This window comes from Choloepus didactylus, chromosome 4 (genome assembly GCF_015220235.1).
Source record: "Choloepus didactylus isolate mChoDid1 chromosome 4, mChoDid1.pri, whole genome shotgun sequence".
NCBI lineage: Eukaryota > Metazoa > Chordata > Mammalia > Pilosa > Megalonychidae > Choloepus > Choloepus didactylus.
The window spans coordinates 77,735,748-78,018,388 of NC_051310.1; the positions used below are offsets into that span (position 1 = coordinate 77,735,748).

The 282,641-nt window shown below is 41.1% G+C and overlaps 2 protein-coding genes and 1 pseudogene across 5 annotated transcripts; 2 read left to right on the forward strand and 1 right to left on the reverse strand.

Moving 5' to 3' along the window:
* Positions 1 to 7,863: 7,863 nt before the first annotated feature.
* TARS3 (threonyl-tRNA synthetase 3) lies at positions 7,864 to 98,125 on the forward strand. 2 transcript variants are annotated; one of them, XM_037832884.1, is made up of 19 exons: positions 7,867 to 8,266; positions 9,471 to 9,536; positions 10,270 to 10,466; positions 19,522 to 19,645; positions 23,326 to 23,447; positions 26,960 to 27,077; positions 28,672 to 28,736; positions 30,807 to 30,885; positions 31,744 to 31,890; positions 33,168 to 33,266; positions 46,090 to 46,256; positions 47,897 to 48,059; positions 51,943 to 52,080; positions 54,167 to 54,244; positions 54,324 to 54,424; positions 88,707 to 88,811; positions 93,633 to 93,705; positions 94,506 to 94,620; positions 97,270 to 98,125. In XM_037832884.1, the coding sequence occupies exons 1-19, from the start codon at positions 7,964 to 7,966 to the stop codon at positions 97,416 to 97,418; spliced, it is 2,409 nt and encodes an 802-aa protein (XP_037688812.1). In that variant the 5' UTR covers positions 7,867 to 7,963; the 3' UTR covers positions 97,419 to 98,125. The 2 variants fall into 2 exon arrangements, 1 of the variants encoding a protein (XP_037688812.1); XR_005216334.1 differs by lacking the exons at positions 94,506 to 94,620; positions 97,270 to 98,125 and adding an exon at positions 82,854 to 82,987 and having other exon boundaries at positions 7,864 to 8,266; positions 93,633 to 93,658.
* A 1,305-nt stretch (positions 98,126 to 99,430) lies between these two features.
* Positions 99,431 to 146,506, forward strand: TM2D3 (TM2 domain containing 3). Of its 3 annotated transcripts, none has more exons than XM_037832885.1 (6): positions 99,431 to 99,629; positions 100,028 to 100,120; positions 105,364 to 105,521; positions 109,811 to 109,985; positions 111,478 to 111,553; positions 144,565 to 146,506. In XM_037832885.1, exons 1-6 carry the CDS (start codon positions 99,569 to 99,571, stop codon positions 144,773 to 144,775), a joined length of 774 nt encoding a protein of 257 aa, XP_037688813.1. In that variant the 5' UTR covers positions 99,431 to 99,568; the 3' UTR covers positions 144,776 to 146,506. The 3 variants fall into 3 exon arrangements, with proteins under 3 accessions (XP_037688813.1, XP_037688815.1, XP_037688814.1); XM_037832886.1 differs by lacking the exon at positions 144,565 to 146,506 and adding an exon at positions 112,792 to 113,390 and having other exon boundaries at positions 99,541 to 99,629; XM_037832887.1 differs by lacking the exons at positions 100,028 to 100,120; positions 144,565 to 146,506 and adding an exon at positions 112,792 to 113,390 and having other exon boundaries at positions 99,523 to 99,629.
* Positions 146,507 to 224,620: 78,114 nt separating this feature from the next.
* On the reverse strand, positions 224,621 to 225,959 carry LOC119532709 (annotated as a pseudogene).
* Positions 225,960 to 282,641: the final 56,682 nt, after the last annotated feature.

A 282,641-nucleotide genomic window follows, 5' to 3' on the forward strand; every position in this document is an offset into this window, starting at 1 on the left:
TATATTTCCTCTAGGGACAGTGGTTCAGTATTCACTAATTCAGTGTTCGCAATGACAAGATTCTCAAAGAGAACAGGGATCCATAGAGATTCTCCTAATTATTTTTTAACAGATGCACTGCACTCCACTGCATTTGTGTATGATAGTTTTTTAAAACCAATCCCTATGCTTGGGCAGTTAGGCTATTTCCAGTTTTTTACTGTTACAAATAGTCCCACATGAATTTTTGTGATTATGCATTTTTGCATTGTTGGCAATGTATCTTCAGGATGAATTCCTAGAAGTGGGATTGCATGTCGAAGGGTAAATGCATATGTAGTTTTGGTAGATACTGCCATAATCCCTTCCTTAGCGGTTGTACGATTTTATATTCTCACCAGCAATGTATGAGAGGGCCTATTTCTCCACAGCCTTGCCAACAGACAGAATTGTCAAACTTTTAACACTTTTCCATTATGATGGGTGAAATAGTATCTCAGTATAGTTTTAATTTGCATTCTTATTATTAGTAAAATTGAACATCTTTTCATATGATTAAGGACATTTTGTGTCTCTTTTTGTAAACTGTATGTTATGTCTCTTGCCCATTTTTCTATAGAATTTTTGGTCTTTTAGCCCCTCAATTAAAAAATAATTCTTTGTAAGTTTGGAAGGTTATCCCTTTATCTATGATGTATAATGCTAATATTTTGTCCCAGTTAGTCAGTTATCTTTTGATTTGGTTATAGTAGTTTTGCTATGTGAAAGTTTTTTATTTCTGAGTCATCAAATATATCAATATTTCTTTTATTGCCTCTGGATTTTGAGTCATTGTTAGAAAGCCTTTGCCTACACCAAGGTTAATGGTTTTTCCTAGAATTTTGAAGATATTATTTTTGTGACTTTCATCTGAGAAATTCTAAGGAAAGAAATGGTGCAATAGGAGCTTAATCAAGATGAAAATCCCATCAAAAGATCTCTGGTACTTCAACAAACAGTGTTGGGAAAACTGGATATCCACATGCAATTGAATGAAAATGGACCCTGCCTCACACCATATCTAAAAAATTAAATCAAAATGGGTCAGTGATCTAAATATAAGAACTAAAACTGTAAAACTCTTAGAATAAAACATGAAAAAATATCTTTAGGACCTTGTGTTAGGCAATGGATTCTTGGGCTTTACATGAAAAGCACAGCAACAAAAGGAAAAATAGCAATAGATAAATCAGACTTCATAAAAATTAAAAATTTTGTGCATTAAAGGATATTATCAAGAAATTGAAAAGTCAGCGTACAGAAAGAGAGAAAATACATGGAAACATATCTAATAAGGGTTTGGTATCTAGAATATATAAAAAAAATCTCCTACAACTTAACAACAAAAGATAAACAACCCAATTTAAAAATGGATTTCTCCAAAGAAAATGTACAAATGGCCAAAAAGAACATGAAAAGATGCTTAAAATCTGTTTTGGTTTGCTAAAGCTGATGGAATACAATATATCAGAAATGGGTTGGCTTTTACAATGGGGGTTTTTAGTTTACAAATTTATCATTCTATGGCTGTGAAAATGTCCAAATTAGGGCATCACTAGGATAACACCCTCTCTGAAGACAGGCTGCTGGCATCGGGGACTCCTCTGTCACATGGGAAGGCACATGGTGATCTGCTGGTCCTTCACTCCCAGTTTGCTGCTTCCAGCTTCTGGCTTCAGTGGCTCCCTCCTCAGCTTCTTGGGTGTGTCCTTGTCTCTCACCTTCTCTGGGGCTTCTCTCTATGGGCATCTTTTAACGTCATCTCTTTTAAAGGACTCCAGTAAAAGGATTAAGACCCACCTTGAATGGAGTGGGTCACATCTAAATTGAAATAACCTGACAAAAAGGTCCTACCCATAACAGGTCTATACCTACAGGAATGGATTAAAAGAACACAGCCTTTTCTTGGGTTCATAACACTTCCAAACCACCACAACAGCATTAGCCATAAGGAAAATACAAATCAAAACCTCAACTAGATACCATTTCACACCCACTAGAATGTGCATGGAATAGAAAGAACATGAAAAAGTAGGAACCCTTATATGATGTTGGAAATGTAAAATGGTGCAGCCACTATGGAAAACAAGTTGGTGGTTCCTCAAAAAGTTAAACATAGAATTACCATATGTGCTGCTTTGGATGTATTATGTCCCCCAAAATGCCATTATCTTTGATCCAGTCTTGTGTGGGCAGGAAACATATTGGTGTTGATTGGGTTGGACTTTTGATTGGATGTTTCCATGGAGATGAGATCACTTAACTGTGGGCGAGATCTTTCACTGGATAGTGTGGCCCTGCCCGTTCAGTGTAGGCCTTGATTAGCTTACTAGAGCACTATGTAAGCTCAGACAGAAGGAGTGAGCTTGCTACAGCCAAGAGGGACACTTTGAAGAATGCACAGGAGCTGAGTGAGGAACTGCAGTTTAGGAGACATTTTGGAGCCAGCCTTTGAAAGCAGACTTTTGCTCCAGAGAAGCTAAGAGAGGACAAATGCTCCAAGAGCAACTGAGAGTGACATTTTGGAGAGAAGCTTAAGCCTAGAGAGGAATGTCCTGGGAAAAAGCCATTTTGAAAGCAGAATTCCAGAGCAGACGCCAGCCATGTGCCTTCCCAGCTAACAGAGGTTTTCCAGACACCATTGGCCATCCTCCGGTGAAGGTACCTGATTGTTGATGTGTTACCTTGGACACTTTATGGCCTTAAGACTGTAACTGTGTAACCAAATAAACCCCCTTTTATAAAAGCCAATCCATTTCTGGTGTTTTGTATTCTGGCAGCATTAGAAACTAGAACACCATATGACCCAGCGACCGTACTTCTAGGTATATATCCGAGAGAATTGAAAGCAGGGACTTGAACAGGTGTTTGTACACCAATGTTCATAGCAGCATTATCCACAATAACAAAAGTGTCCATTAGCCAATGAATAGATGAGCAAAATGTGATATATAAACACAAAGGAATATTACTCAGCTGTAAAAAGGAATGAAGTTCTGATCTATGCTATAGCAAGGATCAACCTCGAAGACATCATGTTGAGTGAAATAAGCCAGACACAGAAGGACAAATGTTGTATGATTTCACTTATATGAAATAGCTAGAATATGCACATTCATGGAGACAGAAAGTCAATTAGAGGTTATGGGGTGCAGAGAGGAGTTAATAGGTACAACATTTCTGTTTCGGGGGTTGGAAAGGTTTTGGTAATGGATGTTGGTAACAGTAGCACAACATTGTGAATATAAATAATACCATTGAATTGTAAGTTGAAAGTGGTTAAAATGGAAAATTTTTATGTTATATATATATGTGCCATGATAAAAATAAAATAACTTTAAAAAAAGAACTCAGGTGTTCATTACCTAAAGATGAACTTAAACCTACTCTCCACAGCTGAAACCATAAGGCTCCTTTTAAAAAAAGTCCATTAAAAACTGAAATTGCCTGCCCTCATGGTTGTGTCAGTCAGCTTTGGGAAAAGTTGTTCTCAGTGACTGTACCAGGGATACAAACCAAACCCACTCTTCCCATTCTGGTTTCATTCTCTCTTCTCTTTCTCTTATAAACTGTGACTCTGCCTCTGGTCATAATCAATCTATGGATTAATCTCCCCAAATATGAGTAAACTTTGGTGTGCTTCTAATTAAATTAAGTGTCTCTGAGCTATGATTCCCCAGATTATTTCCAGAGGTTCCTCTGGGATCTCATCTGAGTTCCTCCATCTGAGCCAATATCAATGTGCAGCCTGAGTGTGCATCTCACCTGGATACCTGAGCTTACTCCCTTCCATCAGCTCATCTGTTGAGCCTCATTTGGGAAGAAATTGTGCTCTTTGGCTCTTCCATACCAAATCCAGTTCTAAGCTCAGTTTGTTTCTGGTCAGTGCATGGCTACCTTATTTCCTTGTTGGTGGTAGCAACTTTGGAAAACTGGGTTTTTAGAAATGTTCTTATCTGTTGCACTCTGGCAGATGGCAGGTGGCAAGGACCTGTTTGCTTTTTGAGAGAAGTTGACAGAGAATCAGATTGCCATTGGTTTTTGGTTTTAGTTTGACTCTCTGTCTTGTAAATTCTTAAATATCCTGCATTTTAACTGTCTTTGTGTTGCCACACACAAGAGTTTCAAGTTTCCATGTAACATGATGCAGTTGTGGCATGCACAACTTAAGTTATGATAACCCTTTCTTCAAAAGGAGGTACAGTGTCCATTCATCCATCTTTTGGTGATGGTTATACTTCTTTTAGGCTGAATCACACTCCCCCTTTGACACCCTGTAACTTAAATACTGAGATAGAAAGATTTCTACTACTATACCATGATAGTTGGTAGGGGAATGAGGGATGGAAGGGAAAAAATTGGTTAATATATATACAAATATATTCAAATAAAAATGAGGACGAGATACTCATAGCCATTAAAACCCTCATTTCAGTAACTGGTCCGTTGGTCACTACCATTACATATTCCTTTTATTTTCAGCAAGTGCTTCAACTGGTTGTGATTTCTTTGTTCTCCAAAGGTCTGGAACAGTCACAGTCTGTCATTAGCATTCACACCTGTATTGGGTTGTAGAAGTTTTCCATTGATATTAATCCCAGGGTATGAGACTACTAAAAGGACCCCAGGGATTTCCTACATTCCAGACCTACCATCTTCTAATCTAGTAACCCCCTTCTTTGTCAGTTGATTCACTGGCAAGAAATGCTCAAAGAAACCAGAGTCAAGACTCAAAATCCAGTTTAATGGCTCCATTGTATGTTTCCTGGCGGAGGTATTCCTCCCTCAGGAGCAAAGACCTCTAAACCAGCAAAATTTAAAGTCATGGGGACAAGAAGCAAAAATTTTGCTCCACTATCACTTGGGATAATGGTGAATGAGGCCATTCAGTTTCTAGTGCTTGATTACCAGACATGTGAATCTTGGCTAGGGCTCCACACCATATATTGCTCACTGATTAGTATATCACATCCTGGACGGTGTTATCCCAGCCCTGAAAGATGTTCCACATAGATCTTCAAAAGGCCCTTCTAGCTGGCAGCTTGGGTAACGGGTGGAGCGTCAGTGGCCGCAGCTCAGCCTCCCAAAGGCTTTCAGACTACCACGACCTCGGCCAAGGTCACGCATTCTCCCCTCTGTCAAGGTGCTTAAGAGGAAGTTCAGCTCAGCCAAAGGGGCAGGAAAGGAGGAGCCCAAGAGGAGGCCTGCAAGGTTGACAGCTAAACTTGCTCCTGTGAAAGTGAAAAGGGAGCCCAGAAAGGCAGCAGGAAAGGATAAAAAAATGCAACCAAAAGAGAAAAGGGGAGCAGAAGGAAAACAGGATGAAGTGGTTAGCCAAAAAACTAAAGATTTACCTGCAGAAGACTAAACTAAAACTAAAAATGAAGCCACCCTTTGATGAGGCAGGAGAGAAAGAAGCCAAGTCTGATTAATATTGTATGCCATGCTTTATTGGTGGTGGCTATTTATCTCCATTCTTGTACAATCCAGAGGAATATTCTTATCGGTTTGTAAATGTCAGTTTTTTAGTAGCTCTAGAAACATTCTCAAGAAGGAGATTGGAATTCCAACTCATCCCAATTTTTAAGTGTAAATTTTGTTTTAAGTTGTGAAATTATTTGCTGGTTGTTTACTTTTTCGGTACCACCAGAAAATAGTGGGATATTGGATTATGGAAGGCTTTGCCCTTAACTCCCCATGGGGGAATGCATCATAACTGGCAATTTGGAGTCACAGTCATGCATTTAATATATATTGAGCATTTAAAATTATTTCATTCCCATGTTTTTTAGCAGAATTGTTTCTTAAAAAAAAAAAAAAAAATGGTCCTCAATCTTGGTTTTCCCTGTCAGAATTGTATGCATTCTGCAAAATCTTTGGTTGTCGTAGTTTAGTTTTCATAATAACTCTGTCATGTGCTATGAGTATGTACTGTGTAGGATATTATATTGTGAATTAATGGGACTTATGATGTAACAGCTTATCAACATTTGAAGATATTGGTAATTGATAGCCTCTTAATGAAAACTTGCCTCCAAATTGTAAGCTGGAAAGTCACTGGAATAACTTTAGAAAAGAGAGATAACTACATGACTTTTTAGATTTTCGGTATGTACATTAAGAATGGCATACAAATTGCTCATGGTGTCTGTGTTTGGATCTTCAAAACAACCAATAAAATTTCATTTATGAAAAAAAAAGAGGCCATCCTACCATTCTATCAAGCCAGCTGCTTCAGGATGACAGGGAACATGGTAAGAACAGTGAATTCAATGAGCCAGCATGTGCCATATGTCATTTGATGAAAAAGTGGGTTCATTGGTCAGAAGCAATGCTGTGTAGAATATCATGGTGGTGCATAAAGCATTCTCCATAACTCTACAGATGGTGGTTTTAGCAGCAGCATTACAGGCAGGGAAGGCAGCTCTATGTCTACTAAGAACAAAGCCAACAACATGAGTAAATCTCAAAATTATGCTGCATAAAAGAAGTCAGATAAAAGGAGTATATATATTGGATGATTCCATTTACAGAAATTCTAGAACATGCAAACTAAGCGGTAGTGACAAAAAGCAATCAGTGGTTGTCTGGGGACTGGGGATAGAAGCCCTGGAAAGAAAAATTACAAAGGAACTCGAGGAAACTTTTGGGGGGCTGTAGGGGGTTATGATATTTGACAATAGGTAGGTCATGGTAGAATGGGAGTAGCAGAAAACAGATAGCAGGGGTTTGAGGAGGGACTGGGAAGCATGTGGAATCTATATGGCTCAAGCATACGTGGAAAGTGAACACAAAAGATACACTGGTATGAGTGTTGTACTTTATGGGACCTCCTCCTGGGAGCTCTTTGTGATTCTGGTTAGCATAAACCAATTAGCTCAACTCCTTGACTCCTTCGCACACTGATTTTCTTCCTAGGGTGGCACTGATGAACCTTTTCACCTTTCTATCATCTCCCAACCTTCATTTTTCAGAGCACTTGCTCCATTTAAGTCTACCAGTGCAAGCTAAGTTTCCACTCAGAACTCCTACAGCTTTTGTTCCCTGCGTTATATCAAATGGCATGTTCAATGAAATTGTGCCCAGGTTAAAAGACCCTGTAGTCTGGAAGTTAAATGCATGGAAACTAGACTCTCGGGGTTTGAATCCCAGCTGTCATGCTCTGCTTCTGTAACCTTGGTCAAGTTGCTTAACCTGTGCCTGCTTGCCAGCTATAAAGCGGAGATATAATAATTTCTCTTGTTATGAGGATTAAATGAGTTAATACTTGGGAAAGAGCTTGGAACCGCGTTTCTCACATCTTAAGCCCTAAGAATATTAATAAAAAATCGGTTTGTGCTCGTGGCTATGAGGGATACAAGGATGTATATGGCATTTGCCCTAGCCCATAGTAGCTAGCAACTCCCTGCCGGTCAGATTTCACTATCCGTAGAGACCTTTCTGTGCGCCCTGGCTCAGCAGCTGCCGCCTGCCGCAGTCCTTGAAAGAACGCCTTGGTGGTCAGTTCTCTATGGCCACGTTTCACAGCAAGGTTGCCAGAGGAAAGAATGGTGACAGCCAGAACTCGAGATGTTGGCCTTCCCAAGACTTTGGACGACTTGCATTTCAAACGACAAAGCGCAACACTGCCAGCAGCGCACGGACGCATGTCAGAAAGCTGCGTGAGCCCACTCGGTCGGGATAAGACTGACCCGCAGTAGCCAAGCAACGGCCCCGCCCCGCTCTCCTCGCGGTCCCGCCCCTCGTGTAGACTCCGCCCATCGCACTGAGCCGAGGCCCGCCCCCTTTCCTCACCGCCCCGCCCTGCGCGCAGACTCCGCCCCGCGCGCTGAGCGAAAGCGCATCCCCGCGGTGCGCAGATTCCCCGCGTCCACCCCTCCACTCTCTCCCTCGCCTCTCCCGGCGGTCGCCGCAGCCGCCACCCATCCTTAAGGTGGCGGGCGCCATGGCGGCCGAGGCCCTGGCCGCGGAGGCCGTGGCCTCGCGCCTGGAGCAGCAGGAGGAGGACATCCGCCGGCTGTGGGCGGAGGTGCAGCGCCTGAGGGACGAGTCTCTGAACGCGCCCGAGCGGTGCCCGGCCGAGGGACTGAGCCTCCCGCGCGAGGTGGCGCAGCTCCGGGCCGAGAACCGCGATCTGCGCCACCGCCTGTACCGCCTGCGGCTGCGTCTCGCCGAGCAGCTGAACCGCCAGGCGAAGCGGGAGAGCGCGGCGCACGAGGAGGCCGGGTGGGCGGCCGCGGGCGCGCAGGTACCTGGGGCGGCAGCGTTCCGGCGGGCCGGGACTCCGGGTGGGGGACCTTCCTTAGCCGGCCTGGAGAGGTTGCACTGAGAGCGGAATTGGACCCTGGAAGGACAGGTGCGGGGTTGCCCAGTGCCCTATAGGATGTGCCCGAGGCGCACTGCAAGTGTGCCAACCCTGCCCTGTCCTACCAGTCAGTGCCCGAGAGGTGTGCCCACCGCACCCTGCCCTGTCCCGCCCAGTTAGAGAACAGAGCACGTGTGTCCACCCTGTCCTGTCCCACCGCGAGGCTTGCAGGTGTGCCTGTCCTGCCCTGGCCGCTGCCCTGCAGGCTGTGCCCGTCGTGCTCGTGCCCACCCTGCGCTCCAGCAGCGGGCTGGTGAACCAGTGGGAGAATGCTGGAGACACCCCGGGACCGCTAGATTATCCATCGACTGCCAGATTGACCTAATGATCTAATTTCTCACCTTTTCCATTAAATTGCCTGCAACCAATTTTCTGCAGTGGCAGAAAGAGCATTTTCATGTGTTCGAAAATATGCTGGAGTATTCTAAACCCCTTATCCAGGAAATTGGATTATCTTTTCTTGGGCACGGAGGCCAACAGCTACATATTTAAACCCTCCGCTTCCTTCTCAGGCCCGGTTCTGAGCCATTTAGGGGAGGTGGCTTTGGTTTTTGTTTTGTTTGCTGGTTTTAGTGATCTCTCTTGAGACGAAATCTGCATATTTCACATTCTTCTTTAATATGGTATTGTAATATTCTAGGTCATTAAAGGGCTGATTATCTTCGTATAACAACAATCAACTACCTATTTCAGAAGACTTTCTCAGACAGAGGGAATTTTTTTCAGTTCTTTAGCAAGGGTAACTGTGGTGCATTTGCAACATCTCCATAAAGGAGTGCTTTTAAAGTCTCTGATGGCAGGTGCACATCCATTTTCCAGTGACAAGATTTGTTTATAGTTTAGGGGGAAATACTTTAAAGGACAAAGTGTGTGACAGGTACTTAGCAAGAATGTGAAGTGTGCAGACAGGACAGACTGAAGTGCAGAAAACAACTTGCCCTTTGAGGGGTGTATGTTACAGCCATGAAACTCTAAACATGGGGAGTTTGCTGCCTGTGGCTGCCTTCCCCTCCCGCTTCACGTTTCAGATGTGTTGCTTTCCTGGTCATTGGCATGAGTTGTTTTATAATTTAACTTTATCTCTTAGCCTCCTTCTGGTGAAGGCCAAGAAAAGAACATTATAAAAAAGAAGGAAAGTGGGCCTGACAGTGAGGTAAGTCATTGCAACAAAAATAATGTGAAACACTACCTGTAATTTAAAATACGTTTATATAGTTAGCTAGGATTTTTAATAAAGATGTAATTAACAAATACATTACTACTTGGGCAACAACAGTATAATTAAAGTTTTGCAAGACTTATAGGCAAGATGTCTTAGCTTAGAGATGAGCGAGTCACACAGCTCTATTTAAGTTCCTTCGTCTGTTCAGATTGAGATAGCAGAGACCTTCTTTTGCTTGAAGGAAACTAGCTAATTTGCTGATGTATATAAATCATTAAAACAACCAGAAAGTATTTATTGAGCATCAACATTGCGGTAGGAGCGAAGAGGAATACCTGGCCTCAAAGGGATCAGTCTGGTTGAGGAGTTAAGTAAGACAAATGCAGGAGAAACGACTAGAGAACAAAGTAAGATACTGCATAACCAAGTGCTGTATTTGGTGACTACATACATGTGCTGTCAACATGGGGAAAAGGGAGACACCATTGGGATGTAGTTGGAACATGCAGCTGGGAGCTGACCCTCAGACTTAAGGAGGAATTAGTTGAGTGGAGAGCAGTCTTCTGGAGGTGAGAAGTAGAGTGACAAGAGACGGGAGGGATGGAAATGACCTGGGATGGGCTATGATGGGGGTGGGGTAGAGCTGGAGCACTGATTTTAGAGAGAGTGGCTGGAAGAAAGTGGGCTGTGTATGGTAAAGCTCTTGTGGTCTAATCATTTTCAGGTGGAAAAGCAACCAAATTTCATAAAAGAAAGATTGAAGCTTTTTGAAACATTGAAGAAAGATCATCAACTTTTACTTGGCATTTATGGAAAAAGGGGGAACACAAGCAAGGTGATCACAGTGAGATTGGCTGATGGGAAAACAGTTGAAGGGGAAGTTTGGAAAACAACACCTTATCAAGTGGCTGCTGAAATTAGGTAAAACCATAGTTTGGAGAAGGTATTTAGTATTAAGTAATTGTACCAGAGCCTGGTGGAAATGTTTTCTTAGGGACTGCCAAAATACTCTTTTCTAATTCAGTTGAATAAATTAAATGTAATTAATTTTTTTTCTTCTGGCTTCTAAAGAGGCCATTTAAATAGTAATTGAGTATCAGACCACAATTTTTTCCTCTTTAAAAGGCCCAAATTTTTAAGTTCTAATAAAAGTTTATATATAGAAAAAAATCTATAATCCTTGACAAGCCATATTACACTAGCTTTGTTCATCATTCAAGTAATTTCCGTGAATTTTTACAGGTCTTTTGTTGGATGTAGGGGTTGGAGAACTTAACTCCAAGCCATTGCTCCACTAGTGACTAACTGGGGGGAGTTCTATCAAACAACTTGGTCACATCCCTAGAAATTTCCAAGCCTATTTTCTTTACATCTTCATTGGGAATAATAATACTTTTTCCCATTTACCTTATAAGGTTGTAAAGATTAAGTAAGGTACTATATGTGAAAAGTACTCTGAAAAATAAAACATCTCTAAAAATGTAAAAAAGATGTTTATTAACTATAGATTGAAGCTGAACATGTTAGAGCTCTTATCAACCCTGGAATAAGTACTTTGACCTTCCTAGAAATTAGAGTCATTAATGAAGTTCTGTTGTTTTGACTAATGTTAACTGTTAGCATTAAATATAGTATATGGAAGCTATACCTCAAAACTGCAGGATACAGTTTAAATAAATAAACCTTTATTATTTAAAAAGCGAGTTTTTTCAACAATTGAAATCCTCAGATTTCCTTTGAAAACTATGGTTAAGATTGTATTTCTGTGTTATCCTATCATTTCATATGCCCTAAAGACACTTCCCCACTTGTTTCCATGTTTCCCAGGAGAGGTGAATAGAAGTGCTGGAGAAAAGAGAGTTTTGAGGTAAAAATAAATTTTTGGAGTATCAGGTTGCACATTAGCACATTGACGAATGAGGAGTCCTGCACTGAAGAAATCTGTTCGAGCATGGGAAACAAAAGTTATTTTATAGTAGAAACATGTTTTTGATTTTATGCTTAGTAATATGTATTTCCACAGGATACAGTTTAAAAGCTCTACTGTCAGGTTTAATGATTGAGGGAATATGGTAGTGTCTAAAAAGTAAATTTGTCCCAAACTAAAAGGGTTGGCAAAGTATAGCAAGCAAACCAGATGAGAAGAAAGCAGTGGTCATAATATTACTATTGGACTGCTTAATTCAGGGTAGAAATTATTAAAAGGGGTTGTAAGGCTTATTTTTAAAATTGATAAACAGTATAATCCACAATGATTATTTGTCACAAATCTTCATGTGCTGAATAATGTAGCATTGAGTCCAACACGAGGAGTAAATTACAGGAACCCAAGAGTAATGAACTCTATGTGTCTGAATAAGCAACACTATAAGGTGGACTTTGTGGCTACTCCTGATCTCTGTACTCCATAGAGCCTTCTCTCCTGGCAACCAGGGTCATGCTTTAGGTTCTCTAGAATCCCGATAAAATGTAGAAAGCATGCAGTTCACATTCTGTGACTAAAATGAAATCAGTTATGAGCTCAGAGACCTGATTAAATGACAGCACAACTTAGAAATTAAAACAAAAAAAAAAAACTCTTCTAAATAACTTGAGTAAAAGGAAATAAAACAAGAATATGACTCTTAGGAAATAATTACAATGAGGGAGATTACATATCAATATTTATGGAACATGTCTGAAGTGGTAATCAGAAGCAATTTTGTGCTGTTGAAGGTTTTCATTATTGAGTATGGAAGAATAAAAATACACTAAGAATTCAGTTCAGACAGTTAGGAAAAAAAAAGTTAAAGCAGTGGAAAACCCTAAAAAAGATAAAAAGAAAAAGAATTAAAGAGCAGTATCAATTGAGAAATTATTAAAATTAGTAAGGGTCTGGAGAGGTGGCTGGATATAAAATAAAGTGAAAAAAAATAGCTTTATTCTATTATACTGCCCATTCCCTTGGTTAACTGAAAGTTGATCATGTAGATCATTATTCCTGGTCTTGGGGATGACAGGCCTTTGTAAACATAACATATAAGGTAGAAATACTGTTAGGGAAAAGATGGACAGATTCAAACTAACCAGCTATACACTTGGGATAAATGGCTCTTTGTAAATGCCACGTGAAAAGGGAAATGACAGATACGAAAAGATTGCACAGTGTATTTTAAGCAAATGGTTGCTATCAGTTTTTTTTTTAATTAATAGGAAAAAGATAACTTTAGTAATACAAATTAAAATAATAATTTTATCTAGGTATATGAGTAATACTTAATATTGGCACAGTTATGGGAAAATGGCACTGCTGGTGGAGGATGAATAGTTGCAGTATTTTGGGAGGGTTTCAAAGCCTTAAAAATGTGCAAGCTCTAAACACTGGACCCAGTAATTCTACACATAGCCATTTATCCTAAGAAAATTCCTCAGTAGGAAAAATGGGCAAAGGACAATGCATACTAGTTCATTAAAGAAACTAAAATTGATATTAGGTCAGTTGTTTTCAAAGTGTGGTCCCTGGACCAGCTGCATCAGTATCATCTGGGAACCTGTTAGAAAAGAAATTCTTGGGCTCCTGAATCAGAAACTCTGGAGGTGGGGCTCAGCACATCTGTGCTTTTACAAGCCTGGGTTTCTGAGTCAAGCTAAAGTTTAAAAACCACTAAGTTAGGCTAAACTGTTGGAATAGAGACCCCAAAATATAGGCTTAAATATGGAAGACACATGCTCTCACCAGTAGTCTAGAGGTGACCAGTCCAGGCTGGTGGGCATCCCTGGTCCATGAAGTCATTTATGGACCCCGGTTCCTTTTGTCTTGTCGCCCTACCATCCCCTAAGGTAGGGTATTTTCACATCTAGTACTGGAAGCTGGGACCCATGCATGGACCCACCGGCAGGCAGGGGAAAGAAAGGCTGAAGAGTATTGACACTCAATATTTTGATGCCAAGACCCTAGAGTGGCCCACTTCAATTCCATTGACTTCTTACTAGCTCACATTGAGTCACACCTAGCTGTAAGACAGAATGGAAATGTAGCGCCCACTGGCCAGCTGTGCACACAACTAAATACCATCCAGATACAGTACCTGTGAGCATCTTTCTCTCATCACCTGACACAGAACACCCCCATCAGGCTGGCTCCTTGTATCCCAGCAACAAATAAACTAACAGTCATCTGCTCTCCTGCTACATGCATACAATAGTGGAATAACCACAAGACAATCATAGTTAGAATGTCTGTTTGGAAGAGAGAAGAATGACAAATGCAGCAGACAGTGGTATACAGATGTCATCAAACCCAGGGCAGTGATGATGAGGTCCACAGCGTGGCAGTGTTCTGTGCTTGAGTCAGTCCTTCTGGCCACCCGTCATTCCCTGGGAGCCATGCTCTTGTCCACAGTTGTCTATGGGACCTGATTTTGCTCTTTGGGAGGTTCATAGTTGTCTATCACCCTCATTTGCCACCTCTGAAGTATGGGAGAGTTTGTCCTTGAGGGCAGTACAGTTTGCACAGCCTAATTCTTGCTGGTTCACACGTGAGGGCTGGGCTTGTCATTTGGCAGTGCATTTCCCTCATACATTTAACTAGTGGGCTTCTGGTCCATTGGCTTCTGATCAGTTCCATGCAGAAGTCATCTCACTTAAATGATGTTCATTGCAGCACTGTTTGTAATTGCCAACAGCAGCAAATCAACAAAGAAATAACCCAGCAATAGTAGACTCAGTAAGCAAGTCTTGATTCTTGTCAGACTATTAAATTGCTTATTTTAGAAGTCCGTCTGCCGTTAGGAAGAATGTTATAATATATTCTTAGGTTTAAAAAATAGGTTACAAGATAGCATACAAAATGAAACCATTAATGTATATATATTTTTTGGTCAACTCTTTGTGCTGGTGTCATACCCTAGAACTACATCATGCAAGCACCTATCTATGTATTTGTAGTGCTGTTCTGTGGGATATTTGCCTTTCGTCAACCCCTTCAATCCCATTTGCCTTCAATACAACTCTGATATTTATGCTCCCATTAACAAACAATCATAACGTCTATCCACTGCCTTACTTTGAATTCACCATCATTAACATATCTGAACATATTAGATTATCATTCCCCCCTCACTAGCCTCTGTCTATCACTAGATCCCCAACATTCTACATTATAGGACATTGATTTTACATTGTTCAGGGAGTTCATAGTAGTAGTAACATACAGTATCTCTCCTTACGTCTGACTTCACTCAGCATTATTTCTTCAAGGTTCATCCATGTTGCCATGTTTCAGGACCTTGTTCCTTCTTACTGCTGCATAGTATTCCATCGTATGTATATAGCCCATTTTGTTTATCTACTTGTCTGTTGAAGGACACTTAGATTGTTTCCACCTTTTTGCAATTGTGAATAATTTCACTGTGAACATCAGCATACGCATATCTGTTTGTGTCACTGCTTTCATATCTTCTGGGTATATAGTGAGAAGTGGAATTGCCAGATTGTAGGGTAGTTCAATATCTAGTTTTCTGAGAAGCCGCCAAACTGTCTTCCACAGTGGCTATACCATTATACATTCCCATTTGCAATGAATAAGAGTTCAATTTCTTCACATCCTCTCCAAAACTTATTGTTGCCTATTTGTTTATTATTGTCAGCCATTCTTATTGGTGTGAGATGGTATCTTACTGTGGTTTTGAGTTACATTTCCCTAATAGCTAGTGATTGAACATGTTTTTCATGTGTTTTTTAGCTATTTGTTTTTCCTCTTTGGAGAAATGCCTTTTCCTATCTTTTACCATTTTATAATTCAGCTGTTTGTACTATTGTTTTTAATTGTAGGATTTCTTTATATATGAGGATATCAGTTTCTTATCAGATACATAGTTTCCGAGTATTTTCTCCCATTGAGTTGGTTGCCTCTTCACCTTTTTGTCAAAGTCTTTTGAGGCACTGAAGCTTTTGATTTTGAGAAGTCCCCATTTATCAGTTTTTTCTTTTGTTGCTTGTGCTTTGGTTGTTAAATGTTAGAAGCTACCTCCTATTGCTGGGTCTTGAAGATGTTTCCCTATATTCTAAGAGTTTTATTGTGCTGTCTCTTATATTGAGGGCTTTGATCCACTTTGAGTTAATTTTTGTATAGGGTATAAGGTAGGGGTCCTCTTTCATTCTTTTGGTTATGGATATCCAGTTCTCCTAGCACCATTTGTTGAAGACACTGTTCTGTCCCAGTTTAGTGGATTTGGGGGCCTTATCAAAAATCAGTCGACCATAGATCTGGGGTTCTATTTCCAAACTCTCAATTTGATTCCATTCATCAATATGTCTATCTGTGCCAATACCATGCTCCTTTGACCACTGTAGCTTTATAGTAGGCTTCAAAGTCAGGAAGTGTAATTCCTCTCACTTTGTTCTTCTCTTTTAGAATGTTTTTGGCAATTCGAGGCCCTTTTCCCTTCCAAATAAATTTGATAACTAGCTTTTCCCAAGTCTGCAAAGTAGGTTGTTGGAATTTTGATTGGAATTGCATTGAATCTGTAGATCAGTTCGGGTAGAATTGACATCTTAACGATGTTTAGCCTTCCTATCCGTGAGCATGGACTATCTTTCCACCTATTTAGGTCCTTTTTTATTTCTTTTAGTAAAGTTTTGTTATTTTCTGTGTAGAAGTCTTTTACATCCTTGGTTAAGTTTATTCCTAGGTACTTGATTTTTTTAGTTGCTATTGTGAATGGAATTTTTTTTTATTGCCTCTTCAGTTAGGTCATTACTAGTGTATAAAAACATTACTGACTTTTGTACATTAATCTTGTATCCTGCCACTCTGCTGAATTTGTTTGTTAGCTCAAGTAGCTTTGTGGTTGAATTCTCATGATTTTCCAAATATAAGATCGTACCTTCTGCAAATAATGACAGTTTTACTTCTTGCTTCCCAATTTGGATACCTTTTATTTCTTTGTCTTGGTGAATTGCTCTGGCTAGATCTTCTAGCACAATGTTTAATAATAGAGGTGACAGTGGGCATCCTTGTCTCGTTCCCGATCTTAGGGGGAAGGAAAGGCTTTTAGCCTCTCATTGTTGAGTACTATGCTTGCTGTGGGTTTTTCACATATGCCGTTTATCATATTGAGGAAGTTTCCTTCAATTCCTACCCTTTGAGGTGTTTTTATCAGAAAGGGATGCTGAATTTTATCAAATGCTTTTTCAGTGTCTGTTGAGATGATCATTTGATTTTCGCTTTCAATTTGTTAATGTGTTGTATTACACTGATTTTCTTATGTTGAACCACCCTTACATGCCAGGAATGAACCCTACTGGGTCATGGTGTATAATTCTTTTACAGTGCCTTTGGATTCAATTTGCAAGTATTTTGTTGAAAATTTTTACTTCTGTATTCATTAGGGAGATTGGCCTATAGTTTTCCTTTTTTATAGTATCTTTATCTGGTTTTGGTATTAGAATGATATAAGCTTCATAAAATGGGTTAGGTAATGTTCCTTTTTCCTTCAGTTTTTTGAAAGAGTTTGAGGAGGAATGGTGTCAATTCTTTTTGGAAAGTTTGGTAGAATTCCCCTGTGAAGCCATCTGGCCCTGGGCTTTCATTTGTAGGTAGAATTTTGATGACTGATTGGATCTCTTTGCTTGTGATTGGTTTGTTGAGGTCTTCTGTTTCTTCTTGGGTCGGTCTAGGTTGCTCATGTGTTTCCAGGAAATTGTCCATTCCCTCTAAATTGTCTAGTGTGTTGGCATACGGTTGTTCATTGTATCCTCTTATGACTTGCTTTATTTCTTTGGGATCTGCTTATTTGGGTCTTCTCTCTTTTTGACTTTGTCAGTCTGGCCAAGAGACTGTTAATCTTATTGATGTCCTCAAAGAACAAACTTTTGGTATTATTTATTCTTTCTATTGTTCTTTTGTTCTCTAGCTCATTTATTTCTGCTTTAATCTTTATTTTTTTTCTTCTACTTGCTTTAGGGTTAGTTTGCTGATCATTTTCTAGCCTCTTTAACCGTTCTGTTAGGTCTTTGGTTTTAGGTCTTTCTTGCTTTTTGGTATAAGCATTTAGAGCTATAAATTTCCCTCTAAGCACTGCCTTTGTTGCATCCCACAGGTTTTGATATATTGTGTTCTCATTTCCATTTGTCTCTAGATATTTACCTATTTCTCTTGCAATTTCTTCTTTGACCCACTGGTTGTTTAGGAGTGTGTTTTTAACCTTTAAATATTTGTGAAAGATCTGGTTCTTTGGTGGTTATTGATTTGTAGTTGCATCCCATTATAGTCAGAGAATATGCTTTGAATAATTTCAATCTTTAAAATTTTATTAAGACTTGTTTTGTGTCTCAGCATATGATCTATCCTGGAGAATGTTCCATGGGCACTAGGGAAGAATGTATATCCTGGTCCTTTGGGATGTAACAGTTTATATATCTGTTAAGTCTAATTCATTTATCATATTGCTCAGGTTTTCAATTTCCTTATTGGTCCTCGGTCTGGTTGTTCTCTAGAAGAGAGTGGTGTTTTGAAGTCTCCCACTATTATTGTAGACGTGTCTGTTGCTCCCTTCGATTTAGCCATTGTTTGTCTAATGAATTTTTTAGCTCAATTGGATGCATAAACATACATTATTACTTCTTCTTGGTGAATTGTCCTTTTTATTAATACATAGTGTCTTTCTTTGTCTCTTATGACATCTTTGCATTTAAAGTCTATTTTGTCCAATACTAGTATAGCTACCTGCTTTCTCTTGGTTGCAACCTGCGTAGAATATTTTTTTTCCATCCTGTCACTTTCTGTCTTTGTGTCACAGGATCTAAGATGAGTCTTGTAAAGGACATGTTAACTGGCATACTTTTTAATCCATTCTACCAGTCTGTATCTTTTCATTGGAGAGTTCAATCCATTCACAAAGTTATTACTGTGAAGGGAGTTCTTGAACCAGCCATCTAATCATTTGGTTTTTAGTTGTCAGATCTATTTTTTCCCTCTCTCTCTCTTTTATCCTTACTAATACTCTTCAGTCCTCTGCCCTTCTCCAGAATCTCTCTCCTTTCTTTTTTAATTAAATTTTAATCCATATATGTATTAAAAAATATGAAAGGACACAGCAGAATTTTACGGTAATCTCTGAGTGACAGGATTGTAGGTGATTTTTTTTCTTTGCTTTTCTATGGTTTCCAAGTTTCTTTTCTTCATTTTTGGCAATAATTTGCAAACAATGATAAATGCTATTTAAAAGACAAAATAAAAGGAAAGAAGAAGATCAACAAGATAGGTCTATGCAAAATAGGCAAAGAACTTGGGCAGTTAATAAAAGTAAAACTGGCTAGTGAACTACTATTAATAATCAAAGAAGTCAAATTAAAACAATAGTTTTCACCATCAAATTGATTTGAAAAGTTTTTAAATCGTTCAGGGTGCATGGAAGTGGTACACTCAGAGAACGTATTATCAGAAATCTTTAAAACCCGCATGCCCTTTGTCCCAACACTTCCATTTCTGGTAACTTGTCAGAAAACAGTGACAAAAGTCACAAAGTGCATGTGCACAGATGTGACGGCAATGATGACCCATGTGTGTAGGAGTGGAGGCTTTGTAAATAAGCGTGATATTTCTAGAAAGTTGGAAAAGGTGCTATTTCGCTAATGGCATGGCAGTGAAAATAGGCTATAAGATTACATTGGCAATTACATTTTTTAAAAAAGTGTGTAGGAGTTAAAGATGGGAAGACATACCAAATTGTTAGGAGTGGCTGTCTCTGGATCGTAGGATTTAATTATGAGTTTTATTTTATTTTTTGTGCTTTCTCCATTTTCTAAGTTTTCTACAGTGAATGTATATATTACTTTTGTACTTAAAATAAATTTTATCAAAATAAAAAGTATCTGTCAGTAGTTTACAGTCATATTTTCTATCCACTTAAGAAAACCCTGGAAATTATTTTAATCTTTTCTTTTAATGAATTGCAATAGCAGGTTAACTCCCAAGTGACTTTTCTCTTTCTAGTAAAGAATTGGCTGAAAGTGCAGTAATAGCCAAAGTAAATGGTGAATTATGGGATTTGGACCGTCCACTGGAAGGGGATTCCATTCTAGAGCTGCTTATGTTTGATAACGAGGAAGCTCAAGCTGTAAGTATTTTAAAACCAACTACCAAATTTCAGGTGTTTATGTTTTAAATTCCATTATTTAACAAGCCACATATCAAAGTCAAGAATGAGTTTTGTAGCCTTATAAGATTTACTATTTAGATTTTGATGTTTAATAAATATTTAATAGACATTTGTCAGATGCGTATGTACAAATATATATTGGCTTTTTAAATAGCCTGTGTTTATTTTTTCTTGAAATGGTCGTTTCCTTAAGTTAGAATGCTTTAATTATTAAATCAATTTATATTTTCATTTCTTATAGATTGTTAAAAATGGATCCACTTTCTAATTTAATGTGTGTAGGGGAATCAGAAAAAAATGATAAAATCTCTAATATCCTTTAAATACTTACTAATAGTCTGTGAAATAAAGACCACATTTTCACATGGGTCTCTGATACACCTTAACTTTGCAGTGTCCCTTCAGGAAGTCCAGTATCTCTGTAAAACCTAACCTGTGATTAGCTTAGGTTACATAAACTGTGACTCTGATGCTGAGTTTCTTGCTTTATTGATCCAGACTGCAAGAACCATATTATAATTACTTTTCTGTTTAAAATATGTAAACTTTAACCATTAAACAGCTAATCAAAACAATATTAGTAAAACTACATTTAAAAGTGATTCAGAAAGAGCAAGTTTTAAAAGAAATGAAAGGCTTATAGGTATAGTTTAGGTTTTCCTCACTGGTCCTTAACAGCTGTCACCTAACTTCATCCAAGATGTCGCCCCTGGACTTCTAAGAATTTACTTATTCACTCAGGTGCAGGATGCATGCTGCAGACACTGATGGTACAGGGCCCCTGCTTCAAAGTTTACATCCTTGTGGGAGGAGATAGTAAGCAAGAAAACAAACAAGTAGATAATTCCAGAGAGTGGAAGTCCAAAGGAAAAAAAATCTGGATGGACCAGAGAGCGGCCGTGATATGGAATGATCATTTACTCCTCTCCTGGGGACCCAATCCTGCCTTTTACCTGTGCTCCCAGCAGTCCTCTTCCTTCTCACCCTGGCTGGCTCTCTTGAACAGCCTGCTGCTGCACTCTTGCAGTCTGTCAGTAATTGAGTGGGGGTTGGAGGGGACCAAGTTGAATGTCCCGTGAAGGAGTCAGCATCCTCGGAGTTCATTTCCTCCTTGCATTCAGTGAACTCATGGAAACAGAAACATTTATTACAGTGAGGAGTCTTATTGGAGTGCCTCAGCAGTGCCCCCTCTGCCTGCCACCATACTGCACGGTGCTTGGCGTGGCATTGTAGATGACAGTGATGATAGGAATAAATGTTTATTGGGTGTTCGTTAGGGGCCAGGCCCTGTACCCGGCCCCTTACATGCATTACCTTGTTGAGTCCTCAGTAACCCTATCACACAGGTTCTATTTTAATCCCTGTTTTACATATGAAGCACAAAGGGTTAAATCACTTTTCCAAGATCCAGAAACTTCTTTTAGTGTAACTTAGAAACAAAGAATTTTTGCTCTTGGATTTTATTTTCCTGTTACTATAAACATATTAACATGATTTTGAAAATAAATCAACTTATGAATTTTAAGTACATGTCCATAAAAAAGACACCCCAAAGAAAAGCAAATCTGAAACACTTAGAGTTACAAAATGATAAATTATTGATTTTGTAAAAGGATGTTTTGCTTTACTAAAAAAATTTGTCTCCTTTATATAGCAAGTGCTTCCACTTTTATTTTAAAACAGGATTCTATTTGAAAGAATATTTAGTGTATAGTGTAACACAAAATAAATACTCCCTGCTCTCTGGATAAATGCATGTAGAAAATGACAGGGTGGGAATATTTATGTAAAATTGATAAATAAGAGCACCAGAAATAAGAGGCATTTTATGAAATGATATTGCTTTAAATGTAAATATATTTAATTAATTTTGTAAGCATAATGCCCAGTAAAATATGTTTAGGTCCATGTTATACTTTAAGTCTTTGATGATTTTCCTTTTTCTTGTAACATTCTCCATGATGCCAGTGCTTTCCTGTGTTTTCCCAACCTCTGGTTGTTACTTCTCAGTCGTCTTTGCTGGCATTTTCATCTCCAAATGTTAAGAATTCCTCAGCTCAGTGCTCAGGCAAAGCCCCCTTCTCTCATTACGCTTCCGTTCTAAGCAGTTAAGTCCATCTATCTATAAATTGTCAGCTCTCAACTCTGTATTTGTAATTAGACATTCCTCTGTCTTGTAGGCACCACTACTTATGTGTTCTGCCTGGATATTCTACAAGAATCTTCAGTATGTCCACAGTGGGACTCTTGATTTTAACCGATAAAGAACATTTCCACTCTATCTTCCCATCTCAATGGACATGACAGCTCTACCACATACCCAGTTGCTCAGCCCAGAATTTAGAAAGTTATCTGTGGTAACTTCCCCTTCCTCATCTCCAATCTAGTTGATCGAGCCCTGTAGATTTTACTTTTATAGTGTATTTTGGATCTGTTCACTTCTCTCCATCTCCATTGTCACTCCAGGAATCTGTGATAGTTCCCTAAAGGAATTGCCTACTTGGCTGTTTTGTTCCCCTGCAATCCATTCCCATACTGCTACCCAAATGATGTTTCAAATATAAATTGAATCATTTCTTCCCTGCTTAAAACCCTTTAATGCTTCCCATTACCTTTGGAATGAAACCTAATTCTTCCCCATGGCCTCTCCTTTCACTGTTGTATCCTCAGCCCCTAAAACAGTGTTTGGTATCCAGGTGTGGAAAACACACAGGAGAGGCGATTGGGCTGCTGTGGCAGTTGGCCTGCTGTCCCAGTGCCTTCCGAAGGAGAGGTGCTCTACCCAAGGGCTGGCTTGCAGATCACATCCCAGCCCACAGCCTGGCTGGGGTTGCACGTGGTCTGCTCAGGCAGCTAACTCCCTCTGCTCCCATATAATTTATCATACAGCTTTCTAATTGTAATTTGTTTCCTATTTAATAAAGGGAAAGAAGGTGCTGCCAGAGCACTTGATTATCTTGTTCTTTGGCACTTGTATTTATCTGGTGGCTGGGGTTGGTTTGAGCCTATCCACAAAGAATTGAACCCTTGGGAATTCAAAACCAAGTCAACTTTCTGAACTTGTACGACTGATGACCAAACCCTTGGCCTACGGTAAATTAACCAATGCATACACTGCTCAGGAGCCTCATGACAGGCAGCTCCTGAGGCATCTTTCAAGTGTCCACAGTCACATGCTGGCCTGCACGTGCAGACTGCTGCATAAATGCAGAATTGTTAGTGATGTTGTGAGCAGCCACCTGGGCTCAGAGAGGCTGCCCCGGACAAAAGGAGGGGAGCTGGGCCTGAATCAGGTCTCTGTGTGGCTGTTCTGCTAGTGTCCTGGGCAGATACACAGCCTAATTCCCCCACAGTTAACATGCACAGAAGGAAGTGATCAGCTGCTGTGCTTTAGTCGACTCCCAGAATAGCATTTTTACACTAGAACTGACCAAATTGCTCTCGAGGAGTCCCAGGGAGGGCTCAGAAGATACTCAATCCTAAGTGGTCACTCAAGATTCACTTTCCAAGTTGATATTTTCTTTGTGTCTTGGTGCTTTTTTCCCCTTTATAATGTACACGTGCTTGATCCTATCATCTCACTGACAATTTTCCACGCACATGCTGCTGGCTCACAGCGCCTCTGTCCTGGCTGGCAGGTGTACTGGCACTCCAGCGCACACGTCCTCGGGGAGGCCATGGAGCTTCACTACGGGGGCCACCTGTGCTACGGCCCCCCCATCGAAGATGGATTTTACTATGACATGTTCATGGAAGACAGGTAATACCACTCAGTATTCACTTCTGAACACATGTGTTTAAATTTCATCATTTTATAATGGTTGTGTATTAGTTTAGTGACAGTATGTGTCACATACTAGGATTATAGATTGCTTAAAGTTTTGAAGAAAAGCTTTTTAAATTGAGTTTAGATTCAAGGGTCGCTTTTCAAATTGTGATATGCTATTTATCTAATCTCCTACTTGCTAGAGCATGGTGCTAGTTAAGACCAAAATCCCAGGTGTAATCCCTTGAGAGCAGTTAGTTCAGTTCTGCTTCTTGATAATCAAGGGTACGAATAATCGTGACCAAACCTCTTGCACAGATGAATGCCAAATGGGGTGGGTTCATGGAGGCCTCACATTCGTAAGTCTATACTTGAAATCATCAGCCTCCGCCTCAGCCCATCTCCTTCCCTGTACTCTTTGTGTCTCTGAAGGATACTACCAGCTGCCACAACTGAAACCTGAGAGTCCTGCCACATCACCAGCACTCCACTCTCCATCATTTAATCCACTCTGGTCAATTTCATCTCCTAAATGGTCCTCCCATCCTCCCCTTCTCCTTCCTTCTGCCTTAATTTAGACCCACAACAACTCATACATGGACTACAACAGGACATCAGCCTTTCCTTGTCACCCCCACACCACTGAGATGATCTGACAGAGCACGCAGCATTCTGGAGCTCCCACTTACGTGTTTGTCCAGCTTCATCTCCTTTACCACCACACAGGACTTATTCAACAGAAATTTTTTGCCTGCCTGCTCTGTGCTCTGCTCTTGGTGCTGGTGATTCAGAGTGAAGAAATCAGGGTCCCTGTCCTCATGGAGCTTACAGTCTGGTTGCTGGAAGACATGATAAATACAGCCTCCTCACATACTGGGTGGTGATGGGTGCTATGAAGAGAAGTCCACCAGGCTGTGGGCAGGTGGGCTCTGTGACCGGCAGGTAGCCAGGAGAGGGTCCAGGGACACTGAAGCACGAACCAGAAGGGGCTGCGGGGCCAGCCTGAGGATATTCAGGGCATGTTTATCAGCACTGGGGGAAGAACATCCCAGGCCTCTAAAAGTCCCGATATACTGATACTTGTGGCTTGTTTGAGGAATGGTGTGGAAACCAGTGTGGCTGGGGTCGTGGAAACATGCACAAGGGGGCTGCTGAGGAGGTCAGCTGGAGCTTGGCTGCAGGCCCGATGGCCTGGGTGAGGGCTTGGTGACCCTCCCTTTGGCTCTCACGTATCTCTCGCCTAACCCGGATCTCACAGGCAGTGAGGGCATGGATAGAGTTAGCCCTCAGTATAACTTTTGTTGTTGTTATACTAACATATGCAGCTCAGAATTGCCCATTTTGACCATGTTCAATTGTATAAGTCAGTGGTATTAATTACATTCACAGTATTTTGCTGCTATCACCAACATCCATTACCCAAGCTTTTTCATCACCTAAACTGAAACTCTGTACCCATTTGGCAGGAACTTCCCCATTCCCTCACCCTCCAACCCCTGGTAACCTGTAATCTACTACATGTCCCTATGAATTTGCTTATTCTTGATATTTCATTTAAGCAAAATCAAAGTGTCTGAACTTTTGTGTCTGGCTTATTTCATTCAGCATAGTGTCTTCAAGGTTCATGCATCTTGTCGCATGTATCAGGACTTCATTCCTTTTTACAGCCGAATGATACTCCATTCCATGTAAATGCCGCATTTTGTTTATTCGTTTATCTGCTGGTGGATACCTGGGTTGCTTCCACCTTTCATCTATTGTGAATAATGCCTCCATGAAAACGGCTGTGCAAATATCTGTTCAAGTCCCTGCTTTCAGTTCTTTTGAGTATAACCAAGAAATGGGATTGCCAGGTCATAAGGTAATTAATTCTGTTTTCAATTTTCTGAGGAACCGCTAGACTGATTTCCCCAGAGGCTACAACATTTTACAATGCACTTAATAGTGTGTAAGGATTCCTATTTCTCTGCATCCTTGCTGACATGTTATTTTCTATTTTTTAAATAATAGCCATCCTAGTGGGTATGAAGTGGTATCTCGTGGTTTTGATTTGCATTTCCCAGATGACCAGTGATGCTGGTCATCTTTTCATGTGTTTACTGGCCATTTGTATATCTTTTTTGGAGAAATGTCATCTCAAGTCCTTTGCTCGTTTTTCGATTGGGTTATATATTTGTCTTTCCTCTGTTGAGTTGTAGCAGATCTTTGTATATTCTGGATATTAAACCAGCAATTATGGTCAGCAATTATTTCTCTCGTTCTGTAGACTAGACTGTCTTTCACTTTTTTGATAATGTCCTTTGATGTACAAAAGTTTTTAATTTTGATGAAGTCCTTTTTATCTATTTTTTTCTTTTGTGTGTGCTTTTTTTAAAAAAATTAAATCCAGTTTTATTGAAATATGTTCACATACCATACAGTCATCCATGGTTTACAATCAGCTGTTCACAGTACTATCATATAGTTACATATTCATCACCCCAATCTATTTTTGAACATTTTCCTTACATCAGAAAGAATCAGAATAAGAATAAAAAATAAAAATAAAAAAGAACACCCAAATCATCTCCCTCCCCCACCCTATTTTTCATTTAGTTTTTGTCCCCATTTTTCTACTCATCCATCCATACACTGGATAAAGGGAGTGTAATCTACAATGTTTTCACAATCACACTGTCACCCCTTGTAAGCTACATTGTTAATACAGTCATCTTCAGGAGTCCAGGCTACTGGGTTGGAGTTTGGTAGCTTCAGGTATTTACTTCTAGCTCTTCCAGTACATTAAAACCTGAAAAGGGTTATCTATATAGAGCATAAGAATGTCCGTAAGAATAACCTTTTGACTCCATTTGAAATATCTCAGCCACTGAAACTTTGTTTCATTTTGCTTCCCCTTTTTGGTCAAGAAGATTTTCTCAATCCCATGATGCCAGGTGCAGATTCATCCCTGGGGGTCATATCCTGCGTTGCCAGGGAGATTTACACCCCTGGAATTCAGGTCCCACTTAGGGGGGAGGGCAGTGAGTTCACCTGAGGTGGCTTAGCTATGTTGTGTGTGCTTTTGGTGTCAGATCTATCAATAAAACTCTTTTGAACAAAAAAATAAATGTGTGAGACATAAGGAAGACCACATAGAAGATAAAGCTTCAAAGTAGCTTACAGTGTAATTTAGGGGTCGGGGTAGGTGCAGGGAGTATTCTAGTGGTTTGTCAAATCAGACCTCAAGGCAGAAAAGAGCTTGGAGTTGTCAGAGATCCTGTTGGAGACCTAAGGCAAATGACTTCATCCCTGGATGCCTTGGTTTCCCTTCTTGAGAAGTAGGAATATCTGCTTGGTGTGTGAATGCTTGGCTTTCTGAAATCCTAGTACAACAAAATACCAGGCTCCTCAATTTAGAAAGTACATCAATTAGTGACAAAGGCTGCAAGATAGACGTCCACAAAAATGACAGGGCATAATGTCTGAAAACTCTATTTTGATTATTCTTACTTGCTTTCCTTTTTTAGAGCAGTGTCCAGCACAGAATTATCAGCACTGGAGAACATATGTAAAACCATCATAAAAGAAAAGCAACCTTTTGAAAGATTAGAAGTCAGCAAGGAAACTCTCCTGGAAATGTTTAAGGTAACTTGGGGAAACTCGTAGGAAAAGGAAATCTTTTTCTAGGAATGGTAAAAATAATTAACTACAAATAATTGACTGCTGCTCACCAAAGAATATAGTTCCAGACAGTTTGGCAACCTCTTGTGAGTTTACCAGGCACTTGCTGTAACATTTTTCTAGTCTTCTATTTCCTGAAAATTGTAAGGCAGATGTAGGCAGACAAAGAGCCAGTTGGATAATTTTCATCTGTGTATTTATAAATCTCATTAATTCTGAATATTGTTGATATTTTGACTACTAAATTCAATAATTTTTATAGTCCAATATAAAACCATCTTTTTCTCTTTTCTTTGAGTTTTTCTGTTACCTTTAAAAGGTATATATATATATACTTTAGCCTAGAGAGTCCTGTGTAAAACTTCAACTTTCTTTTTATATTGTTATGACCAATGTACTTATATATATGCCTGATTTTATTTTTAGAATTATATATATCAGAGAAAGTAGAGTCTTTTCTCCTAAGCACAATATTATTTGTTTTGTGGGTTTGAATTAAAAACTAGATTTGGCCATGGGGAAAAGTTGCACCTGTTCTTAAGAACTTAACCCAGTCAAACTTTTGTGAAGGAAAATTATTTGATTTATTTTTCCATTGTGATATTTTATTGTTATAGATGTAGGACTTGTTAGCATGCATAAGTAGATGGGAATTAAAGAGACTTTTATATAGTAATGTTCCTCATCCTTTTGAACCCTTTCCAAATATTACGGCAATAACCATAGTGTTACCTGTTATCTAAAATTATTTTTAATTATATACTGACAAGATGATGTTTTTTCTTCAACTTTTTTGAAAGCAAAGAATTGGAAACCTGCTAAGGGATTAGTTATCTGGCCATAAAGTCATTCATTGTCTCAACACTTCTAATTGTCCCTTTATTTGATTCATTTGACACTCTTTATATCCTCAGCCAATATATCTAGTAAGATTTGGGGTGGAAAATTACTTGATTTTAACATATAGGTATGAAACTGTTACATTATACAAATATAATTTTTTTTTCTTAAACAAGTACCTCCTTTAAATAGTAATTTAACATGAAAGTGCCTGGTACCGTGATAATAATCACAAAAGCAGAATGGAAAGAAGTCTTTTCTGATTTTTTTGATGCAATGATAGGATCACTTACTATAAACTTCTTTATTTTTATATAAATTAATAATGTAGCTGTATCCTCAGAATTTATTTCATGTATCTAAAAGTGGAATTTTCTAGAACAATGCTGCCCAATAGAAATATAATGCAAGCCAGAAATCTGAGCCACATAATGTAATTTTAAATTTTCTCGAAGCCACATGTTGAAAGTAACAGGTGAAATTAATTTTAATAACCTTTTATGTAACCAAATATATAAAAAATATCACTTTGATATGCAATCAATAAAAAAAAACAGTGAATGAATTATTTTACGTTCTCTGTGTCATGGTAAGCCTCTGAAGTCTGGGCAGCTCCAGACTGGGAGCACTGGAACGTAGCTGATGCCCCTCCGATATTTGTTTTTTTTCTCACTTAAAACATTTATGTGATAATATGTAAACATCTTTTCCTTTGTAGTATAATAAATTTAAATGCCGCATCCTGAATGAGAAGGTGAACACCCCGACCACCACTGTTTACAGGTAAAGTGCGCATAAACTTGAAACAGCTGGAGCAGAAGCAGAGTTTGTCTTCAGGCAGGTGGCCCTTTTTATAAATTTGCAGAATTGCTGTCCTATTTCAGTCGGGCTCCAAAAGCTTGTTACCAAAGGGAAATTATTATTTTTTCATTTCTATTTGTCAGGGTGGTACTGGAACCCAAATTTTATTTTCTGAGTGTTGGTCTTTCAGCCTCTTTCTCCATGTGAACGAGACTGTGTCCACTCAGTACCTTATGCTGTTCAGAGCTGTTGGGAACAAAAATTTCTTTTTCATCCTTAACGTGGTGGGGAAGCCGTTATGGGCTGTCTCCTCGTGCGGTGATTCCCTGCCTTATACTGTGTTCTCCACTGCCCAGAGTCCAAACAAATCAACCATTAGGCTGTAGCAGGGTCTCAGGATGAGGCAAAAAAATACCAGAAGCAAAGATAAAATCACATGGTCAGCAGAGATCAGTTAGTCCCATCAATACCAGAATCACTTACTTCTCTTACTTTAGCGTTAGGCCCAATTCCCTTTTTATTCATCCATTTTTAAGTTGGCTTATGAGTAATTGCTGTTCCCCATTTCTGGGTGTTTTGGACATCTTGGTGCTGCTGTGGCCTTCACAGTTTTGTCTTTGAAGATCTGGTATCTGCATAATTACAGTCATAAATACCTTCTGTTACTCTGCCTGTTTTCCACAATTAAGTGCTTGGTAGTTCTCCAGTTTAATTGCACTGTAAGTAAAACCATATCTCTTCTGTGCAAAGCCATGTATAGTGCCTTTCTTAAATTGTAATTTGGACTCATTGCCATTTGACATTGATGTGGGATACCATGTTTAACTTATTTTTGTCACTGTCCAATGACCTGATAAGATTTTATTATTTATTACCTATAATTCAAATAAATGTTAGTATAACCGTTTTAAAGTTAAAAAATAGAAATAGAAAAGGCACACTAAGTTTTCCGTTTCTGGCTTATGATACTTGACCTTTGGGTTTATTTTTTTAGAACCTTACTTAGGTTGACATTAAATCCTTTTGTATCCCATCAATTTGAGTGGCTTGTGTTTAATTTTTCAAAGAAGTGGCTTTTTGACTGTGGGATTATTTAAAGATTCACGCAGATTTGGGCCTCCCTTCCATTCCTCTGAATGTGGATCACAACTTCCATCTTGGACAAAGAACAATACACAAAGCCTGATCCTTAAGTGAAATTTTCAGCCTTAAAGCTTCACTCCACTGTGGTGAATAAGCCAACACCTTTTTGTATTCATTGGAATTTTTGACTTTTAATCAGTGAACTTTAAAGACAATTTTAAAGACATTTAAAATTGGTTGGATGCTCAGGGCACTGCTTTTCTTTACTAAAGTTTCCTTAAATTGGTTGATGTTACACAGCCTTCCCTCTTTTGTTAAGATTCATGTTTTAGCTCTGTTAATGTTTCCGTTTTTGAAGAAGGGCCGTGCTTGTTAAGGTTTGGGGTGGGGGGGTCCTTGTTCATTATAGGCAAGAGCTAATCCCCAGCTACTGACCCTACTAGCATTTTAATAGTGGTGTCATCCACTATTAAATTATATTGTATTATTAAGATGTAAACTCTTATATGAGATTTACTTTGTAAATCACTGCTCTGTTTTAATAAACCGAAAGCCAGACATTTCATCATAAAATGCTAAGAAAACAAGTTCTCAAAGTTTCAACTTAATGTGTTTCATATAAACTTCAGATAATTTAGGTTTTGAAAATCAGTGTGGAGCAGGGAAATCGTTTTCTGATTTTAAGATGATAGAAGGTTTTTTGAATGTCCTCAGGCCATGACAAAAGTGGTGTCTCTATGTACAGTTTCTTTCCCAAGAGGTTCTTGTAGCTCTTGAATTTGAGCAAAGGAGGGTAGACTGAGAGCTGAGGCTAGATGGCATTGCCTCTCCTTGAACCCAAATTAAAAATTGCCCCAAGAATATACAAATCAGTGAAACTCTTCACTTAAAACATATGAGAATATGATTTATAAAGAATAGTCCAAAAAACTGTAACTGCCTGGGCATGTCTTAAATCTTTCATTATAGGTGCGGTCCACTAATTGACCTTTGTAAGGGCCCACATGTAAGACACACTGGACAAATAAAAACCATAAAAATTTTCAAGGTAAGGATTGACTTTTTTTATTAATACAGCAAACTTAAGGTAAACTAGATAATAAGGGTTCTCTATCATATCTTTCATAGTTTGAACTTCATGACATTTTTAAATATTTTTATTTGATTCTTACCTGGGCTTCTAAAAATAATATAAATTTTAAAATTTTGATACATAGGAGACATTTGTAGATAAATTGTTTATCATTTAATGTGTTATAAAGCATTTCTTTTTCATGTGATATTTTAAGATATTGCAATCTTAAAGATATTGCTAAAATAATAGAAAACTGGTTTTCTTTAATAGCCTTAATGTGAGCAAGAAAATTTGTCTGCATTTGAGAATAATGTACAGAGAAAAAAGGAAAAACAAGGGGGGGTGTGTTGGCTTGGTGGAGAAAGCATTGCTCTGGGAATCAAGAGGCAGGGACTGTCATGTCTGTTTTGCTGTGGTGTGGCTTTGCAGAATTAATCTTTCTGGGCCTTAGTTTTCCCACAGGTAAAATGGATGACAGTATTGATCTTAATCATGGATCCATGGATCACCAAGTCAGACCTTTACTTCCCTAATCTGCTTCCTCTTTTGCCCGTTGTTTGGCACAGCAGGTGTCCTTTGGTGTTCCCTCTTTCCCACTCTTTCTCACTCTCATTCCTGGAATCCAAAGCACATTCTGTACATAATCTGCTGATTGATGGTATAATTTGGGCTGAGAAAACTTAGTTAGACTCTTTAAGGTTCTTTCCAGCACTGCAAAAAGTCCTCTTAAAAGTCAAAGATGTGGATGTGATTGTGGAAAATTGTGTATATATTTAATAGCGATTTTAAACAAATGTTTGATATGATTATAAAATCTTATGTGATGTTTAGAATTCCTCAACATATTGGGAGGGCAATCCTGAAATGGAAACTTTGCAGAGGGTCTACGGGATATCCTTTCCTGATAACAAGATGATGAAAAACTGGGAAAAGTTCCAAGAGGAAGCCAAGAACCGGGATCACAGGAAGATCGGGAAGGTATGCCGCTGTCTTCGTCTGCCACGGCTGCTATGACATGCCACACCGTAGAGGGGCTTAAAGGATAGGAGCTTATTGTCTCACAGTTTTGGAGGCACAAATTCAAAATCAAGGTCTCGACAGGCCACGCTTTCTCTCCGTCTGCAGTCTTCTGGTGCTGGCTCCATCACGTGGCGTCTGTCCTTTGGTCTCCTCCAGCGGTTTGCTCTGACTTCTGGCCTCTCCTGACTGCACTGAGATATCCCCAGTCATGTGGATGAAGGCCCACCCTGATTCAGTGTGGCCTCATCTCATGGGATCTTCAAAAATCCTATTTTCAAATGAGTCTACACATTAACTAATAACATCTTTAGAAATCCTGCTTACAAATGGGTTCACACCCACAGGCATGTGGATTAAGACTTGAACATGTCTTTGTGGGGGACTAGATTCAATCCTCAACAAATCCTAATCACTACTGAGATGGAAACATTCATTTGTTGGCTTACGTTACCTCTCATAAAACGAAATTCTTTTAATAATTATCTTTATTCTCTCCTCCTACCTTCTAGTTTGCTTGTAGTTGTAGACTGCTGTTAAATTCTCTCATACTAATCCCCCTAAAATGTCTCCTAAGCTCTTTCCTTTCTCTTTTATTAGATTTTAAAAATTGAACCCTTGTGTTTTTTTTATCATAATATAAAAATAAACTTTTTTTAATATTGTGAATACTTGATAACATACTTTGGGAGGCAGAGCAATGCGACAGAAAGAGCATGAGATTTGAAAGCAGGTAGGGAGGGGCTTTAATCTGAGTTCAGCCACTTCGTAGCTGCGTTAAGTGCTGGGCAGGGTGTTTGTTGTGATACTCCGTGTCCTCGGCTGTCTGCTCGGTAGCCTTGAGGGCTGATGCGAGGACACACACTGGATACCGGGCCTGGCCCGGGGGCAGCTCTCCGGAAGTGACAGCCATGATGATGGTCATTTGCCTTGCAGTGAACTTTGCTGATCTCTGTGCCATGTTGTTTCTGTGTAAGATCTGTACTTCAGGTGTGCCAAGTAAGGAAATTAACAGTAAATAACAAAAGTTCAAAGCTAACCGTAAAAGTAAAATGTAATTTTACATGTGATATAACATATAGTTAGGCAATAAGTGTTGAGGGGCCTTAGAATATAAATTATTAAAAGATGGAAGTGATAATTGGGTATGATGTTTTATTCCTACACATCATGTATGCAGTATTAAACATTAAGCAATAACAGATGAAATTTGAAATGCAATTATTGTTTTAATCTAGGAACAAGAACTTTTTTTTTTCCATGATCTGAGTCCTGGGAGCTGTTTTTTCCTTCCCAGAGGAGCCTTCATTTATAACACGCTTATGGATTTCATTCGAGTAAGTTAATTTTAAAAATATTTTATTCTTATTCAATTTCATTTTGCATTTTGCTTATTTTTTCTCATAATAAAATGGCCAACATTTCCATTAATTTTATTTTAGTGATGTTAATTAGAATTTTGAACCTAAAAGAGCAATACTAGATTATGCCTTCTAATAAAAACAATGATATCCTTTCTTTTTCCCTCAATAAAATGCATTTTGGGGTTTCATTAAATGTATCAGCTATCCATATAAGTTTCTAAAGCATGTACAATACAAAGATAAACATTAGAACAAATGAGGAGCTCCCTGTGAAAGAGAAGAAAGAAGAAAGTACCTTAAAATTATTTCTTTTAAAAGAGAAAGGTTTTTACCAGAGTAACACAAGTTCTTTGATTGGAAAGTCTTCAGCATTTACATAATTAGGGCTATGTAAATATTCCTCAAAGGTGATCCATGTGGACTCCTGGGTTTCATTTATTTTCTTGTACATTTTTGTCTTTCCTGGAATTAATAACTACCTAAAATTTTCATTTATTCAGTTTTCTATGTGCTTATTGCTAATTCATCCTCAAACTTTTGCTCAAAACTGCACAACTCTCTGCAGTATATTCTGATGATTCGAATAATCTGTCAGTGATTCCTCCCACCAGATGCACTTGTTTCTCTCCCTCCACAATTAACTTCCTGCTAAGATTCCTGTCAGCTGTTGTCTTAGGACTCCCTCTCATTACCATCGTGGTGATGGTGACGTTTCTCCCATGTTGAATCCCCTCTTTCCTCATCCTGTGTCTTCCTCTTCAGTGATGATGCCTCTCATTTGAGTGCTGCCCTTTCTTTACTGACTTCCTGAGAACCCTTCTTCCTCCTTCCTTCTCTGCTCTGCACCCCTGGAGGCCGACCTCTGTGGATGTACTGCCTGGGCTGCGTACCTCCCAGTAGGGTTTGGCCAGTGTGAGGCAGTGGTAGGAGAGCAGGGTGCAGATGGGTGAGTCTTAAAGAATCACTGGGGGATTATCAGAGACGTCAGCAAGTGGTGGTGACCATCACAGCTGCTGTTTTGGATGTGTTGTCTTTACTGGACAATCAGCACAGCCCCTGGCACCTGGAACTGTCAAGGGTATGGGTGGGGTGGATGGAGAAGAAACAAAGCTTTTAGGGTGGCCTTAAAGGAATCCCTTATCTTTTATAGATGCAGGACAGACACGGCTGATGATCAGGTCCAAGGCCTGATTGTGTGGGTTGCAGTATTATAATGACATTTAAATATACAATCCCTATGGTCTCTTATGCTAAGGTAAGGGCACTGGTTGGGAAGGTATGGGTCCCTGAGGCTTGGAATGGTAATATTTGACAGATACGTCTGAGAACTTTGCACTCCCCAAAACCCCTGTCTGAAGGAATTGGACTTTCCATGCATAAAGGGGACTTCACCTCTTTTTGTTTTTGTTTTTGTTTTTTAGTTATGTTGTCTTGCCTCTTCTCAAATGTAGTGATTTTTTATTGTATGCCAGATATTGAATATGAAACAACTTTAGAGGCTCTAGGTGATATTATCTCCCACAGGTGCTGTCACCCTCTGCCGGGTTGAAAGTGAATCCCCTCAGTCCAGTCAGAGGTTGATCTGGGTTGGGACTGGGCTTCCATATTAATTAGATTCATCATTAGATTAATTGCTGCTCCTAGAGCATGGCCCTCTGGGGCGTCTAGCTGCGGATCTGGTGGGTCTTTGTCTCTTCAGCCCTGAAAGACCAGAGGAGAGTCAGTTCTGCCCTTGGAGGTGTGCCACTTATCAATTTCTGAGTGACAGACTATCCCAAATCTCATCTGATTACCACATTGGGCTCAAAACCCAGGCATGTGTCATCTGAGTCAGCTCCAGGTTCCGATGAGATTCCTCAGGAGCAGATGAGGCTCCTCGTGTGCAGTCCCTTCTTTGGGTACAGATCATCAGGTATAGTTCCTCTCCTTGTCTCCTTGACCTGTGGACTAAGGGAACAAGTTATCTGCCAACCCATTCCTTTCCCCCACTACACACACTCTTATGAAACAGTGAAAGAAAAATAGGATACAGTAGATACTCCCACTACTAAAATTGGAGGGGCAGAGAGGGGGAGCAGGAGGCACATAGTGGTAACAGATCCATAGAAATTTTGATATTCACTAGTTCCCCCACTCCAGGGTCAAAAAATACACATTGCTTAGGACTTAGTTTTGCTCCCTCTGGTTCTGCCCTCAGAGTCATCCTTACTTTTCCGTAGGAAATAGCCCAGTTGTTCTTCTGGGCAGCTTTCTCAGTGCTTTCAGTTGATTCCTTCCTGAAGAAGGCTGAAGTTTAAAGGCCCAATTTCATTCTGGGCTGTCTCTGTCCCTTTCAATCTAAGCTAATACAATTCCTTTAACTTTGTGGATTATGTATATGCATTTAAAGCTACATCCCTATCTCTTCCTGAGTCCGACCCTTCACCTATCTAGGGCTGACAGTGAGGCTGCTGTGAGACCATGCACTTAAGACTCTTAAAAGTCTTAATTTTAACTGAGAGGGTCTAGGAAGTACACATGTAAAACTCTTTAGAAGTTGATGGGTACTACTTAAATCATTCTGAGGTCTTAACAAAGGTTCTTATGGCCATACCCTTAAGATCTTTACCCTGAGGCCCTGCCTTACTGGTAACTTGAATTTTATCTCTGTCTTGAAGCCATTCTTAGTTTGTAAATTTTTTGCTGGGAGAGTCTGGGGATTAGAAAGTTTTGTTTTTGAACCCAGCAAGTTCTGGGTATTTACCCTAAATTTGGCTTAAAAACTTAATAGTTTCTTCTTAGTTCCTCTCCCTCTTATATTTTATCATAGGCAGCTAGAAAAAAAAAATCAGGTTTCTTTTTCAGTATTCTGCCTTGACATCTCCATGGCTAAATCTATGAGGTCTTTAGATACTCTTTCTGTTTTCCATATAACTAGGGTCCCTTTTCTTTAACATCCAGTAACATTTTCTTCACTGTCCTTCAAGTCCTCACAATCTCTTTGAGGCCCTCTTAGCTTCTGTTCACCACCTGGCCTCAAAGTCAAAGTTATATGTTTTAGGTTTTTGTATAGCAGTACCCATGGCCAGTGCCAAATTCTGTTCTGGTGGTTTGTTGTAGTTTAACAGAGTATCACAAAACAATGAATTTTAACACATGTATGAAGAGATGTAACCACCGCCACAATTATAATTCTGCCATTCCAAAAAAACTCTATTTTGGTGCTTCTTCATAGTCACATTCTCCTCCCACTTCTAACTCCTGGCAGCTACTAATATGTTCTCCACACTGTAGTTGTGCCTTTTCCAGAATGTTGTATAAATGGACTCATATGGTTATCATCTTAATGGTTTTTAGTGTTAAGAATCTCTGAGTGGTTCATGTATTGGATCCCTTATCTGACTGCAGTCAGATGAAAGGTGAGGCCAAACATTGACGTTTAAGTTGTGTTCATTTAAATGCACCAATCTGAAGCATATAGCTCAATAAATTTTCACATATCTGTACATCTTTGTAACCATCATCCAAATCAAGACATAGAATATTTCCGTCTTCTCACAGCGTCCTCTTGGTTCTCTTCCCAGTCAATACCTGCCTTTCCTCCTCCCACATGAGGTAATCCCTATGCTGATTTCTATTACCAGAGATTAATTTAGTCTTAAACTTCATATAAATAGAATAATACAGTATATACTGCTTTGTTTTCTGGCTTCTTTTGTTCAACTTAAATGTCTGTGATTTATCCAAATTGTGTGTATAATAGTTTTTTGTTCTTTTTTTGTTCTGAGGTATTCCACTTTATGATTTTGGTACATCCTGTTTATTCATTCTCCTGTAGAAGTACATTTAGGTTGTTTCCAGTTTGGAGCTATTATGAATGAAGCTGCCATGAACATGCTTGTACATGTCTTTTGGTACATTTAAGTACTCTAGGTATATCCCTAGGAGTGGAATTGCCAGGTTATAGAGTAGGTGTATGATTAACTTTGTCAGAAAATTCTGAGCAGGTTTTGTTGTTTTTGTAAATAAGTGAAGAACACCCAAATAAGAACAAAAGCTTTTTATTTAGAGCTTCTTATAGCAAGGGAGTCAGCCACCATCACTTGGATTTGGCAGAGACTCAAAGGCAGGCAGAGGAGCGGGAACACTTTATAGTGGAAAAAGGGGAGAGTTCAGGCATGCCCTGATTGGAGGCTGTTGTCATGGGGAAGCTGGAGGTGGGCTAACTAGAAATGGGTGTTTTAGTTTCCTAGGCTGCTTAAAGCAGATACCATGAAATACCTTGGCTTAAACAATGGGAATTTATGAGCTTACAGTTTTGAGGCCATGAAAATGGCCAAATCAAGGTATCATCAAGGCGATGCTTTTCTCTTGAGGACTGGCTGCCAAAGACCCTTGGCTGTCCTGCCACATGGTAAGGCACATGGCAGCGTCTGCTGGTCTCTCCCTGTTTTGTTGATTTCAGCTTCTTGCTTCCTGGCTCTCTCTGTCTCTATATTCATTCTGTTTATAAAACCACCAGTAAGAGGATTATATTAGGGTTCTCTAGGGAAATAGAACCAACAGGAGATATCTATAAATGTGAGATTTCGTAAGTGTCTCATGCAACTGTGGGGATGCATGAGTCTAAATTCTGCAGGGCAAGCTGCGAGCTGACAACTCTGATGAAAGTCTTCAGCGAACTCCCCAGGAGAGGCTGGCTGACTGAAAAAGAAACAGAAGTTCTCTTTTCTCTCTTAAAAGTCTTCAACTGATTGGTTTAAATCCAACTGATTATATTCTCTCATTGTGGAAAATACTCCCTTAGTTGATTGTAGATGTAATTAGCCATAGAGGCAGTCAATTGACTGATGATTTAATAAACCAGCCTCCCTTATTAACCAGCCTTGAAACGTCCTTGCAGTAACTGTTAGGCCAGTGCTTGCTTGACCAGACACCTGGGCACCATCACCTGGCCAATTTGACACATGAACCTAACCATCACAGGCATTAAGACCCCTCCTTAACTGAAGTGGCCTCATCAAAAGATGCTATTTACAATGGCCTCACAACCACAGGAATGGATTAGCTTTAAGAACAGTTTCAAACCATCACCCGGGGCATCCTATGTGGTTAGTTAGGGGACCATATTTAGCTTTCTTTGGTTGGTCCTGAGTTGGAAATGGGGGCAAAAATTAGGGAAGCTGTAAGGTGTTGATCAAGTCCAAGCTATTTGGGCTGATTGCTAGGGATTGTGGTTTGATGTTGTGGACAGGTTGCTGTAGATAGTGGCCAGCTTCGTGGACTGTTGCAGGTAGTGGGCCAGAGTTTCCTATTCTAGTTACTCCTGATAGAATTTCCTGATCATTGTCCATGTATACATTCAGTGTCTCAGGATGAACCATATTATATTCCTTCCAGATATATAAGAGCATTCCAGTTGGTTCACATCCTCATGAATATTTGCTATTATCAGTCTGTCATTCTGGTAGGTATAGTGGCTTTATTTTGCATTTATTTGATGAAGCTTGTCATATGCTTATTGGCCATTTGGTTATCGTGTTTTGTGAAGTTCTTGTTAAGAGTTTTGCCCATTAAAAATTTTCTTTTGTCTTTTTATGATTAATTTATATGAATTCTTTCTATATTCTGAATATGAGTCCTTTGTTAGATATATGTATATATATATGGTATCTTTCATTTGTAGCTTGCCAGTTGTGCCGGTTTGAGTGTATTGTGGCCCCCAAATGCCATTATCTTTGTAGTCTTGTGTGGGGCAGAAGTTTTGGTGCTGGTTAGATTTGCTTGGAGTGTGCCCCACCCAGCTGTGGGAGATAATTTTGATGAGATGTTCCCATGGAGATGTGGCCCCACCCATTCGGGGTGGGCCTTGATCGGTGGAGCTATATAAATGAGCTGACTCAAAGAGGAAAGAGAGTGCAGCTGGGAGTGAACGTCCTGGGAGAAAGCCGTTTTGAGGCCGGAGCTTTGGAGCAGATGCCAGCTGCCTTCCTAGCTAACAGAGGTTTTCCGGAGGCCATTGCCCATCCTCCGGTGAGGGTACCCGATTGCTGATGTGTTACCTTGGATGCTTTGTGGCCTTAAGACTGTAATTGTAAATAAACCCCCATATTATAAAAGCCTATCCATCTCTGGTGTTTTGCATTCTCCAGCATTAGCAAACTAGGACAGATTTTGGTACCAGAGAAGTGGGGTGCTTTTGCTGCTGAGTTTGCAAATACCAAACATGTTGGAACGGCTTTTTAAATGGATAAGGGGGAGTTTCTGGAAGAGTTGTGAGGAGCTTGATAGAAAAGGCCAAAACTGCTTTAAAGAGACTGTTTGTGGAAATATGGACTCTAAAGATACTTCTGATGAGGACTTGAGCAGAAATGATGAATGTGTTGTTGTAAACTGGAAGAAAGGTGATCCTTGTTTTAAAGTGGCAGAGGATTTGGCAAAATTGAGTCCTGGTGTCAGATGGAAGGAAGAATCTGGAAGCAACAACCTGGAATACTTAGCTGAGGAGATCTCCAGACTACGTGTGGAGGACATATCCTGGCTTCTCCTTGCAGCTTATAGTAAAATGCGAGCGGAGAGAGAGAAACTTAGAACTGAACTCTTGGGTTCAAAAAAGAAACCAGAAGCTGATGGCTTGGAAAGTTACAAGCTTCCCGGGGGTGGAATCCCAGAAGCTACAGCCCAACGTGAGGATGTAACCAAACACAGAACCCAGCCGCCGTTTCAGTACAAGCCAAGATTGGAGATGGAATTATCCAGAAAGGATTTGTGGAAAGTCCTATTGTCTGATGGCTTTGACCCCTGTGTGCTTCATGCAAAGCCAACAGAATTTTTGCGAGATCTTTATAGACAGAGCCATTGCCGGTCTGGACTGGAGGAGACAGACAAGGAAAAAATTAAAGGAAAAGTTTCTTCAAAGACAGAGCCATGGAGGTTGAGGTCTGGAGTCAGGAGGTCTAGGGCTGGGAGAGCGGAGCAGCCCACACGCAGGGAAAGGGTGAGTTTGCCCTGGAGGTCGAGGGCGGGCCTTCCACCTCGTTGCTCAGGAAATGTCCTGCCACCCCAAGCCCCAAAGAGGGTGGAGCACATTCCCAGGGAATTGGGGAGAGCCTGGCTGCCACCACGCTGTTCTGAAGGGGTTGAGCGTGTGCCCCGGAGATGGAAGGGAATCCGGGAGCTGCCCCGATGTTTGAGGAGGGTGGGGCCGAGAAGGTAGTCTCCCCAATGTGTGGAAATGTTGGAGCACTCACCTAAGTGTTTGGAGAGGAACGGGCTGCCGAAAAGGCCCTTGGGAAGGGTTAGGCTCCCACTCTCTCAAGCCCCAAGGATGCAACATTGTTCTGTAAATGACTCTCGGACTTTGAAATCTAATGGAGTTTGTCCTGTGGGTTTTAGGAACTGTTTTGCTCCTGTTAACCCTGTTTTCCTTACTGTTTCTCCTTATGGCAGTGGGAATGTTTATCCTATGAATGTCCCTCCTTTGTATATTGGAAGCACGTAACTTGTTCTAAGTTCACAGATCCACAGCTAAAGAAAAATTATGCCTTAGGACTGGCCATGCCTAAATTGATTTTGATGGGATTTGGTACTTAACTTTTGTTACTGAAATGATTTAAGTTTTTGTGATATTGTGATGAAATGAATGTGTTTTGTATTTGGAAAGATAATGTCATTTTGGGTTCCAGGGGGTGGAATGTGCCGGTTTGAATGTATTGTGTCCCCCAAATGCCATTATCTTTGTAGTCTTGTGTGGGGCAGAAGTTTTGGTGCTGGTTAGATTTGCTTGGAGTGTGCCCCACCCAGCTGTGGGAGATAATTTTGATGAGATGTTCCCATGGAGGTGTGGCCCCACCCATTCGGGGTGGGCCTTGATCGGTGGAGCTATATAAATGAGCTGACTCAGAGAGGAAAGAGAGTGCAGCTGGGAGTGAACGTCCTGGGAGAAAGCCGTTTTGAGGCCGGAGCTTTGGAGCAGATGCCAGCTGCCTTCCTAGCTAACAGAGGTTTTCCGGAGGCCATTGCCCATCCTCCGGTGAGGGTACCCGATTGCTGATGTGTTACCTTGGATGCTTTGTGGCCTTAAGACTGTAATTGTAAATAAACCCCCATTTTATAAAAGCCTATCCATCTCTGGTGTTTTGCATTCTCCAGCATTAGCAAACTAGGACACCAATTCACTTTCTTAATGATGTCTTTGAACCGATAGTTTTTGTGACTAGTGAAGTACAGTTTGCTAATTTTTTTTTGCTGGCTAGTGCTTTTGTGTCTTGTTTAAGAAATATTTGCCTACTTTAAAGTCATGAATCTCTTCTTTTGTGCTCTTGATTGTGTTCACTTTTATACTTAAGGCTATGGCCACCTTGAATTAATGTTTGAGTTCTGTGGAAGGTGGAGGTCAAATTTCGTTTGTATCCACAGGGTTATCTAATAGCTTTCAGCAGCATTTATCACAGTGATGTCTTTGTCATAAATAAGATAATCATACATATGTGTCAATACCACTCTGTCTTGATTATGGTAACTATATTCTGTGTCTTGAGATCAGTGGTATAAGTTCTTCAATTTTGTTTTTCATCTTCAAGATGATGTTGGAGCTTCTAAATTCTTGGCATTTCCATATAAATTTTACAATACTTGTTGATTTCCTAAAGAAAAAAAAAAACCTGCTGAGATTTTGTTTGGGACTGCATTGAATCTGTAGATTAATTTGCAGAGAATTGACGTCTTCCAAAGTAGAGTTTTCCAAGCCATGAACATGGAAATTTTCTCTTATCTTGTCCCTTATTTTTCCTTGATAATGTTTTGTAGTTCTGTTTTAGCAGTTTTACACATTTGGTCAGATTTATTCCTAGGTATTTGATATTTTTTTATGCTATTGGAAATGGCAGAACAACAACAACAACAACACATAAAAAGATGCTCAACATCATTAGCTGTCAGAAAATTAAAGCCACACTGAGATATAATTACGTACTCACTAGAATGGCACACATACACACACACAGTAAAGGACTGACAACACCAAGGGCTGGCAAGACTGTGGAGCAGTTGGAAACTTGTATACCTTGCTGGTGGGAATGCAAAATGGTACAGATGTTCTGTAAAACAATTTGGCAGCTTCTTATAAAGTTAAACATACACTTAAAATATGACCCATCAATTTCACTCCTAGTGAATTTTCTTTTATTTACTCGAAAAATAAAAACATACACTCTCTACAAAGAATTATATTAAAATATGGGAGCTTTGTTCATAATAGCAGAAGATTGGAAACAACCCACCTGCTCATCAACTTGTGAAAGGATAAGAATAATGTGGTCTATTTATATAGCTCAATATTACTCAGCAAAAAAAAAAAGAATAAACTACTTATTCACACAACAGTGAGGATGCATCTCAAAAACATTATGGTAAGCCAAAGAAGTCATACAGAAAATTACCTATGTATGATCCCACTATATGACACTACAGAAATAGAAAGATGGGAGGTTGGAGGTGGGGAGAGGGGGTTGACTATAAGGGTCAGGAGGAGTTTTTTGGAGTGGTAGAAATATTCTATGTCTTGCTCATGATGGAGATTGCATGACTGTATACATTTGTCAAAATTCATTGAATTGTACACTTAAAGTTCGTGAATTTTGTCGCATGTATGTTACATCTCAATAAAGCTGATTTAAAAAAGTCTACTTTGATGTTAACATAGCCAAACCAGCTTTCTTATGTTAAGTGTTTTCACGATACATCTTTTTCCATCCTTTTACTTCCTGCCTATTGTGTTTCTATATTTAAAATGTGTTTCTTGAAAAAGAATATTGTTGGGTCTCATTCATTCTGACCGCCTGTGTCTTTTTTCCCTGTGCCTGTCTCCCTGTGCCTCACAATCCCTCTCCCAGAGAGAGAGGGTCCAGTTGGTTCTGTCCATTACCAGCCGTTAGAGAGTGTGCACGAGGGGCAGACTCTCTCCTGCCAGCCCGTATCAAATGCCTTTGGTTCAGTGCCTCGTCATAGTCCAGCCAGTCGTGGCCAGGGTGCTGGGCGGACGTGGTGCCAGGCACAGTGACCTGTGTGGAGATGGCCCACCTACAGGGCTACTTTTATCAGAAAGGAGACACTGTAACTGCTGGCTCTTTGGCACGCAGGCCTGGATTGGTCTAGAGCTGTTGCGTTTCTGTGGAAGGTCATGCAGTAGGCCACAGTGGACTGGGTAAGCACGTTGTTCCCACAGAGAGAGCGAAATTCTGAAGTTTTGACTGAGGTTTTGACTCTCCATTTATACTGAAGTAAAAGTGAGTGAACTTCTGGTTGTATGTTGGTACTGACTATATGGAAAATTGATAGTGAATAAATAGGGAGATCTTTTCAGTAGTCTTGAAATTATCCTTCTTTGCATTCTGGAACATGTCCATCAGCTGGTTCTTTCTCTAGCCTTCTTGCCTCCTTTTTACAAAATTATTTTGAAATTTTCATACAGTAAAGTCATACATTTTGTGTGAAGTTTTATGACTTTTGACAAGTATACAGCCTTATGTTACCACCACAACAATGAAGATACTGAAGAGTTTCATTACGTTCCCCCCGCTTTCCCTCTTACCACCCCTTATGGTCAAACCCTTCCTCACCCTTAACTCTAAGTAGCCACTGATTTCTTCTCCGTCCCTGAAATTGTATCTTTTCTAGAATGGCATATCATTGGAATCATTATTGTATATAACTTTCTGAGACTCTTCTTTCACTTAGCATAACACCCTTAAGATCTATCTGACTTGTTGCCTGTTCTTTTATTGCTGAATAGGATTCCATTGTATGGATGAAACAGTGTTGGTTTATCCATTCTCCAGTTGAGGGACTTTTGGGTTTTCAATTCTTGGCAATTATCAACAAAGCTGCTATAAATTCAGAGTACAGATTTTTGTATGAAAATAGGTTTTCATTTTAGTTGGGTAAATACCTAGAAGTGTGATTTCAGGGTCATATAGTAAATTTATGTTTAACTTTATAAGAAAGTGACTAATTGTTTTCCAGAGTGACTGTATCATTTTGCATTCCCACCAGCAATACAGGAGAGGTCCTTTTGTACAACTCTCTTCAGTCACACCTTTTGAGTTTCCTTGAATCTGCCTAATTCACTAATGTATGTATAGGATCCATGGGAAGGAGATGGCAGGGGCTCCTCTCCTTATTACGCTAATGACTCATTTGGATAATTTTTACTTTCTGTTCCTACGACCATGGGTTCACTGGATTTCTAAAACAAATTTGTCTTTGCTTACATATAAGGTCTCAAAACATTTAGCTCCTGTGCAGAGAGGGTTCTGACAGGTGCACTCAAAAGGGTTTAATGCATGGTCTAGTAAAGGAAATACAGAGGTGTCAGCAGGGTTAAAGTAACTAACAAGGGATGGTGGGGCACCCAGGGATTACCAACAGCAGAAAGCCATTGGGTCTGAAGGGGTGAGGGAAGGAATAGTGTTACCAGAATCCGGAGAGAACTTGAAGCAAGGGAAGAGGGCCATCCAACAGAAGCTATCACGATAGAATATTGCCAGAGCCAAAATAAACCCAAAGCAAGGAAGGTGGGGGAAGGGAGAATAAACACCCTGACTTTTCCTTGCACCCTGTGAATCCTTTTGGAACCTCCTGTTGGTCAAATCCAATCAGAAGGCAAGTAAGTCCAACGATAGAATCCATACAAGTCAACTTTTGGGGACACAGCAGGGCAGAGAAGGGAGGAAAATGGTTCCGTATGGGGTGAGACAGGCAGGGGCAACTGCAGAATAACCAGCATGGCCCATTCCTTTTGCTACCCAGCATCCATTTTTGTCCTTTGCTTGGATAAAGAAATTTGTTGCCTCACACAAATCCCTCCGTCAGTATATCGTCTTGCAGTGATGTCCATTCAGTTTCACCTGAAATCTCAAATGTGACATTAGCTGCCATCAGTAATCTTCAGGTGAGGGTGCAGAGAATATAGGGAAAAGAAACAGTGAATTAAACGTTAACTGTTCCAGTACCAGGCTCTGTAGATGGTCACAAGGCCCAGGTTGATGAATCATAACTTCCTTGTCCTACAACCCATTCCAGGTTCCCTTACCCTGCCAGCATCTCTGATGGACAGAGTGTGTTACTTGGTGATGACACAAATCTTGCTATGGGATTCGAGTTCCTAGGGATGCTGTCTTTGTTGGGTTGCCAGAGTTTCCCACTGACGTTTATGGTTGGATGTGAGAATACTTAAGGCCCTTCACTGAGTTTCAGACATAGTCCTCCTTGCTCCATTATATAAAAGCAGTACAATTTTCCCTGATAATCGGGACCAGTCATCTCGGCCACTATGCTAAGTCATTCTCTCCCTCATGGTTCAGTGGCTAAGGGACAGCCTCAATTCCCAATAGAAGCTTGTCTGGGATTTTTGGTGACAGCATTTTTTTCCTTGGCACTGAAGCACATTATTGAGAGATTCCAAAGCTCTAGGGATAAAGAAAAGATCATAAGTTTCCAGAGAGAAAAAGCCATAGACATAGGACTGGAAATTAGAATGGCGTTAGAAATTTCAGTGGAACACTACAGAACAGAAGGAAATGGAACAAGCCTTCAAAATGTGATGCCTAGAAATCTACACCAGGCTGAAGTAGGCCTGCTGTGGGATCCTTTCACTTCCTGGGTTAGTTTCAGCTTTCCCAGGTCTTTTGAAGAAATTAGCATTTGTTCAACTGCTTTCCAGATTCTAAAGTATTACAGCTTTTATCGTCTCTGCTTTTCTCTTTATCCTTTGTCATGGTACATTTTAACTCTAGGTGTTTTAAAATTTTTCTTAAAGGAGGAATATCACAAAAATAACTTCACGGAAGTAATCTCTCCCAATGTGTATAACAGTAAACTCTGGGAAGCCTCAGGCCACTGGCAGCATTACAGTGAGAATATGTTTACCTTTGATATCGAAAAGGATACTTTTGCCCTAAAACCCATGAATTGTCCAGGGCACTGGTGAGTATTAAAAATGAAGTAGATTTTTGCATAAGAATGTGTAGCATACTTCATCGTAATTAGCTTTTAATGTATTTTGCTTTTTTGGAGTTGTAAGTCCTTTATGGTGAATGGTGTTGTTTACTGATCATCTGCACCAAGTTATTTCATTCTAGAGAATAAATTTACTTTTTAAAACATGTTTGATTTTTGGTGAGTATGGAATGTTACCTGGAAACCATTTTTGTGCTTTTTTAGAGGATAATTTCATGTATTTTATAAATTATTATACTTGTCTTCCTATATAGTTATATGCTTCAAATAGATATACTTACAGAACATTTAGTTTTTAATATACTGTTTGAGTTCATTGTAACAAGATCAGTGAGGTCATAATCAATAAGTTACCTGATTTCATTGAGTCTAAGATGCCTTTTCTTCCCCATATTTCAGCATCTCTGAAATTGAGATCTAATTGGCCACATCTTAGCATTATGTCATAATTTAATTAATGGGCTGTTTTTTCTTGGTGATACATAAAATAATCATGCATCTATGTTGTCTTTGATTCTGTGAAAGATGGTAATTATGAAGTTAGTATGCAAATAAACCTTGTAAAATAGGTGAGTTTTATAACTGGAAATGAATGACCACAATTCTCCACAAAAAATATACCAACACTTGTAGTTTTGTATTATAAATCTACATAATTTCAACTAAACTGACCTTAGAAGGTAAATATTAAAACAAATCTCTGAACATTTGAAGAATGCTCTTTGCCCTTTTAGTAAAGTCTAAAAGAAATAAAAACTTCATGGTCACAGGATATAAAATATGTATGTATTTGACTTTAATTTTAGAAAACTGGTATGTAAATATTCTCTAACCTCTCCTTTTAAACAGAAGGTGGAGGCTAACCTGTACTTTGTGTTCTCCAAGACACTTATGTCAACAGCTTAACTCAGTTTCCCCTTATGTACCATTTAAAGCTGTAGCCTATGATTTCAACTATAATTATGAGATTGAATGAAAGCAGAGCATTATTTTTGTGTTTTCATGCCTCAGAATAAGGAAGCAGGACCACAGTGGCCTAGTAGGCTGTGGGAGCCAGGAGTGCTTTCTGCAGAAGAGAGGTTTCTCATTCAGCAGAAAACACGCATTAGTTGAGTGCTTACAGTGCTTGGTGCTAAAAATGCAGAGGTGATTAAGACTCAGTCCATTATGAGCAGAGTGGGGCAGGAACAGATTTGTAGACAATCAGTTATAAAAGATTAAGACAAGTGCCATAAAGTGGCATGTTCTGGCTGTTCTTGGAGCTTGAGGAGACACTCACTAGCTCTGTCTGGGAAAGATTCCAGGAGGATGTCACTTAAGAGGTTGCCTTTGAAGTGCATTATGAACAGTCAGTGGAAATTCACCTGGTGGATGAGGATAGCAAACAGCATTTCTGGAAGTGATAACAGTTCTTTCTCAGAGCATTGCAGTGATGTAAAGCTTCGAGGTTCAATAAGTTAGAGAAGAAATTATTCTTACCTGTTTGTCTAAGAACCAGGGTAAGGAGTTGTTAAGTCTTGAGGCCAATTGTATTTTCTCAATTCTTAGATAATTACTTCATCTTTTCTATGCTATGTAAATGCTTTGTGTTATTGCATCTTTTCTAGCCTAATGTTTGCCCATCGTCCACGATCTTGGAGGGAAATGCCTATGAGATTAGCTGATTTTGGAGTTCTTCATAGAAATGAACTGTCAGGGACTTTAAGTGGCTTGACCCGGGTTAGGCGCTTCCAGCAGGATGACGCTCACATCTTCTGCACAGTGGAGCAGGTAAATGACAGTACAGAAGGAAGCACAGCTGTCACCAGCTCAGTGCATCCCACAGAACATGTCACTTAGTCTTTCAGAATCACTGTAACCAAGATATTTGACCAGTCTCTAAAGTCTCATTTAGCGCTAACATTCTGCAGTCCTCTAATTTGGGTCAGTATAGCAATAATCTCTTGACATGAGATTTAGCCTTTTTTTTTTCTTTTAGCTTTCTTTGATTACTTTATTAATTTAAATCCCATTAAATGGAATATTTTAAGGAATTCGGTGGAATTTTTTATGCTTTTGATTTTCAATAATACTAGAACTTTATTTTTTCAGTTTTTAATGTTAATTCAAATTAAAATTGCCATGCAACAGCAGAATACACGTTCTTTGAAAGTGCACACAAAACATTTACCAAAATAGACCATATTCTGGGCCATAAAAAAAGTCTCGTAAATAAAGGGATTCAATTCGTACAAAATATGCTCTTTGACTACAGTGGAATTAAAGTAGATATCAATAACAGAAAGCTATCTGTAACATTCTCAAGTATTTGAAAAGTAAATAAGAGACTTCTAAATAACTCGTGCTGGTTTGAATCTATTGTGTACCCCAGAAAAGACTATGTTCTTTTAATCCATTCTTGTAGGGGCAGACCTATTGTGGGTGGGACCTTTTGATTAGATTGTTTCCATGGAGATATGATCCAACCAATCAAGGTGGATCTTAATCCGCTTACTGGAGTCTTTGATGAGAGAATAAAAGGCAGAGACATTTTGGAGAGAGAAAGAGAGCTATTTTGAAACCAGAATCTAGGTGAAGGACCAGCGTATGTTGCCATGTGCCTTCCCATGTGACAGAGGAACCCAGGGTGCCATTGGCCTTTCCTCAGAGACGGTATCTACCTCTTGATGCCTTAATTTCGACTTTTCATTGCCTTAGCACTGTAAATTTGCAACCTAATAAATCCCCATTGAAAAAGCCAACCCATTTCTGGTATATTGCATTCTGGCAGCTTTAGCAAACTGAAGCACCATGGATCAAAAAGGAAACCAAAAGGGAAATTAGAAAGTATTATAAACTGAATAAAAAATAAAACAAAACACATTTAGTGGGATACTATTAAAGTGGTACTTAGAGGGATATTTATAGCACTAATACTTATATTAGAAAAGAAGGAAAATTTCAAATCAATGACCTCTGCTCCCATTGAAAAAACTAGAAAATGAAGAGCAAATTACATCCAAAGCAAGCAGAAGAAAGAAAATAGTAAAGACCAGAACAGAAATCAATGAAATATATATAAAAAAGAAAAAGAACAGAGAATATCAACAAAAATGAAAACCTGGCTCTTTGAGAAGATCAATAAAATTGATTAACCTTTAGTCAGAGTAATCAAGGAGAAAAGAGAAGAAAAAATTATTAGGAATGAGAAGGGTGGCATCACTACATATTCTGCAGACATTAAAAGGATAACAAGACAATTTTATGAACAACTTTATGCCAATAAATTTGACTATTTAGATGAAATTGACAAATTCCTTAAAAGACACAAACTGCCAAACTTCAATCAGGATGAAATAGATAATCTGAGTACCCCTATTTCTGTTAAATAAATTGAATTGGTTGTTTAAAGCTGTACCACAAAGAAAATTCGAGGTCCAGATGACTTCTGGTGAATTCTGCAAATATGTAAGGAAGAAATAGTAACAGTTCTAGACAAACTCTTCCAAAAAATTGCAGAGGAAGAAATACTTGCCATCTTATTCAATGAGGCTAGCATGTCCTGATACCAAAACAAGACAAAGGCTTTACAGGAAATGAAAGCTACAGACCAAAATTCCTCATGCACATAGAGTCAAAAATTCTAAATGAAAGTTTTAGCAATTTAAATCCAATAATATGTAAAAAAGAATAATACATCTTGCCCAAGTAGATTTTATCCCAGGAATGCAAATTTTGTTTAACATTAGAATATCGATCCATTTAATTCACCATGTGAACAAACTAAAAAGAACAAAACATACGATGACCTCAGAAGGTGCAGAAAAAGTCTTCCGGAAAAGCCAGTATCCATCTCTCACAAAAATTCTCAGAAACTAGGAATGGAAGAGAATTTCCTCAACCTAAAAAGAAAAAAGCATTTATGAAAAACCTACAGCTAATATCATACTTAATAGAGAAAGTCTGGATGTTTACCACTAAGATCCAGAACAAGGTAAAGGTGTCTACTTTCATCACTTTTATTAATCATTGTATGAGGCTCTCTCTGGTGCAATAAGGCAAGAAAAAGAAATAAAAAGCATCCAAATTGGAAAGAAAGAATTAAAACTATTTGAGAATGATGTGATCATTACGTACAAAATTTGATGAAACCTACAAATAAGCTGTTAGAACTAATAATAGCATTTAGAAAGTTCATAGGATACAATATCAATATACAAAAATTAATTTTATTTCTATAAACTAGCAGTGAACCATTGGAAATTGAAAATAAAATATAACCATTTACAATAGCATCAAAAAATATTTACTTAGGGTAATTCAAAAAACTTTGGGTAATTCAAACTAAGCTGTGTGACTTATCGCAGATCCTTGATCGTCTCCTCTATCTTTGCTTGCTCCTTCCTCTTTGCATATAAAAGTGCTCTCCTTTCCTCCTCTCAGGAATACCTTCTCTCAGCCTTACAGCCCCTCAGCTCTGCTCTTTTCACTCTGTGCTCTCTCTGGCTTCGGTTATTTATGGCCTCTGCCCCTAATCTTGCCCTCATCTCAACTCCCTCTTGAGCTCTAGACCTCCAGACCTCCATCCTACAGGGTCTGCTGACATACCTGCTTGGCCATCACAAACACCCTCACAATCTGGCATATTCAAAATCGAACTCCTCATCTGCCTCCCAGCCCACTTCCTATTCAGTCCCAGTTCAATCTTCAAGGGAATGGCACCGGCATCCTCTCCATTGTCCAGGCCAGGAGCCCAGCATCCTTTTCTTTTCACCATGTCCAGTTTATCACAAGCCCTATTGATCGCTCTTCATAAATTTATTATTACTTCTTGAACATTTTCACTTAGTCTTGAGTTCCCAGCATCTAGCACAGTGCTTAGTGCATGGGCAGTTAATATCTGTTAATGAATGAGAGGATAGGTAATCTTACAAACCCATCAAATTCCTTGCATTCCAGCTTCTCTTTGGTTGAAGCCACTACCATCTGGCTCCTACCAGCTTCCTAATGGGCATCCTCTTCTAGGCTTGCCCTTTCCCTATCTATTTCCCATACTGTGAAAGGACAAATTAAGTCATATTAGTAGCCTGCTAAATAAAAACTTTCATTGGCTCCCTGTTGCTCTCTGGCTAAAACATCTAGACATTGCCCTGGCTTCAAGGCCCTTAATTTTATCTGGTCCCTGCCTGCCTGTAGTCTGTTCATCTACTACTCTCCCCTCTTATCCCTTTTTTGCTGTTACTTGCAACAGCAAAAAAGCACATGGCAGCACACTCATCTGTCGTTTGGGCCCTCATCCGTGATATTTCCTCTGCTTGGGTAGCTCCTTCCCTGCTTCTCCTTGGAGAGCTCCTATTGATCCTTCTAGCTTGGCTTGTGTATCACTTCCTCTGGGGAGCCCTTTTACCCCCGTTCTGTGTGGCACTTTGCTGAGTGTGTTACACTTGTCTCCTCCTTTGTCCCCTCCACTAGACTGGGAGCCTGACTCATGGAAGCATTTCATGAATATTTGACTAAGGAATTACCAGTGACCAAAGGAAAGTGTCATGGATTGCACTGTGTTAAAAACATGCTTTGTTTCTCTCTTACTTGGAGAATTTTTTATTTTTAAAAATTCCATAAATGGACTTAATTGAGTGGTCTGATAAAAATACTTCATTTGCTCTAATTTCAGATTGAAGAAGAAATAAAGGGGTGTTTACAATTTTTGCAACACGTTTACACAACATTTGGCTTTTCCTTTCAATTAAATCTGTCGACAAGGCCTGAAAACTTCCTAGGAGAGATTGAGATCTGGGATCAAGCTGAAAAGGTAAGGAGAGACAAAGCACTTACCCTTTATTTTTGTGAATATGGAAAACACCCAAGTAACTACATTTACCTTTCATGAGGAAGGATGTAATACTTTGTAATAGAAATATGCAGAATGTGGTTATCTAGTTTCCTTGTAACGATGCTAGTTAATAATAATACCTTACATTTGTTTTACACTTCAAAATATCTCAGGTTTTCATGTTTCAGTGCTGGTGGCTAGTAAACAATTTCACAAAATTTTAAAGAAATCCTCTGATTCGAAGTAATTTTTGGTTTGTGAGGTTTATTTTAAACCATTGCCTATTGAGTCATCTTAGCATGACTCATAGAGTCTCGGGGTTGCGTGTTCTAGACCTAGACACACACATAATATCCTTGAGTCTCCTCCGCGGTACCAGCCTGCAGCACCCAGAGACTCAGAGGCCATCTCTCAGCCTGGAAAAGCCAAGACTAAGGCACTCATCACACTGGTTTGCTTTGTTCCCCCTCATTAAACAAGGAAAGGATATAGTATGTCTCCTGTGTTAGTTTTTATTAGAAATGAGGATAGTATTATGACCAGACACCCCAGGAATGCCTTTTTCCGTTAAGAGAACGTCCTCCTCTTCTGGAATACTCAAGAAACTGTGCACACAAGTAACAAGGAAAAACAGAGTAACTCTTCCTTAATAGCATAACATTATTTCCATGTTATTAATTGGTGCAAAGACCTGGAAGAGGCAGAGCCTTCTCCCTACTGCCTCATGCCATCCTAAGCTCTCCTCTTCCATGTCCGCTGCCTGGGGGAGGAAAGTCAAATAAGATATTCCACCCCAGGAAGGATGGCAGCTCTCTTGACTTGCCTGGCTGTGTGGAATCAGGGAGAGATAAAGAGGATGCAGATCTGGGCTCTGTGGTCATTTTGCCTAGTTTCAGAGTTTGGCATGAGAGAATTATATAACCTCTCTAATGCCCAGATTCTGCATCTGTGAGATGGTGATGGTGATAATGATAATGATAATGGTGATAAGTAATAGCAATAACACCTTCCTCTTAAGGTTATGGTGAGCTTAATAAAACAGCTGCTGTGATATACGTGTGCATGGGTACAGGTAAATTCCCAGTAAAATGTTAGCTTTTGATATTATTTCATCATCATCATCATCACTCCATTCTTTTGGAGCAGGGTGGGATGTGGGGAGCAAAAAGGACAGACAACGTGTGGGCCTGGTATGGGAAGAAAGGGCTGAAAAGTTTCACCACTGTTTGTTCTCTATTTAAATAGTTAAATAACCAAGCCTGTGGCCACCCAAGGCTATGGATTATTCCCTAGGGGATGAGCCAGCTTCCACTTTTGGGGAGTTTCTGTCACAATATCTCTCCCTGATCCAGGAATTAGTGAGATGAGCATTTGAGTATTTTTTTCTTGTCTTCAGAAGTCTCTGAAAAGGTTTGAAAGGGAAATTAAGTCATTGCCAAGACCCCACTGTTTCCTTGGCTATCAGTTCACCTTCACCCTATTTCCCATCTCAGTTTATGTCTGGCTTTGGAGTGAACAGGGGTCACTAGAGAGTGATGTACAGTGAGCATCAGATGACTGCTTGTCCAAATAAAATGTCAGCAGCAAAAAATACCTTAGATTTGAACAAGTCCTGCCTTAGATTAAGTTTTATGAAGAAATTTGCGTTCTAATAGAAAATCCCCTTCTTCTTGTGAAAAGTAAATTCCAAAGAAATTTTCTGCCTCTCCAGTTTTTTATTTAGCCTGGTCTCAGCTGTAGGGTTCCTGCTCAGATGAGTCCAGAGGGAGCCCGGGTGGTTCTTCAGCAGCTGTGGTCTGGACTTTAACTCTGGATCCGATATAAATCCACCAGCTCCTGTGAGCTGCATTAATCCCACTCCAAGTCTCTCCTACATCCCCCTTTTCCAAAGTTCCAAAGAGTCACTAAATCCCTAAGAACATTACAGCCCCACGCCCGTGCAATTTCAAGCAAATCGATGAGGCCAAAGCCCAGTACATATCCCAGTCTAGACCAACAGTCTTTGACAAAGATAAAATGTATAATGAAGTAGTTTTAAATGTTGGCTTCTTTTTTTAAAAAATAGCAATTGCAGAATAGCTTGATGGAATTTGGAAAACCATGGAAGATGAACCCAGGAGATGGAGCATTTTATGGTCCTAAAGTAAGTAGATCATATGCTTCAAAACAAGTAAAACATAAAAAGAAAAACTGCCTCTAAACAAACATTTTTTAATTTGCAGATTGACATCAAAATCAAGGATGCTATTGGCAGATACCATCAATGTGCTACAATTCAGCTGGACTTCCAACTACCTATTAGATTTCATCTCACATATGTTAGGTGGGTGAGTGAATATGATTAAATGATGAAGTACTCGTATCCTAATATTTGTCTTCAGCCATTAGCCATACAAAATGAACATTTAGTGCTTGACTAGGATGTGTTATATACTCATAATACCTATTTATTAACCTGTTTATAATCTAGTTTGAGATCAGTTTGCCTTTTCTGAGCTCATTATCTGGTGGGGAAAGGAAGTTAAGTAAGCGCAAGAATAGAGATATGAGCAAAGGGCCATGAAAAGAGGGTGATCTAAGCTGCCAACTCTTCTTGAGGTAATGGGGGAGGACTTCCCAAAGCAGCTGACACTGATGACATACTTGCCAGGGAAAGCAGAGGGAAGAAGGAAATCTCATCACAGCAAACCAACAACTTTAAAACAAAAAGTTTCTTAAAATATAGGAAGTTGACTTTTGTATACATATGTGTGTTTTTACAGTTCAATGAATTTTAACACATGTATGAAGAGATGTAACCACCGCCACAATTACAATTCTATCATTCCAAAAAACTGTTTTGGTGCTCCTTTATAGGCATGTTCTCCTCCCACTTCTAATTCCTGGCAGCCACTAATATGTTCTCCACACTGTAATTCTGCCTTTTCTGAAATGTCATATAAATGGACTCATATGGTACATAATTTTGAGACTGGCTTCTTTTATGTAACATAATGCCTTAGGGATTGATCCATGTTTTTGTATGTATCAATAGTTTGTTCTTTTTCATTGTTGACTATCATGCCATTGTATGTATGTACCACAATCTGCTTATCCAGGCACTCACTTAAGGACATTTGGATTGTTTCCAAATTTTGTTGATTATGAATAGGGCTGCTTTAAGCATTCGTGTATACATTTTTGAATGTATATGAATTTTCATTTACCTAGGGCAAATACCTAGGAGTGAGATTGTGAGGTCATGTGCTAAAGTGTATTTTTAACTTTATAGGATACTGCCAAACTGTTTTCCAGAATGTCTGTAACATTTTGCCATCTCACTGCAATGTATGAGAGGGCAGGTATTTCACAACCTTGTTAGCACTTGGTAGTGTCAGATTTTGTTTGTTTGCTTCCTTTCTGTTAAGCCATTCTAATAGGTATTTAGTGGTATCTCACTGTGGTGTGCTTTTGTATTTCCGTAGTAGCTAATGATGTTACCATCTTTTAATGTAGTTATTTGCCATTCATATATTCTTTTTGGTCAAGTGTCTAGTCTTTTGCCCATTTTTAAATTGGGTTGTATGATTTCTTACTGTTGAGTTTTGACTATTCTTTATCTCTACTAGATATAAGCTCTTTGGTGGATATGCCAACCTATAGCTTTTTTTTTTTTTTTCATTTTAATTGAGTCTTAACTTTCTCTCTCATCTTGAATTCTTAATTTTGAAGTAATTTATAATTTTTTTCTTTCATGCATCATGCTTTTGATGTCATATCTACAAACTCTGCTTGAGCTCAGGTCATAAGATTTTCTACCATGTTTTATCTTAAAGTTTTGTTGTTTTAAGTCAACACTTAGATCTAAGATCCATTTTTTTTTATATTTTATTTTATTTTGAAATAAATTCAAAGTTACATGAATAGTTGCAAAAACAATACTAGCCCCATACACAGAATTCCATCATACCCTGACCCCCTCCCCCAAAAGCTTAATCCACCAACTTTAACATGCTGTCACATCATTATTTCTTTCCCTCCCTTTCTATCATTCATCATATATTTCTCTGTCTTCTGAACATATGAGAGTTAGCTGCACACATCCCTGAACATACACTATAATTCACGTATGTACTCCTCATGAACAAGAACATTCTTTTATGTAATTCCATTAAGCCCAGCTAAGAAGTATAAGAGATTCAACAATGATACAATGCTTACCTTCTATATTTCGTTTTCCTTATGTCTAAACTGTGTCCCTTCGAGCCACCTGTCTCCCACCCTCCAATCCCATCCAAGTTCATCCATAGCATTCAATTGTCATCTAGTTAGACTGTCTTTTTTTTTTTTTTCTTTTTTCAATTGTGGAAACATATATACAGCCTAAATCTTCCCATTCCGCCCCTTTCCTAGCCTTCCGTTAGTGGGGTTAATCGCATTTAGAATGGTGTAATGCTCTTTCCCACCATCCATTACTAGCAATTTCCCTTCACCTCAGACAGCAACCCTACACTCCTTTCTTAACTTCCCATTGCCCCTTCCCCCATTTCTCTTAATCCAGACTCTACTTTTCATCTCTATGGTTATATTCTCTGATAATTTCTTTGTGTTTACTGTGGGGCTTAAAATTAACCTCTTAAATCCCTATCAATCTTGTTTTTCTTTGATACCACCTTCACTTCAATAGGGCAGATAAACTATGTTCCTATACTTCTTCATTCCCCCACCTTTATATAGTTGTCTAAAATTACATATTTTACATTGAGTTCAAAAACCATTGATTTGTCCTTAGAGGTTGTATATTTTTTATCATGTAGGAAGTAAATAGTGGAGTTATAGTTCAAAAATTATTGACTTCTATTTGTATTCCATTGTGTTTGGAGAATGTTCTTTGAGTATATTCAATTTTTTTTTTTTTTTTCAAATTTCTTGAGGCTTGTTTTATGTCTCAGCTTATGGTCCCTTCTGGGGAAAGATCTGTGATCACTAGAGAAAAATGAGTGTCCTGGTGATTTGGGATGTAAGGTAATATATATGTCTGTTAAAATTCTCTATATCTCTTTCTCCTTTCTTTGTCTCACTGTTGGTAGGGCTTCCTTTAGAATCTGAAGTAGGGCAGGTCTTTTATTGGCAAAGTCTCTCAGCATTTGTTTGTCTGTGAAAAATTTAAGCTCTCTCTCAAATTTGAAGGAGAGTTTTGCTGGATAAAGTATTCTTGGTTGGAAATTTTTCTCTCTCAGAATTTTAAATATGTCATGCCACTGCCTTCTTGCCTCCATAGTGGCCACTGAGTAGTCACTACTTAGTCTTATATTGTTTCCTTTGTGTGTGGTGAATTGCTTTTCTCTTGCTGCTTTCAGAACTTGCTCCTTCTCTTCAGTATTTGAGAGTCTGATCAGAATATGTCTTGGAGTGGGTTTATTTGGATTTATTCTATTTGGAGTTCGCTGGGCATTTATGCTTTGTGTGTTCATATTGTGTAGAAGGTTGGGGAAGTTTTCCCCAACAATTTCTTTGAATACTCTTTCTAGACCTTTACCCTTCTCTTCCCCTTCTGGGACACCAATGAGTCTTAAGTTTGGATGCTTTATTTTATCTATCGTATCCCTGAGATCCATTGCGATTTTTTCAATTTTTTTCTCTATTCTTTCTTTTGTTCTTTCATTTTCTGTTCTGTGGATTTCTAGGACACTGAGATGTTGTTCAGCTTCCTCTAGTCTTGAATTGTGAGTATCCAGAGTCTTTTTGATTTGGCCAACAGTTTCTTTTATTTCCATAAGATCTTCTATTTTTTTATTTACTCTTGCAATGTCTTCTTTATGCTCTTCTAGGGTCTTTTTTATGGCACTTATATCCTGGGCCGTGGTCCTCTTGATGTCCTTTAAATCCTTTGCCATGTTTTCGTTCTTTGATTGTACCTCTTTAATTAATTTTGCGAGGAATAACGTTTCTTCCGAAATCTTGATTTGTGTGTTTGGAGCTGGATTCTCCATATCATCTGGTTTTATCATATGCATTAAGATTTTCTGTTGTTTTTGGCCTCTTGGCATTTGTTTTGCTTGATAGGGTTCTTAAAGGATATCAGTCTAATTTTTCAGAGACACAGCTTGGTGACCTACACTTTCTCTAAGTAACCAGCAGATGGCATCTGTGAGCCACCTATATCCCTGCAGACAGTTCTCGCGTAGTGAGGGTGAACGATTCTTGTATGTTCAGTTGGGGAGGTCAGCCTGGGCGCACCACTGGAGTCACCCGCCCTGAATGTGGAGCGTGCGCACAGGTGGTCAGGGAGGAGGGGCAGCTCTCTCTCGGTGTCCCATAAACCACCAGACTTGGCGTAGCACCACTGGGTTCTCTGAGCGGATCCCCCCTCCAAGCCACGATCCTCCCTCAGCCGAGAGAAAATGCTGTGCTACGTCATCAGTGTGCACCGTCCCTCTAGGGAAGCCCTGGGCCACTTGGCTGTGCCGCGGGGCTCTCAGCTCGCCTCAGAATGCAGATTGTGTGAGGCCGTCTCCACCGCAACTCCTTGTGGGCTGAGAGCAGCCGAGGTTTTCTCCACAGAGAGAGAGTGAGAGACAGAATATTTCCCCCGATTCTCCCAAGGTCAGCCGTCACCAAAAGCCTCTGTCTGCTTGTTGAGGATTCGCTGTCTATATTGAGCTGTTATCACTAAAACCTCACTTGGGGCTGGGCTGAGAAAGTGCACAGCACGGCTTCCGTGAGGGAGGGGCTCCTGGCTCTGAGTTCTCGGCTCTCAGCGCGGGTCTGCAATTTTACTTACAGATTTTATGCTGTGATCTCGGGCATTCCTCCCAATTCATGTCGGTGGATGTTGAGTGTACAGTCACGTTTGTCTCCCCGCTACCATTCCAGGTTATTTACTGGTTTTTTGTTTATTTATGAATTGTTCTGGGGGAGACTAGGTCTTCCACCTCTTTCTATGCCGCCATCTTCCCAGAATCCCCCCGAGTCATATTATATTCTAAGATCCATTTTGAGTTAACTTTTGTGTAAGATATGAAGTTTAGGTCAGGGTTTATTTTTTGCATCTAGAGGTCTGATTGTTCCAACATCATTTGTTGTAAAGACCATCCTTTGTCCATTGAGAAAATCAGTTGGGTTTACTGGATTTTCACTTGTTTCATTGTTCTATACTTTTATTGGATTTTCAACAATACACTCTCTTGATTACTATAGCTTTATATTAAGTCTTAAAATTGGATAGTATCCTCCAGATTTATTCTTTTGCAAAATTATTTTGACTATTCTACTTCCTTTGTTCTGTTTTTAATATACCTACAAAAAATCCTGCTGGGATTTGGATTGGAATTGAATTAAATCTATAGATTAGTGTTCTGGTTTGCTAATGCTGCCAGAATGCAAAACACCGGAGATGCATTGGCTTTTATAAAACGGGGTTTATTTGGTTACACAGTTACAGTCTTAAGGCCATAAAGTGTCCAAAGTAACATATCAGCAATCAGGTACCTTCACTGGAGGATGGCCAATGGTGTCTGGAAAACCACTGTTAGCTGGGAAGGCACATGGCTGGTGTCTGCTCCAAAGTTCTGGTTTCAGAATGGCTTTCTCCCAGGATGTTCCTCTCTAGGCTGCAGTTCCTCAAAAATGTCACTCTTTGTTGCACTTGGGGTATTTGTCCTTTCTCAGCTTCTGAGCAAGAGTCTGCTTTCAACGGCCGTCTTCAAGCTGTCTCTTATCTGCAGTTCCTATGTTTTCTTCAGGTGTCACTGTTGGCGGTAGCTCCTCTTCAAAATGTCACTCTCAGCTGCACTGAGTTCCTTCTGCTATGTCAGCTCATTTATATGGCTTCATTGATCAACTTAGACCCACCCCGAATGGGCAGAGCAACATCTCCATGGAAGTTATCCAGTCAGAGTCATCACCCAAGCTGGGTGGGGCACATTCCAAAGAAACACTCAAAGAATTACAATCTAATCGACACTGATAACATCTGCCCACGCAAGATTACATCAAAGATAATGGCGTTTGGGGGACATAATACATTCAGACTGGCACAATTAGTTTGGGTAGAATTGTCATTTTAAATATATTGAGTCTTTCAATCCATGAACATGGTATGTTTCTGCATTATTTTAGAACTTGTTTGATTTCTTTCATCAGTTTTGTAGTTTTTTAGCATATAAGTCCTGTATGTGTTTTATTAGATTTATATTTAAATACTTCATTGTAAAAATTTGGAGTCGTTGTAAATGGTATTATATTAATCTTGGCATCCACAGATTCATTGCTAGTGTAGACAGAATACAACTGATTTTTGTATGTTGCTCTTGTGTTCTGAGACTTAGCTGAATTCACTTATTATTGGTTTTAGGAGATTTGGGGGAGAGACAAATTTCTTGGGATTTTCCATGTAAACAACCATGCCATCTGCAAATAGAGATGGTTTAATCCTTCCTTTCTGATCTGTATGCCTTTTTTAAATTTATTTTTTAGACAGTTTTATTCACACATCATACAATCCATCCTAAGTAAACAGTCAACGGTTCCCTGTATAATTACATAGTTATGCATTCACCACCACTATGTGAGGATATTTCCATTTCTTCCACAAAGAAAGAGGAAGAGGGGAAAAAAGAAAAAAAAAAGGTAAAAGAAAAAGAAAGAAAAAAAATGACAACTACAAAGCAACAAAAGAAAAAATTAAAATAAAATACAATAGAAAAATCAGACAATAACACCAACATCAAGAATCACATACCCCTCCTTTATATCCCCCTTTTATAGACATTTAGCTTTGGTATATTGCCTTTGTTACAGTTAGTGGAAGCATATTACAATGTTACTGTTAACTATAGACTATAGTTTGCATTGATTGTATTTTTTCCCTGATACCATCCCATTTTTAACAGCTTGCAAAGCTGACATTCATTTGTTCTCACCTTTATAAAATAAACATTCTTATATTTGTACATTTAATCGCAATCATTGACCACTCTAGGTTTCACTAAGTTATACCATCCCAGTCTTTATCTTCTATCTTTCCTCTGGTGCTCTACATACCCCTAACCTTCCTCTTTCAATCATACTCATAGTCTTCTTTGTTCAGTGTGCTTAAAATATTGTGCTACCATCACCCAGTATTGTTCCATTCATTTCTGGATCTATACAATCAGTCTTGTTGAATATTCTGTACTCCTTCAACATCAAATGCCCAATCTTTACGGTCTTTCTGTCTCCTGGTATCTTCATTTTTACACTCCTCTCCAAACCTCTCTCTCCTGTCTTTTCCTATCTGTCTGTAGCACTCCCTTTAGTATTTCTTATAGAGGAGGTCTTCTTGTTCATGAATGCTCTCAATGTCTATCTATAAATATTTTAAACTCTCTCTCATTTTTGAAGGGCAGTTTTGACAGATAGAATTCTTGGTTGGCAGTTTTTCTCTCTCAGTATCTTGAATATATCATATCACTGCCTTCTTGCCTCCATGGTTTCTATTGAGAAATCTGCACTTAGTCTTATTGAGCTTCCCTTTTATGTGATGGATAGCTTTTCTTGCTGCTTTCGGAATTCTCTCTTTGTCTTTGACATTTGACAATCTAATCAGTAACTGTCTTGAAGGTCTATTTGGATCTATTCTGTTTGGGGTGTGCTGCACTTTTTGGATCTGTAATTTAATGTCTTTTATAATAGTTGGGAAATTTTCATTGATTATTTCCTTTATTATTCTTTCTGCCCCATTTGTCTTTTCTTCCCCTTCTGGAATACCTATAACACGTATATACGTGTGCTTCGTGTTGTCCTCCAGCTCCCCGAGCCCCTGCTCATATTTTTCCATTGTTTTCCCTGTCTGTTCTTTTGTGGGTAGGATTTCAGATGACTGCCCTCTAGTTTGGTAATCCTTTCTTCTCCGCTCCACATCTACTGTTGTACGTCTCCATTGTGTTTTTCTTCGCTTCTGTTGTTCCTTTCATTCCCATAAGTTCTGCCATTTGTTTTTTCAAGCTTACAAATTCTTCCTTATGGTCACCCAGTTTCTTCTTTATATCCTTCATCACTTTTGTTACATTTTCTTTCAACTTGTTGATTTGATTTAGATTTATTTGAACATCTTTAATTAGTTGTTGCAAGTTTTGAATCTCAGTTGAGGTGTTAGTTTGTTCCTTTGTTTGTTCCTTTGACTGGGCCATATCTTCATGTTTCCTGGAGTGGCTCATGATTTTTTTGCTGTCTAGGCTTCTCTTTTCTTAATTAGTTTATTCTGGAGCTCGTTTTCACTCTTTTATCTATCTTTTGTTAAACTGTATCTGTCTTTTGTTAAATTTGGGAAGTTTTAAGCCATTATTTATTTGAATATTCTTTCTGCTCCTTTCTCTCTTTCTTCTCCTTCTTAGATTACCACAGTACTTATATTGGTATGCTTAATGGTGTCCCACAGGTTCATCAGGCTCTGTTCAATTTTCTTTGTTTTTCCTTTCTGCTCCACAGATGGAGTGATTTCAATTTTCTTATCTCTAAATTCACTGATTCTTTCTTCTGCCACCTCCAATCTGCTTTTAAACTCCCCTAGGGAATTTTAAATTTCTGTTACTGTGGTCTTCAGCTCTGTTTGGTTCCTTCCCATAATTTCCATCTCTTTGTTGATATTCTATTTATGATAATCAGTGGTTTTCTTGATTTCCTTTAGTTCTTTGTCCATGTTTTCCTTTAGCTCTTTGAGCATAATTATGACCTTTTTTTTTTTTTAAGTCTTTGTGTGGAATGTTCCAGGTCTGATCCTCCTCACTGTTGATTTGTAATGCTTTAATCTTCTTCTTTGCTTGGCCATCACTTCCTGTTTCTTTGTATGTTTTTAAATATTTTGTTGAAACCTGGATATTTTGATATTTTAAGTGTGATATCACTGGAGTTTAGAATAAGTGGTTTCTCTTCCTTACACTTATACCCAGCTAGTGTTATGACAGAGCTTTCCTTGAATGCTAGGAGCTAACAACAACAACAAAAGAAAACACTTCTCCCAGTCTTTGCAGATTGACCTGTGCACTTGCTCTCCTTTAGAACTTATCCATACAAAGAGTTTAGAGAGTAGCTCCAGGACAAAGCATAAGGGCCTTCCTGATCCTTTCTGTGCGTGCATCTGTGCGTGTCTTGGGTGTGTGTGGTTCTAGAAATTCCACTGTTTACACGAATATGACTGTCTCCTATTAGGAAACAGTTTCCTCACAGTCCTGCGCACTGTACGGTACATCCTACAGCAAGCATTCTCCTGCCATAGGCAGCACCTGTCTGCTCTCCCAGCATACTGTAGGAGAGCTCTCTGAGCCACCTCCTACGTGCAGGGCAAGTTCTTAGACAGAGAGTCCCTCAGGCCACCACCAAACAGATCAGGGCAGTCATACATGCTCCTGGTATGTACACAAGGGTTACTCTGCTCCCTCTGGAATCAGGTCCAGGAATTTGCACTGGGATCACAGACTGACTCTGTGCCAAGCCAGCCAGGGTGCCACAGGATCCCACAGCTTTTGCATGGCCTTTTCTTGATTCAGTGCTTGCGCTGTTACTGTAGTCCTTTACTGTTTATGGGAAATTTTAGAAATACGTTTCTACCAGTTCTTTCTGGTTGTTCAAAGTTTCTGTGGGAGGATGGAGCTCTGAAATGTCTTACTCCATCATCTTGATTGGGTCAGAGCTAACAGTTCTTTTAAGTGGATGTGCTGGTAATGAATTCTCTTTGTTTTCCTTCATCTGAGAATGTCTTCATTTCACCTTCATTCCTCTGGGTAGGTGGTTATTTACTTTCAGCATTTAAAGAATATTCTAACACTTACTTCTGGCCTCCATGGTTTCTGATAATAAATCTGCAGTAATTCAGATAATTTTTCCCTTATATGTCATGGGTTGTTTTTCTCTTGTGTTCAGATTTTTTTTCTTTGTCTTAGTTTTCAGCAGTTGGATTATAATGTCTGTGAGCATGGATTTGTGTTTATCTTGTTTGGGGTTTGTTGTACATCTTGAATCTGTATGTTTATGACTTTTGCTAAAATTAGTTTTCAGCCATTATTTTTCCATATTTTATCTGTACTACACTTTTTTTCCTCTTCTTTTGGGACTCAGATGGCATGCATATTAGCCTTTTGGTATTGTTCTGCAGTTTTCTAAGGTACAGTTTATGGTTTTTTTCTCACTCTTTCTTCTATATATGCTCCAGAGTGGATAATTTCTGTTCATCTACCTTCAATTTCACTGAATCTTCTCTATCTACTTTTATTTTTTGAATTCATTTTTATTGAGATATATTCACATACTATGCAGTCATACAAAGCATACATTCAGTTGTTCACAGTACCATTATATAGTTGTGTGTTCATCACCAAAATTAATTTTTGAACATTGTAATTACCACACACACAAAAATAATAAGAATAAAAATTAAAGTGAAAAAGAACAATTAAAGGGAAAAAGAACACTGGGTGCCTTTTTTTTTTTTTGGTCCCCATTTTTCTACTCATTCATCCATGCACTGGACAAAGGGGAGTGTGGTCCACGTGGTTTTCCCAATCACATTGTCACCCCTCATAAGCTACGTTTTTTATACACTCGTCTTCAAGATTCATGGGTTTGGGGATGTAGTTGGATAGTTTCATGTATTTACTGCTAGCTATTCCAATTCATTAGAGCCTAAAAAGGGTTGTCTATATTGTGCTTAAGAGTGCCCACCAGAGTGACCTCTCGGCTCCTTTTGGAATCTCTCTGCCACTGAAGCTTATTTCATTTCCTTTCACATCCCCCTTTTGGTCAAGAAGATGTTCTCCATCCCATGATGCTGGGTCTAGATTCCTCCCCAGGAGTCATATTTCACATTGCCAGGGAGATTCACTCCCCTTGGTGTCAGATCCCACGTAGCGGGGAGGGCAGTGATTTCACCTGCCAAGTTGGCTTAGCTAGAGAAAGAGGGCCACATCTGAGCAACAAAGAGGCATTTGGGAGGAGGCCCTTAAGTACAATTACAGGCAGACCTAGCCTCTCCTTTATAGCAACAGTTTTGCCAAGGGCAAGTCCTATGGTAGAGGGCTCAGCCCATCAAACCACCAATCCCCTATGTCTGTGAGCACATCCGCAACCATCGAGGTGGGGAAGCCCAACACCCCTGAATTCTCCACCAGCTCCTCAAGGGGGCGCTGCATATTTTTTTTCATTGTTTTTTTTTTTTTTAATTAACTCTTTTTTTAGAAATTAACTATATAAAAAAATTAAAAAAACGTACAATAAAAAAACATTTCAAACAAACCATAACATAACTAGCGAGTAAGAAAAAGGCAACTAACCTAAAATAACTACTTTAGTTCCAACATGTTCCTACTCTACCCCAAGAAAATAACCTAATATAGCAACATTTCTGTGAACTTGTTCCTACTGTACCCACCAGAAAATAACAAACCATAATTATTTCTGGGCATTCCCAGAATGTTCAAGTTACCCACGATAGCTTATCTGTTCTTATTGGGTTCTCATTCCCCCTTCATTAATTGCTCTCTATCTCTAGTTCCCCTACATTCTACATTATAACCGTTTGTTCTACATTTTTCAATGTTCACATTAGTGGTAACATATAATATTTCTCTTTTTGTGCCTGGCTTATTTCACTCAGCATTATGTCTTCAAGGTTCATCCATGTTGTCATGTGTTTCACAACATTGTTCCTTCTTACTGCCGTGTAGTATTCCATCATGTGTATATACCACATTTTATTTATCCACTCATCTGTTGAAGGACATTTAGGTTGTTTCCATCTCTTGGCAATTGTGAATAATGCTGCTATGAACATTGGCGTGCAGATATCTGTTCGTGTCACTGCTTTCCGATCTTCCGGGTATATACCGAGAAGTGCAATCGCTGGATCGAAGGGTATCTCTATATCTAGTTTTCTAAAGAACTGCCAGACTGAATTCCAGAGTGGCTAAACCATTATACAGTCCCATGAACAATGAATAAGAGTTGCAATTTCTCCACATCCCCTCCAGCATTTGTAATTTCCTGTTTGTTTAATGGCAGCCATTCTATTTGGTGTGAGATGGTATCTCATTGTGGTCTTAATTTGCATCTCTAATAGGTAGTGAAGCTGAACATTTTTTCTTGTGTTTCTTGGCCATTTGTATTTCCTCTTCAGAGAACTGTCTTTTCATATCTTTTGCCCATTTCATAATTGGGCTGTCTGTACTATTGTCATTGAGTTGTAGGATTTCTTTATATATGCAAGATATCAGTCTTTTATTAGATACATGGTTTCCAAAATTTTTTTCCCATTGAGTTGGCTGCCTCTTCACCTTTTTGACAAATTCTTTTGAGGTACAGAAACTTCTAAGCTTGAGGAGATCCCATTTGTCTCATTTTTCTTTTGTTGCTTGTGCTTTGGGTGTAAGGTCTAGGAAGTGGCCGTCTAATGGAAGGTCTTGAAGATGTTTCCCTACATTATCTTTAGGAGTTTTATGGTACTGTCTTTTATATTGAGATCTTTGATCCACTTTGAGTTAATTTTTGTGTATGGTGTGAGGTCGGGGATGCTCTTTCATTCTTTTGAATATGGATATCCAACTCTCCCAGCCCCATTTGTTGAAAAGACTGTTATGTCCCAGTTCAGTGGTTTTGGGGGCCTTAACAAAGATCAGTTGGCCGTAGATCTGAGGCTGTATCTCCAAATTTTCAATTCAATTCCATTCATCAATATGTCTATCTTTGTGCCAGTACCATGCTATTTTGACTACTATGGCTTTATAATAAGGTTCAGAGTCATGGAGTGTAAGTCCTCCCACTTCATTTTTCTTTTTTAGAGTGTTTTTAGCAATTTGAGGCATCTCCCTTTCCAAATAAACTTTATAACTAGCTTTTCCAAGTCTGCAAAGTAGGTTGTTAGAATTTTGATTGGAATTGCATTGAATCTGTAGATGAGTTAAGGTAGAATTGGCATCTTAATGACACTTAGCTTTCCTATCCATGAACATGGACTATTTTTCCATCTTTTAAGGTCCCCTTTTATTTCTTTTAGTAGAGTTATATATTTTCTTTGTATAGGTCTTTTACATCTTTGGTTAAATTTATTCCTAGGTACTTGATTTTTTTAGTTGCTTTTGAAAATGTTATCTTTTTCTTCAGTGTCTCTTCACTTTTTTCATTTCTAACATATAGAAACATTACTGACTTATGTGCATTAATCTTGTATCCTGCTACTTTGCTAAATTTGTTTATTAGCTCTAGTAGCTGTATCGTTGATTTCTCAGGGTTTCCCAGATACAAGATCATATCATCTGCATATGATGACAGTTTTATTCTTCCTTTCCAATTTGGATGCCTTTTATTTATTTGTCTTGCCGGATTACCCTAGCTCGCACTTCTAGCACAATGTTGAATAATACCGGTGACAGCGGGCATCCTTGTCTTGTTCCTGATCTTAGAGGGAAGTCTTTCAGTCTCTCACCATTGAGTACTATGCTGGCTGTGGGTTTTTCATATATTCTCTTTATCGTATTGAGGAACTTTCCTTCAGTTCCTACCTTTTGAAGTATTTTTATCAAAAATGGATGTTGGATTTTGTCAGATGCTTTTTCAGCATCTATTGAGATGATCATTTGATTTTTCTCTTTTGATTTGTTAATTTGCTGTTATATGTTGATTGATTTTCTTATGTTGAACCATCCTTGCATACCTGGAATGAACCCCACTTGTTCATGGTGCATGGTTTTTTTGATGTGTCTTTCGATTCAATTTGCAAGTATTTTGTTGAGAATTTTTGCATCTATATTCATTGCAGAGATAGGCCTGTAGTTTTCCTTTTTTGTAGCATCTTTGCCTGGTTTTGGTATTAGATTGATGTTTGCTTCATAAAATGTGTTAGGTAGTGTTCCATTTTCTTTGATGTTTTGAAAGAGTTTACGTAAGATTGGTGTCAGTTCTTTTTGGAAAGTTTGGTAGAATTCCCCTGTGAAGCCATCTGTGCCTGAGCATTTATGTGTGGGAAGCTTTTTGATGACCAGTTGGATCTCTTTGCTTATGATTGGTTGGTTGAGGTCTTCTGTTTCTTCTCCAGCCTAAATAGTTCATATGTTTACAGGAAATTCTCCATTTGCTTTACATAATCCAGTTTGTTGGCATACAGTTGTTGATAGTATCCTCTTAACATTTTTTAAATTTCTTTGGGTTTCGTAGTAGTGTCACTGTGCTGGTTTGAATGTGTTATGCCCCCCAAACACTGTTGTCTTTGATGTAATCTTGTGTGGGCAGATGTATCAGTTTTGATTAGATTGTGATCCTTTGAATGTTTCCATGGAGATGTACCCCACCCAACTGTGGGTGATGACTCTAATTGGATAATTTCCATGGAGGTGTGGCCCCATCCATGCAGGGTGGGCATTGATCAGTGGAGCCATATAAATGAGCTGACAAACAGAAGGAACTCAGTGCAGCTGAGAGTGACATTTCGAAGAGGAGCTACAGCCAAGAGGGACACTTTGAAGAAAGCACTGGAACTGAGAGAGGAGCTTCAGCTTACAGAGACATTTTGGAGACGGCCTTTGAAAGCAGACTCTTGCTCTGGAGAAGCTAAGAGAGGACAGATATCCCAACTGCAACTAAGAGTGACAGTTTTGAGAACTGCAGCCTAGAGAGGAACGTCCTGGGAGAAAGCCATTTTGAAACTAGAACTCTCGAGCAGACACCAGCCACGTTCTTTCACAGCTAACAGAGGTTTTCCAGACACCATTGGCCATCCTCCAGTGAAGGTACCCAATTGCTGATGTGTTACCTTGGACACTTTATGGCCTTAAGACTGTAACTGTGTAACCAAATAAACCCCCTTTTATAAAAGCCAACCCATCTCTGGTGTTTTGCATTCCGGCAGCATTAGCAAACTAGAACAGTCACCTTTCTCATTCATTATTTTGTTTTTATGGGTCTTCTCTCTTTTTGATTTTGTTAGTCTAACTAGGGGCTTGTCAATCTTGTTGATCTTCTCAAAGAACCAACTTTTGGTGTTATTTATTCTTTATCGTTTTTTTGTCCTCTATGTCATTTATTTCTGCTTTAATCCTTGTTATTTCTTTTCTTCTACTTGGTTTAGGATTGCTTTGTTGTTCATTTTCTAGCTTCTTCAGTTGATCCGTTAGTTCTTTGATTTTAGCTCTTTCTTCCTTTTTAATGTATGCGTTTAGTGCTATAAATTTTTCCCTCAGTGCCACTTTTGCTGCATCCCATAGGTTTTGGTATGTTGTGTTCTCATTTTCATTTGTCTCTATATATTTAGCAATTTCTCTTGCAATTTCTTCTTTGACCCACTGATGGTTTAGGAGAGTGTTGTTTAACCTTTAGGTATTTGTGAATTTTCTAAGTCTCTGATGGTTATTGACTTCTAATTGTATTCCATTGTGGTCAGAGAATGTGCTTTGAATAATTTCAATTTTTTAAAATTTATTGAGGCTTGTTTTATGTCCCAGCATATGATCTATTCTGGAGAAAGTTCTGTGAGCATTTGAGAAGAATGAGTATCCTGGTGATTTGGGATGTAATGTTCTATATATGTCTGTCAAATCCAATTCATTTATCAGATTGTTTAGGTTTTCATTTTCCTTTTTGGTCTTCTGTCTGGTTTATCTATCTATAGGAGCAAGTGATGTGCTGTACTCTCCCACAATTATTGTGGAAACATCAGTTGCTTCCTTTAGTTTTGCCAGTGTTTGTCTCATGTATTTTGTGTCACCTTGATTGGGTGCATAAACATTTGTGATTGTTATTTCTTGTTGTTGAATTGCCCCTTTTATTAGTATGTAGTGGCCTTCTTTGTCTCTCCTATCATCCTTGCATTTAAAGTCTATTTTGTCTGAGATTAATTTTTCTACTCCTGCTTTCTTTTGGCTGTAGCTTGCATGAAATATTTTTTTCCATCGTTTCACTTTCAATTTATTTGTGTCCTTGTGTCTAAGATGAGTCTCTTGTATGCAACATATTGATGGTTAATTTTTTTCATCCATTCTGCCAATCTATATCTTTTAATTGGGGAGTTTAATCCATTTACTTAAAGTGTTATTACTGTGAAGGCATTTCCTGTGTCAGCCATCCTATCCTTTGGTTTATGTTTGTCAGATGTTTATTTTTCCCTCTCTCCCTTTATGTCCTTTAATGTACCCATAGTGAATCTCTTTAGTACCGAACCTTGCTCCATATCTCTCTCTCCTTTCTTTGTTTCTCTGTTGGTAGGGCTCCCTTTAGTATCTCAAGTAGGACAGGTCTCCTGTTAGCAAATTCTCCCAGCATTTGTTCATCTGTAAAAAATTTAAGCTCTCCCTGAAATTTGAAGGAGAGCTTTGCTGGATAAAGAATTCTTGGTTGACAATATTTCTCTCTCAGAATTTTAACTGTATCATGCCACTGCCTTCTCGCCTCCATGGTGGCCGCTGAGTAGTCACTACTTAGGCTTATGCTGTTTTCTTTGTAACTGGTGCATTGCTTCTCTCTTGCTGCTTTCAGAACTTGCTCCTTCTCTTCAGTATTTGACAATCTGATCAAAATATGTCTCGGAGTGGGTTTATTTGGATTTATTCTATTTGGAGTTTGCTGGGCATTTATGCTTTGTGTATTTATGTTGTTTAGAAGATTTGGGAAGTTTTCCCCAACAATTCCTTTGAATACTTTTCCTAGACCTTTACCCATCTCTTCCCCTTCTGGAACACCAATGAGTCTTGTATTGGGGTGTTTTATATTATCTATCATATCCCTGAGGTCCATTTTAATTTTTTTTTCCTGCCTTCTTTCTTTTGTTCTTTCATTTTCCATTCTGTCATCCTCGAGGTCACTGATTTGCTGTTCATCTTCCTTTAGTCTTGTACTATGAATATCCAGAATCTTTTTAATTTGGTTAGCAGTTTCTTTTATTTCCATAAGATTGTCTATTTTTGTATTTACTCCTGCAGTTTCTTTTATGCTCTTCTGGGTCTTCTTCATGTCCTTTATATCGTGTGCCATGCTCTCATTGTTTGTCTTTAGTTCTTTGATTAATTGCTCCAAGTACTGTGTCTCCTCTGATCTTTTGATTTGGGTGTTTGGGTTTAAGTTATCCATATCATCTTGTTTTTTAATATGCTTTAAAATTTTCTGTTGTCTTTGGCCTCTTGGCATTTGCTTAACTCGATAGGGTTCTTTTAGGATATGTAGGCTGATTCAAACATTTGTCTCCAGTTTGTCAGATATACAGCTTTGTCAAGCACACTTTCTCTAACTAACCAGCAGGTGGCATCCGCGATCCACCTATTCCCCTTGAGCCATTTCTCCCCAACTTTGTCTTTGTGGTGAGTAGGGATGTGAGTCTTGTGGAGTCGAATTGGTGCACCAAGTTTGCGTGTGTAGTTGGTGCTTCCCGCCCTGAATGTGGGGCATGTGTCTGAGCAGTTAGGGGTGGAGGATGGCTTTAATAATCAAATCTCCCAGGTGTTCCTGGAGATTTAAACCTCTTGCGATAGTCTAATCCTTCAGTTCAGTCTTGCCACAGTTTGTCCCTGCTGTTGACCGACAAGTCCTTGGTATTGGCATATGGTCCCTGGGACTTGTGACTCAGTCCCTCTTCCAAGCTATGCCCTCCTAGGTCCTCTGCTGGGGGAAGACTGTGCTACGTCACAGGTGAGCACTGTCCCCCCAGGAAAGTTCTGGGCTGCAGGGCTATGTAGGGGCGTTCCCAGTTTGCTGAAAGGATGGCTGAATGGGGTGTGTTAATTTCCCCCTTCTCGCACAGCTCCGCCTTCCAGGCTCCAGGACAATTACCTGCAGGTGTGCGAAGGCTATTGTCCATGCCCGATATTGTGGTGTGTGTGTGGGTTGTTGGAAACACTTCCCATCACACTGGGTTGTTTGGGGCAGCTCTTGGCTGTGGCGCTGACGCCAGGCAGGAGCATTCCTACCCCTCCTGAAAGATGGCTGTAAAGGGATGCCCCCCTTTTCTTGGTAAGTTGTGGCATTTAGCGAATTTTCTCAGCCACTAGACTTATTCCTTTGTCTCTCAGAGCTATCTTATCTCTGCTCTTGCCTGGGACCAAATTGCAAGTCTTTGAGGCTTTCTGTAATGGGCTTCTTAGAGTAATTGTTTTAGAAAAACAGAAAAAGATTTAAAAAAAGAAGAAGAAGAACAAGGGCCCTCCTTGCAGATCTAATGTCCTATTGAAATGCTAAGACACAAGGAGATTAGGGCCGTTAAGGAACAATCAAGAAAGCAGAGAAACTGGCTCTTCAGACCAGGGTCCTCGCCCTCTGGATTTGCATATGAGCCTGACTCTGCCTGTGTCTTGCTGTTCTCCATTTTATGTTCACCAGAACTCCAAAAGTCTCTTTTTCTTCGATTTTTTTTTGCTGTTGTTGCTAGCCCTGTCTCCTCCCTGTTGGGTTGACTGCTCCCGGATTCTCTGGTGTCTGTCTGTGTTTGGAGTTTCAAGCAGCAGCCTGAGTTTTCAATCAGAGCCACAACTGCAGTTCTTCCTCCTCGTTCCCAGCACAGACGGCCCTTCCTCCCACGGGACTGTGCCTGGCAAGGAGGGGCACGGGTCCCCTGGCCAGGAGAACTTACAGATTTCACTTATCTCAGCTGTTCCATGCGTTTGTGAGTGTTGTTGAAGAGTGCCCAAAGTCAAATTGCTCTGCAGTGTCCGGTCCACGCACTTCCTGGCTTTCTACCTACTGCCCTGGAGGAGTAACTAAAACCTACACCTCACCACTCCGCCATCTTGCCTTGCCTCCCTCTATCTACTATGACTATTGAGTCCATCCAGTGAATTTTTTTGTTTGTTACTGTATCTTTCAGTTCTAGAATTTCCATTCTTCATATTTCCTGTTTCTTTGCTGAGACTTTTTATCTTTCCAGTTGTATCAAGTGAGTTCACCTTTACTTCTTGGATCACACTTATAATAGTTGTTTTATAGGCTTTTATAATCCTGTTTTAGTTTGCTAATGCTGCCGGAATGCAAAACACCAGAAATGTATTGGCTTTTATAAAGGAAGTTTATTTGGTTACAAATTTACAGACTTAAAGTCGTAAAGTGTCCAAGGTAACTCATCAGCAATCGGATACCTTCTCTGGAGGATGGCTGATGGCGTCCGGAAAACCTCTGTTAGCTGGGAAGGCATGTGCCTGGCATCTGCTCCAAGTTCTGGTTTCAAAATTGCTTTCTCCCAGAATGTTCTGTCTAGGCTGCAGTTCCTCAAAAATCTCACTCTTAGTTCCTCTTGGGGTGTTTGTCCTTTCTTAGCTTCTCTGGAGCAAGAGTCTGCTTTCGACAGCTGTCTTCAAACTGTCTCTCATCTGCAGTTCCTGTGCTTTCTTCAATGTGTCCCTCTTGCTGTAGCTCCTCTTCAAAATGTCACTCTCAGCTGCACTGAGTTCCTTCTGTTTGTCAGCTCATTTATATGGCTCTAGTGATTTAATTTAGACCCACCCTGAATGGGTGGGGTAACACCTCCATGGAAATTATCCAATTAGAGTCATCACCCACAGTTGGGTGGGGCACATTTCCATGCAAACAACCTAATCCAAACATTCCAACTTAATCCCCACTAATATGTCTGCCCCACAAGATTGCATCAAAGAATATGGCTTTTTCTGGGGGACGTAATACATTCAAACCGGCACAAATCCCATCATATGTCATCTCAGCATTGGAATCTGTTGTTTGTGTTTTCCCTCACTAGTGGAGATTTCCTCATGATTCAGTTCTGGGGAATTTTTAATATTTTGTTATGAGATGCTGGGTCTTGTTTAAATACAAAGGAAATCCAATCTCCCTGGTTAGATTCAGGCCACAATTTCCAACTGTTCTTCTGAGGACCTTGGTTGCAATGTTAGTTCTGTTTTTAAAACCTTTTTGGTGATAGTCCCATAGTTCAGGTCTCAAAGCCTTTTGTGTGCTGTGCAGGGTCAGATACATCAAGTATGTTCAGTTCAGAGGTAAGGCCAGGAGTTCCTGCACTACTTATATGGTAGCTCTTCGCTGTGATTTCTGTGATACTTTTTTGTTCCTTGGGGTCCCTTTTTGTGGCTCTTCAACCAGAAAGCTGGGGCTTTAGTCCTCCACTCTGCATGTTTTCTCTGACTACTTCTGTGTCAGAGACCAAACATCAGGAGATCAGAGAGAAAAAGTGACAAGAATTCACCCCATGCTCTTGGGACCACGGTTCCTGTGGTCAACAGAAAGAGTCCTTTCCCTCAGAGTCTCAGGGGCTTCTTTAGTCTTTGCTGTCTCTGTGCCAATAGTGGAATGCCTAGAGGTTGAGGAGAAGAGAACAGAAAACAGAGAGGAAGAAAAAAACCAAGAAACCAGAAATTTCCTCCACTCTTTCTGAAACTTAGCATTTATCTTTAGGCTCCTTGACCAGAAAGTGAGGGTTTCTCTTAAAGTTCTTCCTTCTGCATTTGGTGTGTACCTCTTGGTTTGGGGCTGCCTTTGGGTCCAATTCATGCAATAATGGAGGAGAAAATTATGGGAGGCTCACTGTTGATTTGGTGGTACTTGGAATTCTGGTCTCCTTCTACAGTCTGCCTGTTTTTAGTTTCCTGGCTGCCAAAGCAAATACCTTGCAAAGGGTTGGCTTAAACTACAGTGTGCTGGTTTGAATCTATTGTGTACCCTAACAAAGGCCATGTTCTTTTGGTCTAATCTTGTGGGTGTGGAATTGTGGGTGAGATCTTTGATTGGGTTGTTTCCATGCAGATGTGACCCACCCAATTGTGGGTGCGATCTTTTGATTAGGTTATTTCCATGGAGATGTAACCCCCACCCATTCAAGTTGGGTCTTAATTAGTTTACTGGTGTCCTCTATGAGAGTATAAAAGTCACAGACATTCTGAAGAGAGCTCAGAGATGCTTAGAGAGAAAACATAAAGAGACATTTCGGAGACAGCCATTGAAACCAGAACGCGGAGAGGAGCTAAGAGATGAAATCCAAAGATTTTCCTGGAGAAGCTGAGAGAGGACCCCCAGACACTTAGAGAGAAAATGCCCAGAGATGTTTGGAGATGCTAAGCTAGGAGATGAAGCCCAGAGTTGCCTGGAGAAACTAAGTGAGAACCTACGGATGCTTAAAGAGAAAGCCACTGGAATCAGAAGCTGAAAGCAGTGCAACCCAGGAACAAAAGGCCAGTAGATGCCAGCCACAAGCCTTCCCAGCTGACAGAGGTGTTCTGGATGCCATCGGCCTTTCCTTAGTGAAGGTATCCTTTTGTTGATGCATTTGGTAACTTTTGTGCCTTTAGAACTGTAAACTTGTGAACTAATAAACCCCCCATTGTGGAAGCCAGTCCATTTCTGGTGTTTTGCATTCCAGCTGCTTTAGCAAATCAGAACAAATGGGAATTTATTGGCTCATGGTTTTGAGGCTAGGAGAAGTCCAAAATCAAAGCATCATTAAAGCAGTGCCTTCTCCCTGAAGATTGTGGTATTCTGGGGCTGACTGCTGCTGATTGTTGAGCCTTGGCTTTTCTGTTACATGACAGTACACATGGTGGCCTCTCCTGGCTTCTCAGTTTTGTTGACTTCTGGCTTCTGGATGCTCCCTGTGTGGTTTTTTCTCTCTCTGTGACCTTCCCTATAAAGACCTTCAATAATAGGATTAGGACCTATCCTGATTCAGCTGGGCCAGTCCTTAATTGAAGTAGCCTCATCAAAGGGTGCTCTTTACAATGGGTTCATATCCACAGGAGTGGGTTAAGATTAGGAACGTGTTTTTCTGGGGTACTCAGAACTGAGTTCCAAACCTCCATAACTCCAAACCACCACAGCCTTTGTTTTTGAGAGTTCTTTCATAGCTGCTCCATGCATTCTCCTCAGGATATATACTGGCCTTTAGTAAGAGAGGTTGGAGTGTGTTTACTCTATTTTTCCTGGAACCAACTACTATTGAAAGACCCTTCCCCCGTTTGGAATTTGTACTGGTTTGGATATATAATGTCCCCCAAAATCACATGTTCTTTGATGCAGTCTTGTAGGGGCAGATGTATTAGTGTTGATTAGGTTGTAATCCTTGGATTAGTTTGTTTCCATGATGTGACCCACCCAACTGTGGGTAATACCTTTGATTAGATTATTTCCATGGAGGTGTGGCCCCACCCATTCAGCGTGGGTCTTGGTTAGGTAACTGGAGTCCTATAAAAGCTCAGTCAGAAGGAGCTCACTGCTGCAGCCAAGAGAGACATTTTGAAAGTAGACTTTTGCTACTCCAGAGTTTGCCTGGGAGAAACTAAGAGAATACCCCCAGTGCCTAGAGAGAGACGTCCTGGGAGAAAGCCATTTTGAAACACAACCTGGGAGCAGAGGAAGAAGATGCCAGTCACATAGCTTTCCAGACAACCGAGGTGTTCCAGTCACCATTGGCCATTCTTCTGTGAAGGTACCTGTGCCGGTTTGAATGTATTGTGTCCCCCAAATGCCATTATCTTTGTGGTCTTGTTGGACAGACGTTTTTGGTGATGGTTAGATTTGCTTGGAATGTGCCCCACTCAGCTGTGGGTAATAATTTTGATGAGATGTTCCCATGGAGGTGTGGCCCCGCCCATTCAGGGTGGGCCTTGATCAGTGGAGCCTTATAAATGAACTGACTGAGAGAGAGAAAACTCAGTGAGTGCAGCTGGGAGTGATGTTTTGAAGAGGAGCAAGCTTGCTAGAGAGGAACGTCCTGGGAGAAAGCCGTTTTGAGGCCGGAGCTCTGGAGCAGATGCCGGCTGCCTTCCTAGCTAGCAGAGGTTTTCCAGACACCATTGGCCGTCCTCCGGTGAAGGTACCCGATTGCTGGTGTGTTACCTTGGACGCTTTGTGGCCTTAAGACTGTAACTGTGTAGCAAAATAAACCCCCGTTTTATAAAAGCCTATCCATCTCCGGTGTTTTGCATTCTGCAGCATTAGCAAACTAGGACAGTACCCTATTGTTGACATCTTAGCTTGGACATTTTTATTGCCTTAAGAGTGTAACTTTGTAACCAAATTAACCCCCTTCATAAAAGCCAATCCATTTCTGGTGTTTTGCATAATGGCAGCATTAGCAAATCAGAACAGAATTGGACAAAAATCACAATATCTTCTTACCATATCCAATTTCAGAGATAGTAAATATCAATTTCCCATAATGTGTTGAGTTCTCTTTCACTCAAAATTGTAGTAAAGACAAAAAAGGAAAAATTATTGGCATCGTCTAGATCCAATAATTTAGAAAATAAAATGTTTTCCTAATAAGAGTCTTAACAATAAATCAGTACCTGCAATTTTCCTAGAGTTTATGGTTTTATGGATTGGTCTCAATTTGTATCTAAGTAATAAAAATATAATCTTATTTAATTTGAATTCTTTACATTGTGTTTTAACTACTAATTATAAAGCTAAGAGGTAGGTCCTTGAGAGAGGTTAAAAAAGCTGAAGGACATCTAGATATTTATCTCAAGTCATTAAAATAATAAAAATGCTCAGGAGAATAAAGGAGAAAATACAAATATTTCATAAAAAAAAACCTTAATCTTTCTGGAAAGACGATGTCCTGAGTTCATTTTTGCAAAACTCTTTCTCTAATATGCTACTATGATGAATAAAATGAATGGAAGAGTGGAAGGACTTTATGCTGAAATAACCCATCTGATTCAGAACAATTTGAAGACTCTTTTAAAAATTTTTTATTTGTTTTTTCCTTTTTTTAATTGAGATTGTTCACATACCATACAATTGTCCAAAGATCCAAACTGTACAGTCAGTCGCCCATGGTACTATCATAGTGCTGTGCATCTGTCACCACAATTAACTTTTTTTTTTTTTACAATTTTTAGAACATTTTCATTACTCTAGAAAAGAAATAAAGACACACACAAAAAAGGAAATTCAAATCCTCCCATACCCCTAACCACCCACCTCTCCATTATTGACTCATAGTATTGGTATAGTACATTTGTTACTGTTGATGAAAGAATGTTAAGATACTACTCATTGTAGTATATAGTTTACAATAGGTATGTATTTTTTTTTCTATATGCCCCTCTCTTACTAACTTCTAGTTATAGTGTCATACATTTGTTCTAGTTCATGAGAGAGATTTCTAATATTTGTACAGTTAAATACAAACATGATCCACCACAAGAGTCACTGTTTTATACATTCCCATCTTGTAACCTCCAACTTTCCTTCTGGAGACGTACATGACTGAGCTTACCCTTTCCACTACCTTCACACATCTTTCAGCACTGTTAGTTATTCTCACAATGTGCTACTCAATATAGTGCCCTCAAGGTTTCTTCATCAACCCATTTTTTTTAAGGTGGTTTTGTTCACACACCATATATTCCGTCCTAAATAAACAATCATTAGTTCCCTGTATAGTCATGTATTTGTGTGTTCAGCATGATAGCCACTATCTATATAGGGACATCTCCATTTCTTCCACCAGGAAGGGCGGAAGAGTCAAAGAAGGCAGAGGGATAAAAGAAAAAGAAAAAAGAAAGAGAAAAAAATAAAACATGACAGCTAGAAAGCAACAAAAGGAAAGATAGTATTAAACTAAAGTAGAAAAAAGAATCAGACAACATCACCAATGCCAGGAGTCCCATATCCTTCCCCTATGTCCCCCCACATGTGCATTTAGCTTTGGTATATTGCCTTTGTTATATTAAAGGAAGTATAATATGGTGTTTCTGTTAATTATAGTCTATAGTTTGCATTGATTGTATTTTCCCCCCAATCCCACCCTATTTTTAACACTTTTCAATGTTGACATTCATTTGTTCTACCTCATGTAAAAACATATTTGTACCTTTTATTACAACCATTGAGCACCCTGAGTTTCACTGAGTTATACAGTCCCAGTCTTTATCTTTCATCTTTCATTCTGGTGTCCCACATGCTCCTAACTTTCCTCTTTCAACCATGCTCACAGTCATCTTTGTTCAATGTACTAACATTGCTGTGCTACTATCTCCCAAAATTGTTTTCCAAACCTCTCACTCCTGTCTTTTCCTTTCTGTCTGCAGTGCTTCCTTTAGTGTTTCCTGTAGAACAGGTATCTTGTTCACAAACTCTGTCATTGTCTGTTTGTCAGAGAATATTTTAAGTTCTCCCTCATATTTGAAGGACAGTTTTGCCAGATATAGGATTCTTGGTTGGTGGTTTTTCTTTCAGTGTCTTAAATATATCACCCCACTTCCTTCCTGCCTCCATGGTTTCTATTGAGAAATCCACACATAGTCTTACCAAGCTCCCTTTGTGTGTGATGGATCGCTTTTCTCTTGCTGCTTTCATGATTCTCTCTTTATCTTTGACGTTTCATAATCTGATTCTTAAGTGTCTTGACGTAGGCCTGTTCAGATCTATTCTGTTTGGGGTACGCTGCAGTTCTTGAATCTGTAATTTTATGTCTTTCTTAAGAGATGAGAAATTTTCTTTGATTATTTCCTCTATTATTGCTTCTGCACCTTTTCCCTTCTCTTCTCCTTCTGGGATACCAATGACACATACATTCCTGCATTTCATTTTGTCCTGAAGTTCCCGGAGACATTGCTCATATTTTTCCATTCTTTTCTCTATCTCCTTTTTTGTGTAGGCATTCAGTTGCCTTGTTCTCCAGTTCCTGAGTGTTTTCTTCTGCCTCTTGAGATCTGCTGTTGTATGTTTCCATTGTGACTTTCTTCTCTTGTGTTGTGCCTTTCATTTCCATAGATTATGCCAGTTGTTTTTTTGAACTTTTGATTTCTTCCTTAAGTATGCCCAGTATTTTCATTGTACGCTTCATCTCTTTTGCCATATCTTCCCTAAACTTTTTGAATTGATTTAGTATTAGTTGTTTAAACTCCAATATCTCAGTCGATGTGTAAGTTTGTTCCTTTGACTGGGCCATAACTTCATTTTTCTTAGTGTAAGTTGTAGTTTTCTGTTTTCTAGGCATCTGATTTCCTTGGTTACCCCAATCAGGTTTTCCGAGACCAGAACAGGCTCAGGTCTTGGAAGGAAGGAATAGTATCCAGTTTCCCTGAGGATGTGTCTTTGAAAATTGGTACACCCTGTGATGCCTTAGGTCACTGTTCTTTTCTGCCCAGCAGGTGGTGCCTGTCAGCCTGTAGCTCCAGACTGGTATAAGGAGGTATGGCCTGTGGCTGTTTTCCCCCAGGCTCTGGGGTCTGGTTCTGAATGGAAGGTGGGTAGTAGAGCTGGGCCCCACCTCTTTCCTCTTAGGGAAGATAACCCCCTAGGGAAAGGTCATTAGCATTTGAATAGTCTCTCTGCCTGTGTTATCTCCACCCTTGTCTGGATTAGAGCACTGGGAACTGAAAATGGCCTAGGCTTTCTCCAATGAGATGTAAAAAGGACAGAAAGTCCCCTTCAGGGCCAGTCTGCGGCCACCCTCCAACTCTCCAAGGTCATTCGTCACCAAAAGCCTCAGTCTGCTTGTTGGGAATTCTTAGCTTGTATTCAGCAGTCCATGTTTGTTAATTAAAACCCCAGTTGGAGCTCAGCTGAGCAATATTCTCTTGCTGGGAGAGAGCTTCTCTCCAGCACTGCGAGGCTTTGCAGTTTGGGCCGTGGGGGAGGGGGCTCCCATTTGGATCTGTAGTTTTTACTTACAGATTTTATGCTGCAATCTCGGACATTCCTCCCAATTTAGGCAGGTGTATGATGAGTGGACAGTCACGTTTGTACCCCCGCAGTTATTCCAGATTATTTACTAGTTGTTCCTGGTTGTTGATTAGTTGTTCTTGGGGGACAAGCTAGCTTCCACTCCTCTCTTTGCTGCCGTCTTTTTCCGTCTCAATTTGAGGACTTGATTATCTACAATATAGATCAAATGTTCTGTGCATCAAAATGGAAAAGCTTGTGGGAGTTTACCACTAGCTTTTCACCAGATGGGTACAGTGGAGTTAGTAGGACTCCGAAGAGTGCCACTGATTTCCCCCAATTTGGAGGGGTGAGGGCTAGAGCTGTTAATAACATTAGTAGGACAGTCAATATCCTGTTCAGAATTAGTTCTATGTAAAAACATTGTCCAAGTTCACCAAAATCAAAGTAAGACTTCACATCCAGGGAGGAGACAGAGGTGAAACAGATCAGCCAAGCCAACCAGCCCATCATCCTACCTCTTGTGTGGAAAACGGACAGTGGGAGAGCAAAAGTGGAAGCAGTAATCTGTCAAAAAGGTAACTGATAACGGTTCAGAACAAGGCAGTAGTAATAGAGATGAAAGAAGTAGAAGTATTTGGGATGTGTTTCAGTTTTCTGGCTGCTGAAGCAAATGTCATGCAATGAGTGGGCTTAAAAAATGGGAACTTATAGGCTCATAGTTTTGAGGCTGGAAGTCCAAAATCAAGGCATCATCAAGGCAATCCCTTCTCCTAGAATTCTTTGGCATTCTGGGGCTGGCTGCTGGAGATCTTTGGTCCTTGGCTTTTCTTTCATATGGTAATACACATGGCAGCCTCTACTGGTTTCTCCCTTCTCTTCTGGGTTCTGTTGCTCCATCTGGCTTTCTCTCATTGCCTTCCCTATAAGGCCTTCAGTGATAGGATGAAGCTCCATCCTGATGCAGTACTCACCTGGGCCACACCTTAACGGAAGTAACCTCTCAGCAGTTTCCATTTACAAGAGTACACACCGACAGAAATGGAGCATGTCTAAGAACATGTTTTTCTGGGGTACTTAGCTCCAACCCACCACAGGAACTATTTTGGAGGTAGAACTCTGAGTACGATCTGTTCATGCCTTAGGTGTGGGAAACAGAGAGAAGCACCACGGTCATTCCCGTGATCAGGTAAGGATTTTCCCTAAGAAAGCAAGGGTGGTTTATCATTAAGTGTCATTCCATTCAACAATACTGAAAAGCATTGCAAAAAAATTAACATAGATTCCTGTGAAATGAACAGAAAGAACTTTCTCTATTATGATAAAGAAAATTTTTAGAAAACAGCAGTAAACATCTCAACATAGTTGAGAAGATGAACATGCTTACTGTTCCTACTGTTACTCAGAACTATTTTGAAAGTAAAAAGCTGAAAGACAGACATGAAGTGATCATTATTTGCAGATATTGAGATTTCTAGAAATCCAAGAGAATCAAATAAAAAAAAAATTGGGCCTTATAAGAGCATTAAGTAAGGTAGCTGTCAAAATGTAAAAATTAATTTGCTTTCTTATCTAGCAATAACCTGTTAGGAAATGCAATGGGAAAAGCATCAGAAATAACAAGAAATAAAACACAATGAACTATCTAGAAATAAACTTAAGAAATGTATAATATTTATATGCAATACACTATGAAATTTTATCAAAAGCCATGAAATGAGTTTTGTTTAAATGAAGATTCATACCTCATTCTTAGAATGTGAAGTGTTAGTATTCACATTCTAAGAATTCTAATACAAAGAATGAATTCGTAGTATTGTGAAGATACTATTTCTCTTCAAATTTATCTATAAATTTAATGTAATTCCAGCTAACTCCCTCAGGGATTGTTTTGAGGGAACTTGGTATTAATTCTCATGTTCATCTGAAAGCACAGATGTGCAAGCATAGTTTATATCACAATTTGCCCTTCTAAGGTTAGACCTGATTTTAATTCCTTTAAAATAAATGATGGTATGGAAATTTATTTTATGGGACCTATGAAAAGTTTATTCTTTGTTTATTCATTCCTTACACAAAAGCAACATACATAAATTCAGGAATATATCATACTGTTTGCAACTTGTGGGATGAATTATTTCTTTACATATCTAAGCAGGACTGAACTCAATCTGTCCCTACCCCTAAAGATTTCTGTGGGACCTAGACAGAGGATTTCACCTGCAGCCAGGCATCCTGCTTCAAAGGGAGAAGGTGTTCTGTTTATAGTGGCTCTGAGCAGAAAGGATTGCCTGTGACAGTATCCAATTCTGACTCATTTTAGGTGGGTTTCATGAACAGATCTCTCTCTTTATTGTTTTGCTTGCTTCTTTGTTTTGTGTGTTTTTTAGTAGCTAGCTCACAAACTTTTTAGATAAAAATGTCTCATCAGAACTTTTTAAAGCGTCACATATTACATTTATTGCGATGATGTGAAATTTCTCTTTCTGAGAAAAGTGTGCACAGATCTTAGGGTGACTTCATTAAAATTTAACAGTCACAATTTGCTTTTTCCATCTTTTTCCAAGGGAAGGGGGGAATCATTAAAGGTAAAGTGCATGTCACAAGGGTTTCAGGACCTGTAAAGGGAACTTGACCAGTGGACTTCTGGAACAAATATCAGGAACATTTTGAAAAACGAGGTTTACAGTGGCAGCAGGTGGATAGTGGTAGGAATGGAGTGCATTTGGATCAAATAAGTTTAGCTGTGAACTGACATTTGGTAAAGCTGAGAGAGGGAGTTCATTATACTATTTTCTCTACTATTTATATATGTTTTCAGTGTTCTCTAATTAAAATTTTTAGAAATGAAAGAAAAAAAGATGAACAAACAAAGCAGTCTTTTGAGGAAAAAAAAGCTAAATCACTGATACAAAACAAAACAAACAAGGTTAGCGGGAGAGGTATTGAAAAATACGTGTCTAAATCTATAGTCAAAACACTTCAAGAACCTCATACCCCTTCCTCTGCAATCTGGAGGGTGACTAGTGACTTTGGAAGCAGACAGCTTCCCTGACCAAATTACCATGGGTTGATCTGCACCTGTCCCCCTGAGCCCTTCTGATCCCTTGACCATGGTGAGTCTGCCACTCCCCTGGACGCACACTGACTCTCCAGAAGGTGCTCCTGTAGACGTCAGAGAAGCTGAAGTGAGTCAGTGATCCACACAGTCCACTCAGCTTCTTTTCTTCAGGGAGTCTTCCCCCAACAGTGTTACCCCTGCCTCAGCACTCACAGCTAGTCATGCATGGACTTGCCGCTCAGTTCACTTAACAGCTAGTAAAACACAAGGGAAAGCTAGGATGGAGGAAGAGGGGTATGACTGGGGAGGGGTACACAGGAGGCCCTAAGGTTACTGCCTGTTATAGTCTTAAAATTGTTTTAAAACTTAGTCTTCAACCTAGACATAAATGCTTTGAACAGTCTCCCCTACAGATGATACACCACAACCAAGTGGGGTTCATTTCTGGCATGCAAGGGTAGTTCACCATAAGAAAATCAATTAATGTAATTCAACACATTAACAAATCGACAGGGAAAAATCAAATGATCATCTTGATAGGCACTGAAAAAGCATTAGACAAAATTCAACATCTCTTTTTGATAAAACCATTCCAAAAGGCAGGAATTGAGGGAACCTCCCTCAGTATGACAAAGGTCAAATATGAAAAACCCACAGCCAGTATAGTACCCAATGGTGAGATGCTGAAAGCCTTCACCCTAAGATCAGGAACAAGACAAGGATGCCCACTGTCACCTCTGTTACTCAGCATTATGCTAGAAGTTCTAGCCAGAGCAGTTCTCCAAAACAAAGATATAAAAGGCATCCAAATTGGAAAGGAAGAAGTAAAACTGTCTTTGCAGATGATATGATCTTATATTTGGAAAATCATGAGAATTTGACCACAAAGCTACTTGAGCTAATAAACAAATTCAGCAGAGTGATGGGATATAAGATTAATGCACATTAGTCAGTAATGTTCCTATACACTAGTAATGACCTAATCGAAAAGGCAATTTAAAAAAAATTCCATTCACAGTAGCAACTAAAAAAATCAAGTACCTAGGAATAAACTTAACCAAGGATGTAAAAGACCTCTGCACAGAAAATTATAAAATTTTACTAAAAGAAATAAAAAAGGGCCTAAATACATGGAAAAATATTCTGTGCTCATGGATAGGAAGACTAAACATTATTAAAATGTCAGTTCTACCCAAACTGATCTACAGATTCAATGCAATTCCAATGAAAATTCCAACAATCTACTTTGCAGACTTGGAAAAGCTAGTTACCAAATTTATTTGGAAGGGAAAGGGGCCTCAAATTGCCAAAAATATCCTAAAAAAGCAGAGCGAAGTGGGAGGTCCTACACTTCCAGACTTCAAAGCCTACTAGAAAGCATTGTGTTGGCATCAAGATAGACATATTGATCAATGGATCTGTGGTCAACAGATTTTTGATAAGTCCTCGAAATCCAAAGAACTGGGACAGAATGGTCTCTTCAACAAATGGGAGAACTGGATAACCATAACCCAAAGAGTGAAGGAGGACCCCTACCTCACCCCCTATACAAAAATTAACTGAAAGTGGATCAAAGACCTCAATATAAGAGACAGCACAATAAAACCCTTAGAAGATAACATAGGGAAGCAACTTCAGCAGGACCTAGTAATGGGACGTAGCTCCTTAGACCTTACACCCAAAGCACAAGCAACAAAAGAAAAAATAGATGAATGGGAACTGCTCAAAATCAAAAGCTTCTGCACCTCAAAAAACTTTGTCAAAAAGGTGAAGAGACAGCCAACTCAATGGGAGAAAATATTTGGAAACCGTATACCTGATAAGAGATTGATATCCTGCACATATAAAGAAATCCTACAACTCAACAATAGTACAAACCGCCCAATTATAAAAAGGTCAAAAGAAATGAAAAAATATTTCTCCAAAGAGGAAATACAAATAGCTAAAAAATACATGAAAAAATGTTCATCTTCACTAGCTGTTAGGGAAATGCCAATCAAAACCACAATGAGATACCATCTCACATGAATAAGAATGGCTGCCATTAAAGAATTGGAAAACAATAAATGTTGGAGAGGATGTAGATAAATTGGAAATCTTATTCATTGCTGGTGGGAATGCATAATAGTACGGTCACTGTGGAAGACAGTTTGGCAGTTTCTTAGAAAACTAGGTATTGAATTACCCTACAGTCTGACAATTCCCACTTCTCAGTGTATACCCAGAAGATTTGAAAGAAGTGACACGAACAGACATTTGTACACCAATTTACATAGCAGCATTAGGTTCACAATTGCCAAGAGATGGAAACAATCCAAGTGCCCTTCAACAGACAAGTGGATAATCAAAATATATATGATGGAATACTGTGTAGCAGTAGGAAGGAACAGGATCCTGAAACATAAGACAATACGGATGAACCTTGGAGATATAATTCTGGGTGTAATAAGTCCGACACAGAAGGAAAGATGTTGCATGTTATGACTTCTATGAACTCTCTGAACAATGTAAAATCAATGTCTTATAATGTAGAATATTGGGGACCTAGTGCTAGACAGAAGATATTGAGGGGGAATGATAATCTAATATGTTCGGATTGTTATTGATGGTGTATTCAAAGGTATGGATAATGGATAGGGGTGATGATTGTTTGTTAACGGGATTATAAGTATTAGAGCTCTATTGAAGGTGAATAGGAACGAAAGGGTTTGTTTAAAGACGTGTTTCCCACAGATCAGCACCACAAATATAGATAGGGGCTTGCATGATATTCTTCTAAGGTATGACACTAGCACAGAAAGTTGACAACAGAAGTGTATATGGGAAAAATCTACGAATTGCATACTAGGGACTATAATTAATAGGAATACCATACTAGTACTACACAAATAATTAAGGGCTGACAAGAGTTACAAGATGTTTTGGGTCATGAGAATTGTTTAAAATGGAGAGTGATGAGGATTGTACAACTAAGTGATGATAATGAGAGATATGGATGAATTATTGTGGACATAACAGATGCTATGTGAATGTACGAGCCTCCTACTTTATAAGTCAGGCCCTAGATCTTCAGGCTACTTTTGGTTGTAAAGGAGAGGCTAAATCCACCTATAAATATGCCTAGGAGTTACCTTCAGAGAACCTCTTTTGTTGCTCAAATGTGGACTTTTTCTCTCTAAGCCTAACTCTACAAATAAATTCATCACCCTCCCCCTGACATGGGACAGGACCCCCAGAAGAATGAGTGTTCCTGACAACATGGGGCATGGATTCCAGAAATGAGCCTGGTCCTGGCGTCAAGGGATTGAGAATGTCTCTTTGACCAGAAAAGGGGAAAGAAAGGCAACAAAACAGGGTTTCAGTGGCTAAGATAGTTCAAATAGAGTCAAGAGGCTGTCCTGGAGGTTACTCATAATGCAAGCTTCACCTAGCTATGCCAAATGGCCACAGTATGATAAGCCCAAGTCAACAGTAGTCCTCCAAACCCTAAAGAACACTGAGACTCTATAAAGGTTTCATTCACTTAAATCCTTTAGAAACTTAAATCCTTTAGAAAACTCCTATGCCAGCTAAGTTCCAAAACCGAGAGGCAACAGCCTCTTCAAGAGCATCAACTAGATGTGTCCCCTTTGCTCATAAAGTTGACACCCCTTTTTAACATGAACTGCTTAGGGTGGTCACTGCCCTGATATCCCTAAAGATTGGGGAAGTGATTAAACTAGAGGAAGAGGTGGCAACAGACATGATGGAATTTAAAAAAGGATTATGAATACTGAATCTTTATATAATAATTTTCTTTTTCTTAGTTGCTAGGGTATTAGAATAGCTAGAAGGAGAGAATTGAAATGGTGGAACTGTAACCCATAGTATCCTTTGAAATTTGTTCTATAGCTAACATTAAATTGAAAATTATCACCTTTTTGTATGTATGTTATACTTCACAATAAGATAATAACTGAAAACTGTGGTACTGTAACTCATCACAGCTTTGGAAATTTCCTATGTAACTACTTGTTAAATGATATTTTGAAAGATACTGTCTTTTTGTATATATGTAATATTTCACAATAAGGAAATAAGTGAAACTGTGGAACTGTAACCCATAATATTCTTTGAAATTTGCTATTTGTTAAATTGCACTTGGAAAGTTATCACTTCTATGTATATATGTTATATTCTGCAATTAAAAAATATGATAAAAGACTTATGATAGGAAAAGATGATATTAAAACAGATAAAGGAGGGGTAAATAAATAAACTTGGAAAAAGCATTTTTTCTCTTTCTATATATAAATTAATTTTAAAAGGAGTTAATTTCCTTAATATATAAAGAATTATTACAAATTAATTACCTCTCCTCCAAAAAAGGAAAGAAAATGACAAAGGGCACAAGTAGGCAATTGATGAAAAATATAAATAATAATTAACTATGCAGAATGATGTTCAGCTTAACATTATAGCATTGTGAATTTTTAAAACATTTCATTCCTTATAACTCTCAAGACAATTCATCTAACAATTCATCTTTAATATTTAGGAGAAAATAAAAATTTAGATGACAGAACTCATTTTATTTGCTTTTTTCAGTGTCTTTAACAATTGTTCAATAAAGTACCATAGTTCAAAATAAAATTAATTTTAAAAATTCTGATTTGCAAGATTGACTCTCAATATCAGTAAACTGATTTAATGTGAAGTTTAGAATAAGGTAATCAGTGAATTTGTAATAGAGATAGTGATCTAATGTTACTTTGATTTTTCCTAGATAATGTATTTTGTTTCCCTTTGGCTTATAAAAGATAACAGAATTGGAAAGAAATAAAACCTTGTATTTCTAAAAAATGGCATATTATATGTTTAAAGGTGATTTATGAGGAATCTATTATTTTACCTAATTTGGGGAAATAAATATAAGAAAAGAAGATAAAGTTACTACTGAATCTTAAAAAAAATACTAAATGTGTAATTTTTCTGTTTTTAGTAAGGATGGGGATGATAAGAAGAGACCAGTGATCATTCATCGAGCCATTCTGGGGTCAGTGGAAAGAATGATAGCCATTCTCTCAGAAAACTATGGGGGAAAATGGTAAGTGATATGGAAAAGAAAAGCCACATGTCCATTATTCTTAAAATGATGTCTGAAAGGATGAAGTTATGAGGAGCAAATTAGGGGCGCCTTCCTTATAACTAGCAAGTATTCAAAGAGGAAAAAAAATTATTGTTACATTTGCCATATCAGAAAACAAAAACAAAGAATGCAAAAGGCAGAGTGGCAAAAACCTCTGTTATTTACCTTTTTAGGATCTCAACAGAATTAAAGAGTTCTCTTTTCAACTAGTTCAAGCCCTTCAAATATCTAGTTGTTTCTAATCCTCTTTGCTTGGAAGGAAAAATGGTCAGGTACATCAGTTCTGGTTACTGCTTTGGCCACAGGGTCAGAGATTTAGAAGTAATTGGAATGGAAAACTGATGACAAGTCAATTTGGGGTAACAGAATGTGGATGGTTGCCCAGCAAAAGGCACCCCCTTTGAAAGAATTTTTTTTTAATTAAACTCAGTTTTATTGAAATATATTCACATACCATACAGTCATCCATGGTGTACCATCATGTAATTATGCAGTCATCACCCCAATCTATTTTTGAACATTTTCCTTACGTCAGAAAGAATCAGAATCAGAATAAAAAATAAAAGTAAAAAAGAACAGCCAAATCATCCCCCCCATCCCACCCTATTCTTTCAGTTTTTGTCCCCATTTTTCTACTCGTGGTGGAGGAGTTTTTCAATATTCAGATACAAGATGATCCATCCTGTTGTGATCCTCAGCCTCTTTATTCCTCTAATGATTGCTTAGTGGTTCAGGGACAAAGGGGCCAGGAGGGCACCATATGTGTATTTACTGAACCTTATTCACAGCCAGAAACATGGTGATTCTGACCATGGAAGTAATTTATAGCAAAAGAAGTAAGGCACCCAACGTTCGTTTATGGGATTCACTAATGTTATGCATTCAGAAGCTGATGGCTTAATTAGCAGTGATGGCACTAGCTGGCAGATAACGTCTCTTGTGACAGTGCTTCTTACACATGTGGAACATGCTGTGAACCAGTAACCTAGCTACTGCTAGGGTCACCACCAGAGCTTCTTCTAAAAGCTCCATGTTTCTGCATCACTCTTTCTCAGAACTGATTCCCCATGGTGCCTCCTTCTGGAGGCCACTCTTCCAAGTCAATGTGTCATGCTTGTACATCTGATTGACAGAACCTAGACACATGGATGCAGTCTAGCTGTCCAGGGAGGTTGGAAATGCAGATTTCTGAGCAGGAAACATAAGGTGGGAATTTCTCCAAACATAGGGTATTCACAGGATCCTGGGCAGCTGGAGTCTGTCTATCCCTTAGGCTTTATTTGTGATCTTAGAGAGGTATATGTAGGTGTCTTAAAGTTTCCAAGCTAGTAAAATTACAGATACGTGAAAAGCATAGGCTACCTGAGTATGAGTTTAACATGAATATTTCCAGTTGATTCAGTTTTAAAAGAAATGGCCAGTAGGATAGGTGAGAGATGAATGATGTCTTCCACCTGAGTGACCAGAGTGATAACAGTAAAAGTGATTAAAAAAACAAACAAACAAAAAAAAACTAAGTGACTAATGGAAGTCAAGAGATGGAGTGAGAGATAGGAGATGGTGTAAGTGCACTAAATGTGCCCACCTTCATCTCAGGGAGTTTCCACAGTTGATAAATCAAGAATTCAGGCATCTATCAGAATTATGGTGGAAATCTCCTGAAGAACCAAAAATAGAAATGGTTCAAGCCTGGTTTCCTTGGGAAAGTAGGACTGAGGATGGGGTGAGGAACAGCTAAGACGGAAATATTTGCTATATGCTTTATATGGTGTTTAGGTTTCTATTATATGTACAATTTTTGCTTTTGTAATTTAAGAATAAATGTATAAATAAATTCATTCATAAAGTGCCATTTGGTAATAGTCCCATTGCATAAACTTCCAGCTTCAAACTATATATTCATTATGATGAAGAAAAAGGCAGAGACTATTCTTTCCCTATTGAATGGTCTTGGCACTCTTGTTGAAAGTCAGTTGGCTGTAGATGTATGGGTTTATTTCTAAACTTTGATTTCTGTTCCATTGGCCTATATGTCTGTCTTTTATGCCAGTCCCACACTGTTTTGATTGCTGTAACTTTATAGTCAGTTTAGGAATCAGGAAATGTGAGGCCTCCAACTTTGTTCTTTCTCAAGATTGTTTTGGCTATCTGCCCCTCCCCCTTTATTTTTTTTCAATTCAGTTTTATTGAAATATATTCACATACCTTACAGTCATCCAGAGTGTATAATCAGTCACTTGTTCACATTACCATCAAATAGTTGTGCATTCATCACCAAAATCAATTTTTGAACATTTTCATTACACTAAAAAAATATATATATATACCAGTAAAGAAGAACACCCCAAACATCCCATTACCCCTTCCCCCCATTATTCATTTAAGTTTTGTCCCCATTGTTCTACTCATCTGTCCATACTCTGGATAAAGCGTGTGTGAGCCACAAGGTTTTTACAATCACGTCATCACACCATGTACACTACATACTTACACAGTTGTCTTCAAGAATCAAGGCTCCTGGGTTGCAGGTCAACAGTTTCAGGTATTTCCTTCTAGCTACTCCAATACACTAAAAACTAAAAAGAGATATCTATATAGCATGTAAGAATAACCTCCAGAGTGACTTCTCAACTCCATTTGAAATCACTTAGCCACTGAAACTTTATTTTGTTTCATTTCTTCTTTTGGTCAAGAAGACTTTCTCAATCCCACGATGCTTGGTCCAGACTTATCCATGTTGCCAGGGAGATTTACACCTCTGGGAGTCATGTCCCACATGGGGAGGGCAGTGATTTTACGTGCCAAGTGGGCTTAGAGAAAGAGACCACATCTGAGCAACAAAAGAGGTTCTCTGGGGGAGACTCTTAGGCACAATTATAAGTAGATGTAGCCTCCCCTTTGCTGTAACAAGCTTCATAAGGGCAAGCCCCAAGATGAAGGGCTAGGCCTTCTAAATTGGTAGCTGCAACCCCCCTTTTTTTAAATCATATTTTTTTATTGTGGATATAACATACATACATAACAGTGATAACTTTCCAAGTGGAATTTAACAAGTAGTTTGAGAGCAAATTTTCAAAGAATGTTACGGGCTACAGTTCTCCAGTTTCAGTTATTTCCTTATTTTGAAATATAACATATGCAAAAAGGTAATAATTTTCAAAGTATGATTTAACAAATAGTTATATAGAAAATTTCCAAAAAAATGTTGAGTTACAGTACCATAGTTTCAGTTATTTCCTTATAGTGAGATATAACATATATATAAAAAGGTGATAACTTTCAAATTACAATTTAACAAGTAGCTATAGAACAGATTTCAAAGAATGCTATGGGTTACAGTTCCACCATTTCAATTCTTTCCTTCCAGCTATTCTAATACCCTAGCAACTAAGAAAAAGAAAATTATATAGAGATAATCCTATGTTAAATTCTGTCTTGTCTGTTGCTGCCCCTTCCTCTAGTTTAATCCCTTCCCAATCTTCAGGGATGTCTAGGCAGTGACCACCCTAATTTGTTCATGTTGAAAAGGGATGCTGACATTATGGGAAAAGGGGATGCATCTAGTTGATGTTCTTGAAGAGGCTATTGCCTCTGGATTTGGGGAGTTAGCTGGCTAGGGCCCTTTTTGATTCCATGTTAATTTGAGGATCATCTTTTCCATTTCTGTAAAAATCATCATTGGAATTTTGATAGCAACTCCATTTAACCTGTAGATCACTTGGGTAGTATTGCCATCTTAATATTAAGTCTTCCACATCATGAACACAGGATGTCTTTCCATTTATTTAGGTCTTTTTAGTTTTCAGTGTACAAGTCTTTCACCTGCTTGGTTAAGTGTATTCCTGGGTGTTTTAGTTTGCCACGGATGCTGTGATAAATACCACACACTGGTTGGCTTAAGCAGTAGGAACTTGCCTCATGGTTTTGGAGGCTAGAAATCCAAAATCAAGGTCTTTACAGGTCATGCTTTCTTCCTGGGTATGTAGTGTTCTGGTGCTGGCTTGCTGCAATCCTTGGCATTCCTTGGCTTGCATCTCTACTCCGTCATGGCGATATTCTTCTTGTGTCTGTTCTCATTTCCACTGACTTCTGCCCTCATCTGATTTCTGGCTTCTACTGACTGACTGAGTCCAAATTTCCTCTCCTTATAAGGCCTTTGGTCACAAAGGCTGAGGCCCACCCTGATTCAAGATTCTATATAGATGATACCAAATTGAATCATGATTGGAGGCTTTGTAAAGAGAGGAAATTGGACATAGAAAAAGCAAGAGAGGAGAGAGAGATTGCCACATGCCAGAGGTCTGCTGTCATCAGAATGCTTCCTACTCCAGGAGAAAGTGTGGTCTTGCCGACATCTTGATGTTGGACTTCTGGCCTTCAAAACTGTGAGACAATAAATTTGTTGATTAAGCCGCTGTATTCTATGGTATGTGTCATAGCAGCTATGACAAACTAAGACACTGGGGTATTTTATTCTTTGAGAGGCTATCGTGAATGGAATTGTTAATTTCCTTTATAGATTATTCATTGATGATGTATGGAAACTCTACTGGTTATTGTGTGTTGTTCTTATAGTCTGTAACTTTGTTGAATTAGTTTATTAGCTGTGGTAGTTTTTTTGGTGGATTCTTTGGGATTTCCTATATATACGACCACGTTGTGTGAGAAAAGAAATAGTTTCACTTCTTCCTTTCCAATTTCCTTCATTGTATTTTAATCAGATAATAATATGTGGGCCATGATAAAATTATGAAAATACATATTGTGTATCTTTTTCAGGCCTTTCTGGCTTTCTCCTCGTCAGGTAATGGTCATCCCTGTGGGGCCAACTTGTGAAAAATATGCACTTCAGGTAAAATAGAGACATTTAAAGCATAGTACACAATAATCTTGGCTTTTATTCTATGTAGGTCACTGACTTGGAATGTCATTCATGTTTTAAAAAATTGCATAACTAATACGTTAATTTAACAACCCATGTTTTTAGTAATTGTGAGTAACTCATTTGATCTGATTTGAATCATGTCTATGTAGTTGTATCATAACTATTGTATTTCTTAATGTTTTTGAGAAATTAGTATTTAAAACATCTCACATTTAAATATTCTTTTCTACATGGCTCTATTAGAGAACAATACTTTATCTATTGCTGTATAACAAATGACCAAACTTAGAAGGTTAAAACAACGAACAAAATCTCATAGTGAGTCAGGTATCTGGGAGCACCTTAGCTGATTGCTTCTGGCACGGGGACATTCATGAGGTTGCCGAGAAGCCGTTGGCCAGGGCTGCAGTCAGTGGGGCTCACAGCACTGTTGGCAGGTCTTAGTTTGTCACTGGCTGTTGGCCAGACGCCTCAGTTCCTCACCTCGTGGGCTTCTTTGTAAGCTGCCTCGGTGTCCTCACTACATGGCAGCTGGTTTCCCTAGGGTGAGTGATTGGGGAGACAGAAGCTGCAGTCTTTTGTAACTTAAGCTCAGGAGTGATACAGCATCACTTCTCCCCTTTCCTTTGGTCACACAGACCGACTCTGGTACAGTGTGGAGTGAAGTACACGAGGGTGTAAACACCAGGAGGCAGGACCACTGGGGGCCAACTTGGGGACCAGCTGCCACGATCATGTAATAATAAAAGCACCTCATTTTCTTCTAGGTATCCAATGAATTTTTTGAAGAAGGATTCATGGCTGATGTTGACTTAGATCATAGTTGTACACTAAATAAGAAAATACGAAATGCACAGCTGGCTCAGTATAATTTTATTTTGGGTAATTTAAGTTTTTATATATTTTTCTAAATGCTGTTTTTTCACTTTAATTCCAAAATGTAACAGAACAAGGAATATGGTATAACTGATTGATTGTCACAGCTTGACTGTTCAGTACTTTTACATGAAGAAGAGTCCCTAGTGTTCTTGGGTTAACTGCTCCTAAGTACTGTTTATTTCTTGAAGAAGAGTTATCCTGTTGTATACTATTACTAACAAGAGTAAATAATATCTCAAACCAATAATTAAGGAAAATGTGAAAATGATCTCATCAGTAGAATTACACTTCTTATTTTTCAGCCATATGCAGGCTGGAAATATTTAATCCCTAATAATTTGGGATTAAATTAATGGGTAGAAAAGATTCCAGATTTAAAATGATCAAAAAAAGAGAATTTAGGTGAAAAAATAAAATATCCTATAGCATAAAGGAATTCCACAATGAGTAATCGAATGTGGAATCTAAAGATTTTGCTTTAAAGATGATTCAGAAGTCAAGAGGAGCTGATGTTGATGTGCCTGCAGGCATAGTACTGATGTCTACTCTAAGTTGAAAGATTCTGCTTAAGGAAAAATTAATATTCATAGGGCTGTCCTCATCAACAACTTTTCATCAGTAGTATTGGATTCTGAAACCCCACAGTACTCACTGCAATCAGGCATCCTTGCGGTGACAGAAATCTCAAATAAGCTTAGACAAAGATGGAATTTTTGGAGGATCTCGTGAAATGGAAGATAGACTTAAAAAAAAAAAAAAAAAAAAAAAAACAATTAGAAGAGCAGCTGGAACCAGGAACTCAACCCTTACCAGGACTGTTTTTCCCCATTTCTGGTCTGGGTTTCTCTCTGGTTCTTTAAGCTTCTCTTAAATATCTACTGATCAGTTTCTTCCTTCCAAATGTCAAGAAACATGACTGCAAATTCCTGCATCATCTCACGATATAGGCCCCTAGAGGGAGTGGACTTTTTTTTTTTTTTTTTATAAATACAGTTTTATTGAAATACATTCACACACCATACAATCATCCATGGTATACAATCCAGTGTCCACAGTATGATAACATAGTTATGCGTTCATCACCACAATCTATCTCTGAACATTTTTCTTACATCAGAAAGAACCAAAACAAGAATAACAAATAAAAGTGAAAAAAGAACACCCAAATCATCCCCCCATCCCACGCCATTTGTCCTTTAATTTTTATCCCCATTTTTCTACTCATCCATACACTAGATAAAGGGTGTGTGAGCCACAAGGTCTTCACAATCACACTGTCACCCCTTGTAATCTACATTATTATATAATCATCTTCAGGAGTCCAGACTGCTGGGTTGGAGTTTGGTAGTTTCAGGTATTTACTTCTAGCTATTCCAATGCATTAAAACCTAAGAGGTGCTATCTATATAGTGCATAATAATGTCCACCAGAGTGACCTCTCAACTCCATTTGAAATCTCTCAGCCACTGAAACTATTTCATCTCATTTTGCATCCCCCTTTTGGTCAAGAAGATACTCTCAGTCCCACGATGCCAGGTCCACATTCATCCCCAGGAGTCATATTCTGCATTGCCAGGGAGATTTACAACCTTGGGAGTCGGGTCCCACGTAGTGGGGAGGGCAGCAAGTTCACCTGTCGAGATGGCTCAGTTAGAGAGAGAGAGGGCCACATCTGAGCAACAAAGAGGTACTAAGGGGGAGACTCTTAGGCACAATTACATGCAAGTTTAGACTCTACTTTGCAGTAACGAGCTTCATACGGGCAAGTCCCATGATCGAGGGCTCAGCACATCAAACCGCCAGTCCCAATGTTTGTGACAACATCAACACCAGTCCAGGTGAGGATGTCCAACACATCCGCATCTTCCCCCAGATCCTCGGGGCTCGGGAGGGGGAGGCTGTAAATATATTTTTTATTATCTGCCCAAATTACTCTGGGATGTGTCACTATTTCACTCCAGCCTATACTAACCTACCGTATCTCACTTCCTATTCAAAGTTCCATGAAATTGTGGTGTTTGAACAAATCGACTGTACAGTTGTACCGTTTAGAAAATTTAGATCCTGTACCAAATACGTATCTCTTCCCTTGGTCTCATATGGAAGTGGAAGTTTTAAAACACAATCAGTTTCAACCTTTACCCTTTGGCCTGGCTTGCCCTGGTCTTAACCAGACCTGCTTCATTCATATCACTAATTGAAGTCTAGGCTCTTTTTCAGCTTTTTTAAATTTTTGACAGTGGCTGTATGCACTAATACTGACATTCATATCTGCCGAGCTCTAGCTCTGAGTTTCAGGTGTCTCAAAGATACGCATTGTTCCAGAGACCAATCAGGTTATACACTAGGGGATCAGCATCTCAAAGTTTAGAGATAGGCATTACAATTCAGGGATAGAGTTAACTGCTGTAAGAGCTTACAATCTAGGGACTATTACAATTGAGGGAGTGGACTTTATGCTCACATTCCATAAAATTCTGGTTGGCCTGGTCTGGGTCTGGCATCCACCCTTTGACTCAGAACGCATGCCAGCTGGAATCAGGGGACCTATGAGGGAAGAAAAAATTACTAAGACCCATGTGTCATGTGCCTGTGACTTACTATTTAGTAAATCATTGATTTAAAATGTTTATTTCCCTTCCTTTTCTTCAGTGGTTGGAGAAAAAGAGAAGATAAACAATGCTGTAAATGTTCGAACAAGAGACAACAAAATTCATGGAGAGATTTCAGTAACTTCTGCCATTAATAAATTAAAGAAGCTCAAGAAATCACGTACACTAAATGCAGAGGAAGACTTTTGAAGCCCTTTGCTTGTCCTCACTTCTAAATAACCTTGTTCTGATCCTTGCAATGTATTTTTTTTAACCAATTAGCATGTTAGGACTTGTTCTGAGAACTTTGAACAAACAGATGAAAGGAGACAGGGCACAGTGAGAAAGGAGTGGCTGAGATACACAATGTATAATTCACTATTGTGCTCTGAGGACAGTAAGAGGACGAGCCTGGGGGAATTTTCAAGAAATCAATGCCTTGAGGGATTTAAGTAGGGAAATGTTATTCATTGAAATGAGGAAATACTAGGAAATGAGAATTATGAGATGTTATTGCTAAGATTTACTTATGATTTTCAAAAAATAGTTCTCAAATAAAAGTCTGCAAAGCTTTTTTGAATATGGATATAAACTTATTTTTTAATACCACTGTGTCTCAGGTATTTGTATAGTTAAGTTCACACTGTAAATTATCTCCTCAAAATTGGAATCATTATTTAATTTTTTTAAACCAACAACCAGAGAGGAAGGTGTTTTTAAATATTAGATTGCTAACAGAAGACTCTGAACCTCTAACAAATTCAGTGTTGTGGAATCTACTATTGTTTGCCATGTAGGTTAAGAGTTGCAATTTTAATGCTTCTAATTCATAACTGAGCTTTGTTCATCTTTATAAAAATTAAATTCCCAAATTAAATGCATCACACAATGTTTCCAATGGTTCAATTAGGGCTATGCTACAATAAGTTCCTCATCTAGAGTGAAATTAGTTTTTTGCTGGAATGGCATTGCACTGATTTATAGACTCAAATAGATTTTTCAGATTTTAAGAGGAATGGGAATCTCTTGGTTAATCAGAACCAAATTGAAATGGCTTTATGCCAACAGAAAATTTAGCTCCCAGTCAAAAAGTATTTATTGTTTCTTTGATTAGGTGCTGCGGAATTCAAAATAAATTTAATACCTGTGCTCTCTAATCAACACATTTATAATTTAGTAGTTTTCTGAGGGACATGAACAGTGAAACAGTTGGTCAACAAAACACAACAGTATGATATATCAGACCTACAGAGTGCTTGCTATAAGGTGCAAATGGTCTGATTTAATTTTTTAAGCTAACATTTATTAAGGGCTTATTGTGTGCCAGGCACTATTTCATGCATGTTTTTCATCCATCTAACAGGCCAGTGAGGAGTGGGAAATCAGAAGACCCATAAATGAATTCTTGAGACGGGTGGGTGGGAGGAAAGACACAGGTCAAGCAGCACAGTTTAAAGTATACTGTGACGGAAACAGGTGCAGGTTGCCATACAGGCACCCAGGGAGCCTGGCCTGGGGGCATCTCCCTCTCCGTGGCTGACCTCTAGGAAGAGGCCCACGGTTTGCACCCTCCTTTCACATCCCACACACTCAGAGCCTTTAAAACTTAATGGCTAGATGGAATGTCCTGCCTCTTCCACGCCTGGGGAGCTTTCTGGAAGTAACTCGAGTTGGTCAGGGGTAGAGCCTAAGGCCGGCTGGGGAGAGATCCTTGCTGGGCACCACCAGGCCAGCCCCAGGATCCGGGGGCTCAGAGTGCTCCCCTCAGCCCTACTGTCACACTTCAGGGTGGCTGCCCGCAGTGTTTGGCCCACCCACATGCTCGCTGGCCTTGGCCTCAGTTTTTTCATCTGTAAAATAACCTCTTCAGTATGAGATTGGATGTGATGATGTCATCAAAGCCTTAACAGGATCCCTGGCACACAGTAGCAATTATCTCTAAACATATATAACCAGGTTCGTAAAAAGGGTGGCCAGCTTCTCAAATACGCCCGCTTCTGCTTTCATTCACTTCCAGATGTTACTTTCAGTCCCTAGTGGTGACCTTTTCCGGTTTCCAGCAGGACTTGGGAGAGGCTTTTATCAACCGGGACTCTCACGTGGTCGTGGCGCGGAGGAACTTCCCCGCGGGTCGTTGCAGAAAGCAGCCCGGCCGCACCCCACTAGAGAAGCGTCAAACTTCTCTAACTCAGAATTGAGCCGCACTATTCACAAGGAGGCCGTCTGGGGTCGGCCGTGCGCCTGCGCCCCGGGAGCCTCCGGGAGCACGAGGACTCGCCTCCCGAGCCGCGAGCTCCGGCGCCCCGCCCCCTGCCCCGCCCCTGCCCCGCCCCTCGGTCCCAGAAGTGTGCGCGAGCAAGATGGCGCGGCTCTGCAGAGTTCTGCTGTTCGTCTCCCAATTCTACATCTTGTCCGGCGGTGGTGAGTTAAAAACCCGGGTCTGGCTTCCGGGGTGGGTCGGGAGACCCCAGGAGCTGCGGAAGGCGTTGGGCTGGGCCCGCGGGCGGAGGTGGAGGGCGGCGGGTGGCTGCGTTGCGGCTGGCGTGTCGGGGCCGTAGGGTCCGAGGCCGCCCCGCCGCGCTGGGCCGGGAGACAGACGGCTCGGGACTCGGCCAGGGCAGCGGAACTGCGTGCCGAGGCCACCCTGTGTTGCCTCCTTGTCCAAAGATACAAGTTGGTGCTGACCCTGCTGGTCTTTCGTCCTTCCGACAGTCAGGTGAGGTTTTCACGAGCGGTTACTGGCCTAGTGTAGGCCCTGCGAGTTAACCACACAAACTGACGTTTTCATATCCCAGGATAACATGTTTCTCTAATTGTAGGATCCTTAAATTTAGAGCATTCGCAGCCGCTGGCTCAGTTAGCAAAGGATCCGGGCCCAACACGTACATTCACGGGACTTCCCAGGGCAGCAGGTACTACACATTCGTGGGTCTATCTAGCGGCTTTTCTCTCTTCAAATAAAATTTTTTAGCATGAGAAATAAATCCCCATTTTCGAATGTTTTGTTAATTGTATGTTAGTAGATTATGTGAACTAAGGATATTTTCTGTAGACGGTCTTGATATTTGCAAACTTTTTGATTCTCCTACCTCATTTTGTTCCATTTCCACAGTCTTCATTCCCATTTACATATTTAACGTTTTTGTTCTTTTGTGCATTTTATCCATCAAAAGAAATTCAACCAATGCTTCTTTCCTATCAGAAAATTTCGTTTTGAACCCTGTTCCTGATGTTCGGTTGTTGGGTATGAGAAAAGAGAAACTTCGTGCAATTTAGAATTTCATAGCTTTATGGAGCCATTCACGAAGGGACTGCATTCCATTCAGATAGTTGAAGGGAGCTTCGCTTGACAGTGTGGAAAGGGAAGCTCATACATATGGGCAGAGAAGCAAGTGAAGAAATAATCTGATTGGCTGACATTGTTTCATTTTACACAAGGTGGGGGGGTCTTACAAAGTGGAGAGCTGATATACATTGATTAGTATGATATGCTTATCCATTTTGGTAAGTGCTCTGTTCTGGATGGAAACTAGTTTTATCACCACTTATTGCTAATCAGCAGTCCTATTGGGTGTGCTCCATTTTCTTGGGAAATCCCTGCAGGTCAATTGTTTTTGTTTTCTGGACAAGCCCTTCTCAGAAAGGTGTCTTCTTTTGGCAGCACCCATGCAGGCAGGCCGTTTTATTTTTACTTAATGGGTATTAAAGGGCCCTATGAGGCTGTGCCAATTGGGAGGGTCACAGAGAGGGAGTCTAGGTTTCATTGTGCCACTGGGACCTTGAACAAATTACCCCTTTGGGCTTCAGTTTCCTCATCTTTAAGCAGAAGGGTTAGCCTGAACCTCTAAAAGTCAGTTGGCTTTGTGAGTCTATATTTTCAGCCACAGCCACAGTGGAAATGGGAACAGTAAAATAGAAAAAGATATTTTATAGGATTGCCCACTTAATAAAAGGATTTTCAGTAGGACTTGTTTTAAATGAGAATTAGTGTTTTTCTAAATGGAACCTTTTTAGCTAGTTTCTTCCCTTCAGATTTTCATTATTTCAGTGATTTGAAACTGGCAGGGTTATTTTACTGATTTTTATTTGGATGTAAGAGCCTACTAGAAGAGAGCAGCATACTTAAATTTAAAATGTAGGTTTTTTGTTTGTTTGTTTTTTGAGAAAGTAACAAGAATTCCTGGCTCCTGGACAATTTTTAAATCTTCTCTTCCTTCCCAAGAATGCTTGCAATTTTGATCCTTTCTTAACTGATGAAAATATGTTGTACACCTAGCTAGGTTGACTAGAAAAAAAGTTGCCACCCACTGAACAAGTTATTCAAATAAAGACAATTAATTTGGACTTTGGTAGTATAAAACTGTAAATGTTAAATTAGTGCATTATAACTTACTAAAGAACCAATGTGAAATAATGACAGAAATTTTCCAGAATTGGTACCCTGTTATACTGATTTATTCCTGGTCAGAAGATGTCTGTAGCTTTGTTTCCAAATTAGCAAACTAAAGTGAAAAGAATGTTAGGCTGGAAATGGGGAGATTTGGGTCCTGGTTCCAGTTTTGCCACAGACTCCCGCCGTGATTTTGAGCAAACCTTAATATCTCTAAGCCTTAGTTTTTCATCTTGTGAAATGGTAGATAGATTTTTTTGAGTCCCTAACTTCTCAGCATTTTGTGTACATTATATAGACATATGTATCTTTAATATTCACACCATTTTGGGGACAGTTATTGAATACTTTTTACCAGTGAGGTGTTTGGCTAATTGAGCTCTTGCACCAGCTCACATGGCTGTGGCAGAACCCTGTTTTAGCTGCATGTGTCTCCGACTCTACTTCATGCTTTTTCAATTCCAGCATACTAGAGACCAATCACTACGGTTTTTCTAACTGTAAAATTAAATGATTTGTAGACTGGCCTTCCATCTAGCATGCATGTAGCAATGCCCCGGTTTAACCTTGTTCTTCAGAATACTGCCATGAATAATGAGGTCAGCTTGAGTCTTCACAAAGGGTTTATTCCTGGATGTACCAGAAGAACCTACTTGCAGTTTCATTTCCCCTGTAAATCAGTTCCCAGCTGAGAACAGTGTTGTTGCTCATCTGTTTTAAAGGTTATCGGAACCATGACTCTTCTCTCTTGATATTTAATGTAGACTTGAATCACACTGTAGCCCCCCTTTAATGAGGTGGATCCATGGCAGCATGATCTGGCTTTGCACAGGTATAACTTGGAATATAGTTAGAGAGGGCTTGAGTGCCTGAGTGTGCAGACGCTTGAGTTCTCATTTATTGTCTGGTGCCCAGTGTATTACACAGATCTATGGGGTATGCACCACTAAGGCCGCATAGTCTTTTCTTTTTAATATGCAAGTGTTTGCTTATCTTAACAAGTGATAAACAGATCAAACTGCCCTTTTTTTTAGTAAGTCAGTTTTATTGAGCAATAGATTGCATACCATAAAGTTCCCCCTTTTTAGTTTGCATTTCTATGACTTTTAACAAATCCATAGAGTTGTCTAACTACCATAATTACGATCTAGAATAATTTCATCACCCCCCCAGATTTCCCTTCTGTTCCTTTGTAGTTAACTGCTCCCCCATTCCCAGCCCCTGACAACCAGTGACCTCTTACCTACACCTATAATTTTACCTTGTCCGGCATATTGTATGAATGGAATCAAATAGGATGTAGCCTCTTGAGTCTGACTTCTTTCTCTTTGCATAATACATAGGTGATCCATACATGTTGCCAAACTTTATGTCTTAAACTTGGGTTTTAATTTACACAGAACCCTGCTTCGTGGTTGCTGTATATATTGTGTATTTATAAGGAATATGCACATGCCTGCTTGACATCTCAACTTGGCTGTGTTATAGGCATCTCGAACTTAACGTGTCCAAAATGGAACTCCTTCTCATCCACCTCTTATATATAATAACCAGCCAACAAAAAAGTACCCTGTTTCTCCCTTAATTTTGCTTGAACCCGAAGTCCTGATTCTTCTTTTCCCTCATCCCCTCATCTAGTCCATCAGCAAGTCTTTTTAACAGTTTAACAGCGTGTCTTAAACAGTAGAACATGGGTTGAGTCTGCCTACATTTGTCTATCTCCTGTGCCATCACTCTTGTCCATGCCGCCATAATCTTTTCTGTAGAGATGGCTTAACTGAACACTGTTCCGTAGAAACTTTCTGCGCTGATGGAAATATTCTAGATCTGCCTTGTCCAGTGGTAGCCACTAGCCACAGGTCTTTTGAGCACTTGAGATGCGTCTAATGCAGCTGAGAAACTGAATTTTTAATGTTACTTAATATTAATACATTTAAATATAAATAGCTACATTTTTCCTTTGGCTGCCAGAATTACTTTTTTAAAATGTAAATCTGATTCGGTTACTGTCCCACCTACTTAGATTACAGTCCAAACGCCTCACCTTCCCTTGTTCAATCCCACATGACATGTGCCTGCGTACCTCTCTCTTCTCCTACTCCCCCTTCATTAGGCTCTAACCCCTCTGGCCTCCTGAGAGGCTTTTGAGCTCTTCCCTGCCTAAACCCCTTCGTTCTTGATCTTCCCTCAGTCTAGAACACTCTTTGCCTAGGTTGTTGCTTCTTATCTTTCTGTTTTCAACTTTATGTATTTCTCCTCAAGGAGCTCTTCCCTGGTCAGTCTTTCTGCTCACGCAGATATCTCCTTCCCCATTATTCTGTCTCTCACTGCCCAGTGTTACACAGTCCTTCATAGCTCTTTTCACACTATGTAGTTATTTTGATCCTTTGCCTGTTTAGGACAGGATCTTTTTTTTTTTTTTCCCTTTTTGATTCAGTTTTGTTGAGACATATTCACACACCATACAATCCGTGGTGCACAACCAGCCGTTCACAGCACCACCATACAGTTGTGCATTCATCACCCCAGTCTATTCCTGAACATTTTCTTTACACCAGAAAGAATCAGAACAAGTAAAAACAAACACCCAAATCATCCCCCCGCCCCACCCCACCCCTCATCCAGTTCCTATCCCCATTTTTCTACTCATCCATCCATACACTGGAAAAAGGGAATGCGATCTACAAGGTCCTCACAATCACACTGTCACCCCTTGCAATCTACACTGTTACACAATTGTCTTTTAAGAGTCAAGGCTACTGGGCTGGAGTCTGGCAGCTCCAGGCATTCACCCCTGGCTATTCCAATTACATCAAAACCTAAAAAAGTGCTATCCATGTAGTGCATAAGAATGTCCACCAGAGTGACTTCCCAACTCCACCTGAAATCTCTCAGCTACTGAAGCTTTACTTCACCTCATTTTGCATCCCCCTTTTGGTCAAGAGTTCTCATGCCCACAATGCCAGGTCCAAATTCATTCCCGGGAGTCATATCTTGCGTTGCCAGATTTACACCCCTCGGAGTCAGGTCCCACATAGAGGGGAGGGCAGTGAGATCACCTGCCAAGGTGGCTTAGCTAGAGAGAGAGGGCCACATCTGAGCAATAAAGAGGCACTCAGGGGGATACTTGTAGTCACAATTATAAGCAGATCTAGCCTCTCCTTTGCAGTAACAAGCTTCATAGGGACAAGCCCCAAGACAGAGGGCCCAGCACATCAAGCTGTTAGTAGGACAGGATCTTTTCTGTTTTGTTCACCATGATAATGCCAGTGAGCTATAGTAGATGCTCAGTCATCATGTGGGCTGACCGCATCAATGTGTGATGTGCCAGACACAGCCGTGGCCACTATTTGGCTCCACCAACTCTGAGCTGCTTCTCTGCATACATCCAATGTCAGGCCATTCCTCCTCATGTTTCATTTCCTTTCCACCTATGGCTACTGCTCTGGTTTGAGTGACAATTTTAGTAAGACTGACACTTTTCTTTTCAGTTTTGTTCTTAATAAAATAAAGTTTTCAAAGTTTGAATCACAGGTCTCTATGCATGCGCTTACAGTTACACAGGTCTTGAGCTGTATTTTGAGCAAATGCTGATCTCTTTTCTTAACTAGCCTGCTGTCACATATGTAATTTCAGCATTGACAGTCACCTCCCTTTTATCTCATTGCTGATGGTCATGTGTCTCTTAAGCTTAGAAAATCATTGTTTCCCTTTGTTATTCTGATCAGTATTATAAGAAAATAAGCTCTCTCTCACCTCTTACAGAAAGCACCGAAATCCCACCTTATGTGATGAAGTGTCCAAGCAATGGTTTGTGTAGCCGACTTCCTGCAGACTGTATGGAATGCAAGACAAATTCCTCCTGTGTCTATGGGAAGCCTGTCGCTTTTGACTGCACAGTGAAACCTTCTGTTACCTGTGTTGTAAGTACTGCTTCTTATAGTCTAAATAAATTCATTGTAAACCATGAGTTAAAAATACAGTTTAGACTTGACTCTTGGAAAATTCTAAGAGAAAGTGCTTTGCATTTGTAAATAATATTTTAGCAATAAATCTAACTTCACCAAAAGACTAAAGCTTGAATTTTAAAGTAAGGTTTGACTGCAAGAGTTCAGAAGACAGTTTTTGACGTGAGGGTAAATTGGAGTAATTAACAGACTTCTTATTGAAAAATGGAAACAGAAAAAAACGTAAGCGCTTCAAATGTTTTCCCCATTAAAAATGACCCAATACAATTATCACCTCTACATCCCATCTCTGATATTTTGACATAGACAGGTAGGAGCCTAGAAAGGCTTTCCTAGTCAGTGTTCTTTAGAGAGTACTTGAGGAGTGTTGAGGGTTACAGACTCTCGGAGGCAGCTGAATCAAGAGTCATTTGGGGAGACTCCAGCATCTGCCCTTTTAACAGGTGGACAATGTCGTCATTGCCTGTTCCATTGCTTGGGAATACTATCCTAGAACTGGACCAGATAAAAAGTAGAAATTAATGAAGCAACATTTTAAAAAATCTTGGCACTGCCATAACTAGTGTACAGGTTTCCTTTGACCCAGTAATCCTCGCATTTCCTTCGCTGGTTGAACCCACTACCTTTTTCCCCTTGTTTTGGAGCTTGGCCTGCAAAGGGCTAGATTGGGAGGCTTCCCTCCAAAGGGGAAATAAGATTCTATGCTGTCTTAGTGTCTGCTTGTGAGCTCAGCTGTTTGCTGTGTTCATACATTGGCATTACCATTTATGAAGATTTGAGCTTAGTTGCAAGATAGTCGTCATGATTGCCTTTGAATTAAGAGTGAGTCTTTGTCACTGTATCTTAAATCGAATATTCTCCCTAATGACCTAATGGCTGAACCGCTTTCTTACGAGGCTTGCTTTATTTCTGTCTCATGGGTCTGGCACCTAGTTAGGTACTCAGTGAATAGTGAGGAAACTGGTGTCTCCGGGGACCTTCCCCATGTAAGCCGCCTTTGTTGCTTGCCTCAGCTTCTTTGACATTTGTCTCCCAAAACTGGTTACTGAGTACAACATAGTAATTAATCTCTTCCTTCTTTAAGTGTTCCAAAGACAAGTAAACAGTTTCATTTAGTGGGAAACAGGCAGAGGATAAGAAAACCAGCAAATGTAGAGAAATTACAAAGCTTAGGAAGATTTCTGAACTTCTTGGCTATGGTTCCCTTTGGCTGAGAAGACTCTAGATTGAATTCTTCCTCTCCTCCTGCCCCAGGGGTACTTTGATCTCATCCATTTCCTTTAGGAGGAGTAATGATGGGTCCTGGAAAGAGCCGAGGTTTGTATCCTTAGGTGTGTGATTGGATGTCTACCCTCATCAAGTCCCAGGGTTGCTCCCCGTTAAAGGAATTGGCTATCAGGAGATGGGGTCCTGGGACGGCTGTTGCCAGGTGACCCAGGGCAGGTAACATGTGCCATGGCCTCTTTCCTTACTGATTTATTGAGGATCTGCAGGGGCCCTCCTTAGTAAATAAGTTACCCTTCAGAAGGAGATGATCCAGGAGATGACTGTCCCAGGCACCATACAGATAAACATTTTCTCTCTCATTTGTGTGCGCACACACATGTCGGCTCCTTCCCCTTTTGTTTTGAATTTAAAATAAATGGAAAACTAACGTCTTCCAGTCCTGCTCTATGCATATAGCCTAGGGACTCACCGCCTAAGGAAATCTCATCTGAATGCTAATGGTTAAAGAGATTATTTTGATAATAGCCCTGTTAAGTATATAAATAGAAATTAGAAATGTAAAATCCTAGATCCTTTCTTTATCAGATAGCTATTAATGGTGGTTGGTGTCTGCAGGAAAAGCCTTGACAGAATGCTACTTTGTATTATTTGAAGACATTATCAGTCCCCAAGCATATCTGAAGCAGATATAATTTCTTCCACTGGGTTCTGTGTTCTTAGTAAGGACAACTGTTTCACAAAGGGAAAAGTAGCATCTTTTTTACCATAGGTTAGCTTTAAAAGGGGTCAGTACTTTTCTGGTGAGGAGAAGATGGGTTCAGTAAATGTTGAGATGCCTGGGTAGGTATCTGGAAAAAAATTGTCAGCTCGCTTGTCTTGTACCAAATAAATTCCAGAGAGATCAAAGATTTAATGTGAAAAATGAAAGCCTAACGTATCAAAGAAAACACAGATGTTTAAAAAAATAAAATCCCAAAATGGGGAATGTTCTTGTAAGTATGAAATAAAATTTAGAAGCTGTAAAAGAAATAATCTATATAGTTGATTACTAAAAATTAGAGATTTCTGCCTAACTTAAAAAAGCGTAAAGTCAAAAGACAAATAACAAACTAGGAAAAAGTATTTCTAACATGGCAAATAATGTACTAGTATTCATAATATAAATGTCAGTGAAAAAAAGATGACAGTCCTTTGGAAAAATGAACTTAGGACACATACCAATGGTTCATAGGAAAGGAGATGCAAATGGACTTTCAACATATGAAAAAAATGTTTAATTTTCTCATAATTAAAGAAATGCAAATTAATGCTTTTTAACCTATCATTGTCAAAAAAACAAAACAAAACAAAACAAAACAGACAATTTGATAACACTCCAAGTTGGTAAGGGTATAAGGAAACAAATGCTTTTATACCTTGTTATTAGATGGGCAAACTGGTTAATTTCCTGGAGGAAATTTGTCATATCTGTCAAATTGACAAACGCACATAGGCTTAGCAATTCCATATCTAGTAATTTTTGCACATGATGCATATAAGTATGCATAAAGATACCCTTTGTGGCCATGTTCATCAAGGCAGAAGATTCAAAACAAGCTAAAAGTCCAAGAGAGTACTGTTTAAATTATGGTTCATCCATGTACAATGGAATAAATACACTGCAGCCATTAAAAAAAAGTAGGCTGCTCTGGGGATATTATTGGTATTGACAAAATTAAGTGAAAAAATAAGTTTCAGTTAGAAAAGTTAAATTAAAAAATAAAAGAAATAATATATGATATAAACTTCTGTATTTGTAGAATGGGCCATCCCTGGAAGTACAGGGGTCCTGAAAAGCAGGGCTTAGCACGGGGGTTGGGGATGGGGTGTGGGGAGTGTGCAGTGACTACTGGAGGCTGGATGAGGCAGGCTTCTTCACTTTCCTGATGTGTCTTGAAATTTGTACATATACGTGTATTACCTAGTTTTAAAAAATAATGACGAAAAATTGTAGATGTTTTAAAGCCATACTGCCTTACCCAGTGGTGTCTTACCCAGTTTTGAACACCATCCATAAAATGTTTTGCGTAGATCAAAGATTAATAAATATGGTACTTCCACAGGTGTTTGTGTGACCATTTATAAATGGTTTTGAAAAATATGTTGTACAATATAGTGTAGCTTTGGATACTTTCAGTATATTTCCACTTATGTAAATGTGTAAACATACACAAAGAAAATAACTGAAAGAAGATAAAAAGGGGTTATCTTTGGTGAGGCTACAGATTTTTTTTCTGTGTTTTCCAAATGTATGCCATGCAAAGAACATGTGCTATTTTTATAAATAGAAAACAAAACAGTTACTTTTGAAGTTGAAATGAAAAATTCTCTAGTCTCAAAAGCTCAGGGCCAAGAGAGCACACACTTGCTGAGTCTTTCTGTGTCCTGTGGCTTGTCTGAGTTGAGAGTGATCTTTGACCTGTCTGATGGGTGGTCATGCCTGTGCTCAGGGATGCGGTTGCAGCAGGAAAAGCCTGGAGTTTCTGGACCAGGGTTGGAGGAGTGTGGGAAGATTGGCGACTTGGAAATGAGGCAGCATGTCATACCTGTAGGAGCATCAGGCTGGGGCTTGGGGGACTTGGGTTCTGCTCAGTGAACTCAAACAAATGTACTCACCTGTTCCTTGCAGCTATCCGCAATTGTGGCTTTGTGAAATAAAATTTCCTTTTTCTATATTCAGAAAGTACACATGCTTGTTATTGAAAATTTAGCTAAGCAAAAATGATATAATAATCTTTACCATCCCAAAGTAACCTTTGTTAACATTTTGATGGGAATTTATGTAGCTTTTTTCCTTAAGTTTATATATTTTGGATGTTTATTTTTATGATTATTGGATCATACCATATGCTCCCATTTGGTGTGCGTATTGTTTTGGTACCACTTATTGCTAGGTCAGAAATGTAAGTTTTTTAGAAGCTTTGTGCCATAAGACTGAGTTGTTATATTGGCACACTTATTAGTTCTGTGGTATATAGGATCAAGACCTCCAATCCCAAAAGAACTTCATCATCAACATGACTTGCAGATTTTGCTGGCAGCTTCCAGAGGCAGATTACGAATGCTCCAATTCTACCAGCTGCATGACAGTGTCCTGTCCTCGGCAGCGATACACTGCCAACTGCACGGTGCGGGATCACATCCATTGTTTGGGTGAGTCTCAGTTCAAGCAAATCATTTCAGAAAATTAGTGAGTATACATAGAGAAGTTTAATCTGACATTTGAGAATTAAGTTTAAATCATTTGATCAGAGACAGCAGCCTTTTAGTTATGTCAGATTTCATTTATAAACCCAGTGAACTTAAAGTCATCCAGAAAATTTGTGGCTCTATTGTCTTTTGTAATGTAATATTTGATAAAGAAAAAGTAGGTAAGGGATAAAGCATAATATAGAATAATTGAGTTTTACCCAAACTGATGACTTAAAAAGTACTGATACCATTGGAACTACCTGTGTGCTTTTCCTTCGTTCACTTGCTCTGTCTGGTCTTCCAAGATAATCTTTTGAATTTTGTCTTTATCGTCCCACTTCTTTTTCTAATTCTTTATATTTCCCATAGGTAGGTAATGAAATATAGTACAATATATTATTCAGTCGTTTATGTTTTACAACTATATAAAGTGATACCAGGCTGTTTATGGTCTATTGGGAGTTTCTTTTGTCCTCTCAACATATGGTTCTAAGATTCAATCATGTGACTTGGCTTATTTATTGTATCACAGTTTATTCATTCTCCTATGTGTTTGGGTTATTTACATCTTCTGGTTCCACGTGTGCAAGAGTCTGTTTAGCATATAGTCTCTAGCATGTATTGTTTTCCAAAATGATTTTGCCAGTTTGCGGTTACACGTAACAGTTCCTGATGATCCAAAACCTCTCCAATACTTGCCGTCCTTAATTTTTATCTTTTTCTTTGAGATTTCTGGGAATTCTTTTATATTTTGGATACTTACCCTTTGCTGTCCCAGAATCCTCTCCCAGATTGTGACCTTTTTGTCTGTTCTGTACTTTTTTATGGTATCTTTTGATGCACAGCTTATTAAATTTAAAGAGTTGAAGTTATTAGTCTTCATGGTTAGCCTAATTTTGTTATTTTTAAAGAAATCTTTTCTTAACGCCAGGTTATAGAGAGAATTTATTTTCTTTTAAAAGTTTTAAATTAGGCCTTTCACATTGAGGTCTGTAACCCTCCTGGAATTGGTATGGGTGTATGGTGTGAGGTAGGGATTCAATTTCACCTTTTTCCCACATAGAAAGCTAATTTTCTCTTCTTCCCTGCTGAGCTGCAGCTGACCTCTTGTCATAAATGAAGTGTTTCTATGTGCATGGTCTGTTTCTGGGCTCACTCTCCTTTTCCCTTTGGATGACAGTCTTATTTACTGTGATATTATCCTAAGTCTTCATACCTGTGTAGGGCATTTCGCATTCTTTAAGCTCTAACCCTTACTTAACTGGTTAAATATTAAATCACTGCTTATAAATGGGGAGGACTTTCATTTTACTTTCCACTGTAGTAAACATTTATTATCATGAGGAGTGACTTTTTAGATTTTAAATTTAAGGCCGTTAGTTACAATTAGTCTGTGTGTCAGAGTGGTTTTATACCCGAATTTTTATGCAGTTTCATTTTTTTTTTTTTAAAGGTAACCGTACTTTTCCTAAAATGCTGTACTGCAATTGGACAGGAGGTTATAAATGGTCTACTGCTCTGGCTCTGAGGTAAGCTTCATTCCTAATCAGTTAACCAAGATACCACTTGAATTTCTTTGGGATCAGTGGAAGCTTCTAGACAATAGAGCTCTGCCAAGCTCAGATCCTACTACTTATGTCAGATCACCTCTAGGAAACTCAACTGCAGAGATATACTGAGATGGTCAGACTAGTATTAGTGGAATTTGATGGGAATGTTAGCTTTTCCCCCAAGATGCCTTCATATTCTAGAGAGGACTTCACTGAGTCATTGGGCTTAAGAAAGAGAAGGATCCTGCCTGGCAGGAAAGTGTAAACCAGTCAGTGAAAGAGGAATCCAAGATTTGTTAACTGGCCACAGTCTTTGTCATTAGTGGTTCAAGTTAAAACTAATAACTGATTTTTTTAATGAAAAGTTTTGGGGGAAATAATTTTAGATTTACAGGAAAGTTGCAAAGATAGTGGAGTTACTATATACACTTCACCCAGCTTCCCGTTAGCATCTTCAGCTGTCATGTTACACTGAAAAACTGACTTCTAAAAAGTAAGAATAGTTTTCTTCTCAGAGCTCAGTATAGTTTCTTTTAAAAATGCTCACCATAAATGAGAATGTCCAGGGTTTGCTTCAAAGGAATGGAGAGGAGGAGGGTACTGATTGAACTGATTGACTTTATATTGATCATTGGAGATGGGTCATAGGTACTGTTCTCTTTACTTTTTACTTTGGTTTATGTTTGCAATTTTTTCATAATAAAAACTTAAAAAGAAATACAATGAAAAGTATTAATGTCAGATTTTAGAATTTGAAGAACCCTTAAAAGTCATTCCAAATGCTGGATTTTTAAAGATGACTAACTGAAAAAGCTAGATAACTTGGTCTGGGTTGCCAAGATCATGTCAGGGCTGACTCAAGGCTCAAACTTCAGATTTCCAATTTCGTATTCTTTGTTAGACCCTTACGCCCCACTTTGTCTTCTTGAATGTACCATTTTCAAAATTAAAAAGCAATGAGATGGATTATTTTTCTTTAAAAGAACAAACATTAGATTTCAGGACACTTAAAAGTTGTATGCTGACTTGTGACATTTAAAAACTCTTGCCTGTGATTTTCTGGTGTAAATTTGTGCAATAATCATTTGTGTTACAATTAAGGGTTGTGATATTTTGAGGCCTTGTCACAAACACAGTTTGCCTGGTTATTAAAACACAACTTGGCTGCAGTTGGTTGGAGGCCGTCTTGTGAATTCTGGGCCTGTTTTCTGTTGCAGCATCACCCTGGGTGGGTTTGGAGCGGACCGTTTCTACCTGGGCCAGTGGCGAGAGGGCCTCGGCAAGCTCTTCAGCTTTGGTGGCCTGGGAATATGGACACTGATAGATGTATTGCTAATTGGAGTCGGCTATGTTGGACCAGCAGATGGCTCTTTGTATATTTAATTGTGGTTGTGTGCATCAGAAGAACGGTGCTTAGAAAAAGTTCTTTTGCCTATAGTGACATAATGTGTAGTGATGGTATTTGTATATTTTTAATGTACAGCATCTGTACTTTGCCTGCCTTGATTAAGGTAATATAAATGAATTGAACCATGTTTATTTGGAGTTTGTTTTTAATTTGCCTGAGATATATTTTTTTTTTCTGTGAAAAATTTTAAATTTACTTAATTAAACTAGAAGACCAAATTCTGCAGTGATTGGTGTCCAGTCAGTTCCCAGGGCTTTAGTTTTGTATTGCTTAAGTCACCATGTATTGCTCGTACCTCTGGCCTGAATGTAATCTGCCTTGAAGGGCTTTTCCGCTATAATTGCAGAAACTGTGAAGTGTTTTTATTCTGTTAACCAAATAAAATTATCTACCTATACTTCAGCCGTCTGTCTGTTTCACAGTGTGATATCTGTGTACTCTGATCTTTATAAACAACTGTTTTAAGTGAACTGCACAATTTTTGTGCCTAGTTGCTGCGGTTTGGATTTTATTAATAATGTTTTAGAAACATAAAATGTGAGAGTATTGAGAAATTAATTAAATTGCAGGTTACTTTAAGGAATATTGTAGACCTGTTTCCCGTATGTGTGAATTCAAATATAATCTTGAAAAAAACCTAACGGTTTTTATTAAGAAGTAAAATGTTTATTTTTTCAGGGCATTACTCTTTTCTAACAGATATATTCTATCAGATGCAGAAGCTATAAAATGTCTTTCGAGAGTATGTCCATAAATCTCATGGGGCAAAGCTGTATTCCACCACCACCACCCCCAAATTACTTATTAATTACAGTGATCACTCTGGTGAGCTCTTGCCCTTGAAGAATGGGTTTCTCTGAAAGCACAGAATCCTTTCTGATGATGTTTTTGGGTATCATTTAGTAACAGTTCCAGGTCTGGCCACTAGGTGGTGTGTCCCCATTATATTTGCTTTCCCATTTTATTTCTCAAAGTTGTTTTTTCCTAGGAACTTGTCACAGAGCATGGGCAGTATTAAAAGACAAGAGTAGCCCATTTTCCTTTTACTTTCCTCAAGGACAACTGCTTATACTTTCCTGTTTGGGGTGGGGTGCAGGGAGATGTGCAGATCTAATGAGAACAAAGATTTCCCTGAATCTCCTCCATATTTAGCTTTCTGGAGAAGAACATCTCTGACATTTCCCAGTGGAGCTACCACCTGGGGTAGAGCCATTGGTGGGAAGTGACAATTGACCATCTGTGGGGCCTGTGTCGTGAAGCTCCTGTGACTGGAAGGTGAAAGCGGAAAGGTTTAGAATCTGTGAAAGGGTACGTGAGAATGAACTAATTCCCAGATCCTAAAAAGTATGCACAAGGAGATAGCCTTTGGGACTGGAAGGATGTACACAAATCAGGGATACTTCATTTAAAGGATTTAGTGGAGCTGATTAACTCAGAGACAGAACTATGAGAAATAGGAAGAGATTTCCAAGTACAGTTTAAATAAATTATTGAATGATGAATTCAAATTTGGCCCCTCAAACTGTAATAAAACCATTTTCAAAGGGCACCAGAGATGGTGGGTGTGATATTTTGCAGAAAATCCCGTGGGCCTTTGCTGGCAGCAAAATGGCATGTTGGGGTCTGACCTTCAGTCTCTATTCCTGTATGCTGTGAGCTCCTACTAGGAATATTACAAAGGGAACCTGCTTTCACAGCTTGGGAGCCTGAGTGCTCCTATCTGTCAACCAACCCTGATTGATGGTTCTCTGGATATTGCAGAATTTATCACTGCAGACTGCCATATGTTATTTCTTCGACTTAAGATTCTCTACCTTGCTTTGTCAGCTGTTCCTCCACTTTCTCAGGTAATTTCTCATGGTCGGGTGCTGGATTGTTTTGTTTCTTATCACCCCCCTTGTCCCTAGTACAATATCTTGCACCCTGCTGCTCTCATAAGTTTGCTGAGTAAGTAAGTGTCCTGGGTGTCTTAGAGGTAATGAAGGGCTTAGGTGCCAGGGACTGGCAGTTGAGGTGGCTGCAGGGAAATCTACAGAAATTGGCTTTGAGTAAATATCTGGCAGTAGCACCATGTGAATCTCATTTCTGCACATTGCTGAGGAAAAGCTTTTGTTTATAATACTTGTGAAAAGAAATTTAAAAAAAAATCTCCAAGATTTAAAAATATAAAAATGACTTTTTGTATGCTACACATCTTTGTTCCTCTGTGCTTTTTTAATACCTTCTTGCCACAATTGCATTTATTTTTTTGGCACATCTTCAGCTAAGGAATTTGCAAATGGTTTTAATTCAGCATATAAACAATGATTGAAAAATGAGCTGTATCTGATGCAGCTTTTCAGATATTGCATTGGGAGAGCTTCATTTTCTCTGTGTGCTCAATTTTGGTGGTAAGGCTTTTTTAAAAATTATTGTAAGAAATAAAATTCATTTTAACCATTTTTAAGTATAAAATTTTGTGACTTTAGGTACATTGACAGTGTTGTGTAATTTTCACCACTATCCAGTTCCAGAACACTTAAATCACCCCAAACAGAAACTCATACCCATTAAGCAATAGTTCTCCTTTCCCCAACCCCTAGTAACCATTATTATAAAGCTTTCTGTCTCTGAATTTGATTAGTTTCTCTAATATTTCATGTAAGAGAAATCATACAATATCTGTCCTTTTGATTCTGACTTACTTCACTCAGCATGATGTTTTCAAGGCTCATCCGTGTTGTCGTATGAATCAGAACTCCACGCCTTTTCATGACTCAGTAATATTCCATTGTATGGATATACCACATTTTGCTTATCCATTCATCCATTGATGGCACTGGTGTTGTTTCCGCCTTTTAGCTATTGAGAAGAATGCTGCTATGAACACTGATGTGGGAGAGTTTCATTTTTAAATGAAGGGAGATTCTTTCACTTCAGCTCTTTCTTAAGCTTCCTCTCTGGCCATGTCATATTTGATGAAAGCAAAAATAATGAACATCGAGTTACCATGTGACTCAGTGATTCTACTCCTAAAGAAATGAAAATACATGTCCACACAAAAATTTGTTCGTAGTGTTATTCATAATAGTCAAAAGTGGAAACAAGCCAAAAGTCCATCACCTGATGCATAATGGATAACCAAAGTGTGGTAGATCTATACAATGGAATATTACTCTACAATAAAAAAGAAAGAAGTCCTGATATGTGCTACAACTTGGATGAACCTCAGAAATATTGTGCTAAGTGAAAGAAGCCAGTTACACTATAAGAAGATGAACTTTGTGTTATATAAACTATATCTCAATAAAGTTCTTAAAAATGAAACAGAACAGCAACTATATATACATACTATAGAAGAGGGAAGGAGAGAACACAAGAAAGAAAATGGAGGAAGGAATATAGACTGTAAAAGGAAGATGAAGAGCCCATCTTAAAGAAAACATAGACCAAGGAACAGAAGAAAAGTCTGCACAAATTTCTTGTGCTTTAGAATACTTAACAAGTCTGTTTTTTCATTCAGCAAATAAATACTGAGCCCCTGTTATTCAGCATGTGCCTTTCTAAGGTGCTGAAGATAATAGCAGTAAACAAGTTCTTTTCGTTGCTTACATTATTGTGCACAAATATGTAAGCACAAAGATATTGATTCCATTGGACCCCTTCCATCATGGAGGGGAGCATTGATTTGTCTTTACTGGGAATAGATGCGTGTTCCAAATACGAATTTGCCTTCCCTCTTAGCCTTATTTACAGCTTCATACAAGATTGCTTCTAATCAGAGAGCTCATTTCATAGCAAGATTGGCACCTAATGTGAGTTCATGCTGTGAAAGTTGAAAACAGCCCTAATAATAGCCAGTCTGTGATTTCCACCACTTAACATTTAAAAAGTGTTCACAGAATAGAAATAATACTCTTTTTGTTGTTTTCCTAGTTACTCAAGATAGAAGCTTGGGTCAGTGATTTGAGACATTTTTCTTTTTTCTAATATAAGTATTTGATGTTATAGACTTCCTTTTAAGCTGTAGGTACATCTCATAAATTCTGTTATGTACAATTAAAAATATTTTATAATTCTATTTTCAATGTGATCTTTGTCCCAAAGGTTATTTTAAAATGTACTGTTTAATCTTCAAATATATGGGGATTTTCAAGATATATTTCTATAATTAGTTTCTAGTTGAGTGCCTCTGTGGTCAGAGAGTAAAATTTGTATGATTTTAATTCTTTTAACTTTGTTGAGCTTTGCTTTATGGGCTCAAAATATGGCCTATCAGGCTGAATGTTATAAAAGAATATGTATCTTACTGCCTCAGGTGTTTTATAAATGTCAATTTGGTCAAGTTGGTTGATAATATATTTCAGGATTTCTAAATCCTTGCTGACTTGGTCTTACTCTATCAAATACTGACAGAAGAGGGTTGTAGTCTGCAACTTTAATGGTGGATTTATATTTCTCTTTTCAGTTATATAGTTTTTGCTTATGTATTTTGAAACTGCTGTTGGGCATACACATTTGGGATTGCTATGTCTTCTTGATGGACTGACCCCTTTATTATTACGTGATGTCCCTTTTTATCCCTATAATATTCCCTGTTCTGATATCTACTTTGATATTAATGTAGCCACTCCTACTTGTAATTAGTGTTTGCATGGTATATTTTTGTCCTTTTACTTTTAACCTATCTGTATCTTTATGTCTTATACATAGCATATATTGGGTCTTGGTTTTTCATCTCTGACAATCTCTGCCTTTTAATGAGAAGTTTAAACCATTTACTTTTCATTTAATGTCATTATTGACTTGATTGGATTTAAATCTACCATCATTTGTTGTATTCTCTGTGTTTCATTTGTGCCTTATTTCCTTTTTCCTCTTTTCCTGTCACTTTTGGATTAGTTGAATATTTTAAAAATGTTTTTCAACCATTTTTTCCCCAAAATATTTGTTTCAGCCCCCAGACTCATTTTCCTCCTCTTCTCGTGAAGTTTTAATTTTTAAGACTATTTTCTCTCTGTTGTTCAGACTGGATAATTTCTACTGTCTTATGGTTCACTGATTGTTTCCTCTATCAGTTTCCACTGATTGTATTCCTCTATTAGTATCAGCTCTAATCATTACTGAGCCTGTCCAGTGAGTTTTTTACCTTAGTTATTGTATTTTTTAGTTATGTAATTTCCCTTTGATTCTTTCTTATATCCTCTGTTTCTTTGCTGAGGTTTTCTATTATTTGTTTGTTTTAAGAATGTTCATAATTGCTCATTGAAGTGCTTTTATTATTGCTGCTTTAAAATCATTATCAGATAATTCCAGCATTGGAATCATCTCAGTGTTAACATCTTTTATCTTTTCTCATTCAAGTTGTGATTTCCTAGTTCTTGATATGACAGGTGGTTTTTTATTATACACTGGATATTTTGGGTATTATGCTGTGAGACCTGTTGAATCATTTCAGCAGTCCGCCACTCTGTTTAGTTCCCTGTTGGGCCTCATTGACACTACCCTGACAAAAGTGGAGCACTGATTCAGACAGCTCAGTAGAAAATGTCAGTGTTGTTTTTATAATACACTGCCTCATATCACCTCATTGTATATGAGTGTAACTAAATCATCGGAGTCCTTGAAGAAGCACACTGCTATGAAAGTGAACTGTCTGTGCGAGGGGCAAGTGGCAGGATTCTGTGGTTGGCCCACTACTGCAAGGAATTGAATTCTGCCCATAACCACACGAACTTGGAAGAAGATGTCAAGAACTAGAAAGGAACACAGCCCCGCTGTTCCGGTTTACTAATGCTGCCATTATGTGAAATACCAGAAATGGATTGGCTTTTATAAAGGAGGTTTATTTGGTTACAAAGTTACAGTCTTAAGGCCATGAAAGTGTCCAAGCTAAGGCATCAACAATAGGGTACCTTCACAGACGAATGACCAATGGTGTCTGGAACACCTCTTTTGTCTGGGAGGTCACGTGGCTGGCATCTTCTTCCTTTGCTCCCAGGTTGTGTTTCAAAATGGCTTTCTCCCAGGATGTTTCTCTCTAGGCATCTGGACTTGTTCTCAGAGTTTCTTCCAGGCAAACTCTGGAGTAGCAGAAGTCTACTTTCAATGGCCGTCTTCAAAATGTCTCTCTTGGCTGCAGCTGTTCTGAGCTCCTTCTGTCTGTGAATTCTTTTATAGGACTCCAGTGATTTAATTAAGATCTACCTTGAATGGGTGGACTAACACCTCCATGGAAATTATTCAATCAAAGGTCTTGCCCACAGTTGATTGAGTCACATCTCCATGGAAACATCCAAAGAAGTCACACCCTAATCAAAAAGATTAATCAACCTGCCCCCCAAGATTGTATCAAAGAATATGGCTTGTCTGGGGGACATAATATATATACAAACTGGCACACCTGCTGACACCTGGACTGCATCCTGGTGAGACCTTTAAACAGAGAACCCACTGTAACCATGCCCAGACTCCTGATGCACAATGTGTTGTGTTAAGTCTCCAAGTTTCTGGTAATTTGTTATACAGCAACAGAAAACTAATGTACACTTTCTGTTGTTATTTCTTCATTCCTAATATTCCAAGTTTCCTTCTATTATCATTTCATTTCTGTCTTAAAAGCTCCCTTTAGCGTTTTTTTTTTTTTTAAGCAAGTCTACTGGCAACAAATTCTCTTAGGTTTCTTTCATCTGAGAATGTCTTTATTTCACTTTTGTTCCTTGAAAGATGGTTGTGCTGGATATAGAATAGGTGACAGAATTTTTCCTTTCAGAACTTGAAAAATGTTATGCCATTTCCTTCTGGTCTTCATAGTTTCTGATGAGAAATGTAATGTCATCTGAATAGTTTTTCTCTGGCTGCTTTAAAGGTTTTTTTTGGGGGGGGTCAGAAATTTGATTATGATGTGTCTGGGCATGGATTTCTTTGGGTTCAGTCTATTTGGGATTTGCTTAGCTTCTTGAATCTGTAAGTTTATGCCTTATTCAATCATTATTTCTTCAACTATTTTTTTCAACACCATACTTGTTCTCTTCTCTGGTGGGGTCCCCGGTGACATGAATGTTAGATCTTTTGTTATTGTCCTACATGTTTCTATTCTTTTTTTTTTTTTTTCATTGTAGAATACAACATATTTACATAGAAGTGATAACTTTCAAAGTACAATTTAATAAGTAGCTATAGAGCAAATTTCAAAGAATACTGTGGGTTATAGTTCCACCATTTCATTTCTTCCTTCTAGCTACCCCAATACCCCAGCAACTAAGAAAAAGAAAATTTATAATTTATATAAAGATTCAGTATTCATAATCCTTTGTTAAATTCCATCTTGTCTGTCCTCTAGTTTAATCACTTTCCCAAGCTTCAGGGATATCTAGGCAGTGACCATGCCAACTTGTTCATGTTGAAAAGGGGTGCTGACATTATGGGAAAAGGGGATGCAAATGGTTGATGTTCTTGAAAAGGCTGTTACCTCTGGGTTTTGGGACTTAGCTGACATGGAGCTTTCTGGAGGATTTAAGTTTCTGAAGAATAAACTTAGAGAAGTTGTGGGTTTACAGAACAATCATGCACAAAATTTAGGGTTCCCATTTATCCCCCCTATTAGTAACACCTTGCATTGTCGTCGTACATTTGTAAAACAGTTGATGAAGGCATATTTTGATAATTGTATCATTAACTATAATACATGGTTTAACATAAGGTTCACTGTATAGTACAGTTCCATGGAATTTTAAAAAAATTTATTACTATACATACAACCTAACATTTCCCATTTTAACCACATTCAGATATATATTTCAGTGCTGTTAATTACGTTCACATTGTGCTACCGTCATCACCATCCTTTACCAAAACATTTCCATGGTTCCAAATAGGAGCTCTATATATTTTAAGCATTAACTCCCTATTCCCTACCCCTGACCCAGTCCCTGGTAAACTGTATTCTAGATTCTGACTCCATGGGTTTATGTATTCTAATTATTTTATATCAGTGAGATCATACAATATTTGTATTTCTGTGTTTGGCTTTTTTCACTCAACATGCCTTCAGAGTTCTTCCATGATGTCACATGTGTCAGAACTTCATTCCTTATTATTGCTGAATAATAATATTCAATTTTATGTATCTACCACATTTAATTTATCCATTCATCAGTTGATGAACACTGGGGTTGCTTCTGTTTTTTGGTAACTGTGAATAATGCCACTATGAACATTGGTGTGCAAATATCTGAGTCCCTGCTTTCAAATCTTTTGAGTATATATTTAGTAGTGGGGTTGCCAGGTCATATGGTAATTCTATACTTAGCTTCCTGAGGAACTGCCAAACTGTCTTTCACAGCAGCTGCACCATGTTTCATTCCCACTAGCAATGAATGAGTGTTCCTATATCGCTGCATTCTCTCCAACACTTGTAATTTTCTGTTTTTTCAATAATAGCCATTCTAGTGGGTGTGAAATGGTATCTCATTGTGGTTTAATTTGCATTTTCTTGATAGTTAAAGATGTTGAGCATCTTTTCATATGCTTTTTGACCATTCGTTTATCTTCTTTGGTGAGATGTCTATTCCAGTCTTTTGCCCAATTTTTAATTGGGTTGTTTGTCTTTTTGTCATCAAGTCATAGGATTTCTTTTTATATTCTGGATATTAAACTCTTGTCCAATATATGCTTTCCAAGTATTTTCTCCCAGAGGCACCAACTCTTTCCTGACATTTGCTTAGTGTACCGCAGGGAGGGTAGACAGGGCTCCTCTCCACAGTCTCCACAGCTCTAGGTGTGGAGGCAGATGGTGCTACCTCTGCTTATGTCAGTGCATGGTTCAGAATAACTGACAGGGCTTCACCTAGGTCTTCCCAATGTCCCAGTATGGAGGAGGAGGGTTTCCTCCTCATTAGTACAAGAGCTGCATTGGTCAACATGCTTCCTCCCGCAGTCTCCATGGCCCATACTCCTAGCGGAGACCATGAGGAGTGCCTCCTCATTAGTTTGGGGCAGAAATGGTGGGCAGGCAATGCCTTTGATCTCTGCAACCCAACACCGTGGAGAGTGGTGTTGCTTTTTTCACCTGGAGTAGAGTGGGTATGGTCAAAAGGGTTCTGCCCTACAGGTTGCCATTCTCCCAGGCCTTTGGCTAAAGAGAGTAAGCTTTCATTTGACCTTTTTATTTGTTTTTGTTTGTCTGTATCTTTGGCATTTCTGGATTGTGGGCTTCTCTACTGCTCAGGTGAGGATATATAGGAGGCAAAAAATGAAAATTGGAAGGAACTCATTGTCTGGTTGTTCCTCAAGTCTCAAGGTCTCAGCCAGTCACCTTCTCTGCCCCACCTCTCAGAGTCCTCTGATGATTGCTTTAAGTATGTTGTCCAAAGCTTTAGTTGCAGATAGCAGGGGCAATAGGATGGAATGTTGGCTATTCCATCTTGTCTAGAACAAGAAACTGAATTACCTTCATTTATTGTGATTAAAATAAGAGGAATTTTTCTATTAACCTCCATTTTTGCCTTTTCTGGTGCCTTTCATTTCTTTGTGTAGATCCAAGTTCTTCTCTGCTATTATATTCCTTGTAATATACAGGCAAACTCCAAGCCACAATAAAAGCCAAAGCCACCAACCTCACTTGACTCTTATCATTTGGACTGGCTTGTAACTTCCCTGCTCTGCCCAGAAAGTCCCATGGTGTGAGCAATACGTCTCTTCATGTTAAGGTTCATGTGACATTATTAGTCCATCAATCTTGACCTCTGACCTATTCCATTGGGAGGAGTCCATACCACCCTCCTTGGGGTGACCATAAAATACTCTTTCTGCCTGAAGAACTTTCTTTAATATTCCTTGTAATGCAGGTCTTCTGTCAATGATTTACTCAGCTTTTGTTTGTTTTAAAATGTTTATTATTTTATGTTAATTTTGAAAGATATTTTCACTAGATATAGAATCCTGGATTGACTGTTTTTCTTTCAATACTTTAAAGATGCCACTCTGTTGTCTTCTGGCTTGCATAGCTGCTGATAAGAAGTGTACTGTAATTCTCATGTTTTCTCCTCTGTATATAATGTTGCCTCTCTTCTCTCACTGCCTTCAAGCTTTTCATTTTCAGCTTTTAGCAATTTGACTGACATGTTAGAGTGTATGGGTTTTTTCTCTTTTGTTGGTGGTGGGGTTTTTTTGGTTTTGTTTGGTCTTTGTTCTTCTTGGGGTTTCTGAGATTCTTGGATCTGTAATTTAATGTCTATTAGTATTTTTAAATTATTTCTTCAAGTATTTCTTCTGCTTTATTCTCTCTTCACCTTCTGTGATTCCAGTTGTATGTATATTAAACGATTTGTTGATGTACAGTTCTTGGATTCTTGTTTTATTTTTGCCACTTTTTTTTTTCTTTGTGTTTCAGTTTGGAGCATTTCTATTGGCCTATCTTCAAGTTTGTTGATTCTTTCAATGACTATCCATTCTATTTATGTGCTTGTCAAGGAATTCTACATCTCCAATGTCATATACTTTATTTCTTGCATTTGTATTTGACTCTTTCTTCTAGTTTTCATTTCTCTGGTGAAATTCCCCATTTGTTCATGCTTGTTGCTCCCCCTTTCCGCTGGATTCATTAACATGTTAGTTATAATTATTTTAAGGTCCTTCCATGTCTTTGTTTGCCAGGACTGTTATAGCAGATATTGCACACTGGTTGGCTTAACAACAGGAATTTGTTTACTCACAGTTTTGGGGTCTGGAAGTCCCAAGCCAAGGTACCAGTAGGCCTTTTCTGAAGTCTGCAGCATTCTGGTGCTGCTTGCTGGCAGTCTCTGCCTCCAACACATGGTGTTCTGTCTCCTTTGGTCTCATCCTGTAGCTTTACTTCCATATCCAAATTTCCTTTCTTCTAAGGACTCCAGTCATAATGGATTAAGGTCCACCCTTAATTCTATTTGGCTTCATTTTACTAGGGTCTTTGAAGATCCCACTTGCAAATGAGTTCACACTCATGAAACGGGATTAGGACTTGAACATGTCTTTCTTGGGGAGATGATTTGTATTAGTTAGGGTTCTGTAGGGAAACAAACCAACAGGAAATACCTGTAAATATGAGATTTTATAAAAGGCTCTCACACAACTGTGGGGATGCACAAGTCCAAATTCCGTAGGGCAGGTTGCATGAGTCTAAATTCCATAGGGCAGGCAGTGAGCTGGCAACTCCAATGAAGGTCTTCAGTGAACTCCCCAGGAAAGGCTGACTGGCCGAAGAAGAAGTAAAAGTTCTCTCTTCTCCCTTAAAAGTCTTCAACTGAATGGATTAAATCCAGCTGATTGAATTCTCATTGCAGAAGACATGCCCTTCATTGATGTAATCAGCCACAGATGCAGTCAATTGACTGATGATTTAATAAATCAGCCTTCTGGTTTATTAAGCAGCCACAAACGTCCTTGCAGTAATGGTTAGGCCAGTGCTTGCTTGACCAAACACCTGGGCACCATCACATGGCCAAGTTGACACATGAACCCTATCATTACATGATTTCAATCCCCAACACTGCCTAGTAGCTCCAATTATTTGGGTCAACTCCAAGTCTATTTACGTTGATTGCTTTATCTTTACATTGTTGCCTATTCCTTTTTTAAATTTTAAGTTGTGATTGAATTCCAGACTTTGTATGTAGAATACTAGTACAGACTGAGGCAAATAATATTTATACCTGCAAACAATCATGCTTCTTCTATTTGGTTTTTATTGTGTGGGTTGAGTTAATCTAGTTAAGCTGGGTTTGGTTTTGTTGTTGCTATTATTACCTTCAGTGCATCTAAGTCTTCCAATTCACCTAAATTTGAGGTTCTTTTACTTTATGTTCAGAGTGGTGTCTGGCATGTCAGAGGATTTTTTTCAGCATTCCTGATACTAGCCTCAGCTTTTAGCTGTTCCTGCATGGCTGTGCCATAGAGTCTCTTCCCTTGCTCTTACCTCTCCTTCAGGAATAGAGTGTTATTTCTTTATTCTCAGTGCTAGGCTCATGATGAGGGTGTAGGGGTTTCCCTCTTGACCTGGTCCACCCTCATTCTTAGACCCTAAACCTCAGTGTTTAGGGACCTTCTCATGGTTCCTGTTCTTCCACCACATGGCAACTAAGTTGTGCCTTGTATCTGTGCTTGGTCTTGGACAAGAGTTTCCTACCCCACCCTCTCTTAGTGGTGGCAAACCCTGATTGGTACTGGTATAGAATCTTGGGCCCAGAATGGTTTCTTGCCTCCCCCTAGACGCAGGAAGATTTTGCTTCTATCCCTACAATAGTAGCGATGGATTGTCCCCTATGTCCTTGGAACAATAAGTCTCCTACCCCTCTTCCAGAGGTAGATGGATTTTGCTGCCACTTTCTTCAAAAGCAATGGATTTTTGCCTGTATCCTGTGGGCACCCCTCCCTCGCTGTCTTAAGGCTTTTGTTTTATAGGAGAAAAGGCTCTAGGGGAAGTGGGCAGGGCTTCTTGCCTGTCCTCCAACAGCAGCTGATCTCTTCCCACCCACTCCCATGCCTGGGCCACCAGGGGAACCCTCCACCTTCTGCTGCCCTCCTCCCAATATGGCTCTTTAGCACTCATAGGAAGCCCGTGAAAAGGATCTTGCAAGAGAGTGCAAAATCCCCTAGTGTTTGGATTCCCTAGCTAATTCCAAACTTACATACTGCCTATACTTGGCCTTTAACAATTTGTTAAAGACAGATGCTGAGAAAGACACAGAATCTGAGAGAGAAAGCCACACAGAGAGTAAGCCACTGAAGCCAGAAGCTGAAGGGAGAGACCAGTAGACACTGTGTTCTAGTTTGCTAATGCTGCAGTAAGGCAAAACACCAGAAATGGATTCGCATTTTTAAAGGGGGTTTATTTGGTTAAAAAGTTACAGTCTTAAGGCCATAAAGTTTCCAAGGTAAGTCATCAGCAATTGGGTTCCTTCACTGGAGGATGGCCAATGGTGTCCGAAAAACCTCTGTTAGCTGGGAAGGCACGTGGCTGGCATCTGCTCCAAAGTTCTGTTTTCAAAATGGCTTTCTCTTAGGGTGTTCTCCTCTAGGCTGCAGTTCCTCAAAAACATCACTCTTAGTTGATCTTGGGGCATTTATCCTCTCTTAGCTTCTCTGGAGCAGGAGTCTGCTTTCAACGGCCATCTTCAAACTGTCTCTCATTTGCAGCTACTCTCTCCACTTCTGTGCATTCTTCAAAGTGTCCCTTTTGGCTGTAGCAAGCTCGCTTTTTCTGTCTGATCTTGTATAGTGCTCTAGTAAATTAATCAAAGCCCACACTGAATTGGCAGGGCCATACCTCCATGGAAATTATCCAATGAAAGATCTCGCGCATAGTTGAGTGATCACATCTCCACAGAAACATACAATCAAAAGTCTCCAACCCAGTCAACACCAATACATTTCCTCCTCACACAAGACTGCGACAAAGATAATGGCGTTTGGGGGAACATAATACATCCAAACCAGCACACACTGCTGTGTGCCTTGCCATGTGAAAGAGGAGCCCCAGATCACTAGCAGCCTGTCATCAGGAAAAAGGTATCATCTGGATGATGCCTAGATTTGGACATTTTCATGGCCTCAGAACTGTAAGCTTGTAAACTAATTAATCCCCATTGTAAAAGCCAACCTAAATCTTGTATACGTCATTTAAGCAGCTTTAGGAAATAAACACCACATTTATAAGTCAAAGGAGAACTGCATGATCATTCTGATTGATGCAGAAAAGGCATTTGACAAAATCCAGCATCCCTTCTTGATAAAAACACTTAAAAATAAGAAAAGTAGGAAACATATATGAAAAATGGACACCTAACATCATACTCAATAGTGAAAGACTGAAAGCTTTCCTGTTAATATCGGGAACAGGGAAAGGATGCCCGCTGTCACCACTGTTATTCAACATTGTGCTAGAAGTTCTAGCTAGAGCAATTAGGCAAGGAAAAGAAATAAAGGCATCCATATCAGAAAGGAAGAAGTAAAACTTTCACTATTTGCAGATGATATGATTCTATACCTATAAAGTCTCAAAAAAATCTATGAAAAAGCTACTAGAACTAATAAATGAGTTCAGCAAAGTGGTGGGATTCAAAAAGAACACACAAAATCAGTAGTGTTTCTATACACTAATAATGAGAAATCTGAGGAGAAAATCAGGGAAATATTCCATTTATAATTGCAACTAAAAGAATCAAATATCTAGGAATAAACTAGGATGTAAAGGATCTATATTCAGAAAACTACAACACAGAGCTAAAAGAAATCAAAGAAGATTTAAATAAATGGAAGAACATCCATGTTGATGGAATAGAAGACTGAATATTGTTAAGAAGTCAATTCTACCCTAAATAATTTACAGATTCAATGCAATCCCAATCAGAATTCCAACAGCATGACTTTGAGAATTGGAAAAGCCAACGACCAAATTTATCTCAAAGGGTAAGGGGCCCCAAATAGCTAAAAACATCTTGAAAAAGAAAAATGAAGTTGGAACACTCTCACTTCCTGACTTGAAACCATATTACAAAGCTACAGTGGAGCATGGGCTTGGTATAAAGATAACATATTGACCAGTGCAACCAAATTGAGAGTTCAAAAATAGACCCTCAGATCTATGGCTAATTGATTTTTTTTTTTAATCATCATTTTATTGAGATATATTCACATACCACGCAGTCATACAAAACAAATTGTACTTTCGATTGTTTACAGTACCATTACATAGTTGTACATTCATCACCTAAATCAATCCCTGACACCTTCATTAGCACACACACAAAAATAACAAGAATAATAATTAGAGTGAAAAAGAGCAATTGAAGTAAAAAAGAACACTGGGTACCTTTGTCTGTTTGTTTCCTTCCCCTACTTTTCTACACATCCATCCATAAACTAGACAAAGTGGGATTTGGTCCTTATGGCATTCCCAATCCCACTGTCACCCCTCATAAGCTACATTTTTATACAACTGTCTTCGAGATTCATGGGTTCTGGGTTGTAGTTTAATAGTTTCAGGTATCCACCACCAGCTACCCCAATTCTTTAGAACCTAAAAAAGGTTGTCTAAAGTGTGCGTAAGAGTGCCCACCAGAGTGATCTCTCGGCTCGTTTTGGAATCTCTCTGCCACTGAAGCTTATTTCATTTCCTTTCACATCCCCCTTTTGGTCAAGAAGATGTTCTCCATCCCACGATGCCGGGTCTACATTCCTCCCCGGGAGTCATATTCCACGTTGCCAGGGAGATTCACTTCCCTGGGTGTCTGATCCCACGTAGGGGGGAGGGCAGTGATTTCACCTTTCAAGTTGGCTTAGCCAGAGAGAGAGGGCCACATCTGAGCAACAAAGAGGCATTCAGGAGGAGACTCTTAGGCACAAATACAGGGAGGCCTAGCCTCTCCTTTGCAGCAACCGTCTTCTCAAGGGTAAAACTTATGGTAGAGGGCTCAACCCATCAAACCACCAGTCCCCTATGTCTGTGGTCATGTTAGCAACCATGGAGGTGGGGTAGGCGAATACCCCTGCATTCTCCACAGGCTCCTCAAGGGGGCAAAACATATTTTTTTTTTTTTTTCCTTGTTTGTCTTTTTTCTTTTTTTTTTTTTTTTTAACTTTCCCTTCTTTTTTAAATCAACTGTATGAAAAAAAAAGTTAAAAAGAAAACAAACATACAATAAAAGAACATTTCAAAGAGACCATAACAAGGGAGTAAGAAAAAGACAACTAACCTAAGATAACTGCTTAACTTCCAACATGTTCCTACTTTACCCCAAGAAAGTTACATAATATAGCAACATTTCAGTGAACTTGTTCCTACTACATCCATCAGAAATTAACAGACCATAGTCATTTCTGGGCATCCCCAGAACGTTAAATAGCTTATCTGTTCTTCTTGGATTATTGTTCCCCCTTCCTTAATTGCTCTCTACTGCTAGTTCCCCTACATTCTACGTTATAAACCATTTGTTTTACATTTTTCAAAGTTCACATTAGTGGTAGCATATAATATTTCTCTTTTTGTGCCTGGCTTATTTCGCTCAGCATTATGTCTTCAAGGTTCATCCATGTTGTCATATGTTTCACCAAATCGTTCCTTCTTACTGCCGCGTAGTATTCCATCGTGTGTATATACCACATTTTATTTATCCACTCATCTGTTGAAGGACATTTGGGTTGTTTCCATCTCTTGGCAATTGTGAATAATGCTGCTATGAACATTGGCGTGCAGATATCTGTTCGTGTCACTGCTTTCCGATCTTCCGGGTATATACCGAGAAGTGCAATCGCTGGATCGAATGGTAGCTCTATACCTAGTTTTCTAAGGAACTGCCAGACTGACTTCCAGAGTGGCTGAACCATTATACAGTCCCACCAACAATGAATAAGAGTTCCAATTTCTCCACATCCCCTCCAGCATTTGTAGTTTCCTGTTTGTTTAATGGCAGCCATTCTAACCGGTGTTAGATGGTATCTCATTGTGGTCTTAATTTGCATCTCTCTAATAGCTAGTGAAGCTGAACATTTTTTCATGTGTTTCTTGGCCATTTGTATTTCCTCTTCAGAGAACTGTCTTTTCATATCTTTTGCCCATTTTATAATTGGGCTGTCTGTACTATTGTCATTGAGTTGTAGGATTTCTTTGTATATGCAAGATATCAGTCTTTTGTCAGATACATGGTTTCCAAAAATTTTTTCCCATTGAGTTGGCTGCCTCTTTACCTTTTTGAGAAATTCCTTTGAGGTGCAGAAACTTCTAAGCTTGAGGAGTTCCCATTTATCTATTTTCTCTTTTGTTGCTTGTGCTTTGGGTGTAAAGTCTAGGAAGTGGCCTCCTAATACAAGGTCTTGAAGTTGTTTTCCTACATTATCTTCTAGGAGTTTTATGGTACTTTCTTTTATATTGAGATCTTTGGTCCATTTTGAGTTAATTTTTGTGTAGGGGGTGAGGTAGGGGTCCTCTTTCATTCTTTTGGATATGGATATCCAACTCTCCCAGCCCCATTTGTTGAAAAGACCATTATGACTGAGTTCATTGACTTTGGGGGCCTTATCAAAGATCAGTTGGCCATAGATCTGAGGGTCTATCTCTGAATTCTCAATTAGATTCCATTGATCTATATGTCTATCTTTGTGCCAGTACCATGCTGTTTTGGCAACTGTGGCTTTATAATAAGCTTCAAAGTCAGGGAGTGTAAGTCCTCCCACTTCGTTTTTCTTTTTTAGAGTGTCTTTAGCAATTCGAGGCATCTTCCCTTTCCAAATAAATTTGATAACTAGCTTTTCCAAGTCTGCAAAGTAGGTTGTTGGAATTTTGATTGGGATTGCATTGAATCTGTAGATGAGTTTGGGTAGAATTGACATCTTAATGACATTTAGCCTTCCTATCCATGAACATGGAATATTTTTCCATCTTTTAAGGTCCCCTTCTATTTCTTTTAGTAGAGTTATGTAGTTTTCTTTGTATAGGTCTTTTACATCTTTGGTTAAGTTTATTCCTAGGTACTTGATTTTTTTAGTTGCTATTGAAAATGGTATCTTTTTCTTGAGTGTCTCTTCAGTTTGTTCATTTCTAGCATATAGAAACATTACTGACTTCTGTGCATTAATCTTGTATCCCGCTACTTTGCTAAATTTGTTTATTAGCTCTAGTAGCTGTATCGTTGATTTCTCAGGGTTTTCTAGATATAAGATCATATCATCTGCAAACAATGACAGTTTTACTTCTTCTTTTCCAATTTGGATGCCTTTTATTTCTTTGTCTTGCCGGATTGCCCCGGCTAGCACTTCCAGCACAATGTTGAATAACAGTGGTGACAGCGGGCATCCTTGTCTTGTTCCTGATCTTAGAGGGAAGGCTTTCAGTCTCTCACCATTGAGTACTATGCTGGCTGTGGGTTTTTCATATATGCTCTTTATCATGTTGAGGAAGTTTCCTTCAATTCCTACCTTTTGAAGTGTTTTTATCAAAAAGGGATGTTGGATTTTGTCAAATGCTTTTTCAGCATCTATTGAGATGATCAATTGATTTTTCCCTTTCGAGTTTTTAATGTGTTGTAATACATTGATTGTTTTTCTTATGTTGAACCATCCTTGCATGCCTGGAATGAACCCCACTTGGTCATGGTGTATGATTTTTTTAATGTGTCTTTGGATTCGATTTGCAAGTATTTTGTTGAGGATTTTTGCATCTATATTCATTAGGGAGATTGGCCGGTAGTTTTCCTTTTTTGTAGCATCTTTGCCTGCTTTTGGTATTAGATTGATGTTAGCTTCATAAAATGAGTTAGGTAGTGTTCCATTTTTTTCAATGTTTTGAAAGAGTTTGAGTAAGATTGGTGTCAGTTCTTTCTGGAAAGTTTGGTAGAATTCCCCTGTGAAGCCATCTGGCCCTGGGCATTTATTTGTGGGAAGATTTTTGATGACTGATTGGATCTCTTTGCTTGTGATGGGTTGGTTGAGGTCTTCTATTTCTTCTCTGGTCAGTCTAGGTTGTTCATATGTTTCCAGGAAATTGTCCATTTCTTCTACATTATCCAGTTTGTTGCCATACAGTTGTTCATAATATCCTCTTATAATTTTTTTAATTTCTTCAGGATCTGCAGTTATGTCACCTTTTTCATTCATTATTTTGTTTATATGGGTCTTTTCTCTTTTTGATTTTGTCAGTCTAGCTAGGGGCTTGTCAATCTTGTTGATCTTCTCAAAGAACCAACTTTTGGTGATATTTATCCTCTCTATTGTTTTTTTGTTCTCTATGTCATTTATTTCTGCTTTAATCCTTGTTATTTCTTTTCTTGTACTTGGTTTAGGATTGGTTTGCTATTCATTTTCTAGCTTCTTCAGTTGATCCATTAGTTCTTTGATTTTGGCTCTTTCTTCCTTTTTAATATATGCGTTTAGTGCTATAAATTTCCCCCTTAGCACTGCTTTTGCTGCATCCCATAGGTTTTGGTATGTTGTGTTCTCATTTTCATTCGTCTCTATATATTTAGCAATTTCTCTTGCTATTTCTTCTTTAACCCACTGATTGTTTAGGAGTGTGTTGTTTAACCTCCAGGTATTTGTGAATTTTCTAAGTTTCTGATGGTTATTGACTTCTAATTGTATTCCATTGTGGTCAGAGACTGTGCTTTGAATAATTTCAATCTTTTTAAATTTATTGAGGCTTGTTTTATGTCCCAGCATATGATCTATTCTGGAGAAAGTTCCGTGAGCACTAGAAAAGTATGTGTATCCTGGTGATTTGGGATGTAATGTCCTGTATATGTCTGTTAAATCTAATTCATTTATCAGATTGTTTAGGTTTTCAATTTCCTTATTGGTCTTCTGTCTGGTTGATCTATCTATAGGAGAGAGTGATGTGTTGAAGTCTCCCACAATTATTGTGGAAACATCAATTGCTTCCTTTAGTTTTGCCAGTGTTTCTCTCATGTATTTTGTGGCACCTTGATTGGGTGCATAGACATTTACGATTGTTATTTCTTCTTGCTGAATTGCCCCTTTTATTAGTATGTAGTGGCCTTCTTTGTCTCTCAAAACATCCCTGCATTTGAAGTCTATTTTATCTGAGATTAATATTGCTACACCTGCTTTCTTTTGGCTGTAGCTTGCATGAAATATTTTTTTCCATCCTTTCACTTTCAGTTTCTTTGTGTCCCTGTGTCTAAGATGAGTCTCTTGTATGCAACATATTGATGGTTCATTTTTTTTGATCCATTCTGCGAATCTATATCTTTTAATTGGGGAGTTTAATCCATTTACATTCAACGTTAAAACCGTGAAGGCATTTCTTTAATCGGCCATCTTATCCTTTGGATTATGTTTGCCATATTTTTCCCTCTCTCTATTAATATCCTTTATTGTACCCATACCGAATCTCTTTAGTACTGAACCTTTCTCCAAGTCTCTCTGTCCTGTCTTTGTTTCTCTGTCTGTAGGGCTCCCTTTAGTATCTCCAGTAGGGCAGGTCTCTTGTTAGCAAATTCTCTCAGCATTTCTTTGTCTGTGAAAAATTTAAGCTCTCCCTCAAATTTGAAGGAGAGCTTTGCTGGATAAAGTATTCTTGGCTGGAAATTCCTCTCACTCAGAATTTTAAATATATCGTGCCACTGCCTTCTCGCCTCCATGGTGGCTGCTGAGTAGTCACTACTTAGTCTTATGCTGTTTCCTTTGTATGTGGTGAATTGCTTTTCTCTTGCTGCTTTCAGAACTTGCTCCTTCTCTTCTATGTTTGACAGTGTGATCAGTATATGTCTCGGAGTGGGTTTTTTTGGATTTATTCTATTTGGAGTTCGCTGAGCATTTATGATTTGTGTATTTATGTTGTTTAGAAGATTTGGGAAGTTTTCCCCAACAATTTCTTTGAATACTCTTCCTAGACCTTTACCCTTTTCTTCCCCTTCTGGGACACCAATGAGTCTTATATTCGGACGTTTCATATTATCTATCATATCCCTGAAGTCCATTTCGAGTTTTTCAATTTTTTTCCCCATTCTTTCTTTTATGCTTTCATTTTCCATTCTGTCATCTTCCAGGTCACTGATTCGTTGTTCAACTTCCTCTAGTCTTGTACTATGAGTGTCCAGAATCTTTTTAATTTGGTCAACAGTTTCTTTAATTTCCATAAGATCATCCATTTTTTTATTTAGTCTTGCAATGTCTTCTTTATGCTCTTCTAGGGTCTTCTTGATTTCCTTCATATCCCGTACTATGGTCTCATTGTTCATCTTTAGTTCTTTGAGTAGCTGCTCTAGATGCTGTGTCTCTTCTGGTCTTTTGATTTGGGTGCTTGGGCTTGGGTTATCCATATCGTCTGGTTTTTTCATATGCTTTATAATTTTCTGTTGTTTTTGGCCTCGTGGCATTTGCTGAACTTGATAGGGTTCTTTTAGGGTTTGTAGACCTATTGAAGTCCTTATCTCTAATTTATCAGATCTACAGCTTCGTGGAGTACACTTCCTCTAACTAACCAGCAGGTGGCGTCCACGAGCCACCTGTTCTCCACAAGCCAGATCTCCCCTGCTTAGCCTTTTTGGTGAGTGGGGGAGTGAGTCTTGTGGGGCCCAATTGGTGTACCAAGCTTGCGTGTGTAGTTGGTGTTGCCTGCCCTGTATGTGGGGTGTGTTTCTGGGCAGTCGGGGAGGGGGGGTGGCCCTAAGAATCAAATCTCCCTGATGATCCTAGAGTTTTAAAGCTGCTGCAATAGTCTAATCCTTCAATTCAGTCCTGCCACAGTTTGTCTCTGCCACTGACCCACAAGTCTTTGGTATTGGCGTATGGCTCCTGAGACTTGCAAGTGGGCCCCTCTTCCAGGCTGTGCACCCCGGGTCCTCTGTTGAGGGATGACTGTGCTATGTCACAGGTGAGTGCCGTCCCCCCAGGGCAGTTCTGGGCTGCTGGGCTGTGTAGGGAGGCTCCCAGTCTGCTCAAATGATGGCTGAATGGGGCTTTGTTAATTCACACTGCTCCACCTTCCCAGCTCTGGGACATTCAGCTGAGGTTGCAGGGAAGGCTAATGTCCACGCCCAGTTTTGTGGTGTGTGCCTGTTATTTGAAGCACTTCCGTCACACTGGGTTGTCTGGGGCAGCTCTGGGCTATGGGGCTGGCGATGGGCAGGAGTGTTTCCTGTCCACCAGGATGGTGGCTGTGAGCGGACACCCCCCTTTTCTTGGGAAGTTGTGGTGTTTAGTGAATTTTCTCAGCCACTGGATTATTGCCTTTTGTCTCAGAGCTCTCTTAGTTCTGCTCTTGACTTGACATGCCCAAATTGCAATTCTTTGAAGCTTTCTGTATTGAGCTTCTTAGAGTAATTGTTTTATAAAAAGCAAAAAGGATTTAAAAAAAAAAACGGCCCTCCTCAGAGATCTAATGGGTTATTGAAATGCTAATAGACAAAGCAACCAGGGCCATTAAGGAAAGGTGCACAGGGCAGAGAGATCAGCTTTGCTTCGGGATTTGCATATGCGCCTCAAGGCCTGAGCTCCGCCCTTCCCCTTTCTGTGTTCACCAGAACTCCAAAAATCCTCTGCTTTTATTTTGGAGTTTTTCGTGTTGTTTTTTTTCTATGCCTGTCTCCTCTCTGCTGGGCTGGCTGCTCTCAGAGTCTCTGGTGTCTGGTCTCAGTCTATCTATGGTTGGAGTTTGAATCAGTAGAATGAGTTTCCAATAAGAGCAGCCACTGCAGTTCTCCCTTCTCCTTCCCGGAGCTGATAGCCCCTCCTCCCCCGGGACTGAGCCTGGCAGGGAGGGGCGCGGGTCCCCTGGCCGCAAAAACTTACAGATTTCACTGATCTCAGCAGTTCCACGTTTTCATGTGTTGTATGAAGTATGCCCAAAGACAGATTGCTCTGTGGTGTCCAGTCCACGCAGTTCCTGGCTTTTTACCTACTTTCCTGGAGGAGTAACTAAAACTTACAGCTCACCAGTCTGCCATCTTGCCCCGCCTCCGCTAATTGATTTTTGATGAGGCTGCCAAGTCCACTCAATTGGGACAGAGTAGTCTCTTCTACAAATGGTGCTAGAAGAACTGGATATCCATATGCAAAAGAATGAAAGAGGACCCGTGTTTCATATCCCATACAAAAATTAACTCAAAATGGAGCAAAGACCTAAATACAGGGTCAGTACCATAAAACCCCTAGAAGAAAGTGTAGGGAAGCATCAAGATCTTGTGGTAAGGGGTGGTTTTTTAAACCTTATACCCAAAGCTCAAGCAACGAAAGAAAAGCAGTACTTTTGTGCTTCAAAGAACTTTGTCAAGAGGGTGAAAAGGCAGCTGAATCAATGGGAGAAAATATTTGGAAACCATATATCTGATAAGGGTTTAATATCCAGGATATATAAAGAGATCCTACAACTCACTGATAAAAAGACAAACAACCCAGTTAAAAAATGGATGAAACCTGAAACTCAGAGCTAGAGCTCCGCAGATATGAATGTCAATATTAATGCATACAGCAACTGTTTTTTAAAAAATGCTGAAAAAGAGCCCAGACTTCAATTAGAGAAATGAGTGAAGCAGATCTGGTTAAGACTAAGACAAATCGGACCAAAGTGTAAAGGTTGAAACTGACTGTGTGTTAAAACTTAAACTTCCATGTGAGACCAAGGGAAGAGATATTCATTTGGTGCGGGAACTATATTTTCTAAACAGTATAACTTCTACAGTCAGTTTGTTCAAACACCACAATTACGTGGAACTTTGAATAGGAAGTGAGATATGGTAGGTTTGTATAGGTTAGAGTGAAATAGTGACACATCCCAAAGTAATTTGGGCAAAGAATAAAAATATATATACAGGGCTCCCTGGAGGAACTGGGGGAAAATGCAGAAGAGTTGGACTTCCTCACCTGGATTGTTGCTGATGTTCTCACAAACATTGAGGACTGATGACTCGGTATGCTGAGCCCTCTGTCTTGGGGCTTGCCCTTATGAAGCTTGTTACTGTAAAGGAGAGAGAGGCTAAACCTGCTTATAATTGTGCCTAAGAGTCTCCCCCGAGTGCCTCTTTGTTGCTCACATGTGGCCCTCTCTCTCTAAGCTACCTCAGCAGGTGAACTCACTGCCCTCCCCCCTCCGTGGGACCCGACTCCCAAGGGTGTAAATTTCCCTGGCAACACAGGGTATGACTCCCAAGGATGATGAATCTGGACCTGGCATCATGGGATTGAGAACCAAAGGGGGATATGAAATGAAATGAAATAAAGCTTCAGTGGCTGAGAGATTTCAAATGGAGTCAAGAGGTCACTCTGGTGGACATTCTTATGCACCATATAGATAACACTTTTTAGGTTTTAATGTACTGGAATAGGTAGAATTAAATACCTGAAACTATCAAACTCCAACCCAGTAGCTTTGACTGTTGAAGACAATTGTATAACAATGTAGCTTACAAGGGGTGACAGTGTGATTGTGAAAACCTTGTGGATTGCACTCCTTTTATCTAGTATATGGATGGATGAGTAGAAAAATGGGAACAAAAATGAAATGAAAAATAGGGTTGGATGGGGGATTATTTGGGTGTTCTTTTTTACTTTTATTTTCTTATTCTGATTTGATTCTTTCTGGTGCAAGGAAAATGTTCAAAAATAGATTGGGATGATGGATGCATAACTATATGGTGGTACTGTGAACAGTTGATTTTACATCATAGATGATTGTATGGTATGTGAATATATCTCAGTAATACAATTTAAGTAAAAAAAATAGATTGGCGTGATGAGTGCACAACTATATGATTGTACTGTGAACAATTGGTTGTATACTTTGGATGATTGTATGGTATGTGAATATATCTCAATAAAATTGAGTTTAAAAATGGGTGAAAGGCATTTTTCCAAAGAGGATTTACAAATGGCTAAAAAGCACATAAAAAGATGTTCGACATCACTAGTTATTAGGGAAATGCAAATCAAAACTACAATGAGATACCATTTCACACCTAAGAATAGCCACTATTTAAAAACAAAACAAAACAAAACAAACAGAAAACTGCAAGTGTTGGAAATGATGTGCAAAAATAGTCACACTTATTCACTGTTGGTGGGAATGTAGAATGGTACAGCCACTGTGGAAGACAGTTTGGTAGTTCCTCAGGAAACTAAGTATAGAATTGCCATATCCAGCAATCCTGCTACTAGGTATATGTTCCAGTTTGCTAATGCTCCTGTTATGCAAAATAACCAGAAATGGTCTGGCTTTTATAAAAGGGGTTTATTTGGTTACAGAGTTACAGACTTAAGGCCATAAAATGTCCACGGTAAGGCATCAACAATAGGGTACCTTCACTGGAGAAAGGCCATTGGCATCCAGGAAACCTCTGTTAGCTTGGAAGGCACGTGGCTGGTTTCCACTTGCTCCCAGGTTGCATTTCAAAATGGCATTCTCCAGAATGTTGCTCTTGGGGCATTTTGTCCTCTCTTGGCTGCAGCTCCTCTTCAAAATGTCACTACCAGTTGCTCTCAGGTACTTCTGTCTGTGAATTCCTTTATAGGACTCCAGTGATCCAATTAATACCCACCCTGAATGGACAGGGTAACACCTCCATGGAAATTATCCAAATGTTTCACTCACAGTTGATTGATTCACATCTCCATGGAAACACTCAATCAAAGGTTTCCAATCTAATCAACACTAATACATCTGCCCCACAAGATTGCATCAAAGAACATGGCATTTTGGGGTACATAATACATCCAGACTGGCATAGTATGTACTCAGAGGAACTGAACATAAGGATGTGAACAGGTCTTTGCACACTGATGTTCATAGCAGCATTATTCACAATTGTCAAAAGATAGAAAAAACCTAGATGTCCATCAACCACTGAATATATAAACAAAATGTGGTATATGCATACAATGGAATATTATGAAGCTATAAAAAGAAATGGAGTCATGACACATGTGACTACACTGATGGACCTTGAGGACATTATGTTGAGTGAAATACATCAGATGCAAAATGACAAACATTGTATGACTTCACTAATATGAACTAAATATAACTTGAAAACTCATGATGTTAATATCTAGAACATAGGTCACCAGAAGATGGAATGAGGGCACAGAATGGGGAGCTGATGCTTAATTTGTGCAGAATATATAATAAGGTTGATTGTAGGTGTTTGGGAATGGATAGAGGTAATGGTAGCACATTATAGTGAGTATAATTAGCAGCAATGATTTATGAGTACAATTGTGGTTGAAAGGAAAAGTTTAGGGTCATGTATGTCACTAGAAGGAAAGCCAGAGGATGAAACATGGGACTGTATAACATAGTGAACCCTCTTGGGGATGAAAATGTTCTAGAATTGACTGTGGTGATGAATGCACAACTCTGTGGATATACTAGAAGACAGTGATTGTACACTTTAGATGCATTGTATGTATGTGAATTTATCTTAATAAAACTGCTTTTAAAAAAAAGATTGCAAGATCAGAAGAAGATGGCAGCATAGAGAGGAGTGGAAGCTAGTCACTACCCCTGGAACAACTAATAAACAACCAGGAGCAACTAGTAAATAACCTGGAATAACTGCAGGGGCACAAACGTGACTGTCCACTCATCATACAACCAACCTGAATTGGGAGGAATGCCCGAGATCACAGCATAAAATCTGTAAGTAAAAACTGCAGATCCAAGCGGGGAGCCCCCTCCCCCCATGGCCCGAACTGCAAAGCCTCACAGCACTAGAGAGCAGCACTCTCTGAGCAAGTGAATATAGCTCAGCTGAGCTCCAACTGGGGTTTTAATTAGCAAACATGGATTGCTCCATACAAGCTACAAATCCCCAAGCAGACAGAGGTGTTTGGTGACAAATGACCTTGGAAAGCCAGAGAACCTCTCTGGGATGGAGGGGGAGCCCAGAGGACCAGATGCTGTCTCTGGCCAACAGGTGTAACTGAGGGTGGCCACAGACTGACCCTGAAGGGGGTCTTTCTGTCCCCTTTTTGGCTCAGTGGAGAAAGCCTCAGCCATTTTCAATTCTCAGTGCTCAGACCCAGACAAGGGTGGAGATAGCAGAGTCAGAGACTATTCAAATGCTAATGACTTCTAACCAGGGGGTATATCTTCCCTAAGAGGAAAGAGGCAGTGCCAAGCTCTACTACCCACCTTCCATTCAGAACCAGACCCCAGAGCCTGGGAAAAAACACCAGTTGGGAGTGACAGGCTGACAGGCGCCACCTGCTGGGCAGAAAAGCACAGTGACTTGAGGCCTCACAGGGTGTACCAATCTTCTAAGACACAGCCTCAGGGAAACCTGAAACTATTGCCTCCTTCCAAGACCTGAGCCATTCTGGTCTAGGAAAACCTGATTGGGGTAACCAAGGAGGCCAGGTGCCTAGACAGCAGAAAACTACAAACTACACTAGGAGGGGTGAAGTTATGGCCCAGTCAAAGGAACAAACTTACACTTTAACTGAGATACAGGAATTTAAATAACTAGCACTGGATCAATTCAGAAAGTTTAGGAAAGATATGGCAAAAGAGATAAAGTGTATAATGAAAACAGTGGGTATACATAAGGTAGAAATCGAAAGTTTGAAAAAACAACTGACAGAATCTATGGAAATGAAAGGCACAACACACGAGATGAAGGACACAATGGAGACATACAACAGCAGATCTCAAAAAGCAGAGGAAAACACTCCAGAAACTGGAGAACAAGGCACCTGAAAGCTACACACAAAAGAACAGATAGAGAAAAGAATGGAAAAATTTGAGCAACATCTCTGGGAACTTAAGGACAAAACAAAATGCAGGAATGTACATGTCATGGGTGTCCCAGAAGGAGAAGAGAAGGGAAAAAGGGCAGAAGCAATAATAGAGGAAATAATCAAGGAAAATTTCCCATCTCTTATGAAAGGCATAAAGTTACGGATCCAAGAAGCGCAGCTTACCCCAAACAGAATAGGTCTAAATAGGCCTACGCCAAGACACTTAATAATCAGATTATCAAACATTAAAAATAAAGAGAGAATCCTGAAAGCAGCAAGAGAAAAGCGATCCATCACATCCAAAGGAAGCTTGATAAGACTATGTGCAGATTTCTCAATAGAAACCATGGAGGCAAGAAGTAAGTGGGGTGATATATTTAAGATACTGAAGGAGAAAAACCACCAACCAGGAATCCTATATCTGGCAAAACTCTCCTTCATATATGAGGGAGAGCTTGAAATATTCTCTGAGAAACAGACAATGACAGAGTTTGTGAACAAGGTACCTGCTCTACAGGAAACACTAAAGGGAGCACTACAGACAGAAAGGAAAAGACAGGAGTTAGAGGTTTGGAACACAATTTTGGGAGATAGTAGCACAGCAATGTAAGTACACTGAACAAAGATGACTGTGAGTATGGTTGAAAGAGGAAGGTTAGGAGCATGTGGGACACCAGAAGGAAAGAGGAAAGATAAAGACTGGGACTGTATAACTCAGTGAAACCTAGGGTGCTCAACAATTGTGATAAAAGGTCCAAATATGTTTTTACATGAGGTAGAGCAAATGAATGTCAACATTCAAGGTGTTAAAAATGGGGTGGGATTGGGGGAAAAATACAATCAATGCAAACTAGAGACTAGAGTTAACAGAAACATTGTATTATGCTTCCTTTAATATAACATAGGTAATATACCAAAGCTAAATGCATTGGGGGGGGAGCATAGGGAAAGGGTATGGGACTCTTGGCATTGGCGATGTTTTCTGACTCTTTATTCTACTTTAGTTTAATGCTATCTTTCCTTTTGTTGCTTCCTAGCTGTCATATTTTGTTTTGTTTTGTTTTCTGTCTTCCTTTTTTTCATTTTCTCCTGTCTCTACCTTCTTTGACTCTTCCTCCCCCTTTGTGGAAGAAATGGAGATATCCTTATACAGTAGTGGCGATTGTGGTGAATACATAACCACCATCGGTTGTTTACTTAGGATGGAATGTATCGTGTGTGAACGAAACCATCTTTAAAATAACAGATGATGAAACCTTGAGGGCACTATATTGAGTGAAACAAGACAGACACACAAGGACAAATATTGCAGGGTCTCACTGATATGAACTAATTATAACATGTAAACTCATGGACAAGAAATGTAAGTTATCAGGATATAGAACGAGTCTAAAGAATGGGGAGCAGTTGCTTTTTATGAGCAGAATGTTCAACTAGGTTGAACTTAAACATTTGGAAATGGACAGAGGTAATGGTAGCACATTGTGAGAGTAACTAACAGAGCTGAATGGTGTGTGAATGTGGTGGAAAGGGGAAGCTCAGAGTAACGTATGTCACCAGAAGGAAAGTTGGAGGTTAAAAGAGGGGAATGTATAAAACAGTGAATCTTGTGGTGGAAGATGTCCACGATTAACTGTACAAATATTAGAAATCTCTCTCATGAACTAGAACAAATGTATGACACTATAACTAGAAGTTAATAATAGAGGGGCATATAGGAAAAAAATATATACCTATTGCAAACTATATACTACAGTTAGTAGTATTTTAACATTCTTTCATCAACAGTAACAAATGTACTATACCAATACTATGAATCAGAAATGGAGGGGGGTGGTTTGGGGTATGAGAGGATTTGAGTTTGTTTGTTTTTGTGTGTGTCTTTATTTCTTTTCTGGGGTAATGAAAATGTTCTAAAAATTGAAAAAAAATTAACTGTGGTGATGGATGCACAGCTGTATGATGATACCATGGGCAACTGATTGTACGCTTTGGATCTTTGGATAATTGTATGGTATGTGAACACTCAATAAAAACAAATCAAAAAAAAAAAAGAGTGCATATTACTCAAAGACTTGCATCCTCTTCTGGGGAAAGAGTTAGTGTGTTTCTGGTTGTTTGCAGGAAAGTTGAGGTATGTTAGGCAAAAGTATGATGTTACTGTTTTCATTTAGAGATTAAGTTGGCTATGAGTGCCAAGTTGACAATCGCTGGACTGATGATGAAGGTTATGTTCATGTGTCAATTTGGCTAGGTTATGGTGTCCACTTGTTTGAAGACTATTTCATGGATTTAAACCCAGTTAGTTGATTGCATCTATGGTTGAGTACAACTACAATCAACAAAGGAGATTGCCTTCAGCAATGAGAGAAGCCTTATTCAATTGGTTAAAGGTCTTAAAGGGAAAACTGATGATTTCAGCAGTCAGGAAGAAGAATTTATATCTCTACCTCAGCCAGCCAGCTTCTCTTGGGGAAGTCACTGAAACCTTCATCGGAATTCTCAGCTTGTGGCCTACCATATGGAATTCGGATTTGCCAATCCCCATAGTAATATAAGAGAGTTCCTATAGTAAATCTTAAAATATTTACATATATATACATACACACACACATGCACATACACACACACCTCTTCCCTGCAGAACCCTGACATACAGCATGGTTAACAATAACAACAACATCAACAAAATAATAATTTGTTAAAATTTTAGCTGATTTCTTCTTAATGGTCTCCACCTCCTTTTCCTGTGGTCTGCCAAAAATGAAACAGGTTGTGTGCCTCATTCCTCTTTGGAGGACCCGCTCCCTCTGAAATTCAGTTTACTTGGTTGCCTTGCAACTTCAGACTTCCTGACAGACTGAAGAAAAGTCAAGATTTTTTGTAGACTATCCAGCTTTTTCTCACCGTTCTTTGCAGCTTAACCTAGAAAGAAGCAGAAACTAGATGTTTTAAAATAAAAATTATTAACTCACTTTAATTCATCCAGTTATTTTTTATTAAAAACACTGAATGAACTATTTTTTCAGTTATATACTTCTGTATTTATAAAACAATGTTTAAAGACATTTCCATCCATGTGTAAAAGCTGTGAATGATTCCTTTTCTTCTTATTTTAACATAGTAACCAAGGTCATTTAAAAAATCACCAACTTTATTTTTTCCCTTTGAAAAACATGCAAGAGTCAATGCTTAATCAGACAGTTAATTTTTCTCTCTCCTCTCAAATTATCTTATTTTAATGGTATAGAAGTTTCCTATAACGTTATACAATGAGGATAGTAGCTCCCACGAATTTTTTTTAAAAAATTTTGTTTTAGTAACATATATAAATTAAAATTTCCCATATTAACTACTCTCAGGTGTATAATTCAGTGGTATTAGTTATATTGACAATATTGTATTACCATCTCCAGTAGCTATTACCCTTAACTTCCATCACCCCAAGAAGAAACTCTGCGCCCATTAAGTAATAATATCCCCTTATCCTTACTCCCAAACCCCCAGTAACCTGTAACCTACTATCTGTCTCTGAATTTGCATATTCTAGATATGTCCTATAAGCGAGATCAAGCAATATTTGTCCTTTTGTGTCTGGCTTATTTCACTTAGCATGAGGTCTTCAAGATTCATCCATGTTGTCACATGTATCACAACTTCATTCTTTTTTTATGGCTAATATTCCATTATTCATGCATTCATCAGAAGATGGACACTTGGGCTGCTTCCATGTCTTGACTATTGTGAATAATGCTTCTATGAACCTTGTGTACAAACATATGTTTGAGTCTCTGCTTTCAATTATTTTGGGTATATATCTAGTAGTGGATTGCTGGGTCAAATGGTAATTCTTTGTTCAACTTTCTGAGGAATCACCAAACTGATTTCCACAGGAACTGCTTCATTTTACAATGTCACCAACAATGTATATGGATTTTTATTTCTCTGCATCTTCACCAATACCTATTATTTTCTGTTTATGAAATAATAGCCTTCTTACTGGGTGTGAAGTAGTATCTCATTGTCGTTTTCATTTCCATTTCCCTGATGTTTAGCATTTTTTCATGTGCTTCTGGCCATTTATATATCGTCTTTGGAGAAATGTCTATTCAAGTCCTTTGCCAATTTTTTAATTGAATTGTTTGTGTTTTTGTGGTTGAGTTGTAGCAGTTCTTTATATATTTCTCCCATGGATTTTAAGAGACTTTAAAATCTTTTTTTTTTTTTTCCTTTCAGGTTAGATCTGTTATTGGAGATAGTTCTAGAGTGTACACATAAGCATAATATTTTTTGAGATTATTTAATGTACCAATTTCTATAGCTGTGTATTACATTACCTCAGAGCCTAGTGGCATAAAACTGACTTTTATTATTTTCACAGATTCTGTGGATCAGAAATTGGGAAAGAGCACAAAATAGTTTGTCAGTCCTGTGACACTGGGGCCTCAGCTGGAAGACTCAGAGGACGGGAGCCAGGATCACCTGAAGCCTCCTTTACCCACATGTCTGGTGGGGCCTCACCACATGGGCATAGGTTGAGCTTCCTGACAGCATGGCAGTCGGCCACATCGAAGCTATGTTGGGTATTCTAACCTAACTCCAGAAGCCGGGCAGCATCACTTCTGCCACAGTATATTAATTAAGTTAGTTACAAAGGTGCACACAAGTTCAAGGGGAATGGGCATAAACTCCACTTCTGGGGGGAATAGGAAAGTTCAGGAAAAGCTAATGGGATTAGAAATATTGCAGTGGGCATTTTTGGAAAATACTATCTCCCAAATCTTAAAAGAGATGGGGAAAGAGAGAAAAGAGAAGATGAGAGGGAGCTGGCTACAGTTTCCCTTTGAGCTCCTTCTGCTCTCTTAGAGGTTTCTAAAAAGAACCAGAAACTATTTGGCTAGTATGGGACAATTCCCAGTTATTCTTTTGATTGTAATATTGATGGGTGTTCCTGTCAAAGAGTTTCTTTTTTTGTTTTTTACTTTTGATTTTAAGGATATGCTCATGCTATGTCCTTTTTATGGTCATGCCAATTAGCTTGTATCAACTAAGTTTCTGTGTTTCCTTGTGCTATCATAAGATGAACTAGTTAGAGGAGGTGAGAGAGGCCTAGAGTTTACATGCCTAGCCCAAGACTGAATTCATCACTGAACTTTTTTTTTTCTGACCTTAGATTTGGAAAATCTTTTATGAAGACAATTTTAGAAACTGAATTGAGTTTAGAGGTCTCCTCATGTCAAATAAATAATGTAGGCTATCAGGATTTTTTTTCTATTTGTTATAAAATGCCTCTTAAAATAGTATTCTTCTCTATGTCAAAAGTTCCCTAAAGTGGTCACCAGGACTTCAAATTGCCCTTTGTGAAATAAACTCATTTACAGAGACAGGCATATGAGTTAGAATTATAATGTGAAAATTCAAAGTAAGCACATGTTTGGACTGAACAGGGTGCAGAACTGTAGTCATTGGTGAGAACTGTCTGCAATCATGTCTCCAGAGCCTGGCCCAATGCCAGCTGTCATCAGCCATGACTCGAGGAACTGCCTATTGTCTGTCTGCTTGTGCATGTGTGGTGTTACCCATCTGAAAGAGGAAGTCCATGGGGAGAGGGCAAGCATGGCTCTTGGAACTGATCTGAGGATGGACTTATTGAACTTACATTTGCTCTTTCCCCAGCGACTTCCTCTTACAGATAAACAATACTCAAGTCCCAGAAGGGCTTAATGAAATATTTGGAGCTCAGATTCAGTGTGAAACTTACCTGGTCATCAAACACAGGTTGACCTCAAGCAGGTGGTGAACCGAACGGTCAGGTTCCAGTTTGCAGTACTGAGGTTCTTGGCGGGAATCACGGTGGAACTTACACTTATTGAAGCCCACTGACCAAGGACCTCTGGAAACACATCCATTACTGCAGCAAGGGAAAACTTCCTTTTTGTCACATCTGAATCTTCAGTAGTGAGGGAGTTGTTGGAATTTTCCTCTAACTGCGTGGAACTATTGCCTGTGGACATAGTAAGAGATACCCCAGAGAAACCCCATTGCTCTGGCAGCAGAGGACAGCCACAGCCACAGCCTCTTTCCTTTTGGCAGTCGAGCCTTAGCTGTGTGATAGCCCTCACAGGTAAGCACAAGTCCCTCTTCTGAGATCCTAGTTTGTGACATACCACCTCTTTTTTGTTCCTCAGCCTTAGGGCTAGCAGCTGCTTCCTGCAGATGCTGTTATCTGGATTACCTCAGCATCCACGTTTGGTCTTTTTCCTCTTTTACTCTTCCAAGAATTCTGTAACTAATCACTTACATTAAACTCCTCTTGTTTGATATACCTAGTGTGGTCTCGGTGTTTGGTTTGGTTTGTTGGACTGGGCCCTGGCAAATACAATTTCTTAAGAAGCATGTGCCTTTCTGCTTGTTTCTTTTTTATTAGAGAAGTTGTAGGCTTACAGAAAAATCATGCCAAAATTATAGAGTCGCCTATACTGCCCCCCCCCACTCCCTATCATTAACACTTTGCATTCAAGGTGTAACGAGTGGTACATCTGATACAACTGATGAAAGAATATTGTTATAATTGTACTATTAACTACATTTCATGGTTATGTCAGAGTTCCCTGTTTGTATTGAAGAGTCCTATGTTTTTATCTTCTTATTAAAATTTTTAATCTAGTAACATATATACATCTATTATTTCCCCGTTTAATCACAAATATATAATTCAATGCTGTTAATTGCATTCACAATACTGTGCTACTATCACCACCATCCATAACCAAAACTTTTCCATCACCCCAAATAGAAACTCTGCATAGTTCAAGCATTAATTCCCATTTCCTACCCCCAGCCTGGCCCCTGGTAACCTATATTCTGACTCTATCAATTTGCTTACTTTAATTATATCATACAATATTGTTCATTCGTGTCTGGCTTATTTCACTTAACATGTCTTCAAGCTTCACCATGTTGTCATATCTATCAGAACTTCATCCCTTTTTATGGCTGAATAATATTCCACTGTATGTGTAAGCTACATTTTGCTTATCTGTTCGTCAGTTGATGGACACCTGGGTTGCTTCCATCTTTTGGCAGTTGTGAATATGTCACTATGAACATCAGTATACAAATATCTATTTGGGTCCCTGCTTTCATTTCCCTTGGGTATATACCTAAAGGGGTATTGCCAGGTCATGTGATAATTCTATACTTAAATTTCTGAGGAACCACCAAGGTGTCTTCCACAGTGGCTACACCATTTTACATTCCTACCAACAATGAATGAGTGTTCTAATTTCTCTACATCCTCTCCTATACTTGTAATTTTCCATTCTTTAAGAGTAGTCATTCTAGTGGGTGTGAAATATATCTCATTGTGGTTTGGCTTTGCATTTCTGTAATGGCTAATGGTTTTGAACATCTTTTTTGTGTGCTTTTTGACCATTTGTATATCTTCTTTGGAGAAATATTTATTCAACTCTTTTGCCCATTTTTTTTAACATGAAATATGCTGTATTTATTTAAAGAAAACTACAAAATTTGACTGAAGAACATTAAAAAAATTTGTTAATTAGGAGGAATACTTAATGAATACTTGGGAAGTCTTTACACTGTAAATATGTAAATATCCCCAAAAGTGAATCCATAAATTCACCACATCACCCATCAAAATCTCAAAGGTAAATTTTGGGAATATCATCACACAATTACAAAGTTCACCTGAAAGAATAAACCTTCAGGAAGACAAAAATATTGAACAAAGGGGTAATGATAGAGAGCGTCCTCTACCAGTTCTTAACATATATCTTAAAGTGATAATAACTTGACAATGCAGTTCTATCAAAAGAGTATGCAAAGAAATGAAAGGAAATAGAAAATCCAGAAATAGAACCAAAACTATATGAAATATTTTACTACATGATAAAGGTGAAGCTTCAAATCTGTGGAGAAAGACTGGGTTGCACAATTGAGTATTGAAACAAAAGAGTCAACCAATGGAAATAAGTAAAAGTATATCTCAACCTCACATTATACATCTAAGTGAATTCCAGGTGGATCAAAGATTTAGGCTTTAAAATGATGAAATCATAAATGTAACAGAAGGAAATATAGGTGAATATTTCATCTTGGAGTGAAGAACACCTCGCTATGCATGACATCAAAAGTAGACAACGTTAGAGCAGGATTTTCCAGGCTTGTCACTGGTATTTTGGGTGAGACAGTTCTTCCTCGTTTGGGATGGTTCTGATTACTGTAGGAAATTAGCATCCCAGCTCCTGCCCACTAAATCCAGTAGCATCCCCCTCTCACCCCACTAACTGTGAGAGCTCAAAAGGCTCACCCATTTCTGAATGTCTCCCAGAGTCGGTCTCCAATTGAGAATAATAGTATTATCATTAAAAAGGAGATTAAAAATGATTGTGAATGCTCTGACACTCCTACCATGGAGTGGTGAGGGTCTAAGTGCCCACCCCTTAAATTTGGGTGGGCTTGTGTCCACTTTGTGCAGCAGATTGTGGAAGGAATGCTGTATGATTTCTGATGCTGTCAAGCTGCTTCTGCCTTGTTCATTGTAATCTTTGTTCTTCGAGCCCTGAGTCACCATATAGAAATCTGTCTCCACTGAAGCCCCAGCCACACCGAGAGGGCATGCATCCTCCTTTGGGTCATCTCCTCTCTGCCCAGGTGCCACACCTGGGAGTGAGGAAGTCTCCAGATGATTCCAGTCCCCAGCCATTTGAGTCATTCCCAGCTAAGATTTCCTACCTGAGGCCCAAGACATAGTGGGGCAGAGGCAAACCAACTGAGCTGGACTCTGTCCAGATTCTGGACAGTGAAATGGTGGTTTTATGCCATTAAAGTTTGGGGTGGTTTGTTATGCAGCAATAGATAAATGGAACACTGACTATATAAAATTATTCCTTAAATATCCTAAACATACAGAAGTATGTTAAAAAATAGCACCATCAAGTTTGAATGGTAAGTTTAATGGTTACTGACAATTGAATGGCAAATGTCGTTTGCTCATTTTTTGAATGGGTTGTTTGCCTTTTTAATGTTGAGTTGAGGATTTCTTTATATATTCTGGATATTAAACCCTTATTGAATATGTGGCTTCCAAATATTTTCTCTCATTATGTAGGTTGGCTTTTATATTCATGATAAAGTCCTTTGATGCACAAAAGTTTTTAATTTTTGTGAGGTCTCGTTTATCTATTTTTTCTTTTGTTGCTTGGGTTTTGGATGTAAAGTCTAAGAAACCATTGCCTAACACATGATCCTGAAGATGCTTCCCTATGCTTTCTTCTAGGAGTTTTATAGTTCTGGTTCTTATATTTAGGTCTTTGATTTGTTTTGAGTTGATAGGTAGGGGACCGCCTTCATTCTTTTGCATATGGACATTAGTTTTCCCAGCACCATTTCTTGAAGAGACAATTCTTTCCCAATAGAATGGACCTGGCACCCTTGTCAAAAATTAGTTGGCCATAGATGTGAGATTTATTTCTGAATTCTCAATTTGATTCTGTTGGTCTGTATGTATGTCTTTGGCCTAGGCCCAGACTGTTTTGATTACTGTGGCTTTGGAATACATTTAAGATGAGGAACTGAGTCCTCCAACTTTGTTCATTTTCAGATTGGCTTTGGTTATTCAGACCCCTTATCCTTCCAAATAAATTTGATGACTGCTTTTCCATTTCTGCAAAGAAGACTGTTGGAATTTTGATTGGAATTGCATTGAATCCATAAGCTGTTTGGGGTAGAATTGACATCTTAACATCTTTAGTCTTTCAATTCATGATCAATGAATGTCCTTCCTTTATTTAGGTCTTCTTTGATTTCTTTTAGCAATGTTTTGTAATTTTCTGTGTATAAGTTCCTTACACTCTTGGTTAAATTTATTCCTGGATATTTTATTCTTTCAGTTGCTGTTGTAAATGGAGTTTTTTCCTTTATTTACTCTTCAGATTGTTCATTAATAGGGCATAAAAACACTACTGATTTTTGCATGTTGATCTTGTACCCTCCCCCCTAATTTTTTTATTAGTTATAGTAGCTTTCTTGTAAGTTTTTCAGGATTTTGTGTATATAGGCTCATGTTATCTGCAAATAGGGATGATTTTCTTCTTCCTTTCCAACTTGGTGCCTGTTATTTCTTTTCTTGCCTAATTGCTCTGGCTAGAACTTCTAGTGCAATGTTGAATAACTGTGGGCATTCTTGTCTTGTTCCTGATTTTAGGGGGAAAGCTTTCAGTCTTTCACCATTGAGTATGACGTTAACTGTGGGTTTTTCATGTATGCCCTTCATCGTGGAGAGGAAGTTTCCTTCCATTCTTAGTTTTCTAAATGTTTTTGCCAAGGAGGGTGCTGGAGTTTGTCAAATGCCTTTTCTGCATCAATTAAGATGATTATGCAGGGTTTTCCCTTAATTCTATTAATGTGGTTTGTGACACAAATTGATTTTCTTATGTAGACCCAACCTTGCATACTTGGGATAAATCCCACTTGATCATGGTATATAATTTTTCTATGTGCTGTTGGATTTGGTTTGCTAGTATTCCATTGAGGATTTTTGGTCTATAGTTTTCTTTTCTTCTGGTATCATATCTGGCTTAGGGTGATGTTGACCTTATAGAATGAGTTAGGGAGTGTTCCCTCCTCTTCAATTTTTGCAATAGTTTGAGCAGGATTGGTGTAAATTCTTCTTGGAATGCTTGGTAAAAATCACCTGCAGTGTCATCTGGTCCAGGGCTTTTCTTTATTGGAAGGTTTTGGATTACTGATTCGATTTCTTAATTTGTTATTGATCTATTGAAATTTTCTATTTCTTGTAGAGTCAGTGTAGGTAGATTGTGTGTTTCTAGGGATTTGTCCACTTCATCTAGGTTACCTAAGTTATTGATATACAGTTGTTCATACAGTTGTTATTTCTGTGTGGTCAGTAGTAATGTCTCCCTTTTCATTTCTGATTTCAGTTATTTGTGTCCTCTCTTTTTTTCTTTGTCAGTCTAGCTAAACGTTTGTCAATTTTATTGATCTTTTCAAAGAACCAACTTTTGAAAAGTTGGTTTTGAAAACTGTTGATTGTCTCTTTTTTTTTTTTTTTGTCCTCTGTATCATTTATCTCTAATCTTTGTTATTTCTTTCCTTCTCTTTGCTTTGGGTTTAGTTTGCTCTTCTTTTCCTAGATCCCCCACTTATGAGGTTAGATCTCTGATCTGAGATCTTTCTTCTTTTTTAATGTAAGCATTTAAAGTATAAATATCCCTCTCAGCACCACCTTTGCTGCATCCCATAAGTTTTGGTATGTTTTGTTTTCATTTTCGTTCACTTCTAGATATTTCCTAGTTCCCCTTGTGATTTATTCTTTGATCAATTGGTTGTTTTGTAGTACGCTGTTTAATTTCCACATATTTGGGAATTCTCCAGCTCGCCCTATTTTATTTATTTTTTACTTCATTCCATTGTGGTTGGAGACAATACATTGTATGATTTCAATATTTTTTAATTTATTGAGACTTGTTTTGTGACCTAATATATGGTCTATCCTGGAAAATGCTCCATGTACACTAGAGAAGAATGTGTATTCTGCTGTTGTTGGGTGAAGTGTTCTATATATGAATGTTAGGTCTAGTTGATTTAGAGTATCATTCATTATTGATCTTCATTCTAGATGTTCTATCCATTATTGAAAATGATGTATTGAAGTCTCCTACTATTAATGTAGAACTATTTCTTTCTTAAAATTTGTCAATATTTGCTTCATATATTTTGGGGCTCTGCCATTAGGTGCATATATATTCATAATTGTGATATCTTCTTGTGGAATTTTCTTTTTTATCAGTATATAGTGACCTTCTTTGTCCCTTGTAACAGTTTTTAACTTAAAGTCTATTTTAGCTGATATCAGTGCCGGGCTGTCCCAGCTCTCTTTTGTTACTATTTGCATGGTATATTTTTTTCCTTCCATTCACTTTCAGCTTACTTGTGTCTTTGCATTTAAGGTGAGTCTCTTATAAACAGCATATACTTGAGTCATACTTTTTTTTTTTTTTTTTTAATCCAGTCTGCTAATCTCTGCCTTTTGACTGGACAGTTTATTCCATTTACATTTAAAGCAACTACTGATAATGCAGAACTTCCTTCTGCCATTTTGTTGTTTTGTATTTGTAAGTCTTATTTGTCCATCAATTCTTCCATTGATGCCTATTTTCATAATTATTTGATTTTTGTGTGTGTGTTGTACCATTTTGAATCCCTTCTCATTTCTTTTTCTCAATATATTTTTCATATGTTTTGGTTACCAATGGGCTAAAATTTAACATCTTAAATCTCTATCAATCATGTTTGATTCGGTATGAACTTAACTTCAATAGCATACACATACACTGTTTCAGTACCCTTCCATTTCCCCACCTTTTTGTTCTACTTGTTACAAATTATATCTTTATTCGTTGTATGTCCAAAACCATAGATTTATCATTGGGTTGTTTGTACTATTGTCATTGAGTTGTAGGATTTCTTTATATATGCAAGATATCATTGGGTTGTTTGTATATTGTCATTGAGTTGTAGAATTTCTTTATATATGCAATATATCAGTCTTTTGTCAGATACATAGTTTCCAAATATTTTCTACAATTGAGTTGGCTGCCTCTTTGCCTTTTTGACAAATTCCTTTGAGGTACAGAAGCTTTCAATTTTGAGAAGTCCCATTTACTATTTTTTCTTTCATTGCTTGTGCTTTGGGTGTCAGGTCTAAGAAGCAATCTCCTAATACAAGGTCATGAAGATGTTTCCCTACATTATCTTCTAGGTGTTTTACGGTACTGTCTCTTATATTGTGGTCTTTGATCCACACTGAGTAATTTTTGTGCATGGTGTGAGGTAGGGGTCCTCTTTCATTCTTTTAGATGCTATTATTTCTTTGAATATTTCTTCTGTCTCCTTCTCTCTTCCTCTCTGTCTGAGACTTCCATAATGCATATGTTGGAATGCTTGATGGTGTCCCACAGGTCTCTCAGTTTATGTTCACTTCTTTTTAATTCTTTTTTTCTTTCTGCTCCTCAGAATCATTTCAATTGTCTTGTCTATGAGATTACTGATTCTTTCTTCTGCCAGCTCCCATCTGCTGTTGAAACTGTCTAGGGAGTTTTTCATCTCAGTTATTGTGGTCTTCTACTCTATATTTCTGTTAGGTTCTTTATGAGGCTATCAAAGAGATTCTCATATTGTTCATTCATTATTTTCCTCATATCCTTTTTTTCCTCCATAATTTCCTTCATTTTTTTGAGAATGTTTAGGATCATTTTTTTAAAAAGTCTGTCCAAAGTCTGGTCCTCTTCACTGATGGCCTCTGGAATTTTATCTTGTTCCTTTGAATAGGCCATCATTTCTTCTGTCTTCTTTTGTCTTGTAACCTTTGTTGCACACTGTACATTTCAATATTTTGAAGTGTTAACTCTGGGATTTAGCCCCTGAGTTATCTGTTTCTTAAGTTTGTATCCCAGCTAGTGATATGACTGAGATTTCCTTGAGTGCCAGGAGCTAACAAAAACAAACCAAAGCAAAAAGTACCTTTCACATCTTTGCAAATCAGCTCTGCTTTGGCTGGTGATTTCCCTCAGCACTTAGTCCTTCCATCAAGATTAGCCTGAGGTGAATGAGAAGCATAAGGTCCTCTCTGTGTTACCTGGGCCTGCCTGCAGATGTGGAGCCTGCTTCTTTTCCCGGGCTTGTGCTTGCTTGTAGCCTTAGGAATTCTCCCATTTGTAGTTTACAGGAGTTTCAATGCCCCCTCTACTTCCTTTGAAATAGATTTTCACCACATCCTGGGTGTTATAATATATGAAAATGCAGGTAGTCCTGTGCAAGGCTGTTTCAATTTAATTGTTTCTTATACTGCGTTAGCTGTGTGCAAGCTGCCTCTCCACCTTCAGGACAAATTCTGGGACAGTGAGCCCGAGATAAGTTTCATGGTTCAGTCTTTCATGATTCCACCAGCTAGATGGCCCTGACATACAATACCCCAGTATGCTCATAGGAGTTATTCTGCTCTCTCTGGAGCAGGGCCAAGGGCCCACAATGGGAGCACAGGCTAGCTCCACACCATGCTGGGTAGGGTCGGGGAGGGGCTAACAAGGACACCATGAGCTTTGCCTAGCATTTTTCAGTCTGCTTTTTCTCAATTCAGCACTTGCAACCTTTTACTACAACCCTTTAACTATTTCTCATAGTTTGGAGGAAGATGGCTCTGCCAGTTTTTGCTAGTTGTTCAAAAATTCGTAGGGGATGGCATCCTGGAGTGTCTTACACAGCCAGTTTGGTCGACCAGAAGTCCTGCCTGTTTCTTCTTTCTTCCTTCTTTCTGGCCGAAATGTAGATGTAATGACATTTGTGAAAGAACTAAGGCAGGCAGAGGAGAAAGATAGAAGGTCACTGAGGACACCTGAGGGGCCCCACCTCAGTTCTGGCTTCTTTTCCATGAGAGAGAAGTAAGATGCTTTCTTGTTGAAGCCGAAGTTTGTTCCTAGCAGTCAAATGCCAATCCTATCTGACCTGCCCAAGCAGGGTCTGCCACAGTGTGATCTGGGTTATATGAGAAAGAAAACTTCCCAAGTTTTCAAGGAAGTAAATAACTCAGCTAATTTTTGATGCACTGAAAACATTTTGTAAACAGATAACAAAATCAGAAATTTAAAAATCTTTGCTGGTCTTTGGCACTGAGAAGGGAGACTACAGGTTATGGTCAAGGTTCAGCTGGAACTCCATCCTTCTCTCTCCAATAGCAGGATGCAAATGAGCGGAAACAATTCCTGGGAGGTTTAGTCTTGACAAAGAGGCCATCATTAAAAGCTTGGACCCCAGGGTCCTGAAATACATCTGTGATCTTTAACCTCTCAAGACCTCAGTTTCTTCATCTAAAAAATGGGGGTGTTATTAGTAGCAACCTCATTGGGTTGATGTGAAGACAAAATGAGAGAATCCATGTAAAACAGTCTGCACAATCTCCATATATGATATTTCTAATCCCACTCCAATTTACAAACAAAACAATAATGGCAAACATGATTTTTGTAATGTTTTGTAATAGCAAACAATGGTTTTTCCATGACTAGTAGCAGTGACTGGTCAGTGTTCTGGCAGTGCCCTCCAGGGTGACGGTCACCTTTACCAAGGTCTTGTCCTCATCTTTGCAGGTCCCAGCTCTCGGTTTAACCAAGGTCCCTAAAGGGGAATTGGGGGCCAAATGACTGAGTCAGCTCGTCAACTCCTGGGGGCTCCTGCGGAAACCAGAGGCCTACTAGACAATGCTAGCCTGTCCACAGGTAAGAATGGTCTATTCACACACGGCCAGGCAGCAGGTGGAGGTCTAGAAGGCTGCCGGGTGGAGAACACATCCAAGCAGAGAGCAACGTGTAGTTACCACCTCAGATCCTCTGTGGAGGGAAATGGGTTCAAAGCCAACTGGAAACTCTGAGGGACTGGATGGACTTGCGGGCTGTGACATGTCAGCTCTGCCAGAGCCTGAAGACTATCCCATGACATGCACCTGCAGCTGACTCACAGCTCTGAAGGCCACTCAGCAGATGCATGTCCTGGCTTCCCTGGGAAGGGAAGACTCCAGCCGTCTTTCTTTCTTCTGCAAACTTTATCTGTCTGGATTGCTATACAATCAATTATGTGTCAGCTCGGCCAGAGCATTTCAATTGATTATGATGTTAACCCTGGCCGTTTGTCTATAATTGATCCCCACAGGCCTTTGCAGATTGCTTCAGCCACCCAGTTATGACTAGCCATTAAGGACAGATGCAAGGCCAAGAGATGCAGTGACCCCAGGGCCATTTTATGGAGAGGCCAAATGGTCACTACTCACTGCTGAAGCCATCCCCACTACAGACACATAGAATGACCACCATTCTTCAGGGAGGTCCTCGGTCACCGAAGGAAAATTAATTGGTGTTTTTCATACTTTGGTTAAGGATAAAAATGTTTCCAATAAAACGCTAATTTGTAAGTTTGAGTGATTATAGGGATTACCCAAGTTATCTGGAAAAATTAGATTTCCTTCTTCCTTGCCAAGACTGAATTAATGAGATGTCACTGCAGTAAACTCCTTCTTTTATCAAGATCTCCTTAATGATGTATCATTTTAGGTTGACATGCTCCCAGCGGCCAGAGTCATTCATCCTGCAATTAACAGACTTGCCTGTTTTTCTACAAATCATACATCTTCTCTGATATGGGATAAGGGGCCATCTTTTATCCTGTATCATTAGGATAACACACACAAACACTGTGCCTTTTTTGTAAGTTACATTTGATTGTAAGTTAGATTTTGATTTTATGTACCTAGCAGTCGCCAGTCAGATACCAGCACCCATTACAGATTGGTGGTCTCCAAGATCCTGCTTGTCATTGTGTCGATAACAATGGCAGAAGCCTATAAAGCAGGAAAAGGCAGTCCCAGAAGGCGAGGGGACATGTCGGAGGAGAAAGCCTTTAAAGGAGACCACATTCCTTATCGGATTGTGACTCTATCTTTCTTCCCTGCGTGGTTTCAATATGACTTTTAATTGTAGCTCTGTGTCACACACATGATATTTGGTCTGCTATATTCTGATATCACACAGGGCATCTTCTGAGGCTTCTTGGCACTACTTTAGAATGCTAACTGATTATGTTACATTTGGCACCTGTCTATTTAAATATTGGCTTCCCAAGGCAATTCCTGCTTGTGTTGCCTGTTTTGAGACTGGAACATGATGGCGGTTGTGATGGTTGGGTTCATGTGTCAACTTGGCCAGGTAATTGTGTCCAGGTGTCTGGTCAAGCAAGCACTGGCCTGTTACTGCAAGGACATTTGTGGCTGGTTTATTAAATCATCAGTCAGTTGACTGCACCTGTGACTGATTACATCAACGAAGGGCGTGTCTTCCACAATGAGAGAATGCAATCAGCTGGGTTTAATGTAATCAGTTGAAGACTTTTAAGCGAGACAGATAGAGGACCTTCACTTCTTCTTCGGCTAACCAGCAAAGCATTTCCTGAGGAGTTCATCAAACACCTTCATCAGAGTTGCCAGTTCACTGCCTGCCCTATGGAATTTGGACTTGTGCATCCCCACAGTTGCATGAGACACTTTAATAAAATCTTATATTTACAGATATCTCTTGTTGGTTCTCTTTCCCTAGAGAACCCTAACTAATACAGCAGTGAACAGTCAAATGGGTGAGAAAAGGGGGATTCTGGTGAGTTGTGTATTCTGGTTAACAGTTCTCAAAGGCTGCATAAGTACGTTAACTTATGTTGTTTGTGATCTCTGGCACGACCCTAGTTTTGTCCCTGAGCCCCCTCCACAGGTCTTTGTCAGGTGGTCCCAGCCAAGATTCCAGGCTGAGAAGGGCCAGCCGCTTGCTCTGCAAGAGGCGGAGCCGAGTGTGAAGTCCTGGCAGGATCACCCTGAGCTTCTCCCCACTCCACGCCCCTGCCTGGCCAAGGGGCAGGGGGTGCACTCTGTGGGTGTGCGTTCCCTGGGTGCATTCCTCTGAGGGGTCTACCTCCATGGAACTCCCACCCACACCCTGTGCCTGTGTGGCCCCCTGCAGAAGCGGCCCCGTGGCCTGATGCCTCGGGTTCCTGCCCTTGCAGGGGCTGAAGACTGCACTGGATCCATGGGCCATGGCCCTTCCCAAGGCTCCCTGGCTTCCCATCCTCAGTGAGGCCTACAGGCTGCCTCTGACTGCCCCATCTTCCCCTATCCCCTCCCGATTTCACACCTGTGCTTTCAGCCTGGCCCGGCTCCCACAGACATCCAGAAGATGTGAACATCTTGTTCTTGTGCTCTGGGTGGTGACTCCAGCAATCAACTCCAGAGACTTGGCCGCCATCTTGTGCCGAAGCCCACCCCCACTGCTCACCCACCCCTTCTCTGCCTCAGCGAAATGGAGGAAAGATCAAAGGGGCAAGCACAGGCTCCGGGGTGTTGGACTGGTATGAATTCCAGATTAGCCAACTACTGTCTGGGCCACCTTTGGCATAGGAAGGCGCCTGGTTCCCTCCTCTGTGAAACACATGTCATCGGGTGAGAAATAAGCAACATGCTGGATGCAGAGGTGCTGGGGGCACCTGACAGGTGGGAAACAATGATCATTCCTTATTATTGCAACATGTGCGAGAGGTAGCTTGTGAGCAGTTGGCATGTGGACCCCCGAGGCAGGAGAGTGGGGGGAGACCCGGAGGAAGTAAGGCCTAGCCTGCACCAGGCGGAGCTGGGAACCCAAGGTGCTCAATCCAGGTGTGGGGTGCTTAGAGAAAGAACCCCATGCTCAGAGCGGTGGAGGGGGACTTGGAGGGAGCAGGCAAGTAGATGGGTGCGGGCAGGTGAGAGTCAGGTGCTGAACTGGGAGCCCCGTCCTGCCCTTTCACTGCTCCTGTTGATTTTAATGCAGGAGAATTTTATATTCAGCTGGGGAGAGGTTCCAAGAAGAGAATGAGTGACAGCAGGGTCCTTGGGCAGAGCCCCTTCCCGATCTCCTCGGGTCAATCTGCTTGACAGTCCTCTCCCAGATCCCATTGTTCATTCATTCCACAAACATCAACGAGCACATGCTCTTTGCCAGCCCCCAGGGCAGGACCCAGCAAGGGAACCCGGGAAGGCACAGCACAGTGAGGACGGAGCGGAGAGTGAGATGGAGCAGCCAGGGTGGCTATGGAGAGGGATGCTTAGGGGTGGAGTACGGGGTGGGGATGCAAGGGTGCTGCACTGGCCTGTGCCTGGAGGCAGAGGCACTCTGGCTGGGTCTGGTTCCTACCTGTTTGCATTCGGCTTTGAACTCCCTAGTCCCTGTGGGGTCGCACCTCTCATCACTGCTCCAGCTGGTGCCCTTGGGGCCACCGAGTGTGACCCCAGGCAGGAGTCTGGGTCTGCACTCTCTGGTTGTCTGGATCTGCACCCTCTTACCTGGCAGGGCCGCAGCCTCCTAGGCTCCAGGGTCCTCCCAGGAAGGCACAGGTGTCCTCCCAGCAGCCTTCATCCCTCGTCCCTAAGTCCCCACATGGGGACATGGCTCATGCCTGGATCTTTCACCCCTCATCCTTTTATTCCCCACCCCTGAATCCTTACATCCTGCACCCCTCTCCCATCCATCCCTCCAGCCTGCATCCCTTGCCCCTCACCCATGCATCTCTGCATCCATGCAGTTCCATGGTCCAGCCCTGTTCACGCCTCCATCCCTCATCCCTGTGTCCTTACACTGCCTCCGCCTCCTCTTTCTCCTCCTTCTCATCTTCCTCCCCACTCAATCCATTGCTCTCAGCCCCTGGGCAGAAAGTATGGACATCACTACCTTCTTTTGCAGATGCTCAAAGCTGTCTTTCTTTCACGGTGGGTTTTCACGGGTTCTTTGGAGATCCGCCTCTTGCTTCCCATGGAAGAGGTACAGTTCATATAGCCTCCTGCTGGCCTTTCACACCCTACAGGTTGTTTCTTGAGCAGAGTCCAGTCAAGAGGGTCTCCCGTGGCTCTGGGTCCACTAAGGTGGACGAGTGGGCTCTTCCCGGTGCCCTTTCTCTCCCAGCCAGCCTCCTTCCAGGCAGGTCAAGGCCAGAGTCAGACAAGTCTGGGGATGCCAGCTGCAGCACCCATCCTCCAGCTCCCCGGGCCATTCCCCACACCAGTCCGATCACACCAGGCACCAGCCCCAGCCATCAGCAGCCCACACTTGCTGCTCAGAGTTGCTCAATAACAGTGGTGTGCTGGAGTGGACAAGTACCATCCAAAGAGAGCCGACTACTGAATGTTCTAGGATTCTGTGAGCCAGTGGTTAAACACAGGCATTATTAAACATTAATTTATATATATTTTTTCTTTATTTTGGAGTAATGAAAATGTTTGAAAATTGACTGTGATGAATGCACAACTGTACAATGATACTGTGAGTCATTGATTGTAGACTTTGGGTGGATTATATGGTGTGTGAGTATATCTCAATAAAATTGCATTAAACATTAGAAAACAAGAATTAAAACAAGTATTTTTAAAAAATATATGTTTGGGAGGATCTAAGATGGCGGCATAGAGAGGAGTGGAAGCTAGTTATCCCCCCTGGAACAACTAATAAACAACCAGGAACAACTGGCAAATAATCTGGAATAATTGTGGGGGGACAAACATGACTGTCCACTCACCATACACAACCTGAATTGGGAGGAATGCCCAAGATCACAGCATAAAATCTGTAGGTAAAAACTGCATTTCCAAGCTGGGAGCCCCCTCCCCCCATGACCCAAGCTGCAAAGCCTCATGGAGCTAGAGAGCAGCTCTCTCCTAGCAAGTGAATATAGCTCAGCTGAGCTCCAACTGGGGTTTTAATTAACAAGTGTGGACTGCTCAATATGAACCCCCAACAAGCAGACAGAGGCTTTGGGTGAAGACTGACCTTGGAGAGCCAGAGGGTGGCTGAGGACTGGCCACAAAGGGGGCTTTCTGTCCCTGTTTCAGCTCAGTGGAGAATGCCTCAGTCATTTTCAGTTCCCAGTGCTCTGACCCAGACAAGGGTGGAAATAGCACAGGCAGAGAGAGACCACTGACATGCTAATGACCTCTCCCAGGGTGGGGCCCGGCTCTAGTACCCACCTTCCATTCAGAACCAGACCCCAGAGCCTGGGGGAAAACAGCCATGGGCCACACCTCCTTTCACCAGTCTAAAGTTACAGGCTAAGAGGCACTACCTGCTGGGCAGAAAAGCACAGTGACTGGAGGCATCAGAGGGTGTACCAATTTTCTAAGACACAACCTCAGGGAAACCGGATACTGAATAGTTCTTCCTTCTGGGACCAGATCCCATTTTGGTCTGGGAAAACCGGATTGGGGTAACCACGGAAACCATTCCTAGACAACAGAAAACTACAACCTACACTAAGAAAAATGAAGTTATGGCCCAGTCAAAGGAACAAACTTACACTTCAACTGAGATATAGGAATTGAAACAACTAATACTAAGTCAGTTCAAAAAGTTTACAGAAGATGAAGAATATAATGAAAACATCAAAAGAGATGAAGCGTATAATGAAAACACTGGGTACATAAGGGAGAAATGGAAAATTCGAAAAACCAACTGGCAGAATCTATGGAAATGAAAGGCACACTGCAAGAGATGAAAGACAATGCAAACATACAACGGCAGATCTCAAGAGGCAGAAGAAAACACTCAGGAACTGGAGAACAAGGCACCTGAAAGCCTACGCACAAAAGAACAGATAGAAAAAAGAATGGAAAAATATGAGCAATGTCTCCAGTAACTTAAGGACAAAATGAAAATCAGGAATGTACGTGTCATTGGTGTCCCAGAAGGAGAAGAGAAGGGAAAAGGGGCAGAAGCAATAATCGAGGAAATAATCAATGAAAATTTCCCATCTCTTATGAAACACATAAAATTATGGATCCAAGAAGCACAGCATACCCCAAACAGAATAGATCCGAATAGGCCTACACCAAGACACTTAATAATCAGATTATCAAATGTCAAAGACAAAGAGAGAATCCTGAAAGCAGCAAGAGAAAAACGTTCTCTCACATAAAAGGGAGCTTGATAACACTGTGTGTGGATTTCTCAATAGAAACCATGGAGGCAAGAAGTAAGTGGGGTGATATATTTAAGATACTAAAAGAGAAAAACCACCAATCAAGATTCCTATATTTGGCAAAACTGTCCTTCAAATATGAGGGAGAGCTTAAAATATTCTCTGACAAACAGACAATGACAGAGTTTGTGAACAAGATACCTGCTCTACAGGAAACACTAAAGGAAGCACTGCAGACAGAAAGGAAGAAACAGGAGTGACAGATTTGGAAAACAATTTTGGGTGATGGTAGCACAGCAATGTAAGTACACTGAACAAAGATGACTGTGAGTATGGTTGAAAGAAGAAGGTTGGGACCATGTGGGACACCAGAACAAAAGACAAAGGATAAAGACTGGGACTGTGTAAACCAGGGAAACCTAGGGTACTCAACAATTGTAATAAAATGTACAAATATATTTTTACACGAGGTAGAACAGTGAATGTCAGCATTGCAAATGTTAAAAATAAGGTGGGATTGGGGGGAAAATACAATCAATGCAAACTGGAGACTATAATTTATGGAAGCATTGTATTATGCTTCCTTTAATATAACAAAGGCAATATACCAAAGCTAAATGCATATGGGGGGGTGGGGATAGGGGAAGGATATGGGACTCCTGGCATTGGTGATGTTGTCTGACTCTTTATTCTACTTTAGGTTAATGCTATCTTTCCTTTTGTTACTTTCTAGCTGTCATGTTTTTTGTTGTTGTTGTTGTTCTCTCTCTCTCCTTTCTTTTTCTTTTGTTTGTCTGTCTTCTTTGACTCTTCCTCCTTCTTTGTGGAAGAAATGGAGATGTCCTTATATAGATAGTGGCAATGGTACTGAATACATAAATACATGACTATACAGGGAACCAATGATTGTTTATTTAGGACAGAATGTATGGTGTGTGAACAAAACCATCTTAAAAGAAAGGGGTTGATGAAGAAATCTTGAGGGCACTATATTGAGTGAAATAAGGCAGACACATAAAGGCAAATATTGCAGGGTCTCACTGATATGAACCAATTATAACATGTAAACTCATGGACATGAAATATAAGTTACCAGGATATAGAATGAAGCTAAAGAATGGGGAGCGGTTGCTTAGTATGAGCAGAATGTTCAATTAGGGTGAACTTAAACATTTGGAAATGAATAGGGGTGATGGTAGCATGTTGTGAGAACAACTAACAGTGCTGAAAGATGTGTGAAGATGGTGGAAAGGGTAAGCTCAGAGTCATGTACGTCACCAGAAGGAAAGTTGGAGGCTAAAAGATGGGAATCTATAAACAGTGAATCTTGTGGTGGACAATGTCCATGATTAACTATACAAATATTAGAAATCTTTCTCATGAACTGGAACAAATGTATGATGCTATATCTAGAAGTTAATAATAGAAAGTCATATAGGAAAAAAAATACCTATTGCAAACTATACACTACAATTAGTAGTATTTTAACATTCTCTCATCAACAGTAACAAATGTACTATACCAAAACTATGAATCAATAATGGAGGGGTGTGGTGGTTAGGGGTATGGGAGGATTTGAGTTTCCTTTTTTCATTTCTTTTCTAGAGTAATGAAAATGTTCCAAAAATTGAAAAAAAATTAATTGTGGTGATGGATGCACAGCTGTGTGATGGTACAATGGGCAATTGATTGTATACTTTGGATCTTTTGATAGTTGTATGGTATGTGAACAATCTCAATTAAAAATATATGTATATATATATATGTTTGAAAACTTCAAAATTTATGCTCAAATAATTCATGGTTAAAGGGGGAAATCACAATCATTTATAACTGAACAATGGAAGTGTTACTAATCAAATCTAAAGTGGTATTTACAGGGAAATTTGTTGCCTTAAATGCTTTTATTGAAAAACAAATGTTAATAGATAAGTTGTATTCAACTCCTGAAGTCAAAGAGAACTAAGAATAAACCTATGTTCAAAAAAAACAAACATTAATTATATCAACTTAAAATTAAATACATGATATAAAAAACCAACATCACTAATAGCAACTCATCCCAAAGTAATTTGAGCAGAGAATAAAAATATATATGCAGGGCCCCCTGAGAAGCTGGGGAAAAATGTGGAAAAGTTGGACTTCCTCACGGATTGTTGCTGATGTTCTCACAAACATTGAGGACTGGCGGTTTGGTATGCTGAGCCCTCTATCTTGGGGCTTGCCCTTATGGAACTCATTATTGCAAAGGAGAGGCTAAACCTGGTTATAATTGTGCCTAAGAGTCTCCCCCTGAGTACCTCTTTGTTGCTCAGATGTGGCCCTCTCTCGCTAGCTAACCCAACCGGGCAGGTGAACTCACTGCCCTACCCGCTACGTGGGACCTGACTCCCAGGGGTGTAAATCTCTCTGGCAAGGCACAATATGACTCCGAGGATGAGCCTGGACCCGGCATCAAGGGATTGAAGACATTTTCTTGACCAAAAGGGGGAGCAAAATGAAACAAAATAGTTTCAGTGGCTGAAAGATTCCAAATGGAGTCAAGAGATCACTCTGGTGGACATTCTTACATGCTATATAGAAAACCCTTTTTAGGTTTTAAGGTATTGGAATAGCTGGAAGTAAATACCTGAAACTACCAAACTCCAACCCAGTAGCCTTGACTCTTGAAGACAATTGTACAACAATGTAGCTTACAAGGAGTGACAGTGTGATTATGAAAACCTTGTGGATCGCACTCCCCTTATCCAGTGTATGGATGGATGAGTAGAAAAATGGAGACAAAAACTAAATGAAAAATAGAGTGGGAAAGGGGGGATGATTTGGGTGTTCTTTTTTACTTTTATTTTTTATTCTTATTTTTTCTGGCATAAGGAAAATGTTCAAAAATAGATTGGGATGATGAATGCACAACTATATGATGGTACTGTGAACAGTTGATTGTACACCATGGATGATTGTATGGTATGTGATCATATCTCAATAAAGCTGAATTTAATTTAAAAAAAGAGGTAATCTACCAAAAAAAAAAAAAAAAACAAACCCAACATCACTTCTGAATTATTTTACTACACTTTGCCATTAACTATTCTTCAGGGCTATTTATGCCTATTCTATCTGGACAATGGAAATACTATCTAATGGTGGCTACTCTGCATCTCCTCCCAAACCCACATTCAGTGATGTCACAGTGTAGCTTGAAGTTGGCCAGGGTGGGAATATTTAGAGCATGGAAATTGGAATGCTCTAAAAGTCAGGGCAGGCTTTATTGTTTTGTTGATTTTCAGGACTTGAGAAAGTGATGGAAAAATGTTAATAATACAGATTCAACTTAGAAGTAGATTGTGTCTGAACGTACACAACTTCTGGGAGAAGGATCGAGCAACTGGCAACAATTAAAGATGTAATTCATCATGTTGAAGGCCACGTGCTCACCAACAGGGTCCATGCTCACAGTGACCCTTGGCACAATGTCCAGGGTGATGTGAAATGAATGCATTCTGCAAGCTTTTCCCAGGAAGAATGAGATGGAAAGGGAACTTGAAATGATTCAGCAGCTTAGCTACAAAGCATCAAGAGGCGGAGGGGAAAAAAGCAGCAAAAATGAGGCAGTAGGAATCTGGCTGCATGCAGCAGAATCCTTACACCTTCACTGAAAGGCTTCACAAACGGCTTTTGAAATATGAATCCTTTTCTTTATATTGTGACCTTCTTCCTCTCACCATCCTGCAGAAATTCTCAGTTCTCAACAGGCTGGCACCTTGGATTTAGCAGTAGGAAAAAAAAATGTGAATATAGTTTTACAGACACATATGGAAACAGACATGGGGCATTTCTAACTCCAAAAACAACCAAATGCAGGCCAAGCTGAAAAAGTGATCATCCCTGACTTCCCTTACGCAAGGGTGGTGCCCTTCGGGTTAGGTGGACCATGGCAGCCAGCAGAGCAACCCGCCTTTGTATCTTCAGCTTGAATCTGAATTTCTAAGAGGACTTCTGGGAATTAAAGTATGTTCCTTGCAAATGTCTTAAACCCCAAAGAAAATGGGAGGTTGATGTTGAACGTGCCCTTCCCTTCCTTCCAGCCCATGGTCAACATTGACATTGAACGTTCTCTCTCCTTTCTTCCAGCTCATGGTCCACATTGACACTGAACATGCTCTCTCCTTCCTTCCAGCTCATGGTCGACATAGACGTTGAACGTGCCCTCTCCTTCCTTCCAGCTCATGGTCAACATTAACATTGAACGTGCCCTCTCCTTCCTTCCAGCTCATGGTTGACATTGATGTTGAACGTGCCCTCTCCTTCCTTCCAGCTCATGCTCAACATAGACGTTGAACGTGCCCTCTCCTTCCTTCCAGCTCATGGTCCACATTGACGTTGAACGTGCCCTCTCCTTCCTTCCAGCTCATGCTCGACATAGACGTTGAACGTGCTCTCTCCTTCCTTCCAGCTCATGGTCAACATTGACGTTGAACGTGCCCTCTCCTTCCTTCCAGCTCATGGTCCACATTGACGTTGAACGTGCCCTCTCCTTCCTTCCAGCTCATGCTCAACATAGACGTTGAACGTGCCCTCTCCTTCCTTCCAGCTCATGGTCCACATTGACGTTGAACGTGCCCTCTCCTTCCTTCCAGCTCATGGTCGACATAGACGTTGAACGTGCCCTCTCCTTCCTTCCAGCTCATGGTCCACATTGACGTTGAACGTGCCCTCTCCTTCCTTCCAGCTCATGGTCAACATTGACATTGAACGTGCCCTCTCCTTCCTTCCAGCCCATGGTCAATAATTCCATGAGCCAGAAGCACTCGGCTAATACCATCTCTGTCTTCAGTCCCCCTCCACTCTTGGCCTCAAGTCCCCTCTCCAAGCTTCCCTTTTTACTGTACTGCAAACCGGCTCTCGTGTTGGCATCTTCCACCAATAAAACAGGTTGGAATCCAACCCGGGCTGCAGGCAGGGCAGCAAGGTGGTTGGTGAGGGCCAAAACAAGGGGTGCTCAGTGGAGCACTGTGTATTCATTCAAGATTGATCATTTTAGCTTCTTGTGAACAGGGGAAGTGCATCAATAGAGGAAGTGATGGCCTAAGTCTCCTAGCGGAGACCCAAATGGATGAATCAACTCCCACTACTGTCAACAAGACATCCTACAAATATCAAGAAAGAATAGCATGCAGGCACACCCACACCTCTCTCTGTATATGACTTATGAATGCTGTGGAATTCTTGTTTTCTTCTTTAGGAAGAGCGAGAGAATCAAATGCATGGGTTAAAAAAAAAATTAGTAGCAAGCTGCAGTACTGCTCTCCCTAGCTCTTCATCTCAAGTTTATCTTGCATTTGGGCAGGGATATGACTTAAGTGGCAGAGCTGCAAGTTTGTGTGCTGGTCCTAAAGTGCTCTGTTTGATAAAAAGACTTGGAACTTGCAAAATATAATAGTGATATTGTTTTTAGCCATTTGAAAATGGGCCTCATGATGGTATGTGATATATCAAACAAATGTACTTATTAAATGCAAGGAAATAAGATTGTTAGGGGACATTTTACACACATCAGTTATAAGGATTCCTATTGTTTTATGACCAACCAGCCTCTTATGTTTACTAAATATAACCCAATGTCTAAATTAGTTGATTCAGGTCCCAAAGGGGCATTTGTGATAAGTGTATGAGGCTCTGGAAGGCTGTGGCTCACTGTTCTAAGAAAGGCCTGGGTTCCTGTGGTAGACTGAATTTTGTCCAGATTTGCTGGGCAGCCCCTTGGAGTCCAGGCAGGAGAGCAACCGAAGGCGTGGGTGTGCAAGGAAAGTCTGGACGCCAAGGGGGCAGATGATCTGCAGAGTGCTGCAGTTGCCTGTGTGTGTGTGTGTGTGTGTGTGTGTGTGTGTGTGTGTATGTGTTGGGGATGGGGGGGTGTCACTGTTACAGAGGGAGGGCCCGAGGTGGGCTGCTTGGCAGTGGAGGGGGTTAGTGTCTGTGTAGAAAGGGCTGCAGGCAGCTTGTCACCAGGGAAGGCCACAGGGAATGGCATTCTGGGCCTGTTGCTCTGGCAGGCTCCCCAGGTTGTCCACACCCCACATGCCCCCCCCCCAACCCATGCTGTAAATTGCAGGAAACCTCTTCCTCCTGCACTGTCCCTCCGCTGAGAACACTTGCCAGCAGGTGCACCGTGAAGGAGAAATGTTTAAAGGCGCTTGGTTCTTTATCACAGAAGGATGCATCCGACTAAGAGGCAGTCAACTGAGAATCAATTGCCACGAGTGGTGGCTTAGAACAACCCACATGCACTCCCTTATGGTTCTGGAGGTCAGAAGTCCAAAATCAGTTTCACCTGGTGGAAATCAAAGTGTGGGGGGCACCGTGCTCCCTCAAGAGGATCTGGGGAGAATCTGTTTCCTTGTCTTGTCAACCTTCTAGGGCCACCTTAGCTCCTCGCCCCTTCCTCCATCTTCAAAGCGAGCAAGGTAACATCTTTCAAATCCCTCTGCTTTATCTTCACGTTGCCTTTTCCTCTGCGTCAAATCCTTCTCAGCTCCCTCATATAAGGACACTTGTGGTTACATTTGGAGCCCACCCAGATAATCTAGGATACTAGCCCCATCTCAAGATTCTTAATTTAATTCCCTCTGCGAAGTCCGTTTTGCCATATGAGGAAGCATTCACAGGTATCAGGAGTTAGTTATCTTTGGGGACCATTTTTCAGCGACCACATTAACGCACTATTGTATCATGACTGGCACAAAAGTTTAAGGAAATATTTTTTCCAGTATTTGAAAACTGTTATCTGATTCAGTGAAGAAGTTGCTCACGACATTGATGAATGAGTGAAGTCCCACCCTTCATCTTCATTGTTTCACTTCCATCTTACTCATTAACATAAATTAAAATATCAACCAACAGTCACGTCTAAAGCACATTCATCATCAGTCGCAACCATAAGTTGGCCACGGATACAGGAGGTTGGCAAAAAATTATCAGAGGCATTTTGTGAGGATCAACTGACTATATAGAGTTTACAATAAAGAGCATTGTACATTTTATTATTTGTTAAGGGCATACTACACATCCGTTATATCTGTAAAATTTATAATAAACCTGTGTGTGTTTTTGTGTGTATATACTTTGTGTATATGTGTGTAGACATATGTCCACACTTTTTTTTCCACAGAGAGCCATCTGTTAAACATTTATCAGTAGGAAAAACAGGGAGAGGGGAGCCTGAGTCCACTGCAATGGGGGAAACAATTTCTTTGCTTTCAAGGGTAGAGCTTGCAGCAACCTGTTCTGTAATGAGTGTGTCACCCATAGTGGTCAGAGGGTTAAATGGATCTGGGTCTACTACCTCCGAGTGTGACCAAGTTTCAGTGGAAGAGCAGGCTTTGTCTGCATTTCTTTAGAATACAGCCCACTGCTAAGGTTGGATTGTCTGCATCTCCACCATCTGCAGCTGACCCTTGTGCCAACATCCTACCTCCCCCATGTTCCTACCCAACCCTTGACTTCCTGGACCTCCTAGACTTCTGACTGCTAGGTTCTGCCCGCCTATCCCTCCTCAGACTCCAGATGACACAGTCAGTATCTGTTGAAGGAATGGTTGACATGATCAAAGGGACCTGGGGTTGGGTGGGCCATGCCTGGGCTGCCAGCACCAACCATGCCCTTTCTGGTCTAAAAGCCACCTGGACTCAACTGGGTAGAGAGCTCAGGCAAGAGGCCTTCAAGACAAGGAAAAAGGATGGTCATTATGGATGGAACGTGAGTGAGACACCTGCCTCCACTGCCCACTCTCGTGGTGACAACAGTCCACACCAGCTCATCACTGACTGTGGCATTCTTTCCCGCTGAATGTGGACTTGGCCTTCTGTCCTCAGCAGAGCTCACCAAGCAGCCAGCCCCCCTGGAATGTAACATGGAACTTCTGTTGCCACTCCTAGGTATGTTTTGAATCTCTCAACCCAAAGTTTACTTCAGATCAGTTGAATCTGACTTGCAGAGTGCATGGGCAGGGTTCTGCCTCGTGCTGTGGCCCCAGGAGATGTGTGGTAAGAGGTGGGCATCTTCGTGCTGTCACCTGCCAGGCTCAGGCATGGCCATTTCATAACGCTTGGGAAGGAGGCTGGGAAGCCAGACTCCTCGGAACATAAAGGAAAAGGAGTTTGCAAGGTACTTCCAGGACAAGCAGGTAGAGAAAAACAAGACACAAGCAGACAGATTTCTTTCCCTGTTGAGCAATGAATCCAGTTTAAATCCCTGATTACGTCTTTTTTTTTTTTTTAATGCAGAAAATTACTTGTGTGACTTGGCCGTCTTTCCAAAGAACAAGCCTTTCATGTGCTAGGCACCCACTCAGGAAGGAACAGATTTTTTCCCTCCCAAAACGCTAGCATTCAGGGGAAAACCTTGAAGCCTCAACAGGGCAAAGCTTTGGTCATAGAACAGGAATGTATTATTTATCTATTACTGAGTGACAAATTACCCCAAAACTTTAAAGAGTAAGCATCATTATCTCACGGTTTCTGTGGGTCAGAAAGCTGGGCATGGTTTAGCTGAGTGCTTCTGATCCAAGGTCTCTCCCAAAATTGCAGTCAGATGTTGACCAAGGCCACGGTCTCATCTTGAGGCTCAGTTGAGAGAAGATACACTTCCAAGCTCACCTGGGGTTGTTTAAAGGCTTCTCGCCCTCATATCAAGTGCTTGGCACGTGGACAAGTTCTCAACAAATCCACGGTTTCTCCTCCTCCAGGCTGCTCTGACTCCAGTGCCTGTCCCCATTTGCAGGTATCTGATATCCCCAGGTGATGAGGAAACTGAAGCTCAGAGACAGTACAGAATTTCCCCAAGATCACACAGTAAGTCAGGACAAGGGCAGGGAACAGATCCTAGGCCCATCTGACTCAGAGGCCCTCAGAGGTCCTCTCTGGCCAGTGTCCATTTAGGAACCCAGGCATGTTCCTGTGTTGCTCTTGCTTTGCTTATGGAATTATCCTATTTAATACACCTGGAGATGTGAAGGCCAGGGTTAGGGGAATGAGAAAGCAGAAGGAAATGCAAGAATTTAGGATTGGGGAGAAGAAGTAGCAAACAGAACTAAACAATGTTTTCCATGGAGTATTTGCTTGGTTCTACCCCTTCTTGGGTCTTCCCAGCTGTTCTGGTTTGCCAATGCAAATCCAGAAATGGATCAGCTTTTATAAAGGGGGTTTATTTGGTTACAAAGTTACAGTCTTAAGGCCATAGAGTGTCCAACGTAAGTCACCAACAATCGAGTACCTTCACTGGAGGATGGCCAATGGCTTCCGGAAAACCTCTGTTAGCAGGGAAGGCACGTGGCTGGTGTCTGCTCCAAAGTTCTGGTTTCAAAATGGCTTTCTCCCAGGATGTTCCTCTCTAGGCTGCAGTTTCTCAAAAATGTCACTCTTAGTTGCTCTTGGGCCGTTTATCCTCTCTTAGCTTCTCCAGAGCAAGAGTCTGCTTTCAATGGCCGTCTTCAAACTGTCTGTCATCTGCAGCTCCTCTCTCAGCTCCTGCACGTTCTTCAAAGTGTCCCTCTTGGCTGTAGCAAGCTTACTCCTTCTGTCTGAACTTATATAGTGTTCCAGTAAACTTATCAAGGACCATGCTGAATGGGTGAGGCCACACCTCCATGGAAACTATCCAATCAGAGTTATCCCCTATAGTTGGGTGGGTCGCATCTCCACGGAAACACTCAAAGAATTACAATCTAATCAACACTAATACATCTGCCCACACAAGACTGCATCAAAGATAATGGCATTTTGGGGGATATAATACATTCAAACTGGCACACCATCCATGGTGTCATGTTCAGTGCCATGTTCAGAGAGACCCTTGGTTCAAGAGAGGACTTCACATGATGTCTCCGTCCTGCTCCCCAGCAATTCCATGCCTGTTGGATACCCCAGCCTGGACACTCCAAATTCAACATTCAGACTCAAACTCAAGTGTACGAAGAATGGGCTGTCACAGGAAGGGGCTGTCACAGTAATGGGCTAACACAGGAATGGGTTGACACAGAAACAGGTTAAAACATGAATGGGTTGGCACAGGAATGGAATGGGCTATCACAGGAATGGGTTAGAAGAGGAATGGGCTAGCATAGGAACAGGTTAACACAGAAACAGTTTAACACAGGAATGGAACGGGCTATCACGGGAATGGGTTAGCACAGGAATAGGCTAGCACAGAGCTCAGTGTTCGACTGCACCTAGTGCAAGCTACGTACTTTGTGAGATTCAGTGCAAATGAAAAGATGAGGACCCTTGTTCAAAATTCAGGAAAAAAAAAAAAGCTTTTTTCTTTCTTCTGTGACCTCTCTTGCGACCTGTCATGGTGTTTTTATTTATTGTTTAATGTCATGCTCCCTTGGGCATGGGGGCACTTTTGGGGTGAGTGCAGACCCTTGCAGGTGCCTGGGGCCCTGCTAGCTGTCTTGGGGCCTAGGGCTGATAGCCTGGCCCCTACCCCTCACTGAGACATGTCCAGGCCCCCAATTTGGAGGAGCAGGGCAGCAGTGGTCACCAGGTGAGGTTGCAGGAATTGGCAACTAAGAGTGCATCCTGGAGGGACGGGGAGAAGCAGAGGTGGGGACTCACATGATCTGAGGCTCTGAACCCTGAGTGCACGCGCCATTGTCCTTTGAGATTTCATTTAGAAAACACATAGTCAAAGATAAAGTTAGTACAAATTCCGTAGTGGTGACCACAGAGCATTAAACCCTGAGCACAGGGTCCCCTTCTGCATCCAGGGCCCCAGGTGACTGCACACTCACATACCCATGAAGCTGGTCCTGGCTGCATGGCTCCAGCACCCCATTTTTTGACTCAGTGGATTTCTTGACCTTATGGACATTCTGAATGCAAACACTTTAGTGCTGATACATTTACTTTAGAGAGGTATTAACCCAATGTAAATCTTCGATCAAATTTCTCTCCAGCATAGATTTTTTTAAATTTTCCTGTTTCCAGTTTAATTTTACTACTTGTTTTCATTGCCATCAGTGATTTTCCTTTTTCAATAAAAATTTGATTATTGACCAGTTTTTTTGTCCCTGTAAAATTTGACTATCATAACTCCTGTGCAGACAGTATGGTGTGGAGAGTGTGTTCTTCTGGAGCCAGACTGCCTGGGTTCAAATGCTAGTTCTGCTACCTCCCAGCTTTGTGGCCTTGGGTGAGGCGCTTAACCTCTCTGAGCCTCAGTTTTTTCATCTGAAAAAGGGGTAAATAGTAGCACCTAATTCGTAGGGGTGCCATGAGGACTAAATGAGGTATTCCAGATAAAGTACTTAAAACAGTGCCTGGCACATTGTTAGTGCTCAAAAAATGTTAGACGTTATTATCATGCACTTTGCTTTTTTTTTCTTTTTTTTAATTTTTTGAATTAGAGAAGTTGTAGGTTTAAAAAAAGTCAGGTAAAAAAATACAGTTTTCCTGTATACCCCCCGTTATTATTAACACTTTGCATTGGTGTGGTATGCTTGTTACAATTGATGGAAGAATATTATACTTGTACAATTAACTATAGTCCATAGTTTATAGTAGGGTGTATTTTTTATGGACTTTATTTCCACCAAGTCCAATTTTCCTGAGTTAAATTTTGCTTATCTAAATTACATCAAGAATATTTGTTTCCTCTCCTGACTTTTAATGGATAACAATTTTTAATACTGCAGTTTCAGCTGTTCACAATTTTATTTCATGATGATTATTTCTATGACTAGTATTCATTATTTATTGGATAAAACTTTGATAATTTCTATTTATTTCCTTTTAAAAAGTGAAACATCTAGTAGAAACTTTTGATTCAGAAAAGTATGAAAAAGAAAACAAAATGTCCCTTCATCTCAGTGACATCCGTATAACATTAAAAAAAAAAATCACACACACATGGCTAGAAAAGTAAAAAATAAATATGGCAAGGACCAGAATGAAGTGTAAAAGCATCTTCCACTCCCTAAATTTAGCCATTGTGAAATTTCTAGTGTGTTCTTCCAGGGAAAAAAAAAGTGTTGTTGCATATTGCTTTTATGCAAAATCCAGTAGCAACTGGTGAGCGATTTTGTGAGAGAAGAGGAGGCAGAGGAGTGGGCAGTGGATGGGGAGGTGGCAGTGCTCGGCGGGTCTGTTTCCACTGCTCTCTCTCTCGTGGGCCTCCCTCTGTCTCTATTTCTATATCTCTGTCATCTCCATCTCTATCATCTCTACCTTTGTCATCTCTTTATCATCCCTCTCTGTCATCTCTATCTCTATCTCTACATAGGTACCTGAAGTGTTTTCTTCTTCCAAAAAACAAAACAAAACAAAAGGGTGAGGGGCCTAGTCTGTGATTGGAAATGGACTTGGGCTTGGGACAGAGGGGTTTCCTTCCCTCTCTCCTGGGGGCAGGGACACAGAAGGGAAGAGAAGGACCAGGTCACCTGTAACGACGATGGCAGTGGTGATGCAGTTGACTGGTGCTGTGACAGGGCAGAGCATGCAGCCCCTTCAAGTACCCAGGACCGAGAAGGGATGGCCCCAAGGACACAAGGGGCCAGCTAAGGGCCCAGGCAAGTGCTGGAGGAAAGTAAGAGGGGAGAGAATCATCCTCTGCAATCACGTGGACCAGAAGGTTGCATGTACACTTCCTCCTTACTGAAAGCCACCATCCAAGCCAGGGGAAGCTCGGCTTTAGTTGCTGTGACCCCTCCCTGCTCAACAGCAGTCCGGGGTCTGAGCAGGGGGGGAATCTTTGTTGGTATTGTGGCTCTGTGGAGAATGGGTATCGGGGATTCCGAGCCACAGTTCCTAACTCCCCAGAGAACCCCAAACCAGTCGCATTGGCCCTAGGCTCTCCCCAGTCTCCTGTCCCTCTCCTTGCTCACCCTTGTCTGTCACTGAGTATTCTCAGGGCAGACTCATATGCCAGGCATGGACCCTCTAGAGTGAGGTGAGTCAGGGGCCATCCTTTCCCTCCTTCTTGACCCAGCTCCTCCCTCCCTCCTAGCTGGCTTCTCGTCTGTTCTCCCATCACAGCTGCCCAGGGAAGGGAGGCAGCTACACCCAGGAGGAGGGGTGTAGAAACATCCCCAAGAAAGTTGCATGCATGAGATGTTAAAAGGGTGAGCTCTGGGTTCTTCAAAAAGTTAAATATTTATAATGTGACCCAGCAATCCCACTTCTAGAATTGAAAGCAGGGACTTGAACAGATATTTGTACACCAACATTCATAGCAGCGCTATTCACAATAGCCAAAAGATAGAAATAACCCAAAAATCCATCAACACATGAATGGATAAATAAAATGTGGTATATCCATACAACGGAATATTATTGAGCTGTGAAAAGGAACACAGTCTGATACATACGACAACATGGATGAAACTTAGTAACATGTTGAATGAAATAAACTGGACACAAAAGGACAAGCACTGCATGATTCCACCTAAATGAAATGTTTAGAATAGGCAAATTCACAGGGACAGAAAGCAGACTAGAGGCTGCCAGGGGCTGGGGAAGGGGTAGGAGGAGATGTTGCTTAAATTGTTATAGAATCTCTGTTTGGGGTGATGAAAAAGTTTTGGTAATGGATGGTGGTGATAGCACAACACTGTGAATGTAATCAATGCCACTGAATTGTACACTTAAAAATTATTAAAATGGAAAATTCAATGTTCTATAGATCTTAATGCAATAATTTTTTTTTAAAGGATAAGCTCTGGGACCTGATGTTGGGTAGACATGCTCCACAGCCTGCCACCAGCTGTGAGTCACTGTTCTTATCTATAACACAGGCTTGTTTGTTCATGCATTTATTCAACAAGCATTAATTGTGCACCTATTAGGTGCAAGGAACTGTTCTAGGCACTTAACAAAACAGGCAAAATCCCTGCCTTCATGGGGCTTACGGACAAGCAACAAAACTGATAAGTAAAATGTATAATGTCAGACAGTAGGAAATGTGCACTACAGAGAAAAATAAAGTTGGGAAGAAGACGGGAATTGTTGGATAGTGGCCATGCAAGTTGAGACAGCAGGGAGGGACAGCTGAGAAGGTCACCTGTGAGGAAGGCCTTAAATGAGATAAGAGGAATGAGGACACCAAGGCCAGGGCATCCAGGCCAAAGGAACTGCTCAGCAAAGGCCTTGAGGTGCAAACATTCCTTACATGATGGAGAACCAGCAAAGAGGCCAGAGGAGCCAGAGCCAGCCAGTGGGAAACAAAGAAAATTGAGTTTGGGGACAGAGGGAGCCAGACCACACAGGGCTTTGTTGGCCATCGTTAGGGCCTTGGTTTCTCTCACAAAGAGGAAGTGACGGGATCTGATTGACATATAACAAGACCACCCAGGTGTTGTGCCAAGACAAAGCTGAAGAAGGGCCAGCGTGGAGCTGCGGTCCTGCAGCGGTCCAGGTGAAATGCCACAGGGATTGGGCCAGGGTGAGAGCAACATTGCTGGTGAGACATGGTCAAATGCTGGATCTATCTGAGAGGAGAGCTGGTTGGATTTGCTGAGAGCCTGGAGGTGGTGAGTGAGGAATTATTGAAGGCATCGTCCCACAATAAAGAGGAGGTGGAAGAAGGCTGACCCTGTGTCCATGACTTCCCCACGCTGCTGACAGCTCATGTGAGGTGAGCACTGAGAACTGACATTGAGAGTGACAATGTACGGTCTACAGTGACTTCAGCTAGAGTCATGGATTGCATGTGTGCTGGGGGTAGGACGAAAAGCTGACCAGTAAGGGCCCAGTGCATGCCAGAGGAGAGGATTCGAGGCAGGAGGCACACACAGCGTGGTTCAGTTTTGCTGTAAAAGGACATCAGCATGGGTTGGGAACTGGAGGGGGGTGGGTGAGGCTCTCAGGGTGACCCTGTAGAGGAGGAAATAAAACATAGAGGAGTGAGGGAAGGGTTGCTAGGCTGTGCCAAAAATGTGGGCTAGAGGGAAGGGCCTGGTGCCTGAGCAGAGGGTGGGCTTCGGACAGGAGGGATGGGTGAGCAGACTGGGTGAGTACAGAGCAAGGAGGGGGAGCTTTTCTGACTGTGACTGCCTTCTCCCCAAAATGGGGAGCTGGTAGAGGTGGTACCCCTCTCCTAGTGGGGCAAAGAGATGAAGTGAGATGACGCGTGCAAAGGGATGGTCAGGGTCCAACATAGGAATAAAGGTCAATAAATACATTATCTTTCTTATCTCAAAGGTGCAGTGATTATATTTTCCAGAACAAATGTCTGAACCTGTCAAGGGGACTTTAGGGGCTGACAGGCAAAACTGATAGAAAGATCAGAAGGTTCAGAAACATCCAGTCCCATAATTTCCAAGCCCCACACAAGAATGAGTATCCAGCATCTATGGTATACTTTATGCAATATATGCTATTATACTTAGACTATCTCCAAGTAGATCGCACAGGAAACCATTTTAAATAAATGACTGAGCCACCAGCCCTTCTCTACCTGCCACTCTCCGTGGGAGTCTCTCCTTGCATCTTCCTATTTGAAATTTACTGCCACTATTGTCTATCCCCAAGATATCTGCTCTCTCCTTCTTGGATTACAGAAGCAATGTCCCTAAAAAATGTTCTACATTTCATCTGCTGGGAGATTAGATTTTTGAAATGCAAGTGTGATGGTTGGGTTCATGTGTCAACTTGGCTAGGTGACCCAGCTGTCTGGTCAAGCTGGCACTGGCCTGATGATTGCTGTGAGGATATTTGAGGCTGGTTAATAAACCAACGGGCTGATTTGTTGGATCATCAGTCAATTGACTGCAGCTGACTGATGACTCATCAAGGGGCGTGCCTTCCACAATGAGAGAATGCAATTGGCTGGATTTGGTCCGGGTGATCAGTTGAAGGCTTATAAGCCGGAGGGTTAGAGAACCTTCACTTCTTCGGCTGCCCAGTGAAGCATTTCCTGGGGAGCTCGTCGAAGTTGCCAGTTCGTTTCCTGAGGAGTTCATCGGACATCTTCCTTGGAGTTGACGGTTTGTTGACGGCTCTGCAGAATTTGGACTCATGCATACCACAGTTGCATGAGTCACTTTTACAATTTGATAATCAGAGACATCCCTCATTGATTCTGTTTCCCAAGAGAACCCTAACTAATACAGCAAGTATCCTTCTTATTTTTATTTTTTCAATCCCTACCTACATATAAATTTAGAAACTTTGGAAGAACATAGTTTATATTCTGTGACTATGTGAGTGAGGCAAGAAGAGTCTGTTATGTATAGATTATATTTTTAGTTAGTTTTTTTTTTTTTAACTCCCCTTCTCTTTTGCAAATATGGTGGTTTATAACATTTACATCAACTGAGAATTCCTGTGGTGGCAGCAATGACAGCAGCAGATTCTCTAAGCCGGAGATGAAAAGTGTCATCCATCTGCCACAGTGCCTGGGTGCCTGGGAGGTGAACCATTGGCTCAGCTCTCTCAGCATAAACCTGTTGGAAAACACTCAAATCAGTGGTCCTCCTCTCCCAGGAAATTTAGTCTGAGAATGGTTAAGGAGTCGCACAGCCCTCAGTGTCTGTGGCCGGAGTCCCTTGCTATGTCTGGGCACAGATTTGTCTCCCCCACACTTCTGGGCAACCTGGAAGTTGGGACTCTGTCTCATTTACCCACCATAGACCAATGGAACAGAATAGAGAACCTAGAAATAGACCCACATAAATAAGCCCAAATGATTTTTGACAAAGGTGCAAAAGCTAGAGTTAGGCAGAGTTCTTAGACTTGACACCACAGGCAAAATCCGTAAAAAGGGGAATTCATAAATTGGACCTCATCAAAATTGAAACCTTTTGCTCTGTGATAGACCCTGCTATAAAGGGATGAAAAGCAAGCTGCTACAGACTGGAAGAAGATGTTGCAACTATATAAATGACCATATATATATTTATGCAATATATGCTATTATACTTAGACTGTCACCAAAGTAGATCACATAGTATCGCACAGGAAACCATTTTAAATAAATGACTGAGCCACCAGCCCTTCTCTACCTGCCACTAGAACTCTCAATCTAGAGTATGTAAAGAATATGTGAAGAACTCTCATAATTCAATAGTAAAAATTAAAATCCAGTTAGAAAATGGGCAAAAGACATGAACAGACATTTTGTGGAAGAAGATATACAAATGGCAAGTAAGCATATGAAAAGGTGTTCAACATCCTTACCCATGATGGCTAAATAGAAAAGAAATGGCGATACCACCAAATGCTGGTGAGGATGCGGAGAAGCTGGATCACTCATACGTTGCTAGTGGGAATGTAAAATGATACAGTCACTCTTAAAAAAGTAAACATACAACCACCATATGACCCAAAAATTGCACTCCTGGACACTTATCCTAGAAAAATTAAAGCTATGTCCACACAATAATCTGTACGCAAATGTTCATAGCAGCTTTATTCAAAAATGGCCCCACACTGGAAACAACCCAGATGTTCACCAGTGAATGAATGGTTAAACAAACTGTGGTTCATCCATACTGTGGAATACTACTCAGCAATAAAAAGGAAAGAACTACACTGATACATGAGACAAAGACAAATCTCAAGGCAGTAAGGCTGAGTGAAAAAAAGGCAATCCCAAAAGGTTACCTAGTATATGCTTCTATTTATATAACATTCTCCAAATGGAAAAATTATTTAAATGGAGAACAAAGAATGGACTAGCTTTGCCAGGGATTAAGGACTGAGGGTGGAGGGTGGGAAGGAAGTGGGTGTAGCTATAAAAGTTCAAGACTAGGGATCCTTGTAGCGATAGAAATTTTCTGTATCTTGACTGTATCAGTGTCAGAATTCTGGCTGTGATATTGTACTATAAGTTTTACAAGTTCTTTCCCCAGGGGGAGCCTGGGGAAAGAGCACAATGGATCTCTTTATATTATCTTGTGTGAACCTAAAATTATCTCAAAATAAAAAGCTTAATTTAATTTTTTAAAAAAGCAAGCAAAATGCAATTATGTGTAAGCAAGGAAGAATGGAGAAGAGCTGTTGGGTGGTCAAGCAACAGAGCCCGCCATTTTGGAAAGTCAACCCCTGGATCATGGAATGTTCTGAGAGTCACGCTGAGTCTTCTGAGTCCAGAGAGAGGAGGGCAGCTGTGCAGAGAGGTGGGTGAAAGGTCTGTGCTGCTTGTGGTCTTTCCTCTGTTCCTTGAGAAGCCTTCTGTGGGGGATGCACTGTTGGAGACGTTCTTGCGTGTGTGTGTGGGGGGGGTGACCAATGTGCGTTCCATCTAGCCAAGAGAGAATGGTTGCATCAAAAGATATTGATAGAGAAAAAAGAGAGGGAGAGAATGGACATCTGTAGCAAGGCACCTGGCTCAGACATTTGCCCTACTGCTTGCATCAGTAAGCCAGAGAAGCAGACTTCTTTTGCTTCATCTGAACTTTTCTGTAGCAATAACAGGCCTGCCCAGGTGCCCCGAGGACTATTACGGATGACTATCAACAAGATTAGCGGAAATAAGGAAGAGATGAGCCAACCGTTGGCAGGCACACCTTATCTCTCTATCAAGAGCAAGATCTTTGAAACATTCTTCATCGTTCCCTGGGGAGCTAGAAAATGACCAGACTCCCCCTGCATGCCTGTGGCTTAATATAAGTGCCGTTAAATTTCTCCTGCAATTTAGGGGAACCTGTCTGGTTGGTTGTCTTGGTCAGCTCTAGGATATTGGTTTGAAAATGGGTCATAAATTTTATTTTCAATTTTGTTTCTGTGGTTTTTATGCTTTAATTTGCCCCTGCAGACTTGCTGAGCCTTAGGTTCAAGTTAAGGAGAGAAAAGGGGAGTAGAAGAGAGTCTTCCACCCCAGGAGAGGATTTTCAGCCTGAAAAAAAGGAGTCCAGCCCTCCCTTTGCAGGGGCCACGCCGATTTGCAGGCCTTAAGTTAGTGTGTGGTGGTGAGTTATGTCTGTTTTCAGAGACTATGCTTCCTTCATCCTCTCCCTTGGGGGCTGACCCACACTCTGGCCCCAGGGTCTGTCCTGTCACCCAGGTCAGCCAATCAGAGAACTCTACCCCCTAGGCCTGGGAAAGGAAAACTGAAGCTGGGTCAATCAGCCTGCACTGCAGCTGTTCGGCAACAGGGTGTCCACCCTGAGTCCAGCTGTGCCTGAAGCCAGATGCTCCCTTGATGTCCCCATTACACAATCCGGAGTCCCCCTCTTGCTCCCTTTTTAAAATGCATAAGCTATTTTGAGTTGGAGTTTTGTCACTTGTGGCTGATAGGGTCATGAATAACACACAGGTCTTTTGCTGAATCAAGTTTCCCCGGCACATCAACACTGACCTCCATCATCAGTTCTTCCTCCAAAGAGCATCACTTGAACAGCGTTGGAAGGGCAGTCGCACCTGCTGGATTGTCCAGGTCAATCCCTCCAGCCCTGGCTCCAGTTTTCTCTCCTGTAAGGTGGGCCACTTGCCTGTTACTGGTGGAATGGTGGCCCCCAAAGAGACGGGTTCTGGTCCTAACACCTGGTCTCAGAAATGTGATTCTAATTGGATACAGGATTTTTGAAGGTGTTATTAATTAAGATGAGGCCAAACTTGATTGGGGTGGGTCCTAAACCAATATGACTGATGTTCTTTTGCAGAGAGGAAATTTGGACACAGAGAGAGAGACAGTTACAGAGAAACAACCGTGTGACAGAGGTAGAGTTGAGTTAGGCCACAAGCCAAGGAACACCATGGGTTGCCAGCTATCGCCAGAACCCTGCAGACTTCAGAGTCCTTGACTCGGACTTCTGACCTCCCAAACTTTGAGACAATAATTTTCTGTTGTTTAAGCTGACCAGTCTCTGACATGTATTACAGTCCTGGGAAACTAAGGAGACTGCCTTAAGGACTTGTGAGAATTGAAAGAAAAATCAGATTTATCATAGCATTACAATGTCCAACAATCCCTTATCCATAATTCCCAAGTCCAAAGAGTTCTGAGAAGGGTTTTTTTCCTAGCGTTTCAGATGGTGACACTTGAGCTGAACTGACATGAAGGAAGTTCTAAAGGTCGCAAAGTGCACAACCTTCTCTATTTTGGGCTTATATCCTTGGGTTTCCCCCAAAGTACTTCCAGTGTGATCCTGCCCCTCTCCCATTCACACATAATGCCGTTCCTGTTTATGTGGTTCTGCATTACTCAGCCATTGTAACTGAGCCCCTTGCACTGCACAGGGAAATGAGTCCTTCCCCGTCTTCAAGAGGCTGTAGAAAGGGGCAGAGGAGAGATTCTCTCTCCTCTGTCTCTCTTTCCCTCCGTCTCTCTCTCTCTCTTTCCCTTCCTCCCTTCACCACCCCCCCCAAACACAAACACACACACACACACACACACAGTCCTGGAAGGGTAAGGTACAAAATTATTTATGGGTTCAAAGGCATAAGTGATGGTAAGGAATGGGGGGCCGCCAGTGAGTTCAGGGTCCCGGCCAGGGGTGGGCTCTTCGTTGGGTCTGGCAGATATCTTTTTTTTTTTTAGTTCAGTTTTATTGAGATATATTCACATACCCTACAATCATCCACAGTGTACAATCAGTTGTTCACAGAACCATCACATAGCTGTGCATTCATCACCAAAATCAATTTTTGAACATTTTCATTACTCCAATAACAGTAAGAATAAAAGAATAAAAACAAAAGTAAAAAAGAACACCTAAAACATCCCATCCCTCCATCCCACCCTATTCTTCATCTGAATTTTGTCCCCATTTTTCTACTCATCCATCCATACCCTGGATGAAGGGAGTATGAGCCACAAGGTTTTCACAATCACACTGTCACCCCTTGTAAGCTACATTGTTATACAATCGTCTTCAAGAATCAAGGCTACTGGGTTGTAGTTTGATAGTTTCAGGTATTTCCTTCTAGCTATTCCAATACATTAAAACCTAAAAAGGGATAGCTATAAAATGCATAAGAATGCCCTCCACAGTAATAGATTTTACTTCATAAAATTTATAAACTATTTATGGTAAATAGTAAAGACAAAAGAGTCAGATTATAACTATTACCTTACTATGGATGAATGAAAGGAAGGGAGGGAGGGAGGGATTAACACACCAGTAAAAAAACAAAACAAAACAAAACAAAACAAAAAGAGATACAAGTGGTTATCAACAAAAGTGAAGATATGTTATATCTTCATAATCAAATAAAGAAAAATTAAAGTAACAAAACTCATTTTTCATATAAAAATTGGAAAAGAAAATATATTCTTATACATTGAAGTGGAAGTGTACATTTATACATATTTTCCCAAGGAAAATTTGGACATATGTATATAGAAAATTTCTGAATATACATGTCATTTACCTGACAATAACCATTTAAAAATTTATCCTGGGAACATAATGAAAGATGTATGCAAGGGTGTACCTACAAGAATATTCTTAGAAGGATTATATAAGATTACGTACGTTTGGATACAACCTAAATGTTCAACAAGCAAGGAATGGTTGAATTAAGGGTGTCACATTTAAAAATGTTATACCCTGCAGTCAATTAAAATGATTCTGTGGAAACTTCTCTAATAAAATAGAAGATGTTGTGGAAATATATATATTATTCATTCAGTTAAACTCTACTGAACAGGTAAAAATGAATGAAATTCACATATTACCACAGATAGATAACAGAAAATGATTAGCAAGAAAAGCAAGATGTAGAAAGATACATATAACCTGAAATAATTTATGTACATTTAAAAATCCACAAAGCAATATAATATGTATTGTTTTGTACATATACTTAAATAGTAAAAGGATAAAATTATGGATGGAAAATCTAAAATATTTTCATTAAAATTCAGAATGTACATAGTCCTTTTTAAGTCAGGGCAGCTTGATTCTGAAGCACAGGGTAATTTCGGTCATATTTGTTTTATCGTCTTTGATGTTCTACTCCTGAGGAAAAAAATACCTTTTGTGTACATGAAATGCTCTCTTTGATTGGCTGCTGAGCAAAGTAGACCATTCAAAGACCAAGACAGAGAGATCTCAGGTAGAATAGAAGTCTTGAGACTTAAGTGACTTTTGCCAGTGACCTTTTCAGTGATCATAGGGACACTCTGTCCTTGGGGTGTGGCTCCATTTCCTCATCTGAAACAACACAAGATTTTCTCCTTACCTTCTGCAGGTTGATCGTTGGAAGAAAAGTTGAATAGGAGGTGTGTGTGTGTGTCTATGTCTGTGTCATAAAGTTCAAAATTCTTCTAAAAATCAATGCTAAATATTTAAGGAATTATATCTGAAATGAAAACAAAGTTATGTATGTGGTTTGAGATTGTGAAAATAAAAGCAAAATAAGAAGAGATTATAAAATTTACAATACTCTCTTCAAGAAGGAGTTGGCTTATCTTATTGCTTTAATGAATCATTCATCGATTCATTCATTTATGCATCCATATGTCAATGCATCCATACTTTCATCCATCTATCCTTCACTCATCCATTTAGCAAATGTTTATTGAGAGATTCCCGTGAAGCAGGCTTCAGCATGGTGATCCTCAGGGCCTCTAAGTCCAGGGAAATAGGCAGGGCTTTGTAGAATGTGTTAAGGATTTTAGTCTTACACCAAGAGCAATGGCCAGCCCTTAAGAGTTTTGGCAAGTATATGACACTATCAGGCTCCTGTATAGAAAATGGATTGAAGAGAGGTGTACTGGTTTGTATATATTACGTCCCCCAGAAAAAGCCATGTTCTTTGATGTAATCTTGTGTGGGCAGACATTATCAGTGTTAGATTGTAATTCTTTGAGTGTTTCCATGGAGATTTGCCCCACCCAACTGTGGGTGATGACTCTGATTGGATAATTTCCATGGAGCTCTTCCTCCTCTTCCTGAGCTTTAAATATTAGAAATTTCTCAGGACTCTGTCCTTGATTCTTCCCACATCTCTTTTCACTCTTCACTCTCATACACTAGGTGATCTTATCTACTTCCATATATAGGATCTATATGTCTATGATGTCCCAATTTTACCTCCAGCCCAGCCTTCTTCTCTAAGCTGCTCCATTCAGAGTGGGTCTAAATTAAATCACTGGAGTCATATAAATGAGCTGACAAACAGAAGGAACTCAGTGCAGCTGTGAGTGACATTTTGAAGTGCAGTTGTGAGTGACATTTTGAAAGAGGAGCTACAGCCAAGAGGGACACTGAAGAACGCACAGAAGCTGAGAGTAACTGCAGATAAGAGACAGTTGGAAGATGGCCGTTGAAAGCAGACTCTTACTCCAGAGAAGCTATGAGAGGACAAAACACCCCAAGAGCAACTAACAGTGACATTTTTGAGGAACTGTAGCCTAGAGAGGAACGTCCTGGGAGAAAGCCATTTTGAAACCAGAACTTTGGAGCAGACACCAGCCACGTGCCTTCCCAGCTAACAGAGGTTTTCCGGACACCATTGGCCATCCTCCAGTGAAGGTACCCTTTGTTGATGGACACATTATGGCCTTAAGACTGTAACTTTGTAACCAAATAAACCCCCTTTTGTAAAAGCCAAAAAAAAAAAAAAAAAAAAATGCATAAGAATGCCCTCCACAGTGACCTCTCGACTCCATTGGAAATCTCTCAGCCAATGAAACTTTATTTTGTTTCATTTCACATCTGACTTTTGGTCAAGAAGGTGTTTTTGACCCCACCCTGCCAGGTCCAGGTTCATCCCCCAGAGTCATATCTTGCGTTGCCAGGGAGATTCACACCTCTGGGAGTCAGGTCCCACTTAGGGGGGAGGGCAGTGAGTTCACCTGAGCATGGGCTTAGACAGAGAGAGAGAGCTGGCAGGTATCTTTTGACCATTGAATCTATTCAGCTTCTTTGGGGATGACTTCTCGAGCCTGGAAATTTAAAACCTGCATTTCCCAGACTCGCGTGCCCTGGAAATCTGCATGTCAGTAAGGGTCTGTCAGGTAGGTGCTGATATCTGGAAAGGAAGGTGGGGCAGTGGGCCCTTCTCTGCTGCTTGGTTTCTGCTCCGCTGACACCGACGGTGGAGGCGGTTGGTGTTTCTGCGGTGGCCGTGGAAGCAGCGCCTCCTGCTGGCGAGAGGCCGGCAGAGGCATCGGGTGGCCGGTGCGGACTGTGGCCGAGGGGGAGACGTCCCGGAGCTGGGTGGGGCGGAGGGGCGGGCTGCGTGTGTTGGAGCAGCCCCCTCCTGACCCGCGCCCCTTGAGATGGGGGGAGGCCGCAGCCCCACCCAAGAAGGCTCTCTGGAATGGGGGGGCCTCCTTTAGGGCAAGGGGTGGAAAGAGACTTAGAGAAAAGATTAAGGACAGAAGGGAGATTATTTACCACACAGCAGGACTTCAGGCCAAGGACGAGGGGTTCATAAAGGACCTGGCCAAGGAGTGAGGAGTGGGTCTGGGCAGGGACAGGGACGAAGCTAAGAAGGTGGTGGCAGGAGAATGAAGACAAGTGGCGTCATCTGTCCCCTGGGATGAGATTTATCTTTCTCTCGTTATTCCTGGTTTAAAAACGAACTCTGGGGCTGGGAGTAAGCCCAACCACCTATAATTTAAATAAATAAGCCCCCTGATCAAACGAAATTGAAATTGTTCCACTTTCTGTGCTCCCATGATTAATTATAGATTATTAAATTGGTTCATTTTCCATCTGCCCTTACATTTTTTCTTTCCCAATGAATTTACAGTAGGTGACTTGAAAAAAAAAGGTCTTTAGCAGAGCAAAATGAGGGGGAAAGAAATGGCATGGTGTCCCTTTCCCATCTCTCTTTTTCCATGGAGGGCTGGGGGCTCTGTTTGCGGAGGGGATGGTAAGGGGCTTTGGGGTGGGGGGTGGGGGGCGGATTTGAGAGAGAGGAAGACCAGTCTGTGAAGTCCAGGCCCATTGTCCTAGCTGACTCTTGTCATCTGCCTTGCTCGACCACCTCCAGCTGCCTTGGTGGGCTCTCCTGTTCCCGCCTCTGTGAGCCTGCTGCCTTCCTTCCTGGCTGGGACACCTCAGGACCCCCAGTCCTGCCCGTCGCCGCCTCACAGCCCACCTGCCGGAGGAGCTGGTGGAGCCCTTCAGACCCTCCTTCCCTGCGGAGGTCTTGCCTGGGCAATCCCACCCTCTGCTGCTGTCCTTCTGCCCCCACTGCCCATTTTACTTTTTACCATTCCAATAGGTCTTAGTCTTTTGCATACATTTTGAAGTTGAGCAGCTATTCATATGTTTAGCTGCCAGTTGGATTTCTTTTGTGGATTGCCTGCTTGTATCCCTTGTCCATTTTTCTAATAACTTGTCTTTTGTTAATACACAGAATCTTTTAAAATATTATGGATATTAATCCTTTGTCTAGCATATATGACGAATATTTTCTCTCGGTCTGTCCCTTATCTTTCCCTTTTTGTTAATGGCTGATTTTTGTTGTTACTAAACAGTTTTTCAATTTTTACACACTGAAATCTCTCTGTCTTTTCCTTTTATTGATTCAGAGTTTTGTTTCTTGGCTAGGAAGGCTTCCCAATCCCAAGGTTATAAAAATATTCTTCTGTACTTTCAGAGCTTCATGGTTCTGATTTTTACATTTAGATTTGTAATTCATCTGGAATTTACGTTTGGGTGTGGTGTATAAGATAGGAATCTAAGGGTTTTTTCCCCAAATAGCCAAATATTATTTATCAATGAATGCATTTTTCTCACTATCAATTAGTCAACATTGGAAATCTATTAATGTAATTTACTAGCATATTAAAGGGGAAATACCTGTCCATCTTGATTCTGACACTCAGTCCTGATCAAATTCCTCAAAAAGCTACTGTATAAGGAGACTTTCTTAGCCTAAAAAACAAGTCACAGCAAACATTATATTTACTGGTGATATTTTGTAAGCATTCCCATTAAAGTCAGAACAACACATTTAAATGATATAAATATCTTCTCTCTATTATTTCTTGTTCTAGAAACTGTAGTCATGTTTCTCAATTTGTAAAATGAGGACATTATGCCTTCAGTTGTCCCCCAATTCTGTTTCCCAACTTCTGACAACATACCTCTACTTTTACATTGTCAAGACCGATAAAATTTATCTGTACATTATCTGTAGCTTGAATCTCAAGGGGTGAAAACAGACAAACAAAAACCCATGTTAATGTGATTTTCACTTTGTAAACTCCATCCCCTGCTGAGCCTAGTCATGCTCTAGAATTCCCTTCCCTTCTTTATGGTTCTAATGACCCCTTAGACTGGGGTCACAAAGGGAAATGTTCCATATAGGATGTCCTATGTTTCACTCCATCAGTTGCTCAAAATCATAACAATTCTAGTTTGCTTCATATTTTAATCATACCTTTTTGTTTGAATTTTCTTTTTGAGGGAAGAAACTTACAGCTCATTCAACAAATGCCATCTGGTTCTCAGCTTTCTGTAGATTCAATAGAATTTTGGAGGACCTCCACCCCCAAATCCTGTACTAATTGGACCAGGTGCTGCATATCTCAAATATGACTCTCCATCCTTTTGCTTTTCCTGGAGTATCTGTATTCCTTTCTCTTCCTTCTTACATGCTGTACCGTTGTCATAACTCAGAGTTCGTCCAGGATCTTGAGCTTGCTATACTCCGTGGATCCCCATTTTAAAAAATATTTAAAATTTACAAATATTCTATAACCACCAGCAACAGCTCTCTATTACTGAATCGTTCTTCTGGGCTTGGAGCCATTGCTTCCTGGAGTCCCTGTTTTCCCTTTTTTTTTTTTTTTTTTGCCCCATTCCCTTGTTTTACTGAAGTATTTTCTTTATTCCCTAAGAAAAAATAGCACAGTAGGTTAACTTTTTAAATTTATGGTTGTCCAAAAATTTCCTTCATCTGCCCTCACATTTGATGATTACCTTGGCTGGACTTTTGGATTGAATCCCTTTTCCTTCATCATTTGAAAGCCCTACTCCACAGTATTCTAGCACCCAGTGATGCTGTAAATCTGCTGCTATTCTGACCTCCATTCCTGTGTGTTTTTTTATTCCCCTCTGGTTGCTTTTAGGATTTTCTCTTTCTATTCTTTGGGTCTTTGTATCATTGAGAATGCTTTTGGCTGCATGTAACAGAAACACTCAACTCGCAGCAACTTAAAAGATAAGGAGATTTATTGGCTCATATAATAAGAAGTCCCAAAGGGGGGAAATTCCAAGGTTGGTTCAATCTTGCCATCAAGGCCTCATATTCTCTCATCTTCCCTCTCCGCCAACCTCAGTGTGCCATCTAGCTGCTGAGGCTTCAGTGACTCCAGCCATCACATCGGACCCTGCAGTGTCCACAGCAGAAAGGGGAGCTATCTTTTTCTTATATCTTCCTTTAAGAGCTAAGAAATCTTTTACAGATTCCCTCCTGGGAATCATTTCTAATATTTTGTTGACTGCAGTTGGGTCACATGCCCCTTCCTGGGCACATTAATAGAATGACCATGAGTGAATTAGACGACAGAAAAACGTGAATGGATAAAAAAATCAAGGTTCTGTTACAATGAAGGAGGAGGAAGGAATGCCTGTTGAGTAGGAAGCCATTTTTTCTTTTTTTAGATTTTCAGTTTTTATTTCATGCTTTCAGATATGAAAAGTCAAAATTCTGACCCTAATCATCTCAAATAAAACTGTACAAAGCAATTCAAAATATCTACAACTATTTTCCTTTAATTACTTCTTTAAGCAATGGTTTGATCAACAAAACTATGTCTATCTATCTGTATCTGTACATTTCCCTATCATCTATCTGTCTATCTATCTATCTATTCAGTCAGGACAATTTCATTAATAATACCTCCATTACTATTATATTAATTATTTCCAATCCATCCTCTGAACTTTTAATAGGAAAAGAGTATGGCCCTTGCCAAATGGGAAACATTTTTTGTCTTCTGACTATGAAGAGAATAAATTTCTTCTTTGTGTTTACATGTCTTAATTACCTATGATAATTGATAATTGACCACTGGGTTATGTGGGGGGGTTGCTGATAATTGAACTACACAAATTGAGCTCAGCCACCACACAAATAGTGCATGGGTGCCACCTAATGACTTTAGAGAAAAATCCCAGGTGTGCCTGTAACCTTAAAGGTTGGAGGTAGAAGACACTTTACTCTTTGTTACCTATCATTAAACTTTTCAGTCTGAAAGTTTTAGTAACTCTTTAAGAGGAAAAATATCCTTAGGGCCTTTAATTTAATTTTGCTAAACTGGGCTCCAGAGGTATAAATGGTAAGAACCAACTACATAAAATTGAGGTATATAGTAGGTTATTTCAACCAGAATAATTGTCTTCTTTTAACTCTAGGAAACTGTCTTGTATTATTTTTTGAAAAGTTCTATACATGAACTTGATTATGAAGGGCTAGACAGAAAGTGTGAGAGACGGAGTGAGAGAACCTTAGATTCTTTGCATATATAGTATGCATTTTTATATGACTGTGCAGGTTTGTATATTTATGTCCCACAGGAAAAAGTCATATTCCTTAATGCATTCCTGTGGGGGCAGACGTATTAGTGTGGATTGGGTGGGAACCTATTTGTTCAGTGTCCATGGAGATGTGACCCACCCAACTGTAGGTGATGATCTGATTGGATAATTTCCATGGAGGCATGGCCCCGCCCATTCAGCATGGGCTTTGTTTAGTTTACTGGAGCACTATATAAGCTCAGACAGAAGGAGCTCATAGCGAGCTGTAACTGAGACAGACATTTTGGAGAATGCCATTTTGAAATGCCACCTAGGGGCAGGCAGATGCCAGCCATGTGCCTTTCCAGCTAACAGAGGTTTTCCGGACACCATTGACCATCCTCCAGTGAAGGTACCCTATTGCTGATGTGTTACCTTGGACACTTTATGGCCTTGAGACTGTAACTGTGTAACCAAATAAACCCCTTTTATAAAAACCATTTCTGGTGTTTTGCATTCTGGCAGCATTAGCAAACTAGAACAACGACCATGGAAAATTTTTCAAAATTTTAAAAAAATAGAATATGTATTTTTTTTTTTTGTGGACCCAAATAGATGACATTTATTCAACAAACATTTATTGAACATCTGCAATGGGCACACATTCATAGATTCATGTGGGCATATTGACATTTTAATAGATCCAAACACTTCATGCTCCCCCAAATACACAAGCACACTTGTACATTAGTTTGGTAACTAAAAAAGAAGATAGCACAAAAGAGTATGGTATTTGAAGTTAAGAATTTTACCTCAGCCTTCTACAACCTATATATGCGTCCTTGGACAAGATACTTATCCTCTCTATTAACTATCCTCAATATCCTCGTAAGTAAAATGAGACTAACACTCATTTTATAGTGTCCTAATGAGAATTAAATAAAGTCACATATATAAGTATCTAGAATAGGGCTAGGTAATGATGATGCTATCTGCTCTGTCCAATATAGAAACTATTAGTCACATGTGGTTGCTGAGCACTTGAAATGTGGCTAATGTGACTGAGGAACTGAATTTTTTATATTATTTAATTTTAAGTAGTTTTAATTTAAATAGCCACATATGGCTAGTGGCTACCATATTGGACTGTGAGATCTAGAGCAAAGCCTAGTGTATAGCAGGTGTTCAGAGTCAGTTTTCTTCTTATTTTTCCTATACTACCAGTAGTTTTTTTATAACACCCTCTTTACTAACAGGTCAGTTCAACTAGAATAACATAACAAATTCACCATAGGAAGCTAATTTTTAGCTATTAAATTGCTTCTTCAGCTAAACAGCAATAGCAGCATAAAAGCAAAAAATGATCAGTTGTATGTGCCATGAACTTTGTTAAGAGCTTTGCACAGATCACCTCATTTAATCTTGATAATAATTCTATGAAGTAGGTGCTTTGTTTTGTAGATAAAGAAATGAAGGCTTAGAACTTGTCCAAAGACACACAGTCAGGGAGCAAAGATTCAAACCCAGACAGTCTAACTCCAGAGATTGTGTTCTTAAGCACAATTCAAAATTTCCAGCATCTTATGAACCAGTTTACATGAGAGTCATTATATGTTCTGTGATAATAAATGTGCTCCCAACCCCACACACACAAACACACTCAAAACAAAGAGCAAATTAGAAATCAAACAATTTGAGCTACAGATACAAAATTATTCATGCTGAGACCAAAATAAGTTTCATGTGCCAAATGATGTGACCTTGCCTTGTAAATGTACTAAATTCAGTGATTTGTGCACTTACCAGGAAGATTGAAAAACTGTCATCACCTCTCTCCCCAGAATGAAATGACTAAAATATAAATTCGTATTTTGGAACTAATAACCTATTTTGATGGGAGGTGGGGGAGCAGTGATTGGACATAGTGTAGATGCACAAGGCAGAGGCAATCACTATTTACTAGAAGCTCCACGTCAGTGTCTACAAGGAATATTTATTTGTTGAGACATCAAATGTTTCTGCTAAGATTAACCAGATCCACTGCATTTGCATAAGGAACTCCCTCATTCTTATCTCAATTCTAAAATGGGCTTAATTCACTCAATGTCTGTAGAATTTATGACAGAATGTTTATTGTGCCCAAAGCTGGAATTCTTATTCCCTTTCTGACTGATAAGTCAGAGGAATATTTTACACAGCAAGCCACAGCATACTCTCTGCTAAAAACCAGAGGAACTTCTGAGTGGCAGGAATTTTCCTCTCTTATGGAAGAGTGAACAAGAAAAGGCCATTGACCTTTCATGTAGATCAAAACACTCTATGTAATCTGTCTCCTCCTCCTGATCCATAACCTCTGAGTTTCTCTTCAAACTTCATCATCTTTCAGATTACACAAGCCCCTTGGTCAAAGCAAGCACTGAGAAAAAGAGATGCTATTTATCAAGAAGTTCTCAATCTAGTATTATTGGACATTAGAAAATAATCTGCATTAAAGAGCTGTAGTAACTTTTTTAACACCTGTACCTGTTTAGATTTCTATTACAACTGAGTTTAAGCAACTGCAGCTGAAACCATAATAAAATTATGAACAGCATCAATATTCTAGAAAAAATACTGAAGAACCAAAGAGCTGACACAAAGCAGAATAGTCAAGTAGTTACGGCACAATTTTTGTAGCTCTGTCTGACCTGCTGTGTAACTTGGAGCTAGTCCCTTTGCCACTTTATGCCTTTCATTCCATATCAGCAAAAGAGAATTAACTACTACCTGTCTCAGTGGGATAATGAGTAGATTAAATTATTAAGCGAAATGCTTTGGGCAAAAGTGATACGAACGCTAAATATTATGATTTACAAGCATGCATTTTCCTAGCATTCCTGTGGGGTTAGGAAGCTATCTCGAATTCAAAGATGAGTAAACAGGCATAGGTAGGGGGTGGGGGATAAGGTCACATGGTAAGGCTCTGTTTACTTAGCCCCTGTGGGAAGGGAATAATACACACCATTAGCAATCATGAACTTTCTTGGCACATCCTACATAATCCTTAATACATTCAATCCTTAATATCATATCTCTTAACATGCTCTATGATAGCAACAAGGCCAGAATAAGTGAGGAGGAATAATTGTGTGCCTTGACATAAACAGTCATAGAAAGACAAAGGTAAATAATCTCAAGTTTTAGAATATATGAAAATATGCAGCATTATCATCAAGGTTTCACCTCCACTACCATGTAGGGATCTTCAACCAAAGGATTTAAGAAACATGGCTTGCCACAAAAACATTTTGGAAAAAAAATTTTAAAGGTTGTCACAAGCTTTCATAGTTGGTGTCCAGCATCCATCTTTGGGACTGTATACTTGCTCTCTGGGCTTTAATTAGCAACTCTTCAGAAAGTTAAAACAAATCCAAAGGGACCGACTCCAAAGGCAGTCAGCCAGGTTTCGGCGAGTGAAATTAGCTGCTGCTGTGGGAGACAATTCATATCCATTTCTCATCTTATAAAGTTGTACATTTTTCTGAATATATTCTGCAAACTGCACAGTGTCTCCAGCCTCTCCAACACATAGGAGTAGGATTTTTTCACTCATCTTAAACATCTTGTCATGATCGTCCTTCATCTGGACAATATTGCTGGCGGCCACCCGGTCGGAAGCGACTAGGACGTAGTCGGGGCCCTGGATGCCGATAAGGTACTCCATAGCGGCGGAAAGCCAAAGGCTGCAAGTTCCACAGAGCGCGAGACTCGCCGGCTTCTTCGCCTCACCGGTGAGACAGCACCTCAAGCGTAGACCAGAATATATATTTTTAAAAGTCAAAAGAGTTTACTTAAACCAATAACAAAATACAGTCTTTTCCTTTCTCATCCTTGAAATTCCTAATTTTTACCCCTGAGGCAAATGTTTTCAACTCTTCTAGCTGGCTATTAGTAGCATTTATCTCCATATTTCTATATAACTTGATTATACTGCTACTTCAATTTTCAATTTTAGATATTATCTGTTGTCTTAGTTTGCCAAGTTCACTATGATAAATACTGTTCGAAAGGTTTAAGTTTAGCGTTCACCTAAAGGCAACATGGAATAGGGAAAATGGAGACTTGGCAGCAGGACTGGCCTAAACTGGCCCTGTGGTAAAGGGAAGGAGAGAGAGAGAGAGCCATGATGTAAGCCTAGAATCAGCGACAGCTCCTTATATGGGAAAAATAACCAGGGTTACTGGAATGTAAGGGGATGTGGGGGTATAATCAAAGATCGGAACTCTCAGTGAGAAATTTAAACTAGTTAACTCTCTCTGATAGGTTGTACAATTTAAAATCCCAAAGGCAGACTGGTTAGCTCTCTCAGATAGACTGTACCCTCTGGAGTATCCAGCCAATGGAGAAACAGGGAAGGGACTTGCTTTTAGGCCTAGGATATAAATTTTTGCTGTGTTCTACTGTTCAGCGCACCTGCCACGTTTCTGGCTATGTATCCACTCTTGCAAGATTGTGAATAAATTCTTTTCTCCTCCACAATTGGGTGAGCGTTTTTAGGTATAATGTTTGTTTCTCACAGTGGGTAGGCTTAAACAATGGGATTTATTGTTTCACAGTTTTGGAATCTAGAAGTCCAAAATCAAGATGGCAGCATGGCCATACTTTCTCCGAAGTCTGTAGCATTCTGTTGATGTCTTTCCTTCAATTCTCTGTCACATGGAGACCTGCCTCCTTGTGTGTTTCCTCAGATATCTCCTAACTGACTGCATCTGTATTTCCTCTGCTTCTAAGGCCTCCAGGCATATTAAGGCCCACCCTGATTCAATTTGGCCTCATCTAACTAGGATCTTTGCAGATCCACACCCACGGGATGAGGGGATAGGACATAAGCATGTCTTCTGTGAGAGATGTGATTCAATGCATAACATCTATTGATAATTTCTCTCTACTCCTATCCACAAGCACACATGCTATTCCCCTCCTGCCAATATTGCCAGACTTTGGTTATGCACCTATTTTATATTAGGACTGTGCAGCTATTATTCACAGTGGAGTCACATAGTGTACTATGATTACACTTCCTTACTTGTTCAGCTTTTTGTCTTTTGTGGATTTAAGAATTTTCTCATTTTTTCATTGGCTTAGTTTTCTGTGCACTAATCACTAATTTATCACCAAACTGATTATATTATGAAACACTTTTGTATATGTTCAACATATCGAGGCCAGCATCATTTTTGTATTGGAGGCATCTTTCTCAGAGTCCTCTGTCTACTGTTCTAATCTGAGAATTGTCCTTTTCTAGGCCTGCTGCACAGCTGTTGTCCCGTAACATTACTATGATTTCTGGTAGTCTCTTTACCTCTCTCTAAGTTGAAGCCCTTGTTTTCTGAATCTCCAGAGTTCTTCTTTCCCAATTTATATATTTATTTTTAAATTCATATACCATAAATTCACAGTGTTAAAGTGGTTTTGGTATATTCACACAGTGGTCTACCACTAACTAACTTCCCCAAAGAAACCCTATACCTATTACCAGTTACTCCCTATACTTCCCTCCCCACCCCCAGGCCTCTGGAAACCACTAATTTACTTTTCTTTTTCTGTGGATTTGTTCATTCTGAGCATTTCAAGTAAGTGGAATCATAAAATATATGGCTTTTTGTGTATGACATTTCACTCAGCATAATGTCTTAAAGTGCATCTGTGTTGTAGCATGTATTATTCTTCATTCCTCTTCATGACCGAATAATAGTTCATTGTATGGTGTTCTGGGTTGCTAATGCTGCCTTTTTGCAAAACACCAGAAATGGACTGGCTTTTATAAAGATGGTTTATTTGGTTACAAAGTTACAGTCTTAAGGTCATAAAGTATCCAAGGTAAGGCAATAACATTAGGGTACCTTCACAGAAGAATGGCCAATAGCATCAGGAACACATCTGTTGTCTGGGAAGACACATGACTGGAATCTTCTTCCTTTGCTCCCAGGTTATGTTTGAAAATGGCTTTCTCCCAGCGTGTTTCTCTCTAGGCATCTGGGGTATTCTCTTAGTTTCTCGCAGGCAAACTGGAATAGCAGAAGTCTACTTTCAATGATCATCTTCAAAATGTCCCTCTTGGCAGAAGCCAATGCCAGGGGTCCACAACTCCAAGCATCTCTGAGCTAAGGCAGCTAGCTTCTGGCTCTGTGCCAGCATTTTTAAAGAACTCCAGTGATTAAATCAAGACCCATGCTGAATGGGCAGGGCCACACCTCCATGGGAATAATCCAATCAAAGTTATTACCCACAGTTGGGTGGGTCACATCTCCATGGAAACAAACTGATCCAAAGATTCCAACCTAATCAACACTAATAACTCTGCCCCCACAAGATTGCATCAAAGAACATGACATTTTGGGAGACATAATACATCCAAACTGGCACATACGTATATACCACATTTTGTTTGTCCATTCTTCAACTGATGGACACTTAGGTTGTTTTTACTTTCATGCTGTATTGTAGCATGTATCAGCATTTCATTCCTTTTTATGGCTGAATGATATTTCATTGTGTATATATACCACACTTTTTTTATCCATTCATTTGTTGATAGACACATTTGACTTATTTCACCTTTTGGCTATTGTGAATAATGCTTCTATGAACACTAGTATGTAAGTAACCATGTGAGTATCTGTTTTCAATTATTTTGGGTATATAACTTGGAGTATGATTGCCAGGTCATAAGGTAATTCCAAGTTTGACTTCCTGAGGAGCCATCAAACTGTTTTACATTCAAGATTTACATTCAAGTGTGAGATCCTCTGCTTCTGACCATCCAATTTCAAGACCTCTCTGACAACAGGCTGTTAAACTTGATGTTGTTCCTCAGTATATGACTGAGAGCTTACATCTCCTGGATGCTGGCATTGCTATTGTTGTTGAGCCTGGAGAGAATTAAAAAAAAGTCCTTTGTAGTGGCTGTTATTTCATTTCCTGTTTGGTTGGCTCCATGAAATGCCAACTATCTCCAGAAAATGTATTGGGTAAGAAACAGCCCTTGTCATTTTTCAATGATTTGCCCATGACCAAGCAATTGTTCTTTTTTTTTTCTCCTTCTACTTTAATGAAGACTGTTGCCTCTCTTTTGAGGGAACTTTCAGAAGTATTTGTACCAGGAATGGTCCCACTTTCTCTGAGCCAGTTGCTGACCTCATTTATACTTGAGATTCCTGTGAGAGTCCTGGCAGGATTCTCTCCTCTGCACCTGTGTCACTTCCCAGAGGCCATATGAGGGCCAGCTCCATGGCATCAATCTGTCCATCCATCTAGTAGTAGCCTCTGCTTTGCAAAAAAGACCTCTAGAGTGACTTTTATCAAAAAAGCGTTTACGGGGAAGAAGCAGAAATTTTTCAGCGAAAGCTGATGAGTCCCTTGGACTCATCAGTTGCCCTTCGGTGTGGAGGGCTGTGTATGAATCCGAGGCAAAGCTCACCCAGTGCGGGAAACGTGGGCAATGGGAAGAATGTATGACATGCCATGATCTCACGCTCTCTCCTGCTCTAGAAAAGGAATACTAAACAAAGAACCAGCCAAATACATCTTTCAAAGCTCAATTCTGATTTCCAATTCTGCTAATGTGGTCATAAGTGAAAAATACACAGTCGGGCCCTGTCCTTTTTCTCTTCCTTCATGGTTTCTGCCCAAGTAACAAGTCTTGGTCTCCAGGGATACTGTGCTGTGGTAGAGAAGAGGTTAGGGTCAGATGATCTGGCTTCTAATTCTAATCCTCTTATGAACCACTTGTGTGTACTTGGGCCCACTCGGGACTTCCGACTCAAGAGAGAACAATGGATGTAATGACCCAATAAAGATGAATACTTTTATTTTAAATATCTTTATTTAAAATCTCTTGTTGGATGAACAAGTTAGTTAGGGTGGTCACTGCCTAGACACCCCTGATGATTGGGAAAGTGATTAAACTAAGAGTGTTCTGGTTTGCTAATGCTGCTGTTATACAAAATACCAGCAATGGATTGGCTTTTATAATGGGGATTTATTATGTTACAAATTTGCAGCACTGTAACCATGAAAGTGTCCGAACTAAGGCATCAATAAAAGGATACCTTCACTGAAGAAGGGCCATTGATGTCTGGGACACCTCTATTAGCTGGCAAGGCATGCAGCTGGTGTTTGCTGATCCTTTGTTCCTGGGTTCTAGTTTCAAAATGGCATTCTCCAAATATCTCTGGGCTTGTCTTCCTTAGCTTCTTCAGCTCCTGTGCATCTAAGTGTTTGAGGGTCCTCTCTTAGCTTCTCCCAGGCAAACTCTGGGCTTCATCTCTGAGCTTAGCCTCTCCAAACATCCTTCTGTCCACATCTCCAAACATCTCCAAGCATCAGCAAGTGTCTCAGTCTGTTCAACTCTTTGCTTCACTCTTAAATACTCCAGTGAACTAATAGAGACCCACCTTGAATGGTCAGGGCCACACTTCCATGGAAATAATCTAATCAGAGATTCCACCTGTTCTGGTTTGCTAATTGGCTTTTATAAAGGGGGTTTATTTGGTTATAAAGTTACAGTCTTAAGGCCATAAGTGTCCAAGGTGAGGCATCAACAATAGGGTACCTTCAATGAAGAATGGCTAATGGCATCTGGAACACCTCTGTTGTCTTGCAAGGCACGTGGCTGGCATCTTCTTCCTTTGCTCCCAGGTTGTGTTTGAAAATAGCTTTCTACCATGATGATTCTCTCTGGGCATCTGGGGGGTATTCTCTTAGTTTCTTCCAGGCAAACGCTGGAGTAGCAAAAGTCTACTTTCAATGGCCATCTTGGCTACTCTCCAAAATGTCAATCTCAGCTGCTCTGAGGTCCTTCTGTTTGTGAGCTTTGATAGGACCCCAGTGATTAAATCATGACCCATGCTGAAAGGTTGGGGCCACATCTCCATGGAAATAATATAATCAAACATATTACCCACAGTTGGGTGGGTCACATCTCCATGGAAACAATCAAAGGATCCCAACTTAGTCAACACTAATATGTCTGCCTATACAAGATTGCATTAAAGAACATGGCATTTTGGGGGGCATAATACATCCAAACTGGCACACCACTCTAATCAATAGACTATTCAGTCTGCCCCCACAAGATTGCATTAAAAATATGGCTTTTCTGGGAGACATAATATATCCAAATCAGCACAGGTAGCAACAGACAAGTGGAATTTTAAAAAGGATTTTGAATGCTGAATCTCTGTATATTTTCTTTTTCTTAATTGCTGGGGTATTGGAATAGCTAGAAGGAAAGAACTGAAATGGTGGAACTGTAACCCATAGGATTCTTTGAAATTCACTCTATAGTGACTTGTTAAAGTGTAATTTGAAAGTTATCAATTTTTTGTATATATGTTATATTTCACAATAAGAAAATAACTGAAACTATGGTCCTAAAACTCATAACATTTTTGGAGATTTCCTATATAACTACTTGTTAAATTGTACTTTGAAAGTTATTACCATTTTGCATATATTATCTTTTGCATATATTTCACAATAAGGAAATAACTGAAACTGTGGAACTGTAACCCATAACATTCTTTGAAATTTGCTAACTACTAGTTAAACTTCTATGTATATATGTTACATTCCATAATAAAAAAAATGATTAAAAAAATCTCTTGTTGGATGAAATGTCCATCTATTCAATGTTCCCTAAAAGGTTAATTAACTTGCAACATTGACACATTACCCATACTATGAAAATGGAATTTGAGGTGTCTTGATGTCTCAACCCAGAAGTTATAGTCATAGACACCTGAAAATGCAGACATCTATCATTTGGATAAAAGAATTATTTTACCCATTTCAAAGTTGTTGCTTTTTAACAGATAGTTTGGATCATGAGCTTGGCTCCTGTATTGATTAAGATTATTTGCTTGCCAGTGACAGACACCCAAGTTAAACTATCAGCAAGTGGAATTTATGGTTGGCAGGTTATCAATAAGGATTCTTTAGCTGCCCTTGTAGCCTGCAAAATCCACTCTAGTTTATTTAAGAGAAAGGGATTTATAACAGCATACCATGCAGTTTCTAGAATTTCTGGGCAGCTCAAGGAACCAAGCTTAGATCCCACAGCCAGAAGCTGCCTGACTGGACCACAGGACTCTTCTGTTGAAAACTCCATGGCCACTGCGGCTACTGCTTACAGCTTAGACAACAGCCTTCCCACCCCCTGACCTTCTGCCATTGCTCAGGAGAACCAAGCACCTGGCCCACTCTGCTTGTAGGAGGTTAGACCTCAGTGAGTGTGGACACCACACTGGGACGCTCATTTCCAACTTCCAAGCCTCCTGCAGGTGTATCTGCCTGCTGGGATTTGGTCACATCTGGAACCTTAGCAGCAAGAGAGTCTGGGAAATGTAGACTTCAGATTCCCAGTCTCTAGATTGCAGGATGAGAATGGGATGGGTTGGGAGGGTGCTAATCTGCAGGGCCTGCTAGAGCAGCAGGCTGGGGAAGCCTCGGAATCCAAAGGCAGGACAGAGTTGGGCATTGGACGCTGCAAGGAAGTGAGAAAGTTCTCTCTCTTGAGGTTGCCTCCCTCTGCATCTCTGTGCCCAGCTGCTTCCTGGGGGTCACATGGCTTCCTGCAGCTTCAGAATTTTACATGTTTCAGTCCAGGCCCCAGCAGAGTCTCTGTCCCAGTTCCAATCTCCTCAGGAAGGTTGGCCCAGCCAAGGTCAGGGCAGGATCACAGCATGTCAAATGGCTGTTCATATGATAATTGGGGAAGCAGGGGAAACCCGCTGACAGGAAAAGAGAGTATCAGAGAGTGGAGGTGCAGTGGGGAGCATCTAAGCAAACCAAACAATATCAAGAAGGCAAGACTTCTTATCAAAGCAACCTTACCTTTTCAGCTCTTATGGCTGAGTCTAGGTCTGTTTCCTTACTGAATAGGAGCACAGTTTTGCAAGCTTTTGCATGCTCCTTTCCTTCCACACTGTGGAGGCCAGGAACAAAGCAGAGTGGTGATAAATCAGCAGGGTGGGGGACACTGACCCACAGCCCCACCATCCTCTAGCCAGGCCACTTCTCTCCTCTGTCTTCCCCATCTGTGAAATGAGATGGTGACAGCTGCTCTAAAGACATGGAAATTGGCCTGAAGGCACAAGGACTCCTCTCCCCACATCCTGCCAGAGCAAAGGCTCCAGCATGCTCCTTCAGGAGCCTCCTGCCCTGCTTCCAGACACTGGTGTCCTCTATTAGAAACCTCCCCCTCCCTGTTACACTGTGCACCATACGTTCAGCACCAGGTATAATAGGGACATGCTCTTGGTCTCAGCTGGCCTTCTGAGTCTCTTCATTTCCTAGGCCTGTGATTCTAGAAACTTCTGTTGCATGTCTTATACTCCTGAATTCAAAAACCAAACAAAACATGAAAAACCACAATGGGAAACCACTCTGCATCTACTAGGATGGCCATAAAAATAACAGTAATGATTTTTTAAAGAAACAGAAAATAACAAGTCTTGGTGAAGATGTGGAGAAATTAGAACCCTCATGCATTGCTGGTAAGGTTGTAAAATGGTGGAGCTGCTGTGGGAAGCAGTTTGGTGTTCCTCCAAAAGTTAAACATAGAGTTACCGTATGACCCAACAATTCCACTCCAAGGTATATGCCTAAGAGAAATGAAAACATATGTCCACACAGAAACTTATATATGGACATTTATGGGTTGTGGAAACAACCCAAGTGCCTTTCAACAGACGAATGAATAAACAAAATGTGGTATCGCCATACAATGGCATAATATTCAGCTAGAAAAAGAAATGGAGTTCTGATACATACTACAACTTGGATGAACCTCCAAAATGTTATGCTAGTGAAGGAAGCCAGACACAAAAGGTCATGTATTGTGTGATTCCTTTTATACAAAATGTCCATAATAGGCAAATCCACAGAGACAGGAAGTGGTTTAGTGGTTTCCAGGGAATGGTAGGATGGGGAAATGGGGAGTGATTTCTTGATGCGTAAGTGGGGGTTCTTCTGGGGTGATTAAAAATTTTGGGAACTAGGTAGAAGTCATGGTTGCACAACATTGTGAATGCACAAAATACCACGGAATTGTACACTTTGAAATGGTTAATTGTATGTTATATGAATTTCACTTCTGGGGGAAAACAGCAAGAACCAAGAAAAAATACCCCAGACAATAGATACAAGACCCATTGGAAAAGCAGCAATGAGCTATGATTGAATCTAGTAAAGGACCCAGTTAGTAGCTCAAGAGAGAAAAAGAACTTTAAAAGATGTATGACATGCTGTGATGTGAAGACTTAATTTAGTATTAGTAATTATGGTATTCCATCTTGAATTCAATTAATAGGTTTAGATTTCCATATTGGATGTAAAATTGTTCAAGCTGCCCCTTCTAAGAACACCTAGAGGCTCCACATGATCTTGGGTCTCTAGACTCAACCCAAGTACCAAAAACTTTTGAAGTGGTAGATAACACTTTACACTTGATCCTTTAGGAGAATCCTGGCAAATGGGAGATAAACCAGAAACTTGGACATGGGCAATTGTTGTCCCAATTGTCAAAAAAAGAGGGAAAAAAATGGACTCCAGGCACTCTAGTCATCCATCCCCAGCCACATCTGAGAAGGTTGCATAGCCAGATGGAAACACGTAAGGACAGAGGCCCACAAGGCCAGCACAGGAAGCCTATTTCCCATGTGAACTCATGGCCATGTCATTGAAATAATATGCTTTTATTTCATCCTGGTCTTTTATGAAGTTTTGTGTCATTGTGGACAGGATAGAGTGGGGGACACATTAAGGATAGGGGGATAAATGGTGGGGTGCAGTCACACCCTGAGATGAGCCCTGGTCTGGAGCATGTGGCATGTCAGTTTTCTGCTGTCAGTGGCTTCTGGTACAAAGTTTGGGAAGAGGAGAGGTGCAGTCCCAAAGCAAAGGACTCAGGGAAGTCACACAGGGACGTTCTGGGAGGCCTGGGCTGAGAGATGACCTGACTACATAAGAACATGACTGAATTGGACCAGAGTTCAGGATGGGTCCAAATTGGGAGACCTCTGATTGCTTGTTTGCCAAGTGCTGGTCTACCTGAATGGAGGAAGGGCTGTGCCTCTCCAAGTGCAAACACCATTCATGACTGTCTACCTTCTGGGCAAGGGGCCACATTGGAAGCCCTCTGCACTTCAGACTGCCACACCCTAAGGACAGTGCAAGGTGGCCCATGCCCAAAGATCCAGGGCAGTGAACCCCTCAGGCAGCCTACAGCGGGCAGGGGCAGCATACACCTCCTTTGCCTCTTGTCTCCCCTTTAACATCATTCATGTCATCTGGTGTGCTTCTCTGCCCCTCCAGCTCACCCACTGGCTACCTTTCCAGCTTCCGACTTCATTTCTGGTTTCAGCTTCTTGTTTCATTGATGTGTGTCCTCCACAGTCTGAATATTTTGGTAATGATGCCACCTACTGCCCTCCCCATCATGCCCCCCTCACTGAGTGACACAGCCCCAGAACTTCCCACACCTGTTCCCTGCCTGTGGTAATCCATTCCTGTGGATGTGAATGAGTTGTAAGTAAGAACTTTTAAGAGGCTACTTCAGTTAAGATGTGACCCATCTCATTCAGGGATGGTTCTTAATCTTCTTCGTAGAGCCCTTTATAAACAGAATGAATACAGAGAGAGAGAGACAGACAGAAAAAAAAAGCCATGGATGCAAGAAGCTGAAATCAACAAAACCCAGAAGAGAAGGGAGAGACCAGCAGATGCCACTATGTGCTTTGCCATGTGGCAGAGGAGCCAAGGATCACCAGCAACTCATCTTTGGGAAGAAAGCATCACCTTGATGATGCCTTGATGTGGACATTTTCATGGCCTCAAAACTGTAAATGAATAAATTCTCTTGTTTAAGCCAACCCATTTCATGGTATCTGCTTTAAAGCAGCCTGGGAAACTAAAACAGTGCCTGTATTAGGGTTCTCTAGGGAAACAGAATCAACAAGAGATATCTATGAATTTAAGGTTTATAAAACTGGCTCACACAACTGTGGGTATGCATGAGTCCAAATTCCTTAGGACAGGCAGCAGACTGGCAACTCCGATGAATGTTTAGATGAACTCCTCGCAGTGAACTGGCAACTTCGATGAACTCCTCAGGAAATGCCTCTCTGGTCAGCTGAAGAAGAAGTGAAGGTCCTCTATCTGTCTTGCTTAAAAAACTTCAACTGAAAAAGCCCAACATGGCCAAGTGGCAATCTTAACTTGCAGTTCAATGGAATTATTGTTGTGTTTCCTAGTGGAAACACTCCTCCTTTTGGAACAAGACTTGTAGACCAGCAGAGCTCAAGCTTGCAGGGACAGGAAGCAAAAATTTTCCTAGTGGATCACTAGGAGCACTAGTGATTAAATCCAACTGATTGCATTCTCTCATTGTGGAAGACATACCCTTCATGGATGTAATCAGTCACAGCTGCAGTCAATTGACTGATGATTTAATAAACCAGCCTTCTGGTCCACTAACCAGCCACAAATGTGTTTGCAGTAATGATTAGGCTAGTGCTTGCTTGACCAGACACCTGGGCACCATCACCTGGTCAAGTTGACACATGAACACATGAACTGTGAAGTCCACCTCTTGTCAACTGGGCAGTTATACACATCACTAAAACCATATATTGTCTCTAAGTAGAGAAAAATAACAATACTCTGCTGTCCTGAGCACAACTGGAAACTCACTAAATCTCTCCAGAATAAGTTGCAAGTCCTTGGGTGACATTAACTCTTAAAATTGATTTCCTTTGTCTTAAATACTGCAAAATGAACAATACAGCTTATGTCATGTGATAAGGGGATAAGATAGAGAAGAAAGCAAAGATATTTGCTTTACAGACAAATACAAACATACTCATAAAAAAACAAGGAAGAAATATTCATGCCATCATAGTCCTTGTTTCTGTAACTGGTCACATGGTTGTACCTATTTATCACTACCTTCCTACTCTACCCATCCCATGTTCCTTTTATCCTCAGCAAGTGCTGACCTTGATTCTTTGCCTGGTGGGGTGACCCAAACCTTCATTCCTGAAGTTTCTTGGCCATTGGTTGTCCTCCCTGGTTTGGGTTGTTGCAGTTTTCCATTGACTTTAATCACAGGGCATGGTAGTACTAAGAGACACCCTAGGGGATCTCCTGTATTCCAGGAAAACTCTTCTTTACCTCCATTATGTAGTTGTTGTGCTATTTCCCCTTGATAGTCAGGATCAATCACCCCAGCCAGTACAGTAATCCCCTTCCTTGCCTGTTGATTCAGAAGCATAAAAAGCCCAATGTGGCCAGGTGGCAATCTTAGCTTTCAGTTCCTTGGAATTATTGTTGTGTTTCCTATTGGAAGCACTCCTTCTTTTGGAACAAGACTTGTAGACCAGCAGAGCTCAAGCTTGCAGGGACAGGAAGCAAAAATTTTCCTAGTGGATCACTAGGAGGGATAATGAGTGGTGCCACTCCTGTTTCCACTCCTTGATTCCTGGACCCATGAATCCTGGTTATGGGAGAAACAGCACCAGAGAGTTGTTGCTGATTCAGAGCATACACAGCCTCCTGGACAACACTGCCCCGGCCTTGCAAGGTATTGCCACCTAGTTGGTGCCATAGTTGAGTCTTCAACAGGCCATTCCACTGTTCTATCAACCCACCTGCCTCTGAATGATGGGGAACATGGTAAGACCAGAGGATTCCATGAGCATGTGCTTATTCCCTCACTTCATTTGCTGTGAGGTGGTTTGCCAGTTTCAATGTATTATGCCCCTCCAAAACACCATTATCTTTGATGCAATCTTGTGTGGGCAGATGTATTAGTGTTTATTAGACTGTAATTCTTTGAGTGTTTTCATGGAGATGTGACCCACCCAACTGTAGGTGATAACTCTGACTGGATAATTTCCATGGAGGTGTGGCCCTGCCCATTCAGCTTGGGTGTTGGTTAGTTTACTGAAGCACTATATAAGCTCAGACAGAAGCAAGCTTGCTACAGCCTAGAGGGACACTTTGAAGAACGCACAGGAGCTGAGAGAGTAGCTGCAGCTGAGTGACACATTTTGAAGATGACTGTTGGAAGCTGACACTGACATTTTGGAGATCACAATTTTGAAACATAACCTGGGAGCAAGCAGACAATAGCCACATGCCTTTCCAGCTACCAGAGGTTTGCTGGATGCCAATGGCCTTTCTCCAGTGAAGGTACCCTTGGTTGATGCCTTACCTTGGACATTTTATGGGCTTAAGACTATAACTTTGTAACCAAATAAATCTCCTTTATAAAAGCCAATCCATTTCTGGTATTTTGCATAAGGCAGCATTAGCAAACTGGAACAAGTGGATTCCTTGGTCAGAAGCAATGCTGTATGGAATACTATGATGGTGGATAAGGCATTCTATAAGTCCACGAATGGTAGTTTGGGCAGAGCATGTTGTGCAGAGAAGGCAAACACATATCTGGAGTATGTGTCTATTCCAGTAAGAACAAATAGCTGCCCCTTCCATGATGGAAGTGATTCAATGTAATCAACCTGCCACCAGGTAGCAGGCTCAGGGAATGGTGCCATATCAGGGACTGACTATGGGTCTTTGCTGTTGGCAGATTGGGCAATCAGAAGTGGCTGTGGCCAGGTCAGCCTTGGTGAGTAGAGGCCCATGTTGTTAATCCCATGCATAACCTCCATCCCTGCAACCATGACCACTTTGTTCATGAGCCCTTTGGGCAATGACAAGTGTGGCTGGGGAAAGAGGCAGATTGGTATCCACCAAATGGGTCATTTTATCCACTTGGCTATTAAAATCTGCTGAAGTCACCCTCTGGTGAGTATTCACATGGGACACAAATATCTTCAGGTTTTTTGCCCACTCAGAAAGGTCTATCTATATACCTCTTCCCCAGACTTCTTTGTCACCAATCTTCCAATCATGTTCCTTCCAAGTTCTGACCATCCAGCCAAACCATTAGCAACAGTCCATGACTCAATATACAAAAGCATCTCAGGGAGAGGCGGGGCAAGATGCAGACTGGTGAGCTGTATGTTTTAGTTACTCCTCCAGGAAAGTAGGTAGAAAGCCAGGAACTGCGTGGACTGGACACCACAGAGCAATCTGACTTTGGGCATACTTCATACAACACTCATGAAAACGTGGAACTGCTGAGATCAGCGAAATCTGTAAGTTTTTGCGGCCAGGGGACCCGCGCCCCTCCCTGCCAGGCTCAGTCCCGTGGGAGGAGGGGCTGTCAGCTCCAAGAAGGAGAAGGGAGAACTGCAGTGGCAGCCCTTATCGGAAACTCATTCTACTGATCCAAACTCCAATCATAGATAGACTGAGACCAGACACCAGAGAATCTGAGAGCAGCCAGCCCAGCAGAGAGGAGACAGGCATAGAAAAAAAACAACACAAAAAACTCCAAAATAAAAGCGGAGGATTTTTGGAGTTCTGGTGAACATAGAAAGGGGAAGGGCAGAGCTCAGGCCCCAGCTCAGGCCCTGAGGCGCATATGCAAATCCCGAAGCAAAGCTGATCTCTCTGCCCTGTGCACCTTTCCTTAATGGCCCTGGTTGCTTTGTCTCTTAGCATTTCAATAACCCATTAGATCACTGAGGAGGGCCCTTTTTTTCTTTTTTTTTTTTTTTTTTAATCCTTTTTTCTTTTTCTAAAACAATTACTCTAAGAAGCCCAATACGGAAAGCTTCAAAGACTTGCAATTTGGGCAGGTCAAGTCAAGAGCAGAACTAGGAGAGCTCTGAGACAAAATGCAATAATCCAGTGGCTGAGAAAATTCACTAAACACCACAACTTCCCAAGAAAAGGGGGGTGTCCGCTCACAGCCACCATCCTGGTGGACAGGAAACACTCCTGCCCATCGCCAGCCCCATAGCCCAGAACTGCCCCAGACAATCCAGTGTGACGGAAGTGCTTCAAATAACAGGCACACACCACAAAACTGGGCGTGGACATTAGCCTTCCCTGCACCCTCAGCTGATTGTCCCAGAGTTGGGAAGGTAGAGCAGTGTGAATTAACAAAGCCCCATTCAGCCATCATTTGAGCAGACTGGGAGCCTCCCTACACAGCCCAGCAGCCCAGAACTGCCCTGGGGGGACGGCACTCACCTGTGACATAGCACAGTCATCCCTCAACAGAGGACCCGGGGTGCACGGCCTGGAAGAGGGGCCCACTTGCAAGTCTCAGGAGCCATACACCAATACCAAGGACTTGTGGGTCAGTGGCAGAGACAAACTGTGGCAGGACTGAACTGAAGGATTAGACTATTGCAGCAGCTTTAAAACTCTAGGATCACCAGGGAGATTTCATTGTTAGAGCCACCCCCCCTCCCTGACTGCCCAGAAACACGCCCCATATACAGGGCAGGCAACACCAACTACACACGCAAGCTTGGTACACCAATTGGACCCCACAAGACTCACTCCCCCACTCACCAAAAAGGCTAAGCAGGGGAGAACTGGCTTGTGGAGAACAGGTGGCTCATGGATGCCACCTGCTGGTTAGTTAGAGAAAGTGTACTCCACAAAGCTGTAGATCTGATAAATTAGAGATAAGGACTTCAATTGGTCTACAAATCCTAAAAGAACCCTATCAAGTTCAGCAAATGCCACGAGGCCAAAAACAACAGAAAATTATAAAGCATATGAAAAAACCAGACGATATGGATAACCCAAGCCCAAGCACCCAAATCAAAATATCAGAAGAGACACAGCACCTAGAACAGCTACTCAAAGAACTAAAGATGAACAATGAGACCATAGTACGGAAGCTTTTCTGATCACTCAGTAAATGGACTAGAGTAGCACACCCAAATGAGGAATATGTTGTGTCCAAAATCCAAAGAGGCCAACTAAGCATTGTATCTCTTTTTTGGTTGTAGAAGGAGCCAGATGCAACAGCTTATCCTTCACCTTAGAAGGGATATCTCTACATGTCCCATACAACTGGACATCTAGAAATTTTACTGAGGTAGAAGGCCCCTGTATTTTTGTTGGATTTATCTCCCATCCTCTGCCATGCAAATACCTTACCAACAAATCTAGAGTAGTTGCTACTTCTTGCTCACGAGGTCCAATCAACATGATATCATCAATATAATGGACCAGTGTGATGTCTTGTGGGAGGGAGAAATGATCAAGATCCCTGCAGACAATATTATGACACAGGGCTGGAGAGTTGATATAACCCTGAGGTAGCACAGTGAATGTAAACTGCCAGCCTTGCCAGCTGAATGCAAACTGTTTCTGGTGGTCCTTACTAACAGCAATTGAGAAAAAAGCATTTGCCAGCTCAATAGCTGCATACCAGGTACCAGGGGATGTGTTGATTTGCTCAAGCAATAATACCACATCTGGAACAGCAGGTGCAATTGGAGTCACCACCTGGTTAAGCTTGCAATAATCCACTGTCATCCTCCAAGACCCATCTGTTTTCTGCACAGGCCAAATAAGGAGAGTTGAATGGAGATGTGGTGGGAATCATCACCCCTACATCCTTCAAGTCCTAAAGAGTGGCATTAATCTCTGTAATCCCTCCAGGAATTCAGTATTGCTTCTGGTTTACTATTTTGCTAGGCAGGGGCAGTTCTAGCAGCTTCCACCTGGCCTTTCCCACCATAATAGCCTCACTCCATGAGTCAGGGAACCAATGTGAGGATTTTGCCAGTTGCTGAGTATGTCTATTCCAATTATGCATTGTGGAACTGGGGAAATAACCACAGAATGGGTCCAGGTCCACTGGACCCACTGTGAGATGGACCTGAGCTAATACTCCATCAATCACCTGACCTCTATAAGCCCCAACTCTGACTGGTGGACCAGAGTGATGTTTGGGGTCTCCTGGAATTAATGTCACTTCTGAACCAGTGCCTAATAATCCCTGAAATATTTGATCATTTCCTTTTCCCCAGTGCACAGTTACCCTGGTAAAAGGCCATAGGTTCCCCAGGGGAAGGCTGGGAGGAAGATTAATAATATAAATTTTTGGCAATGTAACAGGGTCCTTCCCGAAGGGTACACAGCCCTCCCCTCATTCAAGGGGCTCTGGATCTGTAAACTGTCTCAAGTCTGGGAATTGATTAAGGGGCCAGGACTCTCTGTTTTTGTAATTCAAGGTAGACTTTTGTTCTCTTGACCTAGGATTCTTCTGCTTATACAGCTCAAACAAGAACTTAGTATACTGCCTATCAATTTTACTGCTAGGTACTCAATGATCTACTAGACAATGCTGTAAGTCTCTATGAGTCAGATTATTTTGACTGCTGCCTTGAGCCTGTTTTCCATTATGGTAGTCACACCCACCTTGTCTTTGATGATTAACTGCTACCACATGTCTTCTGTCAACTCGGGATCCGATTATCCCCATTTTGTTTAAGGATTCCAGCTCATTGGCAGCAGTTCCCACAGTAATATCTGACCTACAGAGAAGGGCAACTATGGAGATCTTCAGGGATGATGGAGCTAGTCTCACAAATTCATTCCTCACAGTCCTGGTAAAATGTGTGTCCTCTGGACATTCCAGGGGTGTGTGAGCAGGTCTTCCATGATAAATCCACTCTAACATTCCAGTCTCTCTAATCCTTTGAATCCCGTCCTCCACATTGTACCAGGGCAGTTCTGGCATTTCAACCTCCAGTAATGCCAGCCACCTTTTGATCCATGTTTCAGCTAACCACCCAAACAGTTAATGCCCTTTCTAACCCCTTGAGCTACTACACTGAATGCAAAATCTTTGCTTGGTGGGCCCATATCAGTAAATTCAGCCTGATCCAACTTTATATCCCTTCCACCATTATCCCACACCCTTAATATCCATTCCCACACATATTACCCTGATTTCTGTCTGTATAAGTTGGAAAACTCATACAGCTCTTTTGGAGTATAGCATACTTCCTCATGGGTCACATTTTGTACCTCACCCTTTGGGGTCTGTTGGGACTTTAGTCTAGTTATAGATCTTGAAGCAAAGACTGGTGGTGGGGGTGGATCATTAAAAGAATTAGAAGTATCCTTCAAACCTTTCATCTCATGAAAGAGGATTAATATCTCCAGACAGAGGAGTGAGGGCTGCTTCCTCAGGAGAGGTGATTGCAGGTTTAGCAGGCACTAAAGGGTTAATCTCTTTAGGTGCAGGTTGGATGGCAGGTTCCTTAGGGCAGGCTGGTGGTGGGGAAGCTGCTTCCTCAGGGCAGACTGTAGGTGGGGGGGTGCTGTTTCCTCAGGACAGACCACTGCAGGTATATCTAACAAAGACTCAGCTGAATTCAGGGTTCCAGTGTCCTCACTGCCATTATTATCAATCCATATGTCCCCATCCCAAGTTTCAGGATCCCATTATTTTCCAATCAATGCCTTCACTTTAACAGCAGACACCCTGTGAGTTTGAGATTTTAGTTTATGTTGTAAATCTGCTACTCACACAATGAGAATCTGAGTCTGGTTTTCAGAAATCTCAAGTCTGTGGCCACAGGAAATAAGATTTTCTTTTAAGGCACACATGGAAACCTTTATATCTATCATATGGTGCTTAAGTTTCAAATTGGAAGCCTTTAGCTCATCCCTTTCTCTTATGACTTTCAGCATATCTAAGAGCAACCATCCAACATCATTATATCTCTTAACTCTGCAAAACTCTGTTAAGGTGTCAAAAATGCTGTCACCCAGAGCCTTGCTTCATACAAGAGTATGATTAGGAGAGTTAAACAGTGGTATTTTGCATATCTCCATTGCCAATTCACGCCATGGACTGTCAGGGCCATCTTGATTATTGGAAATGGAGTCATCAGTGCCTTTGAATCTAATCAGAGTAGAAAACCAATTGTAAAAGCCCATTTTAAGATCCTGTTTCTCAAGAACCACTCCTGGTACCAAGTTGTATTAGTTAGGGTTCTCTAGGGAAACAGAATCAACAAGAGATATCTATGAATATAAGATTTATAAAAGTGTCTCATGCAACTGTGGGTATGCACAAGTCCAAATTCTGTAGGGCAGGCAGCAGACTGGCAACTCCGATGAATGTTTTGATGAACTCCTCAGGCAATGAACTGGCAACTTCAATGAACTCCTCATGAAACACTTCACTGGTCAGCCAAAGAAGTGAAGGTCTCTATCTGTCTCGCTTAAAAGTCTTCAACTGATTGGATTAAATCCAGCTGATTGCATTCTCTCATTGTGGAAGACATACCCTTCATGGATGTAATTAGCCACAGCTGCAGCCAATTGACTGATGATTTAATAAACTAGCCTTCTGGTTCATTAACCAGCCACAAATGTCCTTGCAGTAACAGTTAGGCCAATGTTTGCTTGGCCAGACACCTGGGTACCACCACCTGGCCAAGTTGACACATGAACCTAACCATCACAGTGCCCTTCCAAGAAACTTCTCCAGGTACGACCTGCACCATGGGCAGTTTCCAGATGCAGTTCTCTGGGCCAGTCCTTCAGCACCAGGAAGCCAGAGGTGAAGACATTGGGTGGGGGAAGGGTTTTCCATTCCAGACTTGGTTGCATGAAGAGTCCTCTGACTTCTGTCTTCCCTTCCAACCCCGTGGGGCTCGGGTCCACCCCACCCCTTTATCAGCTGTGGCTGCATGCATTGGTCCGTCCCTGCAGGCCCAGCTGCCCAGTCACCCTGAGTGGACCTGGAAAGCAGCCCAGCCTCCAGGCTTCTAACCAGCTGGGCAACTTCACAACAAGGAAACTTGTGGGCTCCTGAACAAGGGAGCATGTGTGGAGACACTAAGCAGTTAGCTTAGGCTATAGAACCAGACTTGCTGGACTTAAAACCAGGTCCCCTGTGGCATTGGAAAAGTGACTTAGCCTCCCTGTGCTTCAATTTCCTCATTAGTAAAGCAAGGATAAAAACAGTTCTGAGCCTCATGCAGTGGCTATGAGGGTGAATAATAAGTGTGTGAAAAGTATGGAGCCCCATGCCACTTGAAAAAAGAAAGGGAAATTTGAGTTTTTATTTTAAGCTGGTTGGTTGAACCGTGTGAGCTCAGTGAGGAACAAACAGGAAATGGCTTGATATTACCCCCACCCTGTCTTCTAGCAAGTTCCTCCACATTTTTCTCTCCTGCCCTTTGACAACTTCTAAGCCAAACAGCCTACCTTAGTTTTCCAGGCATTTTTAGTTGTAAGAATAAGCCCCATTTTGGTGGCAATGACTTACCTTCAGGTATAAAAGAGTCCAGCCCAGTCTAAATCAAAATTGCAATCCCACATCCAAACCAATCTCCTCCCCTCCCCTGCCCTATAGCACAGGTGAACCTGGCCTGTTCTTTTCCTAATTCTCTCTCTCTTCCCCTTCATCTTCTGGCTCTTCCAGGGTTGGCGAGAGTGTGGGGTGGGAGATTAGAGGAAGTAGGCAAAGAAACTTTTCAAATTTAACTAGTTCTTGGTATAGCCATACGAATGCTGGTCTTTCAAGGACCATATTTTGTGAAGTCTTTGGAGGGTCATGGGGACATGCAGACTGCATAATTCCTTTTTTTTTTTCTTTTCTCTTTTCAATATTTTGAGTGCCTACTATTTAATGGCACTGTGCTAGTCCCTGGGAGGTGAATATGAATTAAGACGTGATCGCTGCCACCTTTAAGGAGCAAACCATCTAAAAAATATCATCCTAAAAGACCAAAACAAGACAAAGCAACCAACAAATATTTGTTGAGCACCTACCATAGCATATGTAAAATTTTTAATAGGTGCTTTGAGTGACAAAAGTGTACAAGAGTTTGTCCCAAGGCACTAAAAGCAAATACAGTTAATTCTTGATTAATGACTTTGATTTATTCCTGAAAACCTTGTTGCTAAATGAAACGAAATTTTCCATTTTTTAACTTTTTATTGTAGTAATGTGTGTAAAACTCAAAATTCCCTATTTCAATGACTTTGAGGTATACAATTCAATGATATTAATTATACCCAAAATGTTGTGCTACCATCACCAACATCCATTGCCCAAACATTTTCATCAGTTCAAACAGAAACTCTGTACCCATTAAGCAGTAACTTCCCTTTCACCCCATCCCCACCCCAGCCCCTAGTGACCTGTACTCTATTTTCTGTTTCTGTAAATTTGCTTATTCTAAATATGTCATATAAGTGAGCTCACATAATATTTGTCCTTTTGCATCTGGCTTATTTCACGCAACATGATGTCTTCAATGTTCATCCATGTTGTAGCATGGATCAGAACTTCATTTGTTTTTTTATGGCTGAATAATATTCAATTGCACGTATACACCACATTTCATTTGTCCATTCATCTGCTGATGGACACTTGGGTTGCCTCCATCTTTTGGCTACTGTGGAGAATGCCACTATGAACTCTGGTGTACAAATATTTGTTTGTGTCTCTGCTTTCAATTCTTTTGGGTATATGTCTAGAAGTGGGATTGCTGGATCAATTGGTAATTCTATGTTCAACTTTCTGAGAAAGCACCAAACTGACTTTCACAGTGGCTGCACCATTTTATAATCCCAACAACAATGTATAAGGGTTCTAATATCTCTTAATACTCACCAACACTTGTTTTCTGTTTTTGAAAAATAGCCATCCTAGTGATTGTAAAGTGGCGTCTATTGTGGTTCTCATTTGCATTTCCCTGACGATGAATGATACTGAGCATCATTTCATGTGCTTTTTGGCCACTTGTATATCTTCTTTAGTGAATTGTCTATTCAAATCCTTTGCCCTTTTTTTTTTTTAAGAAATTTTATTTTGAAATAAATTCAAACTTAGAGGAACAGTTGCAAAAACAGTACAAACCCTGTACATAGAACTCCAGCATATCCCAACCCCCTCCCCTGATACCCCAATCTACCACCTTTAACATCCTGTCACACCACCATTTCTTTCTTTCCCTCCCTCTCTCCCTCCCTCCCTCCCTCCCTGCCTCCCCATCATCCATCATCTATTGCTCTGTCCTCTGAACATATGAGAGCTAGCTGCACACATCTTTGAACAAACACTATAATTCACATATACACTTCCCATGGACAAGAGCATTCTTTTATGCAATCCCATTAAGCACAGCTAAGAAGTTCAAGAAATTCAACCTTCATACAAAGCTTACATTCTATATTTCCTTTTTTTTTCCTTATGTCCCATCTGTGTCCCTTTCAGCCTCCTCGCCTCCATCCTCAGATACCATCCAGGATCATACTTGGCATTTAATTGTCATCTATTTAGACTGTCTTTTTTTTTTTTTTAATTGTGGAAACATACACACAGCCTAAATCTTCCCATTCCTCCCCCTCCCTAGCATTCCATTAGTGGGATTAATCACGTTTAGAATGTTGCAGTGCTATCACTTCCCACCATCTATTTCTAGAAATTTCCCTTCACCCCAAACAGAAACCCTACACTCATTTCTTAACTCCCCATTGCCCCTTCCTCCACTTCTTGGAGCCCCTACTCTACTTTTCATCTCTATGGTCATATTCTCTGCTACTTTCTTTGTGTTTACTGTGGGGCTTAAATTTAACATCTTAAATCTATAACAATCTTGTTTTTCTTTGATACCAACTTATATGATACATAAACTATGTTCCTTTACTCCCTCATTCCCCAACCTTTATGTAGTTCTTGTCAAAAATTACATATTTTATACTGAGTCCAAAATCACTGATTAATCATTACAGTTTATGTATTTAATATCCTATAGGAAGTAAATAGTGGAGTTACAAATCAAAAATACAGTAGTATTGGTATTTATATTTACCATGTGATCTTTACGGGTAATCTTTATTTCTTCACATAGTTTCAGTCAATTGTTTAGTGTCCCTTTCTTTCAGCCTGCTCGATTCCCTTTAGCATTTCTTATAGGACTGATCTACTGGTGGTGAAGTCCCTCAGCTTTTGATTATCCGGGAATATTTTCATCTCCCTCTCATTTTTACCCTCCAAGTGTTTGTGATTTCTCCAAGTCTCTGAAGGTTATTGATTTCTATTTGTATTCCACTGTGGACAGAGAATGTGCTTTGAACAAATTCGGTTTTTTTTTTTTAATTTATTGGGGCTTGTTTTTATGTCCCAGCATATGGTCCATTCTGGAGAAAGATTCGTAATCACTAGAGAAGAATGTGTGTCCCAGTGGCCTGGGATGTAATGTTCTATATATGTCTGTTAAAATTCTAAAATTTAATTTTGTTGAGATTGTTCACACACCATACAATCATCCAAAGATCCAAAGTACACAATCAATTGCCCACGGTACCAGAATACAGCTGTGTATCCATCACCACAATTAAATTTTTTTTCAATTTTTAGAACATTTTCATTACTCCAGAAAAGAAACAAAGGCAAAAAAAGGAAACCTCAATCCTCCCATATCCCTAACTACCCTCCCTCCCTTATTGACTCATAGTGTTCTAGTTTGCTAATGCTGCTGGGGTGCAAAGCACCAGAAATGGATTGGCTTTTATAAAAGGGGGTTTATACACAGTTACAGTCTTAAGGCCATAAAGGGTCCAAGGTAAGGGATCAACAATCCGGTACCTTCACTGGAGGATGGCCAATGGCATCCGGCAAACCTCTGTTAGCTGGGAAGGTATGTAGCTGGTGTCTGCTCCAGAGTTCTGGTTTCAAAATAGCTTTATCCCAGGATGTTCCTCTCTAAGCTTCAGCTTCTCTCCAAAATGTCACTCTCATTTGCTCTTGGGGTGTTTGTCCTCTCTTAGCTTCTCTAGAGCAAAAGTCTGCTTTCAAAGGCCCTCTCCTAAATGTCTCTGTAAACTGCAGTTCCTCTCTCAGCTCCCATGCATTCTTCAAAGTGTCCCTCTTGGCTGTAGCAAGCTCACTCCTTCTGTCTGAGCTTATATAGTGCTCCAGTAAACTAATCAAGGCCCATGCTGAATGGTGGGGCCACATCTCCATGGAAATTATCCAGTGAAAGATCTCATCCACAGTTGAGTAATCACATCTCCATGGAAACATCCAATCATAAGTCTCCAACCCACTGGGGGTTTGATGCGTTGAGCCCTCTACCACAGAATTTGCCCTTGGGAGGACTGTTGCTGCAAAGAAGAGGCTAGGCCTCCCTATAATTGTGCCTAAGAACCTCCTCCCGAATGCCTCTTTGTTGCTCAGATGTGGCCCTCTCTCTCTAGCTAAGCCAACTTGGCAGGTGAAATCACTGCCCTCCCCCCTATGTGGGATCAGACACCCAGGGGAATGAATCTTCCTGACAACATGGAATATGACTCCCGGGGAAGAAGGCAGACCTGGCATCGTGGGATGGAGAACATCTACTTGACCAAAAGGGGGAAGTGAAAGAAAATGAAATAAGTTTCAGTGGCAGAGAGATTCCAAAAGGAGCCGAGAGGTCACTCTGGTGGGCACTCTTACGCACAATATAGACAACCCTTTTTAGGTTCTAATGAATTGGGGTAGCTGGCGGTAGATACCTGAAACTATCAAACTACAATCCAGAACCCATGAATCTTGAAGATGATTGTATAAAAATGTAGCTTATGAGGGGTGACAACGGGATTGGGAAAGCCATAAGGACCACACTCTCCTTTGTCTAGTTTATGGATGGATGAGTAGAAAAATGGGGGAAGGAAACAAACAAACAGACAGACAGACAAAGGCACCCAGTGCTCTTTTTTACTTTAATTGCTCTTTTTCACTTTAATTATTATTCTAGTTATTTTTGTGTGTGTGGTAATAAAGGTGTCAGGGATTGATTTTGGTGATGAATGTACAACTTTGGAATGGTACTGTGAACAATCGAATGTATGATTTGTTTTGTATGACTGCATGGTGTGTGAATATATCTTAATAAAATGAATTAAAAAAGAAAGTCTCCAACCCAATCAACACCAATACATTTTCTGCCCACACAAGACTGCATCAAAGATAATGGCATTTTGGGGGACACAATAAATCCAAACCAGCACACATAGTACAGTACATTTGTTACTGTTGATGAAAGAATATTAAAATACTACTAACTATAGTATATAGTTTGCAATAAGTATATGTATTTTCCCTATATACTCCTCTATTATTAACTTCTAGTTATAGTGTCATACATTTGTTCTAGTTCGTGAAAGAGATTTCTAATATTTGTGCAGTTAATCAAGGACACTGTCCACCACAAGGTTCACTGTTTTATACATTCCCATCTTTTAACCTCCAACTTTCCTTGTGGTGACATACATTACTCTGAGCTTACCCTTTCCACCACATTCTTGCACCATTCAGTACTGTTAGTTATTCTCACAATAATGTGCTACCATAACCCGTGTCCATTTCCAAACACTTAAGTTTAACCTAGTTGAACATTCCTCTCATAATAAGCAAACACTCCCCATTCTTTAGTTTCTTTCTATATACTGGTGACTTATATTTCATGTCTATGAGTTTACATATTATAATTAGTTCATATCAGTGAGACTATGCAATATTTGTCCTTGTGTGTCTGACTTATTTCACTCAATATAGTGCCCTCAAGATTTCTTCATTGATCCATTTTATAAAGACGGGTTTTTTTTCACCCACCATACATTCCATCCTAAGTAAACAGTTGATGGTTTCCTGTATAATCACATATTTATGCATTCACCACCATCACCACTATCTATTTAAGGACATTTCCATTTCTTCCACAAAGAAGGAGGAAGAGTCAAAGAAGGTAGAGAAACAAAAGAAAAAGGAAAAGAAAGAAAAAAAAAGAGACAGGTAAAAAGCAACAAAAGCAAAGACAGAATTAGACTAAAGTAGAAAAAATGAGTCAGACAACATCACCAATGCTAAGAGTCCCATACCCCTCCCTTATGTCCCCATTTTATAGGCATTTAGCTTTGGTACACTGCCTTTGTTACATTAAAGGAAGCATAATACAGTGTTTCTGTTAACTATAGTCTCTAGTTCCCATTGTATTTTTTCCCCAATCCCACCCTATTTTTAACACCTTGCAAGGTTGACATTCATTTGTTCTCCCTCATGTAAAAACATATTTGTAAATTTTATCACAATTGTTGAGCACTCTAGGTTTCAGTGAGTTATACAGTCCCAGTCTTTATCTTTCTTCTTTCCTTCTGTTGTCCCACATGCTCCTAACCTTCCTCTTTCAACCAAACTCATAGTTATCTTTGTTCAGTATACTTACATTGCTGTGCTGGCATCTCCCAAAATTCTGTTCCAAACCTCTCACTCCTGTCTTTTCCTTTCTGTCTGCAGTGTGTCCTTTAGTATTTCCTGTAGAGCAGGTATCTTGTTCCCAAACTGTCTCATTGTCTGTTTGTCAGAGAATATTTAAACTCTCCCTCATATTTGAAGGACAATTTTGCCAGAAATAGGATTCTCTTTCAGTATCTTAAATATATTCTTGCCTCCAGGGTTTCTACTGAGAAATCCACACATAGTCTTACCAAGCTTCCTTTTTATGTCATGGATCACTTTTCTCTTGCTGCTTTCAGGATTCTCTCTTTATCTTTGATAATCTGGTTATTAAGTTTCTTGGCATAGACTTATTCAGATCTATTCTGTTTGGGGTACACTGCACTTCTTGGATCCGTAATTTTATGTCTTTCATAAGAGATGGGAAATGTTTGTTTATTGTTTCCTCTGTTATTGCTTCTGCCCCTTTTCCCTTCTCTTCTCCTTCTGGGACACCAATGACACGTACATTCCTGCATTTCATTTTGTCCTTAAGTTCCTGGAGACATTGCTCATATTTTTCCATTCTTTTCTCTGTCTGTTCTTTTGTGTGTAGGCTTTCAGGTGCCTCATTCTCCAGTTCCTGAGGGTTTTCTTCTGCCTCTTGAGATCTGCTGTTGTATGTCTCCACTGTGTTTTTCATCTCTTGTGTTGTGCTTTTCATTTCCATAGATTCTGCCAGTTGTTTTTTCAAACTTTCTATTTCTACCTTATGTTTACCCAGTGTTTTCTTTACAGCCTTCATCTCTTTTGCCATATCTTCCCTGAACTCATTGATTTGGTTTTTTATTTGATTTAGCCTACTTCTTTGAAAGTCTTTAATAGATTGTTTCATTAAAGTGAAACAATATCTCAACTGTATCTTGATTGACTTGCAAGTTTATTCCTTTGACTGGGCCATAGCTTCATTTTTGGTAGTGTAGACTGTATTTTCCCATTGTCTAGGCATCTGGTTTCCTTGGTTACCCCAATCAGATTTTCCCAGACCAGAACAGGTTCAGATCTCAGAGTGGGTTTATATTCAGTTTCAAGTCTCCCTGTGGGTATGTTTTAGAGATTGACCGACTTTCCTGTGAGGTCTCTAGCCACTGTGCTTTTCCTAACCTACCCAGCAGGTGGTGCCTGTCAGCCTTTTGCTTCTGACTGGTGTAAGGAGATGTGGCCCCTTTAGTTTCTGTTTTGGCTGTTTTCCCCTAGGCTCTGGGTCTGAGTTCTGAAGGGAAGTCCAGCCCTAGATCTGGGCCCCACCTCCTTCCTCTTGGGGAAGATACGCCCCCTAGGGAGTTATCATCTGCATTTAAATAGCTCATTTGTTTCTCTGACTCTGTTATGTACACCCCTGTCTGGGCCAGAGCACTGCAAACTGAAAATGGCTGAGGCTCTCTCCACTGAGCTGCTCAGGTTGAGAGAGAGAAAAAGGTACAGAAAGCCCCCTTTCAGAGCCAGTCCAAGGCCCCCAATTTCACCCATCGGCCAAAGATAACACCTGGTCTTCTGGGCTCCCCCTCCCAGGACAGAGGAGTCTTCTGGCTCTCTAACTTCAGTTTTCACTAAAAGCCTCTGTCTGCTTGCTAGGGGTCTGTAGCTTATATTCAGCAGTCCACATTTGTTAATTAAAATCCCAGCTGGAGCTAGGCTGAGCTATATTCTCTTGCTTAGTGAGTGCTGCTTTCTACCACAGTGAGGTTTTACAGCTCAGCCTGCCATGGGGGGAGGGGGTTCCTCATGTGGTTCTGCAGTTCTTGCTTACAGATTTTATGCTGCACCTCAGGCATTCCTCCCAATCCAGGTTGGTGTGTAGTCATGGTTGTCTCTTAGCAGTTATTCCAGATTATTTACTAGTTGTTCCCAGTTGTTTACTAGTTATTCTGGAGGACTAACTAAGTTCTCCTCCTCTCTATGCCACCATCTTGTCCCCTCCCCTTGGCCCATTTTTAATTTTTTTAATTTTTGTATTTTTGTTGTTGAGTTGTAGCAGTTTTTTAGATATTCTGCATATTAAACCTTTATCAGATATATGGTTTCCAAATATTTTCTCCCATTCTGTAGGTTATCTTTTCACCTTCTTGGTAATATTCTTTGATATACAAAAGTTTTTAGTTTTGATCAAGTCCACTTTATTTTTTTTTCTTTTGTTGTTTATGCCTTTTAGTGTAGTATATAAGAAATCACTGCAAATCCAAAGTTAGGATGGTTTTCCCCTATGCTTTCTTTTAAGAGTATTATGGGTTTTGCCCTTATGTTTGGGTTCTTGATTCATTTACAGTTAACTTTTGTACATAGTGTGAGGTAAGGGTCAAACTTCATTCTTTTGCATGTGGATATCTAGTTTTCCCAGCACCATTTACTGAAGAGGCCATTTTCCACCCTTATTGAAAATCAGTTAGCTGTAGATGTGTGGGTCCATTTTCTCACCATCCATACAGGAGTCAGTCAGGGTAAGGGTGGCAAAACAAGTTTAGACTTCTTAGCAAATGCTAGAATGGACTGCTGATGGCTGCTTGGTGTTAAAAGGTGGAGGGTACATCATTCTGGTTGCCATTCCTTGGATTTGGGGCCTTAGCCAAAATTCAAAAATACCAGAAAACTTTTCAACAATGGTTGATGCTCATGTGCCTTCATCTGCTCCCACCTGTTGGTGAAGCCACAGGAACTTAGGTTACATGCTCAACAACTGGTATACAGCTTTAAAAAATAGTTGGCTAGTTGGTTAAATTAAACTAGACAGCTTTTTTTAAAAATTAAATTCAGTTTTATTGAAATATATTCACACACCATATACTCGTCCATGGTGTACAATCAACTGTTTACATACCATCATATAGTTATGCATTCATCACCCCAATCTATTTTTGAACATTTTCCTTACAACAGAAAGAATCAGAATAAGAATAAAAAATAAAAGTAAAAAAGAACACCCAAATCATCCCCCCCCATCTCACCCTATTTTTCATTTGGTTTTTGTCTCCATTTTTCTACTCATCCATCCACACACTAGACAAAGGGAGTGTGATCCACATGGTTTTCACAATCACACTATCAATTATACAATTATCTTCAGGAGTCCAGACTACTGGGTTGGAGTTTGATAGTTTCAGGTATTTACTTCTACCTATTAAACTGGACAGCTTTGGGGAGAGAATTTTGGTGAATAACTAACCACTGCAGATCACTTGAAGTAAATCCTTACCGTTTCCTGCCCAGCTTGCAGGGTTTTGCATAGATTAGAGAATTGTGTTTGTCGCATTCCTAATGCACCCGCAAGAGAGAAACCTGAGATTCATGCAGCAAAGACTCTTCTACGGATATTTGTCCTTGGTGGTCACAAAAGAATCATCCTGGAGAAGGTGGCTTTTTGGGCCATTGTGTCATTCAGGGAGGACTGATAATTTTAAAGCTGAAGGCATTTGATTACCAGTTCCTTGGTGAAAGCTGCTACAGCTCTTTACAGGCACCTGGAAAGACAGAAACTATTGAAAGCCTAGTCTTTGTCTAGGATAATTGGGAGGCCAGCCTTCCATGCCTGGCCATGAACCCAGAGACTGTGGCAGAGGCAGGGAGAAGGCAGAGGACAGATGTGGCCCCACAAAGAGGCATCAGTTCAAAACCTATATGCCACAGTTAGGGTGTGTGAACTGAATGTGAAAGCTTTTTCCCAGAAGGACACTCTGGCCGGTCACCCATCTGCCTGGACAACCCAAAAGGCTTAAAAGTGAGTGAGAGTCACTGAAGCATCAGTGGGATTCCCACAAGGTGGCTGCTTCAGACACACATGGCCATCCTGTCAGCCCTGGGCTCCAGGAGGGCTTCCCGTTGTCGTCAGGAAATTTCAGCTGTTTCCCTTCCATTAAGACCTGGTTGTCCAGTTAACACATTTGCTAGTTAACTAGTTATTGTTTATGTCTTGTATGACTAACAGTTGTTATAATAAAATTGAATTTTCTCTAAAGTGTAAATACTTCCTATTCAGGTGAAAAATTCTCAATGAAACTTCCCTGGGAGCTGAGTGTCCTGACTCCTCTCACTTAATCCAGTGAGCCAGAAGCAGAGTCACTCTTGGCCTTTTTTTAAAAAAAACTATTGTTATTTAATGAAAAAGTTTTTTATAAGCACCCAAGGCACACCGGATAGCTTTCATAAGCCCTGTCTGGGATCTGTAGTCAACACAGAGCCTTTTCTCATTCCATGAAAAAAATGTGCCAGTGTGGACAAAATGGTGGATGAAGCCCGTCTAGGTGGTGGGAGATATTGATGCCTGGCCCACTCAGCTGCTTTCAGGAGGATTCCAGCACTCTGGACAAACACTGTGTATTGAAAACAGAGTTGGTCAGCTTAGGGTTTTTCAGAAGCAATTCTCCAGAAATTTCTGGGTCTATGTTAAGGTTTTAGTGTTGTGTTTAAATAAAAAAACGAACAAACAAAACAAGAAGGCTCATGGTTTTCATGGACTTGTGTTATAAGAATTAGCCTTGACTTTTAAGTCACTGCTCTTAGCCTCTGTTTCCTTGGCTGTCCCGTGAGAGTAATAATAATAATATCTGTCTCATGGATTTCAGGCAGGGTGAAATGGTTAAATGAGAGCATCCCTCTCTCTGACAATAACAACCACTCAATAAATGGTAGTTTTTATAATCATGGTAGGCAGAATAACAGGCTTCTCCAAAGATGTCTACATGCTAATCCATGGAGCCTGTAAATATGTTATCTTACATGGTAAAAGGGACTTTGCAAATTTGATTAAGTTAAGGACCTTGAGATGGGTAGGTTATCCTGGATATTCCAAGTGGGTCCAGTTGAATCACAGGAGCCATTAAAAGTGGAGAATTGTTCCTGGTTGTAGTCAGAAGGAGATGTGGTAGAGCAACTAGTAAATAGCCAGGAACAACTAGAAAATAATCTGGAACAACTGATGGGGGGACATCTGTTACCAGACAACATCATACACCAGTCAGGAATGGGTGTAATGGCTGAGACTGCAGCATAGAAGTGTGAGTAAAGCTTCCCATACGCCAGTGCTGGTGCCCCGCCCCCACTGGCATGGCAGGCTGAGTTGCAAAACTTTGCTGTGGGAAAAAGAAACAGTCCCAGCCAGGAGCAAGGGAATGTAGCTCAACCAAGCACCAATTGTGTTTTTTTTTTCATTTTGCACTGTCTTCATATTGAATAACAATAAAATGATATTGCGTTAAAGTATAACAAGCTTAAAAGACAAATTATTGATTTACTTCAACAGAGAAGGGCTCCATCAGGTAAGGAGTTCCCAGGGATACAGTCAGTTTCCTGATTTAACCCTAATCATGTGCGACCAGTAAAGAAGAAAGGCCTGAGAAGGAAATCAAAGGAGCAAGTGGGGTAGCTCCATATGAGGGAACTTTGGGCAACATCAAAATAAATCAAACTTCTGCTGTCAAAATCAAGGAACACACCAATGTGGCCCAGAGGTTTCTGTATATACTGACACAATATTGGGCCAGTGGTAAAGAAACTGTAATGATTTTCCTCCTTCACACATAAAAGAAGAAATACATCTTCAGATTCAATCAGTGTGCCATTCTTCCTGATCCAGGAATCCCTACAGACTCCTAGAGCCTGGTTGCAAGAATCATCCACATCCACCTCCCAGTAATGTTTGCCAGAGGTGAAGGTCTGGGCTCCCCGTGAAGCAAAATAGTTAGATCTTTGAGAATTGAAAGTCACATCTAGATGTCAGTCTTCTCAGACAATCAAACAGTATACTATTGTGGTTGCATATTTCATTATTGAAGGAAATTTCCACATGGTAGTGATTGAACCTATCTGTCAGTCCAGTGATGGGCCCTTCACTGAGCTCTGGGCTCACTGGCTGGGGCATGTGCAGCTGCACTGACTCACTCCTTATCAGTATGCCTCCTAAATCCTGGAGCATCGCCACATCTGGTTTATGGCACATTTTCATCAGCTCTTCATACATTTCTCTTAGGCCTTTCCTCTTTTGAATCATTGTGGCTCTATTTTTCTTGAGTTTCTGTAAAATCTTTTTGCCTTCCTTTTTCAGTCTCTCTAATTGTTGTTTTTCTACTTCATGGAGATCTGGATGCAACTTCCTATGCACAGCTTTGATAATCACTGTCCTGACTCACATAATCATTCCACGTGTTGGTTATCCTGGTCTCTTCACTTGGATTTGTCTGATTTTCTTGGATCTTTTCCCATACAGAACTCATTTGCTTTAGGAGCTTCTCCCAGTAATCCTCCGCTGCCCATTCTGTGGATGAGTGTTTGTGAGTCTCATGTTCCTGAGATTTAGAGCAGAGCAAACACAGCAGGTTCTTGTCCTCTTCACAGAAGATCTTCTTGGTCTCCTTGTGTGTCCCACACAGATGTTCCTCTGAGCTCAGGAATTGGCAGAGACTTCCCTGTCTGACATAGGAAACCAGATTCTTCACAAGAATATTGGTTTTGAAATCTGTCTGCTGAGAGGTTTCTTCCTTACATGTGGAGAATTTGGCAGGAGTTTCTGCTACTTCCCAGGAAAGATTGAGACAGGGTCTGCAAAAGCTGTGCCACAGCTGATGGTGACTGGGTCTGTGAGGTAGGTCAGGCAGAGGAGGCAGGTGAGTTCTTGCTGGAAGGCTTCTGGGATGTGTGAGTCCATTTTTCTAAGGAATTTGTCAATGGTTTCACCAATTCTCACTGTAGAAGTAAAGCTATGGAAGTCAATTGGGGGATGAATTCCTCACAATGTGGTAGGAATAGCTTTCAGAAGTCTCCACAGGGTGCTGAGTTCCAGTGCACTCTCTCTGTTCTGGAGAAGAATCCAATCATGGTTTTAATTAACAAATTTGGATGACTGAATGTGTGCTATGAGCACAGATAAAACTGGAGCAAGCAGAAAAGGAACTCAGAAGTTTAACCTGGCAGAGGAGTGGCAGGGCTGACAGAAAAAAATATATATAAACAAAAACAGAGGATTTTGGAACCTGCTGAGCTAAGAATACCAGAAAAGGGCTGTGTCACAAGAAAAGGGGCATAGAGAAATGGGTACCAATTGCAGTTCCTGCCTGGTGAACTGGAGGGTTGAGGACTGGCTCTGAAAAGGGGTATTTCAGTTTGCTAGTGCTGCCATCTGCAAAATACCAGAAATGGATTGGCTTTTATAAAGGGGTTTTATTTGGTTACAAAGTTACAGTCTTAAGGCCATAAAGTGTCCAAGGTAAAGCATCTACAATAGGGTACCTTCACTGGAGAACGTCCATTGACATCCAGAAAACCTCTGTTAGCTGGGAAGGCACATGGCTGGTGTCTGCTTCTTCCAGGTTGCATTTCAAAATTGTATTCTCCAAAATATCTCTGTATCAGTTTCTTGGGGCAAACTCTGGGCTAGTAATTCCAAAGCATCAGCAAAACTCTGCTTTCAATGGCTGTCTTCAAAATGTGTCCCTCAGCTGCAGCTCCTCTTCAAAATGTTGCTCTAAGTTGCTTTAGCAGTGAGCTCCTTCAGTCTGAGCTTTCATAGGGCTCCAGTGAAGCAATAAAGACCCACCCTGAGTGGCTGGGGCAACACTTCAATGGAAATAATCCAATGAAAGGTCTCACCCACAATTAATTGAGTCACATCTCCATGGAAACACTCAAAGAATTCCAACCTAATCAACACTAATATGTCTGCCTCCACAAGATTGCATCAAAGATAATGGCATTTTGGGGGCCATAATACATCCAAACAGGCACAAGGGGACTTCTTGTTTTGTTTTGTTTTGTTTTTTCCTTTTTCTCTTTCTCTCATTCTTAGTAGCTCATTAGAGAAAACCTCAGGCATTTTCAATTGTCAGCATTGACCCAGGCAAGGGTAGAGTTAAGATAGAGAGTCCAAGGAAAAATTTAAGTGTAGGAGACAATTCCCTAAAAGACTTATCTTCTCTAAGAAAATGGTGGCAGGGTCCAGCTCAAGTGGCAGCCCTCCCTCAGAGAACTCAGACCCCAGGGCCTGGGTAGGGGGGGAGCAGAATCAGCTTAAGCTTGGTTTCTGACACCCTGGTTCCCTGGTTGGGACAGGATCCACTGAGAATTAAATACTGCATCTCTTTACATTAGTGAGGAGCTGTGGGCTGAAAAGCGCCACTTGCTGGGCAGGATAGGAAAAGCACAGAGTCTAGAAGCCTCACAGGAAAGTCTGACTATCTGCTCAGTCTCACCCTCAGGGAAACCTGATACTGAATACAGCCTCCTCCTGAGACCTGGGCCTGTCTGCTCTGGGAATATCTGACTGGGGTAATCAAGGAAACCAGATGCCTAAACAGCAGAAAATTAGAGATCACACTAGGAAGAGCAAAGATATGGTCCAGTCAAAGGGACGAACCTGTACTTCAACTGAGGCACAGCAATTGAAACAGTTGATTATTAATTAAACAAATCTCCTAACTAAATTAAAAAAAATCAAATCAATGAGTTGAGGGAAGATATGCAAAAGAAATGAAAGATATAAAGAAGACATTGGGCAAACATAAGGAAGAACTCAAAAGTTTGAAAAAACAAGTGGCAGAACTTATGGGAATGAAATGCACAACAGAAGAGATGAAAAACTCAATGGAGACATACGACAGCAGATTTGAAGAGGCAGAAGAAAGGATTCATGAACTGGGGGATAAGACATCTGAAATCCTACACACAAAAGAACAGATAGGGAAAGGAATGGAAAAATATAAGCAGGGTCTCAGAGAACTTAATGACAACACGAAGTGCATGAATATACATGTCATGGGTTTCCCAGAAGGAGAAGAGAAGGGAAAAGAGGCAGAAAGAATAATGCAGGAAATAATTACTGAAAATTCCCCATCTGTTATGAAAGACATAAAATTACAGATCCAAGAAGCACAGTGTACCCCAAACAGAGTAGATCTGAGTAGACAAACTCCATAACACTTAATACTCAGATTATCAAATGTTAAAGACAAAGAAAGAATTCTAAAAGCAGCAAGAGAAAAGCAATCCATCACATACAAAGGAAGCTCAATAAGACTGTGTGTGGATTCCTCAGTAGAAACCATGGAGGCAAGAAGGCAATCATATGATATATTTAGAATACTGAAAGAGAAAAACTGCCAACCAATAATCCTATATCCAGTGAAACTGTCCTTCAAAAATAAGGGAGAATTTAAAATTTTTTCAGACAGACACTGAGTTTGTGAACAATAGACCTGTGCTATAAGAAATACTAAAGGGAGCACTACAGGCAGATAGGAAAATACAGGAGAGAGAGGTTTGGAAAAGAGTGTAGAAATGAAGACTATCAGTAAGGATAAAAAAAGAGGGAGTGGAAAAAATAAAAATAAAATAAGATATGACATATAAAATCCAAAAGATAAAATGGTAGACAGTAGACATTACGTTGAGTGAAATTTACCAGAAACAAAAGGATGGATACTGTATGGTCTCACTAATATGGACTAACATTGATGAGCAAAATTTGAGAGTTGAGAACATAGGTTATCAGGAGATAGAAAGAGGTAAGAGACCAGGCATTTGATGCTGAAGGAGTGTGGAAGGTTCAATAGGATTGATTGTATAGATCCAGTAATGGAATGGATACATAATAGTGTGTGATGGTAACACAATATTGCAAGTACTCTGAACAAAGATGAGTGTGAGTACAGTTGAAAGAGGAAGGCTAAGGGCATGTGTGCTAGTTTGGATATATTATGTCCCACCAAAAGCCATACTCTTTAATGTAATCTTGTGGGGGCAGAAATATTAGTGTTGATTAGGTTGGAATCCTTTGAGTGTTTCCATGGAGATGTGACTCAATCAACTGTGACTAAAATGCTTGATTAGATTATTTCCATGGAGATATGGGCCCTACCCATTCAGGGTGGGTCTTGATTTAATCACTGGAGTCCTATAAATGAGCTCACAAACAGAAGAACCTGAGAGCAGCTGAGAGTGACATTTTGGAGAGCAGCTGAGAGACATTTTGGAGACAACAGCTGAAAGCACACTTTTGCTGACACTTTGGAGACACTAGCACAGTGTTTGCTCCAGAGAAACTAAGAAAGGACAAAATGCACCCAGAGCAACACTTTGAAGAATGCCCAGGAGCTAAGAGAGGAGCTGGAACACAACCTGGAATGAGCAGATGCCAGCCACAAGACTTCCCAGCTAACAGAGGTTTTCTGGATGCCATTGGCCTTCCTTTGATGAAGGTATACTCATGTTGATACCTTAATTTGGACATTTTCATGGCCTTCAGACTGTAAATTTGTAACCAAATAAACCCCCTTTATAAAAGCCAGTCCATTTCTGGTATTTTGCATAATGGCAGCATTAGCAAACTGGAACAGCATGGATGACACCAGAAGGAAAGATAGAAGATAAAGACTGGGATTGTATAATATAGCAAAACCTAGAGTGGCCAATGATGATGATTAAATGTGCAAATATAAGAATGTTTCTAAATGGTGGAGAACAAATTAATGTGAACATTGCAAGGTGTTGAAAATTGGATGGTATAGAGGAAAAATACAATCAGTGCAAACTAGAATTTATAATTCATGGTAACATTGTAAGATGTTTCCATTAATTTTAACAAAGGCAATATACCAAAGCTAAATGTTTATAAGAGGGGGATATAAGGGAGTGATATGGGATTCTTGGTGGTGATGATGCTGTCTGACCTTTTCATTGTATTTTATTTTTATTTTTCTTCTATCTTTTGTATTTTTTTTTTTTAGTTTAATGTATTTTATTAGCAAACTTACAGGAACAGCACAGAAGACAGACAACATTAAAAACACATACTTGCATGTAGGACAACTCAGAAAAGTATAGTGAATGGATGGATTCTACTGTATGATAAAAATGCTACAAGCACCCTTTAGTTACCATCAATAAGAAATTTACTTGTTTTAAAAAAATCCAAATGCTGGCATAACCAGAAAAATTTGTCAGGTTTATTTATAATTGCTATAAAGTTGAACTGTTGAAACTTTATGTCCCTGCATTTATATTAAAAATTCACACACAAATGAAAATGGAAAAACTGCCAATACCTGATTTCTGTCCCCTATTTTTCCATTCACAGTCATATACTTAGGTACTTTTTGTTCCCATGGAAAAAAAAATCTAACGTTCAGGACTACCAGTAACAGGAAGGAGAAGAGAAAAAAAATTTTTTTTGAGAATGAGGTGTTTCCCATCAAAGTGGATTCTTATGCATGTTCTCCAGATATGTGCATGCTAGCTGGATGTTTTTTGGCATATGTTACACGTCTGGCATGGATAGCTCACAGGTTGGTGTCTTCAAACAGGCCAACCAGATAGGCCTCAACTTGCCTCCTGCAAAGCACCAATCACTGTGCTCTGGGAGCACAGATCTGTTTTGAAGTCCTGAGCAATTTCTTACACCAGATGTTGGAAGGGAAGATTGCAAATCAGAAGTTCAGTGGACTTCTGATAACATCTAATTTCCTGGAGTGCCACAGTACGAGGCCTGTATTGATAAGGTTTCTTCACCCCTCCAGTGGAGGGCACACTCTTGTGAGCAGCATTTTGTAGCCAACTGCTTCCTGTGTGCTTTACCACCAGTCGATTTGTGGGCAGTCTGCTCTGTACGAGCCATGGTGTAGAGACCTCCTTACTTACCCCCTTCTCTTTTGGCTGGAGTTTGGCAAGCTAGAGGCGGCACTGGCATGAGAGAGTGACCTCAGTGTGGCAGTGATTGCAAACACAATTTTCTTTTGTATTTTTATTCTTCATTTTTTTCTCTTTTCCTGTTTCTTTGGGGAAGAGATGGAAATGTCCTCATATAGATTGTGATGGTGAATGCATAATTGTGTCATTATACAGGGAATAATTGATTGTTTACTTAGGGTGGATTGTATGGTGTATGAATAAAACTATTAAAAAAATAAACAGAGGGATACTAGTGCTGGAGAAAATGTGGAGAGAGGGATGTACCTACTCACTGTTGGTGGGGAAGTAGAACAGTGCAGCCCAGCTGGAGGGCAATGTGGCAGCACCACAGTAAGCTAACTATGGGGTTGCCATATGGTCCTGCAACCCCGTAATTGGGAATATACTTGGAAGAACTGACAGTAGAGACCTGAGTGGACATTGCATACTGGTGATTATGGCAGCAGTATTCAAGATTCGCAATGGATGGATGTGGCCTAAGGGTACATCAACTGAAAAACATAATGGTGAACTGTGGTATATACATACAATGGAATACCTGTCAAGAAGAAATGAAGTTGTGAGGTATGTACCTATGTGAATGGACCTTGAGGACAGTATGTTGACTGAAATAAGCCAGAATTGAAAGACGAACATTATAATACCTCACTAATGTGGACTAACTATAATGCATGGACACTGAGATTTGAATCTGAGGACATGGGTTGTCAAGGGAAGGCATGTGGTGAAGGTTCCTAGATTGCAAGCTCTTATAGCAGTCATAGCTATTCATGAATTGTAGTGGTTATCTCAAAATTCTGAGATGCTGAGCTATTTGTGTATAACCTGGTCAGTCCTTGTAACTTCAGGTATCTGTGTGACATCTGACACTTGGAACAAGAGTTCAGCAGCTATGAATGTCAGCATTATGCCATACAGCAAATGTTAAAGAAGCTGAGAGAGAGAGAGAGGAATTCAGTTGGAGATATGAGTGAAATGGACTTGATTAGATCAAAGGTAAACCAGACTAAAAGTAAAGGATACTGAATGTGTTTTAAAACCTCAACTTCTATGTGAGACCAAAGGAAGAGATGTTTATTTGGTGCAAAATCTATACTTTCTGTAGCACACTACATAATTTAATTTGTATATCAGAGTATTCAAACACCATAACTACATAGAACCTTGAATAGGGGGTGAGAGCTGGTTGGTTTGTACAGGGTAGCATCAATCCCAATACATCCCAGAGTAACTTGGGCAGAGAGTAAAGAGTATTTGCAGGGCCACCTTGACAGCCTGGGGAAAAATGTGGAAACATTAAACTTCCCTACCTGGGGGAATTCCTGATATTCTCACAAACATTGGGAACTACCATTGTAGTAGACCAAATCCTTGCTCTTGGGGCTTGCCCTTATGAAGCTTGTTACTGCAAAGGAGAGGCTAAGCCTACTTATAATGGTGCCTAAGAGTCACCCCAGAGAACCTCTTTTGTTGCTCAGATGTGGCTCATCTCTCTCTAAGACAACTTGGCAGGTAAACCCACTGCCCTCCCTGCTACATGGGACATGACTCCCAGGAGTGTAAATCTCCCTGGCAATGTGGGACATTATTCCCAGGGATGAACCTGGCCCTGGTATCATGGGATTGGGAAAGTCTTCCTGACCAAAAGGGGGAAGAGAAATTAAACAAAAATAAAGTTTCAGTGCCTGAGAGGTCTCAAATGGAGTCAAGAGGTCATTCTGGAGGTTATTCTTATGCATTTTATAGATATCCCTTTTTGGTTTTTACTATACTATAATAACGAGAAGGAAATACCTGAAACTGTTGAAATGCAATGCAGTATCCTTGACTGTTTAAGACTTTTGTATAACTATTGTTCTAGTTTGCTAATGCTGCTGTTATGCAAAATACCAGAAATGGATTGGATTTTATAAAAAGGATGTATTAAGTTACAAATTTACTGTTCTACAGCCATAAAAGTGTCCAAACCAGGCATAAACATGAGTATACCTTTGCTGGAGAAATGCCATTGGCATTCAGAAAACCTCTGTTAGTTCGGAAGGCATGTGGCTGGTGTCTGCTTTCTTCTAGGTTGTGTTTCAAAATGGCGTTCTCCAAAATGTCTCTAGGCTTAGCTTCTTGGGGCAAACTCTGGGCTAGTATCTCCAAAGTGTCAGCAAAACCTGCTTTCAATGGCTGTCTCCAAAATGTGTCTCTCAGCTGCAGCACTGAGCTCCCTCTTATATAGTGCTCCAGGGAACTAATCAAGACCCATGCTGAATGGGCAGGGCCACACCTCCATGGAAAAATCTAATCAAAGATATTACCCACAGTTGAGTGGGTCACATCTCCATGGAAACAAACTAATCCAAAGATTCCAACCTAATCAACACTAAGATGTCTGTCCCCACAAGACTTCAACAAAGAACATGGTGTTTTGGGGGACATAATACATCCAAACTAGCACAACCATATAGCTTATAAGGTGTGGTTGTGTGATTGTGAAAACTTTGTGGTTCACTCTCCCTTTATCCAGTGTATGGACAGATAAGTAGAAAAAAAGGGGACAAAAAGTAAATGAATAATGGGGGGGGGATATGAAATGTTTTGGGTGGTTTTTTTTACTTTTATTTTTATTTTTATTTTTATTCTTATTCTTATTTTTTTGGAGTAATGAAAATGTTCAAAAAATTGATTGTAGTGATGAATGCACAACTATGTGATGATTACATTGAATAATTGATTGTACACTTTGGATGGTTGTATGGTATGTGAATATATTTCAATAAAATTGCATTTAAAAAAAGGAGATGTGCTTACAGAAGAGACACAATGTTGCTGACTTTGAAGCTGGAGAAAAAGGTCATGAGCTGAGGGAGGTGTGCAGTCTTTAGAAGCTGGAAAAGGCAAGTATGATAGTTTGGATATATTATGTCCCCCAGAAAAGCTATGCTCTTTAATACAATCTTTTGGGGGCAGACTTATTAGTCTTTTGATTAGGGTGGAAACTTTTAATGAAGTGCTTCCATGGAGGTGTGGTCCTGCCCATTCAGGGTGGGTCTTGATTAGTTCACTGGCATACTTAAGAGAGCTCAAGAGCTGATACAAATGCTAACACTTGGAGACACTTGGAGATGCAGACAGAAGGATGTTTGTAGATGCTAAGCCAAGAGATGAAGCCCAGAGTTTGCCCCAGAGAAGCTAAGAGAGGACCCCAAGATGCTTGGTGAGGAATGCTCTAGGAGAAAGAAGCAAGTATGCACAGGAACTGAGAGAGAAGAGCTAAGACAGATGCCCAGAGACATTTTGGAGAATGCCATTTTGAAACACAACCTGGGAGCAAAGGACCAGCAGATGCCAGCCACGTGCCTTCCCAACTGACGGAGATGTTCTGGACACTATTGGCTGTTCTTCAGTGAAGGTATCCTCTTGTTGATGCCTCAGTTTGGACACTTTTACAGCCTTAGAACTGTAAATTTACAACCTAATAAATCTCCTTTATAAAAGCCAATCCATTTCTGGTATTTTGCATAATGGCAGTATTAACAAACTGGAAAGCAAGGAAATGGATTCTCCTGCAGAACCTCTAGAAGGAACAAGGTCTGCCAAGACCTTGATTTTAATCCAGTGAGACCCATGTCAGACTTCTTACCTGCAGAATTGTAAGAAAGTGAGTTTGTATCATTTTAAGCCACTAAGTTTGGGGCAATTTGTTACAGCAAAAATAGGAAACTCATATAGTCATCATCATTGAGAATAAGATTGTACTTTCCCTTGAGATCTGCACTCCTCCTTTTGGTCTATCTGGGTATCTGAGTATGCAGCAAATATTTGTCTGTCTGAAAGAGAACTTCATAGTTAGTGATTGGGCTGCCAAAGCACCTGAAAAACTGTAAAATAATCCTAGTATTCATGGCAAAATATTTCTTGGAAATATTGCAACAAAGAGCTGAATAATCGAGTGTCCATGACAAAAAAAATTTCAGAGTAATTTTCCACTTAAATCTCCAACAATAGGGCACTTACTAAATTGTCATTCTCCAGAAAACAGATTATTCTGCAGTCATCAGTGTTGGAGAAGAATATTTAATAACATGGAATTTTTATGAAATTTAATGAAAGAAACAAAATCCACAACTGTACATAGAGAATAAGCCTGTTTTTCTAAAAAAAATTGAAAGTAAAGTGTAGGTATTGTCTTATTCCTCAGCTTCTATCACAAATACCACCAATGGATTGACTTAAACAATGGGAATTTATTGGCTCTTGGTTTTGAGGCTAGGAGAAGTCCAAAACTGAGGCATTAGCAAGGTGATGCTTTCTCCCCACAGCCTGTAATGTTCTGGTGCAGGCTGCTGGGGATCCTTGGGGTTCCTTGGCTTGTATCCCTGCCTCTCATCACATTGCAATGTCCTTTCCTTTCTCTTCTGGGTTCCATTGACTTCTGGCTTCTGGCTCTTCCCCATGGCTTTTTCTTTCCCTATGTTTGAATTGCTTCTGCTTATAAAGGCCTCCATTCATCAGGATTAAGACTCAACCTCATTCAATTGGGCCACACCTTAACTAAAATAACATCTTGAAGAGGTCGTATCTGCAGTAGGTTCACACCCACAGGAGTGTGGATGAAATTTAAGGACCTAATTTGGATTACCAAAGTCAATCTACCACAGCTATGATACATATATAGGGAAAATCTCTAGAAGGATAAATACCCAAAGCATTATGAGTGATTTCTGTTTTAACTTGGCCACTCGATTTAAAATGTTTTCACCCATGATTGTGCAATGTTTTTTATTTAAAGAAAAAGTTAGTAAAGGGGGTCACCCCTGAGAGCTACAGAATGGGACACTATGGAGACGGTGGAGTCGGGGTCCCCTGGGTGTGTGGTGGAGAGTAGAGAGGCCATGGGAAGGCTGATGTTGGAGCCCACAGGAACATGAAGATGGCTAGTGAGGAAAGGGGGTGCCTAGAGCCAGCTTTGTCTAGGTCTCTCTTGTGGATCTCCTGGACAGGAAAGGAGGAAAGGACTTGGCATCCTCATGGGACCTGTTTCTTTTCAGTTGTATTGATTGTTCTAAACCCTGGGCAGGAAAGGTCAATGGGAGTAGGGAAGTCCTCCGTGGCCTCTCTGGAAGCAAAACACACATGGATGCCCACACTGGTGCTCAGGGATGCTATTTGGCTCACATCTAGCCTTCTTCTGAAGGACTGTTCATCTAGAGATTTTCCCTTTGCAGATTGCACACCTCCCTTTATTCTCCTCACCCATCAACTCTCCTCCAACTTGCAGCTCGGGTCATGAGCTAGGTGCTGCCAGTACTGAGGGGCTCAGACCCCATGAAGCTCAAATTTCATGGGGAAGCAGGCATGCAAGGAAATTATTACTGTGCCCCAGGTGGGTGGCAACGAGCAGGAGGCACCTGGTGTCTCTGACACCCAGAGGAGGGAGTGGTTTCATCAGGACATTGAATCCCATCTTCTTGGACTGTTCTTCTAAAAAAGTGGACCTAAAGTCCCAAGGCCAAGAGCATTGAAGGACCTCGCCCCTCTTTTGGCTTCAAAGGGTCATGCAGCAGGCACAGGATTTAATAGTCACCCCTGTTTACAAAACTCAGCCATTCAAAATCGAATCTCCCTTTATTCTAAAGGCTCACACACCCTACTTGTCTCTAAGTCCCCTCAATCCCAACAGCTACCATTAAGGTGGGTGTGATGGTCAATTTCATTTCATTAATTTGGCCAAGTAATGGCATCCAGCTATCAAGCAAGCATGGCCAGATCGTTACCGTGAGGGTATTCTGTAGATAGGAATCACATTTACAATCAATTGATTCCATCTACCATCCACAAAGAATATTGCCCTCAGCAATGAAAGTAGTCTCCTCATCCAATCCAGTTGGAGATCTTAAAACCAGAACCTAGGATTCCAGAAGTTGGAAAGAATTCTGCTTCTATTTCAGCCAGCTGGCTTCTCCTGGGGAATTCAACTTCACCTTCATCAGAGTTCCCAGCTTGTGGTCTGCTCTGTGGAATTCGTACTTGTAAATCCCCAAGGTAGTGTGAGCCAGCTCCTGAAATAAATCTCTTTACACACAGACACACACACATACACATCTTGTCAGGTCTGTTTCTCTGGAGAACCTTACTAATACAGTGGGTCAGAAGTACAGTATCATTCTAGAAACCTCTTGCCTTGCCCAGGGTCAACCAAGAGGGCATTTGGGTGTGCAGGAAGAGCTGGTCAGGCCCTGGGTGGGGGCAGTCTCTGGATGGTCACCCAATGCTGTTGTTAGTTATTGGTTGGCCACCACCTGCCTGGCCCTGTAGGGACACACAAGTGACACTACCACCTGGTGTGGAGCTCAGCCATAGGGGCCTCACCAGATGCCCAAGCTGTCACAGCCCCCACATATTTTATAATTATAAGTTTACATATTATAGTTAGTTCCTATCAGTGAGACCCTGCAATAATTGTCCTAATGTGTCTGGCTTATTTCACTCAGTATATTGCCCTCGAGGTTTTGTCATCAACCCATTTTTTTTTAATATGGTTTTGTTCACTCACCATACATTCCATCCCAAGTAAATAATTGATGGTTTTCTGCATGGTCATACATTTATGTGTTCACCACCTTCACCACTATCTATATAAGAGCATCTACATTTCTTCCACAAGGCAGGAGGGAGAGTCAAAGAAGGTAGAGAGGCAAAAGAAAGAGGGAAAAAAATGACAGCTAGGAAGCAGCAAAAGGAAAAATCTCCTTAAATCAAAGTAGAGTAAAGAGTCAGACAACACCACCAATGTCAAGTGTCTAACATGCCTCCCCTATCCCCCCTCTTATCTGCATTTACCTTGGTATATTGCCTTTGTTACATTAAAGGAAGCATAATACAATGATTCTGTTAGTTACAGTCTCTAGTTTATGTTGATTGCATCCCTCTCCCAATGCCTCCCCATTTTTAATACCTTGCAAGGTTGACATTTGCTTGTTCTCCCTTGTAGAAGAACATATTTGTACATTTTATCACAATTGTTGAACCCTCTAGATACCACCAAGTTACACAGTCCCAGTCATTGTCTTTCCTCCTTTCTTCTGGTGTCTCACATGCTCCCAACCTTCCTCTCTCAATCATATTCATAGTTATCTTTGTTCAGTGTACTTACATTGTTGTGCTACCATCTCCCAAAATTGTGTTCCAAACCACGCACTCCTGTCTTCTCCTATCACTCTGTAGTGCTCCCTTTCGTATTTCCTGTAGGGCGGGTGTCTTGTTTACAAAGTCTCTCATTGTCTGTTTGTCAGAAAATATTTTGAGCTCTCCCTCATATTTGAAGGACAGCTTTGCTGGATATAGGATTCTTGGTTGGAGGTTTTCCTCTTTCAGTATCTTAAATATATCACACCACTTCCTTCTTGCCTCCATGGTTTCTGCTGAGAGATCTGCACATAGTTTTATTAAGCTTCCTTTGTATGTGATGGATTGCTTTTCTCCTGCTGCTTTCAGGACTCTCTCTTTATAAATTTGATAATCTGATTATTAAGTGTCTTGGCGTAGGCCTATTCAGATCTATTCTGCTTGGAGTGCGCTGTGCTTCTTGGATCTGTAATTTTATGTGTTTCATAAGAGATGGGAAATTTTCATTGATTATTTCCTCTATTATTGCCTCTGCCCCTTTTCCCTTCTCTTCTCCTTCTGGGACACCAATGATACGTACATTATTGTACTTTGTTTCATCCTTGAGTTCCCGGAGACGTTGCTCATATTTTTTCATTCTTTTCTCCATCTGCTCCTTTGCCTGTAGGCTTTCAGGTGTTTTTTTCTCCAGTTCCTGAGTGTTTTCTTCTGCCTCTTGAGATCTGCTGTTGTATGTTTCCATTGTGTCTTTCATCTCTTGCATTGTGCCTTTCATTTCCATAGATTCTACTAGTTGTTTTTTTGAACTTTTGATTTCTGCCTTATGTATGCCCAGTGTTTTCTTTACAGCCTCTATCTCTTTTGTGAAATCTTCTCTAAACTTTTAGAATTGATTTAGCATTAGTTGTTTAAATTCCTGTATCTCAGTTGAAGTGTACGTTTGTTCCTTTGACTGGGCCATGACTTTGTTTTTCTTAGTGTAGGTTGTAATTTTCTGTTGTCTAGGCATGGTTTCCCTGGTTATCCAAATCAGGTTTTCCCAGACCAGAACAGGCTCAGTCCCAGAGGGAAGAAATATTCAATATCTGGTTTCCCTGAGTGTGTGTCTTAGAAAATTGGTACACCCTGTGATGCCTCAGGCCACTGTGCTTTTCTGCCCAGCAGGTGGCGCTGTTAGCCTATAATTCTTGACTGGTGTGAGGAGGTGTGGCCATGTTACCCCAGGCTCTGGCATCTGGTTCTGAATGGAAAGGGCCCCACCCTTTTCCTCTTACAGAAGATAGACCCCCTAGGGGGAGGTCATTAGCATTTCAATGGTCTCGCTCTCTGCTTGTGCTAACTCCATCCTTCTCTGAGTCAAGCACTGGGAACTTAAAATGGCTGGGGCTTTCTCCACTGAGCCGAAAAAGAAACAGATGGTCCCCTTCAGACCTAGTCCAAGGCAACCCTCTGGCTCTCCAAGGTCAGTCGTCACCCAAAGCCTCTGTCTGTTTTTGGGAGATTCATACCTGTAGTGAGCAGTTCACACTCGCTACTTAAAACCCTAGTTGGAGCTCAGCTGAGCTATATTCGCTTGCTGGGAGAGAGCTTCTCTCTGGCACCACGAGGCTTTGCAGCTCGGGCTATGGGGGAGGGGGGTCTCACGACTTGGATCCACAGTTTTTACTTACAGATTTTATGCTGTGATCTCAGGCATTCCTCCCAATTCAGGTTGGTGTACAATGAGTGGACGGTCTCGTTAGTCCCCCCACAGTTATTCTGGATTATTTACTAGTTGTTTCTGTTTTTTTTTAGTTGTTCCAGGGGGACTACTTAGCTTCCACTCTTCTGTATGCCACCATCTTGGATCCTCCCCCTTTTACTCTTGTTCACATTGTGAGGTGCTGTCTGGACTCCCCCTTCAGAGATGCAGTACTTTTTCCCTCGGCTGCTGAGTTTTGCTGACAGACAGTCTCTGCTGTCAGCCCCCTTGGCTGAAGAGAGCCACCTCCCCCCCAGGTTACATACCCTAATGAGGGTGAGCCGCAGCCCATGGCTGGCCAGCTGGGGCCATGAAGACCTGACCCTCAGCCCCAGCCTGGGACAACTCTGAAGAGTCATCCCAGCTTCAGACCTCCCTGGATGGTGGACTGAGACTGATTTGCAGCTTAACTGTCCCCGGTTTGGCTTCCTTCTTTTCCCTCCCCTCCCCCACCATGGGTGTGGGCCCCACTAGCACTTCCCAAGAAACCTGCATGCTAATCACATCTGAGAGTCTGTGTCTGGGGAACCCAGCCTGCTATCAATTTTATTACTCTTTTCAAGAAAACAACTTTAGCTTTGTTGCTTTCCTCTAGTTGTAAATTTATTAATTATTAAATTAAATTAAATTCATTAATTCCTGCTATTTGATTTATTATTCTTTTTTTCTCACTTTCTAATTGTTATTTTCCCAACTCCTTGAGATGGATACTTAGCTCATTAATTTTTAGCCCTGTTATTTTTCTAATACATTCATTTAAGTGTAGTGTTAGTTGTGTCTCACAGGTTTTGTTATATCATATTATTATCATCATCATTCAGTTCAAAATATTTTCTAATTTTTTGATTGTATTTCATCTTTGACCAATGTTTTATTTAGAAGGATATTACTTAACTTAAAAACATTTGAGGGGAAGATGGTAGCATAGAGAGGAGTGGAAGCTAGTTTGTCCCCCTAGAACAACTAATAAACAACCAGGAACAACTAGTAAATAATCTGAAATAACTGCAGGGGGACAAATGTGCATGTCCACTCATCATACACCAACTTGAATTGGGAGGAATGCCTGAGATTGCAGTATAAAATCTGTAAGTAAAAACTGTGGATCCAAGCTGGGAGCCCCTTTGCCCCATGGCCCAAACTGCAAAGCCTTGCAGTGTTAGAGAGCAGCACTCTCTGTGCAAGTGAATATATCTCAGCTGAGCTCCAACTGGGGGGTTAATTAACAAACATGGACTGCTCAATACAAGATATGAATCCCCAACAAGTAGACAGAGGCTTTTGTTGATGACTGACCTTGGAGAGCAGGAGGGAGGCTGCAGACTGGCCCTGAAGGGGGCTTTTTGTCCCCTTTTCAGCTCAGTGGAGAAGGCCTCAGCCATTTTCAGTACCCAGCACTCTGACCCAGACAAGGGTGGAGTTAGCACAGGCAGAGAGACTACTCAAATGTAAATGACCTCTCCCTAGAGGGTGTATTTTCCCTAAGAGGAAGAAGGTGGTACCAAGCTCTACTACCTGACTTCCATTCAGAACCAGACCCCAGGGCCTGGGGGAAAACAGCCACAGGCCACACCTCCTTACACCAGTCTGGAGCTACAGGCTGACAGGGGCCACTTGCTGAGTGGAAAAGTACAGTGACTTGAGGCCTCACGGGACGCACCGATCTTCTAAGACACACCCTCAGGGACATGTGATACTGTTGCCTCCTTCTGAGACCTGAGCCCATTCTGGTCTAGAAAAACCTGATTGGGGTAAGCAAGGAAATCAGATGCCTAGACAACAGAAAACCAGAACCTACACTGAGAAAAACAAAGTTATGGCCCAGTCAAAGGGACAAACTTACACTTCAACTGAGATATAGGAATTCAAACAACTAATACTAAATCAATTCAAAAAGTTAGGCAAGATATGGCAAACGAGATGAAGCGTATAATGAAAACACTGAGCATACATAAGGTAGAAATTGAAAGTTCACAAAAACAGCTGGCAGAATCTATGGAAATGAAAGGCACAACACAAGAGATGAAAGACGCAATGGAAACATACAACAGCAGATCTCAAGAGGCAGAAGAACACACTCAGGAACTGGAGAACAAGGCACCTGAAAGCCTACACACAAAAGAACAGATAGACAGAAAAGAATGGAAAAATACGAGCAACGTCTCCAGGAACTTAAGAACAAAATGAAATGTGGGAATATATGTGTCATTGGTGTCCCAGAAGGAGAAGAGAAGGGAAAAGGGGCAGAAGCAATCATAGAGGAAATAATAAATGAAAATTTGCCATCTCTTATGAAAGACATAAAATTACAGATCCAAGAAGCTCAGTGTACCCCAAACAGAATAGATTTGAATAGGCCTACACCAAGACACTTAATAACCAGATTATCCAACATCAAAGAGAAAGAGAGAATCTTGAAAGCAGAATAAATTACATAAAAAGGATGCTTGATAAGATAATTTGCAGATTTCTCAATAGAAACTATGGAGGCAAGAAGGAAGTGGTGTGATATATTTAAGATACTGAAAGAAAAAAACCACCAACCAAGAATCCTGTATCTGGCAAAACTGTCCTTCAAATATGAGGGAGAGTTTAAAATATTCTCTGACAAACAGACGATGATGGTTTGTGAACAAGTTACCTGCTCTACAGGAAACACTAAAGGAAGCACTGCAGACAGAAAGAAAAAGACAGGAGTGAGAGGTTTGGAACACAATTTTGGGAGACAGTAGCACAGCAATGTAAGTACACTGAACAAAGATGACTGTGAACATGGTTGAAAGAGGAAAGTTAGGACCATGTGGGATACCAGAAGGAAAGAGGAAAGATAAAGACTGGGACTGTATAACTCAGTGAAACCTGGAGTGCTCAATGATTGTAATAAAAGGTACAAATATGTTTTTACATGAGGTAGAACAAATGAATGTCAACATTGAAAGGTGTTAAAAATAGGGTGGGATTGGGGGGAAAATACAATCAATGCAAACTAGAGACTATAGTTAACAGAAACATTGTATTCTGCTTCCTTTAATATAACAAAGGCAATATACCAAAGCTAAATGCATATGGGGGGACATAGGGGAAGGATATGGGACTCCTGGCATTAGTGATGTTGTCTGACTCTATTCTACTTAAGTTTAATGCTATCTTTCCTTTTGTTACTTTCTAGCTGTCATTTGTTTCTTTCTCTCTTTTTTCTTTTGTCTCTCTACCTTCTTTGGCTCTTCCTGCTTCTTTGTGGAAGAAATGGAGATGTCCTTATATAGATAGTGGAGATGGTACTGAATACATAAATACCTGACTATACAGGGAACCATCGATTGTTTACTTAGGACAGAATGTATGGTGTGTGAACAAAACTGTCTTAAAAAATGGGTTGATGAAGAAACCTTGAGGGCACTATATTGAGTGAGAAATAAGACAGACACACAAGGACAAATATTGCAGGGTCTCACTGATATGAACTAATTATAATATGTAAACTCATAGACATGAAATATAAGTTACCAGGATATAGAACGAGGCTAAAGAATGGGGAGTGATTGCTTATTATGAGCAGAATGTTCAACTAGGGTGAACTTAAACAATTGGAAATGGACAGGGGTGATGGTAGCATGTTATAAGAATAACTAACAGTGCTGAAAGGTGTGTGAAGGTGGTGGAAAGGGTAAGCTCAGGGTCACACATGTCACCAGAAGGAAAGTTGGAGATTAAAAGATGGGAATATATAAAACAGTGAATCTTGTGGTGGACAATGTCCATGATTAACTGTATAAATATTAGAAATCCCTCTCATGAACTAGAACAAATCTATGACACTATAACTAGAAGTTAATAATTGAGGGGCATATAAGAAAAAATTATATACCCATTGCAAACTATATACTACAATTAGTAGTATTTTAACATTCTTTCATCAACAGTAACAAATGTACTATACCAAAACTATGAATCAATAATGGAGGGGGGTTGGTTAGGAGTATGGGAGAATTGGCGTTTCCTGTTTTTGTCTTTATTTCTTTTCTGGAGTAATGAAAATATTCTAAAAATTGAAAAAAAATTAATTGTGATGATGGATGCACAGCTGTATGATGGTACCATGGGGAATTGATTGTACACTTTGGATCTTTGGATAGTTGTATGGTATGTGAACAATCTCAATAAAAATAAAAAGTATAAAAAATAAATGGTAGCCATTCTAAAAAATTAAAAACAACAAGCAAACAAGCAAAAAAAACCATTTGAGGGCTTCTTGTTTTCGTCCTCTGGCTCAATTTCACCGTGATCTGAGATTACCTTCTGCATGATTTTAGTCACTGTAGTTGAGACTTACTTTATGTCCCAGTATATGGTCAAATTAAGCCAGTATTCCAAATACAGTTAAAAAGAATGCACATTATGCCATTTGGGGATGCAGAGTTCTACGTATGTCAATTAGGTGAAATTTGTTAAATGTGTTGTTTAAGTCTTATATATCCTTACTGATTTTCTTATCTACTTGTTCTACTGGTTACTAAAAGAGGTATGTTAAAATCTCCCACTATAATAGTGGCTTTGTCTATTTCTTTTATTTCTGTCAATTTTTGCTTCACAATTTTGGGACTAATTTAGAATTATTATATATTCTGGGTGGACTTGTGTCTCATCATTATGAAATGTCATATAGTGTCCTCCAAACATTATTATTATTCTGTACAGTCTTCATTTAGATGTACCCACATTTTTACTTTTTAAAAATCATTTTATTTCTTTTTATTCATCCTTATGCATCCCAGCATCTCTGTGCTTTCATCTGGGATCATTTTCCTTCTACCTGAAGAACTCCTTTAACAGTTTCTTTAGTGCAGGTGCTCTGGTGAAGAATTCTTTCTGTTTTCTCTTGTCTGAAAATGTCTTCAGATCACCTTCACTTTTGAAGGATATTGCTGAAAATAGAATTCTAGGCTAGAAGTAATGTTCTTTCAGTACTTTGAGGATATTATTCCATTGTCCCCTAGTTTTCATGGTTTCTTTTGAAGGAAATATGGCTCTTTTCTATGGCTGCTTTTAGGATTTTCTCTTCCGTTTTCAGCAGTTTTGCTATGATGTGCTTAGGTGTGACTTTCTCTTTATTTATACTGACTGGACTTTATAGCTCTTTTTAAATCTGTGGCTTTATGCCTTTCATCATTTTTGGAAAATTCTCATAGTCTCTTTAAATATTATTTCTTCCCCCATTCTCTGTCTCTTTCCTTCTGGGACTCTAATTGCACATATTTCCCTTAAATTCTTTTCTGTATTTTCCATTTTTTTCTCTTAATGCTTCAGTCTGGATATATTTTTCTGACCTACCTTTACATGCACTTCTTTTCTTCAGCTGTGTCTAATCTGTAGTCAGATTCATCTATCAGTTTAATTTTAATCATGATATTTTTAACTTCTAAATTTTCCATTTGTTGCTTCCAGCGTGCTACTGGAAATATTAATCTCGTCATTTAAATTCTGGAAAGTATTAATCTCAATTATTTTAAAGTTTTTAAACTCTGAGGTAACACCGATATCAGAATCACCCATGAGCCTGTTTCTAGTGTCCATTTTTTTTCTCTTGGTTCAATCGTCTCTTTTTTCATTCTTGATTATATTTTATTGAATATTGGATATTGTGATAAAAATTGTAGAGATAATTTGAGGCCCTGGGTGATATTTTCCTCCAGAAAAGATTTCCTTTGCTTTTGGCAAGCATCAAGGAAGGGGCAGATCACTTAATCTAAACAGGGGCTGACACTATTTGAAGCTGGACTTCAGTCTTGGAGAGGGATGCTCTTGCTAGTTCAGTCCTAGGCTGTAGCTAAGATGATCAACTGTCCTGATTTGCCCTGGATTGAGGGGCTTTTGGGACAGGGTACTTTCTGTGTTAAACCAAGAAAGTCCTTGTGCTGGTTTGGATCTGACATGTACCCTAAAAACACCTGTTCTTTCCATATGCAACATACATTCTTTCCATCACAATATCACAAAAGCTTTAAATCATTTCAGTATAATATTAAGCACAAAGTCTTATCAAAATCAGTTACAGACATGGTTTGTCCTAAAGCAAAATACCCCTCCATCTGCAGACGTGGAACTTAGAACAAGTTGTCTGCTTCCAATATACAAAGGAGGGACAGTCATAGGCTAAACATTCCCATTGCCATAGGTAGAAACTGAGAGGAATCAGGGGTCAGGGGGCCCAAACAGTTCCTAAAACCTGCAGGGCAAACTCCATTAGATTTCAAATTCTGAGAGTCATCTACAGAAAGACGCTTTATCCTCAGGGCTTGAGAGAGCAGCAGTCCCACCCTTTCCAAGGGCTTGCAGGGCAACCTGTTCTCTCTGAACACTGGGGTGAGTGCTCCAACATATCCAAGTACTGGGGAGACCACCTTGTTCTCGGCCTCACTGTCCTAAAACATCAGGGGCGGGGCACCCAGGCTCTGCCATCTCCAGGGCAAAGGCTCTCCCCTTCTCCAAACAGTGGGGTGGTGGCCAGACTCTCCCCAATCCCTGGGGAATGTGTTCTACCCTCTCTGAGGCCTGAGGTGGCAACACTTTTCCTGAACCAAGTGTCCTCTAGGAACTGTGGGTCAAACTCACCCTCTCTGTGCATGGGTGGGTCTGCTTTCCTGGCCTGAGTTGTCTTAGCTCCAGACTTTGGCATCCATGGTTCTGCCTTTGAAGTCATTTTTCCTTCAATCTGTCCCTATTCTGTTCCTTTTAGTCCAGGCTGGCAGTGATTCTCTTTATACAGATCCCACAAAAAATTTGTAGGCTTGGCAGGCAGCATACAAGGGTCCCAACCTGATAGGGGTCAACAATAGGACTTTCCATGGATTCTTTCTGCATAGCTGCTTTTCCAATCCTGTGTTATCCTGCAATTGTTGACTGGTTCAATGTTTGGTTAAATCCTCTCACATGGGGCACCAGCCTCTGGGGTCTCACTTTCTGGAAGCCCAGAATTTTCCAGACCATCAATTTCTGATTTCTTTGTACCCAAGAGTTCCATTCTCAGCTTATCTCTTTCCTCTTGCATTTTACTATAAGCTGCAAGGAGAAGCCAGGCTGCACTTTCCATACTTTTGTTTCTTTGGTTGGTTGGTTGGTTTTGTGTGTGTGTGTGTGTGTTTGTTTTTGTTTTTGTTTTTTGGCTTTTATAAAGGGGGCTTATTTGGTTACAAAGTTACAGTCTTAAGGCCATAAAGTGTCCAAGGTAAGGCATCTACAATAGGGTACCTTCACAGAAGGATGGCCATTGGCATCTGGAAAGTCTCTGTTAGCTGGGAAAGTACGTGGCTGGCATCTGCTTGCTCCCAGGTTGTGTTTCAAAATGGCATTCTCCAAAATATTGCTCTTGGGTGTTTTGTCCTCTCTTAGCTGCTCTCCAAGCTCCTTCTCTCTGAGCTCTTATAGTGCTCAGGTAAATTAATCAAGACCCAGGGTGAATGGGCAGGGCTACACTTCCATGGAAACATTCAATTAAGAGGTCACACCTTAATCAAAGGTGTCACTCACAGTTGGGTGGGTCACATCTCCATGGAAACAAACTAATCCCAATATCCCATGAGATTGGATTAAAAGATCATGGCTTTTTATTGGGGGATATAATATATCCAAACTGGCACATTCCACCCCCTGAACCCCAGAAAAACATGATCTTTCCATATACAAAATACATTAATCCTACCACAGTCTCATAAAAGCTTAAATTATTTCAGTAACAGTAGATAAGTATAAGATACTGTCAAAATCAGTTATAAGCATGGTGTTGTCCCAAAGCAAAACTCCCCTCTAGCTGTGGACCTGTGAAATGTAGACAAAGGAGGGACAATCATAGGATAAACATTCCCATTGCCATAAGGAGAAACAAGGTTCATGGGACCAAAACAGTTCCTAAAACCTGCAGGGCAAACTCCATTAGATTTCAAAGTCTGAGAGTCATTTATACAATGATGTTTTATCCTTGGGGCTTAAGAGAGTGGGAGTCCAATCCTTTTTAAGGGCCTATGTGGCCATCCTTTTCTCTCCAAACGCTGGGGTGAATGCTCCAACATATCTACACATTGGGGAGATCACTTTCTCAGCCCCACCCTCCTTAAACATCGGGGTGCCGCCTGGACTCTGCCTCTCTGGGGCAAAGGCTTTCCCCTCTCCGAACAGTGGGGTGGTGGCCAGGCTCTCCCCAATCCCCATGGAATGTGCTCCACCCTCTCTGGGGTCTGGGGTGGCAGTACTCTTCCTGAGCATCGAGGCGGAAAGCCTGCCCTCTGCCTCCAGGGCAAACTCACCCTTTCCACGTGTGTGGGCTGCTCTGTTCTCCCTGCCTGAGACCCCTTGACTCCAGACCTCAATATCCATGCTTCTGTCCTTGAAGACATTTTCCCTTCAATTTGTTCCTTCTTCATCTCCTCCAGTCCCGACCAGCAGTGGTTCTGTTTACACAGATTTGGCACAGACCCCAATCAAGATTTTAACATTTTCATCACTCCAGAAAGCTCACTTGTGCCCCTTTTCAATCAATCCTACTCACTTCAGCCCATCCCCAGGCAACCACCATTCTGATTTCTATCACTATAGGTTAGTTAGATATACCCGTTTTGACTTTTATAAGTGGAATCATGCACCATGTGCTCTTTTTGTGATGTATTCTTTCACTCGACATAATGTCTTTGAGATTGCAAATCCTTCATCCATGTTGTTTCCTGTAACAGTAGTTCATTCCTCTTTTGCTTGTTAATCAACTTTATTGAGAGGTATAATTTACATATATAAAGTGACATGTTAGACATGCAGTTACATGATTTTTTTTTTTGGTATAAGTTTTTTTTTTCTTGTGATTGTTCACATACCATATAATTATCCAGAGATCCAAAGTGTACAATCAATTGCCCCAGTACCATCATAACAGCTGTGCATCCATCATCACAATTAATTTTTTTTCAATTTTTAGAACATTTTCATTACTCCAGAAAAGAAATAAAGACAAAGAAGCAAAACAATAATGGAAAGGAAACTCACATCCTCCCATATCCTTAACCAACACCCCTCCATTGTTGACTCGTATTATTGGTGTAGTATATTTGTTGCTGTAGTAGTAGTTGAAATACTACTAACTGCAGTATATAGTCTGCAATAGGTATATATTTTTTTCCTATATACCACTCTATTAATAACTTCTGGTTGTAGTGTCATACATTTGTTCTGGTTCACGAAAGTGATTTCTAATATTTGTACATTTAATCATGGACATTGCCCACCACAAGGTTTACTGTTTTATACATTCCCATCTTTCAACCTCCAGCTTTCCTTCTGGTGACATACATGACTCTGAGCTTCCCTTTTCCACCACATTCACACACCATTCAGCACTGTAAGTAATTTTCACAACGTGCTACCCTCACCTCTGTTCATTCCAAATATTTAAGTTCATCCTAGTTGAATGTTCTGTTCATACTAAGCAACCAGTCCCCACTTTTTAGCCTCGTTCTGTATCTCAGTAACTTGTATTTTGTGTCTATGAGTTTACATATTATAATTAGTTCCTATCAGTGAGACCCTGCAATATTTGTCCTTATGTATCTGACTTATTTCACTCAGTATATTGCCCTCAAGTTTTCATCATCAGCCCATTTTTTTTAAGACGGTTTTGTTCACACACCATACATTCCATCCTAAGTAAACAATCGATGGTTCCCTGTATAGTCACATATTTATGTGTTCACCCTCACCACTATCTATATAAGGACATCTACATTTCTTCCACAAAGAGAAGGAAGAGTCAAAGAAGATAGAAAGGCAAAAGAAAAAGATAAAAGAAAGAGAGAAACAACAAACAAACAAAACATTTAATTTGGAAATCTCTTCAGCTAAGTATCCTAGCTCATTGCTTTCAAATTCTGCCTTTCATCTGACATCAGGACTCAATTTTGCCAAATCCTCTGCCACTTTAAAACAAGGATTGCCTTCCTTCCAGGCGGCAATGACACATTCATCATTTCTGTCTAAGGCCTCTGTGGCAGCCCAGGGGTTGGAACCCACCCCCTCCCTTGGGGGAAAGGGTAGAGCCTTGAGCTCACAGTGGCCTGTGTGACCAGAGCACAGACATCGAAGGTCACTGAGCTAATCACTGTTGGTAATCAACTTTCACGAGACTCAGCTGATGCTTCTTTGTAACCAAATACAGTGAGGCTCTGCTGACTTCCTTTCCCAACTGGCCACCATTGGGAAAGATCCTCCTGTAAGTCCCTATTAAAATTCATGGGGAACTTTTTGCCTGGCGTGTTCTTTGGTCTTGGGGTTGAGTTGGGCTGGAGCATCCCCATTGCAAGTACTTTTAGCATCCATATTTCTACCTACAGTCTCTTCAAAGAAACCTGGGCCTTTTCTATCAAGCGTATCACGATTCTTCCAGAATATTCCCCTAATCCATTTATAAAGTGGTTCCAGCATTTTTGATATTTGAAAATTGCAGCACCCCACTTCTCTGGTACCAAAATCTGTTTCGATTTGCAAAAGCTGCTGGAATACAATGTACAAGAAATGGATTGGCTTTTACAATGGGGGTTTATTAGTTCCCAAAGTTACAGTTCTAAGGCCATGAAAATGTCCCAATTAAGGCATCAATAGAACGATACCTTCTCTGAAGAAAGGACAATGGCATCTAGGGTTCCTCTGTCACATGGGAAGGCACATAGCCAGCTCTGCTCATCCTTCTCTCCCAGGTTTAGCTTCTGGTTTCCGTGGCTTTCTTCAAAATGTCTCTGGGCTTCTGTCTCATCTGGGCTCCTCTCTTATCTTCTCCTCGGTGCAAACCCTGGATTACATATCTTAGCTTCTCTCAGCCATCTCCCAAATGTCTCTGCCTTTTACCCTCTCATAGAGGACCCCCAGCAAGGGAATTAAGACCCACCTTGAATGGGCGGGGTCACATTTCCATGGAAACAACCTAATCAAAAGGTCCCACCCACAATAGGTCTGCCCCAAGAAGACTGGATTAAAACAACATAGGCTTTTCTGGGATACACAACAAATTCAAACCAGCACAGTCCTAGACAAATTAGGATGGTTGGTCACCCTAGGTAGCGCTTCAGCGCTCCAAACTGAAATTGCAGATTTCTCCTCGGCATAGCACCTACTCCATTTTTTTGTTCCTCTGCCCCGTGAGACCACCAATAGCTCTGCCCAAGCTGCTTGTTCCTCAGCTTCCCAACAGAAAGCTTGTGATTGGCAGGTGCCTTGAGAGAAAGTGGCAACAAATCTCAGGGTCACCCTCCTATGCTTCCTCCTCTCCAGGATCTTGACCTTTCATGTCCTCCCTGCCTTGAAGTCCTACCAATGCCTTCCAGGCATGTTTTATATATTTTAGAATAACTTTTCTAGTTCTTGATGGAAAGGTTGGTCTGAAATAAGGTAGTCCAGCATTGTTGGAAGTAGAAACTGTTTTGCACATGTTTAGAGCTCTTGAAAATATGGCCAAGATGCACTCTTTGCTCTTATGTGTGGACAAGGGAGCGTGTTTCTCTATATCTTACTAACACTGTGTATCACCATCTATACCAAAAACATTTACCTTTGCATCTTTGCCATTTGTTAGCTTTGAAATGGCATTGTGCTGGTTTGAATCTATTACGTCCCCTGCAAAAGCCATGTTCTTTAATGCAGTCTTGTGGGAGCACTTATTATGGGTGGGATCTTTCGATTAGGTTGTTTCCATGGAGATGTGACCCATTCAACTGTGGGTGAGAACTTTTTGATTAGATTATTTCCATCGATACGTGATCCCGCCCATTCAGGGTGGGTCTTGATTAGTTCACTGGAGTCCTTAAAAGAACTCAAGGGCTGACGCAGATCTAGATGCTTGGAGATGCAGACAGAAAGATGTTTGGAGATGCTGAGCCAAGAGATGAAGCCCAGAGTTTGCCCTGGAGAGACTAAGAGAGGACCCCCAGACACTTAGAGAGAAACATCCTGGGAGAACAAGCAAGGATGAACAGGAGCTGAGAGAGAGAAGCTAAGAGAGACAAAAGCCCAGAGACATTTTGGAGAAAGCCATTTTGAAACCAGAACTGGAAGCAAAGGACCAGTAGACTTTTAGCATCCATATGGGTTAAAAAATCCCCAGATCATCAGTGTTGGTTCCCCTGCTAATGGGAGTAACTTCATATTTAAGCCTGCCAGGCCCTGTCTACTACAGCGCTAATCACAAGGGTTGGGTTCTGATCCGAGGGGGTGCCAGATCCTGGAAGCTCAAGGACTCAGTAATAAATGAAGTGGTAAGGAAAGAAGCAGAGACGACTCTCAAGATCCTATGGAGAAGAGGCAACAAGTGAGACAGGCTCACGCTCGGCTGGCATGGTCGTTTCCACTGTTAATTCCGTTTCAGTGACCTAAGCCACTGTCACAACAGGCCCAGGAGGGTGTTGCTTTTGCAACATTACTTTGACTGCATCCTGTGCCGAGCAGCCCAGCTGGAATATATTGTCTCAGAAACCCCATCATCTCGCAGTCCCTGCTGCACAGGACATGTAAGTAGCATCTTCTGCAGCATAACAGGTTTGTGTCTGGGTTTATTTTTGGTGTTCACTTTTTAAGTAATTCCCCCAGCATGTGCCAAGGCAGCTGTCTTTGGGCATTTATTTAATTTTTTAAATATGGGATTGGGTCAAAGCATTCTGAGTTTGGGGGAAGGGAGCAAGAAAACTTTCTGTCCTTCTCAATCCCACGGTTCTCTGCGGTCTCCCCCGCACTCACGAAGGTGGCAGCTCTAGGGCTGAATTCGGGAGTTGGACAATGGTAGGTTCAAAGAGGGATTTTCATGCATAATTACTGCCACCTCCACCTCCTCCCCTCCACTGCAGGTAGCCCCTTACCTTTATCCAGTAAATGTGTAATTGGGAGTTCCTGCTTGGAGACTGGAGTCTCTGTAAACGAGAACTTAAAGACCAGCTTCCCACTGGTTCTAAATGGGCTTTTATAGCTGAGACTCCCAGATTCAGGGCTTGTTTCAAAGGCTTTATACAGCAATTAATGACTGCAAGCAAATACCCAAACCTCAGATCCTGACCAAGTGCCAAATTCTTCAGTGCTAGGGGAGATTCTAACAGCAGTGTTTGTTCTCTCAAGTTGCTCTAAACAGGGAATATTTTATACACATAAATAGCTGCTTTTTTTTTTTTTTTGAGGGGTGGGGGACAGGTGAGCAGTAGCAAGATTTTTTTTTTTTGAGAGGAACAGTAAACTTTTTATGGCTCCAGAAATTTCCAAGGATGTCCCTTATATTCCTTGCATGAAATACCCTGTAATTTTCCTTACTTCCATGCCAATTTTCCTTACTTTTTATTTTAATGAACGAGGCTTGCTGCGATCCCATGTTCGTGCTCGTCTCTTTAACATTTTTTCCATTATTGTTATTTGGAGACTGGCTTTTCCTTCAGACGCTTTTCCACCCACACACTCCGTGACTTGAAACTGGCTGTGCAGACGGTCTCAGTGGGCTGGAGGTTCCGTGACGCCGGGGATGAGCCCTCTGGCTACAGTGGCAGAGACACGTCGGACAACACAGACTCGCCTCGGCCACAGGCCAAGGTTACATGGACCCGGGCTGGCTGGGGAGGGGGCAGGAGGGCAACGGACGGTCAGTCTTTGTTATTAAAATGGAAATGGAGAATTTTCTGTTTCACACATGATGGCAAGGACAAACAATGGATCCAACCCTGGCTGCTCGGGGAGTGGACAGTGGCACTCCTGGGCAGTGATGTTTTCTTATTGATGGAGAGCTTCATCAGAAATCCTTTGGTTTCAAGCTGGGAAATCCTTCTAAAGCAGCCCCATGGACTTTTTCAAGGGCTGAACATCTTTCGGGGCCCCAGGCCCTTGCCACATGCTCAGTTATGTTGAATGGAGCTGCTGGCTCAGCTGCCGAGTCTCCAGGGGAAAAGCCCACCCAGGCCCACCTGCCGATAGAAAGAGAGCTTGCTGTACCTCTAGAGTTTTATTGAGCAAAAGAAGAAAGGTCAAACTCTAAGCTCTAGGCACTGTGGTGTCTTGGTTCGTGCGTGTGCTCCAGGGCCAGATGACTGGCTCCAAATCCCAGCCCTGTCATTGGCTAGCTGAGTCACCTACCTTCCCAGTGCCTCAGCCTCCCCACCCAGAAAATGAGACTCACAGCATTTGCATCATGGATTCATGAGAAGAGTGTAAACAGTTAGGAAAAGAGCTGGTACACAGCAAGCGCTCAATAATTGTTAGCTGCTGGGAACATGACGCTTGGTTTGATAAATGCATCCAGGGCAGAGGAACAACGGCTGGGCAAGACAGGATGCGAGGAAGTCAGGAGGCAGGGCAAACACCAAGAAGAGATAACGGCCAGGGCCAAGCCAGGAAGCTGCTCCCAGGACATCTGCAGCAGGGGCGAGAAGGACCGGTCCATCCTGCCCGGCCGGTTCCCGGGAGTCCCCACTCAGCGCATCACTCTCCACCCTCTCCAGGACGTGCCCTTCTCCTCCCTCTGCCAGGTCCCGGGAGTGGGCTTCCGGTCACTCCTGACCTGTCCTCTGGCCCCAAGTGCACCGGGCAGCCCCTGCTCCCTGCACTCTTGCCCATGGTGCTTCCGGAACCCCCTTGAACTGGACTGGCTGATCTTTGCTGGCTTGGGGAGAGGACCCCAGGTTCTGCCAAGGGTACCAATGCAACAGCTGTGGGGTTGGGTGTGAGGCTGCAGTCTGGGGGCTGTCTTCCCCCTTCCACTTTTCCCTGCCCTGGATGGTTGCAGGGCTGAGGACCGGAGGCCATGATCTCCTCCATCTGCTGGGGAAGCTGGGGCCTGACTTCCAGACATCCTCCAGAAGTAGCAAGTATCTTTCCGAGTGGCTCAAAGGCCAGGGTCTTTTCTGGTAATGCAGTTCACCATGGGCCATGCCCTGGGCACTGGCTGGTGGGGGGAGAGGGCAAAGTGGCCTGCACTGACAGGGAAGACTGACTCCCATGGGGGACAAGCAGGCGGCATGTGGCCGAGGCCAGCTGGACAGATTGGAAACCCCAGATCCACACCCCCTCTTCCCTGTGGCCACAGAGTGCAACCACATCTGTCTCCCCAGCTCCAGGAGGCTGGGGGTGGGGTGGGGGAGCAAGAAGAGACGGGGGAGAGGTCTTCTGCAGGACCCTGCCTCCCCCTCTGGCCCCCAGGACCTGCTGCCCTTCATAGGTGAGACCCCTGTGCATGGTGGGGGTTGCTCCCAGCACCCTCTGCCACAGCTCCTTCCCCCTTATTCAGTCCTCATCCTCGGCCTCTCCGCTGGGCCTGTAGAGTCTGCTGTAAACGGTTCTCCTGGTGGCTGGCCCGGTTGTGCCCGCGCCCCGGAAATGCCAACAAAGCTTCTCCTTGAGCCCACACTGCATTTCCCCCTTAGCATTTTCTGCAATCTACTCTGAAGGCCCAGGTGGTGGACACTGACAGATGACGGATGATCCAAGGTGCAACAGTTCAGATCAAGAACCTGAACCCAACTTGATGGTTCAGCCTCTTTGGAAATAATGAGGGAGAAGGAAGGATGGAGAGAAGAGAAAGGCTTAACGTCCCCTATTTGCATTTAGGTGTGAATTGTAAACAAAGAGGGCTTCTCATTTAATAAGACTTTAAGAAGTGGCCGAAGACAGTGGGATGCTATGGGAGGGCAGGGTGGGTTTAGAAGTAGGAGGTAGGGAAAGGGGGAAAATGGTACATACACGGACTTGATTTAGGAAAAAATGGTGAGGCTCCCCTACCGCTCCCCAAACACCTCCCCAACACTCGTTTCTCCAGATTCTACAAGGCAGGCCCTGCCCGGCCTTGTCTGCTGTTATTTTGTGGCCAAGCTATTTTGTGTTGCCATTTGTTTGTCTCATCATCTGGCAATTTGCATTCCTGAAAGCCAAAATGTGGGTGTTTATAGGAATATTTTAATATTGTTCCTGCAGCATTTGAGGCTAGGCCCCTTAATTAACTTGATTTTTGGAAGGAGTTTGAAGAGAAGAAGTTTTGCCAGGAATGCATCAGGCCAGCAGGAGCCCCCTCCTCCCCACACACACACGTGCACCCACAAACCCACAAACTTCTAAAGGCTGATGACCGTCCAAAAAACGCAGGTGCAGAAGCCACTCCTGCGGGAAGCGGAGGCGGTAGCGGCATCTCCTCTGCTGGGGACTCATCCTGCCCTTCTCAGCTCTTCCGTGGGCTTGCCCCCAGCCCCAGGAGGGTCAGCACCCACTGGCCAGGCCCAGCTCGCTGCTCTAGGTGCTCCAGTCCTGTTTTTTCTGTTTGAGAAATTCATTTGTATCTTTTAAGTTTTATTTTTGTAAGATGAGCAATGCCAGTTTAGTGAACAAACATTAGAATATATGGGAAAACAATAATAAACAAATAGCAGCTCCAATCCCTCTATGCAGATATTCAGTAATTCTTATTTTTAATATTTTATCTAATTTCCTCTGGTTACACACATGCACACACACACACACAAAACATTTCCAGTTATGTTGCTGTGTGATAAATGATCCCCCAGACTTAGTGGCAGAGAACAATCATTTAATGGGCTCAGGGTTCTGTGGGACAGGGAAGGAATTTGGACAGGGTGCAGTGGGGATGGTTCGCCTCTGCTCTGAGGTGTCTGTGGTCTCAGCTGGAAGACTTGAAGGCTGGGGTTGGAAAACGCCGGATGGCTTGTGCTGTCGCATGTCTGGCAGTCGGTGCTGACTGTTGGCAGCTGTCACGGACTTACACGGGGTGTCTGGGTTCCAAGGGTGAGTTCTCACGAGATGGGGAGGGTTAGACTAGCCTTGGATGTGACATGTCACCACTTCCGCCACATAGTGTTTGTGAAGCAGTTGCAAAGTCCTGCCCAGGTTCAAGGGGAGGGGAAATAGATCCCACCTGTGGAGGGGGCATGGCCAAGTTCTTGAAGGGTACATGGGACCAGAAACATTGCTAGGGCTATTCTGCAAAAATGCAATCTGCCATGTTAAATTTTAGAGACATTTGCATACTCCACATCCAGTTTTATAGACTACTTTAGTTTCCTACCTTGTTTTACCAGGTTCACACAGTGCAGTGCTCGAATCCCAAGCATACAGCAGCACAGTTTTCTAAGTGTAGACTCCCATGTACCCACCACCCAGAGCGAGACAGAGAACACTCCCAGCAGCCAGGGGTTCCCTCATGCCCCTTTGCAGTCAATGCCACCTCCTCCCATACCCACCCAGAGGGACCCTCTATTCTGACTTCTATCACCCAAGACAAGTTTTCGAGCTGACGTTCTTACTAAGTATATTATTAATGGTTTCCCATGCTGGTCTGCACTTGGAATAGCTGTGTGGCTCACCATTTTATGGAAATATTATAGTTTATTTAACCAATAACCTGTGGCTGGACCTCTGGGTGTTCACAGTTTCCATGAAGGAAAATCTAATGATCTGTATCGAGGTGCTGACTGAGTGAACTATTACCCCCGACCCACCTAGTGAGAACGGTTGGGTGCTGTGTTAGTCAGGGATCTCCAGAGAAACAGAGCCAACTGAATATATGTAGGTGTATGTATAGGTATGTGTGTGCACGTCCAATAAAAAGAGAATTATTATGAGGAACTGGCTCACACGATTGTGAGGACGGGCAAGTCTGAATTCCATAGGGCACGGTGGAGGCTGGAAATTCTGGAAAGTATAATGTTGACATCATTTGTCTGAATCTGTAGGGGAGTGCAGGGAGGAGGGAAGGGTATAGTCTTGAGGCAGAATTCCTTCTGAGTCTGGAACTTTCCGATTTTTGCTTTTTAAGACCTCCCACTGGTAGGACAAGACCCACCCACATTATGGAAGGCAATCCCCTTTACTTAAAGTCAACAGACTGTAGATGCCAATCTCATCTACAAAATTCCCCCAGAGCAAGATCGAGGCCAGTGTTTGACCAAACAACTGGACACCGGAACCTGGCCAAGTCGACCCGGGACATCAGCCAGCACAGACACCTTCGCCCCAACCCAGGCTTCTCGGCGCCTTCGGTGGGGCAAGCTGCTGGCAAAGAGCAGAGGGTACAGGGGCAGATGGCCCCTCGGCCTATGGGTTGGCCATCCTTGGGTTGCGCCGAATGACTTTGAAATGGTGATTTAATTTGTATATCTCTCGAGTATGTACAACATGCCCCAGGAACTGAACATAATGAATTTAAATTGCAGTCTGCTTGTCCATTTTTCACAATGGCTTTCTTCGTTTCTTTTGTTTCTCTGCTTTCTCATAGTGGACTGTGATTCCCACCTGTCTGTACCACTTTCGGAATATGTCGGCTGAAGCGTACTTTGTAATTCAGTGGCAGAGGCTTCCTTATGGACTCTCATTGTCCGATAGTGCAGTGTTTCCTATAAGATAATTTGTCCATCCATCTTATTTGTCCATCCGCCACCTAGAAGATGAAAGGGAGGAAAAGAGAGAGAAAGTGAAGAAGAGAGGAGAGGGCTGGAAGGAGATAGAGAGGATGCATTTTGGGGTTCCCATTTTGCTCACAGGGAAGTGAGGGTTTGTGGAGTCATAGCTCCCCGTGTTAGGTTTACAAATAAAGAAACCAGAGGCCCCTGGGCTCAAACACAGGATGCAGTCTCTCTGTCTGCCCGTCATTTCTTTTTCCACAGGAAAATTAAATTCCAAAAATGTTTGCACTGACTAAAAAAAAGGAAACTAATTTTTCTTTTTGTCTCTCATCTTTAGCCACATCCCTCGTTTGTGTTTTGCATTTGAGTTTCTTCTTACAGTTTAAGTAGGAACTGAAGCGATCCACTAAAGCTGAAGCCAAGATTAGAGAAAACAATCATGCCAGTGCAAAGAACACACTAACTGGCAAGAAAGAAAAAATGGGATGTGCCCTCACTCATTTAAATGGCATCAAGGCACAGCCCCCTTGGAAGCCTGTCTCCTGGTAGTTAGCTCACCTACCCTGGGAATCAGGGTTACATTAGAAGGGGTGCCCATCTTCAGATGTGCATAGCCAGGCTTTGGAGCTAATTGGAGATGCAGGTAGGGTCAGCAAGAAAGGGAAGCCCAGGAGATGACTCCAGGATGGGGTGACAATGACTCCCCCATTAGGGTGTTCCCAGGGGTGACAAATGGCCTCTGAGAAAGCAAGCTTCTAGATTTTATCCTGACACCAGCCCTTTCAGCTCTGCAGCTTTTATTAATAAGACAAGCATCAGCAGGTAGCACCTTCTAAGAACAAAACATGATTCCAGTTTCTCCCAGGAGCTGGAAATTACAGCAGGAGAGAAGGCTACTGGGATTCAGAGATTGGAGCTGCTGGCTTGCCAGGGGGGCCCTGGGCACCAACCTGCGCTCTGAGCCCTTTGTCTTGCAGGGACGCTGGCTACGGGGTTCAGGGCCACGGAGACGTGTGACAGGACCTCTGCTCCTTCTGCCTGAGCTTGTTACTCCAGACTGGGTGGTCATTGCCTCTCCTGTCCCCTGCCAGACACTGGGGGGCTGCCTCCTTGTAGGAGACACCTCATCATGGGCACCTGCCCTTGGACCTTGGCTGGGCACAGGAGAGATGTGGCGTCCTGAAGACCCAGTTAGAGGATGGCTGCTGGAGAGGCCCTCTTGGGATGGACATAGAGCTGGATGAGAATTTAAAGACCCAGGCTCTGGCTCTCGACCTTCTGGTCCCTGGCCTTGGTAAATCATTGAACCTTTCTTAGGTAAGGGAGTTGGAAAAAATGATTTATTTCAGAAGTACAAGAATTGATGGGCACTTACTTCACTCACCTTCTCTCACTGGATTCCTCACCACATCCCTGTGAGGAAGATAAGGACAGGGAAAGTGAGGTTCTGGGAGCTCAGCCATTGGCCCCAGCTAAACGGCGAGCTCTGGAGGCATCATGGACTGACTGAAGGTCTTTCTTCTACCCCCAACTGCCATCTTGGGCTCTGGGATTCTGTTACCAAATAGCCCCTCTTGACTCTGGAATAGCCCGAGCTTGCCAGGCCTCCCCAGGGAGAGAATGTGTGCGAGACCCCTCCTGCCCTGTGCTCGGGAGGCAGTGGATCCCGGGCCACTCCTTCCCCAGGTCACCAAGAACCCCCGCCAGGTCCCCATCCACCACATCTCACCAGTGTCCACTTGGGGCACAGTCTCGCAGAAAGGCAATGTGGTGGACACAGTGACCTGCACCAATGAGCAGCAAGTTTGGGGATGAGGGATGTGTGGCCTCCTGCCTTGCACTCATCCTGAGCCAGTGACCCTGTTTCTCATTTCCCTGGGAAAACAGAAACTGTCAGAAGAGTTTCCCACAGTCCTGCTGGGACTGGGGCCCAGAGGTTCTGCCTCTTCTGTGTCTGGGGTGGCTGTGCACCTTCCCAACTGAGACCAGTGCCCCTTCTTGCCTACTCAAGAGTGACACTCACAGATGTTTAACATCATCCTCCTCAAGATTACCATCAGCTATAAACATGTGGCTGTAACTCTTTTTCATTTCTTAAACAAGCATCAAACAAACAAAAAAATCCTCCTTTGCCTCCCTTCCCCCTCCAGTGACTGCCCCATTTCTCTCTTTCCCTTTCCAGAAAATTCCTCGAATGAATTGTCTGAATTCATTGTCTCCGATTCCTCTCCCCCTTTCCCCTCCAGAAGCCAGTCAGCTGTCACTCCCCCCATTCCACCAACACGGCTCTCGGCCAGGTCGTCACTGTCCTCCACGTTGCTAACCCCAGGCAATGGGTTCAGCCCGTCCTTCTCTCCCTGGCCCCCTACAAGCACTTTTTCCTTGCCCTCACCTGACTCTCCTTCTGGGGCTCCAGTCCTGGTCTCCCCTCACCTCCCCACTGGGATTCCAGACCCCAGTCCCGAGCCTCCCCGCTTTTCAGCCAGCCCTTCCTCCCTCTGTCATGCCATCTGGTCTCCTGGCCGTAAATGTCAGCTGTGACTAACGACTCCCCAAAGGCTGCCTCCTGCTGGCTTTTCCCCGAACACAGGCCTCCTGCATACCCTGGGCCACTCCGATCTCCAGCACAGTGTCTGAAAGCCACTCGCACCGTGTCTGAACAGGCCCTCCTCAGTGCCCTGCTCCTCCCATGCTGCCCCATCCCAGAAAATGGCAGCTCCACATCCCCAATGCCTCGTTCTTTCGTACCCTGCTCGTCTACCCCTGAAACATACTGGCCGGGGGCCCTACCACTGCCACCACCACATTGGCTACTATCCTGTCCCCGTCCTCACTACATGTTGCCTGGATTATTGCAAACAGCCTCTACCTCTTCTTTCTGCCCCTTTGGTCAACTTGCCCCTTTGATCTACACCTGAAGGAGTGACCCTCTAACCCGGAGGTCAGGTGTGTCCCTGGGTTGTCGAAGCCCCCACAGCTTCCCACCTCATGCAGAGCAAGAGTCAGACACCCTATAACTGTCCTCCTTGACCAGATCCTTGCCATCCCTATGACTTCATCTTCCCAGCCGTGGTGGCCTCCCAGCTCTTCTCCCACCCATTCCCGCCTCGGGGCCGCTTGCTTTTTCCCTCCCATCATCCACTTCCTCACTCCTCCAGCATTTACCCAAATCTCGCCATCTTGCAGACGCTCTTCCTGGTCAACCTAAATGAAGACTCTCCCAATGGATACTTAATAACCTCTTTTCCTGCTTCATTTTCCTCCTTATCCTGCATTTCTCACTGTATTTTATTTAATCATCTTGTTTATGTCTGCGACTCCATTAGTAGGTAACAGAAGGTCCATCCCATGAAAACAAGGGTTTGGGTCTGTTTTGTTTATGTTTGCACACCCAGGGCCTAGAGTGTCCAAACTAAGGCATCAACAAGAGGACACCTTCACTGAAGAAAGGCCGATGGCATCCGGAATACCTCTGTCAGCTGGGAAGGCACGTGGCTGGTGTCTGCTGGTCCTTTGCTCCTGGGTTGTGTTTTAAAATGACTTTCTCCAAAATGTCTCTGGGCTTTTGTCTTAGCTCTTCTCTCTCAGCTCCTTTGAATCCTTGCTTCTTTCTCCCAGGGCATTTCTCTCTAAGCTTCTGGGGGTCCTCTCTTAGCTTCTCTGGGGCAAACTCCAGGGTTCATCTCTTAGCTTAGCATCTCCAAACATCTTTCTGTCCGCATCTCCAAGAATCTCAGTGTCAGCCAGCATCTGGGTCTGTGTTGGCTCTTAGCTTCTCTCTTAAATACTCCAGTAAACTAATCAAGGTGCACCCTGAATGGGAGGGACTACACCTCCATGGAAATAATCAAATCAAAAGTATCACCCACACTGAGGTGAGTCACATCTCCATGGAAACACTCAATCAAAAGTTTCCACCTTAATCAAAAGACTAATAAATCTTCCCCTACAAAATCACATTAAAGAACATGGCTTTTCTGGGGGGCATAATAGATCCAAACAAGCACAGGGGTGGTTTGTCTAGACCATTATTGAATATCATGCATTGAAAAAGGCAACGCAAAATCAGGACAAATCCCTCCCTCTCATCCATAGAGCTCCCAGGCTCATGCTCAAAACCATCTGAAATGAAGGCCAGCTAGCATCGGAAGAGGAGAAAATTGACAAAAATGATGGATGACCTAATAAGTACTTCCAAACAGAACAGTTTCACAGACGCAGAATTCAAAAGAGTTCCTTGGGGCTTTGTGAGACAGACCCTCCTCTGAGAGTGCAGAAGTTAAACACGAAGCCAAGGACATGACAGTCACCTCTCCGTGCCTCAGTTTCCTCATCTGTTAAATGGGAACAAGAATGGGCTCGAGCTCATATGATCGCTAATATGCATCACACACACACATATAATCTATAGATCTATAGCTACATTATTTATAGAACAGTGCCTGGCACATGGTATTAAATATTTGCTATTAATATTGTGTGCACATATAAAATTATGTATACAAAAAACTAACTACAACAGATTCTTTCATTTTTCATCCTAAGATTTAGCTCACAGTTTCATGTAAAGTATTTTTTTTTAAAAAAGGACAAAATAAATGTTTTACTTATACATTTTTATACATTTTCATACTTTTGCTTCATCTTTAAATAAGGTTCCAAGCAAGACATTTTTTTCACTACTCAGGGTGAAATTTGGTCAACACTTTAAGTGGATTCACATTAAGTGACTTTACCCAGGTCCAACCATTCTTTATATGATAAGGTAAGTCAGGACTGGTGGTGGAAGCGTGTTTCCAGGGATGACTAAATTCTAGAGAGGGTAGCATCAGGAATGGGGGAATGCAGGGAGGACCTTCCACTCATTAGGGAGTTCATTCATTCATTCATTCATTCATTCATTCATTTACTTATTCATTCAACCAACATTTACGTGCATTCACTCTGGGTTTGGAATCACACCAAAGCCTGGTGGAGGCAACAGGGAAGGACCAAGGCCTCTGGGTCCAGACAAGACCGAGAACAAGCAGGGCCTGCTCCCCCTACCCCCTCCCTCCCCACCCCGCATCAACGTGGGGACACTGTGGGAGAGAGGGAAGTATGGCCCTGAGGAACTATCAGGGAGACCAGAGAGGCTATCAGGAGCTGTAGGTGGTGGGGGCGAGGGAGTGGTGAGAGAGCCCAGAAGTTCTCTTCCTACCTTGCCCCCAGCTGTCTTGGGGGATCCTTGTTTGTCTTGTCTGTCCCGTTGCCTCCGAGAGTGAGACCAGCACCCCAACCTGGCTGCCTTATGTTGGGGTGATTCCATCAGGATGGGCTCCAGGTATGCTGAGTCCAGACAGATCAGCCTTCTGTGGACAGCCCCTCCTCACCTCTTCCCCACTGCTTCCCAATGGCTGCTGGGCCACCTGAGAGACCCACTCCTCCCGGGCCACTTACATCTAAGAGTTTAAGGAATATTCCGGTGGAGCAAGAGCAAACGAGGGGGGTGGTCTTGGGGCTCCTTCCCTCACGTAAGCCCCTCCAGAAGGGGCAAAAACATACAGATGAGGGCCTGGGCACCGGCACCTCCCCTGTCCCTTCCCACCCCACCCCCGCCCCCGGGAGAATCGGAGCCCACAGGCCACAGGTAAGTAGGGCTCCAGAGACACAGCCCTGCTCAAATGAGAATGACAACGCACTGAATGACAATCATCCATGAAGAATTCTCAGACAGATCAGGAATCTAAAATAAGTATAATAAACATTCTTGACTAAAGGATGATATTTAAAACAAAGCAGAGATGAAGTCATAAGGAGACCCGAGTGGAAAGCGACGGGTGGAAGCTATAAATACGAAGATAAGGATAGAGATGGATGGGGTCCTGGGCACAGATGTTTTTGGCAGGGTTGTTCACGGTGGGGAGGGGCTGGCGACTGCGAGGATCCATCACTGGGGGACGGGCAATGGCAAGTGTGTGGGGGGGGCATGCTTGGGAATTCTGTTAGCAGCAACCTAGAGGTGCTACGCAGGGACAGGTGTCAGTCTTCTCACCCTGCTGAGCGGAAATAAGAGATCAAACAAGACCAACAGCATAATATCATTTATGCAAATTAAAAATACAAAATAATGCTGTGCATTATATGTGTACAATAAAAGGATGCACATTAAACATATTGGCATGTCAAAGGGAGGAAGGAACAAACAAATGAGCCAGCAAATGGCAGCAGGGCAGCCAGTTACCCCGTCCCATCCAGTCCAGCCAGCACCTCAGAGGCAGCACACGGTGGAGCCTCTCCCAGGAGGGTGCAGGCTGGTGGCTGGGAGACAGGACCCTTGCAGGAAGGAGGGCCACGGTCCAGCAGCATTGCCCCAGGGCCCCAAACCATCGCTCTGAGCTGCCCGGTGGGAATGCAGCACCCTCTGCTGGCTGGTCAGCGCCTCGTCCAGCTCTACCACCAGCTCACGTTCTCAGGGTGACAATGAACAATCGGAGGGAGAAGGGAGACATGTGTGGGATGAACCTCACTGCCAAACTCAGGAGTGGAAGGAGTGCCCCTCTCTTTATTTTTCAATAATCAAACGAGGTTTTCATTTTAAGCCTGCAACCCGCCTGGCACTGGGAGGCTCCCCACCAATGCGGGTCGAAGCTTTGGGGTCCGCCCTGTCTGTGGTGCCCCTTTTCTCTATCACGTTTCTCTCCCTCCACAACATTCAGCTGGACACAGGCTCATCCTGGACCTTGTAGCCTGGGGTGACGGTGAGTGTACTGGGTCCATCAACTGAAAAGGAAGAAAGTTGCTGGCCTCCTGTGGTTAAAATGGGAGTTTGCTATGGCACTGCCAGGCTTGCCATCCCCAGTCCAAGCCCAGAACGCCACTGCTCCCTGCAGTCAGGGCGCTGACCGCTGCCCCCGCCACCTGTCATCGAATATGGTCAGTGCCCTGCTGGGGACACCTGGCTGCTGAGCCCCAGGGGTCTCCCTTCCGGGGGTCAGGAAGCACACGTTTCTGCCCTTGTAGGATTTCCTAGAAGGACGCAGGGTCTTGCCTCCCATCACGATGGCAGATTTTCCAAATGCTAAAAAGCAGTTCTGAGACCCGACAACTGAAAAATAACAATGGTAAGAATGACCAAGTGTCTGCTCAATGACTATGGGTGCTCTAGACTCTGTTGGTCCCTGTTTTGAGGAGGTCAAATAATTGCTGATGGATTTAGTGTGGCTTTGATTTTTTTAACTCCTCAAGTATTCCTTCAAGTTTCATGCTATAAACACAGAAAGGTTAAGAACCCTTCTTGCAATATCTTAGACAGCCTTGGGCCAATTGTTCTCAGAATATAAAAATACATATTCTGAATACATAGCTGAATATCTACCTGAACATTGGCTCTATCAAACTAAAGTTTATTTTAACAATAATTAACGTGCAGGGCTCCACATCTTGCACAAATTTGTCATAGTGAGGTACTCTGCTTAGCATTTCATACTTTATAATAAATTGGAGCTGGGTTAAGCTGCCAGGTGTGTAAACAACTGGAGAGTTGTCAGTGGGTCAAGGCCAATCATAGTTTGGGCAGCGCGGCAGTGACACCTGGATGTGCCCAGGACTACAGGTGTAAGGTTGGGCAACTCCACAATCGATGGCCTGGATGATGAAATGGGGAGCATGCTTCCGAGAGCCCCACAAGGCCCCAGTCATGGAGCTTTAGAAGCCAGCATCGGAATTCAAAATGGCGGCATGCCTTGGTCCCAAACCGGAAACCAAGAGTGACCTGGGTCACATGGTTGGGAAAACAGGCTCCAAGGAATAAAGCCTGAGGTAAATGGAGTGTCCTTCACGCCTGGCACCTGACGGTGGAAGCTGTTGTGAAGGATTCAGTCCCTGAAATCAGGCTAGCTTGTCATCTCCGGGAGACAGTTTGGCCTGCTGAACCTAAGGTCCCACGTGGGCTGGAGGACGGTCAAGCAGGCTTGTGAGTCTGTCCACAAGTTAGAGCCTCTCCACTTGCGAGCGCCTGCCCCTGGCCACCAGACAGAGAGTCTGCAAGGATCCTTCCGGGCCCACTCTTGAGGGCCAGAAGGACAGGGGGCTCCACAGCTCAGCTGCCCAAGTGAGGGGCTGGCCAGCCAGCCGGGGTCACCTCCCAGGCCCAGCTGCAGGGCCGGGTTTCCTGCAAACCACGTTTCTGGAATGGGGCAGCCAAGCCTGTGCTGCGTGTTTATAGTTTCCCTGGGCCCCGGGGACAGCCCTGGGCCTCCCTGCCCCTGCGGCCTAGCCGTGTTGGTGTCTGCCCTCTCCTAAAGCGCTGTGTTCTAGAGACACGAGCAGCTGTTTGCACCCCCCACCCACCCACCCCCAAGTCTTCCCGCAGCTCTGAGCAATCTGGGATGTTTGCTAAATCTCTCCCATAAACAGTTGTTTTCCTAGGCTGCCCAGCTTGTGTTAAATATTAACAAAGAGCTGCCTCCACAGCTGCTTGGAGGGCGTCTGCTTTAAATATTTAAGTAATTGCTGTTCCTGTCCCTGAGTGACTGTTTGGCTCAAGCTGTTCTGTAACCACTCTTGCCTCCCTGGTTATTGAGTTGTGTTAAATGTCAAATGTTTCTGCTCTTTCTTTGTCTTTACTCATTGCTCACTCTTTCTCTCTCTCAGTGAAGAGCATGCAAATATGTAAGTAACGGCCTCTCACACCTCCAGGCATCTGAGGAACATGTTTGGTGCCACAGTCTTCTGCCCGAGGTTCTGGGGTGGAAGCACCGTCGTCTACTGGCCCTGCTGAGGTGTTTCTAGGGGAGCAGGCTGCCAGCTCAGGCTCCCTGGGTCAGGTCTGAGTAGCCAGGAGGACACGCTTCCCCATCGCAGATCTGGTGTATGTGGGGGTGCCTAGTAAGTTGTGGACAGGCCGTTACTGGGCACACAATTTTCTTCTAAGCCATCTGTCTGTTGGCACTCTTCACATCCAGATTTGTGTGTGAGGGATGTCAGTTTTCTTCTGTAGGCTGATTATGAAGCTCAGAAAGAGGATTAAGAGCTCAGAGAGGATATGAGGCACCCAAGGCCATGTCTTGGCCCACAGCTGGGAAGCTCATGGTGTTGCCCTACCAGCGCTGGGTGGGAAACTGAGGTTGGGGAGCCACGGAACCCCTGGGCTCTTGGGAGGTGCAGGTGCACTGGATTTTACTATTTCCATGTGTAGTTTGGTCATGACCCAAGGCCTCGGAAACACATGGCTAAAAACCACAACTTCACCTAAACTCAGCTGTGAAAACTTCAGTGACTCTGGCTCCAAATTGGCTTTAAGGAGAGAGCCACAGGCAGGTGAGTTTGTTTAGATGCCTGCTTCCTTGGCTGAGGGCTGGGGATGAAAACACCACTGAGGCTCTCCAAAGACACAGGCATGAAATTCAGTCAGCCTCCATCGTCTAAAGGGGAAGGGGCAGATGGCCCGTCCTTGCCTCTTGCCCCTTGGCTTGGCGTCTAGGCCCCCTCCTGGCAGGGAGTCCAAGGAAGGCCTTGCAGGAGGGCAGAGAATTATCTTTCTTTAGCATGGGCCAGAAATTTCTAACCAAGTTGTGTGAGCCCTCAAGACAATTATGAATAGCGTAAGAGCTACTGAGACATTCTCAAAACTAAACTAATTTAAATCCACTTTAATTTTCTCTCAAGAGTGACTGTGAAGTTCTCAGAAGAAAATGACTTCAATTCACTTTAATTTCCAAAAGCTAGGTTCCAGGTGGTATTACTTTTTTTTTTTTTTAAGAGGAGAAGGGGTCATGGTTGCAAAATTGCAGTCCCCATTTGGCCCAGGTGGAGTCCTAGCTCGTCTCCCAGGGCCAATTCCTGTGGGGTGGTGGGGCATCCTTAGAAGAGGGCAGGTTGCTGGTGCCACAGGGGTCTGGGCGGCTTGGGCTGGGGTCTCAGCCTGCATGGGAATCGTGGGCCCCAGCTGTGTGCCTGGGAAAAATTATGGGGCCCTGTTTGCATCTCACTCTTCTCCTTTGTAAGTGGGGGGTAAAATAGTACCTACCTCATGGTGTTGCTAGAGAACAGAATTAACCCTTGTGAGTAAACCCCTGTGCCCGGTCCGAAGTTAGCCAGCGACATATGTGCTAGAACCACCTCCATGACTACAGGCTGGAAAGAAGCCCATGGGGTCAGCAGGAGAGGGGAGTGGGCATCAGGTCAGGGAGCCCTGACCCTGGGGTCCCTGCTCCCCCCTCCCAAGACCCCACTGACGTGGCAGTCAAAAGCCACACAGAGGGTCAAGAGCCATCAAAAGAGTTGAGCAAACCAATCTGCAAGCTGGAAAGAAAATGGACAGGTGTGAATAGGGCCTCAGGACGTTGTCAGAGGGAGGCAGTGGAGACTTGGTCCCGTGGGCTTGGAAGTGACGGGGAGAGATGTGCGGAAAAGGGCAGGAGTAACTGGAAGTCTGTTTACAAGGCTGCTTAGTCCATTGGCCTCCCTACCCTCAGGCACAGCGCAATTGTGACCTCAAGCCAGAAATTTCAAAAGCTCCCTTTTAGAGAAATTAAGCAAACTGCCCAAGAAGGGCTGGGCTTCCAGTGTGGGTGGATTAGCTCTGAACTGATAGACCTCAGAATGTTCCCAAACCAGCAGCATCAGTAATGCTTGGGATGTGGGCTTATTAGAAATGCAGATTCCCAGGCCCTACCCCAAACCTTCTGAATCAGAAACCCCAGGGAAGTAGCCCCAGCAGTCCGTATTTTACCAAGCCCACCAGGGGATTCTGCTGCATACCCGAAGTCTGAGAAATACAGTCTAGAACAGTGCTTCTCAACTTTGGCTGCAAATTGGAACTATGAGTAACTTTAATACTAGCAGTCCGATTTAGTTGGTTCTGCACATGACCTGGGCATCAGGGTTTTTAAAAGTGTACCAGGTGTAGGATTGTTGCTGATGTTCTCACAAACATTGAGGACTGGCAGTTTGATGTGCCGAGCCCTCTATCTCGGAACTTGCCCTTATGAAGTTCGTTACTGCAAAGGAGAGGCTAAACCTGCTTGTAATTGTGCCTACGAGTCTCCCCCTGAGTGCCTCTTTGTTGCTCAAATGTGGCCCTCTCTCTCTAGCTAAGCCACCTTGGCGGGTGAACTCACTGCCCTCCCCCTTATGTGGGACCCGACTCCCAGGAGTGTAAATCTCCCTGGCAACGCAGGATATGACTCCTGGGGATGAATCTGGACCTGGCATCGTGGGATTGAGAACATCTTCTTGACCAAAAGGGAGATGAGAAATGAAATGAAATAAAGTTTCAGTGGCTGAGAGATTTTAAATGGAGTCGAGAGGTCACTCTGGTGGACATTCTTATGCACTGTATAAATAACCCTTTTTAGGTTTTAATGTATTGGAATAGCTAGAAGTAAATACTTGAAACTACCAAACTCCAATCTAGTAGCCTTGACTCTTAAAGATGATTGTATAACAATGTAGCTTACAAGGGGTGACAGTGTGATTGTGAAAACCTTGTGGATTGCACTCCCTTTATCCAGTGTATGGCTGGATGAGTAGAAAAATGGGGACAACAACTAAATGAAAAATAGGGTGGGAGAGGGGTATGATTTGGGTGTTCTTTTATAAAACTTTTATTTTTTATTCTTATTTTTACTTTTTCTGGTGTAAGGAAAATGTTCAAAAATAGATTGGGGTGATGGATGCACAACTATGGTATGGTACTGTGAACAGCTGATTGTACACCATGGATGATTGTATGGTATGTGAATATATCTCAATAAAACTGAATTTAAAAAAAAAGTACCAGGTGCAGCCAGGATGGAGAACCACTGGTCCAGAATAAGTCCTTCTTCATTTACATCTTGACGCTCCAGTCTACCAGCCATTCCCCCAACTGCTCATGCAAAATGTCAGCTCCCAGCCCACAAGTCCTTCCATGTAACCAAAGCTCCGTTACCCTCCCCCACCAAGGAAGTGTCCTCATGGGCCCTTCCCACTATCCTACTCAAATCGTGGAGAAAATAGGCACCCAAAACAATCAGTCTGGTTCCTCCTTCTCAAATATGAATGGAGGACCAGGGATCACTGGACAGAAAAGGAAAACCAGTGGTGAGAAAGAGAAATGCAGATTGACAAACAACCAACCAACCCCATAAGGAAAAGACATAACTCAGAGAACAGAACATAATTTTGAAAAATTCTAATTGATATCCTCAGAGAGATATGAGAAGTTATTGCATCTGCAAGACAAAAATTAGATGCTATAAAAAAATAAATAATTGGATAATAACAAAGAAATATTGGAAACGAAAAATCTGATTTAAACAAAAATTTCAATAAAATATAGTTGAGACACTTCTTAGACTATAGAACCAAAATGAAAAAGAAACAAAACAGAAAAGAAAAAAATAAGAGACATAGAAAATCAATCTAGGATGGCCAACATTTGGCTATCACTGTTCCAGAGCAAGTAGAGAGTTCTGAGGAATGGAAATAATCTAAAATATAGTAGAAGATATTTTATCAAAGGTAAGGGATAGAAGTCTTCAGAAAAAGTCTACCAAGTGCTATGCTGGATAAATAATAAAATGTCCACACTAAGACTCAGTCTGATGAAATTTTGGAATGTTCAGAATAAAAAAGAAAATGATAAAAGCTTCCAGAGAAAGAAAGAGAAAGAAAAGCAAAAAATCAAAAACAACAACTGAGTGTCTGCATAAAAATAAATATCAAACTTCTTCTCAGAGAAAATGGGTTCTAGAAAATGATGGTGCAAGGCCTTCTAAGGTTTGATAGAAAATATTTTGCTCATAGAATTCCATATCCTTCCAAACAATTGGAAAGTATTAGGATGAACAAAGATATTTTTCAAACAACTAAAAACTCAGAAATTCTACAACTTTTTCTTGAGAAGTTTCTTGAGGAAGTACTTCAAAAAACAATGGAGAAAAACCAAGAAGGAAGACATAGGATCCAAGAAATGGTAGATGTAACCCAAAAGTTCAATGACGTCCCCAGATGACAGTGACACAGCAGTCCCAGGTGTCCAGATTTGAGTGTGAGTTCGGGAGACTCTGAGATGGATGTCTCCAGGCAGGAAAGATTCCAGGCACAGCATCCAGTGAGGAAAGCAGAAATCCCTGTGTTCATTCCCTGGAGTTTCTGTAACAAGGTACCACACACTGGGGGGCTCACAGCAGCAAGGCCGGAAGTCTGAAACCAAGGGGTCGGCAGGGCCATCTCCAGATGAAGCTTTAGGGGAGAATCCCTTCTTGCCTCTTCCTGAATCTGGAATTTGGCAGCAATGCTTGGCGTTCCTTGCCTCCATTGTCATCTGGGGTTCTCCTCGTGTATCTATGTCTCTTCTCATCTTCTTCTTTTTTAAATACATTTTTTATTGTGAAATTTAGCTTATATACAGAACAGTGATAACTTTCAAACTGTGATTTAATAAGTAGGTACAGAGCAAATTCCAAAGAATGCTATGGGTTATAGTTCTACCATTTCACTTATGTCTTTATTGTGATACATAACATATATACAGAAAGGTGATAACTTTCAAAGAACAATTTAATGAGCAGCTATTCTTCTCATCTTCTTATAAGCATACTAGTCATATTGGATTTAGGACCTACCCTAATGCAATATGACCTCCTATTAACTTGATTACATCCATCAAGATCCTATTTCCAAACAAGGCTATATTCACAGGCACCAGGGATCAGGACTTCACCATAACTTTTTTGGGGGGCATGGAAAATTCAATGCAGTAAACCCCTCTAGATATTCTCAAACTGAGGTGGGTTTGTAATCAGAGAATTGAGTTTAAAAAGTATTGAAAGGATAGAGGACCTAAAAGGGGTTGTTGATGTTACCCACAGATCAGTGGCTATAAGAGGCCACTTCTCCCCTGTAGGACTGGAGGAACAAAATGGAAAGTGGGGTTACCCCAAGCTTGAGAGGCCTATTGCCAGTGACCTGGAAGCCAGCAGCTCTGGCTGCTGCTGTAGAGCCTGGAAACCTACAGCCCCTATCCCCACCATTGTCACACCTGCTACCAATATCTATAAGCTACACTCACCTATGGTGGCCCTTCCTGCTGCAGACAGAACTGGAAGCAGGGAGAAAATGCTGACTCCCATCCTCCCACCTTCTCATTCCAAGGGCTCCCATTAGTACAAGTAGACGGCAACAGAATCTGGGAAATATAGTTCACAGGCTTCCAGCCCTGGCTGTGCAGATGGGAGTCTAGAAAAAGTTTGTAGCTGTACCCACAGACAAATCAACAGCGAAGAGGGCAGGGTTGAGAAGCTGGGTCATTAGGACCCTACAGTGAAGGCAATTAGTCCTTTGTCAACAAGAACAAAGAAAGGCAATTAGAACATTTAGGGAAAAAAAAAGAAATTTTGTCTAAGACGTTCGTGAACTAATCATGAACAAACTGAAAATATGGCATGGTTTTGAGCAAGTGATGGTACCTGAGAGAAAGAATCCATTCAATCCTGATACTAAACTTAGTCTTCGTGTGGTTCAGGGAGAAAGTCATCAGCCCCAGAGAGAAGGAAACTGCTTGGCTACTAGAAGTGCATTTACAGAGCTATAAAATGGCAAACATCACTTACTTGTTTTCCACACATAGATAAAACTTGTCAACAAAGAAGAAGGCACTTAATTACAGTCGTCAAACAGGACATTATAAAATCCTTGATGCCGTAAAAGGAAAACCCCGCTGATGGAGGGAGGGTTAGGAAGGTGGGGGGAGAGGGCAAGGAGAGGTGGAGGAAACCTTACCTGGTGAAAGCTCAGCACTCCTGTTGCTGGAAAAGCAGAACGTGTTCAAGTATATATTTATACGTGCAAGTGAAACAAATATGAAAATGAAAAATCATGATTTGGGGGAGGTAGGTTAGTGAAAACGAGTGAATTTCTCATTTTGAATGGTGCAGAATCAGTAGATATTGTACGGTGACAAGTGAAGGGAAGATAGAAGCATCTTAACTGGAGTTATGATGGTGAATACAGGGATTGTTTTTAAGAATGAAAATAAGGTCAAGAACTAGCAAGCAGAGCCACAGGACTGAATCACGGGAGGCACTGCCTCCAGGGTCCCACAGTTGGGGTCACTACCCCAGCATCGAGGGGTGGTTTTGTGTTGTTTTGTTTTGGTCCTTTGCCATTTGCTTCTGAAGGCATTTAAGCATGTTTTTATGTTTCCTTTTGGGCTGCAAGAGGTTGCTAGGGATTTTCTTGGCCTGTTTGTCTTACTGTAACCACTACAAGGCTCTGTGTCTTGTTGCAAATTAGATGCTGTTTGTTCAACTTCTCAAATTTACACTTTTGGCAAAGGCACATTTGTCTTCTCTTTCTTGCTTGCTCAGGGCAGGGAATTGAGCCCGGGAACAGCTTCAGATGCTCCCAGAGGGGCAAGCGGGTGCCTGGGGGCCCCAGACAGCTCCCTGCAGGGCACGGCCAGTGTGCAGTGGGGGGCTCTGGGAGGCACCTCACAAGCGCTGAGGCCGGAGTGGTACATGGAATCATGCACCCTCAAAAGACACGTTCTTCCTCTTAACCCATGTTCCCGTGGATGTGAACTTATTTGTAAATAGGGCCTTTTGCAAATGTGATTATTAGTGAAGGTGTTGCCAACTGAATCAGGATGGGCCTTAATTCATATTGCTGGAGGCCTTACAGAGAAAGCTGCAGGAAAAGCTGGAAGTTGGCAGCAACTAGAGAAGCAGACACAAGGAGAGAGCTGGCCATGTGATGGAGGCAGAGATGTCAGCCAAGGAGCACCAAGCCAGCACCAAATGCCACAGACCTCAGGGAGAAAGCTTGGCCTTGCTGATGCCTTGATTTGGTACTTGTAGCCTCTGAAAGTAGGAGCCAATAAATTCCTGTTGTATTTGTCATAGCAGCCTGGAAAACGCAGACAGCCAGAGAGAGGGGTACACAGCAGCCACTCGTGGGTCTGAGCCCTGAGTAGGATGGGCCAGCGAGCCACTGCCCAATATTCCTGCCTGCAGGTCCAGTGTTTTGTCCTCCAGCTTCTGACTCTCCACCTGGCTGCTGGCATTTCCAGCACATTGCAGGTCCTGATTCTTACTCTGCACACACTTTGCTGTTGGTTTTTCCTGCCTGGCTTTGACCCCTGGCCTTGCTTTAGCTCTAGATCCTGGCCCGGCCTTTCTGGCCCTGTGCCCACCCACCTTTGCTTGAAGACAAGGCCATCCTGCAAACCAAGGGTTGGGTGAGCCTTGGCAGGACATGACTCCCTTCATTCTTAGAGCCTGCTGTGCCACATATCGTTTGGAGCACTTAATAGGTATCAACTTGGCATCTCCTCATAAGGACCCAATTTTATCCTTTTTTTACAGAAGAGGCTATTGAGACACAGAGAGGTTAAGTAACTTTTCCAAGGTCACACAGCCAAGAAGTTTGAATTCAGGCTTCAGAGCCCAGGTTTTTAACTCCGACATCTACTGCATCTCCTCTGAGTGTCATCATGACCTTGGTCTAAGGTAAAGGCAGATTCCGTTTGCTTGTTCTCCTAATGGATGCTCAGAGTCCAGAGGGGGGTGCAGACAATCCCTCAGTGTCCCTACTGGGACCCAGACTTATTTTTTTAAGTTCCTATCTTTGTACTGTGGTGTTCTTCTTTGTGTGTGGGAGACAACTAACAAAATTTTCAGAATATTCAGTGTTCCAGTTTGCTAATGCTGCCCTTTTGCAAAACACCAGAAATGGATTGACTTTTATAAAGGGGGTTTATTTGGTTACAAAGTTATAGTCTTAAGGCCATAAAGTGTCCAAGCTAAGGCATCAACAAAAGGTACCTTCACTGAAGGATGGCCGATGGCATCTGGAATACCTCTGTTAGCTCAGAAAGCACAAGGCTGGCATCTGCTTGCTCCCAGGTTGTGTTTCAAAATTGTGTTCTCCAAAGTGTCAGCTTTCAGTGCCCATCTTCAAAATGTCTGTCAGCTGCAGCTCTCTTCAAAATGTCACCCTCAGTTACTCTGAGGTTCTTCTGTCTGTGAACTCCTTTATAAGACTCTAGTGATCCAACCAACACCCACCCTGAATGGGCAGGGTAACATCTCTATGGAAATTATCCAACCAAACGTTTCACTCACATTTGATTGAGTCACATCTCCATGGAAACATTCAATCAAAGAATTCCAATTTAATCAACACTAATATGTCTGCTCCCACAAGATGGTATCAAAGAACATGGCGTTTTGTGGGACATGATATATCCAAACCAGCACAGCAACAATGCCATCTCCAAAGTGTAAGCTACCTTGAAAAGTCATATTTCCTTCACAGGCATTTCATATTTGAAAGGAGTTAACACAATTCTACTGGAATTCCAGGCAGGTGGAACAGGAAAGCAGGAGCCTCATTTTTGATAGCTGGGAAGGACTTAGTGTTCATGCTTTCCATTCCCATCATTGAAAGAAAGGGGAGGTCGAAACCTGATACAGTCTGCTCGAGATTGCACAGAGTCCTGGACCATGGGCTCCTCTTTTCACGTGGGTCAAAGGCAGATCACAGGGACACCCTCAGATCACTGACAGCATCTGTGTATGTGCAGTGCACCCTGAAAGATCTGAGTGAGCTGCTTCCAACAACTTCCAGACACTCCCTTTCTCAGCTTCCCATGTAGGTCAAGTGGTCATGTTTTGGCCAGTGAGGGGGCATTTGCTTGTTGTCTCCCTGATAAAAGGAGAGGAGCAGTTGCTGGGAGACATGATGACCAGATCTATGCAGCCATTTTGTGATGGGAGGGTGGGCACAGATGACTGAGGGGGCCAACCAGAATGACGAAGGATCCTGGGCCTCACGACATGCAGGGGACTGCCTGTCTCCAGAGTTCTTGTGTGTGTGTGTGTGTGTGTGTGTGTGTGTGTGTGTGTGAGAGAGAGAGAGAGAGAGAGAGAGAGAGAGAAAGAGAGAGGTGACAAAACATTTTCATTGTTTAAGCTACCATTCATTGGATCCTCTGTTATTGGCAGCTGGCAGTGTGCCAATTGGTCTTGGCTGTGGATCTTCCTAGAGGATGTTCTAAGCTCAGTGCCCCACATGAAAGAGTTACTGCAGGCTTCCTGGGGCCCTAAGTCAGTCCCCGTTTCACAGATCAGCCCAGCTGGCTGTCCCTTGCTCTGAGCAACCACCTAAGGCAAAGCACAGGAGGCACACTGTGAATTCATTCATTCATTCGCTCAACAAACACATACTAAATAACTAAGGCAAGCCAGTGCTGGTCATGCCCCGATGACTAAGCCCATGTGGTGGGCTTCCACTGTGCCTTGTTCCTCTGTCCTGCATTCTCCCATGGTTGGGGGGAGCATGATTCTGTCACCTGTGTGTCTTCCCAGCTCACGGTCTAGGTGGATGGACAGGCCATCGTCCGAGCCACTCTGGTTGTCTGCCCCATTGCTTGGCAGCAGATCCACAAATGTAACTCTGTGGCTGCCGTTCTGTCTGCCCCCCACATCCCACCTTGGCCCCTCCCACCAGGGCTGACTCCCTTTCAGGGCCTGACATCCGTGCATATGTGCCACTTCCCCCCCCATCCCCTTCCTCACTCCTCCGTCCCTATCACAATGGCTCCACCTCGCCCTGGGAAACGTGAATCGTTGATGGGATGCTGCTCCATGGCATGTGTTGCCTTGTGTCCTCAGTGGCAATACATCAGCACAAAGTCACACTCAACCCACTCCATTTATTTTCCGGAGCTCCAGTTCCGGTCCTGGAATAGATGTGGGGGAGAAAAAAAAGAATGTCCAGAGGATGCATGCACTTTTTTGTACATATGTGCCATGTCAATTAAAAGTGTTTGGGTGTTTCTTTTTCAATTAAGATATTAGTATCTTGCTTCTGTGAACAAAGAGAGCACAAGGCCCCGGATCCAGCCCCCCTATGGAAGGGTACCCAGGCCTGCACCTGAGCCGGCTTTCCCATGGTGGTGGCTGGAGGGGCAACCGTGGGAACCCGCACTTCACTGTAGCTCTCGCCTCTGCCTGCCTCCTGCTGCCTTCAGGGACCACCCCTGGATCAGAGTTGGGCTGCTCTACTGCTCTGGAATTTCCACTTTGAGGGCTGTGTGGGGTGGCTGCGGTGGGCCCAGGGCTGTAGGGTGTGGGTTTCACAAGCATAGTGATATTTACAGCCATCCACAGCATTGCTACATTTATATGAAGAGAATTAAAACCAAAACGACTGCCACAATGAGCCTTCATACCCTGGGCTCCTACTAAACTGTCCCATAGAACTGGGGCCTGGGTCAGTTCCAAGAAGGATAAACTTAATATTAATGATAATAATACTTTGCACTTGGTCTAGTAAAAATATTTTGACTCCAGAAGAGGCAAGGTTATGAATGTTCGCTTGGCGCTATTTATCAGGAAGTGCTTCTGCTTGTTTATTTTGTTAGGGCTTTGTATACAGAAACTATTTTTTCCTCTCACCACCAGGGGCCATATTTCTTGTTGGTTTCTACATCCAGAGTTTAACAGGAAGTTGCCATTTGTATTTAAATAGAATGTTTTTAAGACCTATCTGTAAATAGCTGAAGAGAGAACAGCTGAAGGTGTGGAAGTGTTTAATATTCTCTCTGACAGATATTTTTCACTGGAAATTACATCTCCTTGGTTGTGAAACAGGAAATTTAAGAGCACCAAGTCCAAGAGGTTGAGATGCTTAACCCTTCTCCATCTTTGAATCTGCGGAGGTCCAAAGATACTCAGGGAATAAGGACTGTTTTTAATTAGAAGGTGGAACTGAAGAATTACTCTTAGTTATATCCATACACATTACGCGAAAGCCAAAGAAATAACCCAGGAGAAGCAAAATAAGTATCCATAGTCTTTCTCAGTTGACCAGAAAAAAAGACTTTCCATATGCAGCATGATAGCTGGCTTTTCTCCAACAATTATTACAGAGATTTTCTCTCAGATCCTCCATTTCCTCCCAGGACCTGGATGTGGATTATCGCTGGTGGGGACTCTCTGGCATCGATACAACAGCAGCCCAAGAGGACTGCTTTGGAGCCACGTGCCTCTGAGCAAAGGTATCTCAGACGTGTTTTACAAAGATCCATCTCCCGCACAGGTCGCAACCACAGGACTTGGATATTGTGTTATTTGCAGGATAGAATCATCCAAGGAGCAGGATACTCAACCTCTAACTCAGTTTAATTCCAAGATGAAAGAGATGCCACGTCAGGGTGTTCATTTGGTCCACAGCACAATAACTCGGTATTTTTTAATCCTTGGGAATCATGGACCGTGCTGCAACAAATTTGGCTTCATATCCATTTCAGGTGACTCCATCACCCCTGTAAACCAATGGACATAAAGTTTGTGCCTTACAGACACACGATCTCAGCTGGTTCAGGAACTTAGAAGCTCAGTTAACTCCTACTTAGACGTTTCTCTAGTTTAAGAAAAAAAAATAATGTGTTTCTTCTGCAGACCCCACAGAAGCGTAAAGGCTCATAAAACCAGTGGTAAATAGACTTCTGGTTTAAGATGGTGGATTTTGCACATGGATTTTCCTCTTTCCTCCCAAGTCCCAATAAAGAAGTACAAAAGGAAACAATCTCCCCAAACAGGAAAGGGGGTTGGAGAAGGTGTTATACAGAAACAAGATATTAAGATCGACACAGGAAGATGGAAAGCAAAGGCAGGTGATGGATGGGACAGAGCAGAGAACCAACTCAGGGAACATGAGCTATAGCAGAGGCTGCCCTCCCTACAGAGCACAGAGAGACAGAAAGTGAAGAAGGGCATAAAACAGGGTGTTTAATGAAAGGTTTGTCAACAAAAGAGCTGTACCAAACAGCTCCCTCCCTAGGCCCCTTCCTGCTTCACACAGGGAGAGACTGACAATCAGATATTGACCTCCAGGCAAACAAAGAAACCAGAAGTCTCTTCTCCAAAGACATTTGACCTAATGATCAAGGAAGTCCAAGATTCCTAGTGTAGGTGTTGGCACTTTTGTTAGTCTAATATTGAGGGCTGGTCCCAAGACCACCAAACACCAGGTATGCACCCTAGAGCTAAGTCTACTGGGGCACAAGCATCACCTCCACACAGGGCTCCCATTTAAGTGAACCCACTGAAGAAACACAACGCATTAGCTACTGTTAATATGGTCCTTCATTCTTAAACGTGAGTGTAGGACCAAGCATCACTAGACACCTAGAAAAGCCAGCCATCTGAGGGGACAAGACCAGGAATATCAAACAGAATAGCTGAGCCCATAGGAAACAAAGAAAATTCAGGGAACAGAGACAACCTTCAAACTCTAATTAATATCCTCAGAGACAGTTGAGGGGAGTTTGCACCTATGAAATCAGAATTGGATGCTGTTCTAGTTTGCTAATGCTGCCAGGATGCAAAACACAACAGATGGATTGGCTTTTATACAGGGGGTTTCTTCGGTTACACAGTTACAGTCTTAAGGCAATAAAATGTCCAAGGTAACACAAAAGCAATCGGGTATCTTCACTGGAGGATGGCCAATGGTGTCTGGAAAACCTCTGTTAGCTGGGAAGGCATGTGGCTGGTGTCTGCTCCAAAGTTTTGGTTTCAAAATGGCTTTCTCCCAGGACGTTCCTCTCTAGGCTACAGTTCCTCAAAAATGTCACTCTTAGTTGCTCCTGGGGTGTTTGTCTTTCCTTAGCTTCTCTAGAGCAAGAGTCTGCTTTCAATGGCCATCTTCAAACTATCTCTCATCTGCAGCTGCTCTCTCAGCTTCTGTGCATTCTTCAAAGTGTCCTTCTTGGCTGTAGCAAGCTCGCTCCTTCTGTCTGAGCTTATATAGTGCTCCAATAAACTAACCAAGGCCCATGCTGAATGGGCGGGACCACGCCTCCATGGCAACCTTCCAATGAAAGATCTCACCCACTGCTGAGTAATCACATCTCCATGAAAACATCCAATCAAAAGTCTCCAACCCAATCAACACCAATACGTTTCCTGCCCACACAAGACTGCATCAAAGAAAATGTCACTTTGGGGGACATAATACATCCAAACCAGCACAGATGCTATCAAAAGAGAACACTAATGAGTTCTTGGAAATTAAAATTTCAGTAGAACTGGGAAATAGAGTTGAGGGAAACTTCCAGAATGTGAAACACAAGGACAAAGAGATTAAAAATATGAAAGAGAACATGGAGACATAAAAGATTACTCTAAAAGGGCAACACCCAACTAACCTAGATAGAAAATGGAGAGAAGGGAATTATCAAAGAAAAAAATGGAGACACTTTGGAAAAAGATCTAACTTCTGGCTTAATATGGCAGATAGAACACCTGAATTTGCTGCTACCCCCTCTAAAATAACTTCACTAAAATGATAATGCAGGGATAAATGTAAGGGGAGAGACAATCAGAGTGGAGATTAAAGCAATCCATTTGGAAGCTGGGAAGCAGGTGGATGAGTGATAAGTACCTTAATAGACCCAAGAAAGGGGAAGCTTTGGGAGACTCCAGAGCTGTGTAACCCTAAAAAGACTTGGGAATTGGAAGCACCAGCTAAATCTGAAAGAAGAGACTTGGGTGATGTTCAAAGAGGAACATTGGTTGAAAATCTATGCAAGAAGTAGGCAGACCTCCCAGGATTCCCTCCCTCACCTCTGTACCTGTTGCCCTTCCTCCCTAGCTGACCAGAGCTTTCCTCTCTGAGAAGCTGAACCATAGAGACTCTTGACTCGGAGACACCAGGCACCAAGGGGGTGAGGTTTCATCACCATGACAGGGAGGATTCAGAGAGAGTCTGCATACTGAAGGCTGAGACCTCCCCGTTCCCTTACCTCACTCTGAGCCATGTACACTGGTGGCCAAGATTATACAACCAATGCAGGAGATGGCAAATTCTCCTCTGGGGAACCTGAGCAGGCAATGAGCTAAGATCTCCAGATATCTAGAGTTGGGGATTCCCCAATAAAATAACCCAACCAGGTCATGTGAATCCCAGCATTTAGCAAGCCCTGTGAATCATATTTTTAGGGTCTTCTCTCATGTAAGAGCAAACAGGCAAAGATAACCTGGCATGTGAGGAAAAGACTCCAATAGGAGGGGCAGAGACCAAGATAAGCAGAAATAATAATTAAACTTGGAAGAAAAAGAAACAATGCAGTGAGTGGAAGAAAACTTCAAAAAGAATAATAACCCAGACAAAATATACGAAGTTGACTCAGACATCAGACATCAGGCAACACAGGGCAGTGATACCTGAGAGAGGGAAACAAAAGAAGTGAGCCCTAAGATTTCCCCAGCAAATGGCCTGGACACAGTTTACAAGCTACAGAACAGAAATAAGGAACCCAAGTGAAGACTCTGAGTTGAGGAGACAGAGCTGGGTGTCTGAGGAAGCCAAGGTGGCTCGAAAGCACAGAGCTGAATACTGGAGAAGAGAGAGCTGCATAGACAAAGAGCTCTGGAGATCTTCCATGAGTCCCCTAGAAGTCTTCAGCTGAGTGTCAATAAGTGCATGCATGTGAAGAAACTATCTGAGATGGGAGAAAGACTTTCACAAAAGGAGGAGAAGAAATAAAAACCTCTGGAGTTCATGCAGGGCTGGGAATAGTTCATGTTATCACCAGCCAGAGTGGAAAACACAGGGAATCAGGAAGAGTGCTTAAAAGGGTATTGCCTCAATAGTGAGGCAAAAATAACCCAAGAAGAAAATTTGCTCTGGTGCAGCCTAATAAAACTTAAAAGCAAGCCTTGAAAATATGAAACTGTTTTCAAGTAACATCACTGTGTCCCAGAATAAAGTTTAAGAATATTTATAGGAATACAAAAATGTCCATTATCAAATAAGGTAAAATGCACAATGCCTTGCACCCAATAAAAATTTACCAAGCATGCAAATAAGCAGGAAAATATAACCCCTACTGAAGAGAAAATCAATCAATATAAATAAGACCCAGATATGACAAAGATGATAGAATTAATAGACAATGGATAGTATAACCATATTCTGTATGCTCAAGAAGGTAGAGGAAATATTTAACATTAGAGATTTAGAAGACATAAATGAGATCCAAATCAAATTCTAAACATGAAAAATACAATGTCTGAGAAGAAAAATATCCTGTATGGGATTAACAGCATGTTAGACACTGAAGAAGAAAAGATTACTGAGCTAGAGGACATAACAAAAGAAATTACTCAAAATGAAATGCACAGAGAAAAAAGACCAAAAAGAGGAAAAACTGAACAGAGCATCAGTGAGCTGTGGGACAACTAGAAGTGACCTATTAAAACCTAATTAGTCATGGACATGACATATGCTATGTGAACTTAGGTACCCCTTACTTTATAAGTCAAGCCCTCGATAGTGAGGCTTGCTTGGGTGAAACTTGTGTTTAGAGGAGGTTAAGCTCACCTGTAATTATGCCTATCAGTCACCTCCA

Excerpts from the sequence above, each read along its gene's own strand:
- TARS3 (XM_037832884.1), top strand. The coding sequence starts at position 7,964 with ATGGCGGCCGAGGCCCTGGCCGCGGAGGCCGTGGCCTCGCGCCTGGAG. Across the intron at positions 31,891-33,167 it reads ATCACAGGAAGATCGGGAAG|GAACAAGAACTTTTTTTTTT; the intron begins GTATGCCGCTGT and ends GTTTTAATCTAG. Across the intron at positions 54,245-54,323 it reads GAGCATTTTATGGTCCTAAA|ATTGACATCAAAATCAAGGA; the intron begins GTAAGTAGATCA and ends TTTAATTTGCAG.
- TM2D3 (XM_037832885.1), top strand. The coding sequence starts at position 99,569 with ATGGCGCGGCTCTGCAGAGTTCTGCTGTTCGTCTCCCAATTCTACATC. Across the intron at positions 105,522-109,810 it reads AACCTTCTGTTACCTGTGTT|GATCAAGACCTCCAATCCCA; the intron begins GTAAGTACTGCT and ends TGTGGTATATAG. Across the intron at positions 109,986-111,477 it reads GGATCACATCCATTGTTTGG|GTAACCGTACTTTTCCTAAA; the intron begins GTGAGTCTCAGT and ends TTTTTTTTAAAG.